Genomic DNA, 278,017 nt, shown 5'->3' on the forward strand with positions numbered 1-278,017 from the left:
AACTTTTTTCCTTACAGCTGCTAGAAATTCCTGTGATATTAAAAGGTATTTTGCTACCAGAATCTAAACAAATATAAACATCTATTCCAAAAATCCCACCAGATACAATAGATGTTACTTGTTTCTTTCCTGGGTTTGTTCTCTCTTTCATAAGTAGCCACTCAAAACTAGATATAGGACATGTGAGACCTACCACTTTTTCTATGTGAGGGCCCATAGTTCCAATTATATATCCTGAAGCCTGGAACCTACTCCAGAACATAAGTTGTTTTCTGCTGACTGGTTTGGAAAAGGCCTGTCCATTGTATCACTCTATTCACATAGTCATTGTTTACATTTCTTGAATTAAATTTTTGATTCCTATTATGAAATTGGTTATTTACTCTGTTGAAATTTTGTTTTTTAAACTTTGAATATTTATTCTCACTCTTGTGCTGAAATTCTGGAAGATACCACTGTACACTATTATTCGCAGGTCGATAAGCTTTCCCCTTGATCATAGTCTCCACAATCCTTATTTAAGATATCTGTCTCTTCTGTTCAAGTTAATGATTCAGTAACACTTGTAAAACCACGATAACATATCCCTGTCGACTAATATAGTATTTTGACCCTTTTAAATGCCATTCTTTACACTTATTATAACTATCCCAACTACTATTACAAAATTTAATAATTAAAGTGCTCATTTTTCTTATGTTTTTTTGTTGGAAGTCATTCAATAAAGTGAATTCTTCAAAATGAGCTGTTCCCCAATCTGCAGTATGTCCTAGAGTTAGCTTAAGACTTTTGGCAGTAATTATGAAAATGCTCTTAAAAATATGTATATTGGACACCCCCTGCTGGTTTATATTTAGTTACTTAGTTTTATGTTCCATGGACATTTTGCGTGATAATGTGGAACAAGTCATTTTGCATTAACATTGAAAATTAATTTGTACATATGGCTACATTCTGAACATTTCTGGATCCCCCCTCCCCAAAAAAAGATATACAGATGTTGTGAGATGGTAGCCACCACATTTTACATCTTACAGGAATAGAATTTCTTCTATGGAACAGGAGTCATCAAGGAGAAATTTTCTCAGTGTGTTTTCAAATTTTACTTTGCTGTCTGTTAGACATTTTATATCACTGGTTAAGTGATCAAAAACTTCTGTTACTGCATTATGTACTCCTTTTTGTGCTAAAGACAACCTTATGTGGTGTAATGAATGTCATTTTTCCTTATAGTATTGAAATTATGTACAGCATTGTTCCTTTTGAACTGTAGTGGATTATTTACAACAAACTTCATGAGGGAATAAATATACTGCGAAATAGTAATCAGAACGACCAACTCCTTAAAGAGATGCCTACAAGATGATCGTGGGTGGGCACCTTACATTATTCTTACGGCACGTTTTTGCACAATGAAGACTTTCTTTCCCATAGATGAAACCAAACAATGGAAAGTAATGGACGGAATAATGACAATATTAGGAAAAGGATAAATAAATTGCTACTCACTGTATAGTGGAGACGTTGAGTCTCAGATAGGCACAACAAAAAGACTGTCACACATGTAAGCTTTCAGCCAAAAAGGCCATAATTGAAATTAGCAGAAAACACACACATACACAACATTCGTGCAAACACAATTCACACACATGACCACAGTCTCAGGCTGACGAGGTCAGACTGAGAGCAGCAGCGCATGATGGGAGTAGCAGTCTGGGTGATGGGGGATAAGAAAGTGACTGGGCTGGGGAGGGTGACAGATAACAGGGTAGAGGTGAGGGTAAAGTGCTGCTTGTGGGAGCATATAAAAGGAGAGAAGTAAAAAGACTATGAGTGCATTGGTGGAACAGAGGGCTGTGCAGCACTGGAGTGGGAACAGGGAAGGGTATCGGTGGGTGTAGGGCAATGACTAACGAAGATTAAGACCAGTAGGGTTACGAGAACATAGGATATACTGTAGGGCAGTTCCCACCTGCCAAGTTCAGAAAAGCTAGTGTTGGTAGGGAGGATCCAGATAGCAAAAGTTGTGAAGCAGTTATTAAAATGAAGAATGTTGTGGTGAGCAGCGTGCTCCGCTGCTGCGTGGTCCAGTTGTTTTTTGATGACTGTTTGCCAGTGGCCATTCATGTGGACAGACAGCTTGTTGGCTGTCATGGCTACATGGAATGCAGCACAGAGATTGCATCTTAGCTTGTAGGTCACATGACTGGTTTCACAGGTAAACCTGCTTTTGATGGGATATGTGGTGCTTGTAACCAGACTGGAGTAGGTGATGGTGGTGGGAGGATGTACGGACATGCCTTGCATCTAGGTCTACTGCAGGGATACGAGCCATGTGGCAAAGGGTTGGGAGTAAGGCTTGTGTAGGGATAGATGAGGATATTGTGTAGGTTTGTTGGGTGGTGGAATACCACTGTGGGAGGGGCACGAAGGATAATGGGTAGGACATTCCTCATTACAGGGAACAACAAAAGGAGGTCAAAATTGCGGTGAAGGGGACTGAGTCATTAGGTGAATGCTGCTCTGTGGCTGGACGGTGGGGCTTTGGGAGTTGGGGGGGTGAGAAGGCATGGGAGATCTGTTTCTGTTCAAGGTTTGGAGGGTAATTACAGCCCATGAAGGCCTCAGTGAGACCCCTGGTACATTTTGAGTGGAACTGTTTGTCACTGCAGATTTGATGGCCACAGGAGGCTAGACTGTATGGCAGGGACTTCTTTGTACGGAATGGGTGGCAGCTGTCAAAGTGGAAGTATTGCTCATGGTTGGTGGATTTGATATGGACAGAGGTACTGATGCAGCCATATTTGAGGTGGAAGTCAACATAGAGGAAGGTAACTTGTTGGGTTGAGCAGGACCAGATGAAGAGAATGGGGGGATAAGGTTTTGAGATTCGGGAGGAATGTGGACAGGGTTTCCTCACCCTCAATCCAGATCATGAGGATGTCCTCAATGAATCTGAACCAAGTGAGAGGTTTGAGATTTTGAGTGTTAGAAAGGATTCCTCAAGATGCTCCATGAATAGGTTGGCATAGGATGGTGCCATGCGGGTGCCCATTGCCGTATCCCGGATTTGATTGTACGTGATGCCTTCAAAGGAGAAGTAGGTGTAGGTGAGGATATAGTTGGCCATGGAATCTGGGAAGGAGGTTGTAGGTTTGGAATTCATCAAGCATTGGGAAACGTAGTGTTTAATAGCAGCAAGGCCATGAGCATCAGGGATGTAAGTATACAAGGGAAGTGGTATCAATAGTGACAGGCAGGAAACCATGTGGTAAAGGAACAGGAACTGCGGAGAGTCAGTAGAGGAAATGGTGGGTATCTTTTATATAGGAGGGTAGGTTGCAGGTATAGGCTGAATGTGTTGGTCTACGAAAGCAGAGATCTCAGTGGGGCACAGCAACCAGCCACAACGGCTCATCCCAGCTGGTTGGGTTTATGGACTTTAGGAATCATGTACGAGGTATGAGTGTGGGGAGGGGTAGGGCTGAGGGGAGAGATGGACTCCAGGAAGAGGTCTTGAGATGGGCCTGAGGATTGGATGAGAAACTGGAGATCCTGCTGGATTTCTGGAATGGGGTCAATGTGGCAGGATTTGTAGGTGGATGAAACACAGCTGGTGGAGTCCTTCTGCCACATAATCCTTAGGGTTCAACAAAAGTGGTGGAGCCTTTGTCAGCATGTAGGATTATAAGGTCAGGATCAGTTTTTAGGTGATGGATTGTGGTTCTTTCTGAGGATGTAAAGTTAGCTCACATGTTGAGGGATTTGGACGATATGGTGAGGGAAGCACGAGGTTAAGAAATTCTGGAAAGTTAACAGCAGATCATTTGGGGGCAGGGTGAGGGGGTGGATGTGGATAATGGTTGGATGGATGAATTAACTGAGTCAGGCAAAATTCAACATTGGTCTTAAAGATGAGTTAACCAGAACATTATTCCATATGACATTACTGAATGAAAATATGAAAAATATGTCAACTTACTTACCTGTCTCTTCTGAAAACCATAACTCTCATCACATTTCTTTGTCTTAACTTCTTCACCAGTTTATCTAGTTCCTCCAAAAGTTTTGAAATTATACCTCTGTTTTTTCCAGATCAACTGATGAATGAGTTGTACCGACTATCTTTCTTGTACCTTTTGTTCAATCAAATCATTTAAAATTGTTCTAATGTTGTGGAAGTAGAACCTGATTCAGTTACTTCATCTGAATCTTTACCATGTTCTAAAACAGTAAGACTTTAACCAGAGCTTTAAATTTATATACTTACTGTCTATCCCACTTTACCATTCATGTCAGAAATACCTCTTAAACATTTTCCTTCTTTCTTGTTAATACTGATGTACAATGTAAATAATATTTGGACAATAACAATTTTCACTCAACACATAATTTCACATAAGACTAAACATTAAAAATAAATAAAAATTACCCTGTAGTAAATACGTTCACCCTGCTTTGCTGTGCAACACAGCATTGTAATGTAGACTGCACTGTGCTGCTGCAACTTGGTGATGCCGTGAGGCGGTTGCACCACTGTCTCTTGCACTGGGGAATCATTGTACAATTACTGCTCCCCCAGCACAATTAGCTATTGTATGCCAAAGCAACCACTATCTTCCATTTTGTCATCTTAAAAAATCTTTGTAAAATGTAATGATGCAACTTTTAATTGCCTGTCATCAACAGCAAATTTGTTCATGATAACAGCCTTTCAGTGTGTGTATTAATATATGCATTTTCTTGCTTAAACTGGTTATTTATCTGGTTGTTAAGGACAACAGCACAGTTTCACAATAATTCTTACCATAAAATAGGGTATTCTCCATAAACCTTCTCATACAGTAATCTTTCGTATCAATTTTTGTCTCCTACTTCTTGCTTTTATCACTCTATATGGTTTCCATTTCCATAGAAATGTTGGAACAGGTGAGGTAATACTGACCCAACTACTTATCTTAGAAGATAGATTAAGGGAAGGCAAACCTACATTTCTAGCATTTGTAGACTGAGAGAAAGCTTTTGACGATGTTGACTGGAATACTCTCTTTGAAATTCTGAAGGTGGCAGGGGTCAAATAAGGGGAGAAAAAGGCTATTTACAATTTGTACAGAAACCAGATGGCAGTTATAAGAGTTGAGGGGCATGAAAGGGAAGCAGTGGTTGGGAAGGGAGTGAGACAGGGTTGTAGCACATCCCTGATGTTATTCAATCTGTATATTGAGCAAGCAGTAAAGGAAACAAAAGAAAAATTTGGAATAGGAATTAAAATCCATGGAGAAGCAATAAAAACTTTGAGGTTTGCTGACGACACTGTATGGAATGGACAGTGTCTTGAAAGGAGGATACAAGATGAACATCAACAAAAGCAAAACAAGGATAATGGAATGTAGTCGAATTAAATCAGATGATATGAGGTAATTGCAATAGGAAATGAGACACTTAAAGTAGTAGATGAGTTTTGCTATTTGGAGAGCAAAATAACTGATGATGGTCAAAGTAGAGAGGATACAAAATGTACATTGGCAATGGCAAGGAAAGCGTTTCAGAAGAAGAGAAATTTGTTAACATCAGTTACAGATTTGAGTGTCAGGAAGTCTTTTCTGAGAGTATTTATATGGAGTGTAGCCACGTATGGAAGTGAAACATGGATGATAAATAGTTTAGACAAGAAGAGAATGCTGAAGATTAGATGGGTAGATCACGTAACTAATGGGGAGGTACAGAATAGAATCGGGGAGAAGAGTAATTTGTGGTATAACTGGACTAGAAGAATAGATTGGTTGGTAGGACATGTTCTGAGACATCAAGGTGTAGGGAAGCAGCCTACTCACGCTATATAGAATTCACATGCTTTCCATTGTGTGCCAGCCTAGTCCGCTGTAACTAACTATGACGTCATGGATGTTGCACAATACCTTAAACGTAAAGTAAATAATCTGAAAAGTTAATAGCATGTCAGGAGTGATGTTAAAATGATAATGTGTTAAGTTTCAGTTTACTAACTTTAACAGTTTTCGAAATTTGGACGTTCTACATAAAAATCATCGGCGCAACAGGAAGGAGCTAGAAACTTCATAATTTATGTTCAGATTCCTTTTTCATTGTAATTTAATGGAAACAGCATGCTGGATCTCACAAAGTAATATTTTGGTTGAAATTCATGATTTTCTGTTTTTGTGTCCTAAACGTACGGAAGCAAGATAGATTAAGTAAGTGATTAGATACAGCTAGGATGTTTGGATGTAGGTAGAATGGAGACACACTATAATAACAAAGATGTGAGAAATTTCCAAAAGGTAGCTATAAAACTATAGCTGTAGCGTCTCTGCAAAGGGCAAGTTCAGAGCTCATCTATTGCATGCAGTGCAACTAAAAGTATTTAACCTAGCCACATCAGAATTTTATTATAGATACTTACCTGTGTGCTGATTGCACAATTAAATGGAGAGCTTCATCAGCCTTCAGCGAATGAAGCACTTAATTATTTAGTAATTTGAAGTGGTGCTCTACTAGCCCCAGCAGCTTGTCAGGAAGGCAAATTTTGTCGGCTGGGCTTTCAGCAGTCTGCACCACAGCTATATAAATAAGAGCGCTGTGGGCTGGATTCAGGCCCCAGTTCTCTTCTAGATTCGTATCAGCGCACACTCCGTGTCGGAAGCTGCGTCGCGTCTGTGCAGTTGCAAGGAACAGCCTTGGATGCCGTATTATGTAACTCGGTATACACGTAACAGTTCGCATTGTGGTAAAGTGTTAATTGAGGAACGACTTCAGTGATTTATTCTGTTTGCATATGTCATATTTTCATGTGTCACTGCAGGACAGACCGTCTATCATTACTAGCGTGGCATTTGATTAGTATTAACATCAAATTTTGGCGAGCATTCACTTTGAAAATTTACATTGATAATGATTATTGAACAGTTTTGTTATCTAGGTATAACAGGATCCGAGCAATAGACTCTGAACAGCTCATATAGTACAAGAGCTGATAGTGGCATTGCTTGGGTAAACTTTTGTCTGGAACTTTATGCTTTATCATTTTCAGAATATAGTGAAAATTGTTATAGTAAACTGCATTTCCTATTAGTCCCAGACATCCTAAATCCTCAGCGTAATGAACTTCAATGACCAATAACTTTATTTCCCAATCAGAGTGGGCACAGTGAACTTTAATTACAGGCATCACATTTTTGCGGATCACTTTCTGGTTGCCGACATTGTAGTTAGAGAGCCTGTGATGAGAACGGCAACAATAGAAATTTCCACCCACCACCCTACAAAGGGATCACCAATTTAGTATTGGAGTGCAATGTGGAAGGTAAAGGGAGACCAAGAGATGAATACACTAAGCAGATTCTGAAGGATGTAGGTTGCAGTAGGTACTTGGAGATGAAGCAGCTTGCACAGGATAGAGTAGCATGGAGAGCTGCATCAAACCAGTGTCTGGTCTTAAGACGATGACAATGACGACGACGACGACGACGACGACGACGACGACGACAACAACAACAACAACAACAACAACCATTAGACTCTTACACAGTTTGTGTTTTTGTTGTATTTCCTGCAATAACTATCACTGTCATGCAATTGAGTGACACAAATGTGATGTTTTTGAGAGACTGTTATAGAACACATTAATGTTACTCTTCTTACTTCTTAGGTTCTTGATAATCACATTTTGTAAGGCTGATTTCAGACTTGTAACCTGACTGCACTTCTGTTGATATTAGGAGACTCTGGACCACAATTTTAACTTCTCTAGAATATGAAACTTCCTGGCAGATTAAAACTGTGTGCCCGACCGAGACTCGAACTCGGGACCTTTGCCTTTCGCGGGCAAGTGCTCTACCAACTGAGCTACCGAAGCACGACTCACGCCTGGTACTCACAGCTTTACTTCTGCCAGTACCTCGTCTCCTACCTTCCAAACTTTACAGAAGCTCTCCTTGCAGAACTAGCACTCCTGAAAGAAAGGATATTGCAGAGACATGGCTTAGCCACAGCCTGGGGGATGTTTCCAGAATGAGATTTTCACTCTGCAGCGGAGTGTGCGCTGATATGAAACTTCCTGGCAGATTAAAACTGTGTGCCCAACCGAGACTCGAACTCGGGACCTTTGCCTTTCGCGGGCAAGTGCTCTACCAACTGAGCTACCGAAGCATGACTCACGCCCGGTACTCACAGCTTTACTTCTGCCAGTACCTCGTTGGAAGGTAGGAGACGAGGTACTGGCAGAAGTAAAGCTGTGAGTACCGGGCATGAGTCGTGCTTCGGTAGATCAGTTGGTAGAGCACTTGCCTGCGAAAGGCAAAGGTCCCGAGTTCGAGTCTCGGTCGGGCACATAGTTTTAATCTGCCAGGAAGTTTCATATCAGCGCACACTCCGCTGCAGAGTGAAAATCTCATTCTGGAAACATCCTCCAGGCTGTGGCTAAGCCATGTCTCCGCAATATCCTTTCTTTTAGGAGTGCTAGTTCTGCAAGGTTCGCAGGAGAGCTTCTGTAAAGTTTGGAAGGTAGGAGACGAGGTACTGGCAGAAGTAAAGCTGTGAGTACCGGGCGTGAGTCGTGCTTCGGTAGCTCAGTTGGTAGAGCACTTGCCCGCGAAAGGCAAAGGTCCCGAGTTCGAGTCTCGGTCGGGCACACAGTTTTAATCTGCCAGGAAGTTTTCATATCAGCGCACACTCCGCTGCAGAGTGAAAATCTCATTCTCTAGAATAACGTAAGAAGTCTCTTTGCATCAATTAGCCATATGCTGACATTAACATGATGGAAGTTCTTGATGATGATATCAATTTCATGATGTGTATGTATAATGTTCAAACATGGATTACCAACAAATAATGAATATTAAAATAACATTCCATTTGTTTTTTAAACAGTGGAACTTTTATTGTCAAAAGTATCTGTATCACCTGACAACTTCGATGCTTCTTCAGAGCAGATCGGCGACTCCCACAACTTCTGTTTTCCTGTCCAAGCATGTATTTCCTCCTGTGAAACTGCTACAATCACTGTCTCATCTTGCGTACACGCATCGTCCCTCAGCATGACTCACCACATGCAAACGAAATAACTATCCCTAATGATCTCTATACTTATGACACCTAAATTTACAGTTTTCTTTCACACATATTTCTCATTGGTAAGAAGACATAGGGAGACATCACTTGTCTGGAATAGTACACACTGAAGTGACAAAAATCATGGGATAGCGGTATGCACGTATACGGATGGGGGTAGTATCGTGTACACCAGGTATAGAAGTGTGGCACTTTGGCAGAGCTATCAAAAATGGTTCAAATGGCTCTGAGCACTATGGGACTCAACTGCTGTGGTCATCAGTCCCCTAGAACTTAGAACTACTTAAACCTAACTAACCTAAGGACATCACACACAGCCATGCCCGAGGCAGGATTGGAACCTGCGACCGTAGCAGTCGCACGGTTCTGGACTGCGCGCCTAGAACCGCGAGACCACCGCGGCTGGCGGCAGAGCTATCATTTGTACTCAGGTGATTCATGTGAAAAGGTTTCCAATGTGATTATGGCCACATGACAGGAACCTACAGACTTTGAATGTAGAATAGTAGTTGCAGCTAGACGCATCGGACATTCCATTTTGGAAATTGTTAGGAAATTCAATATTCCAAGACGCACAGTAAAAAGAGTGTGTCGAGAAAGCCAAAACATTTAATGCATTACAACTCACCACAGGCAATGCAGTGGCCAACAGCTATCTCCTAACAACCAAGAGCAGCAGTGTTATTGTAGATATGCCAGTGCTAACAGACACGCAACAGTGCATAAAATTTAAAATTGAATTGCAACTATGAATGTTTATACTCAATTTTAAATAATAATTAAACCAATGTGCTCCAGAGAGACATGTTCTCAAAAATTGCTCCATGAAATAATGGTAGAAATCAGTGTGGGATGTAGAAGGTGCATATCCTTTAGGACAGTGTGTCAAAATTTGGTGTTAATAAGCTATGCCAGCAAATGATTGATGCGAGTGCCTTTGCTTGTAGCATGACATCACCTGCAGTGCCTCTTCTGAGCTTGTGATTGTATCGGTTGCATCCTAGACCCCTGGAAAATTGTGGCCTGGTCAGATGAGTCCCAGTTTCAGCTGGCACGAGCTGATGATAGGATTTGAGTGTGGTGCAGACCTCATGAAGCCATAGACCCAAGTTGTCAACAAGACACTCTGCAAGTTGGTAGTGGTTCCCTAATGGCATGAACTGTGTTCACATGGAATGGATTGGGTCTTCTGGTCCAAAGGAACTGATCATTGACTGGAAATAGTTATGTTTCGATACTTCGAGATCATGTGCAGCCATTCATGGGCTTCATGTTCCCAAATATGTCACCGGACCACAATATTTTGTGACTGGTTTGAAGAACATTCTCGACAATTTGAGTGAATGATTTGGCCACTCAGATTACCTGTCAATTATCCTATCTGATATTTACGGGACATAATAAAGAGATCAGTTCGTAGACAAAATACTGCACCTGCAACACTTTCGCAGTTATGGTCAGCTGTAGAGGCAGCATGGCTCAGTATTGCTGCAGAGGACTTTCAATGAGTGGTTGAGTCCATGGAAGCTGCTACACTTAGCTCGACAACTGGAGGTCCAACACCATATTAGTAAGTACCCCATGACTTTAGTCACCTCAGTGTACAACACTGTATTCTACATCTGTGAATTACTCTTCATCCAAGGTACCATGCTGTGTTTTCCCCACCTAGAAATCCTCAATCCAGTTCCCTGATACACAATATGATCATACTTTCAATAATAAATAAATGTGGGATACTGAGTCAAATACCTTTCTAATGCCAAGAAACACTGCATCTACCACACTGATTTGAGCCACAGCTTGCAATTTGTCATGTGAGAGAAGTGCAAGTTGAGTTTCACATGATGTGTGTTTTTAAGAATCCGTGCTGATGGCATGGAAGAGGTCATTCTGTTCAAGATACCTCATTGCATTTGAGTTCAGAGTATTCTCCAAGATTCGACAACAAATAGATGTCAAGGATGTTAGATGGTAGTTTTGTGCATCACTTCTGTTGCCCTCTTGTAGATGGGTGTACCTTATGCTTTCTTCCAAACACTCCACACAGTTTTTGTTTTGTTTGAAGGGTCTTTGGTATATTACAGTAGAAAGAAGGCTAACTCAATCACAGATGTGCTATGGAATCATAGAGAACAATCAGGACCTGGAGCTTCCTGTAGTTTTCACTATTTCAGTTGTTTTTCGATTTACAATGACAGCAGTATCTATTTTGCTCACCTTTTTGGTGCTACAAGAATTAAATAGTTGTATTACCCATAGGTTTTCCTTTTTACATTTACTGTGAACAGAGAAGTAAGCAAGTCTGTTAGTCTGTGCTCAGCTGAAAACGTCAGGTGAAAGTAGTGACCCCCCCCCCCCCCACACACACACACAAATCACTAAACCCATCAAATATAAAGATGTGCACCACAATATAAGTAGTGATCACACAACTGAGGTAATGAAAGGGTCTGGGTCATGTGGCCCCCCTCCCCATGAACCATGGACCTTGCTGTTGGTGGGGAGGCTTGCGTGCCTCAGCGATACAGATAGCCGTACCGTAGGTGCAACCACAACGGAGGGGTATCTGTTGAGAGGTCAGACAAACGTGTGGTTCCTGAAGAGGGGCAGCAGCCTTTTCAGTAGTTGCAAGGGCAACAGTATGGATGATTGACTGATCTGGCCTTTTAACACTAACCAAAACAGCCTTGCTGTGCTGGTACTGCGAACGGCTGAAAGCAAGGGGAAACTACGGCCATAATTTTTCCCGAGGGCATGCAGCTTTACTGTATGGTTAAATGATGATGGCGTCCTCTTGGGTAAAATATTCCGGAGGTAAAATAGTCCCCCATTCGGATCTCCAGGCGGGGACTACTCAAGAGGATGTCGTTATCAGGAGAAAGAAAACTGGGGTTCTACGGATCACAGCGTGGAATGTCAGATCCCTTAATCGGGCAGGTAGGTTAGAAAATTTAAAAATGGAAGTGGATAGGTTAAAGTTAGATACAGTGGGAATTAGTGAAGTTCGGTGGCAGGAGGAACAAGACTTCTGGTCAGGTGACTACATGGTAATGCAGGAGTAGGTTTAATAATGAATAGGAAAATAGGGATGCGGGTAAGCTACTACAAACAGCATAGTGAACGCATTATTGTGGCCAAGATAGATACGAAGCCCACGCCTACTACAGTAGTACAAGTTTACATGCCAATTAGCTCTGCAGATGACGAAGAAATTGAAGAAATGTATGATGAAATAAAAGAAAATATTCAGATAGTGAAGGGTGACGAAAATTTAATAGTCATGGGTGACTGGAATTCGATAGTAGGAAAAGGGAGAGAAGGAAACGTAGTACGTGAATATGGATTGGGGCTAAGAAATGAAAGAGGAAGCCGCCTGGTAGAATTTTGCTCGGAGCGCAACTTAATCATAGCTAACACTTGGTTCAAGAATCATAAAAGAAGGCTGTATACATGGAAGAAGCCTGGAGATAATGACAGGTTTCAGATAGATTATCTAATGGTAAGACAGAGATTTAGGAACCAGGTTTTAAATTGTAAGACATTTCCAGGGGCAGATGTGGACTCTGACCACAATCTATTGGTTATGAACTGTAGATTAAAACTGAAGAAACTGCAAGAAGGGGGGAATATAAGGAGATGGGACCTGGATAAACTGAAAGAACCAGAGGTTGTACAGAGTTTCAGGGAGAGCATAAGGGAACAATTGACAGGAATGGGGGAAAGAAATACAGTAGACGAAGAATGGGTAGCTTTGAGGGATGAAGTAGTGAAGGCAGCAGAGGATCAAGTAGGTAAAAAGACGAGGGCTAGTAGAAATCCTTGGGTAACAGAAGATATTTTGAATTTAATTGATGAAAGGAGAAAATATAAAAATGCAGTAAATGAAGCAGGCAAAAAGGAATACAAACGTCTCAAAAATGAGATCGACAGGAAGTGCAAAATGGCTAAGCAAGGATGGCTAGAGGACAAATACAAGGATGTAGAGGCTGATCTCACTAGGGGTAAGATAGATACAGCCTACAGGAAAATAAAAGAGACCTTTGGAGAAAAGAGAACCACTTGCATGAACATCAAGAGCTCAGATGGAAACCCAGAAAGGTGGAAGGAGTATATAGAGGGTCTATACAAGGGCGATGTACTTGAGGACAATATTATGGAAATGGAAGAGGATGTAGATGAAGATGAAATGGGAGATACGATACTGCGTGAAGAGTTTGACAGAGCACTGAAAGACCTGAGCCGAAACAAGGCCCCCGGAGTAGACAACATTCCATTGGAACTACTGACGGCCTTGGGAAAGTCAGTCCTGACAAAACTCTACCATATGGTGAGCAAGATGTATGAAACAGGCGAAATATCCTCAGACTTCAAGAAGAATATAATAATTCCAATCCCAAAGAAAGCATGTGTTGACAGATGTGAAAATTACCGAACTATCAGTTTAATAAGTCACAGCTGCAAAATACTACCGCGAATTCTTTACAGAAGAATGGAAAAACTAGTAGAAGCCGACCTCGGGGAAGATCAGTTTGGATTCCATAGAAATGTTGGAACACGTGAGGCAATACTGACCCTATGACTCATCTTAGAAGCTAGATTAAGGAAGGGCAAACCTACGTTTCTAGCATTTGTAGACTTAGAGAAAGCTTTCGACAATGTTGACTGGAATACTCTCTTTCAAATTCTGAAGGTGGCTGGGGTAAAATACAGGGAGCGAAAGGCTATTTACAATTTGTACAGAAACCAGATGGCAGTTATGAGAGTCGAGGGGCACGAAAGGGAAGCAGTGGTTGGGAAGGGAGTGAGACAGGGCTATAGCCTATCTCCGATGTTATTCTATCTGTATATTGAGCAAGCAGTGAAGGAAACAAAAGAAAAATTCGGAGTAGGTATTAAAATCCATGGAGAAGGTTCGCCGATGACATTGTAATTCTGTCAGAGAGAGCTCTTCCAAAGAGCAGTTGAACGGAATGGATAGTGTCTTGAAGGGGGGATATAGGATGAGCATAAACAAAGGCAAAACAAGGATAATGGAATGTAGTCAAATTAAGTCGGGTGATGCTGAGGGAATTAGATTAGGAAATGAGACACTTAAAGTAGTAAATGAGTTTGCTATTTGGGGAGCAAAATAACTGATGATGGTCGAAGTAGAGAGGATATAAAATGTAGACTGGCAATGGCAAGGAAAGCGTTTCTGAAGAAGAGAAATTTGTTAACATCGAGTATAGATTTAAGTGTCAGGAAGTCATTTCTGAAAGTATTTGTATGGAGTGTAGCCATGTATGGAAGTGACACATGGACGATAACTAGTTTGGACAAGAAGAGAATAGAAGCTTTTGAAATGCGGTGCTACAGAAGAATGCTGAAGATTAGATGGGTAGATCACATAACTAATGAGGAAGTATTGAATAGGATTGGGGAGGAGTTTGTGGCACAACTTGACTAGAAGAAGGGATCGGTTGGTAGGACATGTTCTTAGGCATCAAGGGATCACCAATTTAGTATTGGAGGGCAGCGTGGAGGGTAAAAATCGTAGAGGGACACCACGAGATGAATACACTAAGCAGATTCAGAAGGATGTAGGTTGCGGTAGGTACTGGGAGATGAAGAGGCTTGTACAGGATAGAGTAGCATGGAGAGCTGCATCAAACCAGTCTCAGGACTGAAGACCACATCATCATCATCATCAACAACAACAACAACGGGTCATGTGGAAGCACATGAAGAAAGAAAATTGCAGAACAGTCACGAACATTGCTAAGAAATCATTTTATTAACACTGTATGCACTGAACAGGGAGAAGTATTGATATTGAGGAACAATGAAAATTGTCTTATCAGATGACTCTCTCACATTATATTGATGACAGTGTCAGGAAATGACAAACACCAAGAGTATGCTGTATTGTCATTTGCTCTGAAAGCCCTTACACAAGCTGGCAGTGGCGGCAGTTTCATAAGGTTGACATTCACCTAGAGCTGTATGAAACCTGCCACTGTTACACAACTGGCATCACATTACCATCATGGCTATTATGTCACAAAAAACTGCAACTGAACAAATAGTTCTTCCTAAATATATGATGACTGCTGAATATGACAGCTTTATAATGCTTCCTTACTAGAATTCAGATCAACAGTTTTGTCAGGTATCACTTGTACTGAAGGTTTAACAGATACTATCAAGCGCAATCTCTGATGTCGTGAACCTCCACTTTACACACACACACACACACACACACACACACACACACACACACACACACACACACACACACACACACACAACACACAACACACACAAACTGCCATTTGTCTTTGATAAAATAACAAGGTCTTTAGAATCTATATGACCATTAACTGAAACTGTTGTCTGCTGGATGGTTGGTTTGTGGGGGTTGAAGAGACCAACTACAAAGGCCATCGGTCCCTGTTGTCTGCAAATGGACCAATATGCTGCGGGAAGGTGGTCGTAAGTATTTGCCTCACCTGGCAGATTGCTGCTTACCATAAAAGACCTTTTTGGCTCCTGTTTTCCTCACCTCCTGCCCCACAACCTCCTGACACTGCACCTGTTGGCAGTCTTGTCGCTGCACACTCCACCAGACAGAGTTCATCTCTCTCCCACCCGTACACTGCTAACCCTTTCTCTTCCCATTTCCCATCCCCTCCGGATTGCTGCTTGCATGCCATGTGATAGTTGCATTCCAGCTCGAGATCATGGAGTTGGTGGTCATGTGTGCATGATGTGTGCTAGCGCGCGCGCGTGTGTGTGTGTGTGTGTGTGTGTGTGTGTGTGTGTGTGTTTTTTTTACTGATGAAGGTTGGGACCGAAAGCTATATGTAAGTGTCTTTAATTGTGGCTGTCTGCAACTTGACATGTCTTCTTTACGGTAAATAGCAATCTTTCTTTTAGCTACATTATAAATAATAAAGTCGGATACCAAGGACGGGAGCAAGATGGCAAACTGGCAATACATACATTCCTGAGACCAGACCAACTCCACAAGCGAAATCTCATGGCAGATTAAAACTTTGTGCTGGACTGAGACTCAAACTTTGGACTTTGTCTTTTGCAGGCAAGTGCTCTATCGATGGAGTTACCCACAAAATAATGACTCACGACCCATTATCACAGCTTAACTTTCAACTGTTTTCATAAAAAAGCCATGTCTTGAAGTGGTGAACTTTTTGTCATTTACATAGAAGCTCTTCGTGAGATATTTATACTTCCCCTCGAGTGTCTCTCAGATATATTATTTTTTTCTACCCCACCCAATGTTGAAAACCTGAGCTCAGATTTTCATACCTCGTCAGGTGCAGTCTTTCCTTCTCATCCTGTCCGATAAGTATCTCCTGAGCTCCAGTTCTGGGTGACTTTTCTAAACTCTATCCATTTTCCTAAACCTCTGCAGTCCTTTTGCTTCACCCCTCTTCCTTCCTATTCAATTCTTCTGCCGTAAGGAGCCACTGGCACCGAAAGCCTGCATACATAAAACTTTGTGTGTCCTCCTGCCGCCACTTGGTGAGTATATTTTTTTGTCTATCCAATTACATTATATTGTCAAAAATTGATTATTTTCACTGTTACGTATTTTTCTCAATAGCTGAAAACGCTTCGATGCCCAGGCTAACAGGGAATGACTTACTATTTTCTTCAGGCATATAAACTCCGACAGCTATGTTTTAACCTCTACACTTCAAGATGTGTGAACTCATTTTGCCAGGCGCACTTCCTCTCTCCATATGGTACATTTCCAGCAATCCGATCTTCCTGATTCAGGATTGTCAGTAGTGTGGATGACAGAATCCTAAAGATACTCACTACATCCTTTGATATGAGCTCTCCCCTCTCCCAACTCTACACTTTTCACACAGCCTCAGTAACATGCTTTTTCTGTAGAGTCAAACGCTTGCATTTCTCTGAAGTCGTTTTACAACTGACTCATGTGCTGCAGTACTTTATGCATTGTTAACTAAACAATGGAATGTTGCAGAAAGTTCAATCACAAAAGAATTACCAAAACAATTGATGAAACAATTTGAATTACAGTGTGTTAGATAGCCATTGGTGGACTGGTTGTGGATGGTCTGTCATAACTGCTTTGATTTGTCTAGTGCAGGGAAACACATACTAGTACTGGGCTACTACTTCGATGTATCACAAAATTATCTCCGTTTAATTTGGCAATAAAGAGAGTATCATTTCGTCTTTTACTGTTTCTAATTATTTCTTTTGAGAGTAAATTAGCAGTTAAATTAGAGGGGGGGGGGGAAGTATGATCTGAATATGAAGTGGAATTAGACATAAAATAAGGTAGATGATGCCGTAAGGGTAAGAAGTTTCTTCATAAAATGAAGCCATCTGGAGAGGAAATAGTTCTGAACAAAACTGACAGTGGTTTTTTAACATCCATATATTTTTGGTCAGCCAACTTACATTGAAACAAGTTAGACTGAATGCACAGAACTGAAATTATGCACTGAATAGGGTGTTCAAATCTACAGCATTGCCTTTTTTTCAGGTATATTTGTAGATAATTCCATAAAATCTGTTAAAATTTTCAGTACAGAATAATTGTCTCTAAAAGATTGTATTTCTAACTCATCGATAATTTTAAAATAGGAAAAATGCCATTTATTGTTGGATATGAGAATCTTGATCCTTCTGAAGAAAGGGCTTTCTTGCACAACATATCTACCATCACTGTTCCTATTTGCACAAATGCCTGTTTTAGTACCTATACAACCAAATTTTTCAGTATCCAGTTACAAAAAGGTCAATTTTTTGTAAAACATTTAGCTTAAAAGTACTTGCATAACACTAACATTTACAGAAACACTTGTTGCAAAAACAAATATAACAAACTGCTACAATCTCTATCAGTATACTTCACTCTAAATGCTCTTATTTAATGTCGAACATTCCAAAACGTATAGCAGTACACAATCTGCTGAGTGACAAAGTGTTGGTTTCTGCCACCTTAGAACAACTGTAAATAGTGACTCTTATTGGCACACTTAATATGAAGACTGTATCTGTACACAACGAAAAAGCAAGAACACCAGATAAACGAATGTCAAAAATTTTAAGTAATTTCAAGTATTTTCATGTACCCTGTATCACAAAACTTTCAGGAAAAATATTTGTGTGTGTACAACATTTTTATGAGACCTGCAACGATACATATTTCAGGTCTTATCTATTCATCATAACATATACGAAAAGTTCTAAAAGTCATTCACCTTCTTCAGATCACCATAATTCTAATGTGCAGTGTATGTCATGACAAAATTTAGTGTATATTCTTCTAAAGAAATGGCATATTTTCCATAATATTTTCAATACAGTTAATCAACTTAAAACAGTAGCACTGAATCATGTATTACACAAATAAAGTTATCAGATCCAAAATACAAAAGGATAAAAAAGTTATCACATCAGTGTATCAATATACAAATTATTATATATTAAGCCTTCTGCAGTACATGGCAGTACATTCTGCCACAAAGAGATTTAGCATATTTACAATATATGATGGTATGTACAAAGTAGCAGTTTAACTATAAATGAGTGTACATATGTAAATTAAACTGCAACAAAGACAAATGAAAAGTTTTTTTCAGCTATACAAGATGACAAAGTTCTCTGTTCATGTTTGACAGGAACAAAGGAAACAGACTTGCACCAGCAATTATAAAAACCAGTCTATAAAAACATGTCATCAACTAGATCTACCAATGAATGTCTTATCACACTTATCTGGAAATATATTCTACAGATACATACGATGTATTTATAAATTTGAATATTTACGAAAAAATAAATAAAATATCAATTTAGTAACAATACTGGGAATGGATATGAATCCACAGACACATGCAGCAACATTTAAAACACCAACTATCAGTTTAAAATGGTTCAGCTTTTCTTTTCAGTTTTATACTCACTGAAGTAATGTACGCGTATAAATAAAAATATATATGCTCTGAACTCTTAAAAGTATCTAAAAGCAAGAATTAAGCAGAATATTCAGGCAAATGATTGTAAAACAAACATCCAAGAGAGCACAGCATTTTTACGACTTCATAAGAAATTGTTGAAACAATAAGCAACTGAACAAAAGAGAAAGGAATGTGTGGAAAGATAAACCACATTTGTTGTAATACTCTTATCTACTTATTCAGTACTAACAACATTTTAGATTCCGTATTTCCCTACACACAGACAGTGGGTATTGACCAAAATGCTATTAATATAGTTGGAACATACTTCTGATTATCTCTGAGATGGTCTTTTGTTCACTCAAATTTCAATAAACACACATCTTCATTCATGAAACCTGCAGAGTTCAATATTGCCTGCAATATCAACAATATATCTAGGAAATAAAGCAGTAAATGAAGGATCAACAACTCTATTACAATGGTATGTTACAATCTGAAGTGCTAGATAGGGCCATCTTGGACAGTGATGAAAGACTTCGTTTTGGAGCAGCACCAAGGAACGAACCATTGTTGTCACTAAGGAGCTTCCGAAAACTGAAAGATAAAAAGAAACTAACTATAATAGTCTGTTAAAATATTTGAGGTAAAAATTATTGTTTGATAGGATCAAATGAAGCATTTGCAATTTAAAGGCAATATATTGTAGTGTTTGTGTCTGCAAGAAGGTAGCATACAAACACTGATTTCTCCCTCCATATACCAATCACAGCTGCCTACAAAGGTATCTAACACACATTTTAAATTACATGGTTATAATAGAGGGAAACATTCCACGTAGGAAAAATATATCTAAAAACAAAGATGATGTGACTTACCAAATGAAAGTGCTGGCAGGTTGACAGACACACAAACGAACACAAACATACACACAAAATTCAAGCTTTCGCAACAAACTGTTGCCTCATCAGGAAAGAGGGAAGGAGAGGGAAAGACAAAAGGATGTGGGTTTTAAGGGAGAGGGTAAGGAGTCATTCCAATCCCGGGAGCGGAAAGACTTACCTTAGGGGGAAGAAAGGACGGGTATACACTCGCGCGCACACACACACACACACACACACACACACACACACACACACACACACACACACACACACACACACATTTTCATCCACACATATACAGACACAAGCAGACATATTTAAAGTTTGGGCAGAGATGTCAGTCGAGGCGGAAGTAAAGAGGCAAAGATGATGTTGAATGACAGGTGAGGTATGAGTGGCGGCAACTTGAAATTAGCGGAGATTGAGGCCTGGTGGGTAACGGGAAGAGAGGATATATTGAAGAGCAAGTTCCCATCTCCGGAGTTCGGATAGGTTGGTGTTGGTGGGAAGTATCCAGATAACCCGGACGGTGTAACACTGTGCCAAGATGTGCTGGCCGTGCACCAAGGCATGTTTAGCCACAGGGTGATCCTCATTACCAACAAACACTGTCTGCCTGTGTCCATTCATGCGAATGGACAGTTTGTTGCTGGTCATTCCCACATAGAATGCATCACAGTGTAGGCAGGTCAGTTGGTAGATCACGTGGGTGCTTTCACACGTAGCTCTGCCTTTGATCGTGTACACCCTCCGGGTTACAGGACAGGAGTAGGTGGTGGTGGGAGGGTGCATGGGACAGGTTTTACACCGGGGGCGGTTACAAGGGTAGGAGCCAGAGGGTAGGGAAGGTGGTTTGGGGATTTCATAGGGATGAACTAAGAGGTTACGAAGGTTAGGTGGACGGCGGAAAGACACTCTTGGTGGAGTGGGGAGGATTTCATGAAGGATGGATCTCATTTCAGGGCAGGATTTGAGGAAGTCGTATCCCTGCTGGAGAGCCACATTCAGAATCTGATCCAGTCCCGGAAAGTATCCTGTCACAAGTGGGGCACTTTTGTGGTTCTTCTGTGGGAGGTACTGGGTTTGAGAGGATGAGGAAGTGGCTCTGGTTATTTGCTTCTGTACCAGGTCGGGAGGGTAGTTGCGGGATGCGAAAGCTGTTGTCAGGTTGTTGGTGTAATGCTTCAGGGATTCCGGACTGGAGCAGATTCGTTTGCCACGAAGACCTAGGCTGTAGGGAAGGGACCGTTTGATGTGGAATGGGTGGCAGCTGTCGTAATGGAGGTACTGTTGCTTGTAGGTGGGTTTGATGTGGACGGACATGTGAAGCTGGCCATTGGACAGGTGGAGGTCAACATCAAGGAAAGTGGCATGGGATTTGGAGTAGGACCAGGTGAATCTGATGGAACCAAAGGAGTTGAGGTTGGAGAGGAAATTCTGGAGTTCTTCTTCACTGTGAGTCCAGATCATAAAGATGTCATCAATAAATCTGTATCAAACTTTGGGTTGGCAGGCCTGGGTAACCAAGAAGGCTTCCTCTAAGCGACCCATGAATAGGTTGGCGTACGAAGGGGCCATCCTGGTACCCATGGCTGTTCCCTCTAATTGTTGGTATGTCTGGTCTTCAAAAGTGAAGAAGTTGTGGGTCAGGATGAAGCTGGCTAAGGTAATGAGGAAAGAGGTTTTAGGTAGGGTGGCAGGTGATCGGCGTGAAAGGAAGTGCTCCATCGCAGCGAGGCCCTGGACGTGCGGGATATTTGTGTATAAGGAAGTGGCATCAATGATTACAAGGATGGTTTCTGGGGGTAACGGATTGGGTAAGGATTCCAGGCGTTCGAGAAAGTGGTTGGTGTCTTTGATGAAGGCTGGGAGACTGCACGTAATGGGTTGAAGGTGTTGATCTACGTAGGCAGAGATACGTTCTGTGGGGGCTTGGTAACCAGCTACAATGGGGCGGCCGGGATGATTGGGTTTGTGAATTTTAGGAAGAAGGTAGAAGGTAGGGGTGCGGGGTGTCGGTGGGGTCAGGAGGTTGATGGAGTCAGGTGAAAGGTTTTGTAGGGGGCCTAAGGTTCTGAGAATTCCTTGAAGCTCCGCCTGGACATCAGGAATGGGATTACCTAGGCAAACTTTGTAGGTGGTGTTGTCTGAAAGCTGACGCAGTCCCTCAGCCACATACTCCCAACGATCAAGTACCACAGTCGTGGAACCCTTGTCCGCCGGAAGAATGACGATGGACCGGTCAGCCTTCAGATCACGGATAGCCTGGGCTTCAGCAGTGGTGATGTTGGGAGTAGGATTAAGGTTTTTTTAAGAAGGATTGAGAGGCAAGGCTGGAAGTCAGAAATTCCTGGAAGGTTTGGAGAGGGTGATTTTGAGGGAGAGGAGGTGGGTCCCGCTGTGATGGAGGACGGAACTGTTCCAGGCAGGGTTCAATTTGGATAGTGTCTTGGGGAGTTGGATCATTAGGGGTAGGATTAGGATCATTTTTCTTCGTGGCAAAGTGATACTTCCAGCAGAGAGTACGAGTGTAGGACAGTAAATCTTTGACGAGGGCTGTTTGGTTGAAAATGGGAGTGGGGCTGAAGGTGAGGCCTTTGGATAGGACAAAGGTTTCGGATTGGGAGAGAGGTTTGGAGGAAAGGTTAACTACTGAATTAGGGTGTTGTGAACCTATCCGAACTCCGGAGATGGGAACTTGCTCTTCAATATATCCTCTCTTCCCGTTACCCACCAGGCCTCAATCTCCGCTAATTTCAAGTTGCCGCCACTCATACCTCACCTGTCATTCAACATCATCTTTGCCTCTTCACTTCCGCCTCGACTGACATCTCTGCCCAAACTTTAAATATGTCTGCTTGTGTCTGTATATGTGTGGATGAAAATCTGTGTGTGTGTGTGTGTGTGTGTGTGTGTGTGTGTGTGTGTGCGTGTGTGCGCGCGCGCGAGAGAGAGAGAGAGAGAGAGAGAGAGAGAGAGAGAGAGAGAGAGAGAGAGAGAGAGAGAGAGAGTGTATACCCGTCCTTTTTTCCCCCCTAAGGTAAGTCTTTCCGCTCCCGGGATTGGAATGACTCCTTACCCTCTCCCTTAAAATCCACATCCTTTCGTCTTTCCCTCTCCTTCCCTCTTTCCTGATGAGGCAACAGTTTGTTGCGAAAGCTTGAATTTTGTGTGTATGTTTGTGTTCGTTTGTGTGTCTGTCGACCTGCCAGCACTTTCATTTGGTAAGTCACATCATCTTTGTTTTTAGATACATTTTAAATTACAGTTAGACAAATAAGACAATTTACTCGTAATTATAAAATTCTGTTTATCCTTAATTTGTTTTTAAATATAGTTACACGTACATGTTCACGACATGGCATTGTTGCTCACTAGAAGCAGCGTTTAAATCCCCATCTCTTCCTTCTAAGATAGAATGGATGTGCTTTACTGCACTATTCCATGATAGTTGTACTTGGGTGCCCTCAAACTGTAGCTGAACTACTTTTCTCATCTTTATCACAAAGAATTGAAAATTTGACTCTTGTGACACTAGCACAGATACAAAATTAAGTTTTAACCCCATTACTTTAGGCTTTATTTGACTAATTAATATAATAGGAACATCGAGGAAAAAAGTGAAGAACATCAGGAGTCTGTAACATTGCTGTATACAATTTATGCTGACATTCGTAAGAAAGGGAGGTAGCAAAGGGTACGTTCCCTGACAATATCTTTTGGATTTGGCTTATTTTACGGGTTCTGACACAGAACCCCAGGCAACTCGTTAATGGTACAAAACAAATTCATTTGCTCTGACTTTTCTGAATACCCTTATAACCGCCCATCAGATGTACGGAGTTGATAAAGACGTTGCAAAGCACGCAAGATGATTGTTATACAATGTGGGCAACACTTATCAGTCAGAGATGGAATGAAGCAGTTTCAACAGAATTACAATATTTTATTTTTGATTGGAATATGTGTAGCTTGTTTTTTCTTCAGCTTGAAGCCTTAATGATGAAAACACAATGTGTACACATGTATGAAAGTTATTACAGTAAAATCTAGTTGAGGATGGACACACCCTAAACAAAAATGAGAAACAGTAATCCCTTACCAGTAGTGGAGGACTGATGTGTGAGACACACACACACACACACACACACACACACACACACACACAAAAAAAAACCAGTACACAGATGTTTTTCTAACTTTTCGTAGTTTAAGTATGCACTCTCCCACACACAACTGATATGTAACAGCAACAGGTGGATGCACTTGGACATCTTTATGGTAGTTTTTATCTACAGTAAAAATTGAGCGATAGCTCAAAACTAGTTAAATATGTGTACAGTTAGGTGTATCTATAGACCACACAGCACTCAACTACATAGGAGTGGTGGCCTTTTCTGGTTGTTGTTAACGATGTGACAGTTATATTGAAAGAGCATGAAATGGCAATCTTTGTGTACAAGTTATAAGGGGCAGTCAAATGAAAATGAGACAGATTGAAAAAGAGTAAGTAAACTGTTAAATATTTCAAAAGTAATTGCCATAACTGTTGATACATTTATTCCACTCTGAGATATGATGGTCAATGCTTTCATGCGAAAATGCTTGCGACTGCCTACACAACCATGACTGTACTCAGACACACATCTCTTCAGTGGAAGCAAATTGATGGCCACAAATGTCTTTCTTCAGGCCTCCAAATATATGGAAATTGCATGGGGAGAGATCAGGGCTGTATAAGGAATGTGGAAGGGCCTCCCAGTGAAACAACCTTGGCAACAAGTGAGTCCGACCGCATGTTCCTTAGATTGTTTCGAGTATGCTGAAGAAGCTTCATCTGGAAGCTCTTTCACATCCTCCATACAATCCCAGTCTGTCAATGCACTTTCCATATTTTTGGAGGCCTAAAGAAAGATATTCACAGCTGTTAATTTGCTTTGTATGAAGAGCTTAGCACACGAGTACAACTGTAGTTCTGTAGGTACTTACCTACACTTTTCCATGAAGGCACTGACCATCATCTCTCACAGTAGGATAAATGTATTAGCAGTTTTGGGGACTACTTTTGAAATAATGAATACTCCCCAGAATGAGATTTTCATTCTGTAGCAGAGCGTGCGCTGATATGAAACTTCCTGGCAAATTAAAACTGTGTGCCGGACTGAGACTCTTCGTGGGTAAGTGCTCTACCATCTGAGCTACCCAAGCACAACTCCCGACCTGTCCTCACAGCTTCTGTTATGCCAGTACCTAGTCTCCTACCTTCGTAACTTCACAGAAGATCTTCTGCGAACCTTGTGGAACTAGCACTTCTGGAAGAAAGGATATTGCAGAGGCATGACTTAGCCACAGCCTGGCAGTTGTTTCCAGAATGCGATTTTCACTCTGCAGTGGAGTGTGTACTGATATGAAACTTCCTGGCAGATTAAAACCTTTCTCCCAGGAGTACTAGTTCTGCAAGGTCCGCAGAAGAGCTTCTGTGAAGTTATGAAGGTAGGAGCCACAGGTATAAAACCACTGACGCAAGAGGTTAAGAGTGGGAGTGGTATAGGTATAGACTAGGATGTTTGTGGGGAATGGAATATCACCTTAGGAAGGGTTGGAAGAATCTTGGGTAGGATATCCCTCATTTTTGGGCCTCATGATAGACAACCAAAGCCCTGGCAAAGGACATGCTTCAGTTGCTCCAGTCCACGGGGATACTGTGTGCCAAAGAGGTATTCCTTTGCAGTTAATTACTCAGGATGGTGGGAGGGTTAGGGGTGTCTGAGAATATGGCAGGTAATTTGTTTGTGGACTATGTTTGGGAATTGGTGGGAGGGAGTGTGTGTATGTGAAGGCCTTAAGGGGACCTACAGCATACTGGGCCAGGAATTCTCATAGTTGCATGCTGCAGATAAGGGCTGTATGGAAGCAACTTTTTGGTGTGCAAGGGATGATGGCTGTCAAAATTCTGATACTGTTGCTGTTTAGTGGGTTTACTATGGACAGAGAAGTGAATGGAGCCATCAGAGAAGGGGAAAGTGTCCGGGAAAGTGCCCGGGAAAGTGCCCGGGAAAGTGCCCGGGAAAGTGCCCGGGAAAGTGCCCGGGAAAGTGCCCGGGAAAGTGCCCGGGAAAGTGCCCGGGAAAGTGCCCGGGAAAGTGCCCGGGAAAGTGCCCGGGAAAGTGCCCGGGAAAGTGCCCGGGAAAGTGCCCGGGAAAGTGCCCGGGAAAGTGCCCGGGAAAGTGCCCGGGAAAGTGCCCGGGAAAGTGCCCGGGAAAGTGCCCGGGAAAGTGCCCGGGAAAGTGCCCGGGAAAGTGCCCGGGAAAGTGCCCGGGAAAGTGCCATTCTGAGTTGGAGGAGGACCATGTGAAATGGATTGAAGAGATGTTTAGGAGCACCTTGGCCATCAGTCTAGATAAAGAAGATATCATCAATGAAGATAAACCATGCAAGGGGTCTTGGTGGCCAGGAACATTTCCTTCGATGGTCCATAAACAGTGTGCCATAGGAGGGTGCCCCTCAAAGCCTCCACTCACACTTTAGTTCATATTAAACCTAGTAATCACCAACAGTACCTGCATTTTGACAGCTGTCACCCTTTGCACATGAAAAAAACATTGTCATATATCCTGGCCACCCATGGACGCAGGATCTGCAGTAACAAGAATTACCTTGCTCACTAAGCTTAAGGTCTCAAAAGGGCCTTCAGAGGCAGGTACTATTTTTTCTCCCCTCCCCCCCTCCCCTCCCCAAACATAGTCCATAAATTTATTCCCATACCATATCCACCCTCAATCCTACACCTCGCACAGCACCAAGAAACACAGCCACAAACTACTGTCCCCCATCATGCAAGACTGAAAAAATGAACCACAGTCTTCCCCAGCACATTGTCTGTCGTCATGTCCTAAAATGAGGGACCACCTCTATCCAAGATCCTTCCCACCCTCCTACAATCGTGTTTCGTCACTCACCCAACCTACATAACACCCTGGTTCATCATCCCTATGCCATTCCCACTCTCAACCACTTGCCACAGCAGTCATATCTCTGTGGAAGAACCAGGTTCAAGACTTGCCCGATTCACACATCCAGCACAGCAACGCCCTACTCCAGTCATGCCACAAGCTTATCCTATCCTATCAGAGGCAGGGCTGCCTGTGAAAGTGGAAGTGTCATAAACCAGCTCTGCAGCAAACACTGCACAGCATTTCATGTGGGCATATCAACCAACCAGCTGTCTGGCAGATTGAATGGCTACCACCGAAAAGTGGCCAAGAACAAAGTTGACCCTTGGGTCTGTTCATCACTAAAATTCCGTCCTAATCCCAATATTTGTGACCAGCATTTTAGAAAATGATCTATAGATATTTTCAGATCTCCAAATCAGAATTTTCACATTATGTTTTCCTTCCACCAGGCTTGTTACATACCCCAACAGTTTATTTTTCAGAACGAGTGCTTAGCAATGACAGTCCTGAAATGTCCCTTGCTAACTAAACACTAACACAAAGCATTTTCAATGGTGCAGTTACACCACAGAATCCAAGTTATTTTTTCCTATTTTGGAAAGTTTTCTTTCTTTCTTTCTTTTCCCCCTCCATCTTTTCATCATATGCTGGACATAAACTGTACATGCAACAACATTCAAATCAGGTTTGTCAGCTGATAAGTGTGCTTTTGCTCCAATGTTCTTCAAGGACTGTTCAAATAACTGATTGTAAAACACTACAGCTGATGTTACAACACAGCATAAATAAAGATACAAGACATGATCTAAAAGTAATGGGAATTTTTGATTTTCATAAAGAATCTTAATTTATTCAACAACAACTTTTTCTCTGCTAAAGTAATTCCCCTCAGATATAATACATTTGTGCCAGTGCTTTTTCAAATTTTAGAAGCACTTCTGAAACCTTTTCTGTTACGATACTCACGTCCTTGAGTGATTCTCTTTTCTCATCAATAGTGGCAAAATGATATCCTTTCAGGACTCGCTTCAACCTTGAGAACAGAAAGAAGTCGCAGGGGCACTGTCCAGCAAATACGGTGGCCGAGGCAATGTACAGGTTTTGTTTTTTTTCCAAAACATCAAGAACAATCAATGTGTGAGGGAGAGCTTTATCGTGATGCAATTTCCACAAGTGGTTTTGCCACAATTTTAGTCTTTTTCTTCAGATTGCCTCACGCAAATGGCACATAACTTCTAACTATATTTCTTATTGGCCATATGACCATAAGGAAAGAACTTTTGATTTACTGTCCCTTAATAGTCAAAGAAAACAATGAGACGAACCTTCACATGTGATGGAACTCGTCTAATTTTTTTCGGTTTTGGCACTTTCTGTTGGGATGATAGGGCCTTTGTTTTGACCTTACACGCATATAACCATGTTTCATCACCTGTGGTAACGTTATTTAGAAGATCTGGATCAGTGTCAACTTCCTTCAACAGTGCCTACACAATGTCATTTTGGGTCAAAATTTACCAGTTTTAGAACAAATTCTGCTGCTAAATGTTTGATATCCAAAACACCTGAGAAAATTGCTTGGAATGCCAAAGGATATGCCTTACCATTACCAACCTGTCTGCCGGTAATATGGCAATTTTTCCAGAACCATTTTCTTTACTTCTTCCACATTGTCATCAGTAATTGATGTGCTACAGTGTCCAAGGCAGTCGTTGTCTTCAATGTTTTCTTGACCCTTTTTGAAACGTTTATACCACCTGTAAACTTTTGTCTCTCTCACAGCAGATTCGCCAAATGTCACAGTCCACACTTCGAATGCAGTGTTGCACATTATTCCAATTTTCAAGCAAAATGTCAAGCAAAATGTCACGCAAATTCTTTGATCCCTTTTTTTTCAAAAGTAAAAATTCACTGAGCACCTGAAAGAGCATATAATCTTTTCTACTGCCAACAATTAAATTAAATACTGAAACTGGCTGCAAATGCAAACATACATCAAGGACAAATACATCAACAGGATAAAAAAATAAAACTTTTGAAAACTGAATATGCAAAATCAACAAAATTAAAAAATTCCCTTTACTTTTTCATCACATCTTGTACATCACCTCAGAAGCAAAGTCAGCTAGTGTTTCATTAGTAATAATCAAGCATGTAAAAGATTCAAGTGAACAATGAAGTGACAACCTAAAATTAATAGTTTTTATGAGTTTTCACAAAATTTTGCTTTTTTTCCCTGCTCTGGGTGTGAATTGGAAGCCACAGATTTATTAATATTGGTTGTTTTTTTTTGTTTTAGGGCACAAAAGCAACTAGCGTCATACGCATCCATGTCAAAACTGTATAACACGAAGACAGAGGGAGGAGTTAAAAACGGCTCAATGTTATTCCCAAACAATGAAAGAGAAGACAGCTAAAAACAGGGACGTGGAGAAAGGTCTATAAACGACACCACAGAGAAACGGAGGTCCTAAAATAAAAAATTAAATGGCCTTCGCTATATTGCTATGACAGATAAAAATTAAAATGCAGTCGACAACCCATGCGTCCTTCGCTAAAACGGCCAATAACTCAGACAGCAAACACAAATGAGAATGTAAGGAGTTTAAAAAAGGACGTTCAGTCACGAAATGGCAGACTGTCAAAGGTTGAGTGCAGTGAGTACTGAGTGGTGGGGGAGCACCTCTTAAACGGTGACAGCTAAAAGACAGTACCCGATACACAAACTAGCTATAATGACCTCATGGCAAGAGGGCCAAGAGGAGGTTGTCCTAGCCGCCAGAAGAGGCTTCATAACCCGGAGCTTGTTCCTGTGAAGGGAGGTCCAGTGGTGATGCCAAAGGGACACCACCCACTTATAGACAGCAACACAGAGATCATTGGAGGGAATGTAAGAACCAGCGGGCTGAAGTACGAGGACTCCAGCCCTAGCAGCAGTCTCGTTTCCTGTCAGATCCACTTGATCAGGAACCCACATAAACACCACGATGGCTCCATCAAGAGTGAACAAGTGACAACTTTCCCGGACCTGTTGCACTAAGGGATGGACGGTGTACAACACACATAAGCATGGAAGGGCACAGAGAGTCAGAGCAGACGACAATAGAGAAGCCTGTGTCATTGGATGTTCTTTCCGGAAGCCAACACCAAAAAAACATCAGTGCCAATGACGAAACCACTCGCAACACCACCATCAGTCCAAGAGCCATCAGTGTACACAAAGTACTATCACAAAGTTCCATGCGAAGGTCGTGGAACTGAAGGCGATAGAGCAAGCTGGAATAGTGTCCATAGGAAGCAAATGAAACACAAAGTGAACACGGGCCGCTTCATGAAGCCAAAGTGGTGAAGGGTTCACACATATCAGGAAAGTGACAGGTAGCATGAAGTTAAGCTGCCACATAGGAAGAGCGGAAAGTGAACTCCGGGAGGTAACAGAGAAGAGGAATGCACCCCACACTGGCGATCAAAAGGAGTCACTGAAGGAGGTGACACAGACAGGGTGGTCACACATGGCAGACAAACAGCATGTGTATCTCCCAAGGAGAAAGTCACGGCGGTAGGACAGCGGTAGTTCAGCAGCTTCTGCATACAGACACTCAACTGAGCTAGTGTAAAAGGCACTAGTGGCCAAACAGATGCCACGATGATGGATAATACGGTAAACCTTGCTCAAATTTGGATGTGTATAATTCGGAAATCTGCTCAAACCATCCAAGAATTTCAGTCCTGACACATTCAGTGCACTTTTATATGCTGATTTGTTGTATAAAGCAGAATGTGCCTAATGCGGAAACAGAAAGCACATCTTACAGTACTACTGTATTACAGTTAATTAGCTATTCACGACTATGAGGACGTTACTTTTAAAACCTCTGTTAAGCGGCGCAAAACCAAGAGGTCCTGCACAGCACCCCTGGTGTGGACCTAAAACTACATTGAGTGTAACTTAAACTCATTTTTGCACAGAGCAGTGTCAGTACAGTACATCAAAGGAAACTGTACGTTCACAGCAGCGGTCTGTCTGTCGGCTTTCTCGTTTTCCTCAATACTAACGCTCGGTGGCACATACAGGAACACTGTTATGCATCTACTAACACTCTGCTGCAATGTGCGCAGTGAAAGAGGTCGGTATTGTTCCGTTAAACATTAGTTTTACCTGGCAAGGTCAGTTTTTCTGCCAGTTTCAGTTGACTAGTAGCAGTTTAAGACCGATAGTAACATGATGTCGAACAAACGGTACTTGTTGTTAACACTTATGAAAAAGATTAATGTAATCAATGCGGGTGAGAGAGAGAAGTTCTCTGTGCACGAAATTATGTTGCGTTTCAAATGCAGTAAAACATAAATTTGAGACTTTAAGAAACAAGGATAAGATTCGGGACAAATGGATGAAAGGGAACGGGCAGATAAAAAGAAAGGCAAAGAAGACTGGAAATGAAGAAATTAACAAAATGGTGTGGGAATGGTTCATAAATGCACAGGAAAAAAACTTGCCTTCATCTGGACCAATGTTGCAGAGCGTGGCTCTGAAAGTCACTGGAGAGCTTGGAATTAATGAAGTTTAAAGCATCCACAGGATGGCTGGACTGTTTCCAAGCTAGGCACAACATCGTGTGGAATGAAGTGTGTGGGGAAGAACATGCAGAAAAGTGTGGCAACAGAATGGAAGACAATAGTGTCCAACTTAATTGTGAATTATTACCCAAAAGATGTGTTCGGTTCTGATGCAACAGGACTGTTTTATCGTGGGCTGCCTTCAAAACTGCTAGCAATTCGAGGTGAAAAGTGCACTGGTAGAAAAATGTCCAACGAAAGAACTGAACTGCTGTGTGGAAACATTGTTAGGTGAAATGGAGAAGCCACTGGTGATTGGAAAAATGGCAAAACTGCATTGGTTCAAAAACACATAAGTCAGTAAGCTTCCAGTTACATGGCGAAGCAATAAAAAGGTGTGGATGTAAGTGGTCTTATGGAAGAATGGCTGGGCTCTTTCAATGCAAAAATGAAGAAAGGAAATTGCCAAGTTCTCCTTTTCCTAGACAATGCAACCTGCCACCCAAAAGTAATGTTATCAAACATGAAATTGGCTTGGTTCCCTCCACGTTCAAGCAGCCACAACCACCCATGGACCAGGGGGTTATTTACACATTCAAGTGTCATAGGTGATTACTGACACAATATCTTATTCTTAGTGCTGAAGAAGCTGCCCTTGCATGGTCAGTTTCTGTCCTAGATGCAGTCAATTGGATTGGCTTGGCAGTAAAGGAAATAAAACCCCGAAACTGTCACCAAGTGCTCAAACAAAGCAGGGTGTGGGGCTCAAGAACAAGACACTTCTGGGGCCATCAAAGTTCAGGAAAATGCAGCAGCAATAGCCGAATTAATGAAAATGTGAAACATTTTGGGTTGTTGTTGTTGTGGTCTTCAGTCCTGAGACTGGTTTGATGCAGCTCTCCATGCTACTCTATCCTGTGCAAGCTTCTTCATCTCCCAGTACCTACTGCAACCTACATCCTTCTGAATCTGCTTAGTGTATGCATCTCTTGGTCTCCCCCTACGATTTTTACCCTCCACGCTGCCCTCCAATACTAAATTGGTGATCCCTTGATGCCTCAGAACATGTCCTACCAACCGATCCCTTCTTCTGGTCAAGTTGTGCCACAAACTCCTCTTCTCCCCAATCCTGTTCAGTACCTCCTCATTAGTTATGTGATCTACCCATCTAATCTTCAGCATTCTTCTGTAGCACCACATTTCGAAAGCTTCTATTCTCTTCTTGTCCAAACTATTTATCGTCCATGTTTCACTTCCATACATGGCTACACTCCATACAAATATTTTCAGAAAAGACTTCCTGACACTTAAATCTATACTCGATGTTAACAAATTTCTCTTCTTCAGAAACGCTTTCCTTGCCATTGCCAGTCTACTTTTTATATCCTCTCTACTTCGACCATCATCAGTTATTTTGCTCCCCAAATAGCAAAACTCCTTTACTACTTTAAGTGTCTCATTTCCTAATCTAATACCCTCAACATCACCCGACTTAATTCGACTACATTCCATTATCCTCGTTTTGCTTTTGTTGATGTTCATCTTATATCCTCCCTTCAAGACAACATCCATTCCATTCAACTGCTCTTCCAAGTCCTTTGCTGTCTCTGACAGAATTACAATGTCATCGGCGAACCTCAAAGTTTTTACTTCTTCTCCATGGATTTTAATACCTACTCCGAATTTTTCTTTTGTTTCCTTTACTGCTTGCTCAATATACAGATTGAATAACATCGGGGAGAGGCTACAACCCTGTCTTACTCCCTTCCCAACCACTGCTTCCCTTTCGTGTCCCTCGACTCTTATAACTGCCATCTGGTTTCTGTACAAATTGTAAATAGCCTTTCGCTCCCTGTATTTTACCCCCGCCACCTTTAGAATTTGAAAGAGAGTATTCCAGTCAACATTGTCAAAAGCTTTCTCTAAGTCTACAAATGCTAGAAACGTAGGTTTGCCTTTCCTTAATCTTTCTTCTAAGATAAGTCGTAAGGTCAGTATTGCCTCACGTGTCCCAGTATTTCTACGGAATCCAAACTGATCTTCCCCGAGGTCGGCTTCTACTAGTTTTTCCATTCGTCTGTAAAGAATTCGTGTTAGTATTTTGCAGCTGTGGCTTATTAAACTGATTGTTCGGTAATTCTCACATCTGTCAACACCTGCTTTCTTTGGGATTGGAATTATTATATTCTTCTTGAAGTCTGAGGGTATTTCGCCTGTTTCATACATCTTGCTCACCAGATGGTAGAATTTTGTCAGGACTGGCTCTCCCAAGGCCGTCAGTAGTTCCGATGGAATGTTGTCTACTCCGGGGGCCTTGTTTCGACTCAGGTCTTTCAGTGCTCTGTCAAACTCTTCACGCAGTATCGTATCTCCCATTTCATCTTCATCTACCTCCTCTTCCATTTCCATAATATTGTCCTCAAGTACATCGCCCTTGTATAAACCCTCTATATACTCCTTCCACCTTTCTGCTTTCTCTTCTTTGCTTAGAACTGGGTTTCCATCTGAGCTCTTGATGTTCATACTAGTGGTTCTCTTATCTCCAAAGGTCTCTTTAATTTTCCTGTAGGCAGTATCTATCTTACCCCTAGTAAGATAAGCCTCTACATCCTTACATTTGTCCTCTAGCCATCCCTGCTTAGCCATTTTGCACTTCCTGTCGATCTCATTTTTGAGACGTTTGTATTCCTTTTTGCCTGCTTCATTTACTGCATTTTTATATTTTCTCCTTTCATCAATTAAACTCAATATTTCTTCTGTTACCCAAGGATTTCTACTAGCCCTCGTCTTTTTACCTACTTGATTCTCTGCTGCCTTCACTACTTCATCCCTCAAAGCTACCCATTCTTCTTCTACTGTATTTCTTTCCCCCATTCCTGTCAATTGTTCCCTTATGCTCTCCCTGAAACTCTGTACAACCTCTGGTTCTTTCAGTTTATCCAGGTCCCATCTCCTTAAATTCCCACCTTTTTGCAGTTTCTTCAGTTTTAATCTACAGGTCATAACCAATAGATTGTGGTCAGAGTCCACATCTGCCCCTGGAAATGTCTTACAATTTAAAACCTGGTTCCTAAATCTCTGTCTTACCATTATATAATCAATCTGATACCTTTTAGTATCTCCAGGGTTCTTCCATGTATACAACCTTCTATCATGATTCTTAAACCAAGTGTTAGCTATGATTAAATTGTGCTCTGTGCAAAATTCTACCAGGCGGCTTCCTCTTTCATTTCTTCCCCCCAATCCATATTCACCTACTACGTTTCCTTCTCTCCCTTTTCCTACACTCGAATTCCAGTCACCCATAACTATTAAATTTTCGTCTCCCTTCACAATCTGAATAATTTCTTTTATTTCATCATACATTTCTTCAATTTCTTCGTCATCTGCAGAGCTAGTTGGCATATAAACTTGTACTACTGTAGTAGGTGTGGGCTTCGTATCTATCTTGGCCACAATAATGCGTTCACTAAGCTGTTTGTAGTAGCTTACCCGCATTCCTATTTTCCTATTCATTATTAAACCTACTCCTGCATTACCCCTATTTGACTTTGTGTTTATAACCCTGTAGTCACCTGACCAGAAGTCTTGTTCCTCCTGCCACCGAACTTCACTAATTCCCACTATATCTAACTTTAACCTATCCATTTCCCTTTTCAAATTTTCATTTTGGGTAGTGCAGATGATTACATTAAAATTGATGACTTTCTGTCAACTCACTCCACTTTCACTTCGGCAAGAAATTTAATATAAATGTGCAACACAGAGGATGATGATGACGAGGAGGATGACGACGACGACGACGAAACGAAGGAAGAAGAAGAGCAAAATTATGTCCCTAGATAAATTAATACACCTGAAGAAGCCACTGCATGCATAAATGATTTTACACAATTTGCAGCACACACACACAGTCTCCCAGATTGTTGGAACTATTGTATGGTGCAAAAAACTGTTTAGAAAAAAATGATTTTGAACAGGAAATTAAAACAAGTTTCCCTCCTTGATATGTGGCGGGGGATAGAGAAACATGGGAATAATATGTATGTACATACAATAATAATACAAAAATAAATAATAATAAAGCATGAAAAGTAAAATAATAAACAAATTTAAAGTTTGAGTAAAAATATAGAAATGATGTGTTATTTATATATTCGTGTAATAATCCAGTGTTATCATCAATTACTGTAATAGTCCAGTGTTCCAATGTCCAATATACAGTAAATGAACATCTACTGTGCTGGTGTGAAGGCACCTAAATACAGTACTATATAAGCACAATTAAAAATTTTTACTGTACTTTGGTGCATGATACCTGACAGTGAGTTTTCTGTAATCCAGAAACTTGTCCAATTCATAAAATTATTTTAGTCCCAGGCGATTCTGTTTTGAGCAAGTTTTACTGTATTAAGACGGCGTAACAGGGACAGATGAGCAGATGCATAAACGAAACAGACAAGGGATCAGTAAAAATTGAGGCGGGCGGTACGATCTGCTCCCCAGGAAGTACCACTGAGAACAGATAGGACATTGAGGGACCGCATACAGTGGGCTGCCAGGTAAGACACCTGGGAGGACTGGGAAGGTTCCTATTGAGCATGAGCCCCAGGAATTTCATAGTTTCAGTGAACGGAAGAGTAACAGGCCCAAGACGTAAAGACAGAGGAGGAAAACAAATGCACAACCAGAAATTCATACAAATGGTTTTGTCAGTGGAGAAACTAAAGCCATTGTCGGTGTTCCGTGAGGGAAGACAATCGAGACATCGCTGAAGACAACACTCAATGAGATGAGTCCATGGAGAACTGCAATAGATGGCAAAATTGTCAACGAAAAGGGAGCAAGAGATGCCTGGCAGGAGACAGTCCATGATAGGGTTAGTAGCGATAGCAAAGAGGACGACGCTTTGGACGGAGCCCTGAGGCACACCATTTTCCTGGATAAAGGTGTCCAACAAGGCGTAACCCACATGCACCTTGAAAACTCGGTCTTTTAAAAATTCTTGAAGGAAACTGGACAGGCAGCCACGGAAGCCCCACATGTAGAAACTACGGGGGATACCAGTCCTCCAGCAGGTGTCGCAGGCTTTCTCCAAATCAAGAAACACTGCCACAGGCAGGCTGGGATTTCTGCAGAAAATCAGTCATGACATGGGTGGAAAAAGTGATGAGAAGGTCAACTGCAGAATGGTGCGCTTAAAATCCACATCGTGCAGTGGTTAGAGAACTGCAAGACCCGAGCCACCATACCAGCTGGGCAACTGCAGAACAGTGCACACTAAGTCCACACTGTGTAGTGGTTAGTTAAATTGTGAGACTCTAGTCACCAGCTGGGCATGCATTATACGTTCAATCACCTTGAAAACACAGTTGGTGAGAGAAATGGGATGGAAGCTAGGTGGAAGATTTTTGTCCTTAGCGGGCTTAGGTATAGGTATGACAGTGGTTTCACGCCAGCATATGGAAAACGTGCCCTTCACCCAGATGCGATTATACATATGAAGCAGACAGTGCTTGCCCACAAGAGAAAGGTGGTGCTACATTTGAATGTGAACATCGTCTGGCCCTGGGGCAGAGGATCGGGATGAAGTGAGATCATAAGCTAGCTCCCTCATAGTAAAAGTCGTATCGTAGCACTCACTCATGATTTTGAGAAGAGAACTTTAAAATGGCGGCCCAAGGTGTTGGATATAGCAATAGGGTCCACGATGACATCATCTGCTACTGTCAGGCCGGAAATTGGGGGATGGATCTTGGTCTCAGAGTTGTCAGAGGTTTGCCCACACGACGGACGAGGGAGTGGAACTGTTAAAAGAACTAGTTAACAAAATCCAGCTAGCTTTTTTGTTAATCCGAAGAATGTGATGACACTGTGCATGCAACTGTTTATAATGAATGCAATTTGTGCGGAAATGTTGTTCATCGAAGGTCGCCAGGAAGGAGTAAAGCCCCTCGAGTCGGCCTTAGTAAGATGCCATTGGGGAATGGAATGTCGGCCTCAGGGAGAAAGTCAAAATGGACCGGGAAAACATGCGAGAGCTGAAAGCAGTTGTGAGGATGCAATTTTGTTTCCTGGAGGCAGGGAACAAGCGGATGCTGGGATTGTAAGAGCAGCAATGAATCCTCTTTGTCTGATCTAAGGCCATGAATGTTCCACTGAAGGAGAGCTATAACGAGGAAAGGGGAGGAGGGAAAACCTGAAGGGGTGTCATCTCGGTGGCTGCTGAGTGCCAGCCTTCAAACATTCACTGCTACAGGTTGCAGAGGCTGGAGGATCCTGCTCCACAAGATCTACAGAGACATCTGCACTCTGACAATCTGCGGAGTCCAGGGTAGAAGAATGATTGGTAGTGCACTCTGGCAACACAGAGTTTGGCCGGGCAGGGTATCTATCACGCGACAACACTATCAAAGAGAATCTCCGAGTCAGCAAAGGCCAAGACCTTTACCTTTGACTTCTTGGAGCCTTTCCAATTGGCAGAGTAAGGCAAGATGTTTGTTGGCTGGAAGGAAGTATGAAGTCTTTGCAGGAGTATTCGTTATGTCCTTTCCAGCCTGTCAGTTGTCTAGGAGGCGCCTTTGACCCGGGAGGTGAATGTTCAGTGGCTTGTTGCACAGTTTGGGTGAATCTGGGGCCACCTGTCTGCATGGCCATGTCCTTCATGGAGCAAGAGGTAACAAGAACAGTACTGTAAGTGCCAGACAGTAGAATGCAGGGTTTGTGACTAGCCAAAAACTTGAGAGCGACTGGGTAAGGCACTTTTTCCTTTTTCTGGATTTCCTAGATAGCCCTCTCATTGTGATACATTGGACAATCTAGAGAGGTGCAGCATGGTCACCATTGCAGATGATACAATGAGGACAAGGAGGCGGACAATCGCCCTTGTGCGAAATCCCTACCAAAGGTTACAGATTTGGCCAGGTGTCATCAAGACATTTGAATGTGATTGAAACAATGACACTAGTGGCAGTGCATCGGGTTTGGAATTTATGGTCAGACTGTGGTAACTTCAAAGCCTGATTTGATCTTTGATGGAAGCAACACTATCAAAGGTGAGGAAAAGAGTGTGTATGGGCACTAGGGATGCATGTATCGTTTTCATCGCCCGATGGACAGTAATGACACCCTGACGAGAGAGGTACGTATGGATTTCTATCTAAGTCAGACCATCCAGCAGCCTAATGTAAATAACACCATGGAAAGAATTCAGAGTTTTATAGGCACAACATGAGAGGGATAGCAGTGGATAAACGATGTGGCAAGCAACTGTTGCGCTTGAGAATCAGAAATAGTGTCCAAAAGTGACGTGCTATTGTGTGAACAAGAGCAGGACTTCACAGGGCCAGCAACCCCATCGACACCTTTCTGAATTAGAAATGGATTTACCATTGCAAAGGACTGACCGTCTTCAGTACATGAAAGCATGAGGAACCGTGGTGCAGGAGGGAGGGTGGTTGAATTGGGAGCTTCATTCTGTTCACGTTTGGTAGCCATATGGACTGCAAAGATGATTGACTCATTGCAAGAAAAATCGCCCATGACCGCCAGCATTTCCGATGGCACGCTCCTTCCAACTGCCGCCCCGACCCCAGCCCCCCCCCCCCCCCACCTCCTCAGAGAGGGACTCGCCCACCTTAGCTGATTGTTTACACCTCAGGTCACACTTCCCGAACACCTGACAGAGGTACCAATTGGGATGGTAGCAGCTCAGCAAGCACCTGTTCATGGGCCTGGCAAGTACCAGTGGGTACGTGTGAACCCTACCTGTCGTTCCGAGAATGAGAATTATACTTTACCTAGTCACCTGTTACACATAAACTTAGGGCAGCCTTCAGAAGCGCACAGAGAGGAAGAAGAAAAAGAGGAGCCTTAAACGTAGAAGCGGAGGAAGGAGAGGAGAAGGTGAACAAAGAGAAGAAGAAAAGAAACAAAATACAGTGGTGAGACTTTTCTTTTGTCAGCAACAAAAAATGCGGAACATTCCCAAGAGCACCCCAGACATGTTCACCAAGGGAGGGGGAAAAAAGAATAGCATGAGGATAGATATGTAGCACAGAAGGTAAAAAGCTGCAAAGGCTGGGGGCCCATGGTAGCCAAGGGCGAACCCACCAAAGAGTGGCAAGCCCTCTGGGGGATTTATTATTGGAAACAGACAGTTATTAGAGAGCTGATAATACTTTCTTCTGCTGTATAATCTTACAATGACAATACCTTCTGCATGTAAGCAACTGATGCCCTAATTGTTATGTCAGCTGTGAAGAGTTTCTCTGCTGCTTTCACTTTTCTTGACCCTTTTTCACAATCTATCCTACCAAATATGTGCTTTGAAATATTTTAATGCAGTGGCCCAATTAAACTGTGTATTTTTGTAGAGTGGAAGTATAAATATGAAAATTGCCACATATGGCAGTTCAGTTATGAGAACACTTAAATAATCATGTCACTTGCTTGCTTAGAATGTATTGACCTCAGAGCTCGGCTATGCTACACACAGATCTGGCGTTCACCGCAAAACTTCATTTCAAAAAAGTGTAAGAATAATATAAAGCAAATATTTATATGAACATTCTCAATGTTTTGTTATGTTCCCAGAAGCACATCTCCACAATGTCAGTTATCCTGCATTGTGACTAGCTGACAGAAGCGAACGCAGCAGACATCGTGTTTAGTGCAAGTTTGTGAAGCTCATGTGCTTTTTATTAGCATACTACACAAGTAAGCATTCGAACTGAGGCACCAAACTGAAGTTCTCGCCACATCCCATCATTTTTGGTATGATTTATAGAGCAAAATTTATGTTGGCTTATAAAACTGTTACCTCTGTTCATAGTTAGAACAGCTGGAAAAATGGGAAAAGGAGTTTTTAGTGAAGAAACTAGCCTACTCTGGAAGAACACTAAGAGAGAAACACCTCCGGGCATTGGTGAAGGAAACTTCGAGAAACACTGGACTGCACATTTAAGTTAAGACTGACAACTCATATTCACAGCCAAGGGCATAATCAGGAAGAGAATCTTCACAAACTGAACCCCCATCCTGTCTTTCCAGAGAGGGACAGACATATCAGTTTGTGCTGTATCACATCGTACCATATTGTACTGTGAGTTGTGCTCAGGAAGCTCAGTTGGTAGAGCTCTTTTCTGCAAAAGGCAAAAATCTTTCTCGAGTCTTGGTCCAGCACACCATGTTAATCCGCCAGAGGTTTCAAATCAGTTTGGTATCACTTCAAAGAAACCCATAGCATGTCGTGGATATTTACCAGTAGTAAGAGCCATTTGTCATAACAGTACAGAACTATTTCATCATTCAAGTGAAAATAATGTAAGTTGGGAACACACCCACCCCACTCCTAGTACAGATCGTGTATATACTCATGGCCACAGAGCCATGAAAATCTGTTCTCACAGCTCTAGGTTCATGTTGCTTCAACCATTGAAGATTATGATTATGATGATGATTTATTAATGCAGCCACAGCAGAAGGTTGTTATGCATACACAGAATGTAAGTTCTTTGTAGTATAGTTATTCTGAAAGAATGTAAATCCCTTCAGAGTTTGGTGAAAAAGCAACTTCCTATGTCGGAAGTTCATATGGACATTCTAAAATGTCTGTTTTTTTTACTGTAAGCAATTAACCCACATGCTAACATATGGATCATGGGTGACTGTGTTCCCATCAAAGTGAAGCGTTTATCAACTGATGGCATAATATCCAACAAGAGAACTTTGAAGTTATGAGAATATTTTCTTCTGAAAAACTTTCAACAGTATTTGGCTGCAAAGTTATTTGATTTTTGACTGATTATATTTAATTTGTCGAATGGTTTTTCCTATTAACCCTTTCTTTACCAGCGTAGCTTATAAGAAACATCGTCTTTCCATAGATGTATTTTGCACAAAACTGATTTTAACAACTCTTTTCCACTGTTTACTTGAAGCTCCATGCCAGTAGTGACTGTTCCTGACAACAAATGGCAGGAACTAACATGCAGGAAGAAGGAAACAATTGTTGAGCACGACTAGTTGCTGCAGTCTTCATTGTGAAGAATTGATGATAAAAAACGCGTAAAATACGTAAGTTTTGCACTTTCATTTACAGTGAAATAATTATCATGTGTTGTAACAATCCTTCCTGCATAAGTACATCATACATTTGACTTGCATAATGATTTCCATATAAGATAAACTGCGAAAAACCTTATGTTGCTTCAAAGCAACAGTGGAATTGAGTTGAAATTCCATAATATAATGACTCACTTTACAAATCTATTGATGTAGGTGTTTGAAATTTTGCTTTGCAGGTATAAAATCACATTCTAGACACTTTTAAATATTGCGTCACTATGTCTGGCTTTTTGACTGATGCTGACGTAGAATATATTATGAATTTACCCGATAATGAGTTCAATGCATACATTGGTGTCCCTGATGGGGATATATCAGATGTTGGGGACGAATATAAAGATGAAACTGTCGAAATTGATGAAAGTTCTCAAGTTATTTCCGAAGCAGCTGTCATGAATTTCATTCAGATGGTGGAAAAGGAGGATGGAGCTGAAATTTCGGCAATTAGAGAGGAGGAGGAGGAGACAGAATATGGATTTCCAAAGGTAGGGATCATTAACAGAAGTAACAATACCGAGCAAGTACATAAGTATAATTACGTATTTTAGACGTCAGTATCTTTAAATTTCAGGCTGATGCAGTCAGGGGTGGTAAAGTTATTGATTTTCAGCGAAAATCAGATGTAAGAGACAACAATACAAATGAAGGAGCACTATCTACACGTGAGCAGCAGCAAGTAAAGCATAGATGTAGGCGTAGTGATTATAAATTTAGAAAAACTGATTTTGTGGTACAAGACACAGAATGGAAAGGATCACTTCCACCACCACCAGTAGAGGAAATGACACCTTTGCAATATTGTAAAATATTTATGAATGATGACGTATTTGAACTCATTGCTGAGCAGTCCAATTTCTATGCTTCGCAGAAAGATAGAGTTTCTTTGCAGACGAGCAAAAATGAAATGGAGCAGTTTGTTGGTATTTTACTGCACATGGGCATAATCAACATTCCTTCCATTCATTTATACTGGTCGAATGAGTGTAGGTATTCACCAATAGCTGATGTGATGAGCAGAACTCGCTTCTTCCAGCTACTGCGGTATTTTCATGTTGTGAATAATCAAGACTTGCCTGAAGCTAATAGTAATCGTGACAAACTCTCCAAGATTCGCCCACTTTTATCTGCATTGCAGTCATCATTGAAGACACTCCCTCCAGAAGAATACCAAGCTGTTGATGAACAGATAATATCATTCAAGGGTAGAAGCGGCTTGAAACAGTACGTAAGAAATAAGCCTCACAAGTGGGGCTACAAATCTTTTGCGAGAGCTGGTGCTTCAGGCATGATGTATGATTTTGAAATTTATGTTGGTAAAAACACCTGCAGTGATAGAGGATTAGGTTTGTCTGGGGATATTGTTTTGGCATTGGCGGAAACATTGCCAGAGAAACAGCAATACAAAGTGATTGCTGATAGTTGGTTTTCGTCTATACCATTAGCAATTGCCCTGAAAGAAAGGGGCATTGAATTCTGTGGCACTATCAGGACAGACAGGATGGGAAAATGTCCCTTGAAAACTGAAGTGGAACTCAAGAAAACTGGACGTGGCTCCTGTGTCTGGAGAGCCGAGACAATAAACAATGTAGCTTTAGTACGCTGATTTGACAGAAAATGCATAAATTTCGTGTCAACATATGCTTGTGTGGAGCCCATGGCAACGAGGGGGGCGTGGACCTTGCTGACATGTTGATAGAACTATACCGTATCAACTTGGGGTCACGGAAGTGGTATATGCGCATTGTGTACAGGTGTTTGTCTGTAGAAGTTGTCACTGGATGGCTACTCCACTGATGTCATATGGTCCAACGTGGCAAAACCTCAAAAATGTCACTCCTGCAGTTCCAAGCTAATATTGCTGCAGGTCTACTGCTTGCAGGGAAATCAGCTTCCCAAAAGAAGAGAGGAAGACCAAGTTCTGAAGTGTTGACAAGGACGCCTGCAGCAAAAAGGACTGTATGTGGAGCTCCAGTTATGGATGTGCGTTTTGATGGTATCGAACACTTTGCAGATATGGTAGAGAAGAAAGGTCGATGTAAAGTTTGCATTAAGTCTACTACACAAATTTTTTGCACCAAGTGTAAAGTGCATCTGTGTCTCACAGTAAATAAGAAGTGTTTCCACATATTTCATGGAATATAACAATTTCATAAGGAGAAGATACAACACACACTGATGTCTGACAAGATACGTGAATGTAAAACAGTGAAATGTTTGCAGTACAAAAATTTCAAATTTTTACTAATACACAGAGATGAATTTGTTAATTACTCGAAGGAAAATTAGTCATCACCACATTGTCAATAATAAAAATGCTGTGCATAGACTCCTAAGCTGTAAGATGTGATGTATAAACCAATATTTTGCTTACATGAACCCATGTTTATTGAATTTTGTTTCTATGATGTCACTACCTGTAAGAACCACTGTTGCTTAAAAGCAACATTCAAAAATTTTTGGAATCAAACATATAAAAAAAGATTATATCATATTTTACATTTATGCACCTAAATAAGTGTAAAAACGAATGCAGATTTTTTTTTCTCCAAACTTCGAAATTTGGTAAAGAAAGGGTTAAGGAAATAAATAAGATACAGCTTGTCAACAAATTCAATGTAATTTTAAACACAACTCTGAAAAATAATGAAATTAAGCAGAAGTACTAAGACATTTGAAAATTAAATTGTTGGAAAATAACACCAAAATTCGCAATATGTAATACTGAAGTTGGCCATTAAAAATGATTTTTCCCCTGCACCTAGTAATAACCATACCTTGCCCCTCTCTCTCACTAGTTACACCTGCGCCACAGAGAGCCTAGCTGTTGGAAAACTACACTACTTGCTTACATGAGCAACTAAAAAGCATCTCCAGGAAAGGCAACAGTTTCTTGGACATTAGAAGAAAGCAAACAGTCTTCCAAAGAAAACAAAAGAATTACTACTGAGTAATAGTCAAAATCTGTGCTGACCTTTAATCACTATTAGCCTTTGCAGGACTAAACATATTGTTCGAAATTGATGTGGATATCATAAAGAATCTGTAACCAGAAAAAAAATACGGGTCACTCCTATCAAATAAAGTAATCCACCAAAACTATTCATATTTAACTTAGATGCAGCATTGCTCAAAAAATTTAACTTCTAGTGACAAATGTGTGTATGATATTAAGTGGATATACTGCAATAGAAATTTATAGTGGACACACACACACACACACACACACACACACACACACACGACAGAGAGAGAGTCTTCCCCCCCCCCCCCCTCTTATTATACTCCGCTGTGGGAGAGTTCTACAAATGTTTACAGGTAAATCTACAATAGAAGGCCAATACATATATTTCAGAAATCTATTCTAGACAATCTCAGAGATACAAGGGTCTAAATAAATTTGCAGTATACCAACATACATACATACATACATACATACATACATGAAACTAAATTACAATATGTTACTAAGTAGGAATGTGCATAACTGTAATACAGGGGAATGTCACAATTAGGTTTACAAATGGGGAACACTAACTGATTAAGATCTTAAATGTCTGCTGAATCTTTTTCAATAAGCTACCTTATCAAATAAAACACTAGTAAAGTAAGTATATGACTACAAAGAACAGTAATTCAGGCTTAAATTAAAAATGTTCCTAGATATTTTTGTTTATAAAATATCTGGAAGACGTAACATGTCTGGAAGATCACTATGAAAGCAACATCTTACATAATAAACTGCAATGGAAGAAAGCTTTTTAAAATCTAAACTGATTTTCAAGTCAGTGCAGACTTTGCTGCGACGTGAAAATTTATTCTAGAATTCTGCATTTTGTACCCTATTTACTTTGCAAATAGGAGCATTATTCTTGTTGTTTCTCTGTTCAGTTGTTGATGGGCTGGATGGGCTGAATATGCTCAATGAATGATGTGTGACAATGTACTACTCATTAATAAATGTTTTGGCATGAAGAATGAAAAAGACAGTAGGGATATGATTATATACTTTGGATTTATAAAATAATTTATATACCTCATCCTTCAAATATCTGTCAGCATAGATTCAAACAAAGAGTCGGCATTATCACACTTGGAAGCAGTAGATGAGAAATCCAGACACACTTATGTGGAGAACAGTTACATTGGCCTCGAAGGCAGTTTTAATAGCAACAAAGCATCATGGACAGAAAAGGGGAGAAATACTTTTAAGTTTCTGTTTTTGTTCTAAATGGGCACATCATTCAATCATGCACAAAGATGCGTAGCAGTGGCACGGCCCCACTTTTACTAGTCGAGTTTATAATATTACTAACTCCTGCCCCTGCTTATTGGTTGTAAGCACAACAGTACTACCACCCTACCAGGTAACCAGTTTGCTTTGTCAGGTAATACTTATAAAAGGCAATATATATTATGTACAACCGAACAAATGCAATCAAATTATTTTGCACTATCAATTATATTTTCAATTAATAATCTATACAATTTAATCTAGTCTCTCAATGAGGTGCCAAAAATGTAAAACCCCTGCACGCCTCATTTCGGGGTACATGCCCAGGAAACAGTGGCGTTTTGTAGCACATGTATTTCGGGACGGTTTTCTCAACCTATCACCAATACCATGGACTTGCAGATCTGTGTCATGGGTGTTCCCTATGTGCCTATGCTATTAGTGCCAGTTTTGTATAGTGCCATGTTGTGGGGCACCACATACTGCAATTATCCTTAATTTAGAGTGTAGATAAGGACTGTGTGGAGTATAATCTCTATGGGGTGGGGCCTAGCAGATACAGTGCATGGCAGCAATAGCTGTCACTTGAAGGCAGCTATTACCCAGCTCTGATTCCGTAATGAACTGATGCAGCTATGCTGGGGAGAGCCAGTGGTGATAAGTGGCCCATAGAACTGGGGGCATGGCAGGCTAAGAGTAGTCTGTTTTGTTATATGAAACCATCTGTTATGTACGGTTATAATAGAGGGAAACATTCCACGTAGGAAAAATATATCTAAAAACAAAGATGATGTGACTTACCAAATGAAAGTGCTGGCAGGTCGACAGACACACAAACAAACACAAACATACACACAAAATTCAAGCTTTCGCAACAAACTGTTGCCTCATCAGGAAAGAGGGAAGGAGAGGGAAAGACGGAAGGATGTGGGTTTTAAGGGAGAGGGTAAGGAGTCATTCCAATCCCGGGAGCGGAAAGACTTACCTTAGGGGGAAAAAGGATGGGTATACACTCGCGCGCGCACGCACACACACACACACACACACACACACACACACACACACACACACACACACACACACACACACACACACATCCATCCACACAAATACAGCCACAAGCAGACTTATTTCTCCATCGTGTGTGTGTGTGTGTGTGTGTGTGTGTGTGTGTGTGTGTGTGTGTGCGCGCGCGCGCGCGTATACCCGTCCTTCTTCCCCCTAAGGTAAGTCTTTCCGCTCCTGGGATTGGAATGACTCCTTACCCTCTCCCTTAAAACCCACATCCTTTCGTCTTTCCCTCTCCTTCCCTCTTTCCTGATGAGGCAACAGTTTGTTGCGAAAGCTTGAATTTTGCGTGTATGTTTGTGTTTGTTTGTTTGTGTGTCTGTCGACCTGCCAGCACTTTCATTTGGTAAGTCACATCATCTTTGTTTTTAGATACATCTGTTATGTACCTATGATAACCCAATCTGGATGTGAAATTTTGCTTGGCTGCTGACTGGAGTGTTTAAATTAGTTTACGATGACTTTGGCTTCAATTATTTGTAGTAAGATGAACCAAAAATGGAGTGGCGCTTCTGCTTGCCTTTGACAACTGTATGTGAACTGCACTGAAGACTAAATGTTGTGAATCTGCTCTCTGTTGTCCATCTTTTAATGAACTTTTTAGTGGTATATCCTGTGGGGTACTAAATTGGTGAGAGTCAAAGAAAGAAGTCTATGGGTTTGCATCAAGGCAGGATGGATTCCTGATGCTGTGAAATAACATTGGCAGTGATGACAAGCATTCCAGCAACAGCAGCAGTAGCAATAACAGAAACTTCAGGAACTGAAGCTGCAACTTCACAGGGAGTTCAATATGTATTACACTCACCTATTTCATCTTTCTCCAGGCAAACATTAGGGAAGTTTACCTACTCCACTGTTTAGAGCTATTGTGCCAGACAAGCAATTAAGAAAATCTGATTAGTCAATGTGCAGTACTGTTGTCTTCTAGCAGTGAGTTTTGCAGAGTGGTGTCAAAACTAAAAGTCGCTCACAAATCTTAGCAACTTGTCATTTTCTCATATACGGAATTTGCTGTCTGAACATTATGGGCACCTGACTCATGTAGTAGCTGTTCACCTTCAATTCAGTGCCATAAGAAATGTGGTCATCCTCATTCATCCTGGTTGGTGGACTTTCCTGACAGTGCAACTTCATATGTCAAGTCTATAATGGATAATATGCTGAATTTCAAATATGAGAAATAATGGTGTAACTGTCATCAGAACATGAAGTAGGTTCTGATTTGCATAATGCTTTAGTGCTGAGTCTTATGGATGTTCTAAAAATTGCTCAGTTATTTCAGATAATGTTGGTTGTACAAAGATTGTTTTAAGACTTCAAAGCAGCTAGTATACAGAAATGTTGTTTTTCATCACTTAACGAATGAAGACTACTGAGCACATAGTACACTGTTAATACTATTCAGCAGACACTACTTCAATTAACCATTGTTCCTCTCTGCTAGTTATTAATTACAATGGGCATTAATGCCAACGAAGTGGAGTTGCCTCAAACAATGGAAAATCCAGGATGGAATGTAACAATATTGTGAAAAGGAAAGTTACCACTCACCTTACAGCAGAGATGCTGAGTCACAGATAGGGACAACAAAAAGACTGTCGCAAATATGGCTTTCGGCCTGTAAGGCTTTCGTCAAAATTAGACAACAAAGACACGCACGCATGCACGCACGCATGCACGCACGCACACATGCACACACTAGACTGCAGTCTCAGACAACTAAGGCACACTGCGAGCAGCAACACCAGTGCATGAAGGGAGTGGTGACTGTGTGGGCATAAGGATGAGGCTGGGGCAGGGAGGGGGAAGGACAGTAGGTTGGGGTGGCAGACGGTGACAAGCAGTTCGGGAGCGTGCAGGGCCAAGGTGGAAAGAGGGTAGGGGAGTTATGTGCAGTCGGGAGGTTACAGAGATGGCAGCAGAGAGGTGGGGAGGGGGGGATAGCAGAAAAGGAGAATGAGGGCTGTGTAGTGCTGGAATGGGAACAGAGAAGTGGCTACATGGTAGAGGACAATGACTAAGGTTGAGGCCAGGAGAGTTATGGGAACATAGGATATATTGCAGGAAAGTTGGCCCATAAGTAATTCAGAAAAGCAGCTGTTGGTGGGAAGGATCCATATGGCACAGGCTGTGAAGTGGTCATTGAAATAAAGGATGTCATGTTTGGCAGCATGTTCAAGCAATAGTGTGGTCCACTTGTTTCTTGGTCATAGTTTGTCGGTGGTTGGTTGGTTGGTTTTTGGGGAAGGAGACCAGACAGCGTGGTCATCGGTCTCATCGGATTAGGGAAGGATGGGGAAGGAAGTCGGCCGTGCCCTTTCAGGGGAACCATCCCGGCATTTGCCTGGAGTGATTTAGGGAAATCACGGAAAACCTAAATCAGGATGGCCGGACGCGGGATTGAACCGTCGTCCTCCCGGAGGCGAGTCCAGTGTCTTACCACTGCGCCACCTCGCTCGGTAGTTTGTCGGTGGCCATTCACGTGGACAGACAGCTTGTTGGTAGTCATGCCCACATAGAATGCAGCACAGTGGTTGCAGCTTAGCTTGCAGGTCACATGACCTGTTTCACTGGTAGCCCTGCCTTTTGATGGGGTACGTGACGTTTGTGACCTGACTGGAGTAGGTGGTCGTGGGAGGATGTATAGGACAGATCTTGCATTTAGGTCTATTACAGGGGTATGAGCTATGAGGTAAGGGGTTGGGAGCAGGGACTGCGTAGGGATGGACGAGTATATTGTCTAGGTTCGGTGGACGGCGAAATACCACTGTGGGACGGGTGGGAAGGATAGTGGGCAGGACTTTTCTCATTTCACAGCCCTATGGGAGGTAGTCAAAACCCTGGCAGAAAATGTAATTCAGTTGCACCACTCCTGGGTGGTACAGAGTTATGAGGGTAATGCTCATCTGTGGCTGGACAGTGGGACTTTGTGAGGTGGTGGGAGACTGGAAACCACCTCTTAATTATAGGCTGCACCTTGACCTGAAATTTTATAATTATAAATCCTGAGAATTTTAACTCTAAAAGATTCTCTGATAATGGAGATAAAACAAACAAGTAAATTAAGTAGAGTAAATCGTGTATTATCAATCATGGGGTAGGTTCCTCTGAACAGAGTGAGATACCGCCAAATTCTGTGGGTTTAAACCTTAACTAATACTACACTGGTAAGTATAATTAACATTTAAAACAATAGGGTATCCAAACCTATTTTACAGGTTCATAAAAAGGGCCACATATGAATTTTAACATTTCACCTTACAAATTTATATTTTAACCCAAATAATATAAATAACTGTTTCAACCAATAATATTACTTGTATCAATTGTATAACCGCAGCTGCTGGCATGAATTATGCCAATACTAAATCAATTGCTAAGTCCAAGATCACTAGACAATTAAATCAAATTATGGCAAAAAGAACATTTAGTTTAACAAAACTTGCATATAATACAAAGAAAAAGTAAATAAACAAGCAAGAATAAAACTTTTAGAAAGAAATAATAATAAAGTGTAAAAAATTAAATATCACAAGAGGAAGGAAGAAATACAAATATTTCAAGAAAATAAAAGCAAAACAAGATTTCTTTGTGTACAAGGTTGAGAGGATAATTACAGTTTGTAAAGGCTTCGGTGACACCCTCGATATATTTCGAGAAGGACTGTTGTCACTGAAGATGTGACGACCACGAGTAACTAGGCTGTATGGAAGGGACTTCTTGGTATGGAACGGGTGGCAGCTGTCAAAGTGGAGGAATTGCTGATGGTTAGTAGGTTTGATATGGACAGAGGAACTGATGTAGCAATCTTTGAGGTGGAGGTGAACACCTAGGAAGGTGGCTTGTTGGGCTGAGTAGGACCAGGCAAAGCAAATGGCAGATAAGTTGTTGAGTTTCTGGATAAATGTGGATAGAATGTCCTCACCCTCGATCCAAATTGCAAAGATGTCATCAATGAATCTGAAACAGCTGAGGGGTTTAGGGTTCCGGGTGTTTAGAAAGGATTCCTCTATATGGCCCATGAATGGACTGGCATAGGATGGTGCCATGCGGGTGCCCATAGCCATACCCCAGATCTGTCTGTAGGTAATGCCTTCAAAGGAGCAGTAATTGTGGATGAGGATGTAGTTGGTACTGGCAACTAGGAAGGAGGTTGGTGGTTTGGAATCCATTGGGCATTGGAAAAGGTAGTGTTCATTAGTGGTAAGGCCACGAGCGTTAGGGATGTTCATGTGAAGAGGGGTGGCATCAATAGTGATGAGCAGGGCACCGTGTGATAACAGGACAGGAACTGTGGAGAGTTGGTGGAGGAAATGGTTAGTATCTTTTATATAGGAGGGAAGGTTCTGGATTATAGGTTGAAGGTGTTTGTCTACAAGAGCAGAGATTCGCTCAGTGGGGGGCACAGTAACCAGCTACTATGGAGTGTCCTAGGTGGTTGGGTTTATGGACTTTAGGAAGCTTGTCGACAGTAGGAGTGCGGGGAGTGATAGGGATAAACAGAGACATGGACTCCAAGGAGAAGTTCTGGGATGGGCCTAAGGATTTGAGGAGCGACTGGAGATCCTGCTTGATTTCTGGAATGTGCTCACTGTGGCAAGGTTTGTAGGTGGATGTATCTGACAGGTGGCAGAGTCCCTCTGCCAGATAATCCTTGTGGTTCAAAACAACAGTACTGGACCCTTTATCCACAGGTAGGATTATAAGGTTGGAATCAGTTTGTAGATGGTGGACCGTGGTTCTTTCTGTGGATGAAAGGTTCGAGATTAAGAAATTCTGGAAGTTAACAGGGGGTGATTAGGAGTGGGGGCAGTGGGGCTGAATCACGGTTGGATGGAGGAGTGTTCAACATTGGTCTTTGGTGGAGTCTGACTGGTCGGGTTGGTGGCAAAAAAGCATTCCCACTGTAGGAACCGGGAGAAGGAGTGTAGGTCTTTAACAAGTCCTGCGCGATTGAATTTGGGAGTGGGGCAAAAGTTGAGACCTTTGAGGCTAAGGCTTCTGATGAAAAGGTTCACGACTGTATTTCAGGTCTGTTTATGTTCTGGATTCTGTGTGGTGGTGGAAGGGAGTTTTGGAGGGTGGGGTATATGTAGTATGTCTGCAAGGCAGAGTTTGTCAGCTACGAGGGGACGTGGGGACATTTTGAGGTTGTTGTAGAAGTGATGGACAGTGGTATTCTAAGACAGCAGTAGGAAGGGAGCAGGGTGGAGAGCTTTTTGAGTTGGCATTGTACATGTTGCTCTAGTTCCTGGAGGGCAAGAGTTTGAAAGTGTGTTATGGGTTCCAGGAATTTGGGATTGCACAGCAGGAGAATTTTGCAGATTGAGAGAAGGTACTACAAGGAGGTTTGGGCTTGGTTGATATGGTTTTGCAGGACTATGTTGGTGAGGGCTAAGGATTGGTGGAATATGAACAGGTGGAAGTCACTGTGAAATGAGTGATGGGAGCAAGAGATGGGTAATTTGATGGTAAGGCCAATGGGGGGAGGATTCCATGAGCCAAGCAACAATGCAGGAACAGTATGTGGGACTGGGTTCTGGCTATGGATAAGGAAAGACAGTATCTCCACTATATGGTGAGTGGCAACTTTCCTTTTCAGAATAAAGTAAAGTTCTGGTTGGACATGGCAGCAGCAGAGTCTCTTAATACAAAAACATGGGCATCTGGGCTCTCCAATGATTATCTTCACAAAGATGCGAGTAGTGACATACATCAAACAAACAATACCACTATGAGGTCAAATTAAGATGAGAGCTACACACAAAAATATATGCACAGAAGTAGCATTCTTACATCTAGCTTTGTCCAAAGCTTCTAGCACATTTTTGAAATCTATGCAATGTCCTCTGTATCTGATTGCCGAGTTACATTTTTATGCTTAATCACTACTCTGTTTCCAAATCAACATAAATATAAATCTTTTCTCATACCCTACTGTTACACAAACTGGAAATGGTGTGTTGAGATTTCGAACAATTTTCTGTGACTGAACTAAGTTGTGTTGCAAAAGCTTCAACTTAAATTTCTTTAACCCTTTGACTGCTGGGGACATATTAAGTCATCATGCCTCGCTGTTCCCTTGGGGCGCCTGATGTGAGTGAGCGCAGCCCTTGGGTCTTCCCTGGAGTGCTAAGGATGTGTTTATGCATACTGCGCCACAGGCCTTTCCAATGCTATGGACAAGTTTAGGCGCACTGAGTCAAAGCTACCTGAGCGCTACAGACATGTAAACACGCAGAGCTGTCCTTCCGCCCTGCTCTTCCAGTAGATGTTCAGTGGTCTGACTGTATAGTTTGAGAGTGTGCATGTATGTTCATTGCTGTGTTCCCTCTTTTCAGAATTCAACTTTGATTCCTGTTTTTTCGTCAGTTTTCTTGTTTTCTACACGAGATATGTGACTAAGAGCGACAGTGAGTGTGAATTATCTGACATTGCTGACAGTGAAAAGTCTTCAACAGAATCTCTAAGCTGTAGTCCTCAGCTCTTTACATCAGAGGGGAGAGCAAGAATCACAGCCAGCAGTTCCTCTGAATCAGAAAGTGACAGTGAAATGGTTTGGCAAAGAACCCACTTAAGTGATACATTTGACTGGAAAGAAACTGATTTACAGCCGTTAAACTATTACTTCGATGACTCGAGCTCAGGACACAAATTTCAATTAGATACTGACCCAAGCATTCTTTCATTTTTTGTGATATTTACGTCTCAAGAACTGTTGCAATTTATTGCAGTTGAAACAAATCATTTTTCATTTACACCAGAGAAAATACTACAGAATCTGAATCCCCAACTGTCAAAGTGGAAAGATACTGGATTTGAGGAAATGTATTGCTTTGTTGCTATCTGCCTTCTAATGGTGCAAATTCAGAAGTTAAAATTAAGTGATTATTGGCCCAGAGAGACATTTTTGAACACACCAGTTTCCAGCATTGTCTACTTCTGAGTGTGTTACACTTCAGTGATAACTCTGAGTATGGGAGGCAACAATCTATTTAAAATTAGGACAATTACTGAGAAAGCTTTTAAGACATTTCTTAATTCATTTTGCCCACATCACAAGCTATGTATAGATGAAAGTCTCTTTCTGTTCAAAGTAGATTCAGAATATAGACATTTGTACCATGCGACTGTCAGAGTGGGTGTATTTTGGATTTTATTGTATATAGAGGCGCAACAACAGAAACTGGGTTCCACAATTTGGGAAAAGTGGCAACGTAGTGGCAACTCTTAAGTGACCGTATTTGGAACAGGGTAATATTCTATATGTTGATAATTAGTACTCCAACCTGGGCCTGTTCCTCTGGCTTCACAACCATGGAACAGCCGCATGTGACATTGTTCATAAGAATGGGCGCAACATGCCAAAACTGCAAAAGAAATTAAAATGAGGAGAAACTGGGTTTAAGTCAACTGACAAAGTTCTTGCTATCAAGTGGTGCGACAAGAGAGGTGTGCATGTTGATGACAAGTCACACAACACAAGTGGTTGAAACAGAAGACTGGAAGACTGACAGAAATACTGGCAAAAAAAAAAAAAAAAAAAAAAAAAAAAAAAAAAAAAAAAAAAAAAAAAAAAATACAGAAATGGCAATGTATTGTAGATTACAATTTGAGTATGGGTGCAGTTGACCGTTGTGACATGTTACTGAGCTCAGTGGAATCGGTGCATAAGACTGAAAGGGTACAAGAGATATTGTTTTCACATTCTGGATTTGTGCATTGTAAATGCTCATGCTCTCCACCAGTCAGTAACAGGATGAAAAATGGAACTCTCAGAGGGATTCTAGTAATGGTGACTGTAGAAAAATATGCTACACAACAGAAAAAAAGCTGGTAGGGGAAGGCGCTACGATGACGAGAATCCTCTGCGATTCACAGAGAGACATTTTCCGCCTGTTATCGTGAGTGAACATTTGCAGAGAAGTAGGCTAATGCACAGTTGCCTGGTTTGCATGAAACAAAGTGTGCTAGGAAACTAGATACCAATGCAAAACTTGCAATGTTCTATCATGTGTTGTACCCTGCTTTGAGACTTATCATACAAAGAAGCATTATTAATCACTGGAAACTAAATCTGAGAAAATTTATTGACACTTCTGAATGAATTGCTATATATAAAATAAGGATGGGAAATAGATGTGACAGGTGTAAAATTACTAAATGAAGCCTGACTACTTCATATGTAGCAGTTTACTGGCAAATGAACAGACTTTGTGGTTGAGATGGCGCAATATCTGCATTGTGGCAAATGTAATTACACCAAGTACATTGCACCAGTATAACAAAACCCAATTATTAATTTACATAAAATACATTTGAATTATTAACATGTAACATGGACAGTTATATTCTCTTCTCCTGAGTAGTACAAATATAAATCAAATTCAGTCTACTTGTACAAAACCTTTTCCCCATAACAGATTTAAATGTCTTTAATCAATGTGAAACAACATGCCAAAGTTAATACTCTGTTCTCAGTGCGATTTTTCTTGCTACTTTGCCTCTGTTAGCCGATATTGGAAATTAAATTCCTTGTTCTGGGAAGGGTGGAGGTGCTTAAAATTTGTTGTTTGAATGAGATTGATTTTGAAGCATTACTAGAAACCCGTATTTGTAAAAGTAGTACTGAATATACCCTGCTTACATCTTTTCATAAAAATCGACATTTTTTAAACTAATTTGTAGATTATTGGAAAATAGGGGAATAAAAATTTGTATTCCTTATCGTTGGGCTGTTAATCTATTGCACACTAAATTTCATTTTCATCATGCAGTCACTATACTAGATATGCAAATCCGAAGTTTTAATTGTTTTCGAGCCAGATTTTCGTGCCCAACTTTCGTTCCAGTTATACAGCTTGGTATGTTTTACAGACCATAGTTTTTTACCAAAATCAGAACGAAAATACCACATTTTTGACATTTTTACAATATCTTCAACTTTGCACGTAATTCATTCAGTACTTGATAGTGCTGTGGTAATGAAACTTTATATTTAAGAACCTTGTGTTATAAGGTTACTCCATGCCAAGTTTCACGTTCATCATAGCATTAGTTCAGGAGATGCAAGAAGCCATACTTTGAAATTTTTTCAGGTGTATTTTTTTTGGCCAATTTACCAACAATTTTCTGGCTAAATATGGCTACTAAAATTCTTTTCATTATTATTTTTAAGAGAATGCATAAAGTTGTACAAGATGGCCAAATTTGATTTCTTTACAAAAACTATTACTTGAGGTATTACAAGTCAAAGTCGCCAAAAATTCACACTGGCTCTGTGCGAGTCACAATCAACTGAGAAGTATTCAGCACAGGGCGGGTTGGGCAGCACGAGCCGATCCGGTCGTGGCAGCGGCTCCGAGGGACAGGCACGCAATGCAGGTAGCCTGATTACACCGCAGGCTGCGGGGCCTTAGCGCGCCAAGCAGATTGGTGTGTCTCGAGCAGTCAGAGGGTTAAAAGCTTTAACACAGCTTCAATTTCGCAGAATTAATCCAGTTCCATTTGTCATGCAAAAGACAAAACCTGGATTGCTTACACGGAATGGAAGTCACTACCTCCATTGCAGGTAGTCAATGGGCATCACCAAGGCTCACAAATGTACTGGACCTATACATAGATGTGTTCACTTTTAAGACTGCCATTAACTACCAAATAATGTCTATCTATACCTTACCCCATTGCCAGGAGAGTTATTGGCAAAACTAGCTGTGAGTCAATACTTCTCCAAAATAGATTTTGCTGATGCATAACTGCAACTGACACTTAAAATGGAAACCCAGCAGATCCTAATAGTAAATATGCCTTTTGGCATGTATGAATACAAAAACTGCCATTGCAAATCTTGGTGCTGGTTGTATTACAAAGGTATTTGCAACTCATCCTCAGGGAATCTCTATGTGTAAATTACCTGGTTGACCGCGCTGTACAAGGGGACTTATAAGAGCAATAAGTTAAAATATCCATGCACTCAGACTCCAATATAATACGTTATAAGATATGAGGAGGAGGGTAGTAACTAACATCAGTCAAGAATGCACAGGCAATAAATTATCTTCCACCTCAAAAAACCTTGAAAGAACTACTACAGAAAATTCAAACTGAATGTGGAACAGGTAGATCATTTACTCAACCAGCTTCACAAAAAATCTATATTTTCATTCGTCTATTGTCTGTCAGAGGGCTCCAAGGGAGTTAAAAATTACTCAGTGCTTCCTGTGCAGTCCTGAAGCATTAACTGCGCACTGATGCGGTGCCGTGAGACATCAAGAAGGCGCTGATCCGTGCAACAATGGAAAGAGCGGGCAGCGCCACACCTCCAGGAAGACAAGAGTTCAGTGGCCCCTTGTCAAGGCTTCAAGGCTGACTTATCCAGCTGCCCATTTCTCAGTTTGGTTGTAGACTTTGTGAGCACCAGTACTGAGTAATAGGAAGATGACACCTAGCCTGTGTTCTGCGAGTAGTAATAGTATGTAAAAATAGTTGCACGTAGGACGCACAGGAAGCCCCCCCCCCCCCCCCCCCCCCCCAAGCCACCGCATAATGAGAAGTTAATTTATGTTTCTTTTCTTTTTAGAAATAAAGTGTTTTATTAATCTGCAAGTGTTATGTACAGACATTTCTGGATTCCTGCCACTGGCCATTGCAATTTCCGTCCTTATTTGTTTGTGTCAATGCTGACTCCCACAGTAACCAAAACACAACACTTCTTGCCTATTAATCTTCACACCCAATAAACCCCTTAAGGCACATATACACTAAGCAAACGAGGGCCAATATAAGGCAGTCAACTGTTTTGTTGGCTGAGATTTGTGTAATATGTAGGGGCAGAAAATCTGAGCCAACTAAGCATTTGGCCTTTATTTTGGTTCTGTCTCCTGGTGGTATCATCAGTGTTGGCAGTTCATTGGCATTGATACTCCTCTCCTAGTGTGGACACACTGTCAAATATTTGTTGGTTCAATAGTGATTTGTTTCATCTCTAGAGCAGATTTGTATTTAAGTTTTTCAGAACAGCTGAAAGTCTTGACATATTTCACTCATAAGTTTCCCAGTTTCATTTAACAAGAACAATATCAGGGACTCTGGAATTTACACTTTAAAATACAGTAATTGGCTGTTCAATCAAAGAGCAAAATCAGTCAATAAAACACACCGAGTGCAACTTTTGGCTGTTCTGAAAAACTTAATTTCAACAATTAGTGTTTCCCCTGCAGGCAATGCCTGCTCTTGCTATCGATGTGTATTTACTGTGTTTAAAATACTGGGTAAGGAGTGGAATACGGAGAGAGCATTTAAGTCAATAAAGTTTTATCTGATGTGAAAAGAAAGTGGTGTCTTTATCAACATCTTTCCACCATGAACGACGATGAGAATAAAAATGAAACTGGAAGTGACTGACTAACTTTCTGCTGTAGGTACAGTTCTCCTTAAAGTGGTGTTGTCTTTGGAAATTTTAGCGTCTACACGATTCAACAAAAATTTTGTGCTCTGTAGCTTTAATTACGGAAAAAATATGAAATAGCCCATATTCTGATTCAGTTTGAAGTAGGTATTAACTTTGTACCACCACACTCCTCCCTACTTTCTAAAAGAGAGTTCGTCGTCCAGTGCCATCATCATCATCATCATCATCATCATCATCATCATCATCATCATCATCATCATCATCATCATCATCATGCAGGAAAGTAAATGATACACATGTGACTACTGCAAAATTCTGTTGTTCTCTCCTAATATTGGCTGGTGAAACTTATTAAAATGCTACTTGGTAACAACAACAAAACAGCTGCAATGCTGGAAATATATCAGAGCCAATTGCAATTCCATATTGACAAATCCCTTGGCCCCAAACCCTTTGTTTGGTGCGAATGATAAGCCAAATGCCATTGCACTGGTGATCTATGTTTGGCCAAATCAAGTCTGTCACTCAATGGCCTAGTGTGTGTGTGCGCCTTTACATTAGTCACTGATGTGTCACAATATGGTATTAGTGGTAGTGTTGCACAATAATGTGGATGTCACCAAGCAACAAATCGTGTATGCTTCAGTCCTCAATCAAAGTCACCTGAGATAACAGCACAGCAAATGCAGTGGGGTCTTATTCCTTAGCAATAACAATTACTACATTTAAAAGGGTGATTCAAGCAAAAACCTTAAAGAAGCTATAATATTTTCACATTTAACAATGAACAGAAAACTTACATGTAATTTTTTTGATGTCTCCCGGACGTTGAATGCATGTATACTACTGCTTCTGAAGAGCATGGATACCATGATGGAAGAACATATCTGCCATAGAGGAAGCACTCCACATAGTATGTGACACTGGCCCACAATTTGTATCACCTGAGTCTGAGTGATATTTTCAATGTAGTGGTAACCAATCTTTGATCATCACTCCATTCCACCTAGCATTAATTTACAGACTGACTGGCTTGTCACGACATTCGAAACTCAGATGGTAAAAATGGTGAACAAAAAAAAATCTGTGGATGCATTAAACTTCCTCGTGTGTCATCAATACACCCCAATCAAAGACTAACCTGGCAGTGCTATTGCATGGGCATAGCCATCATTCATTCCCAGAGGTACTGCATTTATCCTAATGAGCTCAGAGCTTGTGGTTAAAGCCGTATTACTACATGACCTCCCACATCTGGGCTTGCAAGTCTGGTCATATACTAGAGTGGATACAAGGCAACATTGCTGATCACTAGACGTTTCAATTATGGAAGGCTGTGGCCAACTGCACTATGCTAGTCTGACATTGCAACTGGTTCTGACTGTAGCAGCAGCGCAAAAATGGAGCCCTTCCAGCCACTGCTTAATGCCTACCACTGCCCCATACCTGTCCATGCCCTTTCAACCATGTTGCCAAATCCTGAACAGTGCTACAACCTCCACCCCAATATTTGCCCTATTACAACAGCAACAGACTCCACAGAGAAAGCCTATGGAGACTGAGCTACTCTAATGGTATGCCAGAACTTCTGCCCCTACTCTTGTTGCTCAAGGACAGGAAAACTTGTGAAAGCAGACCACTTACCAACACCCACAATAGTATCTGACCCTGGGGTAATGGTTGCAGATCATGAACTGTTGAAGCAGCTGTTCTTAAATGAGGCATGCCACCATACCTGTTTCTCCCCCCATGTTGCCAGAACTGTTGGTTGAGGTATGACACTGGCATCCATTCACAACCAGGCAATGCGCTGGCTAGGCCATTGCCGACCCTAAGTGGCAATTTAAGGGGGGAGGTCTATTATAGCCCCATCCAATAGCAATGAATATGCAGAGATGTTCGGACTCTTGCCACATGAGGATATCAGCAAGTGGCATGTAGAGGACATGGCTACAGGCCAGAGCCTACCGCAAACAGTGCATGCGAGCATATGCTGTTGTTGGAGGCAGATGCACTGTAAAACATCAATAGTGGCTTGATGCCTCTAACACCAACAGTGTGACAGGCTAACACTAGTTCACCCTGTTCTACAGAGCTATTCCTTACGTACCATGGTCAGTTTGCTTACAACATTCATTGTTTTGATTTGTAAGCTCTCTTGAATACTGACTGGGTTCTTTACATAGGTTTACAAAGATTATGGTCTCATTTACTGGCTGTGAGTTGGCTCATGAATAGTGGGATACTTTTGCTCACACATAACTGTACACAAACTGGATTACGGACTTATTGTCGTGGAATTGCTCTCTGTAGTCTCTTTCATAAAGAATGTTAGTGGTAACACCTAACAGTATACTAAAATCACAACTTTTAAAACGGTTGTTTCCATAGTTTTTAGGAAGATTTACCTAATTCCAGGAAAGTTATCCAAGAAATATAAGCTTCCATGTGGGTACAGTAAAATTAATTAATATCCCCATGTGCATTTATTTGAAGTTTTAAAAGCGATCCTAGACAACAGTTTTAATTTTGAAATTGTCAAAAAATATAGATGCAGTGAAGAAATGTAAAACAACTTAAATCATTTACCCATAACCTAAAAGTAAGGTATGACTATCAATAAAATAAAAATTGGTTTATTTTTTTAACATGTTTGTTAACATGCACTTACAGTTATAAACATTGTAAATAATTCATACTTGACAAATTTAAGTGTGGAATGAACTTGGTAGTAGTTTTTTTTATATGTTTGTTAGAGGGTCTTGAAATAGTTAAATCAAGAGTACAGTCTCAAAGGGGAGGGTAAAAAATGCATGATTGTAAACCTACAAAACATACCTATTAAAGTTTTAAATTATTGTAGCTGTGTTGGCAAGAGCAAGAGCTCCGAGTGCTTGCAGAAAGAACTGAAGGAGAATTTGTTACACCTTTTTATCCACACAAGGTCATGAGTGCTATCGGAGATCTTTAGTTATTTCCATATTTCTAGATATCCAGAAAACTTTTGATACCATTTCCCACAAATGGCTTCTAATCATAATGCTTGCTATGAGGTATCATTTCAGCTGTGGGACTGCATTTCCTAACAGAGGTCACATTTTGTAGTAAACAAATGGAAGTCATTTAATGAAACCAAAGTTATATCTGGTGAAGTGCTTAGGCCCTCCATTGTTCTTAATCTATATACAGGACTTTAGCAGGCCTCTGAGATTGTGTGCATATGACTCCGTCCTTTACTGTCTAGTAATGTCACCAGAAGATCAAAACGGATTACGAAGTTATTTAGACAAGACCTCAGCATGTCGCTAAAAAGGACAATTGACCATGAACAACAAGAAATTTGAGAAGTCATCACATTATCACAAAAAAAGTTAAATTTTGTTTACTTATAAATGACACAAATTTAAAGGTTGTCTGGGCAACAAATTTCTTAGGCATTACAATTATGAACAACTTTAATTGGAACCACTATAAAAAATGCTTGGGGGGGGGGGGGGGGGGGGGATGGTACCCAAAAACTGCATTTCACTGGCAAAACACTTCGATGATGTGAAAAAACTATTAAAGAGACTGATTACATTACACTTGTCCGTCCTTTTAAGGAGTATTTCTGTGCAATATGGGATCCTTGCTGTACAAAACTGATTGGTGACGTTGACAAAGTTCAAAGAAGGACAGGGTATTTTGCATTATCATGAAATGGGAAAAAGAGCACCACAGATATGATGAACAAGTTGGGGTGGCAATAATTAAAATAAAGAATTTTTCAATGAGGCAGTCTCTTCATGAAATTATCACCACCAATTTTCCCTTCCAAATCTGAAGTATTTTGTTGACTCTCACCTCAATAGAAAGGAATTAGTATCATCACAAAATATGATAAATTGGAGCTCACAAGGAAACACTTAGGTGTCTACATTTACTAGATGCTGGAATGATTGACAAATATCAGAGAAAGGTGCTATGAAACCTATGCTAAACACTTGTGTGTTGATTGTAGAGGAATATGGACATAATTACTTTTATTGGTGTAATAAGTTTAGGAAATTTACAGGTTACAGCTTTTGAATGACTTTTCAAGCCTGTTAACTACCCCACCCCCCCCCCCCCTTTTTTGCTAACACTCAATTTGTAGTGACATCTGTGTCAACAGCAAATTAAGGTGAAATGGCAGCTTTATTATGTTGGACACAAACTTTTGTGATTGACTTATCTAATCTAATATTGACATCAATGGATTTTTGCCTCCTCTCTATCTCATATTTCATGGTTCCCTCTTAAGTGGAGATTGAGTGACTCAGCACCACATCCCCTCCTTCCCATTTAAGTCTCTTACTTCTCTAAAGAAGGAAACTGTGGAATGGATAATTAGGAAAACTGATTTTTAGTTTTTATGTGTATTTCTATTTGTTGTACTGGCAGTTTAATTTCCTACTGCCCAGAATATTTCTGTCTGTGAAGTTAATAAATTTGTTAACTGAATTTTCCTTTCTGCACAATAAGAAACAAATTTTGAATATTACATAGTGTGTGCAACACAATACGTACAATTTCCGAATTCCAGATTCAGATTTCTTCCACGGAGCATCATCAGGTTCGAAAGGAAGAGGTCCTTGTACTGGTGGTTCCTCTTCTTCTTCACTAGGAGATCTGAAATAAGTATTGCAATTTCTTTAGCTAAAATTTTACACAATAACCTTCACCATCACTGATTTATGGAACACATTAATAGATACTTATATATTGTATAGTGCCACACACAGCATGAAATACTTAAGACAACTTGTTAATCACTTATTAAATGAGTGAAATTGAAGTGTTTTGCACCAACAATAAAACAATATAAATGCTCCCATTCATATGAGAAGAAATTATTGACTTATCTGCTACCCATTCATGAAATAACTTTGTATTCTGTGCACTTTAGATGAACTATTTCTACAACTATTAAGGACAGCCTCAGAATATCTGTGAAGTTATATGAATGAAATTTTCTAACAATTATGAAATCACATATGTAAAAATCACAAACTCAGGGCAGAGATCAGGAATAGTATTATCATCAACTTAATTTCTTAAGTTTAATGAAGCCTAATGTTTCCATATCTGAAAATATCAATAGAACCAACATGCACGCAAATTTCACAAAAAATTGTTTACATCACAAGATGTAAATTCATAGTTTTTTTTTTATCATTAGGAACCATTTGTATATTTCCTCTAAAAGTGAGAAATGTATGAATTTGTAAGTGTTGGCACTAAGTACACTGATGACAGGAAACATTATGACCACTACCCAATGTGCGATTGGTCACCTGTTAGCATTGCGGGCATGTGACATGGTAAGGGAAGTATACAAATGAAGCACATACAAACGTAAAATCATTCAAGTGATGAAATGAGCCACAAATGTGAACATACACAAGCGACTGACAAAACAGCAGACTGTTATACCCAGCACCTGGGAATGAACATCTCCCAAACAGTGACGCTGGTTGGCTGTTCGCATGACTGCCTTTAGCATCTATGAAACGCAGCTGCAAGACGGTAAAGCTTGAAGCACCTGTCGATGCGTTGGACATTGGCATCTCATCACAGAACATGGATGTCAGAGACTTGCCTGCTCTGTGAAGTAGAATATGGGGCAATTTGTGGCAGATCTGGTGACCAGTACATTGCTGCTGCAGGCATAAATGTTTCACTGCACATTGTTCAGTACACATTGTTGGAAATGGGGCTCTGCAGTAGAATACCACCATGTGTTCCAATACTGATCCAATGACACAAATTATGGTTGTAGGGTACAATGAATCATTTCTTGTTACACAAAGCGGATGGCTGTGCCATCATCCAGGCAAATGGCTTCTTGAAACCAGCACTGCAACACAGGTGCAGGACAGTGGATGAGTATTATGGTATAAGTGTCATTCATCTGGGTCACTATGGGATCTGCTGTAGTAGTTGAAGACAATATGACAGCTGCAGACTATAAGTACATTATTGTGGACCAACTGCAACCTTTCATGTTTGGTATCTGTTAAGAAGGTATGCAGATGATGCATGTGTGATTTTTTGATTTGTTTTCTATATATAAATGCCTTATACTTTCAGAATTCCACAGCAGTACAGCATCTTGCTCAATGTTCTTATGCATTTTGCTGGCTTTCTACCATGTTTGCTGTTCTTTCCTATAGCATGTGCCTCAATTCAACAATTACTACTGGTACTTTTGCGCAGTTTTAGAAATCTACATTCATTATTAACAACTGCTACTATGCGTTGTGTGACAAGAGTGCATTTGCCATTTTCTTAACAGGAGCATCTACAAACAATTCATTTCGATGCTCATATTATAAGGTGGATTTTGTATTGTAAGTACAAGTAACGTAAAGGTCATAATTAGAAACTATTAAGTGAATATGGACAAATTTAATTTATGTGCACTCTGTTCAAGTGTTCTCATGGTGCTTCTAGTGTGAATCCTCTGAATACATTTTAAATCTGTCACTTCCATCCATCATATTTAATTTCATCAAGAGATTAAAAGTTATTTCAGTAAATAGTCTGAGTGTGAAGGAAAATAATTGTTGACAGGTTACTCAAAACTTTCACACTATCTTTGGAATTTCTCTCATGTCTTTCAGTCAATGGCCATTTTAATGATTTCCTGTCATTTTGCTACTGTGAGTGACAAGCACTGTCAACAGAGAATTGACCCCTTTCAACACTATGAAAGCAACAGAATCTCTATTATTTATGCGGTTACCCATGGTATCAACAAACTAGTGAATTTGGTAATATGGGCAACCCATCTTATGTGTGGCACGATTTTTGTAAATCCAATTTGAAGCTCTAAGCACGTGTTTAGTTACTCTTAATTTATCCATTCATCTTAGCCCTCAATGCCGCATTTTTACATTCTCACAGACACATAATGCTAATGTTTCCACACGAACACAAGATGATGCAGAAAGCTGATAATTAGAACCAATTTAGCATTGTTCAGTCAGAGGTATTTAACTGCATCATGTTTATACAAACTTGTAAACAACCGAAAATCTCATGGCAGAAGGTTTATATAAAATATATGCATTGGTAAGTTTCAAATCTCTCTACCACCTGAACTAGATTTACAATAGAGGCAATGGAATTTCAATACAGTGTATCTCAATTCTTGGTCATCTAGATATACCAAACATTGTTTTATGAGGGCAGTATAGCTTTTATCCAGTTATCCTCAAGTATGTTCCTTGAGCATCTAAGCTACAATTTCAGGTGATATATAGCAAACCCAATTCACTTTGACACTGCACTCTGGGACACTAGAAAAGGCCGCATTATGGTCTTGCGTGCACTGTCTTTGGGAGAAGCAGTGCATTTTTCCAGTCTCTTTTTAAAAAATCCACCTTCCACTTGCCTTCCCTAACAGATATTCTATGTATCTCTTCTATTTCACACAACTTGAAACCCTAGTGATTTAAACAATGAGAAAGGCAAGCATTCCAGCAGGAAGCAGCGAACAGTTAAAATTTGGGCGCAATGTGTACAAAGTGGTGGTGGCGGGATAGCGCCACTAAGCAAATAACAATGGCTAAAAAGGCAGTGCCCAATATGCAGCCGAGTTAAAATAATCTCCTCCTGGCGGGAGGGCCAAGAGGAGGTCCTCAAGGCTCTGGGAGAGGCTCAATGTGTGTAAGCTTATTCCCATGAAGGGAGGACCATTGGCGAGAGAAAGGGACACCACCTCCTGACAGACGGCAACACAGAGATCATCTGAGGGAATATAGGTACTCGTGGGCTAAGGTATGAGGACTGCAGCCTTGGCAGCAGTGTCAGCAGACCAACATGACCAGAGACCCATAGAAACAAGAGACTGGCTCCATGAAGAGTGAGCGGGCGACGGTTTTCCTGGATGAGTAGAGTACAGCGCGCACAAACTTTGTACGGCACTGAGTGAGTTTGAGCGGAGGACACAATTGGAAAGGTTGTGTCGTCAGATGTACTCCGTAACCTGATACAAGGCAAAGAGCTTGGCTATAAATACTGATAAGTGTGCTGGAAGCCAATGACGAAGGCACACCCGACCCCAGGTCAAACCGAGAGCCATCAGTGTAGACAAAGATACTATCACCAAGTTACATGCGAAGGTCATGAAACTGGAGGCAATAGACCAAGGGTGGAGTAGGGTCCCTAGGAAGCGAATGAAGGCCAAGGTTAACATGGGCTGCTTCACGAAGCCAAGGTGGTGAAGCGTTCACATCCACTGAAAAAGTCGCATGTAGTGTGAAGTTAAGCAGCTGTAGCAAGTGGCGAAAGCAGACTCCAGGAGGTAACAGAGAAGAGGGAGGAGCCACACACTGACTGTCAAAGGAATCATCAAAGAATGAGGCATTAGGAGGGGTGGCCACATATGGCAGGCAAACAGCATGCATACCTGCTGAGGAGGAAGACACAGCAGTAGGAGTAGAGGCGCCCATGGCCAAACAGATTCCATGCTGGTGGATAATGTTGAGACGGCATAAGAGGGATAGGCGTGCAAACACAAACAAAGCACCCATAGTCGAGTTTCGAACGGGCAAGCGACTGGTACAAACGGACGAGGGTGGTTCGATCGGCACACCAGGAAGTGCCATTGGGGACACGTAGGAGACTGAGGTCCTGCTTACTGCAGGCTGCCAGGTAAGACATGGGAGAACCAAGAGTGTTTCCTATCACGCATGAGCCTCAGGAATTTAGTAGTTTCAACGAACCAAAGGGCAACAGGCCCAAGATGTAGAGATGGTGGGAGAAACCAACTGCGCTGCCAGAAATTCATGCAGATGGTTTTGTCAGGGGAAAACTGTCGATGCTCCAGGAGAAAAGATGAACAAGACCATGCTGAAGATGCCACTCAGTGAGAAAGGTCCGTGGAGAGCTGCAATAGATGGCAAAATTGTCAACAAAAAGGGAGCCAGAGATGCCTGGTGGGAGACAGGCCATGATAGGTTTAATGGTGATAGGAAAGAGGAAGACACTCAGGACAGAGCCCTGAGGCACATCGTTTTCCTGGATAAAGCTATCCGACAAGGCAGAACCCACATGCACCTTGAAAACTCGATCTGGTAAAAATGCCCGAAGCAAACTGAGCAGGTGGCCATGAAAGCCCCACATGTAAAGAGTACGAAGGATTCCAGTTCTCCAGCAGGTGTCTTAGGCCTTCCCCAAATCAAAAAACATGGCCACAGCCTGGGGTTTCTGCAGAAAGCCATTCATGACATGGGTGGACAAAAGTAACGAGATAGTCAACTGCAGAACGCTGCGCTCGAAATCCACACTGTGAATTCATCAGTAAAGTGTGAGACCAGAGTCACCTTACCAGCTGGGCATGAGTCATCCGTTCCATCACCTTGCAAACCCAACTTGTAAGAGAGACAGGGCGGTAGCTAGAAAGGTGGTTTTTGTCCTTGACAGGCTTTGGTATGGATACAACGGTGGCTTCCAGCCAGTGTCTCGGAAATGTGCCCTCTGCCCAGATGTGGTTGGCAGAAAGTGCTTGCCTGTAAGAGAAAGGTGCTGCAATATCTGAATGTGGATGGCATCCGGCTCAGAGGCGGAGTATCGGGATGAACTGAGAGCTTGATCGAGCTCCATCATACTAATGACAGCATTGTAGCACTATGATTCAGAGAAGAGAAGGGTACTGCACAAGCCTCCTCCGCTTGTTTTTGATGGAGGAAGGCAAGGTGATAGTGCAAAGAGCTCGAAACTTCCGCAAAATGGTGGCCCAAGGTGTTGGAGATAGCAATAGGGTCCACTATAACACCGTCTGCTACTGTCAGGCCGGAAATTGAGGAATGGATCTTGGTCCTGTCGAGCCATATGAAATTTGCCCACATGACAGAGGAAGGAGTGAAACTGTTAAAAGAACTAGTGAAGGAATGCCAGCTAGCTCGTTTGCTTCCCCAAAGAACAAGATGACACTTTGCACACATCTGTTTATAATGAATGCAGTTTGCCATTGTAGGACAATGGTTAAGAATGCGGAGAGCACACCTCCATGCGCGAATTGTATCGCAGCATGCCTCAGTCCACCAAGGGACTGGAACACCAGTTGGATGGAGTGTGCCATCAGAGACGCTGGCAATTATGTGGGATTTATTCACAATGAGTCAATCATCTTCCCACTCAGCATCCACAAAACGTAAACGTTATTTATTCAAAGACTCTTTCTGCTGCCCCATGGTTCCTTGTGGTCTCATGTAATGAAGACAGACAGTCCTTCGCCACGGTCAATCAGTTTATTATTCAGAAAGGTGTTGATGCAAGTGCTAGCACTGTGAAATCCTGCTCTCATTTACAGAATGGCACTTTGCTTTTGGAGAATACTTCTGATTCTCAAGCACAAGTACTGTTTGCTGCCTTGCTTCTCCATGGCTACCCTGTTCTTCTCGAGGCCCACAGAACTTTGAATTCTTCCTGTGATGTAATTTACACCACGCTGCTTGACGGTCTAACTGAGGCCAAAATACAATCTTACCTCTCTGATCAGGGTTGTCATTGTCATCTATCGTGAAATGAAAACGGCAGATTGCTCCTTAGTGCCCACCCGCACTCTTTTCCTCACCTTTCACAGGGTGGTGTTGCCATCCAACTCAAAGCAGGCTACAAAATTATCACACACTGGCCCTACATTCTGAACCCAATGTGCTGCTACCAGTGTCATCATTTTAACCACACGAGAACATCTTGTCGACACCCAGCCAAATGCGAAACCTGTGGCAGGGATGCACATGAGGGGGATTGTCCACCTCTTTCTCCCTGCTGTATCAATGCAATGGCAGCCATGCCCCTTCCTCTCAGGATTTTCCCACGTATCTAGAGGAACGAGCTGTCAAAGAGATTTGGTTAAAGGAAAAAGTGCCTTAACCAGTAGCTCGCAAGTTACTGGCTAGTTGCAAAGCCTGTGTTCTCCCGTCTGGCACCTATAGTTCTGTTCTTGTTACCCCTCGCTCCATGAAAGAGGTGGCCACGCTGACATGCGACCTAAAATTCGGCTCTGAGGTTGTGAAATTGCCCAGCGTCAAGGTAGCATTGCCATGCCCCTGTCCCACTGTACAACAAACTGTCAAACTCTCGCCTCAGGAGGCAAAGCCACCGACTGCATCACCAGTAGGCAGGAAAGGACAGAAGGAGTACTCCCGTGAAGACTTCCTCCATCGCTCCAGCCAAACACCCGGGTCTTCCTCTATCCGGAAAGGCTCGAAGTAATCCACTAAAGGCAAACTGTCTTCAACTTTGCAAATCGAAGATCCTGTTCGATGGCGTTGCCGTGTGGTACCGTAGCCCAGCCGGCCTCGGTCTCACTGGTGCGCCACCACCAACCGTTTATCACTGGTGCGCCACCACCAACCGTTTATCACCGGTGGACTCCACAGACCGACCACACAAGCAAGCCAATGCTTCTGTGGACCCCATGGAGCAGGATCCTCCTGCTCCTGTGGCCTGTAGTAGCAACTCTACACCTGTTATGCATCAGACATGTGGGTCGGCCTTCAGGAGCACACAGGGAGGAAGAAGAAAAAAAGAGCATCCTCAAATACTGAAGTGGAGGAACGAGAGCAGAAGGGAAACAAAGAAAGGAAAAGAAAGTGAAAAACAAAGGTGGGACTTCGTACATCAGCAACAGAATACTGAACATTCCCAATAATACCCCACACATGTTCTCCAAGGGAGGGGAAAAAGAATAGCAAGAGGATAGGTGTGCAGCACGGAAGGGAGAAAATGCTGCTAAGGGTGGGGCCCCATGGCAGCACAGCACGAACCCGCCAAAGAGTGGCAAGCCCCCTCAGGGGATCCTTAAGGAGAGCTGGCATTCAGCACATCCGTTTAAACTACTGCTTGTCATTCTGAATTTTCTTAATACCGTTCAGCAACAGTAATTTCTTGTACAGACAAGCAATATTAACAAAGAAGTATGTGTGTGCCTATATACAGTATGTTGACTTTCAGTCAGGTACAACAAAAAGACTACAACACGTAAGCTTTCGGCCAAAAGTCCTCCTCCTGAAATAGACAGCGTGCACATGTCCGCGTGCTTGCACGCACGTGACCACTGTGTCTGGCTGCTGGGGCCAAACCCAACAGCACACAGCCAAACACGTGTGTGTGTGTGTGTGTGTGTGTGTGTGTGTGTGTGTGGTATTTTTAGAAGGCCTTCTGGAAGAAAGCTTCTGCATCCTTGCAGCATGGGCTATGTGACAGAGAATAATTGTGATCTGACACTGATGGGCCATGTGGTACCAACTGACTGCTGCGGCATCCTCTGTCAATGGCCTCATCAGAAGCGGTAGGAGGGATGTGGTGTCAGCACACCACCCTCTTGGCCATTGTCTGCTTTCTCAGCCTTTGAACTTTAGCTTCTCATTCAATTGGCATCACTAAGCTGAGTGGACCCCATACCAATCCTTCTGCCAAGGAAAAATACCAGGCAATTCCAGGAATTTAACTTCACTGGGAATCATATATTGTAATACTTCTTGGGGATACTGATAAATTAGTAGAGGCTGTGTATATGTTGAGTACTACACGTAAAACACTAACACTGCAACCACCAGAAGAAAAAAAAAAAGGGCTGACTGAATTCAAACTTTAACGGTTGTTGTCTGGTCTTCAGTCCAAAGAGTGGTGCAATGCAGCTCTCCACACTAGTCTATCCAGTACGAGCCTCTTCATCTCTGCACAACTACTGCAATCCACACCCAATTGAACCAGCTTACTGTATTCAAGCCTTGGTCTCATTCTAGACTTTTTATACACTCCACCCCACCATATGTCCTTTCATTATCAAACTCTATGCCTTTGCAGATGTCTGATCAATCAGTGTCTTATTTTACTCAAGATGTGCCATATATTTGCTTTTTCCACAAATCTATTCAGTATTGTGTCATTTGCTATTCAATCTATCCATCTAATGGTTCATGATCCACAATTTCATATTGTTATCAGATGCTTGCACAATATCTGAATACTTACTTTGCATCATTAACATTCTCTCTTCATGTCACATATGGTGTTTTTTCAGAATGTTTGTAAAGAGAATGTCACTAAAGCAATAAAAGAGCTTCCTATGAAATAAGTCTTTTCAGGAGTACTCTATGTATCTAGTAGTACCAGAATTGTGCAAAACTTTTGTTGTATTTGTCAGGAAGGAGAGAAAGCAATAAATAAAAGGCAAATAAACATTGCACATTACCCAGATGGCATTTAACTCCAAAATTTGAATATTCAATGTACTACAAATGCACTACATACTATTAACAGGAAATACTTCAATGTACTACAAATGCACTATACATTATTGATATGAAATGCTTCAAACTACAAATGCATATTCAAATTAAGTTAGTATTAGTTTCATTCATGAGCCAACTTCTTACAGCATTCTGTGACTAGAGTGCAATTTGTTATTATGCAACAGTTACTGAAAATATATTGTGATATATGATAAATCTTCTCTCTTTGGCAACTTCTGTCATTCAAGTAGAGTACTGTGGGGATGGACTGTAATTTACAAAGAAACAGTGAAAAACATTCATGATTTTTGTCGAACATGATGAGAAAAATCTTTGGGCTGAAGCTAGACTTTCTATTTTAGAAACGTTGGCTATATTCATGATGCGCTCTTTTCTTTCAGTTCGTATTTAATAGTGTGCTGATGGTAAATGAATTACAATCAAATCACTCAATCACTCTAAAAATGTCAGTTAGCAGGAAAACTACTTTTGGAACAAGTTCTTAAATTTGCTATCCTGTAGTAAATACAAATCCAGATTGCAGAGAGAGACTTTAATCTCATTCATCACATTTATTAGCATAGTAAGGTATCAATATGCTGCCTTTCAATCACTACAATGAAGACAAATTGCAAAACCTCTGAAACTATGAGACGCTTAAGATAACAGGTATTACAATGGCTATTCACCTAATGTTAAAGTTTTGATATAGTTGACATACTCAAAGGGTAGTGTCAGTTCAAATACAACGCAACCACTGATGTAAATTTATAATAAATTCATGAATGCAGCTACTTCATGTATGTTATAATGCAAGAGGGCCTGGAAATGTGATTAGAATCTCACAAGTAATTCACAATCACGGCCTAAAAACCAAGCATTGCTGCACTGAATTGCCACAACATAAAAAAAAAATTTGAATGGAAGGTGTGCCGAAAGAAAACCTTTTTTCATATTTTTCTTTTTGGGTTCTGTTATAATGCATTTCAAGAACTTTTCACACAAGTTATATTAAATCATATTGCTGCAACTGTTTGTTAAGTGAATTCCACTACCAGTTTTATCACCACTGGTGCTCATGATGTTACAACATTTTCATCCTAAAGTAACTAAGATCAGACTGAATAACCACACAGCATCACTTCCATTAGCTGTTTCATATGCACCATCTCTCTCATCTGTGAAAGCTGAACTCAGAAATTAACTGTTGAAGATGTTCCTCATTTTAATGACCTGCGGCTAAAATGCTTATACATTTTCTGAAAGTGCATTAAACATCATGAAAATTCTAAAGGTATCATGATACACCAAAGCTGTTAAAGTTTGCTGTGATATTTACTGGTTTTGATAATTGCTCTTTAAAATTTAACTTCAAACAAAGTTTGACACAAGCATAACTATCTTCAGTATCAACCTTTCTCTCTCTTTCTCCCCCTTCTCCGTTACTTCCTTCCATTCATTATTTCTTTCATCAAATTACCACGAGAAACGAAATCAACAAGACAACTATCAGGTACAAACCTCTTGACTCTTTCATGAGAAAGCATCCTCTCAAGGCTGACTAAACAGTCACTTTCAGGCACCAATACTTTACTCTCATCTGCCATGCAACAGATTGCAACCTCAACTTCAGATGCCCTGCAACGATTTCTTCATGAACACAAAAAAATATGTTCTTCTCTTACATGCTGAAAATTCCTTTGTATGAGTTCAGATTGGAAGAATCTAAATTAACTTTAAAGTTAAGACACAGGATATGCAAAGCAAAAGGCATAAGCACAGTTAAGAAGATGAAGACAACCCAACACAAACAAATGCATGATTTATGTTTATGAGCTCTAATATTATCATATTACATTAGTCATATTTTACAACACAAATTTGGATTATCAAACATAAATGCAATATCTGATGTTAGTGAAGACATTTGTCAAAGAAGAAATGAAGTCAATAAAAGGCAACTTTGCAGAAAAGCATGCTTCATTTCAGAAAGAGGGTCCACAAATTCTGTTTCTCCAACACAAACATGATCTGTTATTGACAGAAACACTTTGTTATAAAGTGCACAGAAAGGTGACAGTGCACAACAAGTTATTGACATAGAAAAATTGAGGGAGCAGGGAAAAAAGAGAAGTTCCTCTTATTCTCCAAGTACATCACATTCAAAATGTTTCAGGAATATCCTTCTCAAAATTCCACCCACAGCATCAAAAGTAGTGTTCTGCCACCCATCCACAATATCCTTGTCCATACCTACACTAATCCTGCACCCCACAGGTCATTCCATTGTGGATGACCCAGGTGTCAGATCTGCCTCACACATCCACCTACCACCACCTCCTGTTGCTGCTGCAGTCCAGTCACAGCATCTCCTATCCAATAAAAGGCATGGCTATGTGTGGAATCAAACATGTTATATACTTCAACAGTTGCTTCACTACATGGGCCATTTGAACACTCCTTTCCGACAAGTTTCTCTGAGCTACGCAGGTGAGAATTATCTCTAGTACATCCTGCACTATCCAACAATGAAAAATCCAGAATGGAACGTAAGAATATTGTGAAAAGAAAAGTTGCTACTCACCATACAGCGGGGGTGCTGAGTTGCAGATAGGGCACAACAAAAAAGACTCGCAAATAAGCTTTCAGCCAACAAGGCGTTTGTTGAAAACAGAATGGGGGGGGGGGGGGGGAGGGACACACACACACACACACACACACACACACACACACACACACACACACACACACACACACACACACACACACACGACTGCAGTCGTGTGTGAGAGTTGCGTGCGCTGGGCAGGTGTTTTCAATAACTGGTACTTAATAATCAGTCTCGCTGCAACCCCCACGTGTGTGTGTGTGTGTGTGTGTGTGTGTGTGTGTGTGTGTGTGTGTGTGTGTGTGTGTGTGATCTATGAAAGTCCTTGTTGGCCAAAAGCTTATTTGCGACAGTCTTTTTGTTCCACCTATCTGTGACTAAGTATCTCCGTTATACAGTGAGCAGCAACTTTCCTTTTCATAATAATGTTGCACCCCGCACTCTCTAAGCCCGCAAGCCTAAATGTATGCTAATTTATTTCCCATTGTCTCACCATACCTTTTCCCTTCTCTCTTCTGCCCACACCACTCTTTCCACATCTAGATAGTGTATTCTCTCTCTCTCTCTCTCTCTCTCTCTCTCTCTCTCTCTCTCTCTCTCTCCCCCCCCCCCTCCCCTCCTCCACCCCTTCCCCTGTCTCTCCATTCTTTCTTTCTTTCCCTCCTGCTTTTTCTTCCACCCCTCTCCCTTACTCCCTTCCACTCTCTGTCTACGTTTTCACCACCACTTTCCTCTCCTTTTCCCCTCCGTTGCCCTCTTTCCCCCTTATTGCTCTACTCTGTGAACTAATTTTGTCTCGTGCAGCCAGAGTCACCTATCTAAAGACTTGTCTCACACTACCTTCTCTTTTTCTCACACATCCTTCCCCACCCCCTGATTTACCTAGGCAGGTGTTTCCAATAACTGGTACTCAATAATCAGTATCGCCGCAACCCCACATCTGTACATTTGGGTGCCTGCATGGTTGTGTATGTGTTAATGTGCGCACTTTCACTGAGGGGGGGGGGGGGGAGGGGTGGGGAGGGGGGGAGGGGGGTGTAGAGCAAATGTCTGAAAGATAGTGTCCACTATCCACTATTTTCTACTACGTGTTTCTGTACACCATGCATCAGCCCACTGTATGTAATTGGTTGCCATTCCCTTATTTTATGCATTTTAATTACTGATGTTTTTCAAATGGTGATTTTCTACGCAGATATGCAATGGTGCCCCTGATCACTAATTTAAAAAGTATATATTGTAAATGTTATGTTCTTATTTTCCTAATCATCTTAAGGAATTTATTTATTAGGGGTTCCATGGTTTTGTACAAAAACTAAATTAACAGTTTAGTTTTAAATTTTCTTTATACTGATGCAAAACTCTGGCGGAAACTTAATTAATATAAAGAACATGGAAAACAAAAATCTGATCTTCAGGAGGACTTTAAATACATTTTTAACTGTGTAAACTGCTACACATTTTTTAGTACGACAGTCCAAGTACAAGTGGTGAGCGACACTGAATGGATTTCTCCAACTAATCAGTTTGGCAAATCTCCCTTGCAATGAGCTATAGTTTGCAAACACTATGACCCACACCATCATTAACAGAAACTTTAGTTCATAAAACAAATTGTCTACGAATGAAGAAGTGAACTACAAATTACAATTGCGCTCAGAAATGCATAAAATCAAATTACATTCAACTAACTACAGTAAGAACAACATATCTACATTCAAAGCACACGCATGCTTACTGAAAGGCAGAAGAGTTGCTATCTTTCCCTGCTGAGTTGAAAGTTTCCTTCTCAAGAATGGAATAGGATTCTGAGACAGGTGGTGGGGAGGGGAAATGTGGTCTAACAACTGCCACAGGTGACTTGATGTTGAGATCACAGAAAGAACTCCGTTGTTCAGTTGACCACCGAGGACTGCTGAAGCTAGCAGACAAGCAACACAGTAAGCTTTGGAAAAGAATATGCACAAGTTAATGAAATTAATATTTTACAGTTATTTAAAAAGAGAGAAGGTTTAAGTAACACACTGCACACCTACCGCATCTTTAATGATTACATCCTCTAACATTTCATATGTAAAAAATGTTGTGTTTCTAGAGCATGCATTTCATGCAGGAATAAGCTGTAAATATGTATAAGTACCTAATATCCATCTGCAATCTTACTGCACATTCACCTGCCAGCTTGTTAGGAGCAACAAGTTACCATTGTTACCAAGTATTAGATACGGGTGTCTCTTTGCACCACCATTACTATTGTTCAATATTTAAACAGTAACAACATACATTCACAATTTCAATGAAAACTCAGATACATTAAAATCTTTATAAAGGTATATAATATTACATAGTCATCAATATCAGAATTTGGTTTAAGCAAATATCATACGAGATAACTGAATGAGCAATATTTTTGTATATGGCTGACATCTTGCAGTTTCAAAAATATGTGATGTTCTTGGGTTTGCAATCAGATAATATTATAATTGACACAACATTTTGACAGTCAAACTGGCTGTCACCTTCTTGTAAGATGCTGGTATTGCTGGGGATCCTCGAACTAACAAGGCCCAACAACAGTAAGCGAAAAGCATGAAAGTGATAGCATTATATCAATTAATTTAAAAAGCTTACTTATTCTGAATATATAAAAAAATGCTTTTAATTTTGGGATATTAGAGACTAAGAGAGTGTACTCTTACACACCAACAGCCGTAATTGTTGATACATATGTTAGATATCATAATTCCAAGTCAATTGCATCTGGGTAAGAAACACTAGTTAGTTAGTGAGCAAGCACTTTATACAAATTAGGTTCCTGAAAGCAAAATATACACACAAAGATTGTGACAAAAAGGACTGAAATCTTTTTTTATAAGATTTTATTTCATCACTTAACTGTTCAGGGAGGGAAGGGGTGAAACTTGCACGAACTGAACCTTAAATGCATGTAGTCTTCACTAATTACACTGTGACATATCATATCACAAAGTGGCATTAAGTATCCTACAGGGGACACTTTAAGATACAAAGTCTAAATTAATCGAACTCCATTAAATTGAATCGCTACTGTCTTGGTAAAATCCAAGAAAGAATCAATACAGCATACAATATCAAATGAAAGCATAATAAAAATAAAGTGTTCCCAATAACTGTTCTTACTTATTTTATGGTCCAATGATGTGAAACAATGTAAAACTCTAGCTCCAATGGTGTCCTGACTCAAAAAGCACAAGACAATGACCACATTATTCTTTATTAAAGGGAAAATGGAGGTGCATCATCTAGATGTTTACATACATCTGTAATGTAAAACTAAAAAAGCAAAACTGAAGTTTTGAAAAGCAAAACTAAAAGTCATTGTTTTCAAAAGAAATGCTTTTATCAAAGATATGTTCAGATGATGCCTACCTAGACTAAATACTATAATGTCATCATCATCATCACGGACAGTTTCCAGCCACTGGCTGGGTCTGTCGGGAACACAAGCCTCTCCATCGTGTTCTGTCTTTCCACCATTCCCCCTCTTCCACCTTCGTCCAGTTCTCTCCTCTTCTCGTCACACATTCCTTCACTCCCTTCACCCATCTATCTCCTGGTCTTCCTCTGGGCCTCTTCCCCTCCAGTTGCAGATCAAACATCCTCTTTGGAATTCTTCCCTCATCCATTCTCTTTATGTGTCCATACCACTGCAGTCTTGATTTTTCTATCCTGTCCTGTACTGGTTCCTCCTTCAGTCTGTCCCTCACATACGCATTTCGCAATCTGTCTCGTCTTGTTACACTCAACCTGCTCCTCTGGAACTTCATTTCACTAGCCTGTATTCTACTTTTGTCGCTTTTGTGCATTACCCATGTCTCACTTCCGTATGCCAATATGGGGACAAAGTAGGTTCGGTATATAATTCCCTTGGATTTCTGTGGCACCTCCTTGCTCCAAATAAGCCCCCTAATGCATTTGTAGAACTGCCCTGCTTTTCTGCACCTTTCATTTATTTCCATTGCGTTTCCCCCCTTACTTTCAATCATGCTTCCCAGGTACTTTAAGTTCTCTACCACTTGTAGTTTTTCCCTTCCACAAGTTATATCCACATTTGGCCTATTCTTCTTCCTTGTTGTGACAATTATTTCACTTTTCTTTGCAGAGAAATGCATTCCATATTGTGCTGCCGTTGCCTCCCATACATGTAACTGCTCTTGCACCTCCTTCTCGCAATTTCCCCATAACATCAGGTCATCGGCAAAAAGCACTGCTTTCATTTTATGATCTCCAATTGCATCTGATACTTGCTGTAGGATTTCATCCATAACAATAATAAACAATAAAGGCGAAAGTGCACTTCCCTGTCGCAGCCCATTTTCCAGCTTGAACCATGCAGTACGTTCCCTCCCCACTTTCACACAACTCTCACTTCCCTCATACATTTTTCTGACTTTTTGTGTTATCTCTTCATCTATCCCTTTTGCGTTCAGCACATCCCAGAGCTTGTCCCTACAGATACTGTCATATGCCTTCTCAATATCTAAAAAGGCCATGATTAAGTCCTTCCCGTACTCATAGTGCCTTTCCTGCAGTTGCCTTACCGCAAATATGAGGTCCGTTGTTGATCTTCCCGGTCTGAAACCATACTGCTCCTCTTGCAGTCTACTTTCAATACTGCTTCTTATTCTCTTCTCCAGGATCTTTTCATAGATTTTTCCACAGTGGCATAGCAGGGTGATTCCTCTGTAGTTCTCACATCTCCTTTTATCCCCTTTCTTGAAGATCGGGACTATAATTCCTTTCTTCCAATCCTCAGGAATTCTGTTCTCCTTCCACACCACCCCCAGCACTCTGTATAGCCACTGGGTTCCTACTTCTCCTGCTGCTCGTATCATATCCACTGTTACTTCGTCCCAACCTGGTGCCTTGCCCCCTTTCATCCTCTTTATGGCTTCTTCCACTTCATTCCAAGTTAGATCATCAATTTCCCCACTATTATAATCGTCTGCTGCCTTAGGCTCTCCATCGCTGTTAGTTACCCGCTTGGCGGCATTCAACAGATCTTCAAAGTACTATAATGTAATGACAACATTTTGCCAAGCGTTCCTATTAGGGACATAACAAAGATGTCAAAGAAGAGCTATCTAGTTCCCATGAACATGTGAATTATCAGAAGTTCACTAGCAAATGTGCCTTGTGGAAGTGGGTAATGACAGTTTCAGTGAAAGGGCCTGCGAAACTGATGATAGTATTCCTGACTGACTACAGGAATGGAGTTTAAGGCAGGGATTTTAAGTGTAGCATGTTCGTAACAAACAATTAAGGAAAGAGTGCAAAGTCCATGCAGTGCATTAATGAAGTATACCACAACACCTTGAGTAGGGGTCTATCCACGAAAAACTGTCATCGTATTTGTTTTCTTGTGTGGCACACACAGCAGAAGCAATACAGCATTTACTCAAAGAATAGCACTCCAACTCACCACACACAACTGCTAAAGTGATAAAGTGAAATATTTTATCATGAAAAGGTTACTGCATATAGGAGACAGTATTTAATAACACACTGCAAATTCTTAAGCAACTTATTGCACACTACAACACAAGATTGTCTAACAGATATGAAGGGTCAATTATTGGTATATGGTTAGAATTGATTATTGTATTTTCATTATGAAATACTGATTATGTATCCAAGTTCTACATTGTTTGCCATCAAAATTTATAAAAATCCAAATATCTTTACAATTTTCTTCCTGACAATGTGGCAGGTGAATATGCCTATTATAAAAGGATGATTAAAGTGTGTTGCTGATGGACAGCTTTCTACAGGCATGCAAAAAAAAAAAACAAATAATAATAATAATCATCATCATCATCATCATCATCATCGATATACAGAACAGTCTATGTCAAAAATATTTAAATGTAGGTAAAAATTGCAAGTCTTAAAACACACACTAAATTTAAAAAACACAATCTGTAACTGTTCAAAGTTTATTAACAGTGGCCTGAAAGGCTGTATAAACAAGAGCACACTGTAAAAAAAATGCCAAGTATTTACTTCTGCAGCTGACAGAGAACAAATCTTTTTACTATAATGCATTCAATCTAATTATAAATTTCATTTTCTGCAAAAATGAAACCTAGTATTAAAATTAGCTTCATAACAAAAAGCATACAGAAATATATGACAGCAACAAGTGATTAAAATAAGTTCGCATTTACGATTTGAGATGAAGACAGTAAAAGGTCACAAGACAACACTTGGCAAAGAAGTGGGAAAGTAAGTTAAGTGTGTACGAGCAAAATGTGAAACCACAAAAAAATATGCAAAGAACCACAATTAAGAATTTGAGACATAGCCAATGAAAAAAAAAAAAAAAAAAGTAACAATGAAGCACAGAGGCAGAAGAGGTCGATAGTGAAAATGGATACAAACACATTTCTGCGCAAGCAGAATCAGATGTGGTAAATAAAGATCTGTATCAATCTTTGAAGTACACCTCATATACAAAAAATGTTAAGTCACAGACCGACAATTAAGTGACTCTGTAAGCACAATAATAACCCATGTAACTGAAATGGATGGAAATGATATGGGAAGATGCTTGTGCATGAAATAAATAGCATACAGACCACAGGCTAAAACTAAATGCAAAAAGGCTAATGAGTACTGTTGATCACTGCTGACAAATCCTGAATGTACTAGAAGCCATAATGATAAACTGGAAACTGATGTAACATTAATACACATATTATTCTGCCGTATGCCCCTTGATCGAGGGGGCATATAGGAGACAAGATAGTGCACAACTGTAACAGAAAAAAAGGCCTGGATTTAAGAGTCAAGAGAGGAGAGACAAACTAAAGGAATGGCAATATAATATACTCTTATGGAAGAAACCAATTATCTAATTAGAAATTGTTTAAACAAGGAGTGGGAGATATGTAAGGGATGAAATAAATAGTGAATAATGAAATTGATAAAACAGCTGAGCAACCAGAAGCAGGTAACACTGGTAGCAGTAATAGTGACTTTCAAATACAAGCACAGAAAGCCAGAAGCTTCAAATGTTTAGCAGTGAGAGGAAGAATGTGTAGGACACTGTTGAAACAACGAGTTCAAAGGAATGACATAAATGAAAATCTGAATGTGAGATGTACTAGTAACAGATAAGAGAGGCTTGAAAAAACCTGATTATAAAAAGAAAGAAAGACAGAAAGATACAAAGAAAAATGGATGGATGGATGGAAGGAGGGAAGGGAGGAAGGAAAAAAGACAGAAAGATACAGGAAGGTGAAAAGAATGGAATCAAGGAAGGTGGAAAAATAGAATCACAAAGCAAACTTAAGATAATACCGTTTGATGCTGAGAATACAGAACACATTCACAAATTAAATTTACTTAGTACTTTTCAATTATTGGAGACATCCTGCTAGATACTTCCATCTCGGCTGTGCTTGTACTACTATACACCAGTAATTAAAGATATGGTGCGATTCCAATATGGAAATTCACATTTTAAATTTGTAGCAGTAAGAATAACTTTTAATAATGGTCTTGTACAGGGATGAACACAGTTGGGTTTTGGGGGGGGGGGAATCTCAAAGTGGGGCCATTATCAACCAATTATATACAGTTTTTGAATTACATGTGATTTGATATACTACCTATTTGTCCCTATCTGTACTTTTCTTTTTCTTACTTCCACCAACCTAAGTTTACATTTAGAAGCATTAATTTCAGTGGTACTGTGGCTACTTCTCACTATTTTTATGAAACATGTTACATTTTTCTATCCACTATTTGTGTATTTGATAATTTTTCTGTAGTGTCACTTAACACAGTTATCTGCCGAAATTTTGTAACACCTGGCCTTTGTAACTACAATAATATTGATTAGATTTAAAATTCACTTCAGTTGTAAATGATCCCTATTTTATTGCATAACTAGTTTCGGAGACATTTATCACCAGCTTCAGGTGCCACACATCAAATTCTTTGTTAAGTCATAGTTATGGGTCCAGTGACTTAACAAAACATGTAGTCACTGAAACTAATTGTGCAATGAAAGATAGATCATTTACAACTAATGCATACTTTCAATCTAGTGAAAATAATTCTCAGTTGCAGCTGTTCTTCAAATCTGTCTACAATGACAATACTGAATGCTTGTTTTCACTAACATTAACCATCTTACACATACTGAAAATTATAAGCTCAGCTTAAGACAGACTTGAAAAAGTGATTAGACACCAGCTGTCTACTACAACTGTAGCATAAACTGCCTAACCATTACGTGGTAAAGACTGCACGTATTCTTCACTCAATAACACCAAATCTTAAATAGATTTAACATACTGCTGATGTTTGCAACATTTTTACTAACACTGTTTCATGATGAACTTTGTTTCAATGATTTTTTATTCATATATTTTGTCAATGCATAAAAATTGTCTTCAATAAATGTTGACTATGATGGGTATAGAAGGAAGTATTACTGTATCACATTCAAAGAAGTGAGCATGGTAACATGATCGAAACGGTGTGCACTGAAATTTTCCACAAGTACAAATATTTAACAATTTTGGTTATTTTTGTTACGAAGTATGTCCACAAAGTAAGTTCCGTTTGGTTATATAAAACAAACTTTTACAGAAACAGAAAAAATATTTTTTGTATGAAAATCTACAACAGTTCAACTACTTTTCTACATAGCTTCCGAAATTTTGTAGGTACTTTCATTAGCGTGGTACAAGTTTTTGTATGCCTTCTTCATAGAAGGTTGCCGCCTGTGTATTCAACCATGTGGTAACATGTTCTTTCAGCTCATCATCATTGTTGAACTTTTTCCGTAACAATTTCATGAACTGGTTATCGTGAGATTTGGGGAACTTCCATAGCAAGGGCACTAAGTGTAAACTTACGGTAGTGCTTTATCTTTTCTCCAACTGTGTGAACCAGTTCATCAGTAACCACAGGTGGGTGTCCACTTCGTTCTTCACTGTGCACTTGATCACGTCCTTCATTGAACAGTCTGACCCCATCTTCTAACCAGTGAATCACTCAGAGCAGTTTGTCCATAAACCTCACAGATTTGCTGATGAATTTCCTTTGGTTTAAATTTCTTTGCATTTAGAAAACAAATCACAGATCTGATTTCACAAGCGGCAGTGTTTTCAATTATGGCTGACATTATAAAGAAGCACATGTTGGCAGCAGTGATCTGAAAATGGCATACATGTTTTCTCCTAGAGTCAGAGTAACTGCCGCGCATGCTCGGAACTGCGATCATAGCGCTGCCATGGACAGAAATAAGGAAACGGCACTTACTTTGTTGACGACACTTGTATATGAGTAATTGACTCTGGTCCAATGCAAATTCATCCGTGTAATGTTTCATCTTCCAGTGCTGGAGAAACCATCAGAGTTAATAACTAAGGAAGCAGTTACAATCTCAAACAAGCTCAGCCAGCCAAACTTTGTATGTATACACACAACAGTTAGTTTGTGAAGTTATCACACCACTGCGGATTCACTTTGACCTGTGTTATGGAGCTTGTTGAGAGGAAGAGTTGGAGTGAGCGAGTTTGTTTAGCAGTTTTAATCCTCCTTTTCTGTTAAAGGGGTATTTGTGCTTTTGATTTTCTATTGCCTCTCCGTACATTGTAGCACAGTAATGATTAGACTTTGATGTGAAACTGTGGTACCATAGAAATGAATTTGTGCTTCCCTGATCCCAGTGCATGATGATCTGCAAATTCCAATTTATATTGCCCAGAAATAACTGCTCTTCTGTTCCTTAAGTTGAGTGTAAATGTTTCTTTTTGTAGTTCGTATGTACACTTGACCACATGTGCAAGATGATTTTATATCATCCCACGGTAGGTGGCGTTTATTTTTATTTATTTACATGTCAAGTTCTGTAGCACCAAAGTGAGGAGGAAATCTCCAAGGTCATGGAACATGCCAGTACATGAAATTACAACATAAAAGTAATAACGGATAAAAATAAATGTTCATGAACCTGGAAAAAGTCACTCCATATGTTTAAGTGAACGCAATCAACATTACAGAAAGAATCAGCTTCATTTTTCGAGGAACTCTTTGACAGAATAGAAGGAGTGACCCATGAGGAAACTATCCAGTTTTGATTTGAAAGCGAGTGGATTACCGCTAAGATTTTTGAGTTTGAGTGGTAGCTTACTGAAAATTGATGCAGCAGTATATGGCACACCTTTTTGCACAGGAGTTAATGAAGTCCAATCAAAATGCATGTTTGATTTCTGCCGAGTATTAACCGAGTGAAAGCTATTTATTCTTGGAATAAGCTAATATTGTTAACAAGAAATGACAGTAAGGAATATATATATATATATATATTGAGAGGCCAATATCAAAATACTCGTGAACAGGGGTCGACATGAGGTTCATGAACTTACACCACTTGTTGCCCGAACCGCCCATTTCTGAGCCAAAAATATCCTTTTAGTATGGGAAGAGCTACCCCAAAATATAATACGATGCGACACAAGCGAATGAAAATAAGCAAATTAGACTAATTTTCGTGTCAAACGATCACTCACTTTTGACACCATTCAAATAGTAAAAATGGCAGTATTAAGTCTTTGAACAAGATCCTGAATGTGGGCTTTCCAAGACAGCTTACTATCTATCTGAACACCTAGAAATTTAAACTGTTCAGTTTCACTAATCATATGCCCGTTCTGTGAAGTTAGAATGTCAGGTTTTGTTGAATTGTGTGTTAGAACCGGAAAAACTGAGTCTTACTGTTATTTAGTGTTATTTTATTTTCTACAAGCCATGAACTTGGGTCATGTGCTGCACTATTTGAAACCGAGCCAATGTTGCACACAACATCCTTTACTACCATGTTAGTGTCATCAACAAACAGAAATATGTTACAGTAACCCAGATTACTACAGGGCATATAATTTACATAAATAAGGAACAGAAGTGGCCCCAACACTGATCCCTGGGGGGTACCCCCCACTTGACAGTACCCCACATCATAGCCGTTAATCAATGTTGTGAATAATGACCTTTTGCTGCCTGTTGCTAAAGTAAGACAATTGTGAGCTACTCCCCGCATTCCGTAATGGTCCAACTTCTGGAGGAATATTTTGTGACCAACACAATCAAATGCCTTACCTTACTTAAATAAATAAAAATGCCAAGCATTCAAAACCTTTTGTTCAGCCCATCCAGTACCTGACAGAGAAAAGAGAATATAGCATTTTCAGTTGTTAAAAGACTTCTAAAGCCGAACTGTAAATTTGATAACAAATCGTGTGATATGAATTGATAAATTATCCTTACATACAAAGCCTTTTCAGTAACATTAGCCAACACTGATTGCATAGAAATAGGTCTAAAATTATCTACATTATCCCTTTCCCCCTTTTTATAAAGCGGCTTTACTACTGCGTACTTTAATTACTCAGGAAACTGACCATTCCTAAAAGAAAAATTAGAAATATGGCTAAAATCTGGGCTAACATGTATAGCACAGTACTTTAATATTCTGCTAGACATTCCATCATAACCATGAGAGTCCCTAGTCTTCAGTGATTTAATTATTGACTCACTCTCCCTCTTGTCTGTATCACAGAGGAGTATTTCAGACAACAATCTCGGAAAGGCATTTCCCAAGAAAGTTGAACGATTTCCTGTAGAAACGAAATTTTTATTTAATTCACCAGCAATGCTCAGATAATGATTGTTAAACACTGTACATTTGTCTGATTTGTCAGTAACAGAAATATTTTTACTGCAAACTGACTTTATACTGTCGACCTTGTGCTGCTGACTAGACACTTCTTTCACAACTGACCATACGGTTTTAATTTTATCCTGTGAATTAGCTATTCTATTTGCATACCACATACTCTTTGCCTTCCTAATAACATTTTAATCACCTTACAATACTGTCTGTAATGGGCTCCTGTAGCTTGATTGTGACTACTTCTAACATTTTGATGTAATTCCCGCTTTGTTCTACAAGATATCCTTATCCCACTAGTCAGCCACCCAGGCTGCCTATTACTGCTAGTATCCTGTTTAGAACATTCTAATGTAAAGTAACCCACAGAGAGCAAGATAAATGTGTTACGGAAAGCAATGTATTTATCATCTATGTTATCGGCACTATAAACATCCTGCCACTATTGTTCCTTGAATCTCTATTGCTGTTGGATTAACTTTCCTACATAGATTGTAATCATACGTGACATTGGTTTGAGTACCAAAGCCTTTAGTGTTAAAATTTGTGCTTTTACTAACAGAATGACCATCTAGTAATGAAGAATGAATAAAAATAGTGTCTATGGCTGTGCTACTGTTCCTCTGGACCCTAGTAGGAAAAAAACAGTGTCTGCATCAGATCATACGAATTTAGGAGATCTACCAACATCCTTGTTCTTGCATAATCATATATAAAATTAATATTGAAGTCACCACATATAACTTATTTTTGGTACTTCCTAGAAAGTGAATCAAGAACCCCCTCTAGCTTGAGCAGAAATGCTCTGAAGTCAGGGTTAGGGGACCTATAAGCAACAACAATTAGAAGTTAAGTTTCACTTAATTCAGCTGCCCCTGCACAACATTCAAATATCTGTTCAGTACAGTGTCGTGATTCATCTATGGACTCAAATGGGATACTGTTTTTTTCATGTACATAGCCACTCCCCCCACCCCACAAGGAATGGTTTGGGTTGCTGAGATTGTAACTGCTTTCGAAGTTGTTATAACCTCAGATGATGTCTCCAGTATTGAAAGAATAAATATCAACACAGAAATATGCCTTGGACCACGACCTAATGCCCTTAGGTCAAAAGTGTATATACCAGCAGTAAAAGCTTGCATTGTATGACGCAGGTGTTACTCCAGAAATTTAACTAGTAGCAACAAGGAAAAAAAAATCTTTTGTCCATCTAGCATTCAATGAATACCTTTGGATATGAAGCCTTAATGTTATTTGCACATTCACTGAGTCCAAAAATGTTACATATACAACTGGGTGGGTAAGGATGAGTTGTCAAAGAGAATCATTCCACTAATTGTAGTATTGAAGCATAAAACTTTAATACAAATGAAAACTACCACTTACCTCTATATTTCAGCAAAGATATGCAATAGGTCACAGTGAAAATAAACTAGCAGCACTAAAATTATTGGCAACAGTGAAATAATTTTTTGCATAATTTAAACAATGTATGCACTAAGAGATAAATACTACGTTTTCTCGAAGCTTAAGTACAACAGAGCTTTTATAATTGGTTATAAAGCACAAAAGAGTAACCTAGACTAAGCATCAGTGGCCAATAACCTAGATAGAATCTAACACAAATCACACAACTCACAAGTCCCTTGATTTTGGCCTGTAAATTTCCAGCTCATCCTCCAGATCGCTGACTTTAGCCTTCAGTTCATTTCGTTCATGCAGTATTTCCTTCAGTTCTGCAGTCGTAAAGCGTGGCCGGTTTGGATCATCCAAATCATAAACCACTTTATTTGTTAGGTCTGGCACTTCAGACTGAAAGAAAAATAAGCGCATTTTTAAAATTTTTGTTTTACAATTATGAAAGTGACCCCTCAGGAGGGGAAGAGGGAGAATGAGGAGGCAATAAACACATAAATTAATTAATGTTAAATATCATGATTTTATGCCAATAATATGTATAGTTATAGGTGAAAGTTTATTCATGTATTCATCAAGTGGAGACCGTGTACAATGATATGGGTTTTGATAAAGGCACTCATGAATGCATATAATAAGATTTTACGTTTACTGTGTGAAACTGATGCCATGTCATGTTTGCCAAGGTAAATTAGGAAATGGGATAGGCATGACTGTCACTAAATATTTTCAATTATAGTTAAAAATGAAGGACCCATAAATATTGAAGGAATAAAATTATGCTAGAATTAATAATATCTATAAATATGGTAAAGTATATTAACTCTCTTAAGAAAAAGGATAAAGTTAAAGGAGAATAAATGAATGTGCAACAACACAAAGGAAGTATCTCAGAACAGTAACAGAAGTAGTTTGACATGAAGGTAGTGCATGGCAACAGGGTAAGTTACTCAAAGTTAGGTTGTATTCACCCACAAGGAGAGTATACAGCAATCCTATTTTTGCAACTTTTTATATTTATGGTATGTGAAGCTCAGAAATCAAATATCAGCTGCACAAAGCAAGTCATTGCAACTCTAAAATATTCTTGAGAAAATTGTCTTCAAACATTTCCGACTATCTTCAACACCATAAAGTAAGGTCAGCTTTTGGACAGGCAACATGGCTGTATGGTAGAATGCTTGCCTGCCAAGTGGGTGGCCTGGGTTTGAGTCCCAGCAGATCACAAAATATACCACCAGTTGCCTGCAACTTTTTGTCTAATGAATTAAGCACATTTTCACTATAAGTGTAGATAGCCTTCTCAATATCAGAACCCTTTAGAAATCTGAACTGTGACTTTGACAGTATGTTATTCGAGATAAGATGGTTATACAGGCAATTGTACATTACTTACTCTAAAATTTTTGAGAATGCTGACAAAAGTGAAATTGGACGGAAATTTAATGCTATTTCTTTATCCCCCTTCTTAAACAGTGGCTTAACTTCAGCATATTTCAACCATTAAGAAAAATATTCCACTGATAAACGACTTGTTACACAGATACCTTAATATGTTACTTAACTCAGAATCACATTCTTTAACTTTTTTATATTTCATCATACCCACCAGATGTTTTTGATTTTAAAGATTTTAAGATGGGCATTATTTCTGCTGGGGTAGTGAGGGTCAAATTCATATTATGGAAGTTACTTGAAATGTCTGGGCCGGTCGCTGGTGGCCGAACGGTTCTAGGCGCTTCAGTCTGGAATCGTGCGATCGCTACGGTCGCAGGTTCGAATCCTGCCTCGGGCATGGATGTGTGTGATGTCCTTAGGTTAGTTAGGTTTAAGTTGTTCTAAGTTCTAGGGGACTGATGACCTCAGATGTTAAGTCCCATAGTGCTCAGAGCCATTTGAAATGTCTGGTCTGAGGTATTCCATAGCAGCATCTACAGAACCTGACAACACTATCTTTTCAGTAACAGTTATAAAATGTTTGTTAAAAAGTTCTGCAACACTATACACATCTGTCACCAATGTATCATTTACTCTTAATGCTATTTGTCCCTCTTCATGTCTGGTTCTACTGGTCTCCTCCTTCACTATATCCCATATTGTCTTTCTTTTGTTATCTGATACGACTATCTTTTCCTTGTAATATATTTGCTTTGATGTTCATATTACAGTCTTTAATATTTTGCAGTATTTCTTGTAATGTGCTATAGCATCTACCTCTGAACTGTTTTGAATTGAAGTATACAGTTTTCTTTTTGTTTTACAAGATACCCCTATTCCTTGAGTAATCCATGGCTTCTTTGTAGACTTTGCTCTAACCTTGGTTAGTTTTGGGGGAAAACAGTGCTCAAATAAGGTAAGCACTTTATAAGCAAAGGAGTTTTATTTTTCATTCATGTCCATGAGCACTGTAAATATCAGTCCAGTGAATGTCTCTGAGGAGTGTTCTAAAATAGTCAATTTTTGGCTTATTGATTACCCTCTTGAGTTCAGATTTAACAGATTTTATATCCTGTTCAGTATTAACATTTAACAGAAGGAACTGCATGTCATGGTCTGAGAGGCCATTGACAATTGGTTTTGTAATATGCTCACGACAGCACTGTGTTGTCACCGGCCACTGAGCGATACTATGCTCTCGACACCATTGTGGTGTCGCCGGACGACATAGTGTTAAGTTTCCAGAGACAAAATTTTGTCTGACAAAACAATTAACAGAAGTAGCAGAGAGAAAGGGAAAGTAGATGCAGCAGAAAAAAAAAATCATTAAAATGAAACTGAATAAGAGGGAATACATGTTCCACAATTAGCTCATAAATATTGGTCTCAAGGTGAAATTACAGATTTGCTGAGAAAATTAAATTACTGGGTCTAAATGTGACATCTAAATCCTCTCATGCTAGATTTACTAAAATTCATTTGGATGCATATAATGATCCAAAAGATAAAAGCAGGTGTGAAACTGCATGATCTTCCAATTAACAGGACAAGTGTAGAATATGGTTTTCCCATGGAAATTGTGGTTCATTTCTCCCTAATTTTCAAGGAAAGAAGAACTCAATTATTTCAGTCACCTGCAGGTAAGAAACTACAGACGCCAGATGACTGAATGGACTACAACTTGCCTTACTATAATTAGAAATTAATTTGAGGAAATAACTATGTTCTGATTTGACACTGATTTTAATTTACCCACAAGATACCATCATTACTGAAAATTATTTTGAAAGTAAAGGAGAGGTTTCTATTACGAGAGAATTCACTAACATGAGACAGCCAGGTTCTAATGAAGTAAGTGCTCCCTCTGTTGGAAAGTACCAGAACTTAGGTCCTGTCATGATTGAGGCGTACAGCAGTGAGAATAATACCATTACAGAACTGGATAATGTCAAGAATCCTTGGTATCGAAAGAGTTGGATCTGATCAGCTGATGCAACAATATTCATGAAATCATATTGTTTATAAGATGGTTTATTCCTAATATATGACACCACAGGTATCCTGATGCATTATACGAGGGCTATCCACAAAGTACATTACATTTTGGAGTTAAAAATAAATAAAGTATTGGAAATTTTTTTTTATTATATACAGATGAAAGCCACACTTCAATACTACTTTTCTAGATAGTTGCCATTTAAATTAAGGCACTTATCGTAGCGATGGACGAGCTTGGAAATTCCTTAGTCGTAAAATTCGGCCGCCTGCGCCTTCAACCAAGTGGTTACCTCTTTTGGGACAGAAAAGGTGTAATTTTTGTGGATTTCCTGGAAAGAGGCACTTCAATAAACTCTCAAAGGTATTGCCAAACTCTGCACAACCTCAGAAGAGCAATACAAAAGGTAGGAGACGAGATACTGGCAGAAGTAAAGCTGTGAGTACCGGGCGTGAGTCGTGCTTCGGTAGCTCAGATGGTAGAGCACTTGCCCGCGAAAGGCAAAGGTCCCGAGTTCGAGTCTCGGTCGGGCACACAGTATTAATCTGCCAGGAAGTTTCAATACAAAACAAGCGCAGGGGAAAGTTGGGCTCATAGATCTTGCTGATTCACGACAACGCCCATGCCCACACGGCAAATGCCACTCGTGAAATTCTCGAATCTTTTAAGTGGGAGTTGTTTCCTCATCCGCTGTGCAGTCCTGACCTGGCACCGAGCGACTTCCACTTATTCCCAGCAATGAAGAAGTGGTTGGCTATGCAGCGTTTTGATGACGACCCACAGCTTCAAGAAGAGGTAACCACGTGGTTGAAGGCACAGGCGGCGGAATTTTATGACGAAGGAATTTCCAAGATCGTCCATTGCTACGATAAGTGCTTTAATTTAAATGGCAACAATGTAGAAAAGTAGTATTTAAGTGTGGCTTTCATCTGTATATAATAAAAAAATTTCCAATACTTTATTTATTTTTAATTCCAAAACGTAATGTACTTTGTGGATAGCCCTCGTAGTATCACATATTGGGACATGCTAGCTCACATTATGATAACTTCAGCTTGCAATCCTAGTCACTGGATTCAGATACATATTTTTACTAAGTGGTTTAACAATCTTGTTAACTTTGTGAAGCCATCTGATGATAATCTTGTTGTGCTAAATACTTGATGGACATCATATCACATATGTGTGATAGACAAAGCAAGAGAACTGTGCACACATCTGTTTGCATACCCTCTTAAATGAACATCACTGGACCGTTAAAATCACACATTACCCCGAAGAAATAGAAACATGGTGGGCAAAGAATGTATATTAAGTAGTAACCTCAATTTTGATCACAAGGTTATTTGGAATGGCTTATTTGACAGCAGTAACAATGAAAAATGCTATAAACGGCCTCTGGAAAATAAAACTCTTCCCAGGTAAGAGGCATATATTTAGACGACTCTGCATTAAACCAGATATTTTGACATACATCATGGAAACAATGGAATATATGAAAGTTCAGATGATATTTGGCCAGCTCCCAAAAATCAGTAAGTCACACAGAGCCATCCACTCTAGTAAAATCAGAGGGGTCTGAATCTGTTCAGTAGCTAGTATTTCCAGACAGGGAACATTTTAAACAATTCAAACAGAAGAAATCTGTAGCATAATAAAAGAAAAGTGAAAATTTTGTTCGTTAAGAAAAAAACGCACAGCAAACAATCTTCCAGTCATTCGGGGTCTAACTGAGGATGATGCTTCACTTGTGCAATCTGATGAAGACATTGACTACATATTCCGCAGTAGTCATTTCTCTGAAGACCAACATAAAGAAAAGGTCACAGTTCATGGAACACTATCCTCAGGCAGCTGAAGAATGACAATATAGAAAACAGCTTGTCTATGCCCTGACTGCACTTTTTTTGCAAAATAAATGCACAAAACGTTGGAAAGGCAGTAGGGCAGAGAATATTATTAATTTTGGGTTTACCTGTCTTATATTGGTCAATATTAAGTATTTCCTTGTACTGTCACATATTAAGACCCCGTTTCTAATTTGATTCAAATCCACTTGTTTGTGATTTTTCAAATTTAAATGTATTAACTGCTAAGTAGCACACATTCTGTAAATAAAATTTCAAGTACAATGATTTCATGTAGTTTTTCAATTAACAAAGACACAGTAGTATCAAATTTTATAACATAAAGCGGTGTAATATGAAAGTTTTACTTCAGGGATGACCCTGAGGCTAGCACGAGGTCCACCCACTACTGGCACGAATTACCTGCCTCATGTTATTAGGTATGGAGGCACTCAGCCTCTGGAAATATGTCCCAGTCTCTTTTTTTAGACTCCCCATGTGTCCAACACAAGGCCTGGGAGCATGTGATGGCCAGTGATAGTTCACATGATGCTTCATTTTGGCACATAAATTTTAAATGGAATTCTACACCAGCACTCTAACTGGCCATTTTATCAGGTCCATGTCAGCCTGCTGCAAAAATCATTTCTGAAAAATTCAACTCGTGTGAATCAGTAAGTGGTCCTGCTAGAACTGGACCACTCCATTGGCGATAGCACATCATCACACAAGGCACCATACGTGTTTCATGATGTGCACATAATGATCTACGGCAAGATGACCACAAATCTGATGAAATATTCCTCACGTATCTGATTACGTCTACCCCAGCAAGAGACTGTAATGTAGCCAACACTCACATGTTGCACCAGCTACTGTGGGCTGTTAATGTGCTAGTGGCTTGAAGACCATCAACAGACCGTCATTCATTGAGCTAAATATAGACTCAGCTGAAAAGATGGTGTGCTGCCAGTCACCGTCTACAGTCAATTCAGCAAGGGCAAGCTATAAGCTGTGATCGACAGAGGGTGGGGGATGAGGAATCTTTATTAGCAGCCAATATGCTCTAAGGCCACATCCCATAAGTGGTTTGCGAATGTTTTGTGAGCAACCAGGGAAATTTGTCAAAGCCAGCTAATTATCCCTTCTTGCACCACTGTTTTATCCACTTCTGGTCACAACAAGGTTGAACACCATATGACTTCAGCAGCATTCCAAAGCCTCAAACGCTACCATGTGGCTAGCATGTCATTATACAGATTTGCTCTTACTTGTTTATTCAAGGCAGAAGCATCTCTATATTTCAAAGAGATAAAAGTAGGTGCTACAATATACACTGATGAGCCAAAACATTATGACCATCTGCTTAATAGCTTGTTTGTCCATCTTTGGAATGAAATGCATCACACATCCTGCGTATCAGGGATCCGACAATTTGTTGGTAGGTTTGTGGCATTAGATGTCTATGAACAGGTCACATAATTCATGTAAATAATAGACAACTGACTTGTGTATGCAGTGATGGTGCCAGATAGCAACCGAAATGGGTTCCATAGGATTTACATCAAGAAAATCTGGTTGCTGGACATCAATGCGGGTTCATTATAAAGCTCCTCTGATCACTGTAGCACAGTTCTGGCTCAGAGACACAGACAATTATACTGCTGAAAGATGACGTCACCATCAGGGAAGGTATCAAGTGTGAAGGGATGCAGGTCATTCGCAGCTGTCAGCATGTCTTCGATTACTACCACAGGTACCACGCAAGCGCAGCAAAATGTCTGCTGTAGCATAATACTGCTCTAAGCAACCTGGATCCATGGCATGTTGCACATTTCAAACTGCTGTTCACCTTGATGACAGCATATGTGGAGATGACCATCAACCTGAAGTAGCAAAAACCTGATTCATCCGAACAGCTGACAAGTTACCATTGCTTAAAGGTCGAATCCCGATGGTCTCGTGCCCACTTTAATTGTAATTGACGATGTCACTGAGTCAACATGTAAACACGAACGGGTAGTCTGCTGTGGAGCTCTACGTTCAACAATGTACGAAGAACGGTGAGTTCCAAAGCACTTATGGAAGTACCGGCAGTGTGCTCTTTCAGCAGTATCACAGATCACTATCTATCCTAGTTTAGAGAGCAGACAAGCCTCTGAAACCCATGTTATGTGAAAAGTTGTGGACATAAACCCATTTAGTGCTTAGTGGTAATTTCACTGTCCTACCTCTTTTCGTAGATGCTCATCACAGTAGCAAATGAACATTCCACAAGCTTCAATGTTTTCGAGCTACTCGTTCACATGTTCTGCATAATGAAAATCTGCCCTTGGTCAAAGTCACTTATGTCAGTGGTTTTTCCCCATTTGCAGCCCACATCTTTGCTATAATCCATTCATCATAAGAATAAACCTGATATAAACACTGCACTATGTATTCTTCCGCATTTGCTGGAATCGCGCCAGATTTCCGTTTCACAGGGGACAGCAGCCAAGCCGTCCCAAGTACTGTCAAGCATGATAATAAGGGTACGTTTTGTGCTGCGCGTTATGCGCACATCGACTTAGCGATATTATGGGACAACAGCGTTACCATCGCATCTAACTTTGACAGCACTGAGCGGTCAGCTGGTACAGCTAGCCTGCAGTGACGTGGCCAGCTGCAGTTCACATGTAGAAAGAGACGAGCAGAGGAGCAATGCAGCTTCGAATGTCAGAGTGAAATAACACACCACAAATCTCCCACAACACCCTCCTTAGATGACTAGACGAAAACCATAATAACCTTAGATGACTAGACGAAAACCACAATACTTTATCGTTTTTAGCTAACGTACTATTGTAATTAAAAACAAGAATGATGAAACTTCCTGACTTAGCCACAGGGTAATTTTTCTGCATTAGCTGTGTGTAACGTAAGAGAGTATTGTAGGATTTCACCGTATAGTTAAATATTGAACCCACTGAAGGTATTACGTACAGTAAGTTGCTGGTAATCTCTTAGCTTCTTCCTTATCCAAGTTTGAGAAATACATTTCAGTTCTGGGAGTGTCACCTGCTATGTTGATAATGAGCCTATCAACAACAGTTTCTATGAAGCTAACCAGGCGCAGCATTTTCTCCTCCTCTTTTATGACCAGCCGTTCTATATACCGCCAACGTTCAGCAGTGACATGTGAAAAAGCTGCGTGCGTTAGCTCCAATACATCTGGTAACTAAACAGTGTTGTTACTTCTTAGGCCAAATCCCGCAGCTTGGCTCCAGATCAATTCTGTTGGCTTCATATTGTACTGGTACAGTAGAAAATATAAAAATTCAGCATTTTTATTATATGCGTTATGTTGTGAAAATGATTCTTTTACATGTTTCTACAAGAATATGTATCTCTGAAACAGGTGCACGCAGTCCAAGTAAAAAGAATTTGGTTTTTCATTTTTGTCTTAAAAATAAATTGTTATGTTTTCTTAATTTAAACTACTTTTATGAACAGTCTTTCATAAAAGATAGGTAGTTAAGAGTTTGTATTTGAAATGGGAACATGAATTTCTTCTCCAATATGTAATTTAGAAACAAGAAGACTTACCTTATTCATAAAAAATTATGACGAGTTTTATAATTACGAGATGTAGGTATTTCAAACTGAACAAAAATTTAAAAAATAATAAAGAAACAAAAAAAAATTAATAATTTATGCTGGGGAGATTTGAACCAATGGTCAAATAACTGCACTTGGTTCACATTCCATTACACTACCGACTCCGCTACACGTCCTCTGAGGGTCAGTGTATCAACTGCATTATACACAATGCTGGGAAACTTTAAGGCTGGTTATCTCCATAAATTTATCAAAAACATTAAGGACAGCCTATTTCTTGGCCTTTTTTAACTGTGTTCCACGCATGTTTCACTACGAAAGAGAAAGCAGCCTCAGCCATTTTCATACTGCGCATTAATTGCGCGACAATCTGAGCACAACGCTGCAGAGGCTGTGACTGTACACGATTTTTGAAATAGAAGCTATGTAGCTAAAGCATGATTAAGAGAAATGTTGATGGCTGTTAATACATTTGAATACTTTAAAGTTTCATTTAACATAACTTAGTAATAAGATATCTAATACATAAGTAGGACCCACTTCCAAGAGCGTAACACTAGTGTACATGCGCTATGGCTTCTGAACCAATCATCGCGTTTGTGTTTGTTTACATCAGGTTTATTCTTATAAAAAAAGGATTATAGGACGATGCCCCAGCTGTGACAGCTCCACTTGCATACTCTTGTTACCATGGAACATGCAACACCACCAGGCAGCAACCAAGAATGTGGTGGGCACTGGTCATAATGTTTGGCTTACTGTATATACAAAACAATATGTGGTAATTATATGCAAGCACAGGAAAGAAAAAAGTCTGTATGTAAAATTATTAGAATAAGGAGGGAACAAATACAGGTATACTGCTAAAAGTATTTTACATGTTGTGCTAATGCTGCTGCCAATGTGTATTGCATTACCACTGGTTTGAGGTACAAAGCTGATAGTACTCTAGCATAGTAAGACAAATAAACAGTTTTGTTTTGCCAACTGTACCTGTTTTTCCACGAAACACACAAAGCATTTGGAACACTGTAATATCAATATCTGATCACACTATCAATGTCTGTCTACTGTGTTTTGACAATGACTTCACTTATTGCCTCATTGCTTCCTACAAAAGCACTGTAGATAACTGGAAGGAGCACACTAATAGGAAGCCGATTTGCTCAATGCCTGCCAGATCTGCGGACTATCAATACTTGAGTGAAATGACTGCCCCCCTCTGTTTGCTCCTGGTGTGCAGTCAGTCAGGATGATACCTTATTGAGTTATAGCTAGGTATTACTACAATTTTTCCAGGCCAAATTTCCTTAAAAGTGACTGCACCATCTGCAAAAAGCACAAGACTTCAAACAACACTGTGTGGTAAGGCAAAACTGTAACACTAACAGCGAAGGTCCTATTACACTTCCTAGAACACTCGAGATATTTTTTCAGTGCCTGTTAATCTAAGTAGTATGACACATTCAGTCACTCATTAACTTCCACTCCAGTTGCAGTCCTGGCGAGGTATCCCTAGAATTCATTGCTCTGGTACTAAATCAGAAGCTTAAAGTGTAGGAACATCAAACCAACCGTATTTCCATGGATAGAGGTATCCATAGCACATATGAAGAGTCTTAGTTGACTTTTGCATGACAGACCCAACTTCCAGAGGGAAGGTATTTTGTTCCAGGTAACTGTCACAATATTTTCACTTTTAATACATTGTAGGGTTCGGCTAGAAATAGATCCAAGTGATAAAGATTGTTAGTTATGTGGCTGGTTTCTTTCATTTTCATTTTCTTCCTTCTTTGGTAACTGACAAGGATATCACAATATTTCTTGACGTAGTGTGATATTTCGAAACTGCCCTCTGGTGAAAGATTAAGGGATCAAGGCACAAAAAAAATACAGGAAGTTCACAAAGGCTGGACCTAAAAGGGCTTAAGAATATCTTACAAAACCAAGAGCCAGTTCTATAGTCACAGTAGACGACAACTTCCGTAGATACTATGAACTGTAGACTGAGATCCTTACTAAAGTAATAGCCATAGGAAATAAAGAGACTCAATCAACAAATGTACAGACTGGCAGACTATTACTCTATACAAAACTCAATCTGTCTATTGAGATGTCAAAATAGAGATACTGAACAGACACAAATTGATAAATATTTTTCAAATATAGTCAAAAGTATATCTGCAAAACACTTACCATCAGCAACATAATTAACTTAGTGTTACGCAAAATAAAACACTGGAAACTATAGGACAGAATAACAATATTATGGAAAGACTACACACACCACCACTGTCTCTGGCCGCTGTGGCGGATAGACAGTGGTTGTGTGTGTGTGTGTGTGTGTGTGTGTGTGTAGTCATGCTTGTGTAAATGTGCATGTGTGTTGGCATGCACACGTGTTTAAATCTTTTACACTTTTAAATATACCTTGATAAAGCATAGCTCATAGCAAGCAAGTTTTCCACAATATATTTATTCAGTATTTGCAAATGAGAGCACTTACTGACTTCCAGCAAACATTATTCATCATATCTAATCTTTTTGAAACTTGACAACGTAGGTAAAGGTAACACTGCTAATTACAAAGATGACATGTTGACTTGCAGACAGGCACAATTAATAAACACTTCCACATAAGCTTTTACCCACAGCCTTTGTCAGAAAGAGAAACATGCGCCATTCATTCACAGAAGTAAGCGCATCCCGTGCACACGTGATCATGAACTCTGGCAGATTGGACCATTTTTTTTTTTTTTTTGTGGGGTTTAAGGGCACTCAACTACTGAGGTCATTAGCGCCCAGTCACAGTTGTTAGAGCACATGGAATCTAGTAAAACTCAAGGGGAGGGGGGTGGGGGGGGGGGGGGGGACACCAGAAAGTCCTGACAAAGATGCAGATAAAATAAGTAAAAAAATTTGATGTCTTTGGACAAGCCAGTCAAAGTTATAAAACGCAGAACACGAGCAGCTGCTCGAGCGTCATCAGCTAAAATATCCGGTAAAGTAGATGGCAGGGACAGGACAACACGAGATTGACTAAAGCGGGGACACGACAATAAAACATGGCGCACTGTTAATGCTTGACCACAAGGGCACTGCGGGGCTGGGTCACCGGAGAGCAGGTAGCAGTGGCTAAACCGGCAATGCCCAATCCGCAACCTGGTCAGAAGGACCTCTTCTCGCCGAGATGGTCAGGAGGAGGTTGTGATTGGACCAGAATGCAACTATCACTTGGAGTGGAAGCAACTGTCTGGAATGGACTAGGAGGGGAAAGGGTTGGCAGAGAGGAGCACTATCTGGTGGAGTGTGCAGGAACTTAACTGCCAAAAGGCACAGTGCCAGGAGGTTATTGGGCACGGGGAGGTGGGGAAAAAGGGAGTGGAACGGGGAAAGATGGGCATGTGTGATGGCAGAGGGCAGCAAAGAAAGAGTGGGAGACAAATATGGGGAGGAGGTATAGGATAGAAGTGATGGGAACTGTTGGGTGGAGGATATGGGGACAGCATGATACTGTAAAGTTGAGGCACGGATAATTACAGGAGCAGAAAATGTGTTTTAAGGATAACTCCCATCTGCGCATTTCAGGAAAGCTGGTGGTGAAGAAGATCCAGTGGCTTGGGTGGTGAAGCAGCCATTGGAATCAAGTATGTTACGTTCAGCTGCAAGTTGTGCCACAGGGTGGTCTACTGGGCAATTTCATCTCAAATCATACAGGTCAAGAGCGAACGTGTCCTATCACTATTTCCAAATTCACTGACATAATATATGATGAAGTTCTTCATGATACACCTCCAAAACAACAATATTTAAATTTTCTGATGATTTGTTAAATTACTACAGTCTCTCTAAATGAATTTGAGAAAATCTAACAAAAGGGAAATTTGAAACACTGTAATAAAGAAACCAAAAGTGATAAGAGATCTGAATTGATTTTCAATAAATACTTTGTTTGGAATACTTAAGAAATGAAGTGGAAGTACCACTAACTGTCAGCTATGACATTAATGCAGGGAATTCTTAATCTGTCAAAATATTTGCACATAATTTTTTTTTGTTATTTAGAAATTATTTTGACCAAAATACCCATCCTAAATATTCTAAAAATTTCATGTAACATTAGTTGGGCATTTTACTTAGGAACATATAATCAGAGTGGGCAATACTTGTCTGCACAAAAAGTGAGAGATTTTTTAGGTAGACCCAGCTCTACTCTCCCGTTAAAAAAAATCATGGATACTTAAATATTTAAAGAGATTGCTGATTTCACGTAAATGGCATGCAAAACTGGTATTCCTGAATCAAAACAGTTACTTTACATCACTATAAGTGAGTGGGAAGACAAGTCATAATTTTGATCAAAAGTGTATTATAATGAAAATGAGATATAGAATATTTATAACCATTTTTCTTTTTTGATATTATCCACAAATTATTACAGTTTTCTGTCATGATTTTAGTTCTTCATGACTTTTCATGCATTAGAATTGCCTACAATGTAACATTCAATTCTACACTGTTGAAGAGAGTTCATTTGGTTTTTCATCTGCTTCTCACTGAACATGTGCAGTCGTGCTGAATTTACACACAGACAAGGATGAGCCAACACATGCAGCACTTGGGAAATGGGTTCTGCACACTGATCTTTAGATGATGGGGATCTGAAAGCATTAGCAGGACCATAAGTTGTCAAAGGAGACGGCTAATTTGGCAGCTCACGAGAGACACTTATGTCCCATCTTCCACTGATTGTCATACACACAACGAATGAAGTGGCTCACTGCAAAGTCTACTACTGTGGCCTCTGTATTTCACACACAGCAACAGGCTACATTTTGTGGAGAACCGTTCTTGCAATGTACGAGCCACTCCACGATGCAACCCAGTAGTGACTTGATTGAATTCCTACCACAGGCTTCAAAGCAAACCACTCTTATCCCCCTTTTAAACACAATTTCCTTAATGTACTTTCATTTAAAATTAAGAGTTCCATGTTTGTTACTAATGTTGATATGGTGCATACAAATCCAGTAGCATCTTTTATAGCATCAACAGCTTCATACTGGAGATTAAATCTTATTGCAAGATCTTTACTGAGACGACCTACCCCGTCACATGCACTTTTTCCATTACCTGTCACTGAAAATGGCCACTATTTGTCTTAATTCCTGTACTACAGCTGTTAACCAAGCTCATAAGCTGAAAATGGTTTTTAAAATGACATGCTGCACCATCAGTCACATACACAAGTTTAGGAAATGCATGGTCTCTAGGTGCTATGTCACCAATTACGCTGACAGCATAGCATGCACGTGGGTCATTCTCTGTCAGTTCAACCAGGGGTTCCAGCTCATAGTCTCAGATTTGACTGAAATTCAGTACACTAATTCTACCATGTGTGGAACACTCCTGTACAAAGTATTAGTTCCCCTGCCAATTACTTCCAGAATTATGACTTGTGAAAGAAGGTAGCGTGACCTGGAAATTGCAACCCGCATCTGGCAATATATCTTCAGACCCAACTTCAGGTCAATGACTTTGGAACTATTCCGCACAGTCCAGTGAAATTTTCACAACCCAGTAACATCCATTTAGAGAACGCACTCCATGAATCAAAACACCAACATATTTCTGAGGGAAAATAAAAAATTCCAAAATGTGATTAAAAATGTAATACGTTAAAAGATACATATTGTAGGTGTCCTCTATGCCAAATATAATTCACTCGAAAAGGGTATAAATTTTTTTGTGGTAAGGTTAATGTGGCCTAAACACACACAGAACTCATCATGCCCATATCAATCACAAAAACTGAGTTACATGCACACGAAAATACAAAAATTTGAAAAATTACTGGAAAAACATGGATTTTCGAAGTGTGGTAGCACAAAAGGGACAAGTGATATCCAAGCCAAATTTCACACACTGCATAAGTAGATGCTAATGATATATGTCTCAAAATTTCAGCATGTTATTGCAAGACATTTGTGTACAATGGAAGTTGACAGATTTATTTGGTGATGTGGCCATTGTTCCACAACACAATTTGTAAAAACATATCGTAAACTGTTCTGCCTCTTCTTATCCTCTCCTACAACTGTTTAATCACTAAGCAACAATATATAGACAGATTAACACAACCTATCAATGTTTACTGCACCTTAACTGCTAAAAACCAGTCGATTGTACTTCGAACAGAAGTTCTCCCACATTTTAGCTACTGTACTCTGTACATTAAGTGGCAAATTGTACTGTCTTCCTGACACTGTGGTAGGAACTGGAACTGTCATAAGAATATGTTCAAAAGGAATCCAACAACTGTATGCCAAATGTGGCCAATGAAATGATCTTGCTGGTCCTGCTGGTGCCATGAAGTTCACAAATACATCACCTTCTGCTTCACAGCACTCTGCAACACATCGTTGCAATAACATAGCAACCTGGTTGTTTGTTGCTGCTTTTGCTTCTGAATCCTGAGTTAGACACACTGTGAAGACGCATGTTGTACACGAACCTATAGTTTTATAACCGGACAGTCTGCTCATCTGCATATTGTCAGAGTCCGCTGGAGAGAAGTGATGATGGCTCCTTGTGCCTGCAACAGTTTTAACCTGTTCTAGTCTGCTATTTAACAACTCTTCGACTGATTTCACATCATCTTTTGAAACGTAGAATGATTGTATGCCAGAAATATTTTTATGTACCCAGGTAAATAATTGAAGAGGTGTTAGAATGTGACCTTCTGTAGGGTGCTACAGACTAGGTCGTGATGCCATGCACTTAATGGTAGCACCAATACCATCACATACATTTTTACCATGACTTGTTGCAAAAAAATTCCATTCTGTGTGAACCTGAAAATCATGGTAATGCATGCATAAATGGTTGAGGTTTTTACAGTTTTTGTACTGACTAGCTGCCCCATAACTGAAGTATTTCGCAAAATGTATGTGAGGCAGCTTGTTTTTCACATATGCCATGACAGTGTGAATGTGGACATGAACTGCAATGGCATCACGAATTAAACAGTCACTAAAAATGCACCTCTATAGCAAATTGCAAATGGCTGAAGAGTTGCTTGACTGTTGTCCCAATGTTATCCTTGGACGGCATCTTTAACTATAAATGCATAATTTTCAGAAAAGTCTAGTATCACTATAATTTCATCTTGTTTCAAATTATCCTTACAAAACTGGAGATAAGCAGATCGTGCTGTTGCTGTGAAGCTGTGTGTGGTCAGTTTGTCCGTTTTTTGACAACACATTTCAATAAAATCTTCCACTGTACTTTGCTTTGTTTCAAGACTTGTGCGATCCATGTGTGTCCATTGTTTCTTATAAACAAGTTCATCATCATCATCATCATCATCATCATCATCATCATCATCATCATCATCATCATCATCCATAAGGAGTTCACCATATAGTTTGTTATTCATGTGTTCTGCAAGATTTGCCTTATCAGGACACTTCACACCTGTGTATCATGCACTGATAGGAACTGATGTCACACACTAGCAGCTTCATTGCACCTTTGTAATCCCAACCAGAATCCTTTATAGCAGCAAACATCAGCTTAGCATTTTGATGGGTCACATACACAAGCATTATGTGTGCCCCTTGCACTTACAGGCACAACCCATTTTGGCCAAAGATTGAAAAAAAGATGATAAACCTACTTTGGTATTGGGATACTTTTCTTTGAATTCTACATAGGCCTATAGTTCTGATATGTTGCATAGCAACAGTCTTTTTTGCATCTGTACACGTACATTTCCCATTTTCACCGTTACATGGTATTTTTACAGGCATTATTCGGCTGTAGTCATTATTTGCATAAAACTCCGACACCAGCACCTTTATTTCTGAACTCAATTGCTTACCCTGAGCCTGCTGAAGTTGTGGAAGCACTCCTTGGGTTGCTTTTATTTTCCTAGCTTGCTTTACCATATATGTAGAAACATTGAATTCCTTTGCAGTGCAGACAATAGACCAGCAGGAAGGTGCAAGGGTAAGAATAGCTACGTTTTTTTGGCGTGTGGATACGGCACATTTTTCTTTCAAATCATGCACAATTTTGTTCAAATCAGAGCATTTCTGTCATGATTTCTGTTCCTTTGCAGTAGATAGTTCTTCCTCTTCCACCATTAGTGTGTCAGCTAGTTTGTGTTTTAATTCCATTTGAGCTTCTTGTAGTTTTCTTCTACCATAGCTGGGCCTGTCTCTTTCCCAAACTTTTGTGTCTTCATGGGAGATAAACCAAGAGCAGTCACTGAAGTATTTAATTGCTCATCCACTGTGGTTGTAGGTGGCTGATACTCTTCGTCACTGTCATGTGAATTATCAGAATATCTTCATTTTTTAGCAGTGTAACACACTTAGAACATAACTTTTGTCCTGGTTTCATGTTAAGTCCCATGCACTGATTCACTTTCAATACTGATTCTATATCAGTTTCTCTGAGGCTACACTTCACTTCACTGTCTTCTTATGAATCCGAAATGGGTCAAAACAACTTCTTTGTAGGAAAGAATACTTATCCAGAAACACTTTCGTATGATGATAACAAACACTACAGTTTCCTGGAACTGTACTTCTTGTGCCCACAGGGTGTATCCCAGATCTCCATAGCAACAAATCTTGGTCCAATTCATCCAGATCATACAGTACAAAGTGAATGCCACATTTTGTTCCATATGTTGCTTTATGACATTCAGATGCTTGTGCCCTACAAATACTGCAATTTATTTGAACAAAAGCACCACTAGTACACTCTTCTGCCTCCATACTGACTTTCCACAACAGTCTTGACCAGTCTGAACTAGAATCTTAAAAACCATGAGTAACCTGTAATTGTTGCTTGTTTCCTTTGTTGTTACTGCCTAACAATGACTCATTCTGTCCCTGAAAACTACCATTGTTTAACTTTGTTGCCTAATGGTTCCCAACAATTGCTGCAGCTTTATTCGAGACAAGCTGTCTGCATCATCACTATTACTTGCTAAATCATGTTAAAAGAAACATAACCAAATACATCTCTGTCAACTTTTATTGTACACAAATGCCTTGCAATAACAAGTTCAAATTTTGCCACATATTATATTATGATCTACTTATGCAGTGTTTGAAATTTGGCTTGCGTATCCCTTGTCCCTTTTGTGCTACCACACTTAGAAAATCCACGTTTTTCCGGTAATTTTTCAAATTTTTGTATTTTCGTGTGCAAGTAACTGTTTGTGTGACTGATATGGGCAAGATGAGTTCTGTGTGTGTTTAGGCCACATTAACCTTACCACAAAAAAATTTATACCCTTTTCGAGTGAATTATATTTGGCATAGAGGGCATGTACAAAATGTACCTTTTAACGTATTACATTTTTTTAATCACATTTTGGAATTTTTAATTTCCCTCAGAAATATGTTGTTGGTGTTTTGATTCATAGTGTGTGTTCTCTAAGTGGATGTTACTGGCTTGTAAAAATTTCACTGGACTGTGTGAAATAGTTCCAAAGTTATTAAGACCTGAAGTTGGGTCTGAAGATAGATTGCCAGATGCGGGTTGCAATTTCCAGGTCACACCACCTTCTTTCACAAGCCTTAATTCTGGAACTAATTGGCAGGGGAACTTAAAATTTTGTACATGAGTGTTCCACACTTGGTAGCATTGGTGTTCTAAATTTCAGCCAAATCTGTGACTATCAGCTGGAACATTTTCTCAAATTGGTTGAATTGACATGGAATGACCACGTGCACTGTCATTAATGAGACCATCACTGACAACAGCAAAACTGATGTTCCACAGAAGTGAGCAACACATGTGAATACTGATACCTGTGATGTGTGCCAGTGGTAACTTTGAATTTCATTCTGCTAAGCAACAGACCAGTTCATCAAAATTGAAATGAAGACCTAACTTGTCAGTATTCTGGGATGATGATGATTTAATTCCTGCTATGGCCTGTGATGTATGCAGAATGTTAAAAAAATTTTTCAACACTTTACACAGAAAAATATTGCCTACTGTGTTTGCATCAACTACTAACATTAGGCAAACAATATTTTGTTTTTGGATTGGAGTTTCCGAGTAAGTAATTATTAAAACTCATAAAAATGCAATTTTTAAATTTTTAGTAATAAATATTTACATAATACAGATAGCTGGAGCAGAGAAGATACTGTTTATAATTACATCAGTAGCATCTGGTAGTACAACAGAAAAAATAGTGTTCTGTGACTTTCCAAATTAGGAAAAAATATATTAAGTGGAAAAATTAACTTAAATTTCATATTTTCATCTTAAATTTTTAAGTCAACTAAATTTCAACACTCAGAGGGAGCTCTAATGCAAAACATCTGCCAGGTCTCCAGTACTTCTGGTTTATTAGCTATATTTGTTTTGGTTCTCTAGTGTTTGAACAGTCATTTACAAAATATACGTTTTTGAAGGGCCATGCCATTTACAAAAATTAAGATAAAATGAAAATACTTTATTTCTTAACACTTATGATATGGAGGTCTAATATAATTTTTTTCCAGAGTAATTCATGACCACGAGTTGACATGACCTGCACGATTTGAGATGAAATTGCCCTGCTTCGCTCTTGGCCACAGCTTGGCGGTGGCTCTTCATCCTGGTGGACAGCTGGTTCATAGTAATACTGATGTCAATAGCACACCAGTTTAGGAGGGATGCAAAGGATCTCAGGAAGGATATCCTTCAATTCAGTGTGTGATGATGGGTAATCAAAGCCCTGGTGAAGGATGTGGTTCAGCTGTTCCAGACCGGGTGGTATTTGGTGACAAACTGGACACTCCTTTGTGGCCAGTTTTTGAGGGTTGTGGTTGGATTGGGGTTGTGAGAGGAAATGGCACAGGATAGTGCCCATCTGTGAAGGCCTTGTTGAGCCACTCGGCATACTGAGCGAGGGAGTTCTTGTCACTGGCCAGGCTATATAGCTACAGTTTTTAGGCTGTTGAAATGGTTGGTAGATTTAGTGTGGACAGATGTGTGGATGGAGCCACCAGAGAGGAGGTGGTCAATGTCTAGGTTCTCTATCTTCATTCCTTCTTAACCTTAACACCTTCTCCCCCATCCATTTCACCTAGTCCTCCTCTGATTGAAATGCCACCTTCCCAGATTTTGGCCACATTCTCTCTGATGGCTCCATCTGCACAATACCTCCATACCTAGAACACAAACAGATCTCCTGCACCATTTCCCACATCTTCAATCCTCCCACCAACTCCGAGAACCAGCCCCCTTGTCACCCAGTATCACCCTGGACTAGTACAAGTGAGCCACATCCTTCGCCAGGACTTTTATTACCTATTGTTGTACCCTGAAACGAGGGACATCCTACCTGAGATACTTCCCACCCCACTTAAAGTGGTGTTTCATCACCCACCCAACCTCCACATCATCCCAGTCCATATGTATGCCACTCCCAGTGCCAATCTCGTCTCAGAAGGCTCATATCCCTGTGGAAGACCCAGGAGGAAAACCTACCCAATTCACTCACCCAGCAATTCCTATTCCACCCCTGACACAGGTTTATCCCACCTTATCAGGGGCCGGGCCACCTGTGAATGCAGCCATGTCATTTACCAGCTCTACTGCAACCATTGTACAGCATTTTATAATGGTAGGACTACCAGTCAGCTGTCCACCAAGATGAAGGGCCACTGCCAAACTGTGGCCAACAGTAAAGTAAACCATCATGCAGCTGAGCTTAACGTGCTTGATTTCGATGGCTGCTTCACTACCTGAGCCTTCTGGATCCTCCCCTATGCCATCAGCTTTTCTGAATGCAGAGATGGGAATTATCCTTACAACACATTCTCCACTCCTGTAACTATACCGCCCTCAACCTATGATAACAGTGTCCCCACACCCTCTATCTGCCAGTTCCCGCCCCTTCTGTCCTATCACCTCCTCCCCATTCTAGTCTCCCACTGTCTTTGTTTGCCATCTTCTACCATACCACCTGCCCATCTTCCCCCACTCATCTCCTTTTTTTGCTTAATTCTCCCCACTTCCGTGCACCACAACCTTTTGATGCTGCGCCTGTTGGCAGTCTAGCTCTGAACACTGCAATAGACCACACTCCCCCCCCCCCCTCCACACACACACATGCACTGCTATCCCTTCCCCTTCCCTGCCCCCTCCAGACTGCTGATTCCATTTCATGTAACAGTCGCATTTTGCTCTGAGATGATAAGAGTTGGCAGTTGTGTATGAGAGGTGTGCTTGCTTTTGTAAATGACTGTGTATTTCTCTTACTTCTTCTGATGAAGGCTGTGGGCGATAGCTCATGTGTAAGTGTCTTAATTGTGCGTCTACAACTTAACACGTCATCTTGACAGCAAGTATCAATCTATTTTTCCTACATTGTTGATATTCCAATCTCGCATTTCTGCTTTTTGAAACTTGTTATTGCTGAGTGTCTAGTTTAAGTTTTCATGGCTGTTAAGTTCCTCAGAGATAATCTTATTTAACATACTAGAACAGTATAAGGAAACTACCCCGGTGCTTAGTGACTAGTTCCACATTCTCCACTGCTCAAGAGAACTATGTTGCAAATGTTCAACACTTCAGTTATTGTTAATGGTCACTGAAGCACACACTTTACGCTAAGAGAAATGTCCTGCCTACTATAAACCAAGAAAACTCAAAGTGAAAACTCTTCTCATGAAATGGATTAGAAGTTTTGCTATAATTCTGATTAACATAATGTCAGTCCTTGTTCACACATTTTGTTGCTGCAAAGTCAGAGTTATTGACTGAATAGGAATCTGTAATTATGACAATTATGCAAGACTGAATATGCAACAGTGACTGTTTTGTGTTAAATAGCCAAATACAATCGATCTTATTCATAAATGCACAGCTCCAATGTTTTCCTCCATGGTTGTACGTGGTAACAACACAGCACTTCGTACACATTAAATAAAAATGACTATTAAACTAATCTTAAACTTAAAAAACGTGCACAATCACACATAAACATGCAAGTAGTATAAATTTTATAAACAAATATACATGCACCTACCACACCAAGGGTTAAAACTTTTTGGTCATCAAGAAACCAACACTAAATTTTATCCATGCTGCAAACTAGCTACAACTTACATATACCTCTCCCTTCACTACCAAGCATAACACATTCAACGGAAAAATGTAGACTGAGCTTCATACAGATCCTCCAAATTACCATCAAATACAGAAAACCATGTCTTACTGTTAGAGGAAGAGTGGCTGAATTTGCAACTAATACTCCATATTGAGACTGGTATACACAAAGGAGAAATAATCAAAAGCAGCTGACTGTTTCCATGGCCCCATGAATAGCAGATTTTTCACACTTTTTTTTTTTACATAGAGCTGCCATATGTCTATGTTAGATAAACCTAGTTCTTATTAACATAGCAATATTATAGGAACTACTGACATGAGACTTGGCAAGATCTTCATTTTCTTTCTGGGCAAGCCCAAGGCGCTGCCGGAGGCCAACAAGCTCACGCTGCTGGTCTTGCAGCTGTGCCAGGAAGTCTGCGCGTTCATCTATGAGTGAGTGCACCTGAGCCTGCGCTCCCCGGTGCTTACGTCGCAACTCACGTCCCAGCATTGTTAACCTCTCAACTTGAGCACTCAGCTGTAACATGGACAGAACAGGGCAGTTAACAGTATTGGATACATTAATTACTTAAATCAGAACACTGGTTGTGACTGAGTTGTCAAGTCATTTTAAGTCAAAGATTTGTACTGGCTGCGGAGGCCAAATGAATAACTATCACAGCTAAAAAGAAAACCACCTAAGTTGTTCTCTCTTACTGGAAATTCTACAGAGACACCTCCACAAAATGTCACAAATCATCCAAGAAGGTATTCAAGGAAGTGTCCTACTTTCAGGAACTTTTACTGTCACAGTCTTAAAATTAGCACTCTGTATTTGACTACTATGGTGACTAAAGTTAAAAACCGTGGCAGACACCCAACAAACTGTCAACTAGTCTTAGGTGGTGAATAGAATATGAAGATTTTAACACATAACAGCAACATTATGGCCTTCTAATTGCCTCTGGACAATTTAGGAATATGTCCTCTAGAACTGATGTAAAGTCTTATCTTTACATCACAAAACATACTACAAAGTATTTGTAATGGTGAAGAAGCTATGAGAGGACAGCACATATACTTCTCAAAGAGAAACTCACAAAAGAACTGTTATCTTATTACTAACTATATGTGCAGTTTATTACTCATATACAAATTATATAGGCCAATTGATGTATGCAGCTTTGCTGCTGAAGGATTTCATACCACATTTCTTCATAATCAACTGCCATGTTACTAAGAATGGAGCACTGAAGTATCACCATGCAATACTTACATCACTGAAAAGCAAAACCAACAAATTTTAGGGTAGTTAATTTCTTTGCCGTTTCGAAGCTCAAACAAATATAAAATAGCCAAATCCATAGTGCTTTGTGTGTTACTGTCATCCTTGAGTAAGTTTTGTCAATTTGCCAGTAATTTTGCAATACCTTTCATCAAACATGGTCAAATGCAGTTACACATTACATATGTAACGTACTTATGGAGCTATGGTTTAATATTAGCATTACAGTGGCACTTAAAGGTCACAGAGTACTTAAAACACAAAAAGTTAAACATTTTAAAATATACAAAATGATAAATATCAGATTACACATGATGTCATTCAGTTTTGACAAAGATACAGACTCAAAGTTTTACTACTCCTTTACTTTTCTGTGTAATATTTTAAAGAATGGTACCCATGTGAGCAACACAGTCTAATTTACCTTAATGCAAGCTGTCACAGTTGGACACTTTACTCGCTTGTAAAATTATATCTCTGTGAGTTTTAATTTATGAATCAAAGAACGGTGCGTCAAACAACTTCCTCCCAAAAAGTAAATTTTTGTTATGACTCTTGCAGAATTCTCTAAAGAATCTTAATTTTTGTCTCCAATTCATCAGCTACTGTGTCTTACTAACTGGAGACCCTAGATCTGCCTGCTCAATTGGGATGAGAAGTGATGTACTGATGTGCACATAAATTTGTGCGCTATGGTTTTGTATGAAACACTGAAAACAGCTCGTCACATCATTCTGTATCAGTGTAATATTTATATAGGCTTACTACAGTAAAAATGAATGAGTGAATAAATTATGTCACTTTCATTTTTCTTGTTGTCCATGTCTTCTCAATTCTTAGACATCTCTGAAATAATCACTTTCTGAATGCAGTCATTATTTCTTATTCCAACCACTTGTAATAACAAAGAAAATGGTACAAAAAGCATGCTTTCTGATTGCCACAACACATGAAGTGAACTCACTCCTGAGATAAACTTTACAATTAATTAAACATGTTGCCTTGAATAATGAGAGGTACCATACAACAAAATAAGATTTTAACAACCAGCATAACAACACGAGCCAGCCTTTGACTTGTCATTAAATGCCACTGAATCATGTGGATGGACACGTCTATCAAACCCATTGGAGAGGACACCATGGATGTCTATACCAATCATGCCCATATAAAGAGTAAATCTTTGTTTCCTACATCAGCAAGTTGTGCAGCACTATTTAAATCAACCAACAAAAAAAGGACAAAGTTTGTTTGCAAGGCCATAATGGATGAGTCTTCTCAAGAAATCAACCAGATACAACCAACCATCAATCTTAATGTTAGTTTATGTACTGAAGAAGTCTTCTACAGTGAAATCAATACTACACGGAAGACCAACAGCTCTCTCAAAACTTTGTTTAAAAGGGAAAGTTGAGCTGGATTCAAGGTGCCATACACAATCACAGTGTGGAACAACTTTTGCACCCTTCAGAAATTCTAATAATTTACCCGGGGTGAAATAATCCAAATGTTAATTGTGCAACAAAGAATGCAACAGAGATCACAAAATGTGTGCTCAGAATTCTGTCACGCATCACAAGTACGAGGAGCATTTGAAAATTCTGTGAAAAATAAAAACTACTTAGGTGTTTGGGGGTAAACCTTTTTTTTATTTTTCAACGTAGTCTCCTTTTAGACTTATACACTTCGTCCAACGCTGTTGTAATTTGTTGAACCCTTCCAAATAATAGGAATTGTCCAAGTCTGCAAAATAGCTATGCAATCACCTCCTTGTTTGAATAAAATCTTTATCCCGCCAGCCATTCCTTCAAATTGGGGAACAAATAGTAGTCCGAGGGAGCCAAGTCTGGAGAATAGGGGGGGGGGGGGGGGGGGAGGGGATGTGAAATGAGTTGGAGGCCTATTTCCATTAATTTTGCGACCACAACTGCTGAGGTGTGTGCTTGTGCATTGTCGTGATGGAAGAGGACATTTCTGCGGTCCAATTACCAGTGTTTTTCTTGCAGCTCTCAAATGGTCCAATAACAATGAATAATATACACCTGTAATAGTTTTACCCATTTCCAGATAATCAATGAGGATTATCCCTTGCGGATCCCAAAAGACAGTCACCATAACTTTTCTGGCTGAAGGAACGGTCTTCACCTTGAAACTTCCTGGCAGATTAAAACTGTGTGCCCGACCGAGACTCGAACTCCGGACCTTTGCCTTTCGCGGGCAAGTGCTCTACCAAATGAGCTACCGAAGCACGACTCACGCCCAGTACTCACAGCTTTACTTCTGCCAGTACCTCGTCTCCTACCTTCCAAACTTTACAGAAGCTCTCCTGCGAAACTTGCAGAACTAGCACTCCTGAAAGAAAGGATATTGTGGAGACATGGCTTAGCTGTGAGTACCAGGCGTGAGTCGTGCTTCGGTAGCTCAGTTGGTAGAGCACTTGCCCGCGAAAGGCAAAGGTCCCGAGTTCGAGTCTCGGTCGGGCACACAGTTTTAATCTGCCAGGAAGTTTCATATCAGCGCACACTCCGCTGCAGAGTGAAAATTTCATTCTGGGTCTTCACCTTTTTTTTCTGTGGATTCTCCCTTGGTAACTCATTGTTTAGATTGTTGTTTTGTCTCAGGAGTATGGTAATGTATCCATGTTTCATCCACAGTGATAAAACAACGCTTACAGTCCTGCAGATTCTTCCTGAACAGCTGCAAACCATCCTTGCAACACTTCACACAATTCCGTTTTCGGTCAAGCGTGAGCAATCGCGGAACCCATCTTGTGGATAGCTTTCTCATGTCCAAATGTTTATGCAAAATATTATGTACCCATTCATTCCAGATGCCTACAGCACTAGCAATCTCATGCACCTTAACTCTTCTGTAATCCATCAAGATATTGTGGATTTTATCAATGATTTCTGGAGTCATAACCTCCACAGGGCGTCCAGAATGTTCAGCATTTGTGCTCATATAGTCACTCCGAAAATTTTGAAACCACTTATAAATTGTTCTAATCAAAGGTGCAGAGTCACCGTAATGTTTATGAAGCTCCTTTTTAGTCTCATGAGGCGTTTAAACTTTCATGAAGTAATGTTTAATCATCACACAAAATTCTTTTTTGTCAATTTTTTGACTATCACTCTACTTCCTTGATTCACACGAATGCCGAACACAAAGAAATAGACCAATATGGCTGAAACTTTGTGTGCGCTCTTTCCAAAGATGCTACTAACTAAGCATGACCTTTATACATGCCGGTGGTGCCATCTCATGGACTTTGCACGGCCTTTTCAAACGCCCCTCATATTTATTAATCAGTGATTCAAGAAAGTTTGGGTTTAATAAAAACAAAAAAGAATCATTTTTGTAAATTCTACAGGGTGTTTGGGAAGTAAGGACAAATTTGAATTTTGTGCCATTTTGTCATGACAGTTGGTAGGCACAGTTGTTTCATGTTCGTTACCTGCAATCCTTTACATTAGCAGCCCGATATCTTATGTGGTGAGCATTGTTGTTTGATGTTTATTTTCATCATGGAGCAGATGACATCTGAGCAATGTATACAAGTGATAAAAAGCTATTACAAAAACAGCACAAGTCCAACAGCAACAATTGGTAATTGCACGTGGCACTCTGACGTAATGCTGCTCTAAGCGAATCATCAGTTCGAAAGTTGATACAGAACTTTGAAATCATGGCTGTGTTTCAAAAGTTAAGGAAACAGGATGATTGATTTCTGTTTGAACACAAGATAACACTGCTGTTGTGCAGGGCAATGTGACTGTAAGCCCCAGAAAATCTGTATGTGAACAAATCACAAACAATACATCAATTGAAGGATGAAATTAAAAGGGTTATTAGTAACATCTCATCAGATGTTTGTTAACATGTCCTTGAGAACTTCAATGAATGCATTGCACATTGTTGTGTGGCCTTTAGTGTCATACAGAGGATGTAATTTTTTTCACACCTAAATGGGAGAATTTACTTCATGTTTGTAAAAAAAATCTCTGTATTATCCACTGTGTTTGTATCCTCTGTTCATTGAGCAGAGTAGTTTGTTTTCTTGTTGTGCATTTTTTTCTATCTTTAACTTCTATTCAAGGTCATAGCCAACACATTTTTACTTTATACAACACAATGTAACAAGTTCCATCACATTCTTCCAGCAACTGCGCTTTATACGAAGAGAGTAAGAGAAACAAGTCTGAACTGAACATGCAACCTACATAAAAGTGACATTGTCCAAATGACTGCGCAGCTTTAAGGGAGTATTTAGTATGTAGGAGAGAAATTAAATAACTATAGCATTTGACCAATTGAGACATAGAAAGGGTCACAAAACATTAATAAAGTGGATCACGGAAAGATGAAACTAACTACAGTATACTCCCAATTACACGAGGTAATGTGGGGGGTGAAGAAGCACAAATAGTCGAAAAACATGAATAACTGAGATATTTTCAAATGTTGTTTGAAAGTTTTTGTGTTCTTTGTTTGAAAGTTTGTTCAAGTTTTGTGCATGTGTACTCTAGCCCTCTTATTTCTTAAGAGAGTCTGTAATGTTGGCCTGCAGCTGAGAGAAGTTTCCTTTTTTTTCCTCCTCGTGTGGCATTTTGAAATTTTCTTTACATAATGTCATTGTACTGAAACCCCCTTTGACCCATATCATCTAGAAAAGTACCACTGCATTGCAATGAAATACAATGGCCGATAAGGTCACTGTCTTCATCCCCACTTTCACATTCACTGTCCTCTGTTTTGTTGTGTAGTAGCAGTCACAATTCTGGCATCACTGGTTTACTGGAAGTTGGGTTCACACATGTAGATCTTTAGCCACTTATTCAAGTATTCTTCATTGACATCTTCCAAGCTATTTAAATCTGTTCCCAGATTTTTTTGCGGAGTTGTTATTTCTTCATCACTGAAACTTTCAGAATCACTTTTCTTTATATCTGGAAAAATTTTCCTCCTTGATCAAACTAATGTCTCCCAGGCACCAGAAATCCTGTGTATGGCATCTAGAATTGTCAGCTGCCAGAATGCCCTAAAAACCACCAAAACCACCACCACCACCACCACCACCACCACCACCACCACCACCACCTTCTCACTAGGTGAATCAAGTAGTGCTGTTTTACAAACGGCATTTATGCCTTGGTCCACTGACCGTACAATGGCAGTTATGATAAGAGGTAAAAACTTAGTTATGATGAGACAATCATCAGATATAAGAATCCTCTTATCAGGATACGAACTGGCATTATCAAGCAATAGAACCACCTTCTGCGGGAATCCTCTCTCTTCTAGAAGTTTATAAACTTATGTTACAAAATGTGTGTGGAACCATATTTTGAAAATTTTGCTATCCAACCATGCTCTGTTTTGGTTGTAATAACACACAGGAAGATCCTTAGTTGCACCATCCTTGAACAGTCAAGTCTGTTCTTGATTTTCCAATCACTAGCAATTTCACTTTGTTATTCCCTGTAGCATTAGCGGCACACAAATTCTTGATGCGTTCTTTAGATTACTTATAGCTAGGAACTCTAAACTTCGCTCTTAAAAGCAATGGTTCTGGTAGGTAGACACTGCTAATACCGACCACTTTTGTCTGCATTATAAATTTGGTATGGGGTGAAATTCTCTTTTTCCACAGATTTTTGGAACTCTTCCTGGAAGGAAATAGCTATCAAAAAATTTGAACTAAGCCGCTCTCCTTGCACAGTAAGTTCACAAATCCCATGATGTTTGAATCTGGTTTGCCATCCAACCCTAGAGCTTCATGAAAAAAAAAAAAATTAGTTTTTTCGGCACAAATAACACCTGAAACAATGACACTTTCTGTTCATTTTTAGCTTAACCTTTGCAAAAGAGTGGCATCTAATTCATCCAATGTATATCTCTTCATGCTTTCTCATGCAGATGGTCCACAACTAAAATGGATCTCCTGACAAAATCCTGTATTTTCTGCTTATTCTTTTTAATGTCTCGAGCAGTCTGCATTCCAATAACAGCACTTAGTTTTTGAACAGCTTCCCCTTCTCAGATCTTTCAGTAAATTCCATTTCTTTTTTAATGTCAACACACATTTCCTTTGTTTGTTACCTCCTTGGTAAATTTCTTTAACTTGCTTTGTATCAATTAAGATCAGAAAACTGTTTTCAATTTACACAGAATAGGCACTGGCCAATAACAATGGAAATGGTACTCTGTTCTCATGTGGTGGGTTGTTTATTGCTGTTTGCTAGAGAATCTGCAAACCAGATAATCCGCATATGAATGATGGTGAGTATACTGTACAAAGATTTTGCACCAGGGATCTATTCCAGCATGATGATGATGATAATAAATAAATAAATAAAACAGACCTGTATTTCACTGAATGATTGCTACCATGTCATCAGAAAAGGAAGTATTACTTTATTTCAATAACATACACATTCATTCATACAAGGCTGTCTATGTATTCTGCTTCCAAGGCAGAGAAAACAGTGATCAACATAATTATTTAAAACCATACAGACTGATCACTCATTTCCAGTTCTTGTTATGTCATCCTCAAAGAATGTCATTTTTCATTACATGTGTCAATATTATATTTTAGTTGGCGATGCAACCAACTATCACAGAAACACACACAGAAGTGTTTTTTCAGAAAGTGTCAACTTTGAATTGCAATGGAATCCTGACTGCTTCTGTCAAGTTGAAGAAAGAAGATTAGGGTTTTATGTATCATTGACAACAAGGTCATTACTGACAGCAAAAGCTGATACTGAGGAAGGAAATTAACTGTGTCCTTTTGAAAGTAATCCTCCTAGTATTTGCCTTAATTAAAATATGGCTAGCTGGAAAACAATGCTCCCCAAATTAAGAGTCCAGTGTTTCAATATGGACATCCCTCTGCTGTGAAGTTGAAAGCTGCAGTCTCTCATTAACGGAAAATACTTGCGATATCATGCTCGTATATTTCATCATAATACTGCGAGAAATAGAACTTGGTAAAGCACCTATAAGTAACATACGAGAAGTGAAAAAGCTATCTCTAACCTTGTATCTGCTAGCTGTTTTTGTTCATCGAACCAAGTATAACATATTAGTTTTTGCATCTTTGACCTCCATGTGTATGATGCTACGTTGCTAGATCTCTGTCTGTAAGATGCCTTAAAAAGTCACCATACTGGTGCCACCAGTTTTTTTTGTTAGATATGCAGTGAGAGATAATAGATTGTTTACACTGACAATGTAGGAAAAGATGGATTGCTATTACCGTAAAGAAGACAAGCCAAGTTTCAGACAGGCATAATTAAACACACTCATATGTAGCTTTTGGCCACAGCCGTTTTCAGTCCACACATGCACGCACGCATGTTAACACCAACTCCAGCATCCTGGGCCAGAATACACCATCACATGGGATGCAAGCAGCAATCTGGAGAGGGTGGGGAAGGGGAAGGACAAGGGAGAGTAGTGTATGGGTGGAGAGAGAGAGAGAGAGAGAGAGAGAGAGAGAGAGAGAGAGAGAGAGAGAGAGAGAGACTGTCTGATGGAATGAGCAGGGATTAGACTCCAACAGGTGCAGTATCAGATGGTTGTGGGGCATGAAGGTGGGGAAAAAGGAACAAAAAAGGAGAGGAGCAGGGAAAGATGGGTTGGCAGAGGGCTGTAAATGAATAGGGTGGAAGACGAGTACGGGGAGGAGATGACAACATCAGAGGTAGAAACTGTTGGTTGAAGAGTGTGTGGGGGTCAGCATGTTACTGTACGATGAGGCCAGGAGAATTACGGGACTGCAGAATGTGTTTTAAGGATAAGTCCCGTCCGCCCAGTTCAAAATGGCTGGTGGTAGAGGGAAGGATCCAGATGGCTTGGGTAGTGAAGCAGCCATTGAAAGGAAGTGTGTTATTTTCAGCTGCATGTTGTGCCACAAGGTGGTCTACTTTGCTCTTGGCCACAGTTTGGCAGTGGCCGTTCATCTTGGTGCACAGTTGATTGGTAGTCATACCAATATAAAATGCTTTGCAGTGATTGCAGTACAGCTGGTAAATTACATGGCTGCCTTCACAGGTGGCCCAGCCCCTGATAGGGTAGAAAAAACCTGACAGGGCTGAAATAAGAAGTGCTGGGTGGGTGGATTGGGTAGGTTTTGCACCTGGGTCTCTCACAGGGGTATGATCCTTCTGACACGAGATTGGCACTGAGTGGCATAGGGATGGACTGGGAGGATGTGAAGGTTGGGTGGGCGATGAAACACCACTTTTAGGCGGGCGGGAAGTATCTTGGGTAGAATGTCCCTCATGTCAGGGCATCATGATAGGTAACCAAAGCCCTGGCGAAGGATGTGGTTCACTTGTACCAGTCCAGGGTAGTACTGGGTGACAAAGGGGCCACTCCTTTGTGGCTGGTTTTTGAGGGTGGTGGGAGGATTGGGGTTGTGAGGGAAAATGGCATGGGAGGCCTGTTTGCCAACTTTTTCTGGGCGATAGTGCCTGCCTGAAGAACTTTTACAGACTCTCAGCATACTGAGCAAGGGAATTTTTGTCACTGCAGATATGCAGTCCCTGGGTAGCCACACTATATGGGAGGGATTTTTTGGTGTGAAAGGTATGAATGCCGTCAAAATGCAGGTATTGGTAGTTTGTGGTGGGTTTAATGTGGACAGAGGTGTGGGTACACTGTACTAAGTTTGTCCTAACCCACAACTATTTCTCATTTGAAGGGTAGGTATATAAATAAATCCATGACACAGCCATGGGCCCCCCCACATGGCGCACTACTATGCCAACCTTTTTATGGGGCCATCTCAAGCAGATGTTCCGAGCCTCCCGAAACAAGAAACCCCTAGCCTAGTTCAGATTCACTGATGATATCTTCATAACCCATGGCCAAGACACTATCTTTGTTCCTTCGCAACTTCAATACCTTCTCTCCCATCTGCTTCACGTGGTCCTCCTCAACCCAGCATGCCGCCACCTTATATGTTAACCACTTCCCCTCTGATGGAACCTGGCTACCAAGAGACATATCTGCAGTGACAAAACCTTCCTTGCTCAGTACACTGAGTCTCATCAAGGCCCTCACAGACAGGCACTATCCTCCAGACCTAGTCTGCAAACAGATCTCCCATACTATTCTCTCTCACAACCCCAATCCACCCAGCAACACCAAAAACTAGCTACAAAGTAGTGTCTCCTTTGTGACTAAGTGCCAACCCAGACTGGAACAACTGAACCACATCCTTCACCAGGACCTCCATTGTACCTATCATCGTGCACTGAAATGAAGGACATCTTACCCAAGATATTTCCCACCCCTCCTAAAGTCGTGTTACATCGCCCACCCAACCTCCACAACATGTTAGTCCATCCATATGCCACTCCCACTCCCAACCTCCTGCCACAAGGATCATATCTCCGTGGAACACACAAATGCAAAACCTGCCCAATCCACCCACCTAACACTTTCTATTCCAGTCCTGTCACAGGTTTATCCTACCACATGAGGGGCCAGGCCACCTGTGAAAGCAGCAATGTTATTTACCAGCTCTGCTGCAATCATTGCACAGCTTTTTATATTGTTATGACTACCAACCAGCTGTCCACCAGGATTAACAGCCACTGCCAAACTGTGGCCAAGAGCACAGCAGACCACATTGTGGCACAACATGCAGCTGAACATAACACACTTTATTTCAATGGCTGCTTCACTACCTGAGCGATCTGCATCCTTCCCTGTACCACCAGCTTTTCTGAACTGCGCAGATGGGAGTTATCCTTACAACACATTCTCCACTCCCGTAACTATCCTGGCCTCACCCTACAGAAATGTACACCCAACAGACTCTTCATGTCCAGTCATCTGCTCCCCATATTCATTTTCCACCCTGTTTATTTGCATCCCTCTGCCAACCAATCTGCCCATCTTTCCCTGCTCCTCTTCTTTTTGTTCCTTTTTTCCCCTCCACCTCTCTGCCCCACCACTGCCCGACACTGCACCTGTGAGTCTAGCCCATGCGCACTCCACCAACCCCTTGCCCAACCCCTCCAGATTGTTACTTGCATACCACATGATGATGTATTCTGGCCCGAGATGCTGGAGTTGGTGTGCGTACCAACGGAAGCTGTGGCCGAAAGCTGAGTGTCTTAACCACGCCTGTCTGCAACTTGATGCGTCCTCTTCACAGAAAGTAGCTATCTATTTTTCCCTACATTGTTGATGTTCCTACTGGGAGTTTAGATTGGTTGGTAATTTACAATGATGTGAGAAATGAATGGTACTCAATCCATGTTAGTACTCTGAGGCTGAAAAACAGGAGCGTGTGAGGGCTCCGTATGATAGCCAGTACAGAGAAGTGTAAAATGTCTATATTAGCAAATGCACAGTAAAATTAGTTTCAAGATGGAAATTGTGTACTTTTAAACAATATGTCTTTAAGAAAAGATGTCTCAAGGGGGAAAAAATGTACTCTATGCAATTTGACAAGGGTTAAAAGGTGTAAAATCTATGGCTTATCTGGGAAAGTAATTTCCTAGAGTACCAGAAAATCTAAAAAAAATGAAGACAGATTTACCTCATTTTAAAAGAACCCAATGTCTTCCTTCTCACAGATTTCAGTAAATAGTGTAATCTTGTAGGAAATACAATGCTTGCAAAATAATAGATGTGTTACTTGTTAGACTGGTGTGACCAAGTTTTACAGAAATAATTCCAGAAAGATTTGCTTGTATGAACAGAAAGTGCCTGAACCTCTGTGACAAGTGTGTGTTCTTTATGGAAGTGTGCAAGAATGAAATAGTTAGAAAGGTGAATTACAAATAGTGGAATGATCCTATGATACAATTCTTATCCTCATTTGCAGTAAGTGTTGGATTTTCCCACTGCACCTTGTCTGCTACTCACACCTCAAGCTCACCAGCAGAGGAACAACTGACCAAAGGCAGAGTGATCTGTCATAGCATATTTGTGATATGCTAAATTATCTTAAATTGCTGATCAAAAATTTCTATTAGCACTATGAATGCTCTAAAACACTTACCATGAGAATAAATAACCACATGAAAATAGTCGAAGTCCTGGCACAGAGGGTACTTTGCAAATATCAACAGGGAGTGTGGCACTTCTTCCATTGTGTGTGTGTGTGTGTGTGTGTGTGTGTGTGTGTGGTAGCCCAAGCCTGCACAGTAACTTGTCCAGTAATATATCTTCCTTCTATCAACTCCTGGCCCATGGGTTACACTCCTATGAGAGATCTCAGTTCAAGGCAAACTAGTCAAAGATGTACAGTGGTGGTCAGATGAGTAAAGTCCTGTCATTGGCATTTCCTACACCCATCAAAAGGCAGGGTCACCTGTGAATGCGTCCACATAACATGCCAACTTTTCTGCAACCAGAATACAAAGGATAGCATTTTACATGGATATGACCACAAACTATTCATATAAGGTAAGGTTTCATCTAGGTCTTTCTGCCTAACACCCTCCTCTACCCCACCCCCTCTGAAGAAAATAAATCAATGGGAATACCCCTTCACTTCTGTACTCTTTGGCTGAATTTTCCAATCAATTCTGTTTTCCTAACATTCTACCCATCTAATTCCAGGAAAGCCTCACCATATCCCAGTTACTTTTATATTCTACCCTGTCTTATCGATCTTAACCTTTCATTTACTTCTTGTATGGTGTCCCCCTGCCCTTCAAGTTTTCTCCTAGTAGATCTTTAACCTGACAAACAGAAACAGAGCATGGACTCTCTTCAATTTCATAGGGGCATGGAAATCTCAGATCATATTCCTGCTTAAAAACTCCTCATTTGTTTCTTAACCAATCCAAGAGAGCCACAAAGAATCATTCAGACTTATCATAAAAATATTAAGGCAACATTTTACTGTTTTGTTAAATTATTTTACAGCCTGTAGGTTCAATGGCTATACAAATGCCTTTGCTACCATGCAATGAACTTTAGTATGAGCTACCAGTGTATCACATTATAAATTCCACCCTTACTCCTGAAGCCCTATCCAGTTCTCTTATACATTCTACTTTTTAAGTTTCCTCATTACTGAGAAGTGTGGCAAGAAGAAATTAACACAACTTCTTCTATTGTTGTTTGTAAAGATTGGTGGCAGCATGTCCACAGCCGACTAATTTCCAAAATTATTACATTCAATTTGACCACAACGTATCACTCTTTATCCTAATTTAGAATTAGTCCATCTCCACCTATATTACTCCTTATGGTATTCAGAATCTCTATTTTGATCTGCAAAAGTAATCTCCCTAATAAATTTTACGACATCTTAGTGACTGGTGCCACTGGTGTAACTGTTCTCTTATTATTCCATGAAACTGTTACATATTGTGAATTAGGACTGAATATTTCCAACAATTTTCCAGTTTTGTTGTTACAGAAGGTAATTCCATGATGTGATACATTTTCCTTCCTAGATAAATTTAAATAAAAGTTTTTCCACAGATATTTGCAAATAGGTTTAACTTTTGGAAAGGAATAGCACATTAGCAAGATGCCTCATCCCTTGCCTGAAGGTGTAGTGCATCTACATTAGATGCTTTCTTTCTGTTATAGTTCACACTCCACAATGAGCTGTAGGTCCCCTTATAACTGGCTGAGTAAGTCCATTCAAAGCTCAGAGGAACACAAAGTCAAATTACTATAGTAAGACTATGCCTGGTAAGGCATTGCGGTGTTGAAATCAATATCCAGTATAGGTCTGTTTTATAGCTTTTACGATTCAGTTACAGGTATTTACTGACAAATACACCGTGGCTGATCAGTGATCAAGAGGCAGGAAGATATGTTTATCAGAGCCTCCAGGCATCAAGAATTTTGTTAATTATGTCTGACGCCAATCAAAACAATATTGGGCTTTTGGTTTTAAATCTGAATAAGTCCATTATGCAATTTTAATAATACCATACTCATATTTGTAATTATAGATGGAAGAGACTAGACTGTATTCGATAGTGAAAGTGAGAGATAAACTGTATTCATTTGTAAAGTGAGTCATGAGAACTGCCCTAAATACATAATCAGGGAACCAGAGCATTGGGTCTATTCTGATTATTCATAACATTAAGCAAATGACTTACAAAAACTGAGGGACAAGATACTGAGAAATTAATATGATTTGCCACAGTTTATTAACAATAATGTGAGAAGAAAAAACAGAATTATATGGTGCACTTTTACATACATTCCATCATGCAAATAACAGTGTTTCACCAACTGAAGTTGTAAATACAGAATTAACATGCAAAACACACTGTAAAACTTTGCTATTTTATATCAGTGCACAGCCAATGTGGCATTTTACGCAGAACTGCACTGTTGCTTGTATAATTTTACTGGGAGGGAGGGAGAGGGCAGCAAACAAGAGAACTCGTACAAGCACAGCAGCTACTGTCCGATTCATTCATATAAACATAACAACACTGAAAGAAAAACATGCAGAATACCACACAGGAAATAGGGGAAAACTATACTCACCTTAACCTTTAAAACTTATGAGTAAATGTAACTACAGAGTACACAGCTATTATGCAAATGAAAGCCTTCAGCCCTAAAAGATAAGGGCAGGGAAAGACAACCCAAAAATGATTCCATTCTAAATTAAACAATAGAATTGATATTTAAGATTACCATCACAATATAACATGAGTGCTGCAGAGAAAAGTGCCTGATAGCGGAAAGTGTATTAATTATGATCAACAAGGCGGGGGGGGGGGGAATGAAAACTTTCTAGAGTAATTATATTTACCATGTAGTAAGAAGAAAGATTGCAACTAAATAGTAATTGTTAAGCAAATATGTTCACCCATTCATTTGAGGAATCAGTGGTTTTTATGTTTTCTATACTTTTCACGTGTCCATTGGTTCTTGTGTAAGCACTATATGAATATAGGAAAGGTTTTCAATTTACAGTATGTCACAATTATGCAGTTCACTGTACATAACATTTCTTGTTGCATACTGCAATGACCTTGTCGTAGTGTTAACAAGTTTGGTTATAAACAAAATAAACATTCAGTTGCAAGAGACATAATATTTGTTCTTATCTGCATTGTAAACATAAATGAATAAGCAGCTGACAGAGCACAGCTTCAAGTATCATGATTAAATTTACAGAAAAAACGAAGCTGGAAAACATATATATTGTTGAATATGAAAATATATTGGTAGTATTTAACAGTGTTGGAAAATACATGGTTAATGGTACGGTTATCTACGGTTGTGGCTAATCAGAAAAATAAAATCACATGCTGTCCAGGATAGTTTGGTTTCTGGAACAGCAAACAATGTGATTTATTCCTCAATGATACACACTTGTGACTGAAACATTTGCTATTTTATTATGAACAGAACAGGCAAAACTGATATTTGGCCAGGTGAGTTGTGCCCAAGTAGTTGCTATACCAATTCCAACTGATGGAAAATTAATGTAATAGGTACTATGGTTACAAAAGCTTGAGGTTTTAGTATAAATACAGTGAATCAAATGCTCCTATAAATTAAGTATACTACTGTTGTTAGAAAGATTATGACAAGTAACTGGAATATAAAACAGGAACTTCAAATACAAAAGAAAAACTGCGGTATTCTGAGTTTTAGTTAATGAAAACACTTGCTTTGGAAATTTTGCTTTATTAATTTTATAGTTTACAGTAATGCAAACCAAAATTAATTGAAATGGGCAGGCAAATCACAAAACACACAAGGCAGATAACAAGCAATGCTAAAACACAGCAGCTTTACCTGGAGTTAACATTAATTACTGTTAAGACACACAATCTCTTCCTCTAAACACAACATCCAGTTTTATTATTCCAAAGTTTCTTCACCTCCTCAATGAGCTCTATAAAAGCATTATTATAGTGAAATACATTCTACATTAGACAATCATGGTGATTACTGAAACCTCATTGACTACAGAAAATGCTTTTGTCATGTTCCAAGAAAGCCTATATTTATTCAGGTTTTTCTTTTGCCATCTCTCTGTGCGATGCATCAAGGGGGGGGGGGGAAAAAAAAAGACTTCTTTACTTTTCTACAGAAATCAATTCCTTACAAACAAGTCAACCTCTAGTAAGGTACCTCAACATAGTGCATATTTGACAGTTAATCTAAAATGCTACCATGCATTTTTCCAGCAGAATGTAATGGATCTAACTCCACATTTTGTACATTTTTGTCTTCATTTATGGCAGATTTGCAGATTCTTAACATATGTACATGTTTAACTTCCTTAAAAAACAGGCATTTTTTTCTTGTGGAGCACATATATATGTTAGTGGTACAATCAACAGCCAACTAAATCGTAGGGAATTACACATGTACTCGGAAACACTCTTACAAGAATTAGTTAAAATAGTCTGAGTGCACTAGAAACTTTTAACTGGTTAAAGAACCACATAGGCCCAGGTTCACTGGTGTGGGACATGTTAATAAATAATGCCATCCTGAATAAAAATCAAAGGGCAGGAATATTAAAGAACTGATTAAATGAAATATGAGTACACTACCATTTTTTTCTCTTTACTGAACCTGCTGTATCCCAGTTAAGCTGTCTAGAATACTTAATAATAATATTTTCAATTTCACATCAGCAAATTCACGATAGTGTTGAATACTGTGCTTGACATGTTATGCTAGTGGGAGAACTTTGTTACTATATATTTGTCCATCTTTTCATGCACATTTCCACTTCAAAAGTGATAAAATAATGGCAAATTCTTGGTAGAATACTGTCAGTTGTCTTTATACTGGTAAATTCAGTAACTGTCTAGTACAAATATTGAACAATGAAAAATCCTGGATGGAATAGTTACAATATTTTGAAAAGCCTGTCTGCAACTCAACATCTCCACTGTATGGTGAGTAGCAATTTATCCTTTTCATAATATTGTGAATATTATGAGTTTTATGTAATATAAATGTCTGGTTTCAAATATTCTGTAAATGGGTAGGAGTAGCTAATGAGATATTATTTTAGTTTGCTTTCAAATATTTGGGGATTTTTCCATTTTCTCCCTGGTGTCTACCAGTTTTTGTATTAGCAGATAAAAATCCTTCTGAGGCCTACAGAGGCAAGCATAGTCTACATGGAAGTTATTTCTACATCCAGTACTGTTCTTGTTGATCACTGAGATCTTACTGAATTTTTTCTTGTTACTATCCAGAAATATCATAAGACACTATAGCTACTGGCATGTAAGAGTAAAAATCCATACATCCTTTCTGAGGCTTCTGCAAGACATCTGGTTAGTACTTCATACAATATTTCTTGTTGGTTTTGACAAGATCTGATAAGGGATGGGACAACAAGTTTAATAAGTAACAAACCACAGAGAATCTTAGGGATGGTTCTCGAGATGTGGGGACTATGAAGCAGTGGTAGCAGGATAAAACTGATGTATAGTGTATGTGGATGGCAAAATTATAGTTTTTTTTATTAAGTTTTTTGTGGAAGGTCAGAAGACATCTGGTCAGAGCAACCCTATTACATCAATATGGAGGTGCTAAGAAAATCTGTGTCCCTTGAAACAGCAACCAGCACACACATGTTAAAACAGATGTACGTTTCTTAGTGTACACTGTTCTCACATCCTACCTTCAATGTTGTTCATAAAATATATAACCCTGTTTATTTTATTTATTTATTGCTTATTTAGCATGACCAAATCAGGACCTTAGAGCACTCTCTTATATATGACCAGGACAATATAGACAAGAAATATTATGTAGAAATCACAATAATAGTAAAATAATAATAATAATAATAGTAGTAGTAAAATGATAACAGTAAAATGTTGACAACAAAAATAACAATGGAGGCATAATGATGCATAATGATACTGATTAGCGTAAGACTTCTGAAGCCTTATTTAGCATTAGAAGAAGTGGAAGGGATAATGAAACAGGAGGGAATTGAAAAAGAGACAAGATGAAGGAAAAGCGATGGGGGAGGGAAGATCGGTGGAAGTGACCTTCAAGAAGAGATAGCTACAGTGATAGAAGGTGGGCCATTATCTGTAACATTTTGAGGGAGATTGTTCCAAATTTGGGTTCCTGATACAGAAAATGATTTAGAGAACATGTATTTCTGCTGTGCTGTTCACATAGTAGTGTAGGTTGATGAGAAATAGGATGGAGGAGTACTAATGACAGTTTCTTTTTAAGCTCAAGAGACTGTACTTTTTTTTTTACAGTTCAGTAATGAGTGAAGTGATGCCAACACCTTATAGACCGCAGTTGTGTTTTCAGTCCAGTCTAGGTGATTGTCCAGAATGATCTCCAAATTGTTTGCAGAATAGGAAAAGGTGATGACTGTGCTTTTTAGGATTAAGGGCAGAAGAGATTCACTTAAATGAGGAGTAATAAGTTTGTGAGTAACTAAGACTGCTTGCAATTTTATTCAGCTGTCATCTTACCTTCCAGCTCCTTTCTAATAGAAACTTTCTCCCCACTCTTTATTTTACGACTTTACTTATATCCTTTAGTTTATATTTATCTGCCTAAAACCTTCAGCCTTTTTTTCTGATATCACAGGATACAATTTATATTTCTCCATGCTGCTGCAAGCCAAATTGTTCTAATTTTTCCCTTACCTAATGCAGTCATTTAACTTCATACGAAACATATTATGCTCATAACAGTGCCAATAAAGGAAGAAACAATGACCTGAGGAAACAATGACCTGAGGAAACAATGACCTGAGGAAACAATGACCTGAGGAAACAATGACCTGAGGAAACAATGACCTGAGGAAACAATGACCTGAGGAAACAATGACCTGAGGAAACAATGACCTGAGGAAACAATGACCTGAGGAAACAATGACCTGAGGAAACAATGACCTGAGGAAACAATGACCTGAGGAAACAATGACCTGAGGAAACAATGACCTGAGGAAACAATGACCTGAGGAAACAATGACCTGAGGAAACAATGACCTGAGGAAACAATGACCTGAGGAAACAATGACCTGAGGAAACAATGACCTGAGGAAACAATGACCTGAGGAAACAATGACCTGAGGAAACAATGACCTGAGGAAACAATGACCTGAGGAAACAATGACCTGAGGAAACAATGACCTGAGGAAACAATGACCTGAGGAAACAATGACCTGAGGAAACAATGACCTGAGGAAACAATGACCTGAGGAAACAATGACCTGAGGAAACAATGACCTGAGGAAACAATGACCTGAGGAAACAATGACCTGAGGAAACAATGACCTGAGGAAACAATGACCTGAGGAAACAATGACCTGAGGAAACAATGAACCGAGGAAACAATGAACCGAGGAAACAATGAACCGAGGAAACAATGAACCGAGGAAACAATGAACCGAGGAAACAATGAACCGAGGAAACAATGAACCGAGGAAACAATGAACCGAGGAAACAATGAACCGAGGAAACAATGAACCGAGGAAACAATGAACCGAGGAAACAATGAACCGAGGAAACAATGAACCGAGGAAACAATGAACTGAGGAAACAATGAACTGAGGAAACAATGAACTGAGGAAACAATGAACTGAGGAAACAATGAACTGAGGAAACAATGAACTGAGGAAACAATGAACTGAGGAAACAATGAACTGAGGAAACAATGAACTGAGGAAACAATGAAACAGATGAATAATAAATTGTTATCTCTAAGAAAGCAATATCTAAAAATTAGTCCTTTACATTTTGATGGTTGTTACTCTCCTCACTCATGCCACTAAGGAAAGAAGACTATACATATCCGACCAATTTAAAGAGAGGGAAATGGGGTGAGTGGGTGGGGTGGGGGGGGGTGCGTGGCGGGAAAGGAGGTGAGAGGGGGAGGGGTCGGGAAAGAGTGGAGGGAAGGGGGCTAGGTGGGGGAACAGGAGGGGGGGAGGGGAGAGAGGGGAGGGGAGAGAGAGAGAGAGAGAGAGAGAGAGAGAGAGAGAGAGAGAGAGAGAGAGAGAGAGAGAGAGAGAGAGAGAGAGAGAGAGAGAGAGAGGGGGGGGGGGGAGGGAAGCTGGTGGTACTGAAAGCCCCATAATTTGTTTTAATATTAATCTCATGTTGTTGTTGTGGTCTTCAGTCCTGAGACTGGTTTGATGCAGCTCTCCATGCTACTCTATCCTGTGCAAGCTTCTTCATCTCCCAGTACCTACTGCAACCTACATCCTTCTGAATCTGCTTAGTGTATGCATCTCTTGGTCTCCCCCTACGATTTTTACCCTCCACGCTGCCCTCCAATACTAAATTGGTGATCCCTTGATGCCTCAGAACATGTCCTACCAACCGATCCCTTCTTCTGGTCAAGTTGTGCCAAAACTCCTCTTCTCCCCAATTCTATTCAGTACCTCCTCATTAGTTATGTGATCTACCCATCTAATCTTCAGCATTCTTCTGTAACACCACATTTCGAAAGCTTCTATTCTCTTCTTGTCCAAGCTAGTCATCGTCCATGTTTCACTTCCATACATGGCTACACTCCATACAAATACTTTCAGAAAAGACTTCCTGACACTTAAATCTATACTCGATGTTAACAAATTTCTCTTCTTCAGAAACGCTTTCCTTGCCATTGCCAGTCTACATTTTATATCTTCTCTACTTCGACCACCATCAGTTATTTTGCTCCCCAAATAGCAAAACTCCTTTACTACTTTAAGTGTCTCGTTTCCTAATCTAATACCATCAACATCACCCGACTTAATTCGACTACATTCCATTATCCTCGTTTTGCTTTTGTTGATGTTCATCTTATATCCTCCCTTCAAGACACCATCCATTCCGTTCAACTGCTCTTCCAAGTCCTTTGCTGTCTGACAGAATTACAATGTCATCGGCGAACCTCAAAGTTTTTATTTCTTCTCCAGGGATTTTAATACCTACTCCAAATTTTTCTTTTGTTTCCTTTAATGCTTGCTCAATATACAGATTGAATAACATCGGGGAGAGGCTACAACCCTGTCTTACTCCCTTCCCAACCACTGCTTCCCTTTCATGTCCCTCGACTCATAACTGCCATCTGGTTTCTGTACAAATTGTAAATAGCCTTTCGCTCCCTGTGTTTTACCCCTGCCACCTTTAGAATTTGAAAGAGAGTATTCCAGTCAACATTGTCAAAAGCTTTCTCTAAGTCTACAAATGCTAGAAACGTAGGTTTGCCTTTCCTTAATCTTTCTTCTAAGATAAGTCGTAAGGTCAGTATTGCCTCACGTGTTCCAGTATTTCTACGGAATCCAAACTGATCTTCCCCGAGGTCGGCTTCTACTAGTTTTTCCATTCTTCTGTAAAGAATTCGCGGTAGTATTTTGCAGCTGTGACTTATTAAACTGATAGTTCGGTAATTCTCACATCTGTCAACACCTGCTTTCTTTGGGATTGGAATTATTATATTCTTGAAGTCTGAGGGTATTTCACCTGTTTCATACATCTTGCTAACCAGATGTTAGAGTTTTGTCAGGACTGGCTCTCCCAAGGCCGTCAGTAGTTCCAATGGAATGTCGTCTACTCCGGGGGCCTTGTTTCGACTCAGGTCTTTCAGTGCTCTGTCAAACTCTTAACGCAGTATCTCCCATTTCATCTTCCTCTACATCCTCTTCCATTTCCATAATATTGTCCTCAAGTACATCACCCTTGTGTAGACCCTCTATATACTCCTTCCACCTTTCTGCTTTCCCTTCTTTGCTTAGAACTGGGTTTCCATCTGAACTCATGATGTTCATACAAGTGGTTCTCTTATCTCCAAAGGTCTCTTTAATTTTCCTGTAGGCAGTATCTATCTTACCCCTAGTAAGATAAGCCTCTACATCCTTACATTTGTCCTCTAGCCATCCCTGCTTAGCCATTTTGCACTTCCTGTCAATCTCATTTTTGAGACGTTTGTATTCCTTTTTGCCTGCTTCATTTACTGCATTTTTGTATTTTCTCCTTTCATCAATTAAATTCAAAATATCTTCTGTTACCCAAGGATTTCTACTAGCCCTCATCTTTTTACCTACTTGATCGTCTGCTGCCTTCACTACTTCATCCCTCAAAGCTACCCATTCTTCATCTACTGTATTTCTTTCCCCCATTCCTGTCAATTGTTCCCTTATTGCTCTCCCTGAAACTCTGTACAAGCTCTGGTTCTTTCAGTTTATCCAGGTCCCATCTCCTTAAATTCCCACCTTTTTGCAGTTTCTTCAGTTTTAATCTACAGGTCATAACCAATAGATTGTGGTCAGAGTCCACATCTGCCCCTGGAAATGTCTTACAATTTAAAACCTGGTTCCTAAATCTCTGTCTTACCATTATATAATCTATCTGATACCTTTTACTATCTCCAGGGTTCTTCCATGTATACAACCTTTTATCATGATTCTTAAACCAAGTGTTAGCTATGATTAAGTTGTGCTCTGTGCAAAATTCTACCAGGCGGCTTCCTCTCATTTCTTAGCCCCAATCCATATCCACCTACTACGTTTCCTTCTCTCCCTTTTCCTACACTCGAATTCCAGTCACCCATGACTATTAAATTTTCGTCTCCCTTCACTATCTGAATAATTTCTTTTATTTCATCATACATTTCTTCAATTTCTTCGTCATCTGCAGAGCTAGTTGGCATATAAACTTGTACTACTGTAGTAGGTGTGGGCTTCGTATCTATCTTGGCCACAATAATGCGTTCACTATGCTGTTTGTAGTAGCTTACCCGCACTCCTATTTTCCTATTCATTATTAAACCTACTCCTGCATTACCCCTATTTGACTTTGTGTTTATAACCCTGTAGTCACCTGACCAGAAGTCTTGTTCCTCCTGCCACCAAACTTCACTAATTCCCACTATATCTAACTTTAACCTATCCATTTCCCTTTTCAAATTTTCTAACCTACCTGCCCGATTAAGGGACCTGACATTCCACGCTCCGATCCGTAGAACGCCAGTTTTCTTTCTCCTGATAACGACATCCTCTTGAGTAGTCCCCGCCCGGAGATCCGAATGGGGGACTATTTTACCTCTGGAATATTTTACCCAAGAGGACGCCATCATCATTTAATCATACAGTAAATCTGCATGCCCTCGGGAAAAATTACGGCCATAGTTTCCCCTTGCTTTCAGCCGTTCGCAGTACCAGCACAGCAAGGCTGTTTTGGTTAGTGTTACAAGGCCAGATCAGTCAATGATCCATACTGGTGCCCTTGCAACTACTGAAAAGGCTGCTGCCCCTCTTCAGGAACCACACGTTTGTCTGGCCTCTCAACAGATACCCCTCCGTTGTGGTTGTACCTATGGTACGGCTATCTGTATCGCTGAGGCACGCAAGCCTCCCCACCAACGGCAAGGTCCATGGTTCATGGGGGGGGATTAATCTCATACCAAATCCTTTTGGACTAATATTAAAGCATTATCTTCAATAGTAGTGCCATTTTTAAAACCAACTGTTTTATAGGAGCTACAAAGGATTTAGGTCCTATTTAATTGCTATCTCACTCATGGTTGGGCTTTGATTCTGCAACCACTTACTATGCTATGGATGAGGTGCAGGTACTTACAGCATCAATTTCTGCAGCTTTGGCCTGGATTTCCCTTTCTCTTGAACGAATCTGCTCTCTCTGTTGGTCAATCACATTACGCAGTCTTTGCAGCACCACAACGTCAACTTCTGTGCTTACTGTATGAGCTGCAAAAAAATTTAATGAAACTTGGAATGCAATACAAAATAAATCCGCAACAGTATCTTGAACACTGGATAGTAAATAAACTACACAAACTTTGAGAAAAATCCACACACACACACACACACACACACACACACACACACACACACACACACACACACACACACACACAAATATATATTACACAGAAACATTGTTGATAAAACTGCGTAATAATGATGTACACTTTCCAAAATTTAAATATCTACAATTGTAACAAGGCAAATCTAGGATGCTGATGGTGAACACACATTCAGTAGGCCCATAAAAATGGGCCAATATTTTTGAGTGGGAACATATCACAACTGTAAAGAGATACATGAAGTCTATAGGTTTCATATAATAATTCAATGGAGTTACTAATCACTTATGGAGATGGAAACAAGTGTAAACATTTGGGAACAAAAAACAGCCTAACGTCATATTTTGATCTCCACAGACCAACACTGCTTCAGGTAATCAACATGTTTCAGGAAGTTCTATTCACACCATAGCATTTTACACTGTATTGTTTCTTTGTTAATAAATTAAATCATTTGTTGTATAAGCAAAAATAAACAATCAAATAATATACAATCACATCCAAGCATGCCAACAAAATTTTGATATGTGGATTGTGAAATGCTTTACTTATACAACAGGTAAAGTTAATTTAATTTTATCCTACACCAACAGCTTAACAATATATAAAATGAAGATTTACTCAAAAACTGGTCACCAGATTGATATTCCACACAGACATGATTCTCTCTACTCATACCCCATGAACATGTAGTAATCACGTAACCTTGTACAAAAGTTAAAAGTGGGGGATAAACAGTGCAATAGTACACAGGAGGAAGAGGAGAAGGAGGAGGAGAAAATGAAATGGAAGATGTGATAGTTACTCACAATGGAGAGGAAAACCACTGTAGGATTTATTCATGTATTTGTACAATTCAAGACCAAAACAATGTGATTAATAAAGGTGGTGGTGGTGGTGATTTGATTACCATGGAATGTGATAAACTTCACCAAAACTCTAGAGAGAAATCTTCATGATCACTTACCATGAAGGGCTAGAAAATGGGGCGTACAATACCATTGATGTACAGCAGATGACAACCAGAGGGGTCCTGCTATGGAAAGAAATGGCACTGCTGACCATCACTCCTGGTTGTCAGGCCATATAGTGGGTGACAGTTGGGCTAGTGTCCCACCACTACTAGTCGCATTTCCAGATGTATCTTCACTGCCAGAATGAGATTTTCACTCTGCAGCGGAGTGTGCGCTGATATGAAACTTCCTGGCAGATTAAAACTGTGTGCCCGACCGAGATTCGAGGAGAGCTTCTGTAAAGTTTGGAAGGTAGGAGACTAGATACTGGCAGAAGTAAAGCTGTGAGGACCGGGCGTGAGTCGTGCTTCGGTAGTTCAGATGGTAGAGCACTTGCCCGCGAAAGGCAAAGGTCCCGAGTTAGAGTCTTGGTCGGGCACACAGTTTTGATCTGACAGGAAGTTTCGTATCTTCACTGGTTAACAGGGCCCAATTTGAAGCAGGACTCATCGCTGAAGACGATTCTCCTTCAGTCAATGATATTTCAGGTTGAAGTTGTGTCTGGAGATGTCTCGACCAGCGATGGTATACCAGCCTGACTCTTGCCTGCCACACAGCCCATCAACCAGGAGTCTTTTCATAGTAGGATCCCTTTGGTTGTCATCAACGGCACCCTTACAGCACAGTGGCACATTGACAATATTTTACACCATGTTTTGTTGCCCTTCATGGCAAGCCATACTGGGCTTACATTTCGGCAAGATACTGCCGCACATGGTAAGAGTTTCTATTGCTTGTCTTTGTGCTTGTCAAAGCCTACCTTGGCCAGCAAGGTCACTGGATCTCTCTCCAATTCACTGCCCTCCAACCATCTCAGGATGGGGAACAACACTGCATAGGTTCGGTGGGTGGTGAAATATCGCACTTCGAAATATCATACTTTCGGCAAGTACGGAATGTTTAACTACCCAACGTCATACATAATGTATCTGAGAAGTTGGTAAGGAAGAAAATAAAGAGTTTTTAACAACTCAAATCATATGTATAGTTCACATCCTTTTAACATATTGCTGGAAATGGTGATTCACCTGTGCATTAACAATATTGATTTACTACTATCTGGTTTTTAAATTTTGTCTCAAACCATGTAAGTTTTTTTTCAAATGATGGGCTGAGGTCAAATATTGCAACAGAGATGAAATCTAAAACTATTCTCAAAAATACATCTTCTTTCTACAGAAGAGCTGCCATGCACCCTCTGACAGATTAGAAGTGTCTGTTGGGTTAGGACACAAACCTACACTCTTGCAAAGAACTCCAACTGAATTTGGAAAGTTGAGGTGAGTACTGACAGACTGAAGCAGTGATGTGGGTAATGGCATGTGCCTGAAAAGGCTGTCAAGTAAGAGGTTCATCCACAAAATGGTGGAAAGGCTCCTTCACAACTGATGGAAATTGAGTAACAAATGTTTTAAAATACATGGTTTGAAACACATTTTGGCATCAGTTTGTTTCACGCATTTTGTACCTAATTTCTTTATTAATTTCCTTTTCTTTGTGTGCAGTCTGGCACATAAACTGCCTGACCATTATTTTCCTCAATTTGCAGGGACTGTTATGGGCTCTCTGCTACAGTCAACATTCTGGCACTCAATGTAACAAGGGGGTTTGGAGGGGGGGAGGGGGGGGAAAGAAAAAGGGGGGGGGACAAACTAGAGTGTATAAAACATGTATTCATATCCTGACAAGCCTGACAAACTAAACATCAAAATGTAAATACAGGTCTTTTCGGTCACCTTTTCCATCAGGTTTCATACTTTGGTAACACCTTCATCCTGCCATATAGGATTTACGAACTTTCCAGGTAAGATAATGCATCTGACCAAACATAAAAGAAGTGTGTTATATTATACAACATTAAAATTAAAAAAATTAAAACATCACTGTGGTATGTTTAGTGACTTCTCTCTGCTAAAAAAAATATTCTGTGTTTTGTCAAATAAACAATTCAGCTCAACCAATGAAAACCAGCCAAAACTCCTTTGTGAGAGAATCAATCTCTCAAACTCCACTCAGTACAGTGACCCTTTCAGACAATATCTAACTTTTTAGCCTCCCATTCTTTAGCTTGCTGGATGATGGACTTCTTCCCTCTAGCTCTCTTGGCTTCTTCACATTGCTTCCACTTTAAAGCCTCACCATACCGACCTGAAGGATTGCGATAGTCCAGAATCATTGTTGTGTAAATGTCAATCTTTGAGACACCACCAGCTGATTTCAGGTTATCATATACTTGACATATGGCCACCAATGACTTCATTTGTCGGTTGACTATCACACACTATTTATTAATGGAAAAACCTTGCTCTACAAAGACTTGACCATGGCTCAGAATGAGAACCTTTTGAGGAAAGCTATACAAATGCTGACAGATGGTGTCACTATTTAATAAGTCATCAAAAGTGATCGATTCTTGTCTCAGTCCTCCTGCAGTTTGCACAGAGATCTAAAAGTATCTCCTTACCAAGGATTTGCAGAAGTTTTTTCTCAATTTTATCACAATCCTTACCACTTATCCACTTCTGTGAAGATAATTTCTGCAAAGCATTCAAGATTCTAGCCTTGCTAGTTATTAGACTCCTGTTTATCACCACTGGATCACAAAAGCTTATATATTTACAAATGTTGGCTTCGAAGGTGATTTTGGGAGGTGGTTTGAGCACGTTTCGATTAGAAAGTCGATACAGTCAGTCCTAAAAGTAATATATCTTTGGCAGGCACCTTTACTATTCTGAGTTCACATGATACAATATGATCCAAGTTCACGTCTATTCCAGGAATAAGACCAGCTTTATTATCAAGTTTTATCACACACACTGATTTCATGGCAGATACTAATTCAACCTTAACAATTAAGGACATCACATCAGCAAGTATAGATGATGGAGCATTATACAGGAAAGGTGCTGTGGAGACCACACATTGGAATTCCCTCAAAAAGTGCTTTGAGGTACTTCAATATTATTCACCAGCTGTAAGTATCTATTTTACTCTTTTATTCATTTACTTCGTCAGCGTAAGTCTTTAGAAAGGGGCTGACTTTTACACCCCAGTCGGCCGCATCTTCGTTTTCCAGCCAGCTCATGGAGCAAAATTTTTAGGGAATGGCAGATTTTCAGGTTTATTAAATCTTTTATAATAAGCTCTTCCTGCAGGTATGTTCAACACATTATAAATCAATCCCAGAAAAGGTTTAACACTCCAATTAGTCTTTAAGACTGCATTTTTTTAAACTCTGACAAATTGTATGAAGACCACAAGATCCCATATCAATAAAAGTTGATGCACTGTCCCCATGAATACTCTTCAGGTCAAGATGCAAATCCTTCACGAATGCCCAAGTGGCATCGATACCTTAATCATGTTGGTAAGGTGCAGATCAGAAGTTTCTATCTTAAACCACCCAACCTATCAGCAGCAGTGGCATGGCCTAAAAACGCATATGACAAATAATGCATTTCCAACTTGTTAACTTTGTACCAATATCTGAGAGCAATATTCATTTGCTGCAACTCAGCTACCTTGTTAAGGCTCTCATGAAATAAGATTACAGAAGGAACCTCCCCTTCAAGGTCTTTGCGAATATTTTTCATAAGGTTTGGTGCTAACCCATGAACAATACTGCATGATGTCTTGGTTCACCCAAGTTGCATATTAGTAGCTACATTATTGCTACGGAACACCCCCAGAAACAAAGCAGTCTGATTTCATGTAGGAGAAACAGAAACATGATTCAACAGGTTGCAAAGTCTGTAATATTTTTGCCCTTGTAACACCATCCTGAATCAGGTAGTTTGAAATATGACTGTTAGCTGATGCAGCATTAGTTGGAATGGTGGAGGTGACACTAGGCCTCAACAAATCAATTGTCAACTGTGAGCTTCCCAATTCTCCAGTCATTGCGATCTTATCAAGCGTCAAGGGAGCATCTTCATTATGCTCAGATATACTCGCCAGATGGCAAGGAGCATGATCTGGAAGTGCCAGTGCCCGGAAAACAATCAAACATCAAAACAAGACAATGACATGACTTGTCATACTACGTACCTGCCAACCTTTAAAATCCAAAAACTGGGAGGTACGAATGATGAAAGACTGTGGCTCATTTTCAGTATAGTTTCGAGGTAATTGATGTGAGTGTTTATGTGTAACACCAAAATAAATAAGAACACTGGTTAGTTACAGAGTGTCAATTCCATACCCATCATCTGTAGCATAGTCCAACAGCTGTACTAGGTTGAGGTTTTTCGACCATTTCTCCTACGATTATGGCAGTTTTTGTTCTTGCAGAGCTGCATTTTTCAGTATATTACTATCTGTTAACATTTTCTTGAACAGGTCACTTGAATGGTCACTGCAATTAATTGCAAAATTGTAAATAATGTAAATAATCCCCAACACCAAATTCCATTGTCTTTTATTGGTCACAAATTTAACATTTTTCGGTGGTTTGGAACATCACTTTTTCACCATGTGACATACAAAAGTCACATCAGGAACAGCAACAGCAATATAGCTACATGGAGCGAAAAGTGGCAGTTGACCCCAAATAAAGAAAACAGAGGTCATCCACATTAGTACTAAAAATCTGTCAAATTTTGATTAGAAGAAAAAAGGCATGAATCTCAAGGCTGTAATTTATAGGTATTTAGTTGATTTGACAATTATAAATAACTTTAAATGGAAAGACCATATACGAGGTGCATTCAAGTTCTAAGGCCTCCGATTTTTTTTCTAATTAACTACTCACCCGAAATCGATGAAACTGGCGTTACTTCTCGACGTAATCGCCCTGCAGACGTACACATTTTCCACAACGCTGACGCCATGATTCCATGGCAGCGGCGAAGGCTTCTTTAAGAGTCTGTTTTGACCACTGGAAAATTGCTGAGGCAATAGCAGCACGGCTGGTGAATGTGCGGCCACGGAGAGTGTCTTTCATTGTTGGAAAAAGCCGAAAGTCACTAGGAGCCAGGTCAGGTGAGTAGGGAGCATGAGGAATCACGTAAGTTATCATGAAGAAACTGTTGCGTAACGTTAGCTCGACGTGCGGGTGCATTGTCTTGGTGAAACAGCAGACGCGCAGCCCTTCCCAGACGTTTTTGTTGCAGTGCAGGAAGGAATTTGTTCTTCAAAACATTTTCGTAGGATGCTCCTGTTACCGTAGTGCCCTTTGGAACGCAATGGGTAAGGATTACACCCTCGCTGTCCCAGAACATGGACACCATCATTTCTTCAGCACTGGCGGTTACCCAAAATTTTTTTGGTGGCTGTGAATCTGTGTGCTTCCATTGAGCTGACGGGCGCTTCGTTTCCGGATTGAAAAATGGCATCCACGTCTCATCCATTGTCACAACCGACGAAAAGAAAGTCCCATTCATGCTGTCGTTGCGCGTCAACATTGCTTGGCAACAAGCCACACTGGTAGCCATGTGGTCGTCCATCAGCATTCGTGGCACCCACCTGGACGACACTTTTCGCATTTCCATGTCGTCATGCAGGATTGTGCGCACAGAACCCACAGAAATGCCAACTCTGGAGGCGATCTGTTCAGTCATTCGGTGATCCCCCAAAACAATTCTCTCCACTTTCTCGATCATGTCGTCAGACCGGCTTGTGCGAGCCCGAGGTTGTTTCGGTTTGTTGTCACATGATGTTCTGCCTTCATTAAACTGTCGCACCCACAAACGCACTTTCGACACATCCATAACTCCATCACCACATGTCTCCTTCAACTGTCGATGAATTTCAATTTGTTTCACACCACGCAAATTCAGAAAACGAATGATTGCACGCTGTTCAAGTAGGGAAAACGTTGCCATTTTAAGTATTTAAAACAGTTCTCATTCTCGCCGTTGGCGGTAAAATTCCATCTGCCGTACGGTGCTGCCATCTCTGGGACGTATTGACAATGAACGCGGCCTCATTTTAAAACAATACACATGTTTCTATCTCCTAGTCCGGAGAAAAAAAATCGGAGGCCTTAGAACTTGAATGCAACTCTTACATGTTTTGGGAAAATAAACCAAAAACTGCATTTTGTTGGCAGAACACTTAGGAGGTGCAACAAATCTACTAAAGGGACTGCCTACACTACACTTTGTCCATCGTCTACAAGAGTACTGCGGCAAAGAGTGTGATCCTTTCCATATAGGATTGGCAGAGAACGTAGTAAAAGTCCAAAGAAGGGCAGCTCGTTCTGTATGTACTATTTTGATATAGGGGAGAGGTTTTTTGTTTCGACAAGAGCTATTTATGAAATTTAAGAGTGCAAATGAAAAGATTTATGCATTTGTTTTTCCTGCGTCTTATTTGAGACAGAACAGTAAAGAAATAATCTAACAATGGTACGATGAATCCTCTGCCAGGCAATTATGTGTGAACTGCAGGCTAGTCACGTAGATAAACAGAATAAAATGCAAACAATGGATCTTTCCTTGACCTAATAATGCATGGAATTGTTGCAATATTGCTTTTTTTTTAAAAAAAAAAAAGGCTGAAAATGTTACAGGTCAGCTGATTTCAAATATGTTGGAGTGATTGCATTGGTTGCAGCATAGTAATATAGTTTTATTATTCCTAAGAATTTGGTCACACTAATGTCTGTCTATTCAACAGTTACAATGTTATACATGTTGCCACCAATATCTTGCCACATTTTTCTACAAAACCGGGCATTAATACATGTTTTGTAACTGCACTATGCTTTGTTCTATGTACTGTATTTGAAATTTTTTGGCAACATCATTGTCTAAATTTACTGATTTACAACTCACTTGAGTGCTCACACGATATGATCGCACTACGGCAAAAAAATGTGCAAGGGAACCCTCAGCTTGATTCACTTCTAAATAGTCTTCCATGGTTCTGAAAGGTATTCTTGTTTAGGGTGCTGCAGCTGTATACAATTTTTTTGTGCCACTATAGCTTGTATGTCTGCATAAGGTGCTAACAAAATACTACAACAAAATTTGTGAGATGCTCTTGCATCATCATCAAAAATTATTTGTAACCAGTTTGCAAATTTACTTTTGTATAACCATTCAGCTCATTTCTGGGCAAACTGTGCCTTTACTTTAACCACGTTTAGTGCTAAAACAATATCCAGTGATGCAAAAAAAAAAAAAAACATTAACACCAGCACTATAGGTAAGCACAATGCATGCAGCTGCAGATTTATTAATGCTAGAACACACAACAAAACAGGAGTGGAGACAGAATACCGTGTATTATAAATGTTAAGTTGATATAAATTCAAGATCTAGTAGTCATTAATAAATTAAATAGTGCTATTTTCTGTATGCTGAATGGATCAAGTGATTTTTAAAGGTAATTTTACTGTAAATCACCCTAATACGTTTAAAATCTACAATAATTCCCACAGGTCACTAGACAGGTACTTAAAACCACCAGATTTCGTGGTAAAACCACTAACATGGCAGCACTGCCACGGTGATAACACACCAATGCAACTGCAAACAGAGCACAGAACTGAACAGTACGAGTAACATTCTACAAAACATGCAGGAAAATAGGAAAAACGTACAATGTTCCTGATTTCTACAAACTCTAAGCTGCACATTGATTAGAAAGACTAATAAGTAAAAGAATTTCTTCAATAGGTCAAAAACTGAAATGATGGGTTTTCAAAACAACCATCTTCGGTTTGACAATCATTAGCTAAAAATTGCGTGAAATAAGGGAATAATCGGGAGGTGGGAGAAAAAAGCAAAAAATCTGGTCTTTCGCATAAATCAGGAGAGTTAGCAGGTATGTACTATCAGGGGAAGAGCAGTGGCTGCCAATAGACTAGAATGTCCAGTTTCAGAAAGCATGTGCAAAGAACGAGGGATTAATAAAATCAGCCCCTCATCTGAAGAGGAAGCAAGAAGAACAGAAACATCAGGAAAGCAGGGCGACAATACGTACAGTCTTAGACATAAAAACTAGCCGCCGGCCGGCCGCCATAGAGACACTAAGTCCGAGTCGTTCACTTAAGGTGGCCAATAAAACTGGCCGCCCCTGACAACTAAGTCCGGCCATCTGCACAATCTGGCAACACTGTAAGATGCGGAAGTGTTAGGAGGAAGTGTTGTCATATATATATCATTTCGGCCCTCGTATGAAGTTATGAGTCTGATTGAACATCGAAGATAATTCGCTTGACATTCTACCCACCAGCAACAACAAGTATTCCAGAAACAATTCCGCAGGACAGCTCGTGGCTGCGTCGCGATCATAACAGCTTACGCTCGAGCGTTTCCTCGCGTTGCAGCGGCTACCGGCCACCGGCCAGATGCCACCGGCCGCCTGAAATCCGGCGCCACCCATGTGAACGCGGCGCGACGCTGTCAGTATATGTATTAACTGTCATTTTTGAATTTGAAGTTCTAGTTATCATCTTGCAGTTAAGCATTGCATTTTGTATACTTGAAAATCATGAACTACGGTTAAGCATTGTAAAATTGAGTCGCTAGTGGAAGAAGGTGTAACATCTGCATCACAACGTTTACTTTTGGTATAACAGAGGGGTGAATGCAGAGTAGGCAACTACAAAGATTTGAACTGTGTGTGGAACGAGTGCTTTTGGGAAAAATACGCCATAAAAAGATATTCTTGTTTCAACAAAGATCGTTCTGGCATGAATGATTTTCCACATAAAGGAAGTCTCGACTACTGATATATGTGACAGATTACCATTTCACCATCATGCGACATTTGCAATCAACATGCAAAGTTCAGAAGTCTGGCGTAGGAGTACTGCATGCTCTAATTCGAAACAACAAAAATCATGGAGTAACTATTATTGAACGTCATCAGGTCGATCATTGAGCATTCGTATGCAGTACTGTTGTTGGTGACTTGTTATGATGCCTTTATTGTTAACTTCCTAAAAAGAAATGAAAGGCTGAGCCCCACCAAAAGACGTAAACTCGAGCAAAGAGAAGTGTGAACATAATATTTTGCATCTGATAGCTCCAAAAGTGTGTTTTGGGCTACTAATTCTGCCCCACGGGGTGTGTGCAACACAGCTGGAATTTGTTGCCATCAACTAAGACACCTTTTGGTCGCAGTGTAAGGAAATCGAGCAACAAAGCTACATCACCTGTGCTACTGCATGATGACGCACTCTGTTGATTTGAGAAACAAAACTGTTCAGGAGATTGATAGGAAAGTCGTCTCTCAGGCATTTGTATTGATAGGGAAGTCCTCTCTCAAGCACTTGTCCCTCTCGTCATATATTCGTAAAATATTACCTTTCCCGCTCTTGATCGATCAACCGTCAAGGCAATTCATTTCTAGACGAAAATACTCTTAAAACTACACTGGTTTAATGACATCGTTAGAACTAGTGTGTTTCTACGGGCGTACAATTTGTAAACAACATTAGCATTGTCAGATTATTTAAGATATCGTGAAAGAAAATTGTGCTCCTGATTAATTTCTCTTTGGCGATTACTGATGCGTTTAGTAAACTAATGGAAAATTTAATTAAAATATTCACTGTACAAATACAAATTAAATTCAGCTTATTACAGTAACAACACGACGGCAGTCTATCTTAATAAAGCATTAAGTGTCTGTGAGACGATTGAACCTATTTTAACACTAATTAGTAGGATATTACCGACTTTTGACATCGAAAAGATCTGTATTTACTTCATTTCGTGTATCATTCGCAAGTATTATGAAAATGTGTCATTTCGTGGATAAAATTATGTATTCACAAAAACAAAAAATATGTAGGCAGAAAACAGAAGTGGCATTATGAATTTGGCAGTACCGTAAGGTTTTCGTTCTGACACTAAGGGTTACTGAAAGTAGCAAGACCAATTTTGCTCGAGTGTTGTCTTACGATTCCCTTATTGAGTTTGTATCTGCCTGCTTGTAGCTCTGCTACAAAAGAATTAAAAATCTGGCCTTCAGCGAGTCTCTAAAGGCGAACGAAAGCAGCTTGCACCTGGTAGCCAAGCATGTTACCTCGGAACTGGTTTTTTCCTAAAGTGGGAAGACATCCTTTTGAGGTTCAATTGTTGGCAAATGTCAGTCAGACATGTGCCGTTGGTCTAAACGTTTCGGTGTGTTGAATTTGTACCAATGATTTTTCTACAGGTTTTTTCTGTCCCAAATAGAGAGTTGAAGTCTCCCATTAGTATTTTCACGTCATCTTGGTGAGTTTTGCTCATAGTAGTTTGAGTGTGTTCCAGAATTTTTCGACATTTTCGGTGTTTTTCTTATTTTCGATATGGTGGGGGCATGTGCATTGATGAGTTTATATTTTTTACAGGGGCTCTGAATGAGCATAGTCATAAGTCGGTTGTTGATGGGCAGGGCGCGGTGGCCGAGCGGTTCTAGGCGCTTGAGTCCGGAACCGTGTGACTGCTACGGTCGCAGGTTCGAATACTGCTTCGGGCATGGATGTGTGTGATGTCCTTAGGTTAGTTAGGTTTAAGTAGTTCTAAGTTCTAGGGGACTGATGACCTCCACTGTTAAGTCCCATAGTGCTCAGAGCCATTTGAACCATTTGATTGTTGATGGGTGTGATTTCTTTGACAGAGTTGATGATAGATCTGTGTTCGAGAAATGCAATGCCGAAGATTGGTACGCCTTTCGCTACCTTTTGTTGTATTTTGCTCTTGAAGATTCAATGGTTTCCGTAATGCAAGGTTTCACTGTCAGTTAGTCGTGGTTCTTGAAGAGCAAGTGTGAGAATTTTTTTGTCGGTTGATTTCTTATGTGAGATTTAGTTTTCGTGTTTGGATCAATGTATCGATGTTTAGTTTTCAAATGCATGTTTTCTGCTTGTAGGGAAATTTACCAGAGATCTTCGATATTCTCTGCCGTGCTAACCCGGACTCCCCAGAATCCGAAAATCCAACTGCCGCCTGTCGACAGGCGGGTTGTGTACCACCTGGGGTAATGTTGACTTTGCTTGCATAGTTCATGTTTGCTTGTGTCTCATTGGTTTGGCCTGGGTGATTCCAGGACCGGACAGGACCATAGGGTTTTGAAGCCTTTGCAACCAAATATTTTCAGCTGAGCTCATTGGCTGACAGACGGTGACCAGAGTAGCGGTGATTTTCACTCAGACGTGTCTGGATTTTGGGTTCAACGAGTTGAGTAGCCGTTCAGGATTGTGTTAGTATTTGGTTCACCCCAAGTATTTGATTTCCTCGGTACAACCCACATGGGGGAGGGTTTCCCCTATCCACCACACTGTATTATTATTATTGTTATTGTTATTCTTTACTTTCTCAGACGTTAAGTCTGGTTAAAAATGGAAAGTGACGCGGACCTTGATCAAGCGTCACTTCCTTTTAACTGTATGGTATATGTTATATTGCATTTAGGAACTTTCGGGTAATTGAACATGTATCAATAATTACAGATTTCTGTAGTTGTATATACAAGTTTGGATGTAGCTGTATTGTGTTGATGTACTGGTGGATAATGTGTGGTATGACTCCTGTAGTTGATAGTATAATTGGTATAATGTCAACTTTATCCTGATGCCACATGTCTTTGACTTCCTCAGCAAGTTGGATGTATTTTTCAATTTTTTCTCCTGTTTTCTTTTGTATATTTCTTGTATTGGGTACGGATATTTTGATTAGTTGTGTTAATTTCTTCTTTTATTGGTGAGTATGATGTCAGGTTTGTTATATGGTGTTGTTTTATCTGTTATAATGGTTCTGTTCCAGTATAATTTGTATTCATCATTCTCCAGTACATTTTGTGGTGCATACTTGTATGTGGGAATGTGTTGTTTTATAAGTTTATGTTGTAAGGCAAGCTGTTGATGTATTATTTTTGCGACATTGTCATGTCTTCTGGGGTATTCTGTATTTGCTAGTATTGCACATCCGCTTGTGATGTGATCTACTGTTTCTATTTGTTGTTTACAAAGTCTGCATTTATCTGTTGTGGTATTGGGATCTTTAATAATATGCTTGCTGTAATACCTGGTGTTTATTGTTTGATCCTGTATTGCAATCATGAATCCTTCTGTCTCACTGTATATATTGCCTTTTCTTAGCCATGTGTTGGATGCGTCTTGATCGATGTGTGGCTGTGTTAGATGATACGGGTGCTTGCCATGAAGTGTTTTCTTTTTCCAATTTACTTTCTTCGTATCTGTTGATGTTATGTGATCTAAAGGGTTGTAGAAGTGGTTATGAAATTGCAGTGGTGTAGCTGATGTATTTATATGAGTGATTGCCTTGTGTATTTTGCTAGTTTCTGCTCGTTCTAGAAAGAATTTTCTTAAATTGTCTACCTGTCCATAATGTAGGTTTTTTATGTCAATAAATCCCCTTCCTCCTTCCTTTCTGCTTAATGTGAATCTTTCTGTTGCTGAATGTATGTGATGTATTCTATATTTGTGGCATTGTGAACGTGTAAGTGTATTGAGTGCTTCTAGGTCTGTGTTACTCCATTTCACTACTCCAAATGAGTAGGTCAATATTGGTATGGCATAAGTATTTATAGCTTTTGTCTTGTTTCTTGCTGTCAATTCTGTTTTCAGTATTTTTGTTAGTCTTTGTCTATATTTTTCTTTTAGTTCTTCTTTAATATTTGTATTATCTATTCCTATTTTTTGTCTGTATCCTAGATATTTATAGGCATCCGTTTTTTCCATCGCTTCTATGCAGTCGCTGTGGTTATCCAATATGTAATCTTCTTGTTTAGTGTGTTTTCCCTTGACTATGCTATTTTTCTTACATTTTTCTGTTCCAAAAGCCAAATTTATATCATTGCTGAATACTTCTGTTATCTTTAGTAATTGGTTGACTTGTTGATTTGTTGCTGCCAGTAGTTTTAGATCATCCATGTATAGCAAATGTGTGATTTTGTGTGGGTATGTTCCAGTAATATTGTATCCATAATTTGTATTATTTAGCATGTTGGATAGTGGGTTCAGAGCGAGGCAGAACCAGAAAGGACTTAATGAGTCTCCTTGGTATATTCCACGCTTAATCTGTATTGGCTGTGATGTGATATTATTTGAATTTGTTTGGATATTAAGTGTGGTTTTCCAATTTTTCATTACTATGTTTAGGAACTGTATCAATTTAGGATCTACTTTGTATATTTCCAATATTTGTAGTAACCATGAGTGGGGTACACTATCAAAAGCTTTTTGGTAATCAATGTATGCGTAGTGTAGAGACCTTTGTTTAGTTTTAGCTTGATATGTCACCTCTGCATCTATTATCAGTTGCTCTTTACATCCTCGCGCTCCTTTGCAGCAGCCTTTTTGTTCTTCATTTATAATTTTGTTCTGTGTTGTATGTGTCATTAATTTCTGTGTAATGACTGAAGTTAATATTTTGTAGATTGTTGTAGGCATGTTATGGGGCGATATTTAGCTGGGTTTGCTGTGTCTGCTTGATCTTTAGGTTTCAGATAAGTTATTCCATGTGTAAGTGTAGCAGGGAATATGTATGGGTCTGCAATGTAACTGTTAAATAATTTAGTTAGATGTGAATGTGTTGAGGTGAACTTCTTTAGCCAGAAATTTGCTATTTTATCATTTCCAGGGGCTTTCCAATTGTGCGTAGAATTAATTGCTCGGGTGACTTCATGTTGCAAAATTATCACTTCAGGCATTTGTGGTATCATCTTGTATGTATCTGTTTCTGCTTGTATCCACCGTGCATGCCTGTTATGTTGTACCGGGTTTGACCATATGCTGCTCCAGAAGTGTTCCATGTCTCTTATGTTTGGTGGATTGTCTATTTTTATGTGTGTGTTATCTATTGTTTGGTAAAATTTCTTTTGGTTTGTGTTGAATGTTTGGTTTTGTTTCCTTCTATTTTCACTTTTTTTGTATCTTCTAAGTCGTTTGGCCAATGCTTGTAATTTCTGCTTCTTTTCATATAATTGCTCTATTGCTTCTTGTTGTGAGATTTTACCTAACCTTTTTCGTTTTTTGTCTGATATGTCATTTCTTATAAATTGTGTTAGCTGTCCGATGTCTTTTCTCAGTTTTTCTATTCTGATCTGTAGCCTGTGTTGCCATGCTGGTTTTGTGGGTTTCTTCTGTGTGTTGGTTGGTTCTGATCTCTGCCTAGTGTGTATATTTAGTGTAGTGAGTGCTCCTACATAAACCAGTAGTTGTAACTCTTCCATAGTTGTGTATTCATTTATTTTGTTGTGTATGATTGTAGGTTATTTTACTGGAATTGGTTTGTGAAGACAATGTCTGGTAATATAATAATCATAGAAGGTTCCAGTGCTGGTGGAAGTCTTATACAGCTCCAATCGCCATAGTACTTTCGGACGTAATCTAGGCTGGCATGCTACATTAACAGGAGCGTTCCTATCCCCAGGATCTAACGAGAGGAACAGAAGTTTCATGACGCCTGTCTTAGTGGCCTGTATTAATTTAAATGCGTGTCTTCAATTCCAAGTCCTCCGGTTTGCCTCTGCAATGTCGCCATGTGGAAGGATACTTTGAAGATATTTTATTTCCACACATACCAAGAGGCTACAGCTAATATTTTATGTGCAGTGACCTGCGATATAGGTAAGACTGCTGTGACATAATATATTTTGCTAAGTTTGTATGTATTTATAAACTGAACTTTCTGCAGTCGGTCTAACGATCGCATGTCATGGTTCTTCCACAAGGTTCCGATGACATTTAGTTTTCGCTCCCGATTGTTCGTGGCCATGCGCTTTGGAATCGCCTTTAACCACAATCCCAGTTCGAGTCTCCACTCGCTCGCGGATACATTGTATTCCCGCGATGGTTCGGATGATGACGGGCGTCTAGCACTGAAAACTTTCGATTACCCGTCGAGACCCAAATAATCATACAGGATGTTTCAGGAGGAATAGTAAATATTGTAGGAGGTGGTAGTACAAACAAATTGCAGAAAAAAGCCATATAACATGTGCCCAATTTTTATTGTGTACAAATAGCTGGGTTCAACGCATTTTCGTTTCGTATGTTGGTCCTTACGGCACCCTGTTGTCTACACTTCCTTGAAAATGAGCTGCCAGCATTATTGGAAGAGTTTCATTTGGCTACAAGGATGCGTATGTTCCTCCAACATGACGGGGATCCTGCACGTTCTAGTCGTCAGGTGACACAGTATCCAAACCTAATATTTCCTGTAAGATGGATCAGTAGATATGGGCACTTTTCTTGGCCTTCAAGGTCGCTGGGCCTTATCGCTTTGGATTTTTGCCTGCGGGGATGGTTAAATGCGAAGTCTACAAAGAAAAAGTAAACCCAACAGCCGATTTGATCGTTCAGATTATGAATAGTGCAGTCCTCATAAAAGAACGCAAAGACGACCTCAGAAGAGCTACTCGTGGTGTTATCAAGAGAATTCAAATGTGCATTGAAGTTGGTGGGGGAAGTTTTGAAAAATCAACTCTGAACGTCCTCATTTGCCTTTGCTTTGAGTTTGTTAGGGCTACGTACTAACAGCTGTATCTCTGTACTCAATAAAAAGTGGACGCATTTATATGGAATTTTTTATGCAATTCGTCTGTATTACCTCCTGCTAAAATATCTACTGTTCCTCCTGAAACACCCTGTATATGGATATATGCGTGGTGTCTGTTCTTTCGGACATGTCTGAAAGAAAAGACACTACGAATCCGGGTTCGAACCTGGTCAGAGACAAATTTTCATCTGACGCCGTTGTTCTATTTTAATGCCCATGACAGCCTGGACATCTGTCTTTCAATCTTTAATTGTTTAACAAGGTTGTCTATTTCATCCCCATCATGCACATCTTGTGGATGACTTCCTTCCAGATGATGACATTGCTTGACTAAAGTGGCCAGCATGTTCTTCAGACATGGACCCTATCGAACACACCTGGGATAGATTGGAAAGAGCTGTTTACGGGCAATGTGACCCACAACCCACTTTGACGGATCTACGCTGAATTGCTGTTAAGGAGTGGGACAATCTGGACCAACAGTGCCTTGAAGAACTTGTGGATAGTATGACAACAAATACAGGCATGCAGCAATGCAAGAGGACGTGCTGCTGGGTATCAGAGGTACTGGTGTGTACCGTGATCTCACCACTACCTCTGAAGGCGGTACAACATGCAATGTGTGGTTTTCATGAGCAATAAAAAGTCCGGAAATTATGTTGATCTATTCCAATTTTCTGTACAGGTTCTGGAACTCTCATGACCGATGTGACGCATAACTATTTATGATGTGTGTACGATTAACTTTAGACTTATGTACTGGAATGATTTAATATTTTTAAGTCTTTTATAGCTGCTGAAATGAGAATTACTGTGGCTCTGCAACAAGAAAAGACATTACAATTTTTTTTAATATCCAAAGTGTGATTTTTCGTAAAATTTTGACCTGAACTGATCACATTTCCTCATTTAATAAACCACTGTTTCAGGATTATGTCACACGTGCAAGTTCATTAGGATGTTAACAAGGTAACTTGGTGCAAACTCCACTTTGTTTTGCCAAAGACAGTAAATTTTATCAAGGAAACAAGAGAAATGTAGCTGTTACTCTAATTTCGCTACTTCTGAGTGAGTGTTTTTCAAGAGACAGCAAGTTTTCGTTGGTACAAAAAATAATGAAGGGGCTGGACCAATGACCATACATAAAAACATACAATTTTACTGTGACATACCTTGTTTGTGAAAACTGACACATGAACCTTAAACAAGAACATAAAAAATTCAATGTACAAGGGTGGCAGAAAAATATGTAGACAGTATTCAAACTGTGGACCACAGAATTGTTATAAAAACTAAGCTACAAAATTTGAAATGAAGTTTCACAAAAAAATTCTTAGATGGAGAAAAGGGGGCCAAAATGCCATGTGTGTTTCATTAAGAGCATGAATTATTTTATTTCAATAATACAAAACAAATTTGGTGACAAAAATAAGCATTTCCTTGAGTCACAAGACAGATTTAAAATACCTTCACTGATTTAAGAAATAACATCAGAAGAAAGAAGGCCTCTTGAAAGAAATGTGTAAGAATTGCATAAGGTGTTGGAAAGGCTGATCCTCCAAAAAGTAACATATGATAGACCCATTACTGATCCCCCAACAAACAGAATTCAGACAAAGGAAGAGCTGTACAGCACAGGTGTTTGAGCTGACATAGCATATAGAGGATGGCTTCGTAAGGCAGCACAGCTTATAGAGGACAGCTTCGAAAGGCATCAGATCACAGGTGCTGTGTTTATAGATCTCTCAGCAGCCTACAACACTGTCAACCATAGACTGTTGTTGCTGAAGTTATACAACCTCACCAAGGATTACCTACTAACCTGTATGATTAGAAATCTACTGCAGAATCAAAGATTTTTGTGGAATATCAAGGGCAAACAAGCAGATGGAGCAATGTGTTGGCACCCAACACAAACTATCACGAAAGCTTCATATGTGCAGATGACCTTGTAATCACAGCTCAGGCTTTGAGAGTGTGGAGTAGAAGCTCACTGATGCTTAGAAAAAAAGAGTGTGAGTGTGTGTGAGTGTGTGTGAGTGTGTGTGTGTGTGTGTTTTACAGGGGCAATCAGCTGAAACCAAATCCATCTAAAACCCAGACCTGCACTTTCCACCTTAGAAACAAACAGGCTAGCAGAGCCTTACAGATAAATTGGGAAGGAACATCTCTAGCAAATAGCAAGACACCAAAATATCTCTAGCTCTCTCTGGACAGTACTCTCACATACAAGGAGCACTGCTTAAAAACAAAGCAAAACGTTGCTGCCAGGAACAATGTTGTTAGGGAGCTGACAGGAACAACATGGGGAGCACAGCCAAATACAGTGCAGACATCTGCATTAGCCCTATGCTACTCTGCAGCTGAGTACGCTTGCCCAGTATGGTGCAGATCCACACATACCACGAAAGTTGATTTTGCCTGAATGAGACATGTCATATCATCACGGGTTGTCCGAGAGCCACACCCACGGAAAAACTGCAATGCTTATCCGACATAGCTCCTCCAGACATCAGACAGGATACAGCAGCACAAAATGAAATGAAAAAGGCATTAACATCCAAAGTCCACCCCCCTACATGGCCATCAACTGGCACAGCACAGACTTCTCTCTAGAAAGAACTTTCTTTGCAGCACAGAAGCACTTGCTGATACTCCACACCACCACCACCGGGAGAAGATATGGAAGGCCATATGCTAGCATCTGGAGGAGGAGTAGCTTCTTCCACAAGAAGCTCTTCCCCAGGCCACACAGAGAAATGGTCCACATGGAAATCACTTAATTGCTTGTGTTCCTGTGTCACAAGATCGAAGAGCAACCTGCAGAGGTGGGGCTTCCTGGTGGACCCTTAAGTGTGACTGTGGATCTGCTGTGCAGACATCATTACATCTGCTACAATGCACATAACCTCCAAATGTGTACACTACGGAAGATCTTTAAAATGCTACACAAAGTGCAGTGGACATTGCTAATTTTTAGGCATTCACTGTATAGTTAAATTAACTAATGTTTGTTAATATAATCTATGTGTATACATATATCTATTTTATTCTTAGACTGGTTAAATTTATAAACCATAATGTATGTAGTAGTGTAATGCAGTATTATATGAAATAATGTTTTAGTTTGCTTCTGACATGAAATAAGTAAAATAAAATCCATTGCCCGTGGCCGCTGGCCTGCTGAGGAGCACTGCAGTCCCAGCTCCATGGACAAATGACGAAAATCCAGTGTATTATGCCATACACAAACAGACCTGTCCTGCAGGCAGATTGATGAGACTAGACCGAAATGGCAGGGCCTGCACATTAGTGGGAAACGACAGGCTTCAGATTAGCAGACCTGCCCCTTTAGAGATAAATGCAGAAATGGATTGTGGTTTTGGCCCGTTGCAGTAGTCCACTCATGTGGCCAGCTATTCAGAAGTCACAGACAGCATGTTGATGAAATGAGACCACACAGATTAATCCATGCTACAAATAACTTGTGTGAATACTCTGAGAATCAATAATAATGAGGACAGGTAGCAATTTACTGTGAAGATCATCGCTGAGCTGCCGTCAGGCATGTACAAAAGACAATCACACTCTCAAAACTAAATTTTTGGCCATAGTGTTTGTCATAACATGAGCACACACACACACACACACACACACACACACACACACACACACAATCAATCAATCAGACATCTCAAGCACACATGACAGCCATCTCCGGCTGCTGTGCCTAGAGTTTCTGAGAATCAGACCAAAACAAACCACTCCTCATGCCTCCCTGCCTCTTGTCAGCACAGCAGCTGCTAGGCCAGCAGCAGGAAGTGGTGGCAGTACTGACTGCAAGCTGAGGGGGGTGGTAGGAAGGAGGAAGCAGTAGGACTGAGCCCAGCCAGCAACAATCCACAACATATCAGTAAACAAACTATTTCATCTACCGAGACAAAAATGCGATTTTTCCAGTGGTTGTCTCTCGTTAACCGATGGAGACATCCATCATCGCGCATCGCGTCTCAACTCCACCGACCGAGCTGTAGCAGTAACAGCTCCACGGCGTCGACAACATCAGCACGCGACGGAGAGGGGACATCACAACAGAAACTAGTGGGCTGAGGTACAAGGACTGCAGCTTTGGCAAGCAGTGTAAGCAGCCTTGTTTCCTGGCAGACTGACATGACCAGGAACCTACATAAACATCACAGTGGCTCCACCAAGAGTGAGCAAGTGACAGTTTTCCTGGACCCATTGCACTAATGGATGGGTAGTGTACAGAGCACATACACACTTAAGGGCGCTGAGAGTGAGCAAGGACACAATTGAAAAGTCTGTGTTGTTGAATTTACTCTGTGGCCGGTTACAGGGTGAAGAGCTCTGCTGTAAATACTGAGCAGTGTGCTGGAAGCAGATATCGGAAAAGGTTAAGGCACACCTGATACCATGATCAGTCCATGAACCATCAGTCTACATGAAGGTACTAATGGGAAGTCCCGTGCCAAGGTCGTGAAAGAGAAGGCGATAGAGCGAGGCTGGAGTAGTGTTCTTTGGAAGCGAATGGAAGCCAAGGTTAACACAGGCTGCCTCACGAAGCCAAGGTGGTGAAGGGTTCACACCTATCGGAAAAGTTGCAGGTAGTGTGAAGTTAAGGTGCCAGAGCAAGTGCCAAAAGCAGGCTCCAGTAGGTAACACAAAAGAGGGACACGCCCCATACTGGCGATCAAAGGAATTGTCTAAGAAGGAGGCATAGAATGGGTGGCCAAACATGGCAGACGAATGGCATGCATATTTGCTGAGAAAAAAAGTCATGGCGGTAGGACAGTGACAGTTCAGCAGCTTCAGCACACAGATGCAAATGGGCTAGTGTAAATAGCACCAGTGGCCAAACTGGATGCTACGATTGATAGAGTTGAAACGGCACGAGGAGGACAGTCATGCATACACATAAAGCATGTATAGCCTAATTGCTAACTGACAAGGGACTGGTACAAACGGAGGAGGGTCATTCGATCTTCACCCCAGAATGTACCATTGAGGACTCTTAGTACACTGAGGGACTGCGTACACCAGGCTGCCAGGCAAGACATATGGGAGGACCGAGAGTGTTTTCAATCGAACATGAGCCCTAAGAATTTTGTAGTTTCAACAAATGGGAGAGCAACAGGCCCAAGATGTACAGATGGTGGGACAAATCATTTGCACCGCCAGAAATGAAAGGAAATGATTGTATGGCATTTATTGGCTGGGATATCCCCTTCATGGTTCGGCTACTGTATTACACGTCTTTTTAGTTGATGCCACTTCGGTGATTGCATGTCAATGATGGGGAAAATAATGAAGGACGCACAACACCCAATCCCCTGGCAAATTGCCAGAAATTAATACAGACAGTTTTGTCAGTGGAAAGACAAAAGTAGTAGTTGATGCTCCAGGAGTAAAGATGATCAAGACATTGCTGAAGATGCCACTCAGTGAGACAGGTCTGTGGAGAACAGCAATAGATGGCAAAATCGGCAACAACAAGGGAGCCAGGGATGCTCGGTGGGAGACAGGCCATTGTAGGGTTAGTGACGATAGCAAAGAGGACAACACTCAGGATGGAGCTCTGAGGCACAAATGGTTAAAGGTGTCCGACAAGGCAGAAAACACATGCACCTTGAAAATTTGGTCTTTTAAAAATTCCTGAAGGAAACAGGGCAGGCAGGCGGCCAAGAAAGCGTCCACGTGTAAGGAGTACGGAGGATACCAGTTCTCCAGCAGGTGTCGCAGGCCTTCTCCTAATCACAGTCTGGGATTTCTGCAGAAAACCATTAATGATATGGATGGACAAAGAAATGAGATTGTCAACTGCAGAACAGCGCACTCTAAATCCATTCTGTGCAGCCGTTAGTAAAATGCGAACCTCAAGCCACCATACCAGCTGGACATGAATCATACGTTCCATCAACTTGCAAACACAACTGGTAAGAGAGATGGGGTGGTAACTAGAAGAAAAGTTTTTGTCCTTACCAGGCTTAGGCACGGGTATGTCAGTGGCTTCAAGCCAATGTCGGCGTAATGTGCCCTCTGACCAGGTGCGGTTGTGCATGTTAAGCAGAAAGTGTTTGCCCCCAAGAAAAAGCTGCTGCAACATCTGAATGTGAACAGTTTCTGGCCCTGGAGTGGAGATCGATGAACTGATAGCATGATTTAGTTCTCTATATTATAGGCAGCATTGTAGCACTCATGACTGAGAAGAGAAAGGTATCGCCCAAGCCGCCTCCACTTGTTTCCGATATAGGAAGGCAGGGCGATAGTGGGAAGTGCTTGAAATTTTCACAAAATGGCGGCTCAAGGTGTTGGAGATAACAACAGGGTCCACAATAACACCATCTACTACGGCCAGGCTGGAAATTGGCAAATGGATCTTGATCCCAGAGAGCCGTCTGAAGTTGGCCCACATGGTGGAGGAAGGGGTGAAACTGTTAAAAGAACTAGTGAATGAAATTCAGCTAGCTTTTCTGCTATCCCGATATACGCGACATCACTTTGCACGTATCTGTTTATAACTAACGCAGTTTCCCATTGTAGGATGACGATTAAAAATGGTGGAGAGCACATCTCCATGCGCAAATTGCATCGTGGAATACCTCAGTCCTCCATGGGACTGGGACATAGTGTGGTAAGAGGAAAGTGGGAGGAATGGAACGTCCTGCAGCAGTAAGGATAATGTTTGAGAGATATTACACCTGGTCATCACATCTGGGCAAATCCTGTTCTTCAGAGGTCGCCAGGGAGGGGTAAAGCTGCCAGTCAGCCTTAGTAAGCTGCCATTTAGGTGTACACTCAGGTGGGGTAGGAGTCAGCAAACGGATAGCACATGGGAAATGGTCGCTCGAGTACGTGTCAGAAAGAATGGACCACTCAAGATGGTGGGCAAGCTGAGCAGTGCAGAAGGGTAGGTCCAAATGGGAATGTGTGTGTGAGGAGTCAGAAAGGAATGTGGCTGCTCTGGTGTTACGGCAGAAGAGGTTAAGTTGATTAAGAAGATCAGCCAAGAGGGCACCTCTCTGACAGGTTCTGGGAGAACCCAAAACGGGATGATGCACATTAAAGTCACCGAGTAGAAGAAATGCGGAGGTAGCTGCCCAATAAGCTGAAGGAAGTCTGCCCTCGTGACATCAAATGACAGAGGGACATACCGTATTTACTCGAATCTAAGCCGCACTCTAATCTAAGCCGCACCTGAAAAATGAGACTCGAAATAAAGGAAAAAAAAAATTTCCCGAATCTAAGCCGCACCTGAAATTTGAGACTCGAAATTCAAGGGGAGAGAAAAGTTTAAGGCCGCACCTCCAAATCGAAACAAAGTTGGTCCATTGTAATATGAGACACAATTTATGTCGAATGAAAGATGATACAGCTACAGTAGTTTGGTTCGAGTCGTAAGCTTAGCAGTTAAGCTTTACCAGGTAGCCATTGCTCCCTTCCTTTTTCACGTGCTTCGTCTGGTTTGAATCGATTGCTTATTTTGCTTTGATCTGATAAGTGCCGTTTTCTTTGTTATAGGTGTTTACGTCACTCTAAGCTGAAAATGCATTACTGTACTGTGTAATGCATTGTGTGTCGCATTTTGATAGTGCGTGTTTACGGCCTGTCGCCGCTCGCGGCATGACTTGCTTTTGTGCGCGCTACCGCCGCTTAAAAAAAAAGAGGAATCATCTCATTACCGAAACAATGGCAAGAGACTGCTATTTGTTGTTACTTACACTGCTGCTTTCTTTGATAATGATCAACAAGAACCAAATGCGTATGATAGAACATGCGTATGATAGAACGAGAGTTTTGCGAAAATTTTCCTCCGTTTGAAAATCTTTGCGGCCGCTTGTTTAGTACATCAAATTCTGCACAGAAATTAGTCATCTTACATATAAAATCTAGTCAGTTGCCGTGCTTCATTTCTGACTATCACTATTAGGCATAAGAATAATACGAATATAAACATGACACGATACGTATATTCTTCCGTGTTTGCTGTTGTCTCACTCTAGTTTTGTAGTTTATTACGCAGACAGGATTTAAATGAGATAGCAGCAAACACGAAAGAATACATGGCAAAATGTTTATATTCGTATTATTCTTATGGTGAAGAGATTACTGCATGTGATTCACATTTCATGAGGTTCCTATTACCAACCATCTCTTCTCACAGGTAGGAAAAAACTCTGAACGTAGAGTTGGCCATATTGACAAACATCCCTAACAGTCTTGCCAGTCGGATTTTCGTAGTACATTGAAATTCTGCTACATTCGAAGATGAACAATACGGAATTTGTATTTACTTCGTTGGATAATGTATGAAAATGCAGTGGTCGAAATTCGGGGCGGAGAAAAAAAAAAAGCTCGTCTTCTACCTTTTTTTTTAAATTTATTTTGGCGCCAGTATTTATCTTTGTGCGCACAAAGCACGCTTGTGTAGCGCTACATATATTCGACGGCAGAAGTTAGTTGTGGCGGCACCTATCAACATTTTTCAGAACTTCCGCTTGCTTTGCACTCGATTGTAAGCCGCAGGTGGTTTTTTGGATTACAAAAACCGGAAAAAAAGTGCGGCTTAGATTCGAGTAAATACGTAAATGGTACAGAGGGGAAAAGTAAGGTGGGGAATAAAAAGGTGAACTACAACAGCTTGAAGACTGGTGGTTGGGTAGCCAGAGAGATAGGTTGACTATTAATGTCATCCCATATGAGCAGCGTGACGCCATGAGATGGAATGCTGACCTGAGGGGAAGGTCAAAAGGTATCTGGAAGAAATGTAAAAGCTGAAAGCGGTCGTGAGGATGGAAATTTGTTTCCTGAAGGCAACGAACTGTCCATTCGCATGAACGGACACAGGCAGACAGTGTTTGTTGGTAACGAGGATCACCCTGTGGCTCAACATGCCTTGTTTCACGGCCAGCACATCTTGGCACAGTGTTACACCGTCCGGGCTATCTGGATACTTCCCACTGACACCAACCTGTGCTTGTGCGTGTAAAAGCGAGCGAGTGTATACCTGTCATTTTTTCTCCCGAAGGTAAGTCTTTCCGCTCCCGGGATTGGAATGACTCCTTACCCTCTCCCTTAAAACCCACATCCTTTCGTCTTTCCCTCTCCTTCCCTCTTTCCTGATGAAGCAACCTTGGGTTGTGAAAGCTTGAAATTTGTGTGTGTGTGTTTTATTGTCTATCAACATACCAACGCTTTCTCTTTTGGTAAGTTACAGTATCTTTGGTTTTATATATAATTATAAGGATATTTATACAAAGATAATAAGACATGGAAAAATAAAAATATACATTGTTGCAGTATATCTCTGTGACCAACATCAGAACCTATTCACTGCCGAGTACACAAACATTTAAGCACGAGACTTAAAATAAAAAACAAGTAATTTTCATCGTTTCACTTGAAAGCTTGAATAATGATATTTCCAGGTATTCGAGAAAGGTAAGTCTATGATGGTTAAAATGTCATATTTCACACTAAGCACCACATGAATTGAAATAAACAGCACTAGCACATGAAGAAACAACATGATACTACGCAAATGATTAGTCAGTACACATCTCCATGAAATGAAAGTTCTTTGGCAACTAGTCCATGAGTGTGCGTGTAGCATTTCCTCATAAATCCTTGAACCAGTAGATGGGCATTTCCTTTCTTCCCTCCCAAACAAAGGATACAGCACCTTAGGCCAACAACATGTAATGTTTTAGTCCTCTTTCCAATGTTTTTCTCCCCCTCTACCTAAGCAAGGAATGAGCTCCCATAAGCGATAAAAGCCTATCTATAAAATGAAGCACAAATGTAGGATATGCTTGTATTTTATCATGATAATGTGTATATAATTCCATTTGTATATGTGATATGAATAAAAAGAAGTTGAAGCTAACAAAAAACTGTAGTAACAGAAACCAATTAATGAAAATTTTATAATGTTTTATAAGACTTAAGAAATTTATGTTCATAGTTTAAGCAATGGATGGAATGTATGCCATAGGTATAAACTATTATGTTATGTACCTTGTTGTAACTCAATATTTGTATGAATTTTTATTGGAAACCCAACTCCATATGACGAAATGAACTTTAAAGACAAGCAATTTATACCATGTTTTGGACGGCTATGTGTGTCTTTGAACAAGTGGATGGTCAAGTGGGGTGACATGAACATGCATGTGCAGCGAAATAATTCCCGAGTATCATGGCTCACAACGCTCAATACATTAACTCAAGTACGACAGGTAATAATGATACCCAGGCCGTAAAAATGGAGGTCATCTACCACAGTATCGGATTTTGAACAATAAGCACACACACCCACTGCTCCCAGAATGAAGACAAATGCCACGGCAGTTCTTCAATATGTGACACTCTGGTGAAAGTGCGACACTCAATGTGATATCAACACTAAAAATGAGTGCACACACGTGCAATGGTAGCAGCTGACACGTTGACCGTTGGCGACTTGTTCTTTGCTGCCAAACCTGCCAGTGTGCAAGCGCAAAACCCAGCAGCGAGAATTAAGCAAACTGAACATTATTGTTTGTGCACTAAATTCAAATTTGTAATGAACTATTGTATTATATAAATCATCTTAATTTCTTATAGAACTTAACGTACATATAATAATGTGACATATCCATTCCACTAAATAAAAGAGCCTACTATCGGCAAATGTAAACATGTACAAGCAAAAAACACTGTACGTCTCCATACCATGTCAACATGTGTGGGGTAAGGCGCAGACAAATGAAAAAACCACCATTCAATTTTTTTTATACACGATTTTACTTCTCACTCTCTTCGAGCCTTTCCGGTTTACAGAGGAAGACTCAGATGTTGGCTAGATGGAGGGAAGTCTTTACGGAGTACTCTTTCTGTCCTTTCCAGAATGCTGGTGACTTTGCCCCTTGAGGCGAGAGTTGGATGGCTTGTTGCACAGCTGGACGAGGCGGCCGCAATGCTACATTGACAACCTCAGAGCTGAATTCGTGGTTGCATGTCTGCATAGCAACGTCCTTCATGGAGCAAGAGGTAGTAAGAACAGAACTATCAGTGCCAGAAGGGAGAACGCAGGGTTTACTACTAGCTAATACCTTGCGAGTAAGTGCTTAAGGCACTTTTTCTTTGCCCTGATATCCTGCATAGCCCGCTCATCAAGATACTTGGGACAATTCCGAGAGAAGGTGGCATGGTCACCATTGGAGTTATACAGTGGGGAGAAGGAGGCAGACAACTGCCCTTGTGCGAATCCCTACCACAGGTTACACATTTCGCTGGGTGTTGACAAGACATTCTAGTGTGGTTGAAATAATGACACTGGTAGCTGCGCATTGTGTTCAGAATGTACTGTCGGACTGTGACAATTTCATAGCCTGCTTTGATCTTTGGTAGAAGCAACATTTTATCAAATGTGATAAGAAGAGTGAGGGTGGGCACTAAGGATGCATCTATCTTTTTCATCACATGATGGACGGCAATGACACACTGATTAGAGAGTTACGATTGGATTTTGGCCTCAGTCAGGCCATCGAGCAGCCGAGTGTAAATAACACCATGGGAAGAATTCAGTTATATGGGTCTCGACAGAAACAGGATACCATGGTGAAGCAAAGCAGGAAACAGTTGTTATGCTTGAGAACCTGAAGTAGTCTCCGTAAACAAAGTGCCATTCTGTAAACAAGAGCAGAGTTTCACAGGGCCAGCAACTGCATCAACACCTTTCTGAATAATAAACAGAGTTACAGTTGCGAAGAACTGACCGTCTTCAGTGCATGAAACCACAAGGAATGGTGGTGCAGCTGGAAGGGTCTTCGAGTCGTTAGCCTTATTCCATTTACATTTCATAGATGTTGATTATGAAGATGATTGGCTCATTGTGAGAAAATCCCCACGATTGCCAGCGTCTCTGATGGCGTGCTACTCCCCCTTGCTTTAGGTGATTGTTTACACCTCAGGTCACACCTCCTGAACACCTGACAGAGGGACCAATTGGCCATTTGGGAAGGTAGCAGCTCAGGCTACCTGGCCTGTACCAGGGAGTATGTGCAAACCCTACCTATCAACCTAGGCTGGGAATCACATGTTATCCTGTCACCTGTTATGCATCAGACATGTTTGCTGGCCATCAGGAGCACACAGGAAGGGAAAAGAAGAAGAGGAACCTCAAACACCAATGCGGAGGAATGAGAGGAGAAAGGTAATGAAGAAAGGAAAAGGGAACAAAAAACAGGGGTCAGACCGTTCTTACGTCAGCGACAGACAATGTGGAACATTCCCAATAAAACCCCAGACATGTTCCCAAGGGAGGAAACAAAGAATAGCAAGAGGACAGACACACAACATGGATGGGAAAAGATGATGCCTAGGCTGGGGCCCTGTGATAGCCAAGCACGAACCACCCAAAGAGTGGAGAGCCTCCTGAGGGCATAATGCTACCTGCCGACAGACTCCCCAGTGTCATTTTCAATGACACCACCAGTGAGATTTTCAATCACAGGAATTACCTGGTAGAAAGACTGCCAGCTGTCAGATTCATCAACTGATGAACACTGCCTTGGTGACCCCATTCCAGAAACCCAACAGGATCTCTTGTCTCTCCTCAAATCCTTTGGTGCATCTTTGACCCCCTCCCCTGAGTCTGTCTCTCCTCACCTCTAGCATTCCTGCACTCCTACATTTCACATCCATCCTTTCTGCACAGTTCCTGTCCCTTTATCACATGACATCCCACTAGTCACTGTTAATGCCACCCCCCTTTACACTAAAATCACCAATGATCATGGCCTTGATGCTATTTAACACTAATTCTTCCCACCGCCTAACTGATTCCAAATGTACAACCTCCTTCCTGGTCACCATGACCATCTATATCCTCACTCACTATTACTTCTCCTGTGAAGACGTCACCTATAAACAAACCCATGGCACAGCAATGGTCACCCATGTGGCATCACCGTATCCCAACCTATTCGTAAGCCATCAACAGGAAAACTTCCTAACCACTCACAATCCAAAACACATCACCTGGTTCAAATTCACTGATGACATCTTCATTATTTGGTCCAAGGGTGAGGACAACCTATTCATATTCCTCCAGAACATCAACACCTTTTGATCAGTTGCTTCACCTGGCACTCATTCCAACAAGCCATCTTCACTCTGACAGGCAGTCGCCCCATCTGTATGCCAAGGGCACAATTGAGACCCTCACAGACTAAGATTATCATCCAACCTTTGTCCAGAAACTTCTCTATCGTGCCTCATCTCTTCAGTCACCACCTCCCACATATCCATTGTCCAACCACACAGGAGCATCCTCTCTTATTTCAGTACCACCCAGGACTGGAGCAACTGAATCACATTCGCAGCCAAGGTTTAGACACTATCTCTTGTCGTGCAGTAATGGAAACTATTCTAGCCACTATCCTTCCTATCTCTCTAACAATAGTACTCTGCTGCCTACCAAAGTTATGCTATATCCTTGTCCATCTCCAACCCACCTCTGCTACCAACCCCATGCCTCATATCCCTGCAATAAACCTAGATGCAAGACCTATTCCATACATCCTTCGATCATCTACCCCATTTCAGTCACAGGCATCTTCCGCCCCCATCAAGAGCAGGGCTTCCTTGGAATGCATTCTGGTACAAGCTGCCGGAATGTGTGTGTGTGTGTGTGTGTGTGTGTGTGTGTGTGTGTGTGTGTGTGATGAAGACTGTGGCTGAAAGCTTTATGTGTATGTGTGTATTAATTATGCCTGTCTGCAACTTAGCAAGTCATCTTTACAGTGTATCAATCTATCTTCTCCTACATTGTTGATATTCCAATCTAGAGTTTCTATTGTTTGAGTCACATATGAAATAATTATACTTAAGTTTTTATGTTTTAGAAAGTTACTTCATTTTGTAAAACCATTTATGCAATTTGAGAAACTGCAACAATTTTACTAAAATTCAAGATGTGACCTGTCTAGGAAACAACTTTTAAAAATATTTCTTTTATATCTTTGAAATGGATATTTTTGTAAATTATGCTATCTCTGATGAGCATTCTCTTGTAAAGATTAAATTGAAAGTGGGGAGGATTATAAACATATAATTTGAGGGACTAAATCATATTTGTTGAAATGTTGAAGAAAATGTATTATTCAATGGGCTAAACTTCAATTTCCAAGTCCAGATGATGGGTACTAAATTGCTGGAAGACTTAATTTCTGTTGTCAGCCATGAACCATGGAAGACTACAAAAATCACCACATAAGCAAAGAATTTCAGTTGTCCTATTCGCCCTCAGTTATTTTTTAGTACATGTAAGATCTATTTATTGGGATACATTGCACTCAGCTGCAAATATTAACGGATATGTGAGAACAAAGTTTATGTATCATGTTAAAGTAGTAGTCATAGTAGTAGTAGTAGTAGTAGTAGTAGGAGGAGGAGGAGGAGGCGGCAATTACAAGCATTCACAACCAGCGGAAGTAGGATACAAATGTTTCTCAGTGACCGAGACTACATGAGGATTAACTACAGTAACCAGAGGCACCCTCAAGAGGGAGGCAGGGAGGTAAGAGTAATGGGGAGGGAGGGGCCATGGAGGGCACTTGCTTGCCCCTGCCTCCTACCCCATGGAATCACAGTACATAGTTTTTATTCAACACACATTTCTCTGCTGCTTCTAGAAGTGAGAAGACAACTGTCCATTCTCTGGAATATAATAAGTTTTTTGAAGCACCAATTAAATTTAATAGTCATAACTTGAAGCATCTCAAAACAATTAACTTATTTATATAAAAAAGGGTAATTTTAATCTTACCACTCTCCCCCCTCCCCCCTCAGATAAATGGATAAATTTCTGTGGAAACTGACAACTGCAATTATCAAAGAACTGAAAATGTGGGTATATTTCTTTCACTCCAAATTTTATTTTAATTTACAAAATAAACCTAAAAGCTGATATTTACAATACAAAATTCTTCTCTGAAAATAAAACTGACTACAACACAGTCATACCCCAAAGAGTTATTACAGCATCAAAGCTCTCATTTTAAACAGAAATAGAAACACTGAGGAAATCCACAAGATAGAAGGAAAAGTAGTAAGGAAATTTTTAGGCCAAAACCATACTGAATTGGTACATACAGACTGTGAGTAAATTAGAAAGTATAACAATATTTACTCAGATATGGAAAAAGAACACGTTAGATTTCTATGGGCATATTTAAACAGTGGTGGTTCTTCTTGTTCTGCCTTTTTCTTGCATCAATGCATGGGTTGCATGGTGATAATGGATTTGACAATTTAGTGGGTGGCCATATGTCCCTCCTAACACCACCCCAATACCCCTGGGTGGATTGTGTGTACTCTATCTGAATGTAGCGTTATTCATGTGGAAGTGAAAGAAATGTTCATAAATTTTTGCAAATCGTGTAACTGAGGCAGTACTTGGGTACCTGCCTGGTATCTGCCTACTGGGATGTGGGAAACAGTCTAGAAACTGCATCCTGGGTGGTCAGCATACAATCCCTGACCGTTAATTCGCCCGGAGGATTCTATGCTGGGCTGGTGCACCTCCCCACCTCCCACATGCACAAGTATCCAAGCTGATATATTGAAAAAAATGAATCCAACTACATTAACTAGATAGGTTGTTTAATTCTCCAAAAGTTGCAGCAAAGCCAAAATTAAAACAATAAAATTAACTGATGCAGCAAAAGAAGACATGAAGGAAGCACAACTAATTCAACTTTATAGACAAGACAGAAAACATGCCAAAGACTTTCCTTCATAACAGTGTTTACTGAACACTGAGCGAGTGAGTGAGTGATTAACTGAAGGAATAAATGAATAAAGCAAGGAATAAATGAATGAAGGAGTATATGAATGAGTAATTAATCAATCAATTAATGAGCTGTATGGTGTATTATGACAACAGACTGCATATGTTTTCAATATGGTTCTTTTACTTTACACATAAATCCTGATGACCACATGTTGTAATACTTTCGGCACCACTCTTCAATTCTGTGTCGCTGATATTTTCAATTTTACACATAAAAAAATTAACAAACTTTTTTATTTTCTAAATTTGATGAGTAATATTCACTTAAAAAAAAACACTATCTGTGAGAAAAGTTTGAGCCCCTTTCCATCATGTGCAACGTGAACAAAATGCAGTGTTTGTTGGTTTAGAAGGTGGCTGGAGAGAGGGTGGGAGGTGGTGGTTACCACACTGCTAGGTCATCAGTCCTTCATTCCAATTAAAATAATTCCACAAGGGTGGGAGTAAAATAATCGACACACACAAAACACAGCTGGAAGAAAGGAGAAAACCACAAGAATGGCAGAAGGGCAACAAACACTTAAATGGACAAAATCAGACAACAAAACCATAGAGAGACACAAGAAACATATAGAAGAGATCAAAACAAGAGAGCAGATTACCATGGCTGGCTGACCATGAGAATAAAAAGGAGAAGCCAGTCACTCTGTAACCCATCAAAACCTCCGCCCTAAAAACACTAAAGTGGAGGACACAGAGGGACAAAGGACATGCCCTAAAAACTTGGATCAAATGATAAAACCCACCCTCATGAATAAAAAGTAAAACTAAAGCTGCTTTTGCGGCATCGTCGCCCAACACTGAAGATAGGGTGCTGAGGAAGTTAAACGTCCACTGCAGAGCGGCTCAAAGTGGGCAGTCCAGCAAGATGTGGTTGATAGTCATTTGCGAGCCACAGCGACACCGAGGTTGGTCCTCGCAAGGGAGGAGATAACAATGCGTTAGCCCTGTATGGCCAATGCAGAGCTGGCAGAGGACAAGTGATTCCCTGTGAGACGACTGCATGGAAGACTTCCACACATTCGTAGTCTCCTTAATGACACGCAGTTTGTTGTGCGTACCGTTATGCCACTCGGTCTCCCAAAGCCGAAAAATCCTGAGATTTAAGACGGAACGCAGGTCAGTTTTTGAGACGCCCATCTCCGGAAGCAGTTTCTGCATAGCCTATCTGACCAGCCTGTCGGCAAGTTCATAACCTGGGACTCCGACTTGACCTGTGCTCCACACAAACAACACTGAACGACAGGACCGTTCCAGAGCATAATGGACTCTTGAATGGATGCTACCAAAGGATGGTGAGGGTAGCACTAGTCAATAGCTTGTAAGCTGCGCAGGGAGTCAGTACTGAGAAGAAATGACTCATCAAGAACAGGAATGGATGAACTGAAGTGTACGAGATATGACCATAAGATCTGTAGTGAATACACAGCAGCCAGTGGCCAAGGGATGATGTTCAATATGGCCTCTGTGGACACAGGCAAAGCTAACATTACCATCAGCCATCGAGCCTTCAGTGCAAACAACTTCAGAGCCCTGGAAAACGTCAACAATCTAAAGCAAGTGACAGTGGAGAGTGGCAGGGTTAGCAGAGTCCTTAAGACCACACAAAAGGTCCAGACGGAGCTTCGGCCGAGGTGTACACCATGGAGGTGTATGTGAATAGACCACAAGTAGAGGTGGTAAAGGGAACGGCCCCAGTTGGGAGAGAAGGGATCACACATGAACTGCATGCAATCTTGAGTCCTGGGCTGGGTCACCAATGCGGGAGATGAAATGCCATGGGTGGGAAAAGTAGACGGTAATTAGGATGCTCAGGGTAACTACAAATGTGTGCAACATAACTGGCAAGCAGTTGTGCACATTGGATCCGCAATGGAGGGATTCCGCCTTCCACCAGGACACTGGTCACCGGGCTCATTCTAAAAGCTCCTGTCGCTAGGTAAGTGCCACAGTGGTGCACCGGGTCGAGGAAATGCAACGCTGAGGGCGCCGCTGAAACTGTAAACCAGACTCCCATAGTCAAGGTGGGATTAACAAGGGCTCTGTAGAGTTGCAGTAGCGTAGAGCTACCTACACCCCATTTGGTGTTGCTCAGGCACCAAAGAGCATTGATGTGCTGCGAGGACTCCTGGTTAAGCTGATGAAGGTCAGGTAGCCAAGTCAATCGTGTGTCCAAAACCACTCAGAATCGATATGTCTGCACTACACAGAGTGGATCATCATTAAAATAAAGTTCAGGTTCCAGATGAACAGTACGACGCTGACAGAAGTGGATGACACACAACTTTGTGGCTGAAAACTGAAAAGCTGTGGGCCAGAGACCATGACTGCGCCTTGTGAATGGCTCCCTGTAGGTGCCGCTCAAGAACACCAGTAATGGAGGAACAATACGAAATGCAGAAGTCATCCACATACCAGAGAAGGGGAAACCGACAGCCCTACAGCTGCTGCTAGGCCATTGATGGCCACTAAAAATAGAGATACATTAAATAGGGAACCCTGCGGAACGCCATTCTCCTGGGTACGGGTGGGGACTATGGGAGGCACCAACTTTGACATGTAACGTACAGAGCGACAGGAAGTTTTGGATAAAAATCAGGAGTGGACACCCCGAGAGCCCACTCTTACAATGTGGCAAGGATATGTTGCCAGGTCGTGTCGTATGCTTTACAAGTCAAAATAGATGGCCACCAGATGTTGCGTTTGGAAAAGGCTGTTCGGATGGCAGATTCAAGGGACAAGATTATCAGTGGTAAAGCGACCATGGCGGAAGCCACCCTGACATGGAGCCAGTTGGCCATGCGACTCCAGGACCCAACCCAACCGTTGACATACCATATGTTCCAGCAGATTACAGGGAACGTTGGTGAGTTTGATGCGCCGATAGTTACCCACAACGAACGGATTTTTACCGGGTTTTAGCACCAGAATTATGGTGCTCTCCCACCACTGTGATGGAAAGACACCATCACACCAGATTCGGTTGAAGATAAGTAGATACCGCTTGTAGGCAGATGAGAGATGTTTAATCATCTGACTGTGAATCCAATCCAGAGCAGGAGCTGTGTCGGGGCAATGTGCAAGGGTGCTGAGCAGCTCCCACTCTGTAAATGGGGCATTATAGGGTTCACTGTGGCGTGTAGTGAACAAGAGGATTTTCCTTTCCATCCGACATTGAGGGTGTGAAAGGCTGGGGGGTAATTCTCCGACGCAAAGGCTCGAGCATAGTGCTCAGCAATCATGTTTGCGTCGGTAGATAACACGACATTGATGTTAATTCCATGGACACCTGATGGGGTCTGGTTCCCAAAAAGACATCTGATCATCCAGACTTGGGAAGGTGACATATGGCACCCAATGTTGAACACTTAACTCTCCCAACACTCCTGTTTCTATCGTTTTATAAGCAGATGCATGCACGGAGCTGCTTACAGGCTATTAGGAGCTTTAGGGAAGGGTGCTGTTTATGTCTCTGTACAGCTTGCTGACGGTCTTTAATTACCTCAGCGACTTCCAGTAACCACCAGTGGACTGTCTTTCACCAGGGGCACCCCTAGAGAATGAGGGATCGCATTTTCCGCCGCAGAAACGATCGTTGTAGTGACCTGCTCAATCAAAACATCTATGGCACCACATAGGGGATATTCAATGGTGGCAGCAGAGCTGAAGGCTTCCCAGCCTGCCTTGTTTAATGCCCATCTAGGTAGGCAACCATGGGCATGACACCCGGCGAGAGACAGGAAGATGGGGAAGTGGCCACTACCACACAGGTTGTCATGTGCTCTCCAGTGGATAGCTGGGAGAAGGCTAGGGCTGCAGACCGAGAGATCAATGGCCAAATATGTGTCATGTGCCACACTGAAATGTGGGGGGCACCTGTATTTAAGAGGCAGAGGTCGAGCTGCAACTAAATTTTTGACCTCCCTACATCGGCCAGTAAGCATGGCGCCACACCACAAGGGGTTACGCGCATTAAAGTCTCCCAAAAGTAGGAAAGGTTTAGGGAGTTAATCAGTGCAGCCAATACGTTCAGGGGTACTGCACCATCTGGAGGAAGATCTACATTGCAGACAGTTATTTCCTGCGCCGTCCTTATCCTGACAGCCACAGCTTCAAGAGGGGTTTGAAGGGGCACAGGTTCACTACATACTGAGTTCAGGGCATAGACGCAAACTTGACTTGACACTATTGTCATCGCTATGGTTCCTGTAATATCCCTTATGGCTGCAGGGCTCCACATTGCCAGGAACCAGAATTCCTGGAGGGCAATGCAGAAAGCAGGTGTAAAGCTTAACAGTTGTTGTAGCTCAGCCAGGTGGTGGAAAAAACTCCTGCAATCGCACTGGAGGATTACGTGATCGTGAGACTGGGAAGGCATGAAACACTCAATGAGGCAGTCTATGCCTCAGTGTCACTTGCTGCCACCAGATGTGTACCTGTGCGAACAACATCCATTGTGTCTGAGGGCCCAGCAAGATGTAGGTCCTCAGCGGATGGTAAAATCTCCACCTCATCCTCAGACACAAAGCTTGTAGGTAGAGGTGGTGTGGGTGCCACCACAGTGCCTTGATTCTTGAAGGTCTTTTTCTTTTTAGGTTTCTCTCACTGCTCCTCAGGTTTGTCCACCACGGGGAGGGCTTCACTGATTCAGCCTTAGGGATTTTTTTTTTTTGTTTTGTTTTAGGGCGCAAAACTTCTGTGGTCATTAGCGCCCAGCCCGTGACTTAGGAAACAGTAAAAAACCGAAATTGAAAACCAGCAGCAATGGGAACAAAGTCATAAAATTGGAGAAACTAAAAGCAGAAGGAATGCTTAAAAATCCACCACAGAAAGGGGTTGGTTGTCCCCAAAAAAGGCTTCAAATGACTGACGTCATTTCACTGTCACTAATAAACTGCAGAACGTGGTCGGCTGAGCGCGTGTAATCTGCTAAAATCGACGATATATCAGGCGATAGCTGTAGACGGGAGTGTAACGGATTAAAATAGGGGCATTCTTACCGTCCACAGCTGAGAGCAGTGGGGACAGAGTGGGGGAGGATCGCCGCTTAAAAGATGTCGATGGCTAAAAAGACAGTGCCCTATCCGGAGTCTAGCTAAAATCAACTCCTCCCGACGACGCGTTCGGGAGGAAGAGGTCCAAGCGCAAGGAAGGGCTTTCACTTCCCACAATTTATTATGGGGAAGTGTTGACCAATGCGCATGCCATAAATGAGCAACTTTGCGACATAAACCGCTCCGTAGATCGGTGAAGGGAAGCGACTGAATAGCTGGCCGAGGAAGAGAGACTGCAGCCTTGGCCGCTATATCGGCCGCATCATTCCCACAGATACCAGCATGTCCCGGGAGCCAGAGGAACGCCACCGAGACGCCCCCCAGGTGGAGCAAGCGCAGACAGTCCTGAATCCGGTGGACCAGAGGGTGCACAGAGTAAAGAGCTTGGAGACTGAGGAGAGAGCTGAGAGAATCTGAGCAGATAACGTACTGTATCCGCCGATGGCGGCGGATGTAGTGGACAGCCTGGAGAACAGCGTAAAGCTCCGCAGTATACACCGAACACTGGTCGGGAAGCCGAAATTGATTGGGGGTGTCGCCAACAATATAGGCACTCCCTACACCTAACGATGTTTTCGAGCCGTCGGTGTAAATAAATGTGGTGTCCGTCATTTGCGCACATAGAGCAGCAAATGCCCGACGATAAACAAGTGTAGGGGTACCATCCTTGGGAAATCGACAAAGGTCACGGAGCAGGCAGATCCGGGGACGGAGCCAAGGCGGTGCTGTACCCCAAGTTGTCAAGAAGGTTTTAGGAAAGCGGAAGGAAAGAGAATGGAGCAGTTGACGGAAGCGGACTCCCGGGGGTAGTAGGGAGGAGGAGCGGCCTGCATACCCTACATCAAAGGAGGCGTCGAAAAAAAGGTCATGGGCTGGATTAGCAGGCATGGAAGACAGATGGCTAGCATAACGACTTAGAAGGACTGCTCGCCGATTGGACAGCGGAGGTTCAGCAGTCTCAGCATAAATGCTTTCCACAGGGCTAGTGTAAAAAGCTCCAGACACTAAACGTAATCCATGGTGGTGGATAGAGTCGAGACGCCGAAGAATAGACGGCCGAGCAGAGGAGTAGACTATGCTTCCATAACCCAATTTCGAGCGCACTAAGGCGCGATAGAGGCGGAGAAGGACCACTCGGTCCGCTCCCCAGGAGGTACCATTCAGGACACGGAGGGTGTTAAGCAATCGCAGACAGCGAGCTGAAAGATAGGAAACGTGGGAGGACCAGCACAGTTTTCTGTCAAACATAAGACCCAAGAATTTAGCGATGTCTGAAAACGGAAGGTTGACAGGTCCTAGATGTAAGGAGGGCGGAAGAAACTCCTTACGTCGCCAAAAATTAACACAAACGGTCTTACTGGGAGAGAAACGGAAGCCTGTTTCGATGCTCCAAGAGTGGAGGCGATCGAGACATCCTTGAAGACGTCGTTCAAGAAGGCTGGTCCATTGAGAGCTGTAGTAGATCGCAAAATCATCCACAAAGAGGGAGCCCGAGACATCAGGAAGGAGACAATCCATAATTGGATTTATAGCGATGGCAAACAGTACAACACTCAGCACGGAGCCCTGGGGTACCCCGTTTTCTTGGGAGAAAGTGCGGGAGAGAGTGGTGTTCACCCACACCCTAAATGTGCGCTCTGCCATAAATTCGCGAAGAAAAAGGGGCAGCCGGCCTCGAAAGCCCCAAGAGAACAGTGTGCGGAGGATGCCTGTCCTCCAACAGGTATCGTATGCTCTCTCCAGATCAAAAAATATTGCTACCGTTTGGCGTTTCCGGAGAAAATTGTTCATGATATAAGTGGAGAGAGCAACAAGATGGTCAACTGCAGAACGATGCTTTCGGAATCCGCATTGGGCAGGTGTTAAAAGACTGCGGGATTCCAGCCACCACGCTAAACGGTAATTCACCATACGCTCCAAAACCTTACAGACACTACTCTTGAGAGAAATGGGGCGATAGCTAGAGGGGAGATGTTTGTCCTTTCCAGGTTTCGGAACAGGAACGACAATAGCTTCCCGCCACCGTCTGGGAAAGGTACTGTCGGTCCAAATTCGATTATAAAGGCGAAGGAGGTAACGCAGACTATGGGTTGATAAATGCAGCAACATTTGGACGTGGATACCATCCGGTCCTGGGGCGGAGGAGCGAGAAGAAGAGAGTGCATGTTGGAGTTCCCGCAAGGAGAAAACAGTATTGTAGCTTTCGCGATTTTGAGAGGAGAAAGCAAGATGTCGCACTTCCGCTGCACGTTTCTTCGGGAGAAACGCTGGCGGGTAATTTGAAGAGCTCGAAATCTCGGCAAAGTGCTGACCCAACGAGTTAGAAATTGCGACGGGGTCCACTAATGTGTCATGCGCGACAGTGAGCCCAGAGACCGGGGAGAAACTAGGCGCGCCTGAGAACCGTCGAAGCCGACTCCAAATTTCCGAGGAGGGAGTGAAGGTGTTAAATGAGCTAATAAAGAATTTCCAGCTTGCCTTCTTGCTATCGCGGATGACACGACGGCATCGCGCTCGGAGCTGCTTATAGCGGATACAGTTGGCCAAAGTAGGATGGTGGCGGAAAACGCGGAGAGCACGTCGCCGCTCACGTAGTGCATCACAGCATGCCTCGTTCCACCAAGGAACTGGGGGGCGCCGGGGCAATTCGGAGGTGCGTGGTATTGAATGTTCTGCAGCTGTAAGAATAACGTCGGTAATATGTGTGACCTCATCGTCGACGCTGGGAAAGTGACGGTCATCGAATGTCGCTAGAGACGAAAAAAGTGTCCAATCGGCTTGGGCAAACTTCCAGCGTCGCGGGCGCATATATGGCTGTTGAGGCTGCAGTCTAAGGACACATGGAAAGTGGTCACTCGAGTGTGTATCATCAAGGGCGAACCATTCAAAGCGCCGAGCTAGCGGAACAGTACCGACCGCAAGGTCCAAATGAGATAAATTTGTCGTGGAGGCAGACAAAAACATAGGGACCCCAGTGTTGAGGTAAACTAGATCTGCTTGGTGGAAGACGTCTAGCAATAGTGAGCCACGTGGACATGGATGCGGAGATCCCCAAAGCGGGTGGTGGGCATTGAAGTCCCCAACCAGCAAATATGGGGGTGGAAGCTGACCAAGAAGATGAAGGAGAACAGCTCGTGCCATTGGTGTGGACGATGGAATGTATACAGTACAAAGAGAGAACGTGTATCTGGAAAGGGAAAGACGGACGGCAACAGCTTGGAAGGAAGTGTTTAAATGGATTGGGTGATAATGGAGAGTTTCATGGAGAAGAATCATGAGTCCTCCATGTGCTGGAGTGCCTTCAACAGAGGGGAGATCATATCGGACAGATGAAAATGAGGGAGAACAAAGCAGTCATGGGGACGCAGCTTTGTTTCCTGAAGACAGAAGATGACCGGCGAGTAGGATTGTAAGAGGATCGACAATTCATCCCGATTGGCTCGAATACCGCGGATATTCCAGTGGATAATGGACATAGGGTGAACAGAAAATGGAGGAATGTGACCAAGGTCACTGTCAACTCAACGACTGCTCTGAGCTTGCGACCGACAGCATGGAATGGCATTCAGCCGAAGGCAGAAGATCCTGACCCATAGGTTGGTCAGGAGCAGCTCCTGCCACCAGCGACCGGCCGGTTGATCGGCCGCCAGCAGTGCGCCTCGGCGACACAGAAGACGGCCGAGGGCGATTTCTGCCAGGTGGTGCTGTAGATGGGACGCGCCTTGGCGGAGAAGGAGAGGAACTGGGTTTCCTTGTAGCCTTCTTGGAAGTATGATGTTTAGAGGAAGGAGGAACCGATGGTTGGGAAGTTGCCATACGTAAAAACTCTTCACGAGTATGCTCTTTTTTCGAAGTCTTGGTGTCTGACTTTTGGGCTCGAGATTTAGCAGAACTCGACGAAGGGTGAGCCTGAGAGTGGGCAGGCGAAAGTGGTGAGGTTGAACGTGCGATCTTTGCGCTGGCCGATCTGACGACCGTGGCACTAAAGGTGAGGTCGCACGTCTGCGTGGCCGCCTCCTTTGTTGGCCGATGAGAAGCAAGGACAGCGCTGTATTTTCCTTTCTGAGGCACGGTGGGCTGTCAACTGGCGAATAATTTTCGAGCAGCAAAGGTCGACACCTTTTCCTTTACTCTAATTTCCTGGATGAGCTTTTCGCCTTTAAAAACGGGGCAATCTCGAGAGGAAGCAGCGTGGTCACCCATACAGTTGATGCAGCGAGGGGATGGAGGTGGACAAGCACCCTCATGGGCATCCTTGCCACACATAACACATTTGGCCGGATTGGAACAGGACTGGCTGGTGTGATTGAACCGCTGATACCGATAGCAACGCGTAGGGTTTGGGTCATAAGGTCGAACGGAAATTATCTCATAGCCTGCTTTGATTTTCGATGGGAGTTGAACTTTGTCAAATGTCAAGAAGACAGTGCGGGTTGGAATGATGTTCGTGTCAACCCTTTTCATAACCCTATGAACAGCCGTTACACCCTGGTCAGACAGGTAGTGCTGAATTTCTTCGTCAGACAGTCCATCGAGGGAGCGTGTATAAACGACTCCACGCGAGGAATTTAAGGTACGGTGCGGTTCCACCCGGACAGGGAAAGTGTATAGTAGTGAGGTACGCAGCAATTTTTGGGCCTGAAGGGCACTGACTGTTTCTAACAACAGGGTGCCATTCCGTAATCTGGAACAAGACTTTACTGGACCTGCAATTGCGTCGACACCTTTCTGAATAATGAAAAGGTTGACCGTGGAGAAGTCGTGACCTTCGTCAGACCGAGAAACAACAAGGAACTGTGGCAACGATGGAAGAACTGACTGTGGTTGAGACTCAGTGAACTTACGTTTGTGAGCAGACATAGTGGAAGGTGAGGAAACCATTGCGGAAGAATCCCCCATGATTACCGGCGTCTCCGATGGCGCGCTCCTCCCTTGTGGGGGCCCTCTCTGAGGGCACTCCCGCCTTAGGTGATTGTTCACACCTCAGGTCACACCTCCCGACAAACCGACGGAGGGACCGATCGGCACTTTCGGAAGGTATCAGCTCGGGTAATCACCCCTCCCTGGGCCTGGCCGTTACCAGGGGGTACGTACGTGTCCTACCTGTCTACCCGGGGCGGGGAATTACGCGTTACCCCGTCACCGGCTACGCATGGAAGTGCGTGGGTTGGCCTTCAGACACGCACAGGGAGGAAGAAAGAGAAAGGGAAAGGAAAGAACAGAGGTCTCAAACGCCGCAGCGGAGAAAAGGGTAGAGAGAAGAGGTAAGGAAAAGAGAAGGACAAAGGAAGGATGAAGACTTACAAGCAAGGAAGGAGAAGAATGTAGTATATTTACAAGCGTCCGTCTTCGGACGTAGGCACAAACCATAACCCCAGAGGGGGAGAAAGGGAAAGAAAGAGCCAGAGGTGAAGGGGGAGGCGAAGATGGGGGATGGGGAAGGATGCGGAAAGGGAAGGTATGCAGCCTGGGAAGGAAGGAAGGCCACATCAGCTCGGGGTCCCGTGCTCGCTACGCACGTATCCACAAAAGAGTTGTGGATCCCCTGGGGGGGGGGGGGGGGGGGCATTAGGGACTGAGGAGGACTGTGAAGCCTTACGACCAGCTACCTGTGGTTGCTTCAGCCACTGGCAGGCGTTAGCTTTGCCACTGGTAGGAACCTGGGAAGGGAGTGACCCACGGGATCCTTTCCTGGTGAGAAGAGCCGAAAAAGACTTGCACTTCGGCTGAGAAGTGGGGACTGATATCCACCATGGTTTGGAGGGGGGGGGGGGGGGTATTGCTCCTGAAGTAGGTTGTGCAGCAGCAACAGGGAGGGACATGCCTCACATGCCTCCCCCTCCCCCTGCCCCCACCATTGAGGGGACAGGTGGAGTCTGACAGCTCGGATCCAACTGTATGAGGCAGAATGGAAGACGGTAGTACAGTTGTCGTAGTGGCGATGTTGGTAGACATCATAAACACAGGATGCAGCTTCTCATATTTTCTCTTCGACTGAATGCAGGTCAGTAAGTCCAGGGTATTTTATTTCATTATTTTTCTTTTTTTCTTTCTTTCTTTCGACTCCTCCAGTCTGGTGAGCAAGGTGAATGGTGCTCTCCACAGCTGACACAGATGGGAGGTAGGGCACTGGGCGTATAGGGATGTGAAGGACATCCAATCCTGGAAGTACAGCGGGAAGACATATGGTCTGACTTCCAGCACTTAAAGCACCGCATCGGGGGAGGGATATATGGCTTTACGTCACAGCGGTAGACCATCACCTTGACCTTTTCAGGTAATGTCACCCCTCAAATGTCAATATGAACCTGATTATCCCTCAGAACCCTGTGAACGCGCTGGACGAAATGGACACCTCATCAGTCTAAATTGGCGTGCAGCTCATTGTCAGACTGCAAAAGAAGGTCCCTGAGAAATATGATACCCAGGACAATATTTAAGCTCTTATGGGGTGTGATGGACACAGAAACATCCCCCAGCTTGTCACATGCAAGTAGTGTCTGTGACTGGGCAGAGGATTGCTGAAATGCAGGAGGATCTGGAACGAACTGACGTATGGTGCAGGGAATGGCAATTGGATCTCAATGTAGCCAAGTGTAATGTGCTGTGAATTCACAGAAAGAAGGATCCTTTATCATTTAGCTACAATATAGCAGGTCAGCAACTGGAAGCAGTTAATTCCATAAATTATCTGCGAGTGCACATTAGGAGTGATTTAAAATGGAATGATCATATAAAGTTGATTGTTGGTAAAGCAGATGCCAGACAAATTCATTGGAAGAATCCTAAGGAAATGCAGTCCGAAAACAAAGGAAGTAGGTTACAGTACGCTTGTTCGCCCACTGCTTGAATACTGCTCAACAGTGTGGGATCCACCAGATAGGATTGATAGAAGAGATAGAGAAGATCCAACGGAGAGCAGTGCGCTTCGTTACAGGATCATTTAGTAATCGTGAAAGCGTTACGGAGATGATAGATAAACTCCAGTGGAAGACTTTGCCGGAGAGACGCTCAGTAGCTCGGTATGGGCTTTTGTTGAAGTTTCGAGAAAATACCTTCACCAAAGAGTCAAGCAGTATATTGCTCCTTCCTACGTATATCTCGCGAAGAGACCATGAGGATAAAATCAGAGAGATTAGAGCCCACACAGAAGCATACCGACAATTTTTCTTTCCACGAACAATACGAGACTGGAACAGAAGGGAGAACCAAATGAGGTACTCAAGGTACCCTCCCCCCCCACACACCGTCAGGTGACTTGCAGAGTATGGATGTAGATGTAAATGTAGATCAGGACTGACATTGATCGCATTTTGGACAAGCCCTCCATCTCCCCAAACTTGTTCTCTAAATGCTCCACAAAAAACTGAGATTTCACTGACAAGAAAGATTCCCCACCAACTCTCGTGTATATGAGATGCCGGGGTGACAATTTGGGGCGTGTTTCGTAACAATGAAGTTAGACCTTGATCGCTTAAGAGACTGCTGCTGTTTGACCACCAGCAAGTCAGTTGTGCATGAGCAACAGGGAGTTTCTGCCCTCAGCTTGAGATGCACTCACTATGATGCAAAGAAATTGTCTGATTTTTAGATCTATCTGAAGAATTTAATGAACAAAACACAAGAAGGAGACCAATTGAATTCGATTAAGTCCTGAAGTGTAATATCTTCGTTCATTGCCTAACTGGACATTAAACCTACTAACTTCAATAATCAAATTCTCTCGCTTTCCAAATCAAGAAATTGGAAGAGCAGAAATTTGGATGCTTTCTGCACAAACTTCAAATAAGCCAGAGAAGATACTTGAAACCATTATCTATGGGGCTTTTAAGTACTAACATGGGTTCTGGTTGAACATTAAGAATTCCTATCCTTTCCTGTAACAAATTTAAGTTGCTCATTTTAGCTTTTCCATCTAACTGCTTAGTAGTGAGGGACTTCACATGGTGCAACTCCTCCTGAGAAAAGGATCAACAACCAGTCACCACCACCACTATTTAAATTTCATTGCATTCCATTTTCTTTTTACATTCCATGCTCCTATCAGATAGTAACTACTGTTCGAATTACTCATTTGTTCTAAAAACTCTTTTCCCTATCACAACCAACCACAAGCAACCACAACCAACCACAACCAACCACAACCAACCACAACCAACCACAACCAACCACAACCAACCACAACCAACCACAACCAACCAACCACAACCAACCACAACCAACCAACCACAACCAACCACAACCAACCACAACCAACCACAACCAACCACAACCAACCACAACCAACCACAACCAACTATAAATGATGGCATTTTCTAGTTGCTACTTCTGCTTGTAAAAGTTTTGCCCCTCATGCCACAGATTATATACTATAAAAAGTTAATAGGTTTACATTTTACACTGTTTCCCTAAGTCACTCGAGGCAAAAGACATGGCAATTCCATTGGAAATGCCACAGCCAATTCTTGTGCAACCTCAGATATGTAATATGTGTAAAATTTAGAAATTCACATAACCAATAAATAGACACTGTTGGAATTTAAAAAGTTCCAAAGCACCAAGGACAACAAAAATGGTTTTCAAGTTGTCATCGCTCTTGTGGAAGAGGGTGATGCAAGCTGAGGACCAAACTGCTGGTCTCAAGCAAACCATCATTACCTAAAAATTCCGAGTACTTTAAGTACTAGTTTACCAAATCTAAATTTCTGTAGTATAATTATGAGGTTTCTACACATACATAGAAACTTCACTTATGTAGTTGTTTGCAACAAACTATGCTGGATATTTTTGTACTTTTACAAAACTGTCTGCATGTTCTGATGAGCATGGGTGCCTATGGTTGTGTATAGATTGCACCAGCGGTAATGCAACACACAATGGCAACAGTGGCACTACTAAAAGTAACACACTTAACAGTGTGTTTGTTCCCTTCTTATTTTATTGATTTTACTTGTTGACTTTTGGACTGTCATTTCATATAATTACCACAAATTACTTTATACATACATGTTTAATACTTACTTTTCTCTGCTCGAAACACAGAGATGCTTCTGCCTCAAATACAAAAATAAGAGCAGATCTGTACAATTAGTGATAGGCTTGTGCTAGTGCTTGAATTTCTGGAATTCCACTGAAGCAATTAGGTTCACATCTTCTAAATACCCTCATCCAGGGTGTGACAGTTTTTGGGCACATAAAGAAGCAGCCAGGTGTGATGTTCAACCTTGCTGTTCCCACGAAGTAGTGGTGCGAGACAGTAACTGACCAGCTTTGTAGGTTGGGTTTAGGGAAAGTGTCAACACCTCAGAAAGACAACATGATAGTTGAACCTGCATGGAATGTGTGTTTTTTAATTGCCTCCCAACACTAGAATGTGACCATTTCCTCAATTCTCACAAACAGTTCACATCTGCTATGGGATGCTCCCCTTGGCCTATGGGCTGCTAAGAAAGAGGCCCTCTCTAATGATCACAAACTTTACAGGCTTGCCTTTGCTGAACTGAATATAGACTGCGACTGGCAAATAGTCATCTTAGCTGTGACAATATTTAGCTCAAAGAATGAGAGTCCAGTGATGGTCTTCAGGCGACAGAGAGCACGTTACAGCTCATAGTATGTGATGCAACGTCTTCGTGTTTACTGCATCACATTCTCGTGCTGGGGGTGGATGTCATCAGATACGACAGTACGAAATCGTTGTACTTTAAATTTCATTTACTGAATTTGTGTTGCTTGTCACTTAATACATTTACATTTGAAAAACCACAAACATGTCAATTTGAATCTAAACTGAAATGGTGTCCTAATATAAGACAGAGGCAGAAAATATTTGATATCAACAAATATAAGAACAGGTAAACCCTAAATTAATAATATTATGTTTCTTACTGCGCGTCTAACACTTTCTGCATTTATTGAGCAAAAGAAGTGCCGACATGGCATACAAAAGTTCTTTTCCAAGTTAACATTCTCTGGGAGCCTAAGGACAGCATTACATGCAATGTGCAGATTTCTCTCTGGTTAATTTAAGAGAAATGACCACTACAGAAAATGCATTCAGTGCTACCTCCTTCAGGTTGCAGACTCATTCTCCTCAGTTGAATCTGTATTAGACTCCACGTGACTGGAAGATTATATTTCCTGTGTTCATCTCTTTCTTTTTCAAGAACAAAATTATCACTTCTGTCACCTTTGATTCCGCTACAGCTTCCTTCTCTTTGAAATGTTTCATTACCAAGTTTCAAATTAACTTTTTTCTGCTGGATCTGCTTTCCTGTGCTGTCTGCTACTTCTGTGAATAGTTTTACGCCTATTGACAAAACTTTCTCTTCGGCAACTTAATTTGGGCAAGGGTTTTTTTTTTTTTTTTTTTTTTTACATTGGTAGTGCTACCAATCAGCTGCTCACCAGGATGACCGGCCATTGCTGAAATGTGGCCCAGAGTAGGGTAAACCACCCTGTGGCACAACACACAACTGTAAATAAAATGCTCAATTTCAGTGGCTACTTCACAATACAGTCCATCTGGTTCCTCCCCTCCACCACCAGCTTTTCTGCACTATGCAGATGGGAGTTGACTAACAGTCTCCACTCCCGTAATTATCAAGGCGTCAACCTATATTAACATACTGGTTCCGCATCCTCCACCCAACAGTTCCCAACCCCTCTGTCCTATCACCTCATCTGCATTCTCATTTCCCATCCTCTCCGTTTGCTGCCCTCTGTCAACACACCTGCCCATCTTTCCTCACTCCTCTCTTCTTTTGCTCCTTCCCTGCCCACAACCTCTTGACACTTCCATCCCAAGTGACAGATAGCTTCTGGCCTAAGGTGCTGGAGTTGGTAATCTCTTTTGCTGATCGAGGCTATAGCCAAACACTGTAAGTAAGTGTCTTAATTGTGCCTGTCTGCAACTTCACATGTTTTCTTTGTATTAGTCGTCTATCTTTTCCTACATTGTTAAAATATACTCTGACATTTCTGATGAGCTTACAAGGAAAAGTGTAAGCATTATTCTGAGCAGAGCGATGAGCACTGTGTAAGAAGGTCTGTAGATGGAATAATTTAAAATATATGTATTAAATGATTCATTTTTGCTATTTCAGAAGTACCATGGAAACCCTCCATGTAAAATATTCAAGCAAGTTCAAAGGTTAACTTTCGCCATTTCATAATTAGCACTTGTGCAACAATGTCACGTTATTACATGCACAACCCTATTTCCACTAAATAATGGGCTGGGTGCTTAGTCCCTATTAATAGTAATAAATAATTTTAATTTGAATTGATAATTTAGAGATTCTTAATAAAAGACAACTTGAGATTTCACTTCTCAGTACGCCTATGCTCGAATAATGACTTTGGCCTACATTGCTCACTAAGTAATTGAAAAGCAATGCATTAGAAATTATTTATCAAAATAAGATTTTCAGTAGGCTCCTAGCTTTTGTTCTTAGTATTGAGATCACATAAAATACGTAATTGTTCAGACTACGAAATGACGGATGCTTTACCCCTCGCTCTGTGCTATCACTACCTCCCTATTCAAGTCCTCTCACCCTCATTGAGTGCCACCCTCAGTCAATGCAACTGCCCATATTTCCCCTTCCTTGTTATTCTCCTTTTCCCACCACCACCACCACCACCACCACCACCACCACCACCACCACCACCACCACCCCTCCTGCACCCCACCTCCCTGCCTCACAGCCTATTGCTGCTACACCTGTCAATCTTGTCATGCCTTCACGAAATCCCTGCACACTACGTGAGACACTGCTCTTCTCTCCCCACATCCGTGCCACCCCACACCAGACTGCTACTTTCATTCAATGTGACAGCTGCATTCTGGTCTGACAAGGGAACCTCCCCATCGCACCCCCCTCAGATTTAGTTATAAGTTGGCACAGTGGATAGGCCTTGAAAAACTGAACACAGATCAATCGAGAAAACAGGAAGTTGTGTGGAACTATGAAAAAAATAAGCAAAATATACAAACTGAGTAGTCCATGCACAATATAGGCAACATCTAGGAAAGCGTAAGCAAAGGAGCACCGTGGTCCCATGGTTAGCGTGAGCAACTGCAGGACGAGAGGTCGTAGGTTCAAGCCTTCCCTCGAGTGAAAATTTTAATTTTTTATTTTCAGTTTACGTGACAAACTCTTATGTTTTCATCACTTTTTTGGGAGTGATTATCACATCCACAAGAAAACCTAAATTGGGCTAGGTAGAAGAATCCTTTTACCCATTCGCCAAGTGTACAAGTTAGGTGGGTCGACAACATATTCCTGTCGTGTGACGCACATGCCGTCACCAGTGGCGTATAGAATATATCAGACGTGTTTTCTTGTGAGGAATCTGTTGACCTATGACCTTGTGATCAAATGTTTTCGGTTCCCATTGGAGAGGCATGTCCTTTCGTCTACTAATCGCACGGTTTTGCGGTGCAGTCGCAAAACACAGACACTAAACTTATTACAGTGAACAGAGATGTCAATGAACGAACGGACAGATCATAACTTTGCGAAAATAAAGAAAGTAAAATTTTCACTCGAGGGAAGACTTGAACCAAGGACCCCTCGATCCGCAGCTACTCACGCTAACCACGGGACCACGGCGCTCCTTTGCTCACTGTATCCTATATGATGCTTATCTTACACATGGACTACTCAGTTTGTATATTTTGCTTTTTTTTCATAGTTTCACACAACTTCTGTTTTCTCGATTGATCTGTGTTCAGTTTTTCAAGGCTTATCCACTGTGCCAACTTATAACTAAATCTGAGGGGGGTGCGATGGGGAGGTTCCCTTGTGAGCAGCCGTGTGTGTGTGTGTGTGTGTGTGTGTGTGTGTGTGTGTGTGCGCGCGCGCGCGCGCGCACCCGCTTGTTTTTTCGCGCGCTTGTTTTTTCACTTTTCTGAAGAAGGCTAAATGTGTGACAGTCTTTTCATTGTTTGCTTGTTTATTTTGTGTTAGGGCACAAACACAAATACGGTCATATACGCCCATGTCAGAACTGTAGCCCACGAAGACAAAGAGAGGAGTTAAAAATGACTACATGTTAATCCAAATCTACGGAACAGAAGGTAGTTAACAACAGGGATTTGGGGAAAGGTTTATAAAATAGCCATAGAGAAACAGAGGTCCCGAACTAATAATTAAATGTCCTTCCCAATATTGCTACAATGGATAAAAAGTAAAACGCGGTAGACAGCCTGCACGTTGTCTGCTAAAAGGGCTGATAACTGACGGCAAACACAAATGAGAATGTACGTATTTTTTTTTTTAAAAAAAAAAAAAAGAGGGGGTGGGGGGGCATTCCACCAGGAAATGGCGGACTGTGAAAGGTTGAGGGCAATGAGCATAAAATGGAGGGGGAACACCAATAAAAACAAATGATGATGGCTAAAAAGACAGTGCTCAATACACAACCTAGCTAAAATTATCTCCTCATGACAAAAGGACCGATAGGGCGTCGTCCAAACCTCTGAGAGAGGCTTAATAACCCAGATCTTGTTCCCGTGAAGGGTGGGCCAGTGGTGATGTCAAAGGGACACCACCTACTGACAGACAGCAACTCTGAGATTATATGAAGGAATGTAGGAACTAGTGGGCTGAGGTACAAGGATTGCGGCAGCCTTGGCAGCAGCGTTGGTGGTCTTGTTAATTGTCAGACCAATGTGATCAGGAACCCTCATAAACAACACAATGACACCATCAAGAGTTAGCAAGTGACAGTTTTTCTGGACCCGTTGCACTACATGATTGACAGTGTACAGCACACACAGCCTATGAAGGGCACAGAGTCAAGAGCAGATGACACAATTGAAAAGCCGGAGTCGCCGTATGTACTGTGTGGTCTGATACAGGGTGAAGAGATATGTCTTAAATACTGAGCAGTGTTCCAGAAGCTGATATCGAAAAAACATTGATAACAATGATGAAAACACACCTGGCACCACGGTCAGTCCGAGAACCATTAGTGTACACAAAAGGTACTATAGTGAAACGGAAGGCAATTGAGCAAAGCTGGAGTAGTGTCCTTAGGAAGTGAATGAAGGCCAAGTTGAACACTGGTCGCCACACGAAGCCAAGGTGGTGAAGGGCTCACACCCATTGGGAAAGTTGCAGGTAGAGTGAAGTTAAGCTGCCCGAGCAAGAGCCGAAAGCAAACTCCAGGAGGTAACAGAAGAGGGACGTGCCCCACACTGGCAATCAAAGGAGTCCTCGAAGGAGGAGGCATAGAATTGGTGGCCACACATGGCAGACAAACGGCATGCATACCTGCTGAGGAGAAAGTCACTGTGGTAGGACAGCAGTAGTTCGGAAGCTTCTGCATACTGTCTCAAGTGGGGCTGTGTAAAAGACAACAGAGGCCAAACAGATGCCTCGGTGGTGGATAGTATTGAGAAGGCTTACGAGGGAGGGTCAAGGATATGCATCGTAGGCTTTCTTCAAATTGAGAAACAGGGCCACAGTCAGAGATTTCTGCAGGAAACCTTTCATTATGTCAGTGGACAAAACGATGAGAAGGTCAACTGCAGAATGGCATGCTTTAAATCCACATCATGCAGTAGTTAGGAAACTGCAAGACTCGAGCCACCATATCAGCCGGACAAGAATGATATGTTCCACCACCTTGCAAAGACAGCAGCTTCATGACAACATCTGGTAAACATGCCCTCGGTCTGGATGCAGTTGTACATATGAAGCACAAAGTGCTTGCACACAAGAGAAAGGCACTCCAACATCTGAATGTTAACATCGTCTGGCCCTGGGCTGGAGAATCAGGATGAAGTGAGTTCATGATGTATCTCCCTCATAGTAACGGCTGCATTGTAGCATTCACTATTCTGGTAAGAGAAGGGTATCGTCCGAGCTTCCTCCACTTGTTTCCGATGGAGAAAAGTAGGGTGATAGTGAGAGGAGCTCCAAATCTCTGCAAAATGGTGGTCCAGGGGGTTGCAGATAGCAATAGGGTCCACTATGACATTTGCTACTGTAAGGCTGGAAAAGGGAGCAGAACTGTTAAAAGAACTAATTAATGAAATCCAGCTAACTTTTTTGTCATCCCAAAGCTTGTGAGGACCCTGTGCACACAACTGTTTATAATGAATGCAGTTTACTTTGTAAGATGACTGTTAAAAACACAGAGAGAATGTCTCCGTGCACGAAAGGCGTCACAGCTGGCCTCAGTCCACCAAGAGACCGGGACACAACGTGCTAAAGAAGCAGTGCAAGGAATGGAACGTTCTGCAGCAGTAGGGATAATGTTTGTAAGATATTAAACCTGGTCATCCTAATGGGGGAAATTATGTTCCTCAAAGATCGCCAGGGAGGAGTAAAGTCTCCAGTCGCCCTTAGAAAGCTGTCATTTGGGTGTACACATAGATGGGGTAGGAGTCAGCAATCGGATGGCACACGGGAAGGGGTCGCTTAAGTGTGTGTGAGAGAGAATGGACCACTCGAGATGATGGGCCAGCTGGGCAGTGCAGAAGGATAGGTCTGAGTGGAGTCTGAAAGGAACATGGATGCTCCCGCATTAAGGTGGATGAGGTTAAGGGGATTGGAAGGTCAACCAAGAAGGTACCTCTCTGACATGTTCTGAGCAAACCCCAAAGGGGATGGTGTGCATTAAGGCACCAAGCAACAGAAAGGAGTGAGGGAGTTGCCCAACAAGCTGGAGGAAGTCTGCCCTGGTGACACCGAATGATGCAGGCATCTAAACAGTACAAAAGGAAAATTGTCAAGTGAGGAAGAAAAATGTGGACTGCAACAGCTTGGAGCTGGTAGTCCAGCAGATGCACTGACTATGACCAGCAATCCGGATGAGCAGCATGATTCCCCATGAAATGGAGTGCCATCCTCAGGGAGAAGGTCAAAGCACACTGGGAAGAAATGAGAGATCTCAAAATGGTCGTGAGGATGCAATTTTGTTTCCTGGAGACAGAGTAAAGTGGACACTGCAATTATAAGAGCAGCAGCAGGTCCTCTTTGTTGGATCGAAGGCCATGAATGTTCCATTGGAGGAGAGTCATGAAGAGGAAAAAAATAAAGGTGTGTCACATCGGCAGATGTCTAGTGCCAACCTTCGAAGACTCGCTGCTACAGGGCACAGAGGCAGGAGGATCCTGCTCCATGAGGTTGACAGAGGCATCAGCATTCACTTTCTGTTGCTCTGCAGAAAAAGAGTTGGTGGTGTACACCAGCAACACGGTGGTTAGTCGGGTGAGGGTATCACATGGCAACACCGTCTAAGAGGGTCTCTTAGTCACCTTAAGGGAAGACCGCTTCCATATGCTTAGCTTCTTTGAGCCTTTCTTGTTGGCAGAGGAACATTCAGACATTTGTTGGCTGGAGGGATGTAGAAAGTCTTTGCAGGAATATTCCTTCTGTCCTTTTCCAATCAGTAGGACAGGTGACTTCACCCTGTGAGGTGGAAGTTTAGTGGCTTATTACACAGCTGAATAAGGAGATGGGGATGCTGCCATGAAGCTGGGCAATTTCACAAACATTGTGCTAAATTTGAGGTGACGTGTCTGCATGGCCACATTCTTCATGGAGCGAGATGTAGCCAGAACAGTACTGTAAGCGCCAGAAGGTAGAACGCAGGGTTTGAGACTAGCCAGTAACTTGTGAGCGACCACATAAGGCATTTTTTCCTTTACCTGGATCTCCTGGACAGCCCACTCATCAAAATACACAGGCCAATCTTGAGAGGGGGCGGCATGGTCACCATTGCAGTTGATACAGCAGGAAGCAGGAGGCGGACGATCGCCCTCGTGCACATCCCTACCACAGGTTACACATTTGGCCGGGTGTTGTCAAGACATTCGAGTGTGGTTGAAATGATGACACTGATAGCAGCACATTGTTTTTGGAATGTATGGCTGGACTGTGAAAACTTCACGGAGTGCTTTGATCTTGGACAGAAGCACCACTCTATCAAAGGCAAGAAAAAGAGTGTCTGTGCACTGAGGATGCATCTATCTTTTTCATCACCCAATGGATGGCAATGATATACTGATCAGAGAGGTACATTTGGATTTTTGCCTCAGTCAGACTATTGAGCAGCCTAATGTAAATAACACCACAGGAAGGATTCAGAGTTCTATGGATCTGGACACGAACAGGACAGCAAAGCAGCAAGCAGTAGTTGTGCTTGAGAATCAGAAATCGTCCCCAAGAGTGAAATGCCATTGCATGAATGAGAGGATTTCACAGGGCTGGCAATTGCATAGATACCTTTTTGAATTTTGAAACTGATTTACTATAGCAAAGGACTGGCCATCTTCACTAAGATTGGCACATTGCGAGGAAATGCTTACGATTCCTAGCCTCTCCAATGGTGTGCTCCTTCCAACGGCGAGCTTCCCCGTAAGAGGACACACCCACCTTAGATGACAGCTCACACCTCCCTCACACTTGACAGAGGGACCAATTGGCAATTTAGGGAGGTAGCAGCTCAGGCAATCTTCTATCCCTGGGCCTGGCCTTTACCAGTGGGTAGGTGTGAACCCTAACTGTCAACCCAGGGCCGTGAATTACACTTTATCCAGTCATGTGTTACATGTAGGTGCATCAGCTGGCCTTCAGGAACACACAGGGAGTAAGAAGAAAGAGGAACCACAAACACCAAAGCAAAGGAAGAACAGGTGAAGTGGAACGAAAAAAGAAAGAAGCAATGAAAGACAGTGGAGAGACTGTTCCAAATCAGTGACTGAATATGCAAAACACATTTTCAACAACATCCCAGACATGTTCCAAGAGAGGGGAAAAAGAACAACAAGAGGATAGACATGCACCACAGAAGGGAAAAGATGCTGCGAAGGCTGGAGCCTCGTGGTAGTCAAGCTTGAACCTGCCAAACAGCAGTGAGCCCACTTGGGGAATTGTTTCATCGTGCCTGTCTGCAACCCAACATGTCATCTTTACGGTGTGTAGTAATCCATCCTTTTCTTAATACTGTTGATTTTCCAACCTGAAGTTTTCATTGGTTAACATTTGAATTTGTGCCAGACATCAAAGAATCTCCCTTCTTCAGAAACTCTTTTCTTGCAAAAAGTCAGTTGGCATTTTTGATCTCTTCTTCACTTCATCCATCATCAGTCATTTTGCTGTCCAAATAGCAAAATTCACACTTTTTTTATCATCTCATTTCCTAATGTAAGTCCTCACCATCATCTGGTTTCATTCAACTACATTCAGTTGCCCTTGTTTTACTTTTGAGGTGTTCATCTTATGATCTCTTTTCAAGATGCTATCCATTCTAGTCAGCTGCAATTCCAAGTTGTTTGCCTTGTCTGTTGGAGTTAGAATGCTGTCAGAAAAAAAAGTTTTCAATTTTTCTCCTTTAATTCACTTTTCAATTTCACTGAATAACACTGGGGATATGTTACAACCCTCTCTCACTCCCTTCTCAACAACTGCTCCCATTTAAATCCCTTTGACAGATTTATAACAGCAGTCTGGCTTCTGTAGGGACTGAATAACTTTTTGTTCCCCATATTTTTATCCCTGATGCCTCACAAATTTCAGAGTATAGTCCATTCAACATTTTATAAACCTTTCAATAAATGAATGTAAAGAACATCTTAGGATCAGAAGTGTCTCTCGTGTACCTAGATTTCTCTACAATTAACTGATTTTCCCCTGTTTTTACATTCTTCTGTAAATTATTCATATGCCAGAATTTTTAAGACAATGACTTGTCAAACTTCTGGGTTGATACCATTCACGTCTGTAAGCACATGCCTTCTTCGTAAATGAAATTATTACATTCTTCCAAAACCCTGAGGGAATCACTTGGCTAATATATCTAGCACACCAGGTGGAATACTTATCCCTAGTTTCTAGTTGATGCAATGAAAGGCATCTAATTCAAAATGCAGAAATAACATAAGTTAATGCAGATGAGTAGGAAGAACAGTCCCTTAATGTTTGAACACAGCATTAGTGGCGCACTGCTTGACAGAGTCATGTCAAATACCTATGTGTGATGTTGCAAACCATACAAAATGGAATGAGGTGGAAGCTCAATGGGCGACTTTAGTTTATTGAGAGATTTTTAGGCAAGTGTGGCTCTACTATAAACAAAGGCACACTACTGCAATCCATTCTTGGGTACTGCTCAAATGTTCGGTATTCCCACTAGGGCAGATTATAGCAAGACGTTTAAGCAAATTCAGAGGTTCGCTGCTAGATTTGTACAGACAGGTTCGATCAACATGCAAGTAGGCCTATTATAGATATGCTTTGGGAACACCAATGGGAATCGCTGGAGGAAAGGCAACATTCTTTTCAAGGATCGCTACTGAGAAAATTTAAGAGATCTAGCATTTGAAGCTGAATCCAGAATGTTTCTACTGCTAATAACCTACATTTCACATAAGCTAAGAGAAATCTGAGCTTTTATGGAGGCATAAAGACATTCATTTTTCCCTCCCTTTATTTTTGAGAGGAACAGGAAAGGAAATGACTAGTAAAAACACAAGTATCCTCAGCCATGTACAATATGGTGGCTTGTGGAGTATGTCTATAGATATGTTGATACCACTTTTCGTTAGTTTTTGCAATTTTTGCTATGTATATTAGTATACCTTTTTGGTTTCTTGTGTGCTATCCATTTTGAGATTTATGTATCAGACTTTTAAGTCTGAGCTATATAGGGAAATAGATTTTTCAGTACCAGTTACAGCTCTTTTGCTCTTATTGTGTAGTTTTTCCCTTTAACCATTTTGTTTGTTTGTGTGACTTTTGCATTTTGCATATTTTACTATTAATGTGATTTTGCAGTTTTGTTAGATTTCAGTTTGTTCCTAAATAAAACCCCACTTTCTCAGGGTGGTTCCATTAGCTTCAATATTTGTTATTAGGGATTTGTAAAATTCTGTACTTGTTTATACTTTTACAACATGGAAATGTTTAAGGTTATTGTCTGTCATCTTGATATCATGTTTAGGTTGCATCTTAGCACTTGGCATGACGTCACTGGTCAAGACTGTTGGTATCTTGCATCTTGTATCCTGTCAATGAAGTTGAAGAGAAATTTTATGTCCACTTCTAATATCCACCTTGTGGATAGCCAATATCTGTATTATTTTTTTATTGTTCCATGGGACCAAATTAAGGAGAAGTCTCCATGGTAATGGAACGAGTCAACACATGAAATTATAACACGATATTAGAAACAGACAAAATGAAATAAAAAAAAAATTAAAAAAAAAAACATATTCAAGTGACAAGTCGTAAGTTTAAATGAAGAAAATCAACAATGTAACACTGGAATTTGCTTCATTTTTTAGCTCTTCCAGGAGCTCCTCGACAGAATAGAAGGAGTGAGCCATGAGGAAACTCTTCAGTTTAGACTTAAAAGTGTTTGGGCTACTGCTAAGATTTTTCAGTTCTTGTGGTAGCTTATTGAAAATGGATGCAGCAAAATACTGCACTCCTTTCTGCACAAGAGTCAAGGAAGTGCATTCCACATGCAGATTTGATTTCTGCCTAGTATTAACTGAGTGAAAGCTGCTAACTCGTGAGAATAGGCTAATATTGCTAACAACAAACGACATTAAAGAAAATATATACTGTGAGGGCAATGTCAGAATTCCCAGATTTTTGAATAGGGGTCGACAAGACGTTCTCGAACTTACACCACATATAGCTCGAACAGCCCGTTTTTGAGCCAAAAATACCCTTTTTGAATCAGAAGAATTACCCCAAAAAATAATACCATACGACATAAGCGTATGAAAATATGCGAAGTAGACTACTTTTCGTGTTGAAGTGTCACTCATTTCAGATACTGTTCTAATGGTAAATAAAGCAGCATTTAGCTTCTGAACAAGATCCTGGACATGGGCTTTCCACAACAGCTTACTATGTATCCGAACGCCTAGGAACTTGAACTGCTGCGTCTCGCTTATAATATGCCTATTCTGTCTGATCAAAATATCGGTTCTTGTTGAATTGTGAGTTAGAAACTGTAAAAACTGAGTCTTACTGTGATTTAGCACCAAATTATTTTCCACAAGCCACGAACTTATTTCATGAACTACATTATTTGTTACTGTTTCAATATTACACACAAGATCCTTCACTATCAAGCTGGTGTCATCAGCAAACAGAAATATTTTTGAATCACCTGTAATACTAGAAGGCATATCATTTATATAAATAAGAAACAGCAGTGGCCCCAGCACCGACCCTTGGGGAACGCCCCACTTAACAGTGCCCCAATGGGACTGAACTACCACTCTCAATATTGCGGAGAATTACCCTCTGCTTTCTGTTCTTAAAGTAAGAGGCGAACCAATTGTAAGGTACTCCCCTTACTCCATAATGGTCCAACTTCTGCAGTAATATTTTGTGGTCAACAGTGTCAAAAGCCTTCGTTAAATCAAAGAAAACACCTAGCGTTCGCAACCTTTTATTTAATCTGTCCAAAACCTCACAGAGAAAAGAGAATATAGCATTTTCAGTTGTTAAACCATTTCTAAAACCAAACTGAACATTTGACAGCAAATTATGCAAATTTAAATGCTCCAGTAACCTTGTATATACAAGCTTCTCGATAACTTTAGCATACACCGATGGCATAGAAATAGGTCTAAAATTGTCAACATTATCAATGTCTCCCTTTTTATGAAGTGGCTTCACTACAGAGTACTTTAATCGGCCAGGAAACAGACCACTCCTAAAGGAAAAGTTACAGATATGGCTGAGAACTGGGCTAACATACATAGAACAATACTTCAGTATTCTGCTAGATACCCCGTCATATCCATGAGAGTTCTTGGTCTTTAGTGAATTAATTATTAAATCAATCTCCCTCTTGTCAGTATCATGGAGGAGCATTTCAGGTAACAGTCTCTGAACACTTTTTTCTAAGAGCGCTATATGATTCCCTGTTGGGACTAGGTTTCTATTTAGTTCACCTGCTATATTCAGAAAGTGATTATTAAATACTGTACATATATGCGACTTATCAGTAACACGGACATTCCCAGTATGCACTGATTCTATATCCTCGACCTGTCTCTGCAGACCAGCAACTTCCTTTATGACTGACCATATGGTTTTAATTTTATCCTGAGACTTAGCTATTCTATCTGCATACCACATACTTTTTGCCTTCCTAATAACATTTTGAAGCACCTTACAATACTGTTTGTAATGCGCTGCTGCATTTAGATTTTGACTGTTTCTAACGTTTTGATATAATTGCCACTTTGTTCTACAAGATATTCTTATCCCTCTAGTCAGCCACCCAGGCTGCCTGTTTGTGCTAGTACCGTGTTTTAAACGTTCTAACGGAAAGCAACTTTCAAAGAGCATGAGAAAAGTCTTGAGAAAAGCATTGTATTTATCGTCTACTGTATCAGCGCTATAAACATCTTGCCACTCTTGTTCCTTGATAAGGTTTACAAAGGTCTCTACAGCAACTGGATCAGCTTTCCTAAACAGCTGATGACTATATTTAACACGTGTTGCAGCACAAAAATCTTTTAAAGTTAAAATTTGTGCATCATGATCTGAAAGGCCATTCACCTTTTTGCTAACAGAATGCCCTTCTAGTAATGAGGAATGAACAAAAATGTTGTCTATGGTTGTTCTACTGTTCCCTTGCAATCTCGTTGGAAAGAATACGGTTTGCGTAAGATTATATGAATTAAGGAGGTCTACCAGCATCCTCTTCCTTGCACAATCACTTATACAATTAATATATAAGTCACCACATATAACTAACTTTTTGTATTTCCTATAAAGTGAACCAAGAACCTCCTCTAGCTTTAACAAAAATGCTGTGAAATCGGAGTCTGGGGATCTATAAATAACAACAGTTAGAAGTTTAGCTCCGTTAAATTTAACCACACCTGCACAACATTCAAACACCTTTTCAGTGCAGTACTTTGAAACATCAATTGACTCAAATGGGATGCCATTTTTCACATACATGGCTACTCCCCCACACCGCAAAGAGCTCCTCGAAAAGCTGCCAGCCAACCTGTATCCTGGTAAAGGAAGCCTCTGAATTATCTCCTTATTTAAGAAGTGTTCAGATATACCAATCACTGGATGATGCATTTGCTGTATGGATGTTGGCCTATGGTATTTTACGGTTTAAAAGGGAGCTAAATAAGTTGCAAATTATTTATGGAATCTAGCAGGGATTCCATTGAGCCTATAACTTTCTGATAATTGCATTGTTTCTTAATGACATTGATACTAATATCAGCATCACTCATATTTGCAGCCGTACGAGAATTAAACTGGATAAGAACTTCTGCACCTTTCTCAAAAAAGAAAACTGAGTTTAGCATTTATGCTTTTACATTGCTACACTAAGTTTCAATTTTTGTGCCACTGACAGCATTTACACATGACCAAAATTTCTTTGGGTGTTGAAATATCTTCCAGTACGATTCAGCTACAGTAGTCATTAACAGCTTCACTCATTGCTCTCTTGACACCGAAACACTTCTATCTACTCCCATGCTTCATTTTTATGCCTGTTATACAGTAGTAGTAGTATAACCAGTTTCATGATTTGAGCTACAGTTCCTTCATATGACCTTGGCAATAGCTAAGCTTGTGAGTTCCTTGTCTGAATATGTAAATCTTGCTATTCATTTTAGCTGCCTTTTGTATCTCAGTAACTATTGTTGCCACAACTCCCTTCATGGTCATAGATACCACTTTCTATGTGGACAACCCCAGATCTTTCAGGTCTATATGTTGCCATAATATCTAATGACTGGAATGTGATGGTGACCTTACCCTGCAACCTTTACTCTGATGACCAGGCTCTGTAGTATTGACTGAGGCCTAAGTTTGGAAGGTGACATTTTGCTTGCAAGTTGGCAGTTTTGAATGCGAATGTGAAATATAACTTGTGGGAACAGATTAATGTTTAGTGTAGCCCAACTTTATGTTCACATCATTTCACATACTTTTCATTATAAAAACTACAACCGCAAGATAAATTCAGAAAACCTATATTAGATTATGGACATGACCGACAAGTATTTTGGTGCACATTACGTTCATTTATCACATATGACCTATGACAAATGATAAGGGGTACACTATAATAATGATCTAATATATTTCCATCATGTGTGCACGTCCAAACCATTTGCTAAATGAACATTTATAGAGAAATTAAGTCTTACTTCACAGAATGCGACGTAGCCTACATATAAATGCGACAAGGGGGAGCGGGAGGCGGGGGGGGGGGGGGGGGGGGCTAGCAAAATTAACAAACATGGGAAACAAGACGTGCCTCAAACACGAAGCACAAAAAATGACAAGATACAACTTTTACTGAACCACAGATGTTCCTGCACAGCTGTATAAAAGTGAGTCATGAGTCATACGTAGAAAACATAGGTAGCAAAAAGATTTCTAAGGGCAGTTAGAGGATGTAATATAGTGTAGAAAATTTAGAGAAGGAATGGATTCAACGTTTATGAACTGGGATTGAAATAACATGAAAACAGAATAAAAGGGAACTAAGAGTTTAATAGGATGAGTAGCAAGAGAGTACCTTTCAAAAATCATTAGGCCCCGACATACAAACTTCAATGGAGAAGAAGTCAGGGAAGACCAAGGAAAACATGAGTTTCACGACAAGCCGATGAGTAATTGTTTAAGTGTAGAAGGAAAGAAGAAGAATAAAGCCAAACTTGACAACAAAAAGCACAATGCAATTCATTACAAATGGAGAAGGGGCAACTGTGTTTGAAATCAAATGAAATAAAACATACATGAACTACTTGTTTACATGGTTGTTATTACCTTCATCAGTTGCGTGTTTATGATATTAGTACCTGTGAAAGAACAGAGTTCATTCCAGTTACTACTGACTCCAAAGTGAAATGTTTGCTCACCTGAATCGCCACATAGTTTGTCATCTCTTTCTGCCAACAACGCTGAGAGTTTGTGATTTTCATCTTGTAATCTTGTTACCATAGACACCAAATCTTGCGACTCTTCCCGCCAATGTTCTTCTATTTGTTCCAATTCCTTTAAAGGTTCACAAATGATGATTAATAACATTTGTGGCCAAAGCTTTGTCGTAGGTTCTAGTCATGCACACACAATGATTGACCATAAAGGAGTCTCTTTCTAAATGATATAGACATTTTTTTATTTTTATATAGGTTCATAAATGGCTTCGAATGTATCGTTATTAATTCTACAACTACACATAAATAACACTGAACCACTATTAAACTAGTCTAACCTTTTCAAATCTTTGACGATCTTCTGCCTTTTCAAGCTTGTCACTTTCTAATTTAGCGATCCTTGCCCGTAGCTCTTCAACGGTAGTATTTTCCCTTTCATTTTTCGTCGCTAGTGCTTCAAGATTCTCCAATGCACTTATTACTTTGGGCATCAAACCAGTAACAGCCTGCGTTCCGTAAGCATCGATTATCTTTTCGAACTCCTTTCCAATTTCCGAAGCAATATCGTACACATCAACTACGGATAAATCTTGTTCGTATTCTTCCATATCCCCTTCTACCTGAAACGGCATGTAGATGACGTACTCAAGGGAACGAACAACCCCTAAACTCCCTACACGCTCTCATTACTTACTCAACTTGACATTTTCGCGATCACTTTAAATTAAAGAAGTTGACGTCTGTGAAGTGACTAATGCACCACTGGTCAGCGATTGATATTATGAACGTGGCGAATGAGATAAAAAAATTTTCTTTCAATGTTCTGTTGCAAGATACTAAATATCAGAATTTTTCTATTATTCTTTCTATGTGTCTTCAGATATCTGAGAAAAACCAAAATTAGTAAAAAATTATCTTTTAGAGTAAATTCTTTCGATAGTCCTTGCAAGAAGGTCTTCGGACAGGAAGGTCTTTGCTTTGAATTCAGAGAGGTATCTTGTAATCTTCCTTTCGGGTCGGTAGGAAGGTCGGGTAATATTTGATTGTGGTGAAGGTCTGTACTAAGTTGTATTTGCTATAACGTAAATAGTGAAATGTTTATGTTAAAGAACAGAGTTGACGTAGTTGTTTAGTAGTAAATATGTTAATTGTAACCATTGCAGGTAAAGTGGTCGGCCTAAAATTTATCCGGAGCCTGCCCGCAGCAGACCATTTTTAATATCCACTTACAAGAAGGATTAAAACATGTTGGGCAGAGCCGGAACGCTGGTGCCCCTTTGCGGGCAGCAACAACAGCAGGCGAGAGGTATGGCTACTCTTAAGGCCATTTCTATTCGACTAAAGTCAGTTAAGAATATCCAGAAAATAACACAAAGTATGAAGATGGTGTCAGCTGCAAAATATACTAAAGCTGAAAGGGAACTGAAGCAAGCCCGACCGTATGGCGAAGGAGCGAAACAGTTTTATGAGAAAGCAGAGGTTGCACCCGTGGGAGAAGCCCCCAAGAAACTTGTAATTGCCATGACTTCAGACCGAGGACTTTGTGGTGCCGTACACACGCAAGTTTCAAGAAGTATACGCACGGAACTGACAGAAGACCCCGAAAACACCAAGATAATATGTGTGGGCGACAAATCACGAGCCATCCTACAGCGATTGTATGGTAAAAATATTATTGGTGTTGCAAATGAGGTTGGGCGTAAGCCGCCTACTTTTACTGATGCTGCAAAGCTGACAAATATAATTTTGAACAGCGGATACGAGTTTACAGCTGGTAGAATTGTATACAATAGGTTCAAATCTGTAGTTTCGTATACTACCACAGATTTGCCACTTTTCAGCTTGGAGGCCATACAGGCTGCTCCAAAACTTCCAGTGTATGATTCATTGGATTCTGAAGTTCTGCAGAGTTATCTGGAATACTCCATAGCCTCCCTGATTTTTTATGCTATGAAAGAAGGAGCCTGCAGCGAACAATCTTCAAGAATGACTGCAATGGATAATGCAAGCAAAAATGCAGGCGAAATGATTGATAAGTTGACACTGACATTTAACCGCACTCGACAAGCCGTGATTACAAGAGAATTGATTGAAATTATTTCAGGAGCGGCTGCTCTTGACTAGATTGAGTGAAAACGAAGCCCATTTTTTAATGAGGTGTTACGGCTGAAAATGTATTAGAATTGCACCTGCTACCAAGATTTCAAAATGAAGTGCGTTTGTGAAAGTGCAGTTTAGAAAACGAAACTGAAATCGAAAGACGATTCTACTACATTATTTATGTTATTGCATTTGAGTAGAGGCAGTAGTGTAATAGAGTATCTTGTCCAATATTGTTCACTTCAACAGTAGCAGAAGGAATCCAGCAGTGCATTGTAATTTCAGATTGTTAAGTGGTCATTATAGTTCCATTGTTATGTAAAAAGATATTTCCACTTGTGTATCATCCAGAATAAAACTTGGCAAAGTTTGAAGTAGATGCTTCACTGTAAAGTTACCCTTCCATCTTTGTGCTTCAAATTTTTTTTTTTTTTTTTTTTTTTTTTTTTTTTTTTTTTGGTGGGGGGGGTCTTAACTTTCCAGGATGATTGTAGGCAAAGTGCACAAACTTGAAGTTTCTTGAGATGGGCAAGAGGATATTAACATGGTTGGTAAAATAACAAAGCGCATTTCTCCAGCTGACTAAAAAAAGAAGTTCTTCAGAGGTATAGCAAGACTTGTAATTTAGCAGCAGTTTTCTGATAACATAAACTCCATGTATTGCACCCAGGCTCTTTGCAATTGATTTACTATTGCAGCATCTCCTAGTATAATTTATGTATTGGCTGTAAGGCCTGTTACAAACATAACTCATTGGTTTGGTTTGAGAATAGGTAGATGTATATAATAGTCACGACCGTGATATGTCTTGTGAATTATGTACTGTTATTATACAGTGTACACTGAACATACTTTTAGTCTTAAAAACGAGAGTCGGGCTGTGGAAAATCGGGGACGGAATAACAGTATGAAAAGAATAGACTGCTACTTACCACATAGAGGTGTTTAGTGGCAGAGAAGCACATTAATAAAGACTGTTATATGTTAGCTGTTTCTTCCTCAGACATAGACAAAACCAGCCACCCATGTGGGGAATGCAGTCTCACACACACACACACACACACACACACACACACACACACACACACACACTCTCTCTCTCTCTCTCTCTCTCTCTCTCTCTCTCTCTCTTGCCCCCTCCCCCGCCTCTCCCTCCAGATACATAATCAGCATTCCTGAGAAAACTTGGGTGTTGCAAATGGGTGCAGTCAGTCAAGTGCACATAGAATTAAATGTCATTCCCCCACCCCTCCTCTCTCTCTCTCTCTCTCTCTCTCTCTCTCTCTCTCTCTCTCTCTCTCTCTCTCTGTCTCCCCCCCCCCCCCCCTCTCCCCCCCCTCCCTCCCTCATATGCCTTGCAATGTAGAGAATTGTTGCTAAAACACTAAATGAACTTCACTTTGGTTATCACTGTTATGTCAGTCAGAAGTCACAAGTGTCCACTATGACACCTCTCAAAATTCTTTATTTTGTGTCTGTAATATTAGTAAATTCATAAATCGAAAATGGCTTCCAGTCAAATAGGAGCATTCATTGAGTTAATTAAATAAATATCTCTTATAACGTTGTATGGGTATCACAGCATAAATGTTCCCAAGTATTCTCTAGAAATCATGTTCCTTTATTTCAAATTAATATTGTATTTAATTTTGAAAATTTAATGTGAAATTGGGGAGTCTGTTGTTGATACAGATAGGTGTTTTGATTTCTTCTACTGTATGTTTATTCACTTGTTAATTTGGTTTTGACAGCTGTATGTAAACTTTATTTGGTAGTGTAAAATTTATTTATTTTATTTTGTGTATCCACCTGTAGATAAATATTGTATGAATGTTGTCCAGATATAGGCCTACATATAAATTTATGTAAAACTATTTCAAGGAAATGGAACATTCAAATATATAAACATAGAAGGTACAAAAATAAAAAATAAATATAAGGGCATACAAGACAACGTAATACAATTTTATATACATGTATTACTATAAGTTATAGACTATTTGTCATAGGGCTTTACTTTAGTCCTCTCTAAACAGCAAGTTTGTATATACACTATGATCTTTTAGTGAAGATTATATATTGCACAACGGCTGTCTGTTAGATATGCAAATATAGGGAAAAGTTTAGGACGAGAGAGTATTTTCAGTTTTGTCTTAATATAAACATTATCAGAAAATATTGGCCTACATAGTTGCATACCAAGGAAAAACATTTTTTAGTAGAAATGTTTTAAATTCTTCTTTAAATTTATTTTAATCTTCTATCTTTTGAATGTAGACTGGTAGTGTATTGTAAAGTGTAGTACCAGTAGGGCTCACGTGCCCTCATGTGTGTGTGTTGGTTTTGTTTGCTGATTATGGAGTGCTTTGCTGTTTTGGGTGTTGTAATTATGGAAGTCAGCATTTGTCTGAAAAATCTGAATGGTGGGTGCTAACACTTACTAGTAACTTCTCAGAACCGCAGTGGTGTTTTGAAACAGTTGTGTGTGGGTTGGCATGCCACTTTTTGACCATTGAGTTTCAGCCACTGTGGTGTTCTGCTTTGTGAATGGACAAAAATAAAATTTGTGTACAGTTATGTGCCACAATCAGCAATTCAAACGTGGGTACAGTCACTGTAGAAATGTAGCACACATGGACATTTGAGATGAAATCTCACATTATATGCAAGTTGAAGAAATCTTACAGAAGGTAAGTACGTGTTTTGAATGCTAACAGCAATAATGAAAATTGGTGCTGTGAATAACACATTCCCTAGTTTGTTACATTAATTTCTCCAGAATCTACAAATCTGATATGGGCATACATGATATTCTTTGCTTACATTGCTAGGAAGCTTAACAAGAACTGATCAATCTTTGCAAATTAGCATTGCTCAGTGAAGTGTTGTGCACCATTCAAAACAATAAGAGGGCATAAGCTGGGCAGCTACTGCAGAACACAGTCTAATCCTGCAAATGGCATTACAAGTTAACATGGGTAAAAATTGTAATAATTCATTCTGCTCCTCCCCCCCCCCCCCCCCTCCCTTATGGATTGCCTCCTTCCTTCCCAGATAGGGTATTGTAGGAGAAGGTATGTAGGAGAAGAAAGGGTCAACAGACAGTGAACATCATCTGAAAGTGGAATGTGCATTGTCCTCAAAGAACTTTGAAAAATGAGCTATTTTATTTCATTACTGTCTGTAGTGAAACTAAATTCAGATCATACGGGTTCATAACTGACGAGTTTTTATAATTTTCTGTTTCATATATATTTGGACACACACAATCTCAACCTTAGAGTAGCCATGGCTCAAGACATCTATCTATAGATTAAACTTCTCTTTGTGGAGAAGAAATAAAAAATTTTACATGCAGCCAAAGGTATTGTAATTTTATCCCAAATGTAAAGGACTGAAAAGATAATTTGAATGAAATGAATACCAATGGGAATGGAGAGTGGAAGATGGTCATCACCAAAAGTAAAACAAGGGAAACTAAATTGAAGCAGGAAATGCTGAGGGAATTAGGTTAGTAAATGAGACCTTAAAAGTAGTGTAAGAGTTTTCATATTTGGCAGCAAAATAACTGATGATGGCTGAAAGTAGAGAGGATATAAAATGCAGACTGGCAATAGCAGGAAAAGCTTAGCGAAAAAAGAGAAATAGGTTAATGGCAAATATAAATGTGTTAGGAAAGTCTTTCTGAAGGTAGTTGTAGTGAAGCATTTCACAGAAGTGAGATACGGGCAGTAAAGAGCTCATTCAGGAAGATAATAGAATAACAGAAGGGTAGATTGTATAACTTATGAAGAGACACTGAATCAAATAGGGGAGGAAAGTAATTTGTAATATAACTTGACCAAAATAAGGGCTTGGTTGATTGGACATATCCTGGGGCATCAAGGAATAGTGTATATGGTAATTGGAGAGGAGGTGGGTGGATGGGGTGGACTAAGACTTGAATGCAGTGATCAGATTCAGACCATTGTTGCATGTAATACGTATCCAGGTGTAAAGAGCTTGTACAGTATAAGACTACCATGGAGTGCGGTGTCAAGGTAGGCTTCAGGCCGTAGACCAGGGCAGCAAAAAGATGCAGCAGTGGAATTCAACTTGGTGATGGTTGTAACATGTCCAGAGAGAGTCCAACCAAGTGTAGTGCCACATTTTTCTTAAAAAAAAACAGACATCTCTGGTAGCTCAGGTTTCTGCTCTCTGTCAGTGTCTATGTCTTTCACACTACCCGCTGTAGCGTCTGTTCCCTTCTTCTCTGAGCTGTTTCTTGTTCAGTTCTGTGAAAAGCTGCGCTCCAGGCAAATATCTCCCAAAAATATTTCCTAACACGTTTGTTCATGATGATAACATATTTCTCCTTTTCAGAAAAGCTGCTGAGTCACAGCCTTGTTCAGTTACTCCACTGAATTATTCATTTTAGTTTCAATACTTTTGGAAAAGAACTGATCTAGCAGTCCAGGTCATGAACATAATTCCTTTTTCAAATTGTTACTTGATGTTACTTTACCACAGCATGAGTTTCAACTCTGCTTAAAAGTTGCCTGCATGTAAAGGCTGAACCTGGTCATGGAGTTAAATAAAATATACGTCATCAACTGGAGTGGCATTTCATTAACTGAACCTACAGCTGCTGAACAGCAGCACTCTCTAAATGTAGGGAAATTAACACAGAGATAAATGGTTTGACCATGTCTGAAGAGGCATTATTCTGTATAGAAAAATCTACACACACTAGTTCGAATTATTTCTCCTTTCTCCAAACACAGTGAGATTACATAACAGGAATTCGCCATTAATGTAGCAGTCACAGGTTACTACACGGCCGAGTTACATTACAGTGACCACTGCCAATGTTCAGTGCCAATGTGCAATAACTGCTCACAAATGGTAGGTGGCAGCACTAGTAATGGAGGGCATATGAAGCATCTTGGGGGAAGGGACACAAAAAAAAACAGTGCAGTCATCATAATTTGGAAATGGAGCAATTTATCTGTCATCGTAACTGCCGTCCGCTTCACGTCTGCTGTGCAGCGAGCTACCTTAATTTAAGTATTAACTGTATTTTTCTTACTTGTCACTTCTTCTTCCGTGTGTTTTTGCTTTTAGGAAGCTTTAATTGTCGAGTGTTAGTAATAGTGTTCCATAGATTTCGTGTTTGTTTTGAATACAGTCAGAGAGACCCTTTAGTCAACCATAGTGCCAGTAGTGCTAGTGTTTGTTTTCAATACAGTCCAGAGACAGGTAGTGTTTTCTACAAGAAGTGGCTAGCAACCACAGTTTAGTCAGCCGCCTTTAGTGAATTAGCAGTCTAGTTAAAAGGTGATTAACTCTCTACAGTAAATTGATTTCTTAGGATGGATAGGATGTGTGACTGCTGTGTATGGACGCAGGAGGAGCTGGCCACTGTTCGCGAACAGCTGAGCGTGTTGATGGCCACAGTCAGCCGTCTTCAGGCTGCTGCCTCGGAGTTTAGCGGCAGTGGGGAGTCTGGTGCGTCGCATGGTACACCCCAGGTGTTACATGCTTCACCCACTGTCCCTGCTGTCGAGACATCTTCGCGGGTACCGGGCGCGGTTGGGCCACCCTCTCCCCAAGGGGAGTGGCGGGTTCAGCGGTGTTCACGGCGCACGAGGCGGAGGGTCAATGTGGAGGCTGGCCGTGTGGCATCGCCGAGCAGGCACACGGGTGGAGGGGTTTATTAGTTATTGGGAGCTCCAACGTTAGGCGGGTGATGGAGCCCCTTAGGGAAGTAGTTGGAAGGTCGGGGAAGAAGGCCAGTGTTTCACTCTGTCTGCTTGCCGGGGGGTCTCATCCGAGATGTGGAGGAGGCCCTACCGGCAGCGATAGAGAGCACTGGGTGCACCCGACTGCAAATTGTTGCTCATGTCGGCACCAATGAGTCCTGCCGTCTGGGTTCAGAGGTCATCCTCAGTTCGTAAAGGCGGTTGGCGGAATTGGTGAAAGCGGAAAGCCTCGCTTGTGGCGTGGAATCAGAGCTAACTATATGTAGTATTGTTCCCAGAACCGATCGCGGTCCTCTGGTTTGGAGCCGAGTGGAAGGCTTAAATCAGAGGCTCAGACAATTCTGCGGAGATCTGGGGTGCAAATTTCTCGACCTCCGCTATTGGGTGGAGAAATGTAGGGTCCCCCTGAATAGGTCAGGCATGCACTACATGCCGGAAGCGGCTACAAGGGTAGCGGAGTACGTGTGGAGTGCACATATGGGTTTTTTATGTTAGAGAATTCCCTCCCTAGGCCCGACAAGACGCCTCCTGAGACGCGGCAAGGTAGGAGTAGGCAAAATGCAACAGGGAATAACAATATTAATGTGCTAATAGTAAACTGCAGGAGCGTCTATAGAAAGGTCCCAGAACTGCTCTCATTAATAAACGGTCACAACGCCCATATAGTACTAGGGACAGAAAGTTGGCTGAAACCAGACGTACACAGTAATGAAATCTTAAACTCAGATTGGAATGTATACTGCAGAGACAGGCTGGACAGTGAAGGGGGGAGGCGTGTTTATAGCGATAAGAAGTGCAATATTATCGAAGGAAACTGATGGAGATCCGAAATGTGAAATGATTTGGGTGAAGGTCACGGTTAAAGCAGGCTCAGACATGGTAATTGGATGTCTCTATAGGCCCCTTGGCTCAGCAGCTGTTGTGGCTGAGCACCTGAAGGATAATTTGGAAAATATTTCGAGTAGATTTCCCCACCATGTTATAGTTCTGGGTGGAGATTTTAATTTGCCAGATATAGACTGGGAGACTCAAATGTTCATAACGGGTGGCAGGGACAAAGAATCCAGTGAAATTTTTTTAAGTGCTTTATCTGAAAACTACCTTGAGCAGTTAAACAGAGAACAGACTCGTGGCGATAACATATTAGACCTTCTGGTGACAAACAGACGCGAACTATTTGAAACAGTTAACGCAGAACAGGGAATCAGTGATCATAAAGCGGTTACTGCATCGATGATTTCAGCCGTAAATAGAAATATTAAAAAAGGTAAGAAGATTTTTCTGTTTAGCAAAAGTGACAAAAGGCAGATTACAGAGTACCTGACGGCTCAACACAAAAGTTTTGTCTCAAGTACAGATAGTGTTGAGGATCAGTGGACAAAGTTCAAAACCATCGTACAACATGCGTTAGATGAGTATGTGCCAAGCAAGATCGTAAGAGATGGAAAAGAGCCACCGTGGTACAACAACCGAGTTAGGAAACTGCTGCGGAAGCAAAGGGAACACAGCAAATATAAACATAGCCAAAGCCTTGCAGACAAACGAAAATTACGTGAAGCGAAATGTAGTGTGAGGAGGGCTATGCAAGAGGCGTTCAATGAATTCGAAAGGAAAGTTCTATGTACTGACTTGGCAGAATATCCTAAGAAATTTTGGTCTTATGTCAAAGCAGTAGGTGGCTCAAAACAAAATGTCCAGACACTCTGTGACCAAAATGGTACTGAAACAGGTGGATGACAGACTAAAGGCCGAAATACTAAATGTCTTTTTCCAAAGCTGTTTCACAGAGGAAGACTGCACTGTAGTTCCTTCTCTAGATTGTCGCACAGATGACAAAATGGTAGATATCGAAATAGACGACAGAGGGATAGAGAAACGATTAAAATCGCTCAAAAGAGGAAAGGCCGCTGGACCTGATGGGATACCAGTTCGATTTTACACAGAGTACGCGAAGGACTTTGCCCCTCTTTTTGCAGCGCTGTACCATAGGTCTCTAGAAGAGCGTAGCATTCCAAAGGATTGGAAAAGGGCACAGGTCATCCCCGTTTTTAAGAAGGGACGTTGTACAGATGTGCAGAACTATAGACCTATATCTCTAACGTCGATCAGTTGTAGAATTTTGGAACACGTATTATGTTCGAGTATGTCGTGTGAAACCCAGCTCGCGCTATTCGTCCACGAGACTCAGAGAGCCATAGACACGGGTTCACAGGTAGATGCCGTGTTTCTTGACTTCCGCAAGGCGTTCGATACAGTTCCCCACAGTCGTTTAATGAACAAAGTAAGAGCATATGGACTATCAGACCAATTGTGTGATTGGATTGAAGAGTTCCTAGATAACAGAATGCAGCATGTCATTCTCAATGGAGAGAAGTCTTCCGAAGTAAGAGTGATTTCAGGTGTGCCGCAGGGGATTGTCATAGGACCGTTGCTATTCACAATATACATAAATGACCTTGTGGATGACATCGGAAGTTCACTGAGGCTTTTTGCAGATGATGCTGTGGTGTATCGAGAGGTTGTAACAATAGAAAATTGTACTGAAATGCAGGAGGATCTGCAGCGAATAGACGCATGGTGCAGGGAGTGTCAATTGAGTCTCAATGTAGACAAGTGTAATGTGCTGCGAATACATAGAAAGAAAGATCCCTTATCATTTAGCTACAATATAGCAGGTCAGCAACTGGAAGCAGTTAATTCCATAAATTATCTGGGAGTGCGCATTAGGAGTGATTTAAAATGGAATGATCATATAAAGTTGATCGTCGGTAAAGCAGGTGCCAGACTGAGATTCATTGGAAGAATCCTAAGGAAATGCAATCTGAAAACAAAGGAAGTAGGTTACAGTACGCTTGTTCGCCCACTGCTTGAATACTGCTCAACAGTGTGGGATCCGTACCAGATAGGATTGATAGAAGAGATAGAGAAGATCCAACAGAGAGCAGCGTGCTTCGTTACAGGATCATTTAATAATCGCAAAAGCGTTACGGAGATGATAGATAAACTCCAGTGGAAGACTCTGCAGGAGAGACGCTCAGTAATCTCGGTACGGGCTTTTGTTAAAGTTTCGAGAACATACCTTCACCGAAGAGTCAAGCAGTATATTGCTCCCTCCTACGTATATCTCGTGAAGAGACCATGAGGATAAAATCGGAGAGATTAGAGCCCACACAGAAGCATACCGACAATCCTTCTTTCCACGAACAATACGAGACTGGAATAGAAGGGAGAACCGATAGAGGTACTCAGGGTATCCTCCGCCACACACCATCAGGTGGCTTGCGGAGTATGGATGTAGATGTAGGTGTAGATGTATCCAAAAGGGCATGGTTATTTGCTTTTGGACCAAAGGTGGAAGCATTTCTGATATGGCTAAGTTAGCAAACTGTTCGCATGTCGCTGTAGTTAAAGTACACCATGCATGGAAAAATAGCACTATCCAAAACTGTTGGCAAGGCAACTGTGGTGCACCACAGGCCATGGGTGGATGACAGCTGCGGACATGTGCACAGACGAATAGACATGCAACTGATTGCCCGGATGAACCAAGGGGCTACCAACAGTGTCTCCTCAATGACTGTGCAGCAAATGTTGCTGCATATGGGCCTCCACATCAGTGCCTGGTTCGTGCACTCATGCTGCCTGCTGTTCATCTGCAATGAAGGCTGGGGTTTGCATGGCAGTGCGACAAATAGACATCCACTGAGTTGTGACAGGTAGTCTTTTCAGGTGAATCATGTTTTATGCTCCATTAGGCAAATGCCCACTGGTATGTAAGGTGTGAAGTGAAACTCCTAAAGTGAACACCGTACAACAATCATGTAAAGGAGCCCTACAGTCTGGGGGTTGTTTTTGTGGCATTCCTTGGGTGACCTCATCATTCTGAAAGGCACAGTGAATCAACACAAATTTACATACATCCTTGGAGGCCATGTCCTATCCCCCACCCCGCCACCAGTGCAGTTTGTTTCTCCTAGCATGGTGGTATCTACCACCAAGACAATGCAATGTGTTACACAGCTTGCAGTTGACATGTGTGGCCCAAAGAGTACCAGAATGAGTTTATGTACTCCCTCAGGCACGAAACACCCTGAAGTGAAACCTAATCAAGAATTTGTGGGACCACTTGATCGGGATGTACGCGCCATGGATCCTCAGCCATGGAACATAATGCAGCTGGCCATGACACTGCAGTCTGTGTGACTCCACATCCCTGTCAGTACCTTCCAGAACCTCAATGATTCTCTTACTTCACATCTCGCAGCAGTCCACGCTGGAAAATGTAATTATTCAGGATTTTGACAGGTGCTCACTTTAATGTGACCAGACAGTGTAAGCAACCGAGAGGTCATAAAGCTGTGATCATCATCATTAAAAAAAAAAAAAAAATGTTTGTTTGCAGATACACGTTGAAATCCTCATGACACAATATTGTAGCATGTCACTCGAGGAGCCAAAAGAATCTGGTGCAGTGAATTGCTAAAGTGGAGTATTGTGCGGTAGGCCTAATTTGTTTCTGGCTGTAGTGAAAACATAGCAGTATCAAGCTGATCCAGATATGTGTCACCTGGATTCGCCTGACATCTGACTGCTGCTGCTGAACATGAATTACCATATGATACTTTATCCATGGGCTGCAGTAATTTTTTATTTATTTATTTGGGGTTATCTGGCAGCAAGTTACTGTACTGTGTTGTGGGGATTTCAGGATTTGTGAGTTGTGCAACTTTTGTTTTTTGAAGTGATAATTACATTTTTATAATTACCACTGATCAGATGCTCTCATGCAACAGGATCTACTGACCTAACTCTGTCTACATCTGTACTCTGCAAGCCACTGTAAAGTTCATGGCTGAGGGTACTTTCCATTGTTTCAGTTATAAGGGTTTCTTCCTGTTCCATTCACATATGGACTGCAAGAATAATAACTGTTTAACTATGTCTGTTTGTGTTGTAATTAATCTAATGTTGTCCTCACGATCCCTATGGGGGCAATATGCCGAGAGTTCCTGGTTTCATTATTTAAAACTGGTTATTGAAATTTTGTAAGCAATATTTCTCTGGATAGTTTGCATCTATCTTCATGTGTCTGCCAGTTCAGTTTCTTCAGCATGTCAGTGACACTCTCCTATTATCCCCAGTTAGTCCTATTTGCTATGGGTCCTACACTCTTGGGCAAGGATGGGTTGCATTAGTGTTTTGTAAGCAGTCAGTTTTGCAGACTTAATATATTTTGCTCATATTCTACCAATGAACTACAGTCTGCCATCTGCTTCACCTATAACTGAGCCTATGTGAGCATTCTGTTTAATACCTCTACCCAAGTATTTATATGAGCTGACTGATTTCAACTGAGATTTGCTGATTTTGTAGTCAGAAGATACATGCTTTTTGTTTTCTGAATGGCACAGTTTTAGGTTTATAAATGTTTGAAGCAAGTTGACAGACTTTTACCATATTGAAATATTATCAATATCGACTGAATATTTGTGCAGCTTTTTTAGACGATAAATCATTATCGATAACTACATCACCTGCATAAAGTCTGAGGTTACTATTAAATATCATCTGCAAGGTCATTAAGATACAACATGAACAGAAAGAGTCCCAGCACATGCCCCTGTGGCACACTGAAAATTTCTTCTACATCTGTCAATGGCTCTCTGCCCGAGAAAACTTGCTGCATCCTCGCTACTATGAAATCCTCAGTCTTGTCACAAATTTCATTTATTACCCCATATGATCATATTTTTGATAAGTGTAGGTTTGGTAGTGAGTCAAGTGCTTTTTGGAAACAGAGAAATGCAGCATCTGCCCGATTGCCTTGACCAATGGCTTTGAAGATACCGTGTCAATGTTTTCGGAATTTATGCTAGTGGGCATTGAGGAAGTTATTCTGTTCAAGGTACTTCATTACATTTGAGTTCAAAATATATTCTAAGTTTCTACAATGAATTGATGTGAAGAATATTGGACATTGGTAGTTTTGCAGATCACTTCTGCTACCGTTCTCGTGGACGAGTTTGACCTGTGCTTTCTTCCAGTCACTGCGTATGGTGTGTTCCTTGTGGAATGTGCAGTATATACAATTAAAAAGGGGGCTAACTTACCCACAAATTCTATATAGTATCTGACACAGATTACATTGGGCCTTAGAGCTTTGTTCAATTTTAGTAATATCAGCTGTTTCCCAGCACTATTGTCACTAATATCTGTATCACTCATTTTTGCATTAGTGTGAGAATAAAGTGGAATTTGATGTGAAAGTGGAGTTCAGTGTTTCTGCTTTTTTGATTTGCTTCTATCTATTTCAGTCTCCATCTCATCCATGAATGATGGACAATAATTTTGATACCACTTTACATGTGACCAGAATTTCTTTGTGGTTCATGAGAGACCGGTAATATTATGCTGCGGTAGTCGTTGAAGGTTTCACACATTGCCCTTTTGACAACCAAACATGTTTCCTTCGGCGTCTTTTCCTAAATGTTTTACACATATGACACAGTAGTCTCTGTTTCCTTAGAAGTTTCCTTACAATGGTTGTATACAAAGGAGGGCCCAACACACCAGGAACCATTCTACTGGACACACATCTCTCAAGTGTGTGATCAACTATTCTTCCAAACCTTAGCCACAATTCTTGTATGTGCTGCTCTCCAGAGCTAAATGTCTTGAGTTCCTGATTGAGATACAACCCAACTGCCCTTTTATTTAGCTTACTGAACACACAAATCCTCCTGTTTGTTTTACTTGCCCATTGTGCTATAGTAATCATTGTTGCCACTGGTATCAGTTAATAAATGTTCATTGTCAAAGATGTCAGTTTGATGTGTTGCTATTAGAAATGATATATTTCCATCATGAGTGGGAGTCTTAACAATCTGTCTGCTCTAGTTAGTTCTCAGATAACACATTTAGTAATGTTTTGCAGCACGTGCTCACAACCACCACTTAACAAAACTAATTTTCCCAGTTCAATTTTAGATGATTAAAGTGTTCATTGATGACAGTGTGATTGGCAAACTTGTGTATTGTTGAATTTAAGTTTTCTGTAAAGTTTTCAGTTACATTTGGAAGAGTGTGTGGTGGTTGATAGTAAGACATTATTGTAAGATTATGTCCCTACATGGCACTGAGTCTTACCCCTAACAATCTCTCACAGTTTCAATTTATGTGTTGGTGGACTTGAGTTTCTTGTCTACTATGATAAATAAATCAACTCCATTTACCATTTACCTGCCCTTTCAATATATGCTTGACTTTTCTTCAAAAATCTTACTGCTGTCAATCTCAGATTTCACTCTCTCTCTCTCTCTCTCTCTCTCTCTCTCTCTCTCTCTCTCTCTCTGTTTGGCCTTTTACATCAGCATGATTACCACCAAGTCATCAGTTAGGATGAGCATAGGCAGAGGTTGTATACTGTCATGACCTCAGCGCCTGTTTCACCACACCTACCATACGAATTCTTCACCCAGACATCAGTTCCCCAGAACTCCGCAGATGGGAACTAGCACTACAACATGTCCTTGGTTCTCACCACCCACCTGGACTCAATTTATGTTAACTTCTTCCACCTCAGCATTTCTTCACAAAAAACTCATTTCTTCACTTCGTTCCAGTTTTATACATCTTTCATTTTCTGACCTGTCTGTCTTTGTCTGTCTCTTCCCATCTCTATTACATGCATTGCATTTGGCTTTTCACTTGTATTAACTTGTTCACAATGTTTTAGCAGTAATCTCTGTCTTGCATATTACCCTGTCTTCCACCTTTAAGGTTTTCAAATCTTGTCAGGTACAATCTCCAACATTCATTCTTTTCGTTTCATTGCATCCGATAAGTCTCCCCTGACCCAAGTTTCTGGGTGACTTTTCCGAAAGCTTGGATACCTAAAATCTTTTTTATATGGGTGTCTCCTACCGCCGCTTGGTGAGTAAATTTTTTATCTGCCCAATCACATTATATTGTCGAAAGTCTATTATTTTTCATTGTTGAAAAGTTCGAAGTTTTTTAAGCAGAAGAAAATTACCTTTTCAATGATTAAGATCTAAATATAGTCATATTGAGAGAACCACGTAATATACTTGAGAAAATAATTTACTATGTAATTCTGAAATGTAAGGAATTGGTTTAAATAGCAAATTGACTGGTTTGATACCACAGCTCTTTGTTCAATTAGGCCACATAATCAACCAGATTCCAATTAACTAAAATAAAATGTCAGCACCAGTAATTCCTATCTCGTGAATATTATGTAATGTATGTGGTCATGAAACAGTACTGCAGCAAGTCTATGGAAGTCAGTTAATAGGTAGGAACATCTGAAAATTTCACATTCTATTATAATTAGCAGATCATGAAATCATGTTCTTACGAGATGCTCATCTTCAACTGTCAGCCAGAATACCTCAGACAACGTTTAGCTTATGAATTATTTAGGCATAAAGGAAAAGACTCAGCAAAAGGCAGAAGTGCTGCGTCATCGATAGGTATCTATCGATGACACAGTGCTTCTGCCTAAATAATTCATAATTCTCAACCAGAACTTTCCACACAATGTTTAGCTTATCTTGCATACAGCTATTATTCATCTCTGTGATCCACACATGTCACAATATTCATTAATTTTTGGAATAGTGTGAGACATGAGTTATTGTCAGTCAGGGACGATGAACAACTAAAACCCATTTTCCCTTTAAACGTCAAAACTTCTGGTGACAGTGATAAAAAAATCTGTTCACTAATGGAACTAAAATACGGTAGGAATCCTGTATCTACTTTATTTACTTTGGGATTAACAAAACTGTGAAAAGTATTGTTTGTGTAGTGTATTTGATCTAAATTCCTGTGATGACGTCTCTTTCAGACTGAATTGTTTATATTGACTGAATGATAGAAATTGTAACATTTCCAACTGTATGTTAGATTAACAAGACTGATGATTTTTAATTGTAGTTCATAAAACCAACTCTTTCAGCAATTTTCCATTAGTCATGAACTGAACTGTACATAATCAGTTGAGTTACAAGAGGAGGGACTCACTGTTGTTCCGACTACCATGATGTAGGATCTGTGTCAGATTGTATAAAATGTTGTAAAAAGTTTGTTGGTGTAGCCTGAGCTTATTTCACATTACACACTTTAAAACCTAAAACGTGAATCCAGGCCTCGGCAAGATCTGCAGGCAGATTTCAATCTAAGTATTAGTCATTCCTGAGTTACACCAGCCACATAGACTTTTATTTCATTAAACACATTATGTTGCAACGTGAATGAAATATTCAAGTGCCATTTAAAAGTGAATAGAAATGTAACAACTCCCAGAAAGGACAATGACACAACTGAAAAGAATGTAACTTTTCTGTGAAGCAGAAAAATATTTTCATAAGAAAGCACTGATATTTCGAGCATTATAACTTATTAACATCGGTTCTAGAGTGTTGTATAACATACCTCTTGTACATTGGAATAGTTAATTATTGCTCATCTTTGTGTATCCGTGTTCTCAATACAGTTTTGTCTGTCTCATCCTGGTTTCTGCGTGATGCCATTCCTTTTTAACCTTTCTCAAGTTATCACTCTCTTCTTATTGAGAAAAGAACATATAGTCCCTAAAGCTAGGACAATGCTATGAGATTTTGTTTGACATTTGTGTGCTTAGTCCCCAATTGACCATGGATCTTGTCAAGGTGGGGATGGCTTATGTGCATTAACTATACATATAGCCTTACCGTAGGTGGAACCACAATGGAGGGAGATCTGTGGAGAGACCGGACAAACATGCGGTACCTGAGAGGCGCAGCAGCCTTTTCAGTTGTTGGAGGGTCAACAATCTGGGTGATGGATCAACATGGCCATGCTGTGCTGCTACTATGAACGGCTGAAAGCAAGTTACTTTACCCAGTGGCATGCAGTTCTTCTGTATGGTTTAATTATAATGGCAACTTTTTGGGTAAAATATTCTGGAGGTAAAAATATTTGGATCTCCAGGGGGAAGGGGGATACAGTCATCAGCAAAACCAGAGCTGACGTTGTACAGGTAAGAGCCATTAATCAGATGGTGAGGGTAGAGAATTCAAAAAGAGAAATAGATAGGTTGAAGTTAGATATAGTGAGAATTAGTGAAGGGCAGTGGCAGGAAGAAAAGGACTTCCGGTAAGGTGAGTGCTGGGTTGTTGTTGTTGTTGTGGTCTTCAGTCCTGAGACTGGTTTGATGCAGCTCTCCATGCTATTCTATCCTGTGCAAGCTTCTTCATCTCCCAGTACCTACTGCAACCTACATCCTTCTGAATCTGCCTAGTGTATTCATCTCTTGGTCTCCCTCTACGATTTTTACCCTCCACGCTGCCCTCCAATGCTAAATTTGTGATCCCTTGATGCCTCAAAACATGTCCTACCAACCGATCCCTTCTTCTAGTCAAGTTGTGCCACAAACTTCTCTTCTCTCCAATCCTATTCAATACCTCCTCATTAGTTACGTGGTCTACCCACCTTATCTTCAGCATTCTTCTGTAGCACCACATTTCGAAAGCTTCTATTCTCCTCTTGTCCATACTAGTTATCATCCATGTTTCACTTCCATACATGGCTACACTCCATACAAATACTTTCAGAAACGACTTCCTGACACTTAAATCTATACTCGACGTTAACAGATTTCTCTTCTTCAGAAACTATTTCCTTGCCATTGCCAGTCTACATTTTATATCCTCTCTACTTCGACCATCATCAGTTATTTTACTCCCTAAATAGCAAAACTCCTTTACTACTTTAAGTGTCTCATTTCCTAATTTAATTCCCTCAGCATCACCCGATTTAATTTGACTACATTCCATTATCCTCGTTTTGCTTTTGTTGATGTTCATCTTATACCCTCCTTTCAAGACACTGTCCATTCCGTTCAACTGCTCTTCCAAGTTCTTTGCTGTCTCTGACAGAATTACAATGTCATCGGTGAACCTCAAAGTTTTTACTTCTCCTCCATGAATTTTAATACCTACTCCAAAATTTTCTTTTGTTTCCTTTACTGCTTGCTCAATATACAGATTGAATAACATCGGGGAGAGGCTACAACCCTGTCTCACTCCTTTCCCAACCACTGCTTCCCTTTCATGCCCCTCGACTCTTATAACTGCCATCTGGTTTCTGTACAAATTGTAAATAGCCTTTCGCTCCCTGTATTTTACCCCTGCCACCTTTAGAATTTGAAAGAGAGTATTCCAGTCAACATTGTCAAAAGCTTTCTCTAAGTCCACAAATGCTAGAAACGTAGGTTTGCCTTTTCTTAATCTTTCTTCTAAGATAAGTCGTAAGGTTAGTATTGCCTCACGTGTTCCAACATTTCTACGGAATCCAAACTGATCTTCCACGAGGTCCGCTTCTACCAGTTTTTCCATTCGTCTGTAAAGAATTCGCGTTAGTATTTTGCAGCCATGACTTATTATACTGATAGTTCGGTAATTTTCACATCTGTCAACACCTGCTTTCTTTGGGATTGGAATTATTATATTCTTCTTGAAGTCTGAGGGTATTTCGCCTGTCTCATACATCTTGCTCACCAGATGGTAGAGTTTTGTCATGACTGGCTCTCCCAAGGCCATCAGTAGTTCTAATGGAATGTTGTCTACTCCCGGGGCCTTGTTTCGACTCTGGTCTTTCAGTGCTCTGTCAAACTCTTCACGCAGTATCTTATCTCCCATTTCGCTGGGTTATAAATACATAATCAAATAGGGACATTCTAATGGAATGTTGTCTACTCCCGGGGCCTTGTTTCGACTCAGGTCTTTCAGTGCTCTGTCAAACTCTTCACGCAGTATCTTATCTCCCATTTCGCTGGGTTATAAATACATAATCAAATAGGGACAATGCAGGAGAAAGTCTAATAATGAATAAGGAAATAGAAATGCAAGTAAGCTACTACAAACAGCATAGTGAATGCAGTATCATAGCCAAGACAGACATGAAGCCAACACTCATCACAGAGGTATAGTTTTATGTGCAAACTAGCTCCACAGGTAATGAATATACTGAAAGAGTATATTCAAACAATGGGAACTCCAGGTAGGAATATCAACAGCATAGGAAAAGATAAGATTGCTACTTACCATAAAGAAGACATGTTGAGGACAGGCACAATTAAAAGGCACTTACATAAACTTTTCGGCCACAGTCCTCATCCCAAAGTAAAGAAGAGAAAGAGGAAGGAATACAGCAGGCCTATATAGGGGGTTCTACAAGGGAAATGAAAACTGTAATGTAGAAGGAGTAAATTAAGATGAGAAGGGAAATATGACACTGTGAGAAGAATCTGATAGAGCACTGAAAGATCTAAGTCAAAACTAGACCCCTGCAGTAGACAGCACACCTTCATAATTCTTGAGATCTGTGAGAGAGCGAGCTATGACAAATATTCCACTAGGTGTGCAAGGTATATGCGTTTAAGGTAGAATGTAATAATTCCAAAGGAAGGAAGGTGTGACTATTACTGAAGTGTCAGTTAATAACTTATAGTTGCAAAGGAGTGACATTAATTATTTACAGAAGAATGGAAAACCTGTTAGAAGCTGACATTGGTAAAGATCAGTTTGAGTTCCAGAGAATTGTAGAAGCAAATGAGTCAGTGCTGACACTGCAACTTATCCTAGACGATAGTCAAATCTATTGTTATAGAATTTGTAGATTTAGAGAAAGATTTGAACAATATTGACGAATACAGTCTGAAATTTTGAAGGTAACAGGGATAAAATACAGGAACTATAGAATACCAAACAAAATATGTTTCAATGTGGAACATGTGGTTTCTCAAGTGACCTTGTGATTTTAAGGAACATTTTGTTAGTGCTGCTATTGTGTTGGTGTCACTGGGTGTGGCTGGGAAATGTATATTGACATTGAGAACTGCTCTGTGTATAGTTGGTAAGCTCTTAGGTCTACTTTGAAACACACCGGTTCATTCACGAGCAGCATCGCCTTGTAACAACAGCAGTGACTTCCTTGTAAACACATCAATTCATTCGCTCTCATTACCACCATGTGACAACAACAGTGAACATGGAGAGGCTTAAGTATGTACCCCATGTGCGAAAATGGCTGACATGCATCTGGTATACTGGTCTGTGAAGTGAAATGGACGAGCTGCAATGAGAGAGTATCAACAACTCTCTCCCAAATGAATGGTTGCACAACACTAAACTTTCTGACATCTGCATCACCTATTACATGAAATACTCACTTTCCATGTAAGTATGCTTGATACAGGTTGGAATCGAAAAGTGCAAACTCCTGAAGTTGCCAGAACTGCTGGAGGACAGCTGCTGCATTTTAGACGAAAGGTGTACATCCAGAGTGAAGGGACACCAGCCCATTTCACCATTGTTGTGAGGAATCATCTGAGAGCCACCTTTGGGGAATAGCTGGATCGGTCAAGATAGCCCCGTGGCCTGTTCATGCAGGTCACCTGACCTCAATTGTCTGGATTTCGTCCCCGGGGGCTTATGAAGCAGCTGGTGTATGAAACCATTGTGGAAACAGCAGAAGACCATGTTTCTAGAATTACCGTCACTGCTGGTACCATTGTGGACATGCAAGGAGTGTTCAAATGGATATGGCAGCCAATGGTCTGATGATGTACTTTGTCATACATGCCAATGGTCACACATTTGAGCAGTTCCTGTGAATGCCAATACTGAAATTAGCATGCTAAACTACTTTATGTGTAAATCATCCATAGCATCAGAAATTGTCATTGGGGACCATATGCACCATACCTAAATATATTTTTTGATGTTCACTACCTTTGGTATTAATTTGAACAAATAGTTTCAGAGCTCACTTTATACAGCTTGTGCAGAAACAAGACAGCAGTTATAAGTCATAGAACATCAAAGGGTCACCGTAGCTGAGACGGGTGTGAGGCTGGGATACAGTCTATCGCTGATGTTATTCAATCTGTATATTGAGCAACCAGTAAAGGAAACAAATCAGAAATTTGGAAAAAGTATTAAAGTTAAGGCAAGCGAAAGAAAAACTTTGAGATTTGCTGATGACATTGTACATCTGTCAGAAACAGTCAAGGTTTTCGAAAAGAAGTAGACTGGAATGGCCATATTAGAAAAGAGATTATAAAATGATCATTAACATATGTGAAACAAAATTAATGGAATGTAGCCATTTTAAATCAGGCAATGAGACACTAAAAATAGTATCGCTTATGCTATTTGGCAGCAAAATAACTGAGTTTAGGCAAACCAGACAGGGTATAAAATGCTGATGGCTGTAGCAAGGAAAATATTTTTTAAAAAAGAAAAAAAGTAAAGAATTTGTTAACATCAAACATAAATTTAAGAATCTTTTCTGAAGATATTTGTCTGGAGTGTAACCTTGCACAGAAATGTGGGAGATACCGAATTCAGACAAGAAGAGAATAGAAGCTATTGAATATAATGCTAGAGGAGAATGCTGAGAATTAGGTGGGTAGATCACTTGTCTGTTTAAGTTTTACGATCTTTTGGAGCCAGTGGCTCCATCTTCTGGCAGAAGAGTTGAAGACGAAGGAAGAGGGGTATAGGAAAAGGACTGCAGAGGTTTAGGGAAAGGGATACAGTTCAGAAAAGTCATCCAGTACCCTGGATCAGGGGAGACTTACTGGATGGGATGGGAAGGAAAGACTGATTTTTGGGAACTACACCAGACAGGATTTGAAAACCTGAGAGCTTAAAGGTGGAAGACAGGGTAATATGAAAGACAGAGATTATTACTAAAACATAATGCACAAGTTAATAAGAGTGAAAATTTAGTTGCATTGTATGTAACAGAGGTGGAAGGGAGGGATGGTGAAAAATAGACAGGGCAGAAAATGAAAGATGTAGAAAACTACTCTGAAGAGCCAAAGAAACTGTTATGGAATTAACACCATGAATACTGCAAGGCTGTCCATAAATCCATAAGAATATGAGGGAACGAGATCTCTTCTGAACAGCACGTTGCAAGGCATCCCAGACATGCTCAATAATGTTCATGTCTGGGGAATTTGGTGACCAGCGGAAGTGTTTAAACTCAGAAGAGGGTTCCTAGAGCCACTCTGTAGCAATTCTGGACGTGTGGGATGTAGCATTGTCCTGCTGGGAATGCCCAGTTCCCTCAGAATGCACAGTGGACGTGAATGAATGCAGGTGATCAGACAGGATGCTTACGCACATGTCACCTATCAGAGTCATATCTAGACATATCAGTGGTCCCTGTCACTCCAACTGCACACACCCCACACCATTACAGAGCTTCCACTAGCTTGAACAGTCCCTTACTGACATGCAGTGTCCATGGATTCATGAGGTTGTCTCCATACCCATACCAGTCCATCCACTCGATAGTATTTGAAATGAGACTCGTCCGACCAGGCAACAGGTTTCCGGTCATCAACAGTCAAATGTCATTGTTGACGGGTCCAGGCAAGGTGTAAAGCAGTGTGTAGGGCAGTCATCAAGGGTACACAAGTGGGCCTTCGGATCTAAAAACCCATATCAATGATGTTTCAATGAATGATTTGCACGCTGACAGTTGTTGACAGCCCAGCATTGAAATCTGCAGCAATTTGCAGAAGGGTTACACTTCTGTCACGTCAAACAGTTCTCTTCAGTCATCATTGTTTCCATTCTTGTAGAATCTATTTCCGGCTGCAGTGATGTCAGAGATTTGATGTTTTACCAGATTACAGATATTCACAGTACTCTCGTGAAATGGTCATACGGGATAATCCACACTTCATTGCTACCTAGGAGATGCTGTATCCCATCGCTCGTACATTGACTATAACAGCACATTCAAACTAACTTAAATCTTGATAACCTGCCACTGTAGCAGCAATAACCGATCTAACAACTGCGCCAGACACTTGTCTTATATAGACGTTGCCAACTGCAGCTCCCTATTCCGCCTGTTTACACATTTCTGTAATTGAATACACCTGTCTATACCAGTTTCTTTGGCTCTTCAGCGTAAAATGGAGTGAAGAAAGGAGTAGTTACTGTGAATAAATGCAGAGACAGAAGAAATGAACATAAATTAAGGCCAGGTGGGTGTCGAGAACCAAGGACATGTTGTAGTGTAATTCCCATCTGCGGAGTTGTGAGAAACTGATGTTTGGGGGAAGAATCGAGGTGGCCACTGGGGTCATGTCTGTGGTGTTGTACAGCAAGCTCTGCAACAAGATATTATGTATTCTCATCGTTTATTTATCTGTACCATCCAGATTAATCAACCATTTGCTTCTACATCTTTTCTAGCACCAGATTTTGTGCACGTTAATGGGCCCATCGTTATTTGCGAATTTCCATATAAGAATTCTACTATTGTTTCTGAATTTGCCTACAGTTCTCTACACTCAGGGCATTCTCCTGATTGTCTTTCGCAGATTTATTTTCAACTTTGACAGCTATTTTCGTTCCCACCCTCCACTTACAATTTTTGTTTGCAATCCTTTCCCTTTTAACTTTACCATCACCCTACCTTTGGTGTTGGGCGGCAATGCCTCAATAGCAGCTTTAATTTTACGTTTTATTGTTGAGGATGTGTTTTATCATTTTGCAGAGTGACTGGCTTCTCCTTTTTATTCTAATGGTCAGCCAGCCATGGTAATCTGCTCTCATGTTTTGATCTCTTCTACATGTTTTTGCATGTCTCTGTGGTTTTCTTGTCCAATTTTGTCCATTTTAGTGTTTGTTGCCCTTCTGTCATTATTGTAATTTTCTCCTTTCTCCCAGCTGTTTTTTGTATGTCTCGATTATTTTACTCCCACCATTGTGGAATTATTTTAATCGGTAATAGGGATCGATGACCTAGCAGTTTGGTACCCCCCTTCCCCTCTTTTAAACCATCCAACCACGTTTTTGTGCGTTTGTTTTCCGACAAACCTCTCTGATCGACTTTACTGCCGTATCCTACATCACTTAATTTGCCAAGCAACGTAGTTTACATTAAGTCCTGTGACCCATTTTTTTTTTTTTTTTTTTTTTTTTGCCTCCTTTCACGACTGTGCCTATCATTTCTTTTTTTTTTTTTCAATTAATTTTTTCGGATCATATAGACTACTCTTTTGGCGAGAAGCTCTAGCACACTCATTACCTCTTATTAACCATTGTCAGTTCTCACAATTTTTGGGCGAATTTTTCTCTTTTTCCTGACTTTTCTCCGCCCTGCTTTTCTTACGTTTTTCTATCTTTTTTCACCCTGTGCCTCTCGTTTTTGCCACTCCCACAATTTCTAACACTCCAAGCCGGCCCCTCATGTTTCCTTGGATGGTATTGTCCACTGAGACAACTTCAAACTGCAACAACATGCCAGACTTACCCTCAGAAAGCTATCCCACCTTCTCCTAAACTACCTCAGTAGTGGTATTTCCCTTCCCGTCCCTCTGCAGCTCCCCAAACAGCCACATCATCAACCACCAACTTCTACAAACCAAACTTGGCCAACCTCCTTAACACCCCACAGCCATCACCATTGCCTCCTACACTAGTAATAGCTCATAATCACAACAGTACAGTGTTCTCAACCTCTTATTCAAAGCACTCTTCCTCCCAAGTTACCTGTATTATCCACAAGTCTCACTTTCAGCCCTAAACCTGCATTTAACCATGCTGCTTTGGTGAAGGACCTACTTTCCTTTACATGTAATGTCAACTGGAAACATCACTTTGCAGTCCAATCCCAAAGCCTTTTCAATAGAGAACCTGACATTGAACCCTGCCTTGAACACTTCCGACCACGATCCCAATGGGATCCACCACCACCACTACCTTAGAATCATCCCTTATACGTCCTCCAAGAATTCCTCACATCCAGCATTGCCTCACAACCTTTCCTCAGGTCCCTACAACATGACTCTAACCTGTCCTCTGCAGAACTCCAGGCTCTATGTCACCTAAAAGGTAATGACTCCATCATTATTCTCCCAGCACACAAAGGGTCTACCATTGTGGTACTTGACTGATAAGAGTATGTTAGTGAAGGTCTACGCCAGCTGTCTGACACCTCCACATAGAGCATCTGTCTCAATATCCCATCCCTGTGATTCAAACTGACCTGCAGTCCCTCATAAAAACCTCAGGCCCCTCACAAGGGCTTACACCTCAATCTATAGAACTTCTTACCTCACCCAAACCATGCCCTCCCTCTCCCCCCATTGTACCTTCTTCATAAGATCCACAAACCCAATCATCCTGGCCGTCCTTCAAACACTGGCTTCAAAGCGTCCACTGAACTTATATCTGCCTTAGTTGGTGAACACCTGCAAACCGTAGTACAAAGACTTCCTTCATATATCAAAGATACCAACCATTTCCTAGATCATTTGGAAACTGCCTGTCCAACTACTATCACACACCTCACTTGTCACCACTGATGCCATCTCGCCTCTATACCAACATCCCCCATGTACATGGTCTGTCTGCTGCTGAACATTTCTGCAGTCGACACCCACCTGATTCCAAGCCTATGACCTTCTTGCTCACCTTAATCAACTTCATACTTACCAAAATTGCTTCACCTTTGAGGGGCAGACATACAAACAGATCAGGGTGAAGACCCAGGGGAACCAGGATGGCTCCTTCCTTTGCCAGCCTTGTCATCGTTTGCTTGGTGGAGGCTTTCCCAGAATCCATAAGCCTTCATCTCATGGTTTGGTTTAGCTAATTGATGACATCTTTGCCATTTGGGCTTATGGTGGGCTGACCTGTTAAAATTCCTGGAATCTTTAAATACTTTCTCCAAATTAAATTCCACATGCTCCCATTCCGAATCACATGCTATGTTCCTTGATGTTGATCTCATCCTCACCGAAGGTCAACTACACACTTGTGTCCACATCTAACCAATAACAAACAACAGTACTTACATTTTGACAGTTGCCATCCTTTCCATGTCAAATGTTCCCTCCCATATAACCTTGGAATTCAAGGCAAATGTATTTGTTTGGATCCAGACACTTTACAGCAATACACCATCACTCTCACTTCAGCCTTCACAGGATGTAATTATCCCAACAGCCTAGTTCAAAAGCATATTTCCCTAGCCATCACATCCAATGCTGGTACTGCTGATCCCTCCAAAAAACAACTTCAAAGCACACCACTTATCACCCAATATTATCCTGGTCTTGAATGTATTAATCAGCTACTTTGACAAGGCCATGGCTTCCTAAAATCATGCCCTGAAATGAGATCCATTCTGTCTAAGATTTTGCCCACCACACCTAGAATAGCTTTTCGTTGCCCTCCCAATCTCTGCAATACCTATCCTATGGTTCCCACCCCTGTGACCACCCCTGCTGCAAAACTTGCCCTATGCACCCTCCTACCACCACCTATTCCAGCCCTGCAGCTGGAAAAACATATACTATCAAAAGGAGAGTCACATGGGAAACAACACATTTCATACACCAATATACCAGCTGTTATGTAAACACTGTTCAGCCTTTTATATTGGGATGACCACCAACCAGTCATCAAGCAGGATAAATGGGCTAAGGCAGAGGATGCATACAGGCAACACACTGAATACTATGGCAGAGCATCCTGTATATTATGACAGTCATGACCTTGGTGCCTATTTCACCACACCTGCCATCTGGATTCTTCCCCCAGACACCAGTTTCTCAGAACTCCGCAGGTTGGAACTGGCACTACAACATGTCCTTGGTTTTCACCACACACCTGGCCTTAATTTATTTAAATTCCTTTCATCTCAGCGTTTCTTAACAGTAACTACTCCTTTATTTGCTCCATTTTAGTTTTTTACATCTTTCATTTTCTAACCTGTCTATTGTTTGCCGCCCCCTCCCCCCCCCCCCCCCCCTTTTCACCTCTGTTACCTACAATGCACTTAGCTTTTCACTCTAATGAACTCATGTATGATGTTTTAATAGTAATCTCTGCCTTGCATATTACCCTATCTTGCACCTTTAACCTTTCAGGTTTTCAAATTTTGTGTGGTGCAGTCCCCAAAAACCAGTCTTTCCTTCTCATCCCATCCAGTAAGCCCCCTTGTTTGGAATTATGGGTGACTTTTCGGAACTGTACTGCTTTCCCTAAACCTCTGGGGGGCATTAAACTGTAGGGGGAGACAAAGGGTGATACATCAAGTTGGTTGAAATGGATGTGGGTTGCAGTAGTTATTTGGAAATTAAGAAACTTGCATAGGATAGACTGACATGGAGATCTGCATGAAATCAGTCTTTCAACTGAAGATTGCAACATCAACAACATGTATAACAGCAGTATCAGACATTTCATATTGGCAGCAGCTTTGTCTCATATTTTATTAGTTTTCTCAGTTGAATTGTCTATTGGAAACACATAACTAACATCACTAAGGTTTCCAGCAATGATATAAGACAAGCTATGATGGTTTTAACAGTATTGTGAATAATTTCTGTTATGCTTCAGTCAGCAAGTGTGAAGTAATTCAGTGAGCTGTGTGTTGGCTCACAGCTTTAAACCTCTAGAATTTTTGTTTATTGTGGGTAGGTTTATGTGGCTCCCATTAGCTCCTTTTATTTTACAATGTTCTGATTTCAGGTAGTTTTATAGAATTATGATGGTATTTCCAGTTCTGTTAATGGTATATGAAAATAAGTTTCTGAAAGTGTAAATCGACTATAGAGATCTACATCTACATCTGTACCCTGCAAACCACCATGAGATGCATGGCAGAGGGTGTGTCCCATTGTACCAGTTATTAGGGTTTCTTCCTGTTCCATTCACATAGGGGGTTGGGAAGAATGACTCTTTGAATGCCTCTGTTCGTGCAGTAATTATTCTAAACTTATCCTCATGATCGCTATGTGAGCGATACATAGGGGGCTGTAGTATATTCCTAGAGTAAGTATTTAAATCTTATTTGTGAAACTTTTAATAGACTTTCTCAGTATAGCTCAGATCTATCTGTAAGAGACTCCCACTTTAGTTCCTTCAGTGTCTTTGTGACAGTCTCCCATAGACCAGACAAATCTGTGACCAATCGGGCTGACCTACTCGGTGTACATTCAATATCCCCTGTTAGTCCTATTTGATACAGGTCCCACACACTTGAGCAATATTCTAGAACTAGTTGCATGAGTGATTTGTAAGCAGTCTTCTTTGTGGACTGATTACACTTCACCAGTACTCTACCAATAAACCAAAGCCTACCATCTGCTTTACCCATGAATGCACGTATGTGATCATTCTGTTCCATTACATATCCCTACAAAATGCTACACCTAGGTATTCTTGCGAGTTGGCCTATTCCAACAGTGACTCATTGATATTACAGTCATAGGAGACTAAAGTTGTTCTTTTTTTTTCATGAAGTGCAAAATTTTGCATTTCCAAACATTTAGAGCAAGTTGTCAATCTCTGCATCACGTCAAAATCTTATCAAGACCTGACTAAATATTTATGTGGTTTCTTTTAGATAGTATTTCATTATAGGTAAGTGCATCATTTGCAAAAAGCTTGATTTTACCATTAATATTGCCTGTGAGGTCATTAATATACAACATGAAGAGCAAAGGTCCCATCACATTTTCCTGGGGCACACCTGAAGTTAGTTCTACATCTGACAAAGACTCACGATCCAATACCTTCTATGTCCTCCTTACCAAAAAAGTTCTCAAACCAGTCAAAAATTTCACTTGTTACGCCGTATGATCGTTCTTTCAACAATAAGCATAGGTGTCATACTAGATCAAATGATTTTCGTAAATCAAGAAATACTGCATCTACATGACTGCATTGATCCAAAGCTTTCTGTATGTCTTGTGAGAAAAGTGTGAGTTGGGTTTCACATGACTGATGTTTTCGAAAACCAAGCTGGTTGTCACTGAAGAGGTCATTCTGTTGAAGATACTGCATTATGTTTGAGCTCAGAATATGTTCTAAGATTCTACAGTGTCAAGGATATTGGATGGTAGTTTTGTGGATCACTTCTACTACTCTTCCTGTGGACAGCTGGGTGCAGTTTTTTCTTTTTAATCTATGATAGATTGTAGTTAAGAGAGTAGCTGACTCGGCCACAAATTCAGTATAGAATCTGACAGGGATTCCATTGGGGCCTGGAGTTTTGTTCAATTTCAATAGTTTCACGTGTTTCTCAACACCACTGACACTTATTTCATTAATCTTTTCAGTGGTACGAGGACTAAATTGGGGCAGTTCTCATGAGTCTTTCTTTGTAAATTAACGTTTGAAACCAGGGTTAAGCATTTCAGCTTTTGCTGTGCTACCCTCAGTTTCAGTTCCTGTCTTATTCGCTAGGGACTGGACCCTAATTTTGGTGCCACTAACAGCTTTTATATATGACCAGAATTTCTTTGCATTCTGCTGCAGCAGTCATTGAAGGCCTCGCACATTGCTCTCTTGGCAGCTAAACGTGTTTCATTCAACATCTGTCTGCCATCATCCTATGCTTTGTTTTACACCTGTTATGCAGTAATCTGTGTTTCTGTAAAAGTTTCTTTACAGTGAGTGTATACCATGGAGGTTCTCTCCCATTATGAACTGTTCTACTGGGTACATATCTATCCAGTGCATGGTCAACTATTCTTTTAAAGTTGAACCAGATTTCCTCTACCTGCTCCTGCCCTCCTGTACATCCTCAAAGAGGTCAGGTCTGTTTGTTGCCACTAGATCCAATATGTTTCCATCATCGAGTGGGGTTCCCAACTGCATGTTCTATGTAGTTTTCAGAGAAGGCATTTAGTAAAGTTTCACAGGATGCCTTATCACACCCACCACTCACAAAACTATAATTTTTCCAATTAATTGTTGGATGATTAAAGTCTTCACCATTGATAACAGTATGATTGGGGAACTTACGTACAAGTGAACTGAGGTTTTCTCTAAAGTTTCTGGTTACATCAGGAGATGAATCTCATGGGTGATAGAAGGATCCCATTGTTATTTTAAGCCCATCCCTGATACTGAGTCTTGTCCAAACAATCTCTCATGCAGTTTCAGTTTGTATTCTGTGGATTTGAGTTTCTTCCTATTGTGACAAATACTCCACCTCTGTTTCCCATTTGCCTATCTTTTCAATACACACTTAAAATTTCTCCAAAAATCTCACTGTTATCAATTTCAGGTTTCAAACAACTTTCTGTGCCTAGCATTAAGTGAGCTTCACTGATTTTCGTGAGCACTTCAAACTCTGGCACTTTACCATAAAGATTCTAACACACTCACCTTTGGGAGGCATTTATTTCAATCTTACTCTGATGCTTCTGCGTTTCCTGCAGTTATCATTATGTGGACTGGATGGAGAGTTGCTTAATCTAAGAAACCCTTGTGTTCACCCCACACAGTCAGCTATCTGAGTAGCAGCCTCTGATGTGTAGCACACACCTGACCTATATAGGGGATGCTTACAGTTCTCACCCCTATGGTGCAAGTCCAGGAAGTCACAGTCTAACTTGTCACAGAACCTTCCAAGTGTCTGCTTCAGTCCTTCCACTGAATCTGAATGAAAGGGCCATGATCAGTTCTGGAAACAATGTAGCAAATTGTGAGCATCGTTGAAACTCCATGTGCAAGGCTGATCTTCTCAACCTTCTCTGGAATGACCCAAGAATGATCTCAGAGCTGAGATGACAGGCATCATTTGTTCCAATGTGTGCCATAATCTGCAGCTGGTTGCACCCTGTTCCCTCAATGGCTGCTGGAATAGCCTCTTCAACATGTTGAATGAAGCCCCCAGGCATATACATTGAGCACACCTGGTGTCCTTCCCTCTTTCTTGCTGCCATTTTCCTAAGGAGTCACCTCATACATGTTGGTTAGGGGGATTGGCACAGCACCCTGAGTCCTCCTTGGTCCCTGTGCACACTGTGCGGGATGTTTAGATGTACCATTGACATGCCACTTGCAATCAAGTGGACGAGTAATGACAGATCATGTGCTTTCTGCAGAGGAGACAGGATCCACAGGAGAGGACAGTACCTGAGGTAGCTGTGGTAAAGGTATCACAGGTATATGACTTTCAGGAGCTCTTTCAACACACCAGTTTGCAGCAGCTGCCAATAGGTTGACAATAATCGGGGCAATTTCCAGCTTCATTCAAACTTCAACCAATTCATGCTGTGTTTGAGAATAGCATTCACAGGGGGGCTGCATTTTGGCTGGTGCAGAGCATTATAAGTCAGCGAACAAATAACTTTAAATTAAGCCCTCTGATTATCTTTTAATCTGTTGATCTAAAAAGTTGCTAATTCCCTGTAAGAATTTAAGCAAATGCACAAAATGAAGTTTCTATTAACGCAACACAAATACTTGTGGTAAAAACTACTAGTTCCTGAAATGTTTTGAGGTTAGTTGTAGTTATTAACAAACTCAAAAACAGAGTTGATTTACAATAAGTATAGATAATATATAGAGCTATTCCTCTTTAAGGGAAAACTAGATGTAGCATAACATGTTAGAAAAAATGCTACAGTAACCAAATCACAAATGCCGACTTGCTACAGATTGCTCTTAGACTGTGTAAAGGACAATGGTAGCTTCTGAAAGTTCTCAAAAGTGCACTTTTATTTGCATTGATGTACAAAGAAATTCAGGGTGATGTGGTGGTGTTTGGCTAAACTGTGAACCGCAAACGCTGATATGCTACGAAATAAATTATGTATCTGAAACGCTCGTACCGGTAGCTTATGAAAATATAGTGTTACAAGCATCTGAAAATACTCAAAATAACCTGTTTCCTATGTAATTGTACAATGAAATTAGAGAAGGATTCTTTTGAATGAGGAAAGGTCTACTGTTTTCAAAAATAAAAAAAAAATAAAAATAAAAAAAACACACAATTTTAGTTTAAGCCTACAATTGATTATAACAGCAGAAGTTTATCAAAGCACTCGCAAATGTCTGAAATTTCACAACATTTCCTAAAATGTTTTGTGGTTAGTTATAGTTATTAGCAAGCTCAAAAACAAAGTTGATTTACATTAAGTGGAGATAATATATAGAGCTATTCCTCTTTAAGGAATTTGTTGTGCAACAGAGAAACACTGCAGCATGAGTTTATCTTGATTTCATTAGTTGCACCAAAGGTAAACAATATAAAATGCAAATATTCACAGGTTACATAAAAACAGAATGTAGAGATCTGGAATCCTATACAGCTACAGGCCAGAATGTGGCAACTTCATCAGCACTTACGGTAGCTTCTGCTTTGTTCAACGTGGTACTGGGTTGTTATAATTAAATTGAAGCTACTCAAAGAGATCCATTATTTACTGTAATTATCATATAGTGGCGAAACTTGATAGTTATGCTAATATGTTAATGTAGAACTGCTAAAAGTTGTAAAAAAAATAGTTCCAATTTTGGCTTCCAAGTGCAAATCTGGTGCTGTTGATTACAAAGTTTTACAGCTGCAGCATCTCATTGATGTCTCTGGTGCTTATATTCAATAAATTGTAGAAGCAGTAGTTAATAATAAAGTCAACACTATGTGAATCTCACTTGTATAACCTTTTTTGCCCCATCTTGTTCCTAATCCATTATGTGTGGAAACATTTCTATTCGTCATTTTTGCATTCACAGCATCAGATTTGTACCTGGTGGCGAAAATCGGGACTAATTTTTTTCCCAGCATAAATCAGTTGTGCATATCAACCTAGTTCCATTGCCATATAGTAATTAGAGCCCACACCAAATCTCTGTGAATAGCTGTAGTTTATTACAACCACCTGGTAGATTACACTGTGAAAAGCATGCTTTGATCCGCTCAGCCTTTCTTTCACACAACATATACTCCACTTTGAAACTCCATCACTGTGTTGATTAATACTGCTCCTTGTGGTACCAGAATGTGAAGGAGTTGAATAATTTCCAGGTGGTACACTCTTCTTCATGGTCACATGGGACTCACACTTCTGGTGTCATCGAACATTCCAGATGCCAAAACCTAGCTCACCATGCTTGTAGTATAATTTTTCTGTTAGGTGCAATGTGTGCCTCACATGGTTTAATGAAATCTTACAAGACTTTAATCATGTTAGAGCTTTATGGTAACCAAACAGGGAATGAATATAATATGTTATTGCTTTCATCTTTTCTTTTCCAGCTACGATTTATCGTTGGACATCAGGTGGAACAGTTCAAAATTTCTCCAGAACAGGGGACGTGTGGGGAGTCATGCTGTCATTATATGTTATCCAGTACATCTCATTTATAGCTATACCCAATGCTTTGGTGTGAGGAGATTTTGGTTGATTATATGCTTGGGACACTTGACACTAAGGTCATCAGTGACCTCACTAAAATACTTTGATGGAAATGGAAATGTTACACGATGAAGCATGTGTCCAGTATTTATCGAATGTTGTGGAAAGGTTCATTCCATAATGGGCGTCAAATGACTGAACTTTCTTTCCATTCGGAGCTGATGTACATCATCAGCATGAGTGTGAGGGGTAACTCTCACAGGCATGGATATACTCTATGCTGGTATCCTAGTGCACATCATCCATCACATTGCACATGTACTCTGTGGGTGACAAATCAGGGCACCAGGCAGGCCAGTCAAGGATTCATATATTCCTCAACACTTTAGTGGCGTAAACTATAGTATCTTGCATTACCTTACTGAAACGTACTGTTTGGTACCTGATCTTGGAGGGTATGACTTTAGGGATCAACATTCTTATGATACACTGACAAGCATTCAACCTACTTTCAACAAGTGCCAAATCAGTCCTATTATCTTATCTAATAGCTCCTCACATCATGATTCTTCAAGTAACAGGGGTACGGATCCGGAGAATCACTGCTTCCTCTGAACTTTCACCAGGTCATCAATGGCCATGTTGGCATTATTCTGACCACCACAGACACACATGTGACTCATTCTGAACACCCCACAGGCAGACATGTGACTCATTGCTGAAAATGACAGAATGTCCTCCAGTGTCCCAAACAACTGTGGCTCTACACATGGACTGTCCACAGTTTCTCAAACTTCACATGTTCTGCGTGTGGATTCCAAGTGTTGGCCACAGCTTAGCTGTCTCAGTTTTACTGCGAGCGTCTCGCAAGTACCTGGCACAGGGTGATATTCCAGTTAGTATTGTGGTGTTTTTTGGTCAGCACACTCCCTTCAATTCAGCAGAATCATGGTGTCAGCAGTCAATCCTTTGCTGTTTGTTTGTGGTATGGACATTCACGGGTCCAGCAAACATTTGCACAAAAAGAGATGGTCTAGCAGTCTGCTTTAAGAATGAATGGCAGTGACTATGTATATTATGTAATCATATAAGAGTTGGGTACTGCAAATTCACCTGAAACGACATTGGAACACAGTGCAGAAGGAATTTAATGCTTTAGTTGACATTGAAACAGCAAAAAATTGCAATGGTCAATAGACAGGTTTTATTGTTCTTTATATCAAGAAGCACAGTGTGCTAAATTTGCAGGCATGCAGTACATGAATATATTGGCAGTATGAATAGTAAAATTTCTAAAGTCACACACATTATTCCATGGTCAATTGCTACAGTTTTCATTCAAACTGAACAAGGAATATGATGACTTCACATAATACTCCAAAGTAAAATGTAAATGTCGTGTGACTAGAGCCTCCCTTTGGGTAGACGATTTGCTGGGTGCAAGTCTTTCGATTTGACGCCACTTCGGCAACTTACGCATCGAATACTGCAAAGCATGTTGGTTAAGCCAGTGAAAATGATGAAATATTTTTCAGTTTATAACTAGCTATTGTTGAATTTTTGAAGGAGGAAGGAGTGCAGGAATGAAAGTTACAACATCCAAAATGGATTGCAGACCCCACGTTCTAAGTGAATTTGACTGCATGCTGCCCACAGTAAGACTTTGCAAGGTGATAAACAACTTCTGATTTCATGGGGAGGCATATAGAAAAGAAAGTCGTGCTGTAGGAGGATACATTCTGACAAACACAGTCCAGTTCCCTTAGCTCACTGGCATTACAGAAAACGTGAGGTTTGAAGAATTTATGTAGCCTTGAAAGAACTACAAGGATACTTTGCTAAACATTTTGAGGGCAATGCAGTCATACATCTGTTTTTGAGACCATTTGTAATTTCAGTTGAAATCATCCCTGTGCATGTGCAGATGTAACTTAATCATCTGCAAAGTAATTCCATTTCAAAGACAAATCCTTTTACATAAAAACTGTCCAGTATTTCCACATTGATTTTCTCTGGTAAAGTTACCACATCTCCATAATGAGGTTGGTAAAGTGCTGCAATATTTTGATCAACATGAATGTGTGAAAGACCTTTTTTCAATTGTGCAACTGAATACATCACGATTACGTGGCAATCCAAGTGTGAAAATCTATGAAATTGTCTGTCTTTCACTGTCTATGTGGTGAAAGGCCGTACCAGATAAAAATTATTTTACCTCTTCAGCACACCAAAAATATTTGAGTAATACAGGAAATTTTGTTTGTTTGTGATCTACATTATTGGAAAATGTGAAATATAAAACCAAATCATATGCAATGTCATTCCACTGCCATTTTAAAGTGGTTCATTCACAGTTTTCCCTCTTTCCTCTCCTCATACTCAGACAGCAGGGTGTAAGTGGTGGAGGAAGTGTGCAATGAGTCTGAGCACTATGCCAGGGCATGGCACACTTTCCGAATTTTTGGCTGTGCCTGCTCTACGCCAAGCAAGCTTCTGGTATGGTATCAGTGGTAAACAATACTTGGCAACTAAAGTTCCAACCCAGCTTCTAGTAGTTTGTTCCCAATGGTATGTGGTACCACTGTATGTATAACCACTGGTCAGTTTAAAGCTGTTGTCATCCATCTGTTTGTCAGAGCCACTCGAACAATCCTATGATTTCCACGTGGTATAGTCTTCTGGAACAACGTGTGTGTACACTTCTGATCACACTGTTACCCTCAGCCCATGAATAGCATCTCACTGAAAGTGTATTGGGTGGGGGGGGGGTGGGGGGGGGGCAGTCAAAAATAATATGTATAATGGAAACTGATTAATAACTGCTGAGTGAATAATTAAAAAAATTGGAAAGAATAATTGAAAGAAATTGGAAGGTACACATATCTTGGGTGAACTTTAACTGGCAGTAATATCAACAAACCCTCAATGTCAATACATGTAAGATCAACATTCACCATTTACATTTATGTACTTCTTTTGAAATAGTACCATTGTGCATAGAGCTGGTTATGAAAATGCTGTTTCTGGATTGCCCCTCTGCAGCTCACGCAAATTCTTGTCTGCTTTGATCCTCTTGATCCAGGATTCTCAGCGCAGGCAAACTCATGAACAGATGGGGGTTATTAATATAACTATCCATATATAAACTTTGTCTCCCTTATAACAATTCTTTAATGTGCAGTTAGAATACACATTTGTGAACAAACATGGTGGAACTCGTCATGTGTCTGCCCGCTACCACTTATAGAGACAAACAGCTGAAGATACAGAAATTAAACATTTGAAGGGTGTATTTCTCCTTTTTTGTTTCTATCCCAACATTATCATTGGCACAAAATAACTTATTATTTTACCATTGGTTTTATATGGCTTACATGCATAAAAAGAAAAGAACAAAGAAAAAGAAGAAATAATAATAATGTAATTCATTACAATGGCCCACACTGTGCACTGATGTCATACAGAGGTGCACAGTGTCTGAGCTTATTTATCTTTTTGCTGGTTGGTAATCCTGGCCGGTATGGGCATAGCCTTTATTTTTCGGCTGTTGGAGTTATCTTATATGATTATCAACTTGTGTGGGCAAGTCAGCTTTCCTTAACACATACATACATAAGTTTTCTTTCATAACTAACAAGGGAACCTCGCCATCGCACCCCCTCAGATTTAGTTATAAGTTGGCACAGTGGATAGGCCTTGAAAAACTGAACACAGATCAATCGAGAAAGCAGGAAGAAGTTGTGAGGAACTATGAAAAAATAAGCAAAATATACAAACTGAGTAGTCCATGCGCAAGATACGCAACATCAAGGATAGTGTGGTATCAGGAGTGCCGTGGTCCAGTGGTTAGCGTGAGCAACTGCGGAACGAGAGGTCCCTGGTTCAAGTCTTCCCTCGAGTGAAAAGTTTACTTTCTTTATTTTCGCAAAGTTATGATCTGTCCGTTCGTTCATTGATGTCTCTGTTCACTGTAATAAGTTTAGTGTCTGTGTTTTGCGACCGCACCGCAAAACCGTGTGATTAGTAGACGAGAGGACGTGCCTCTCCAATGGGAACTGAAAACATTTGATCGCAAGGTCATAGGTCAACCGATTCCTCCACAGGAAAACACGTCTGATATATTCTATACGACACTGGTGATGGCATGTGCTTCGCATGACAGGAATATGTTGTCGACCCACCTAACTTGTACATTTGGCGAATGGGTAAAAAGATTCTTCTACCTTCCGATGTTTGTATTTAGGTGTAGCGTCCCCATACTACGGCGCAGTTACCTCGCATTGGACGGACGGACGGACAGATAATAGTTGTCTGAAAATAAAAAATTAAACTTTTCAGTCGAGCGAAGACTTGAACGAAGGACCTCTCGTTCCGCACCTGCTCACGCTAACCACGGGACCACGGCGCTCCTGAGCTTACATTATCCTTGATGTTGCCTATCTTTCGCATGGACTACTCAGTTTGTATATTTTGCTTATTTTTTTTCATAGTTGCTCAAAACTTCTTCCTGTTTTCTCGACTGATCTGTGTTCAGTTTTTCAAGGCCTATCCACTGCGCCAACTTATAACTAAATCTGACGGGGGTGCGATGGGGAGGTTCCCTTGTAAGTATTTGCTGTAACCGCATAGTCCCAATATTGTCAGTCAGTATCTGCCCAGTGTTTAGCTTGTGAAGCCTGTGTGCACAGCTCGATGTCTGTTACTGCCCCAGCTCACTGCACATGTTTAATACAAAGTCGGAGTGTCCGTGTCGTGTGTTCACGGTAACCTTCAATGCACAAATTCATGAAGCTCATATTCAGTGGGTGACCCTTTGTGAATTCTTCAATGCAGTGACAACTGGTTTCCATATCAGCGGCCCGAAGAATTTATTTCATCTTGTTGCTCTCACTTACTCAGTGGGCACACCAGCCATACATCTGGCATCTGTTGACAAGGTAAGTTTCTCGCTGTTTTTATGACGTCGTTGAGCACAGAAAATTCGTGTTTTCACAACGTTGTTGAGCACAGAAAATTCATGTAACATGAAGTACTCTCATCTTTACTTTATCACACGCACACCCATCTATCTCACACACACACTTAACACTTTGCAGGCACATTTCGGATGTTTTTGTGCTTTGTTGTTGTTGAGCATATTTCATACCATTGCATTACACAAAGTTTCTGTTGTGTCCTTTCCACATACTATACGCATAACAAAAAATACAATTACAAAAATAAACTTATCCTATTCATTTGCTGACATGCCATTATTGTTGCTTATATACATTATAGTCTGATTATTATTTTGTTTTAGTACATTTTGTTAAATTATAATTTTGTTATGTAGTCCAATTCCAATTATATGAGTACACTTTTTACTCTCATATAGTCTTACATTATTTACACAACATTCATACAATAAGAAAATCTGTTTTCCTTTATGGTATAAATCAACATACATTTCATTTCAATTTACAGTGACTTCTTGTCGGAGCATATCTATCAATTCCAAAGAATTAAGGAAGTAAACAGTAGTCGATACAATAGATTCTACATGCTGCTCAAATAACTATGCATGGTCTTGCCTCTCTAGCATAGTCCAGTAAAGTTCTACACACTACAGGGGTGAGGAAATTTCACAGAAAGGCATTCATGTGCTCAGTTACATCTCCTTACTGGTCTTAATTGTTTTCCCAAGAACAAAATAGTTTGTTGTTTATAAACAAAATGCAAATATGATGATACCAATCATATCAAATACTTATTCAGTGTTTTAAGTGTTGTTATGTTCATTGTATAAAGGATAACCATTTCATTTGCTGAGGTATACAGAGGTGCATCATCAATGCTATATGTTATGTACAATGAGTGTAAAACAGTGTTTACATAAGTAACAAATGTGCAAAAAGAAGTTCAATGTAAATCAGGTGTTTGACGCTTTCATGGGTAGTCGACGTTCACAGTAGTGTGTTTTTGACTCCTTGATTGTTTGGTAGTGCTCCACCTGAGTTCAACATCATGATATGTGATGTACTGCAACTGTTTTCCTCTCCACATACTTTCACACTATCGCATTCATACATATTATAAATTTACAACTATATTTACTTGCAGTGCAGTCCTTTCTTATGTTTATATGGTACCTAACACTCTACAAGCAGTTATCTTTCTTCACTTTATGATGTGTCGATGCATCATTCCCTGGAAGAAAAACTTAATACTAACTTAAAACTAAATCTCCATATAGAAGTATATAGTGGTTTGATGGCTACTAATACCTGTTTCATGTATTCAACTATGTATTCATTCATTTCAGTGTGCAGTTGTGCCTTCAAAAACTCATTTAATGTCACATGTGTGCCTCTACTTACCTTATTAATCTGAAAGATAAAGAGTAATATAGGCATGGTGCACCCTCTTATTCAGTTTGCCACTTATATTGTACTCACTTGTTTCTGCAGCAAGACCTTCCTGGTCCATCAAATATAATGCTGTGACCTTCCCAACGGGAAAGCGCTGGTAGATAGACACAATAAAAAACACACAAACACACACACAAATTTCAAGTTTTCGCAACCCAAGGTTGCTTCATCAGGAAAGAGGGAAGGAGAGGGAAAGACGAAGGATGTGGGTTTTAAGGGAGAGGGTAATGACTCATTCCAATCCCAGGAGCGGAAAGACTTACCTTAGAGGGAAAAAAGGACAGGTATACATTCGCACACATGCACGTATCCATCTGCACACATGCAGACACAGGCAGACATGTGTAAATGTTGATAGAGACAATAAAAAACACACAAACACACACAAATTTCAAGCTTTCGCAACCGAAGGTTGCTTCAATTTAGAGGAAAGCTTATGAAATTCCATAATACTAAATTCTTCGCTGTAATTGATTTCCAGTCTTCATATTGGATGATAAAACTACATTAAAAAATTCAGAAGTATATTACCTTTGTATGGGGGGAGGGGAGGGGGGGGGGCAGCAGCAGTTGTCACTGGGGAGCAAGCTAGTCAACAAACCACAAGCATGTGCACGCCAATCAGACACAGCTGAAAGCATTGGACCACCCAAAACAAACCTTATAAGCTACAGCCTGCACTGTAAATCCTATTGCATAAACAGGGACATAGAAAATTAAGGGAGGATCTATACTACAACTATGCCTAGCTACATTACACACAAGCAAAGATAAGCTAAGGGATTATATACAAGGAGACCAATCTTAAACTACAAGATATTTACTTAATATATATATAAAAATAGAGGGAAGGAGAGGGAAAGACGAAAGGATGTGGGTTTTAAATTTTCCTCTGAATTGTCTGCACGTATTTGGACTGGTACAATAATATTATTAATGCTACGTGTACCAAGGACCAAGCGCACCTTGCCATCTGGCTTACTCATGGCCAAAATAGGACTACAATAAGGAGAAAATGATGGTTGTATTATGCCACATTCAAGCATCCTGTTAATCTCCTTTCTTACTGTTTCCTTCTTTGTCCATGGTATAAGGTATGGGGTAGAACAAAACGTTTTGTGAGGACATACTTCCATTTTGTACATAAAATCCTTAATGAATCCTGGTCTTTTGTGAAATACATGCATATAAGCAAGTATCAGTTCCCTAAGTTCCGCTTCCTATTCTTGAGACAAGCGCTGTGATTCGCTTACCTTTGAGCGTATTGTGTTGTTGTTTACTTCTTGTGCTGCTGACTCTTCGTTATTGTATGTGTTGACAAACATAACTATGGGATTTACCAATTGAACAATTCGTGTCCCCATTCTCCTCCAAGGTCACCGAACGGGGACCTACCGTGACCGGTTCAAGTTTTCCAGCATCGTGGTGGCACTGGTCTCTGGCTTAGGCATAACTTCCACTATATGGACTGTTGGTGTTTGCTTATTCCAATTAGTATCATGTCCAGATCGTGACTGAAATTCTCCTTGTCTCTACGCATTATTCAGCATATTTGCGTTATTTTGCTGGCTGAATTCCTCTGTCTGTGGGTTATTCAGTTGTTTGGTATTGTTTTGCATTTGCCAAGCAATCGACTAATTATTGCTGGTAGCTGGTATCTCTATATACTGTACAGGCTGGCCATATGCTACTCACCCGATGTAGTTGTTTTAGCTAAACTTTTTCCCCATTTCTTTCATATCCGCTTTTGAATTTACAGCTTTCTCCATTGCTGTTGTGATTACCATTACCATTACTGTAGGTCTGTGTGGGGTAAAGTTGCCATCCATGTTGTACTACGAATCCATTGTTTACTTGCTGGTCTGTAAATCTCAGTGGCACTGTCAGCATATTAACAGGCTTGGGTTGCACTGGTCTCTCTTCATATGTCAAAACTATTGAAGTCCAGTATAGATAGAAAGTATTTGGTGTCTTGTTCCAGAATGATAATGAGTTTTTTCCTAATGTGGGCAGGAAGATGGCTCTAAAATTTTCAGCACGTCTACCTGAGATACTGGGTTCATCTGGTTTTATTCAAACATTTTTTTCAAAATAGCTCCTTAAGCTTTTATATTTGCTACTGAGCAGAGCTGGATTGAATACTTCATGTCTGAGCCTCTCTTGTATGGCCTCAGACCAATATTTATCCAGAAAGGCTCTCTCAAACTGTTCATAGTAGTGGGAACATTCAGCCATGCCCGTAGCTCATAGCAGAACATCACCCTGTGTGTGTCCAACAACAAATCTAATTCTCTGGGCTTTGGTCCTGGTACGAAGTAAAACAATTCAAAATCTATCTGATAAAGACCATGGGGTTTGTTCTTTTCCCTCCAGAGGTAAATATCAGAAATTGTCGATGCCTAAGTAATCCCTCACCTGCAAGTAATGATGACAAACCCTCCGCGGTGTCAGTGATGCATGTCTATGTTTGCTTGCGGCACATCGCATGGCAACTGTGCTTGCTCGACAACTACAGCTGCTGACAAGTGTTGCTGCATTCTGCAACCTTTGCTATTTTTCTTCAACAGGCTAGCCCCATATTGTAGGTAACCAGGGTGGGTATCTAACTTCTCTAAAAGCATGGGTTTGTTTTCTGTCAAACATTGTTTTGAAATTTCGTTAGTGTTAGCACTACTGTCTCATAACCTTTCCTCTGCTTCAGTAATGAACCTGATTATTATCTGATACAGTTTAAAATAATTTGAATGACTTATGTTGCACTTTAATAATGATTTTACACAAATTTTCTTGTTTTCTATAGAGATGCACTTTCCGTAAAGCTTATTAATTGAAAGGAAAAGAAGTTATCTACTGCGAGAGAGACAGCACCAAGCTCAGCCATATAAGCATACAGCATAGCAGCTTCCTACTTTTACCTAAAATCAGCATTCCTGATGCATCCCATTTGTAGATAGAATTTAATTTTAATTTGCTCCTTCAAGTTTTTATTGGTCCCAATCTCATAGAAATGTAAAAAATGCAACAAAAGTCCCATTAGTTTCTTGTAACGATAAAATGGATCATTCATCTCGAAAATTTTTTGTCTCAACAATCTCATATTCTGCTTGGTGCTGTCCTTTAAATGGTCACCATTGAATAGTGGCAGAATAGGTGGGAGCGGACAAATATATAAGTGGCGTTAAAAAAGAAATGAGCTATAGACATAATTACAGAAACCAGTACCAGTATGTTAGAAGTATTGACCCTGGCTGTTGAGACACTTGTCCCACTGTGACACAACATGGTGAATGGCTGTCTCATAAAATTCCCGGGGCTGTGATGTTAACCAGTTCCACACGTACAGCTGGATAACGTCGTCTGAGGTGAGTCATTATGCTGACGTTCTTCTTTGACCAAGATGGCCCCCTTCTGATTCACTTCCTGCAGCACGGGACAACAGTGAATGTCCAGCATTACTCGCAAACCTTGACTGCCCTTTGCCAAGTGATCAAATCAAAATGACCAGGCAATCTCACCCGTGGGGTCATTCTGCTCTGCAACAATGCAAAGCCTCATACAGCCAACACAGTTGTGGCGCTCCTGCAGAAATTCAAATGGGAGGTTCTCAGCCACCCTCCTTACAGTCCAGACCTCTCTCCCTGTGATTACACCATTTTGGTCCCCTTAAAAAGGCTCCGAGGGGCAAACAATTCACCTTGGATGATGACATCCAGCTGTACGTATGCAGCTGATTAACATCGCAGCCCTGGGAATTTTATGAGGCAGCCATTCACCACCTTGTGTCATGGGGATCTCACACCATTTTTCATTTTTGAGTATGGCCTTTTTTATACTGAAAATAGTGATAGTAAACTCACATTAGTATGAATTTTTAATAAAAATACCTCACAGGCATGGAATTCCTCTTGTGTCTGTTTGGTAGCATTCACTGAAGGTGTTAGTGGTCTAACATTTCTCATTTCTGTCAATGTAGTTTGAAATGAATATGGTCAAAATGTTTAAAATTGGAGTTTAAAAAGTAAAATATAGACTGGGAATTATATTTTATTTGCTCTTACATTTTCTAAAAGAAGCACAAAGTATATAAGACTCGGCCTACAGCCAGTATGTAAAATCCACTATTAAAAGACAAGTACTATAGGTATACAGTAACTAAACTAGTGTAACATGGGACTGTGACTGACTGATCCCTGGGAAAATATAGTATGAGCAGGCCACCTGAGACACATTAAAATCTTCTAACCCATGTACCATATATATGAGGGTAAGTCAATTATTATCCTCAAAGTAGTTATAAAATTTTATTGTAATCAAGTAGGCAACTTACAAGAACATCATTTTTTGACATAGTCTCCTTGTGTTTCAACGCACTTGGTCCATTGTTGTACAAGCTTCCTGATGGCTTCATAAAAGAAGGTTCGCGGTTGAGCTGCGAGCCAGGAATGCACCGCTTCTTTCACTGCTTCGTCCAAGGCAAATTGATGGCCCTTTAATGCCTGTTTGAGTGGACCAAACAAATGATAGTCAGAAGGGGCAAGATTGGGACTATATGGAGAATGATCCAGTACTTCAAATTTGAGTTTCTGGAGTGTTTCAGCAGTGTGGACAGAAGTATGCGGATGGGCATTGTCGTGCAACAGCGCAACACATTTTGACAGCAATCCTCAGCCTTTGCTTTGAATTACAGGCTTTAGCCTGCCAGTAAGCATCTCACTGTAACATACACTGTTTATTGTTGTGTCTCTTTCCCCATAATATTCCAGTACTGGACCTTGTGCCTCCCAAAAAACCATAAGCATCAGTTTTCCTGCAGGCAGTTGGATCTTGAACTTTTTTTTACTTAGCGAATTTGGATGATTCCATTCCATACTCTGCCATTTACTCTCTGACTTGTAATGATGGACCCATGTTTCATCACCAGTAATGATCCTGTCTAAGAAGTTGTCCCCTTCATTACCATAGCAATCCAAATGTTTTTTGCAAATGTCCAAGCACGTTTGTTCATGGAAATGTGTGAGTTGTTTTGGGAATCATCTTGCACAAACTCTATGAAACCCAAGTCTGTTGTGGATGATTTCATAGGCAGAATCGTGACAAATTTGCAGATGATATGCCACTTCGTCAATAATTAACTGCCTGTCTGAGAGAATCATTTCACGTGAACACACAATAGTTTCTTCATTTGTGGCAGTAAACAGATGTCCAGCTCCTTCATCATGCGTAACACTTGTGTGACCATTTCGGAATTTTTCAGTCCATTCATAGACACCCTGTTGTGGCAAAACACTGTTCCCGTACTGTACCGAAACTCTTTGATGAATGTCGGGCCCTGATACGCCTTCTGACCACAAAAAACGGATCACTGAATGTTGCTCTTCTTTGGTGCAAATAGACAGCAGAGCAGCCATGATTAACAGCACAGCAGCGGTAATGAAACTAACCTAGCAGATTGAAAATTGCAAAGATATAACAACAAATAAACAAAGCATGTGTCATCAACGTAAAATGACAGTACTACCAAAATAAACAAAAATATAACTAAATTGCTGATAATAAGTGACTCACCCTCATATATATTCATTTGTAGAGTAACTCAAGCAAATGCAGGAATGTCACACTTCGCAGTTGCATAATTCACATGAGATTTAATCATGGATCATTCCCTATCCATCTTCACCGAATACATGCAAAGATGATCCTTATTGTGAATGTGATGAAGCAACACTAGAGGAGATCTGCCACATGTTTTTTGATATAAACTGTATGCAAACCATAAAGTTGATTTCATGTTGTTGTTGTTGTTGTTGTTGTTGTTGTGGTCTTCAGTCCAGAGACTGGTTTGATGCGGCTCTCAATGCTATCCTACCCATGCAAGCCCCTTCATCCCTGAGTAACTACTGCAACCTACATCCTTCTGAATCTGCTTAGTGTATTCATCTCTTGGTCTCCCTCAATGTTATTTACCATCCATGTTTCCCTGCAATACTAAATTGTTGATCCCTTGATGCCTCAGAACATTTCCTACCAACTGATCCCTTCTTTTAGTCTGGTTGTGCCACAAATTCCTCTTCTCCCCAATTCTATTCAGTACCTCCTCATTAATTACGTGATCTACCCATCCAATCTTCAACATTCTTCTGTAGCACCACATTTTGAAAGCTTCTATTTTGTTCTTGTTTAAACTATGTATCGTCCATGTTTCACTTCCATACATGGCTACACTCCATACAAATACTTTCAGAAAAGAATTCCTGACACTTAAATCTATACTCAATGTCAACAAATTTCTCTTCTTTAGAAACACTTTCCTTGTCCTTGCCAGTCTACATTTTATATCCTCTCTACTTTGACCATCATCAGTTATTTTGCTCCCCAAAAAGCAAAACTCATCTATTTCTTTGAGTGTCTCATTTCCTGATCTAATTCTCTCAGCATCACCTGATATAATTCAACTACGTTCCATTTTCTTGTTTTGCTTTTGTTGATGTTCATCTTATATCCTCCTTTCAAGACACTGTCCATTCTGTTCAACTGCTCTTCCAGGTCCTTTGCTGTCTCTGACAGATTGACACTATCTTTGGCAAACCTCAAAGTTTTTATTTCTTCTCCATAGATTTTAATTCCTATACCAATTTTTTTGTTTCCTTTACTGCTTGCTCAATATACAGGTTGAATAACATTGTCTTACTCCACTCTCAACCACTGCTTCCCTTTCATGACCCTTGATTCTTATTACTGCAGTCTGGTTCCTGTACAAATTGTAAATAGCCTATCGCTCCCTGTATTTTACCCCTGCCATGTTCAGAATTTGAAAGAGAGTACTCCAGTCAACACTGTTAACAGCTTTCTCTCAGCCTACAAATTCTAGAAACATAGTTCTGCCTTTCCTTAATCTATCTTCTAAGATATGTCCTAGGGTCAATATTGCCTCATGTGTTCCAACATATTTACGGAATCCAACCTGGTCTTCCCCGAGGTCAGCTTCCACCACTTTTTCCATTTGTCTGTAAAGAATTCATACTAGTATTTTGCAGCCATGACTTATTAAACTGATAGTTCGATAATTTCCTCACCTGTCGGCACCTGCTTTTTTTATTTTTTATTGGAGTTATTACATTCTTCTTGAAGTCTAAAGTTATATTGCCTGTCTCGTACATCTTGCTCGCCAGATGGTAGTGTTTTGTTATGGCTGGCTCTCCCAGTGCTATCAGTAGTTCTGATGGAATGTTGTCAACTCCCAGGGCCTTTTTTTGACTTGAGTCTTTCAGTGCTCTGTCAAATTCTTCACACAGTATCATATCTCCCATTTCATCTTCATCTATGTCCTCTTCTATTTCCATAATATTTCCCTCAAGTACATCACCTTTGTATAGACCCTTTATATACTCCTTCCACCTTTCTCCTTTTCCTTCTTTGTTTGATTTTGTACTACAACAAATCTGATGTCATCAACTATTTCCAGCTACTATACCAACTCTGCTTCACCGAAATCATTTTGTAATTTTAAAACTAATTATGGAATTCATTCATAAATGTGATCTTATTCTGTAAAACTGCAAGACACAGAGATGGCAGTATGGCCTGCAGGCAAAGAAAGTAAAAGAGGATAAGGTGTGACCAACACAACCCCTAAATATTTTGGGGACTTGTCAGTGTTCCAGTATTTGTATTTCTACAGGATGTGCTATAGCTTCTCTTTACGTTTATGTTTTTTACTATGTTTGGTTTGAGATGTTTCATTTTAGTGTACATAGAGAGGGTGTCAAGGGCTGTCCACAGCCTTTCCTCTGCACTTCCAATGATATTGCATTCTCCAGTGATAAAATGGTCATCAGCATTGATGTTAAATCAAGATGGCATACTTGAGACAAGTCAATTTTCTGGTTCCTTTGGCAACTTCTTTTGTCTTTGAAAACTAATAAGAAATTTCAGTTCTGAAGGAGATTTCTCATAGTGCAAGGCTGTGATATGGACTTTTTTTACAGCATTGTAAGCTGCTTTAAAGATTACAGCTTCTGTTTCATGGTATAATGCATATCTGTCTAAAATGCACACATCAAAAAACGTTTTGCATCTTCTTGGTTCCGAGAGTTCTGGTACCTGTACCAAATATTGGAATAGAGATCAACATAAACATCATATCCACTCTTTTTATTCCTCGTGAAAACCACACATATCATGTTGTACCATCATACACCCCCCCCCCCCCCCCCCTGAGACCTTTAGAGGTGGTGGTCCAGATTGCTGTACACATCGGTACCTCTAATACCCAGATGCATGCCTATATTCGTCGTGACATACTATCCACAAGTTCATCAAGGCACTGTCAGTCCAGATTGTCCCACTCCCCAATGGTGATTCAACGTAGATCCCTCAGAGAGGTTGGTGGGTCATGTCGTCCATAAACAGCCCTTCACTCTAACCCAGGCATGTTCAATAGGTTTCATGTCTGGAGAAAATGCTGGCTACTCTAGTCGAGCAATGCCATTATCCTGAAGGAAGTCATTCACAAGATGTGCATGATAGGGGCTTGAATTATCGTCCATGAAGATGAATGTCTCGCCAATATGCTGCTGATATGGTTGCACTATTGGTCGGAGGATGGCATTCATGTATTGTACACCCATTATGGTGCCATCCATGACCACCTGCAGCATACATCGGCCCCACATAATGCCACCCCAAAACAGCAGGGAACCTCCATCTTGCTGCACTCACTGGACAGGGTGTCTAAGGGCGTCTTTACCGGGTTGCCTCCAAATACGTCTTCGACGATTGTCTGGTTGAAGGCATATGTGACTCTCATCAGTGAAGATAATGTGATGTCAGTCCTGAGTGGCCTATTTGGCATGTTGCTGGGCCCATCTGTACTGCACAGCATGGTGTGGTGGTTGCAAAGATGGACCTCGCCATGGACGTCGGGAGTGAAGTTGTGCCTCATGCAGCCTATTGCGCACAGTTTGAGTCACAACATAATGTCCTGTGGCTGCATGAAAAGCATTATTCAACATGGTGGCGCTGCTGCCAGGGTTCCTCCAAGCCATAATCTGTAGGTAGTGGTCATCGATTGCAGTAGTAGCCCTTGGGCGGCCTGAGTGAGGCATGTCATCAACAGTTCCTGTCTCTCTGTATCTCCTCCATGTCCGAACAACATTGCTTTGGTTCACTCCAAGACACCTGGACACTTCCCTTGTTGAGAGCCCTTAGTGGCAGAAAGCATGTATGTGGATGCAATCGAACCATGGTATTGACCATCTAGGGATGGTTGAACAAAAGACAACACAAGCCGTGTACCTGCTTCCTGGTGGAATGACTGGAACTGATCGACTATTGGACCCCCTCCGTCTAATAGCTGCTGCTCAAAAATGGCTCTGAGCACTATGGGACTTAACATCTATGGTCATCAGTCCCTTAGAACTTAGAACTACTTAAACTTAACTAACCTAAGGACATCACACAACACCCAGTCATCACGAGGCAGAGAAAATCCTTGACCCCGCCGGGAATCGAACCCGGGAATAGATGCTGCTCATGCATGGTTGTTTACATCTTTGGCCAGGTTTAGTGAAATGTCTGAACAGTCAAAGGGACTGTGTCTGTGATACAATATCCACAGCCAATGTCTGTCTTCAAGAATTCTGGGAACAGGGGTGATGCAAAACTTTTTTTTTTTTTTTTTTTTGATGTAGGTATCTTGTGGCAAACTGATTATTTGAAACATGCATTCTTCACAGCCTAAGCCTCCTATTTCTAGGATCAGTTAGCAGGTCAATATTTCCATCAGATTCTGCAAGATTAGTCTCTGCAAAAACTTGTGAAAGTGACACAACAAGGAAATTGAGTGATAACTTCTTGGGTTGTTTCAGTCTTTGCTAGGTTTTTATATGGTTGCAACCTTACCTCACCTCCAGATATCTGTTATGTTTCAGTATAGAATTCATTTATTCAGCAACTTTAACAGCCCGTTCCTTGAGATGCAAACAGAATATAGGAGGCGATCAAAAATTTCCATTTGAGGGCAGTGCTGCAAGGTATAAACAATCTAGCATGGCTCTGATGCAGGGAAATAAGCACCAACTTTTAGGCAAGTGGCTTTCCAAAGTGTGTCCGGTAAATATGGAAATATGAACTATGGTGATGTTATTACCCAAGTTGTCCATAAAGGACAAACATGCTGCTATTCTTTTCTTGGCTGTTGAAGAACAAACAGTGGCAGATATACATTTGAGAATGAAGAATGTGTATGGAGCACATCTGTTGAAAACCAGCTTTGTATAAAGGCATGCCAACTGGTGCTACTTCTTCATGATGACATGCTTGTTGAAAACTGCCATTGTGTAGTGGTGTGCCAAGTGGTGTTACTGGTTTTAGTGGGATGTCCTCCTCTAGCTTTCCTTTTCCTCAACAGTAGTTGTTGATAACAGGATTATTTTTTGAATTTTGGACAGGTCAGTATTATCTCAGTTGCTTTTCTGCTAACTTTCATATAATTTTATATACAGAATGTTATATTTCTAGCTAAAATCTATGAAATACTTTATAAAATGTTTTACTCTTGATGTTATAATTGATAAGTGCTGGTTCTGAGTGTACAGTTAAGATTTTTTTAAAAGAAACATTTGAAATTATGAACTATTGCCACACTTAAAATTTATATTATTAATTATGCAGTGCTGTTCTGGTTACTGTGAAATAGTAATTGAAAGTAATAATGTAACAGAAACTAGTGGAAATTCATTTGTTAAGAAAAATTGTAAACCATTTGGAATATGGTTATTTATGCAGAGTGAGAGAGTTGTAAGCATACCTCTGATATGATTGGACATATTTTTCTTTGAACAATGTAATGTTGTTAACGCAAAAAATCAAAAAACTGTATGATATACTAAAATGTGAGAAAATAGATTTATGTAAAAACAAAAATTCTGCAACAACAATCTTCAAATTTATTTAGATCAATCCAACTGTGAGGACCTAAAATGTGACATTTTCAGCTTCAAGAATCAGACCCTTAGTCAAGAAGAACTGAAGCCAACTCAACGTGACAGGCGAAGTAAACTAAAAAGTTTATTGTAATCTTCACTCCTCTCAAAACTTCATAAAGACTAATGTGGACTATAGATGGAATAAGGAAGGCGGGGGGAGATTACATGCTTCATCTTAATGCACATCCCTATATTGCAAACTCGTTACACAGAAGTTACACCAACTCAAGTGGGAGACACTCAAGTGGCATGCCCTATGGTCCTGATCTCACCATATGTGATTATCATGCCTTCAGTTCCGTAGAAAAGGCTTTGAAGAGTCAGCAGTTCTTATTGGATGAGGATGTGCAACAGGCAGTTATGGACTACTACATGCAGCAGGACATTTTACCAAACAACTATCTTGAGCCTGGTATATTGGTGGGATGATTGCCTCAATATTCACAGTGATTTTATTAGAATGACATATTGATTCTGGCCTGTATGGCCTTCAAAATATCTTTTTGATAATCCCTTACATTAAATCTGCTCTATTCATCCAGTCTGGATTCCTCACTTATTCTACTTTTCCCCAAAACCAGTTCCAATTCATGTAATGTCAAAAAGGGGGAAAAATCTGTGTTTTCTTGACTGAGTTGTATTGTAATACTTTCTTTGTCTGCTGCTGTAGAAATAGTGTGCCATGTCATAAAAGTCAATAAGCAGTCTGACCTGCCTTAACCCTGGAATGATGTATCAAAAAGAAAATTCACTTGAGAAAACTATCAAATTGCAGAGACAGAATGTCTTGTCATTACTTATATTAGGAGGTGCAATTCCATTGCTGCCAATACAGACACTTGAAAGTGCAAGCACTGATCCTAGCTTTCAGATCTATTAGTTCCTTCTTCAGGGAGGGAAGACGGCTAGATTGAGGAACGTTAGAAAGATGTGCAGATCACCCAGATTACACTGATGAGAAAAAAGGAAATAAATAAATAAAAAGAAAAAAATTAAAAGACTGTAACTAAATGTTATTTTCTCATATAAATTTTGATAAATGATTATTACTGCTGTGGAAGGAAATCAGAAGGGAAAAACAAGCATATGACAATAACAGACTAAAAGAAATTGAGGAAGATTTCAAAAGAAATAACACAAGAAATTTTTACAGAACTTTCAAAGAAAATATTAAGGGCTATCAACCCCCTAGCCTCTGCTTCCAAAGAACAGATGGATCCCTGGAAACAAACACAAAAGAAAACTGTAAAATTCTCAAAAATTACTTTGATAAACTTCTTAATTGCAAAAAACCTACAGGAAAATTAACATTCCAAAAGACCACATCTAATGCCGATTCTGATCCACCCACAATAGAAGAGATAGAGGAAATCATAAAACAAATGAAAAATAACAGAGCTGCCGGAGAAGATGGTATTATCGCCGAGATCTGGAAACTCCAAGATGAAAACATCACCAAAAAAATCCATAAGATTATCTCCGAAATTTGGATCACAGAGAAAGTGCCAGAGGAATGGAAATGTGCATTGATCCATCCGTTACATAAAAAGGGTGATAAGTCAGATCCAAACAATTACAGAGGCATTTCGCTAGTACCAGTTACATACAAAATTTTCTCTAAGGTGCTGTTAAACAGACTAGAACCACAAGCAGATCTGCAAATTGGGGAATACCAGGCGGGCTTCAGAAAAGGGAGATCATGCATCGAACAGATCTGGAACTTGAGAACACTTTTGAAAGTCAGACAGGCAAGAAACACTGTAGTTACCTTTGTGGACTTTAAAAAAGCATATGATTCCATAGACAGACAGACACTCTTTGACGTACTGGAAGAATATGGTATCGACAGAAAAACCAGGACACTTATACAACAGACGCTTACAGACACTACCTCCAAGATTAAGTTCATGGGAGAAATTTCGGAACCCTTCCACATACACGCAGGTGTCCGACAAGGAGACGGGCTCTCACCAATCCTGTTCAACATGGTGTTAGACAAAATTATCAAGCAGTGGGAGGAACAAGTTAAAGGAATACAGCTGGGAAGAACACGTGAAACCAAAACAATCATAAAATGTCTGGCATTTGCAGATGATATAGCCATACTCAGCAATAATACACAGGAGGCAAAGGAAGCACTGGAATGCTTGCATGATATAGCTGCCAAAACAGGTCTGCAGGTATCTTACGAGAAGACACAATATATGGAACGACAGACCAACAATGTACACACCATGCATACTGTATATGGATCCGTAGAAAGAGTCGAAAAATTTAAGTATTTAGGGGAGTACATACAAATGGGAGGATCAAACAAGGCGGCTAACATGGAACGAACGAAGAAACTCCAGAAGGCATACAAACTCACATGGTCACATTATAATAAGAAAAGCATATCGAGGCAGGCCAAACTTAGGCACTACAAAACAGTTGTATTACCAGAAGCATTGTACGCGTCAGAAACAACCACAATTGGAGCATCAGGCATCATAGACACAGAAAAAATAGAACGCAAAATTCTCAGAAAAATATTTGGACCAATTCACAGAGATGGCATATGGATGAAGCGACCTACCAAAGAGCTGTACCAGCACACTGACAGACTAACAGACGCGATCAGAAAACGCAGATTAACTTTCTATGGGCACATACAGAGAATGGACAACAACCGACTTACAAAGAAAATTTTTGATGTAGTACACAGCTCAAGCAAGAAAACAAATTGGTATCATGAAATAGACGAAGACTTAAGGCAGATAGGGATCAACAGGCAAATGATAGGAGACAGGAAATACTTCAGAAACAAAGTTAGGAGTGCAAAATTTATTGTAAAGGAGAGAAAGAAGACAGGAACATTATGGACAGAGCAAAGGAAACAGGAGCACAGCCAAAGGATGAAGAGATTTTGGGAAGAGAAGAGGAAGAGAGGAAAGAAGTGAAAATTGTGTCATCATGTGATTTTCGAGTTCAAACACTGTCCATAAGGGCAACAATGAAATGAATGAATGAATGAATTACTGCTGTGTATTGCCCTGTGTAAATGGTAAGTATTTTATGTTTTATTCAGTAGTTTTGTTAGAGTGTCTTGTAACTGAATAAAATGTACTTAAGATCTTCATTTCAATATATGGCCCTCAGGGGCTCAGCATTCATTTGCCGGGTGTGGGCTTGGCAACCCCAGGCTTGGGACTGGTACCCACCACAACTCCTTTGTCACTGTAAGCTCTGAGTATGTTTCAGCAACTGACGTGTGGTGTGGCAGTGGAATGTTGTGTGTCACAGGGAATGGGGATCTTGGCTTGACCGCCTAAATCATGAGGATGGTAAAAAAAAACTCCTCAGTCCAAGGTGTGCTGTAATGATGAGATGCATGGGTGTTGAGGTAGAACAGTCATTAGCAGGCAACCTCTGGGAAAATTACCACACCTCAGTTGTATAAGGCTTACTCAGGCAAGCAGAACTCTGTGTGAGTGGACCTTTATATCCCTAACTACTCATGAGAGCAACATGGAACCCTCAAAATAGAATTCTATCAAGAAGGCTCGTGTAGCCAGTCCTCCAGACTCAGGATTATTTCATAGTTCTAGTGTTTATTGTAACAGAATGCATGCTGCTATTCAGAGAGTGTTTTCATTAGTTGAAAGGAAAGAGTCAGCTTTGAAAAGTCTCACCTTTTTACATTCCGAAGTGTTTATAAGGCATCACAAGTGCATTAAAATCTGTCAACCAATTGCACAGTTGGAACATGTGGGAATCCTGCAGAAACTGAAATGCCTTGGGGAATATGCCATTGTAACTGAGCTACACACTAACTTGAACTACAGCAAAGGTGTTGTGTCTTCCAGGGATCTGATGGATATTCCCAAAGAAGAACTGAAAGCTGAGTGGATCTGAGAAGGCATTGTTGATGTGCAAAACATTGTGAAAAGGGTGGGTGGTGATCTGATCAAATCAGAATTGTTTATACTGACTTTCAACAGCTTGAAACTTCCAGAGCATGTCTGAGTGTGGAGCCTTATGTCCCCAACCCAAAGTGCTGTTTTAAATGACAGCATTTTCAGCACACTGCTCTTGGTTGTAAGGGAGAAGCCACCTGTGGCAAATGTGGCAAGGCTGCCCACAAAGGAGTCAGTTGCTCATTTCCTCCAAAGTATGTCAATTGCTATGGCAATCACCCTATCTGGAGTAGGGACTACTGTATCTTCCTTGAAGAAAGTAATATGCAGACGATTAGAACAATTAGGTGCATCTGTTATGGTGAGACTAAACAGATCTATTAGGCCATGCAGCCCGCCACATTTGCTACCGCCTTTGCTAAAGTTCTTCAACAGGCAGTTCAGAAATTTGATGCTGGTACACAAATGAAGTATGTTAATGTCAACACTAGTACCTGCATTTGTCAATGCATTAGTGCTACTGCAGTTACTTTGAAGCCCCTACCTCCCCGTAGACGTCAGACATTGCTGTGATTACTGAAGTTGTGGAGCTCCCGTCCCTTCCAAAGGTTCAGTGTGGTCCACCATCTAGCACTGTCACTACCTTCACTGTAGTTGTGATTCTGAAGCCTATCCAGGTCAAAAAATTGAAGACAAAATTTGTCAACCACTGGTAAAGTCAGGAAGCAAACACTCTGCCAATGTTGACATCATCCTCTCTGGACTTACAGCACCAGCCTCATACCCCATCTCTGTGCTGAGGCAGGGAAACTACCACTTATCATCTCCTCAAGGTGAATAAGGCACGTAAGTTCTTCACGAACCACAATTCCCTAGCATACCATACTGTTGCTCGTCAAGCTATGGAATGCCTCTTTATCGATCATCCATGGACAATGAGGCCATTTGTGATCTGCACAAAGTATGCACTGCAGTCACTTGGTGTGTAGCAAGGTCAGCCCCAAATGAAGGGTTTTAATCACTTGCTACAATGGTTGCTGCAGAGGCCAAAAGTGATTTTAGATTTAGTGTGGTACAGGAGAGGTTGTACCAGACCAGTAACACATATGTTTTCAATACTTTGTTTTATGACATTTTAACTGAGTACCAGAATTCTGTAGCTGTATCTATGGAAGGTTCTAAACAGGCTGATAGTTACTCTGTTGTTTTCCCTGATCATGCTCTCGAGTTCTGTTTGTCTCACAATTTTATCATATTCTATGTGGAATTATAAACAATCCTGTGGGCACTGGAGCAGATGAGATGTGTTACTGGTGCTAAATTTATTTTCTGTTCCAATTCCTTGAGTGCCCTTCACACTCTGCAATGCTTGTACCCAACAGGTAAAGTAGTCCAGAGTATCCAGATTGCTCTTCTCTGATTACATGGGCTGGGGATGTAGAAGTCCTTTGACTGGGTGCCAGGGCATATGGGTGTTTGCAGGAAATGAAAGAGCAGATGTAGCAGCCAAGACAGCATTTCAAGATCCTCAATTAGTTTTGTGTGCCATCCCCCTGCAAGCTGTCGCACCACTGTTGAGGTACAGGGTCATGGATCAGTAGAAGGAAGGAGAGGTCTCTCCTCACATAGGCCACAGCCCTACAGCACAGGACTTCTCTCTCCTGTGAGAGTACCCTCCAATTTGTGGTGCTTGTGGCATACAGGTCACTGTGCACTATGTTTTATTAGAGTGCATTTTATTTTCAGACCAGTAAACTTCATCTAATAAAGTCCACAATGCAGCCATGGCATTCCTCCTTCCAGGCATGAAGGCAGGATGAAGTTAAATATATTATTATTATTCATTAGTTAATTAAAAATATTATCAATAACTATTCTTTCTATGTGCTTTTATTTTAATTATTGGTTTAGTTATTGGTTTTAGTTGTTTACCCTAGTTCCTTATTTCCTTTTATCTGTACTCTCCTGAAAACCTGGAAGATATAAATATTTTGTTTTAACTACCACAGGAGGGCAAGAGGTGTATTTAGCAGTGGCGATCTTGCAGAATTATCTGCTCCATCTGAAATCTCTAAAACCTTTACTCGCTATGCAGATTGTTCATCACAACTGTGTGCTATGTTGTTTGATGAGTCTGGATGGCAGGTTCAACAGTTTAGCAAGTTAAAGTTTATTAATTTGTAGATAATCTCTCGATGAATTATGACCATGGAAATTGCAGGTTTGCACTATTGTTCCAAATTTCTCCTCTGAGTGACATATGTCTCATAATATCTTACTATGATAATTAACTAATTTTGGTATGGAGATATATACACCTTGAATACTTGATATTAATTACTGGATTTTATTTTTGTAAAAAAAAAAAAAAAAAAAACTACTTGAACATTTACTATACACCAGAATGGTGTCTCACAACAATACAATCTCTCTCCTCCCCTCACAAATCTGATCTCTCCATTTCCTTCACAAAGAGTTTTAAAACAAAATCTTTGGATTGGTAAGACACAGAGATGTGTTCGTAGCCCAGAATGTCCTATTCTCACTGTCTGTATACGCCGTTCACCACAATAGCAATTTGTTGCACCCAAATTAGTATTTTGCATACATTGATACATCATAGAAGTCTTCCATACTTGTCCTCACATAGGCCACAGCCATACAGCACAGGACTTCTCTCTCCTGTGAAAGTACCCTCCAGTTTGTGCTGCTTGTGGCGTACAGGTCACTGTGCACTATGTTGTATTAGAGTGCATTTTATTTTCAGACCAGAGAGCAGTGGCAGATTTGCTTTCAGATCTGCCTTCTGTTTTAAGTGACTTTGAAACAAATGTAGTTAAGAGTTTTAAGGTTTTGTGATACACCCACTTATTTCCCAAAATTTTAGGAAGACATTCTTAACAAGGTGTTAACAAGGTGACTGGCTCACCCATGTTTTTGTAAGTTGTCAGCCAGTCACATTTCCCTGTGCTGTTATTTTAGGCCCTCTGTCATTTTACTAATGTTTTAATCCCAAGTATTTCATGTTTCACCCTTCTCCATTGTTTTAAGGCATGTGAGACAGTGATTGTGTGCATCAACACGAGTGAGGTGGGAGTGAGTGAGTGAGTGAGTGTGTGTGTGTGTGTGTGTGTGTGTGTGTGTGTCTGTGTGTGTGTGTCAGTTTCCAGCACACACACACATACACTTTCTCTCTCTCTCTTCTTTAATATGTGTCCCATTTTCTATCCTTTCTGGACTCTGAGGGTCTCTAATAAGTGACATATCCAAGCAAGAAATATTGGTTGTGAAAGTGACCTTTTCGAAGGCAAAACTTTCTCTTACAACAAAAATTAATTCAGGAACATTTGGAGTTTTGATCTTAAAAATCCTGGAAATCCTAAAAACTGCCAGCAAAAAATTTGCTACTTAGTGACAATTGTTATTAAGGACACAAGTCTTAGCCTTTGTTAAGGGCATCATTTTAATCCATCAGTAAGTCTCATTTTATCATTTCTGCAGTTTACTCCTATGGTACATTTTGTGAATACGACCCACTATGATGTGATGATAGGATATTATGCATGTATACTCTAAGACAACATTTTTTTCTCATTTATTTCTTTAATGTTGATTGCTCTTATCCACAAGAATATTCCTATCCGTGTATCACTTCAGGTTGTTCTTACAAGCTTTTGTCATTCATACTGAATATTTCTTACATACTTCAGCATCAGAATATCACCAGCTGAGCGTATCAAATGGATACCATATTAATGAGTGGTAATATTCTTTGAAAATAGTTTTTTGCTTGTTTTAAAATGATTTGTGTACTACTTTGCCAACTGTACGTGCTTTTGTATACAGTAGATGTATTTTACTAGTTTAAGTTAGTGTGTCAGTGCACCATCTAACTGACCTGCCACCATCAAACTTATGTTATTTCTGTTGCAACATTTATGTAAGGATATGTAAGACACCCAGAAATTTTGTATGATTAATACAAAAACTAGAACACTTGGTGCAGTCTCTCAAAGCTCTTTGTGAAGACAATTTTATTATTTTTGTTGGAGAGACTGCTCAAGACCCCAGCAAGGAAAAATTGCACTTGATGACCATCAGTTTCAATGTGCCTTCACACACTGATTGAAACCACTCGAAAGTAAATCAGTTACAAGGGAATATGTAACGAGACAATAGTTTAAAAATGTTTTTCATCTGTCATTTATATATCTAGAAGGCTTTACTCTGTTCAACCAAAGTGATGGCACAGTGGGTTGAAACCTCTTGTCCGCCTTCATTTTCATTCTTCATCTGCATGAGTGCATTTAATAAAACCGAAGTTTGATTTCACTTTGTGCAGCACCTGCAGGAAGATAATAATATAAATAAGAATAGTAAACTATTGGGTGACTGGTAATCATAAAGTGTATTTTTTGTACTATGGTTCAAGTAGTCTGTTCCTGAACTTTGCATTGAGTTATAAATGCCTCGCAGTCATTCAAAACATAGCAGTTTTCTACACTGAACAGATGACACTTTTGTGCATGCAAGTTTCTTTTGCCTGATAGTTTCCTGACTGGAACTTAGTGTATATTCATTGAAATGTCTGTCTGTGTAATTACCTTCAATGTACATGATGTGTGTTATGACTTATCTTGAAATCCTGGAGCACATAATTATTTGTGAATGGAACTATGGATTGTTATTGCACCAGCTCAGTTGGGCAGTTCCCATTCTGTAATAAACAACAAAGGACATTGCTGTACAGTTGTAAATGGCACAAGACAGAGAGTGAAGAACAACAGTGTGAAATACCATCCATCATATGACTGCTGGCTTTATCTACATCCATTCTCCGCAAGCCACCTGACGGTGTGTGGTGGAGGGTACCTTGAGTACCTCTATCGGTTCTCCCTTCTATCCAGTCTCGTATTGTTCATGGAAAGAAGGATTGTCGGTATGCCTCTGTGTGAGCTCTAATCTTTCTGATTTTATCCACATGGTCTCTTCACGAGATATACGTGGGAGGGAGCAATATACTGCTTGACTCCTCGGTGAAGGTATGTTCTCGAAACTTCAACAAAAGCCCGTACTGAGCTACTGAGCATCTCTCCTGCAGAGTCTTCGACTGGAGTTTGTCATCTCCATAATGCTTTTGCGATTACTAAATGATCCTGTAACGAAGCATGCTGTTCTCCATTGGATCTTCTCTATCTCTTCTATCAACCCTATCTGGTACGGATCCCACACTGCTGAGCAGTATTCAAGCAGTGGGCGAACAAGCATACTGTAACCTACTTCCTTTGTTTTTGGATTGCATTTCCTTATGATTCTTCCAATGAATCTCAGTCTGGCATCTGCTTTACCGACGATCAACTTTATGTGATCGTTCCATTTTAAATCACTCCTAATGCATACTCCCAGATAATTTATGGAATTAATTTCTTCCAGTTGCTGACCTGCTATATTGTAGCTAAATGATAAGGGATCTTTCTTTCTATGTATTCACAGCACATTACACTTGTCTACATTGAGATTCAATTTCCATTCCCTGCACCATGCGTCAATTCGCTGCAGATCCTCCTGCATTTGTTACAACCTCTCGATATACCACAGCATCATCCACAAAAAGCCTCAGTGGACTTCCAATGTCATCCAAAAGGTCATTTATGTATATTGTGAATAGCAACGGTCCTACGACACTCCCCTGCGGCACACCTGAAATCACTCTTACTTCGGAAGACTTCTCTCCATTGAGAATGAAATGCTGAGTTCTATTATCTAGGAACTCTTCAATCCAATCACACAATTGGTCTGATAGTCCATATGCTCTTACTTTGTTCATTAAACGACTGTGGGGAACTGTATCGAATGCCTTGCGGAAGTCAAGAAACATGGCATTTACCTGGGAACCCGTGTCTATGGCCCTCTGAGTCTCGTGGACGAATAGTGTGAGCTGGGTTTCAGACAATCGTCTTTTTCGAAACCCATGCTGATTCCTATGTTATTATGTCTTATTTATATGTATTTTTAATAGAGAAATGAAGATTGATTTTCTTTACCCTTTTGTCTTCTAGTATAATAGTTACTACGTTCCGTGTACCACATCTATGAACTATGTGATGATTTTGTTCAGGTACTTCTCCAGATATATACTATTACTATACATCAGACCAAACAAAAATAATAACAAAACAGTCTTGACTTCATGTGTAACGTGGTATCATGGATGTGATAGTACCAAGAATTTAATGAAATATTATTAAAGAAAACCCTGTTTCTTTATTACTGGTATTACAAGAGAAAGGATACCATCATACATTTTGAATAGCGTGAGGCTTTCCACTATCTTGATGTATGCTTTTACCTTATACCAGACAGAACCTCCATTTCTTCCAGCTGTTCTTCCCATAAAGCTACTTTTAGTATGAAGAAGAACAGGCTATGTATTCTGAACACAATCTGGTTTATTTGCCAGACTACAACTCAAACTCAATATACATCTCAGATCACAACTTAGTAGTTTCACAAGAATGTCTCTTGTGACAGTTTCCTGTCATTAGATTCTTCTCTTTTCTTCATTCTACATTTTTAGATCAGTGTTGACAAAACCATGAAACTTTTCCAGAGAGAAACTCCATGGTGTGACACACAGTGCTGCAGACTCTGAGCAACTACTTGCAATGACTTAAACTCATCAAAAGGGTGTCTTTTGCCACAACACAACACCCCAGGAGTATCTCAAACACAAAAATCCAACCCCAGCAAACCCAAATCATCTCAGCACCTTTACTACCAAAATAATGCTGATTAAACTTAACTGCTAAGGATCAGCTGTTTCACAAAACCCCGGAAATATTAACCGACATATCTCTAATCTTACATCTCTCACTCCTATCATTGAGTAATCATGGGAATCTGTAACTAACTTATTCAGATTGCTAGAGAATAGTTAGTGTAACAACAATATGATTTCAGCAACTGGATTCTTCGTAATCAGTTTTGCCATTTATATATTGGTAGTCTGTAACTTATTGGTCCATACTATAATGCTTCCAGTGGGTTGCATGTCCATCACTTGCTCACTGTTTACCTTTACGAACAACGACACTATGATATGTTATACCATAGCTGGTACTATATGAGTTTTTAACTAACTGGGTGGTGAGGTGGTGAGTCTTTTACTCTAACTCCATTTTATCTTTTTAACTTATCTGTATCATACTAACAATGTCAGAAGCTTCCTGGTTCGGCACTACCTAGGATTGTCCCATGATAATGGGTTAAAATAATGGAAAAAAGGAAGGACTCATGAAATGGAGCTATTGAATAATGGAAGACTGGAATATAGACTGGTACCCCATAGGGGAAGTAAGAAAGGAAATTAAGATTAGGAATGCTAGAACCAAAGAAAAAATCAACACTGACAAAAGACAGATGCCATTCCCATCCCGCAGCCCAGATTTCCTCCTAGGGGTACGTCATTGTGGGTCAGAGAATAGTGATGACTGTCGATAAAACAGTATGGACACTACCAGCTTTACCCCCAAAGGCTTCTAAAAATTTGGTCCTAACACCCTACTATGGATAGTCTGTGGGGAGTATAGTGGTTCAGCCCTAAACTTCTCTCAGCTTCACTCTCATTTTCTGGACTTTTCCTGGTTCATTTAGTACCTAACCAGGTAAAGTGAACCCTGTATTTTGGGTATCAGTTAAATTACAATTTCCATCCCCTAAAAAACTATATAAATCCAACCCTGAAATTAAAATTCAGCAACAAATAAAAAAAATTGCCTCATAAAAGAACCTTAACACTAAATACAGGATAACTGTGGTACTATCCATCCTTACTACTGCTGTCTTAACCCTAATGTTAAAATGCTTATAAAAGATAGGCCAGTGCAGTAAAAATGTGACTCTTATAGTGGATGGCCACATACAAGCCTTATGACCTCAGGAAGCCATCACTCCCAATAATTATCTCCCAAAATAATGCCTTCAACATTGAGTTTCAGTCAGAAAGAGGAAACCTCTGTTATGAGAGACAATGTTGTCTCCCTCACACTGAACAAATGAATCCTGGATTCAAACATGATCCCACGTGCTGAGCACCAATACAGCATACTCTGTACCAGAACAACATTCGACCATATAACTTCTAGGTTTCGTACCCAATTAAAATCCCACTGACTTAATATTATTCCTTTAACAAAATTCTTAGCACATTTTATTGGATACCGCACCTCAGGTAGGTCACCTGGTTCCACAGACTCGATTTCCACATTGTCACCATACCTGCTGCCTTCAACCATGAGTGATCATTATTAATTGTTTCACTACCTGAACCATATTTAAATTAATTCAACAGCCACTAATATCTCTTTACTTTTTCCTTAGGTTCTTTTATACTTCTGTTTACTATAATTTTGGTATAAAATATGTACTCAGTATTGGTATGTTATGAAAGGCTGTACATCCCCTGGGATATACGTGTCCTTTACTTTCTTTGACACAGGATTGATTAAAACTGTTGTTTTTGGGTGCAGCGTCTTCATAATCACAAATGGTCCTTCATAAAAGTGATGGCACATACTTATTAACTTTTCATTCTATGAACTCCATTTGGTCCTTACCTAGGACCAGATCCCCTATCTTGTATTGTATTGGGATACAACTTTCCCTTCTCTTCTTCCCCTTCTCCCTTCTCTAATTAATGACTCATTGATATCAGTCTCTGGAGCCAGTGATGTATTTTCATTTTTCATTGGTCATTCAGTACACTTTGGTACTGGTTCTCTTTCTTTTGGACTTCTTGTTACTTCTACTAGGGAAATGGGATGGTTCATTTATCACTTTCCCAAAGTCCTCCACCATTTCTACTGATTTAGATTGTTTGTTCATGTTACAGGTTTGACACAGGCAGGGGTGACCTGTTGCCAGTATCTGAATATTAATATATGTTTGATATTCCCTGCCGGCTGGTGTGGCTGAGCGGTCCTAGGCGCTTCAGTCTGGAACCGCATGACTGCTATGGTTGCAGGTTTGAATCCTGCCCCAGGCATGGATGTATGTGATGTCCTTAGGTTAGTTAGGTTTAAGTAGTTCTAAGTTCTAGGGGACTGATGACCTCAGATGTTAAGTCCCATTGTGCTCAGATCCATTTGAACCATTTGATATTCTCTCAGTCCAGGAATTCCTTAAACTGACTGCCATAAATTGTGTGCCATTATTGGAAAGCAGGTTCTTAGGCTTTCTTACATATCATAAGTAATCATCATTTAATCATTAATGATTAATGATTAAATGATGATGGCGTCCTCTTGGGTAAAATATTCTGGAGGTAAAATAGTCCCCCATTCGGATCTCCGGGCGGGGACTACTCAAGAGGATGTCGTTATCAGGAGAAAGAAAACTGGCGTTCTACAGATCGGAGCGTGGAATGTCAGATCACTTAATTGGGCAGGTAGGTTAGAAAATTTAAAAAGGGAAATGGATAGGTTAAAGTTAGATATAGTGGGAATTAGTGAAGTTCGGTGGCAGGAGAAACAAGACTTCTGGTCAGGTGACTACAGGGTTATAAATACAAATTCAATTAGGGGTAATGCAGGAGTAGGTTTAATAATGAATAGGAAAATAGGAATGCGGGTAAGCTACTACAAACAGCATAGTGAATGCATTATTGTGACCAAGATAGATACGAAGCCCACATCTACTACAGTAGTACAAGTTTATATGCCAACTAGCTCTGCAGATGACGAAGAAATTGAAGAAATGTATGATGAAATAAAAGAAATTATTCAGATAATGAAGGGTGATGAAAATTTAATAGTCATGGGTGACTGGAATTCGAGTGTAGGAAAAGGGAGAGAAGGAAACGTAGTAGGTGAATATGGATTGGGGCTAAGAAATCAAAGAGGAAGCCGCCTGGTAGAATTTTGCACAGAGCACAACTTAATCATAGCTAACACTTGGTTTAAGAATCATGAAAGAAGGTTGTATACATGGAAGAACCCTGGAGATACTAAAAGGTATAAGATAGATTATATAATGGTAAGACAGAGATTTAGGAACCAGGTTTTAAATTGTAAGACATTTCCAGGGGCAGATGTGGACTCTGACCACAATCTATTGGTTATGACCTGTAGATTAAAACTGAAGGAACTGCAAAAAGGTGGGAACTTAAGGAGATGGGACCTGGATAAACTGAAAGAACCAGAGGTTGTACAGAGTTTCAGGGAGAGCATAAGGGAACAATTGACAGGACTGGGGGAAAGAAATACAGTAGAAGAATGGGTAGCTTTGAGGGATGAAATAGTGAAGGCAGCAGACGATCAAGTAGGTAAAAAGACGAGGGCTAATAGAAATCCTTGGGTAACAGAAGAAATATTGAATTTAATTGATGAAAGGAGAAAATATAAAAATGCAGTAAATGAAGAAGGCAAAAAGGAATACAAACGTCTCAAAAATGAGATCGACAGGAAGTGCAAAATGGCTAAGTAGGGCTGGCTAGAGGACAAATGTAAAGATGTAGAGGCTTATCTCACTAGGGGTAAGATAGATACTGCCTACAGGAAAATTAAAGAGACCTTTGGAGATAAGAGAACCACTTGTATGAACATCAAGAGCTTAGATGGAAACCCAGTTCTAAGCAAAGAAGGGAAAGCAGAAAGGTGGAAGGAGTATATAGAGGGTCTATACAAGGGCGATGTACTTGAGGACAATATTATGGAAATGGAAGAGGATGTAGATGAAGATGAAATGGGAGATACGATACTGCGTGAAGAGTTTGACAGAGCACTGAAAGACCTGAGTCGAAACAAGGCCCCCGGAGTAGACAACATTCCATTGGAACTACTGACGGCCTTGGGAGAGCCAGTCATGACAAAAATCTACCATCTGGTGAGCAAGATGTATGAAACAGGCGAAATACCCTCAGACTTCAAGAAGAATATAATAATTCCAATCCCAAAGAAAGCAGGTGTTGACAGATGTGAAAATTACCGAACAATCAGTTTAATAAGCCACAGCTGCAAAATACTAACACGAATTCTTTACAGACGAATGGAAAAACTGGTAGAAGCCGACCTCGGGGAAGATCAGTTTGGATTCCGTAGAAATACTGGAACACGTGAGGCAATACTGACCTTACGACTTATCTTAGAAGAAAGATTAAGGAAAGGCAAACCTACGTTTCTAGCATTTGTAGACTTAGAGAAAGCTTTTGACAATGTTGACTGGAAAACTCTCTTTCAAATTCTAAAGGTGACAGGGGTAAAATACAGGGAGCGAAAGGCTATTTACAATTTGTACAGAAACCAGATGGCAGTTATAAGAGTTGAGGGACATGATAGGGAAGCAGTGGTTGGGAAAGGAGTGAGACAGGGTTGTAGCGTCTCCCCGATGTTATTCAATCTGTATATTGAATTTAATTGATATTAATTTAATTAATTGATATTAATTTAATTAATATTGAATTTAATTGATGAAAGGAGAAAATATAAAAATGCAGTAAATGAAGCAGGCAAAAAGGAATACAAACGTCTCAAAAATGAGATCGACAGGAAGTGCAAAATGGCTAAGCAGGCGTGGCTAGAGGACAAATGTAAGGATGTAGAGGCTTATCTCACTAGGGGTAAGATAGATACTGCCTACAGGAAAATTAAAGAGACCTTTGGAGAAAAGAGAACCACTTGTACGAATATCAAAAGCTCAGATGGAAACCCAGTTCTAAGCAAGGAAGGAAAGGCAGAAAGGTGGAAGGAGTATATAGAGGGTTTATACAAGGGCGATGTACTTTAGGACAATATTATGGAAATGGAAGAGGATGTAGATGAAGATGAAATGGGAGATATGATACTGCGTGAAGAGTTTGAGAGAGCACTGAAAGACCTGAGTCGAAACAAGGCCCCGGGAGTAAACAACATTCCATTAGAACTACTGACGGCCTTGGGAGAGCCAGTCATGATAAAACTCTACCATCTGGTGAGCAAGATGTATGAGACAGGTGAAATACCCACAGACTTCAAGAAGAATATAATAATTCCAATCCCAAAGAAAGCAGGTGTTGACAGATGTGAAAATTACCGAACTATCAGTTTAATAAGTCACAGCTGCAAAATACTAACGCGAATTCTTTACAGACGAATGGAAAAACTGGTAGAAGCGGACCTCGGGGAAGATCAGTTTGGATTCCGTAGAAATGTTGGAACACGTGAGGCAATACTAACCTTACGACTTATCTTAGAAGAAAGATTAAGAAAAGGCAAACCTACATTTCTAGCATTTGTAGACTTAGAGGAAGCTTTTGACAACGTTAACTGGAATACTCTCTTTCAAATTCTGAAGGTGGCAGGGGCAAAATACAGGGAGCGAAAGGCTATTTACAATTTGTACAGAAACCAGATGGCAGTTAAAAGAGTTGAGGGGCATGAAAGGGAAGCAGTTGTTGGGAAAGGAGTGAGACAGGGGTGTAGCGTCTCCCCGATGTTATTCAATCTGTATATTGAGCAAGCAGTAAAGGAAACAAAAGAAAATTTTGGAGTAGGTATTAAAATTCATGGAGAAGAAGTAAAAACTTTGAGGTTCGCCGATGACATTGTAATTCTGTCAGAGACAGCAAAGGACTTGGAAGAGCAGTTGAACGGAATGGACAGTGTCTTGAAAGGAGGATATAAGATGAACATCAACAAAAGCAAAACGAGGATAATGGAATGTAGTCAAATCGGGTGATGCTGAGGGGATTAGATTAGGAAATGAGACACTTAAAGTAGTAAAGGAGTTTTGCCATTTAGGGAGTAAAATAACTGATGATGGTCGAAGTAGAGAGGATATAAAATGTAGACTGGCAATGGCAAGGAAATCGTTTCTGAAGAAGAGAAATTTGTTAACATCGAGTATAGATTTAAGTGTCAGGAAGTCATTTCTGAAAGTATTTGTATGGAGTGTAGCCATGTATGGAAGTGAAACATGGATGATAACCAGTCTGGACAAGAAGAGAATAGAAGCTTTCGAAATGTTTTGCTACAGAAGAATGCTGAAGATAAGGTGGGTAGATCACGTAACTAATGAGGAGGTATTGAATAGGGTTGGGGAGTAGAGAAGTTTGTAGCACAACTTGACTAGAAGAAGGGATCGGTTGGTAGGACATATTTTGAGGCATCAAGGGATCACCAATTTAGTATTGGAGGGCAGCGTGGAGGGTAAAAATCGTAGGGGGAGACCAAGAGATGAATACACTAAGCAGATTCAGAAGGATGTAGGTTGCAGTAGGTACTGGGAGATGAAGAAGCTTGCACAGGATAGAGTAGCATGGAGAGCTGCATCAAACCAGTCTCAGGACTGAAGACCACAACAACAACTTCAACAACAAGCAATCATTTCTCAGTTTAAATATTAGGCTCTTGGTCATAGCTCTCTTTAAAGAATAAAGTCTAACTAACTCCGACCAGCACTATAAAACTATGAAGATGTGTGCCACACCTAGACAGTTGACCATAAATGTCCACAGTCATTAAATCCCACAAAGCTCTTGGTACAGTGTGGTATACATCTTTGAAGTTTGTAATTTTACTCTCTGGCACAAGTCACACAACCTACCTTTGATATCCCTGTACTTATTTTTGAAATAATAAAATTTCCTCATATACAACATTCTTTACGTACCCTAGATGTAGGTACCATTTTAAGAGTTTGATACCTTTTCAAGGAATACATAATAGAAGTTTGTTTATATGAGTCTTTTTATAAATTAAAAGTCTTCTGTGAATTTTCCATTGGATGTTATGGTCCTTTGAATTTTTTTCAAATATTGTATGTATATTTTTAATATATGATCTTAATATTTCTCAGTTTCTAAATTTTGACAAAGCAATCTAATATCCTTTTCATATCTGTTTCCTTTTAGAAAATATGTCATGAAAGTGGCTCTGTCTTTACCAGCCTCACTTGAGCATAAACCATTTGGTAGTTGAGATAAAGCATCTGGCACTAAGGTTTCATTTCCCTTCACACAGCGTATTGAAAATTAAATTTCTTTAGGACTATGGCCCACAGTATTAGCCTGGTATACAAGGGTTTATTCTTCAGTATAAATGTTAATGCAGTATGATCAATGTGTACTATTGTTTCATGTCCAGCTAATAAATATCTAAATGGCCACACAACAGTTGATGTCTCTTTTCCACTGATTGCTTACTATCTCTGTATTGTGTTAGTATTCGGCTTATGAATGTTATGGGGCAATGTTCTACTCTGTTGCATGTATGTCCTCTTGATGTAAATTAGCTCCTAGACCATAGTCTGATGTGACTTTTGCCAAATGGAAAGGTAGGTCAAAGTCTGGGTGTTCTATCAATGGTGTCGATGCTATACAATTTTTGACTTATAAAAATGCTGCACTACAATCTGGTGTCCATTTCCAAAGTGTTTTTTTTTCTGAGTAGGGCCATCATATGTACTGCATTAAATACATCTGTAGATAAAAATTTCCTGTAGAAACCTTTCATTCCAAGGACTGACTTAAGTTGCTTCCTATTTGTTGGTTCAGGGCAATGAGTTATAGTGTCTAACTGATGTGGATTTGGTGAATGCCTTCCATACTCACTATATGACCCAAAAACTTGACTTGGCTCCTGTAAAATTGTGATTTTGAAAGTTTTGTCGTTATTCCCTGTGGTTGTAATTTATTGAAAAGCTGATCTAATCTCTGAAGATGTTTATTCCAGTATTTAGATATGACTAATATATTGTCAATGTTTATTAAAATCTTTTGTCATTAGTTGTTGCCCATTGATTTGTCTAAATCTCTGATGAACACTGGAACAGAAACATGTAGACTAAATGGTAACATTTTGAACGGAGGTGATATACCTTGAAGCAGGAATACGTGTTTTCTTGAATCAATGTGTAATGATATTTGCTAACCAGCTATCATCCCCATCACACTGATGTATTTCATCCATGTAAACTCTGCCAATAACTCCACAGTGATGGGGAGAGGGGGGGGGGTGTCTGTCCATTTGTGGTTTGATTATTCTATGAACTGTCTTTGTGTCAAGTACTACCACACTGATCCATCAAGAATGCAGTGTTATAACAGCTGTTAGAAGTTTCTATAATGCACCATACAATCATCATGTTTATTTCCTGTCATATTAACACTTTTGTTGCTATTGGAATGGGGTAAGGTTCCACAAAAATAGCTTGTGAGGTTGTACCTTCAGCATACACACAAAATCTTCACCGAGTGATATGGTACGGTGGTTAGCACACTGGACTCACATTCAGGAGAATGATAGTTCAAACCTGTGTCTGGCCATCCTGATTTAGGTTTTCCATGATTTCCCTAAATCACTTCAGGTAAATGCTGAGATGGTTCCTGTGAAAGGGCATGGCCAACTTCCTTCCCCATCCTTCCCTGATCTGATGGGACCAATGACCTTCCTCTTTGGTCCCCTCCTTCAAATCGACCAATAAAGTCTTTAATGAGTCTTGGTCTCATGGAGAAAATGTCATTGTGTTTACTTAGCAGGGTTGTCATATTTGCCTTATCTTTGATTTCAAGTTCTGAGGATTTACTAATATTAACTAAAGTGCTCTCTTTACTTATCTGTTTAGTATAATTGTATATATTGCCTTTTACACAATTATCTAAAGTTGTTTCTGCTATAAGTGTTATTTTAGATTTCTGTGAAATAACTGTCTCAAAAAGGAGTTTCACTAATTCCACATCTTTTCCAAAGGTGAATGTCATAAACACTTTTCTGAAATCTAATATGACTCCCTGCTCAGACAACCAGTTCACACCTAGAATTATAGAGACAGTTACTTATTGCACATTAAATTATACATAGTATTTCACCTACCTGACTAGATATCTATTGTATCTACCTGACCCTACTAGTTTATCCCATAATCTCCTTGGTAGATCTCTAGTAATTACCTTTATGAGATGTTCCTCTCAAAGTGGGTTGTCTAAATGCTTGGCTTTATTCAGCTGATTCTTGACAAAATCCCTTTAGTCTCTCCAACTATTGCCATTGGAAGGTTTTGCTCCCAATAACTCCAGAGGTAGGTTGTTGTTGTTGTTGTTGTTGTTGTTGTTGTTGTTGTCGTCTTCTGCCCAGAGACATTTGATGAAGCTCTCCATGCTACTCTATCCTGTGCAAGCTTCTTCATCTCCCAGTATCTACTGCAACCTACATCCTTCTGAATCTGCTTAGTGTATTGATCTCTTGGGCTCTCTCTCTATGATTTTTACCCTCCATGCTGCCCTAAAATACTAAATTGGTGATACCTTGATGCCTCAGAACATGTCCTACCAACCAATCCCTTCTTTTAGTCAGGTTGTGCTACAAATTCCTCTTCTCCCCAATTCTATTTGGTGCATCCTCATTAGTTACATGATCTACCTATCTAATCTTGAGCATTCTTCTATAGCACCACATTTTGAAAGCTTCTATTTTGTTCTTGTCTAAACTATGTATCGTCCATGTTTCACAGCCATACATGGCTACAATCCATACAAATACTTTCAAAAACGACTTCCTGACACTTAAATCTAGAGAAGAGAAAATCTGAAGAAGATAAATTTGTTAACATTGAGTATAGATTTAACTGTCAGGAAGTCATTTCTGAAAGTATTTGTATGGAGTGTAGCCATGTATGGAAGTGAAGCATGGACGATACATAGTTTAGACAAGAACAAAATAGAAGCTTTCAAAATGTGGTGCTACAGAAGAATGCTCAAGATTAGATGTGTAGATCGCGTAACTAATGAGGACGTACTGAATAGAATAGAATAGAAGAGGAATTTGTGGCACAACCTGACTAAAAGAAGGGATCAGTTGGTAGGAAATGTTTTGAGGCATCAAGAGATCAACAATTTAGTACTGGAGGGAAGCATGGAGGGTAAAAGTCATAGAGGGAGACCAAGAGCTGAATGTACTACGCAGATTCATAAGGATGTAGGTTGCAGTAGTTTAGATGAAGAAGCTTGTACAGTATAGACTAGCATGGAGAGCTTTATCAAACCAGTCTCTGTACTGAAGACCACAACAACAACTCCAAAGGAAGCTTTTTATGGGCTTCATTGCTCCTATACTTTGATTTAAATGTAACAGGACCCATACATCCTCCCACTACCACCTACGTCATGCCACTCACATGCATCACCTACCTCATCAAAGATAGGGCTACCTATGAAACTAGTCATGTGACCTACAAGCTGCAACCACTGTATTGTGCTATGTGAGCTTGACAGCCAACAAGCTGTCTGTCCGCATGAATGACCACTGACAAGCTGTGACCAAGAAACAGCAGGACCAGCCAGTTGCTGAGGATGATGTCCAACACAACATTCTTCATTCAATGACTGCTTCACAGCCTGTGCTGTCTGGATCCTTCCTGTTGACACCAGCTTTACTGTGCTGTGCAGGTGGGGACTCTCCGTGCAGTATAAACTATGTTCCCGTAACCTTCCTAGAATCAGCCTTTGTTAGTCACTGTCCTTCACCCACACATCATCTTCTCTGTTCCCACTCCATCGCTTCACAGCCATTGTTTTACAACACACCCACAGTCTTTTTATTCCCCCCCCCCCCCCTCTGTCCCTCTGCCCTCTGTCTATCCTGCTGGCTGCATCTAGCTGCCCTACCCTCTCTCCACTTCATCCCTTATGGTCCCACAAGCAGCACTTTACTGTCCCCCATCACTATCCTGCTATCCCTCCCTCTGCCCACCCCAGATTCCTCCTTACTCCACCATCCAGATTGCTTCTCTCATCATGCGCTGTAGCTCACGGTGTGGCTTCGGCAGCCAGAGACAGTAGTTATGTGTGTGTGAGTTGTGTTTTCATGAATGTGTGTGTGTGTGTGTGTGTGTGTGTGTTTTTGTGTATTTTCTAATTTAGAAGAAGGACTTTCAGCCAAAAGATTACCTGTTAGCAGTCTTTTTCTTGTGCCTGTGTGGGACTCAGCATTTTCACTATATAATGAGTGGCAATCTGTCCTTTTCATAATATTGTCATTATTCCATCCTGGATTTTCCATTGTTTAAAAGTAAATGCTGTACTATGTGATGTTGAAGTCGCTGCTAATGGTACTTTAGTGAATGATGAAATGGGATTCTTTCTCAATGAAGCTTTGTTATTAGTCTGTACCTTATTCTCACTCAATTTCTGTTTGTTTTCTAACATTTATTTTCTGGAGTCTAGCTCACTGTCCAGCAACGATATCACATCTATATCTGTGTTTACCACTTTCTCCAAACTGGTTTTTGTTTCTAACATCTCCCTTTCAAAAATGGTTATTCTTTTAAACAACTCATCTCGTGTCGATTTAAGAACATGAATGTGTTCTGGTTTGCCATCTAGTTTGTCTTCTACTATTTCTAGATGAGTATCCATTTCTTCAACATGTGTGAATCCCATTTCTAATCTTTGTTCTAATCTATCTGTCCTTCCTTTTATTTGAGCCATGTTTTCATCTGGTTGGTTGGATCTGGTATCTTTCTGATGGAATATGTTTTCTATATTAGATTTTAATTGATGAAATTATTGTATCATGTTTTCTATGAATGCTTTGAGTGTAAATTAATTCATAAGAGCCATTATCACTATAAATACTGCTACTGATTAATAAATATTGAAATATCCAATTAATTTTATGTAATATCTTGAAATAAACATATATTATTTTTCTCATTAGTAATCCCTGCACTAAATATGACGAACTGTTTTACAAAGTTTATGTAACACATGTTATTAATTAAAATGAATACCAAAACATTTACACGTACCCCTTAGAGTCACTAAACAGCTAAGTATATATTTTATAATCGATGTCTGCACAAGTTATACTAAATTGACTGAAGGGAATTTAACTAGTATTTATGACTGTTTACAGTATAAGTGTGTGCAACTCACTGGACGGTTGGCTAAAGTTTGGTGGTGGCTGCTGCTACTGCATACAGCTGCACACCAGCTGTCAGTGGTGTGTGCTGCACTGCAGTGCAACACTGCATGACAGAGGGATGGCTCTTTGTGAATGCTGCCATTGGGGGTAATTGCTTGCGGTGATAGCAAGTGGTCAAGTGGTGTTCCCTTAATCACCAGCTCTTCTTGATAGAAGTCACTCTTAATGTTGACTTGAAAATGTACATTGTAATTGGTAAGCAATCTTCTGAAAGATGTCTTAGTCCCATTGAGCTAGTTACTTTTAATGAAATTTCCTTTATACATCAATTGAAGGCTTGTTTATACTTGCTTATGTGCCTGGCAGTCCCATGCTTATTACTGTTGCCAAGCCCAATTTTTCATATTTGGTGTTAAATTAATTTCATCTCAACAATTTCAACTCAATAAAGGACACTGATAATTATTAGTTGAAGCTGTCTTAATTTTGATGGTTTATGCTGCACTGTTGTTAACACAGCACCACAGTTGTCACTCCACTGATGTTATTTTTGTTCATATGTCTATACCTTCTGCACATAATTGTGCTTATTTTCATCAATGTTATCTATACTGTTTCTTCACCAATGTAGTTGCTTGTGTGGATGGCTTCCATTGTATGATCCTCTTGTGTTTTCTTCTCATAGTGCTTTCATCTCAGTATGTCATCAGGCTTGGAACTCCATTTCGACATTTTGGAGCTTTACCTTATACCAGACAGAACATCCTGTTCTTCCAGCTGTTCTTCCCACATCACTACTTTTATTATGAAGAAGATCAGGCTATGTACCATAGACACAACCTGGTTTATTTGCCAGACTACAACTCAGACTCAATATGCAACTTAGGGGGTTATGCACAGCATTGCAGACTCTGTGTGACTACTTGCAATGACTGAAATTCATCAAAAGGGTATCTTTCACCACTGCACAAGCCCCCAGGAGTACCTCAAACATAAAAATTCAACCTCAACAAACCCAGAATCATCTCAATACTTTAACTAATAATAATAATGCTAGTTAAACATAGCTAAATGCCAATTATGAATGATTACTCAATTACACTAACAGTCTATACTTTGTGTGTAACATGCTACTGTGGATATGACAGTCCCTAGAATTTCTTAAAATATAATTAAAGAACAATATTATGAGAAGGAAAGTTGCTACTCATAATATTGTTACATTCCCTCCTGGATTTTCCATTGTTTGATAATTAAAGAGAACATTGTTGCTTCTTTTATGTCTTCACAGAAAAATATTTTAATGATGTGTAGTATATTTTCAAGCAATGTCTGATAGCTCCTTGTTGCTCTCAATCTGTGTGAATTCGTGATATCTGAACACATGCCCCCCCCCCCCCCTCCTCTCTCTCTCTCTCTCTCTCTCTCTCTCTCTCTCTCTCTCTCTCTCTCTCTCTGTGTGTGTGTGTGTGTGTGTGTGTGTGTGTGTGTGTGTGTTTTCTTATTTGACTGCATTACTGTGTGTATTAGGAATGAACAAACACATTTTAAAGGCAGAAGGTGTAATTCTTTATTTCATTGAATTTACACTAACAAAATGCTGAGTGAACAAACTACAGAAATAAGTAGGACATTTCATCATTGAAAATGAAATATTATTTCAGTTTACATGAATTTACAAAAAAATCCTTTACTAATTGTCTAGAAATGATGGTTATATTACACACAGATCTCCCAATATTAGAAACACACATTTACATCATAATCAGTTCAAAAATGTGTTTTACATATCACAAAGTATTTGGACAGAATTCACTTGACTCTACAATAATTAAATAAACTTTGAATGACTACAGATCGCATAGTATTCATACAGAATTCATTTACTCTACAGTAATTAAATAAACTTTGAATGACTGCCCAGCAGTCATAAATATTTTATTTCATCTCTAAATTTTATGCTGCTGCTGTTAAACACTTTTTGATCAATATTATCAGAGGTATATACCTCACTTTTTCCAGCTCATATGTGAGACAAATTAAACATGGTCCAGTGTTCCTCTTACCAGTTCAAGAATAACTGCTTGGCTATCCTGACACAGAAACTAAGATGAAAATATATGTAATAAGTGCTCTAACACATGCTTTTTTCAGGTTAACTTTGTTTTGTATAAAAAAATGTATGTTTTTCAGAAACTACATCTGAATTAGTTTTTATTTTCATTGCATAGAGTTTATGTTCCTTTACAGTTGTTCACTACACAGGAATATTCTGTTTTCTTCTAGTCATGCTTCTACACTTATAAGGAAGGTCTACAGTTTTAACTTAGTCTGATCAGTTCTTGAAAATGTATTGCTGTTGCTAAATTAGCATGAAAAAGTGAAAAACTGAACTGAAGCAAATGATATACATAGAACACCAATGTACAAAAACGGAAGCAGAATGATAGTATTCCATGGAAAGGTTTCTCTGTGCCTGATTTTTTTGCTGCTGTTTGTTAAATGAATGTCTTCTCTGTTTGCATGTAGCTGGATTATTTTTATATGTGTAAAATGTACGGAAATCTCTTTCCACTCATAAAATTATGGGTTTTAAATGGAAATATTTAAGAACAAAGAATTTGTCCCATAAATTAAAGATGAACAAAAAATATAGCTATGAAATCAGATGTAAATTTTATAAAGAGTTTACTGTGTCAAATCAAGCAATGTACACTGCTAGAAGAAAGACCACATGAAATAGAAACAAGAGGCCATAGATATTAGACAGAAAAATTTCAAATATCAAAATTCATCAAGTAAAGGCACCATAAAATCCACACTGGAGGAAACAAATGTAAGTCAGCAAGTGGAAGACATCAGAAGAGAGCAAAGGAAAGGGAACAAAAGGTGTCTGCAAAGAGTACAAGAGGTAACTGACAAGGAGGGAAGAGGATATAGGTAGCAGAAATGAGAAATTCAAATAATAGAGAATATGGGAACAATACAAGGATCAAACAGGATTAGCAGATAGAAGGACCTGGTGAAGGTAATTAAACTTCGAACAAAATTATTGAAGATGTACATAAGAAGCGTATATATAATATATGAACTAAATGATTTTCAGATATGCCCATTTTCCAACACTTCAATAGTTTTTTTACAAACAGTATAGTTGATTTACACACTTGCATTATAACTGGTCATTATTGCAAATAGGTAACTGTAATACATTGTATTTGAGTTCATGCTTTATGAGATCACAGAAATGACTAAACTTCAAATAGTACAAGTTGTATTTGCATTTTAATCTTACTTGTTGGCTGATTTCTGAATTTTCAATTGACTTGTATATTCATTGTTGTGTGTGTTATCTGTTGTTGACATTATGCCTGTAATGAAGCATTTGGACCAATGACACAGAATTACGGTGTGAGAATTATCTGCTGAGTACCAGTAGCACACATTTAGATGCTACCAGAAATGCATGCTGAATAGAAATAACAAAATGTTTGCATTACAAAGGTACTGAAACTTTAATTGTCATTATGAATTTTTGTAACTGTTATGAATACCAAAGGTAAAAGAAGAGCATATGAAAAAAAAACAACATAGAATTACATACAAACACAAAGGAAAGTCAGTTCAAAATTTCATTATAAAGAAATCTATGCAGACTGAAATATAGGAGTACCTCGTGTGTGTAGATATAAGCAATAATGAGCAGTTGAGTGTGACTTCATTTACCCTATGCAGAGTATATGCTGCACTGATTATCTGTGCCAGTTGAAATCTGTATGCTGGATCAGAATTCAAATGCAGATTCCTACCTTTTGCAGGCACTGCACTATCATTTATGCCACATGAGTACACCTTCTGGACTGGCTGATAACCTGAAACTTACCACAGGTTGCTTCTCTTTTTTGCCAAACCTTTCATAGATTTTTGCATGGTGCTGTGATGTTCAACACTTCTGGGAGAAATGATTTTGCAGGAAATTTGATTTATCAACAAACTCAGGGTTGGTGCTGTGAATGAAATATTTTACTCAAAGCAGGATATATGCTCTATAGATTATATGGGAGAAATTGAATAAGTCAGGCATGCTTGGATGGTGTAACTGAAAATGCGCTTCCCATGAAGGTCAAGGATCTGGGTTGTAATCATGGGCTAGCACTCTATTTTGACCAATAACATGTAATTTTGTGAGCTGTGTACAGATAATGGTGTTTCTTGCTTCTCAGTCACCATACCTTCTTTGTACATGTATTATCACACATTCATTCTACATGAGATGGCCATACCATAGCAACATCTTCCTCAGTAATTTTCATTATGTCCCTTTCCACTTTTTTCTGATTTCTTAATTTCTGATCTCATCTAATCTTGAGACTCCAGCACTTTACCTCCATATTCATGGACATTAGATGATCTGTCTTTCCCCCTTATTTTCTAAACTACTTCTCCTTCATTTTCTTGTGCCTCTAACCTGCACTGGCTCAGGGTCACCCCATTAGTCCCGCCCCCCCCCCCCCCCCCCCCGTCCACCCCACCATACCCCACTCCACGGGATGGAATATATGTACCCCAATGGTCTGGTGTAGTTTTATTCATGTGAAAGTGAGCAAAAGTTTTCTAAATGTTTGCAAATTGTATAGCTGAGGCAGGGCTTGGATACCAGCCTAGTATTCACCTAGTGGTATGTGGGAAACCCCTTAAAAACCACATCCATGCTGGCCATCTCACAGACCGTCACTGTTAATCCACTGTGAAGATTACATCTGTGGCCAACTCACCTCCCTGTCTGGGAAATGGTGCTTTAAGGCACATGGCTCTCCAGGTGAGTCATAGCAAAATGCTTTGCTAAGGTTTTCCACTAGATTTTCTGTTGTATACAATTTATATGGAAGAAGCATTATTAAAGATATGGAGAAGCAAATGTTGCCTAGTAGGAGATGGTATACCACAATCTCCCACATTCTCTGACGACCAGGTGCTGATTGATGAAGATTGTGATGACTCCAACAGTAGTTTAATAATTTGACAAATGCATGTCAAGAATATAGATAATCAAACTCAGACAAGAAACATGGTGATACACTGAAAGATGTTAACTGAATAGTAAAAATAACTGATGAAAACCCAAAATATCAGAATGTGTGATTAAATATGTGGTAGTTACTTAACTGAGATGTTTTTTGCTATCATCTATCCAGTTGTTCACAGTAAATAGCCTCATTCAGACCACAGAGGAAGCAAAATGTGTCTTTGTGTGGAGGGAGAGGATGTTATATTTCAGTGACTGAATTACATCTTTGGTCTGAGAATGTGTTGTTGTCCATATGTACTGTCCCTTTTTGTGTTCCAGTATGTCAATAAAGTTTTCCAGAAACAGCAACAGTAATCACCCTAGCTTCTTTTTACTTCTAAGAAACCAACACCATAAAGCTGTGAAAACTGAAACTGCATTACAAATTCTACACAGAATACTGAAAGGAATCACTATGAATCTACTTGAAGAATTGGGGATATAGGCCTATATCCACATGAGAGCCTATGCACATGAGATACTAAATAAACACACAGACTTTAAACATAAATATTACTTGAAAACCTTTGTTGACATACTGGAATAGGAGAAGAGGTGTTACATATGGACAAGAAAACGTACTCAGATCAAAGACATAATTCACAGAAAACTCAAATCATTCAAATGTAGCATTACCATTGTTTAGTAGTTGTAAATAGTATCATCATAGTAAACAAAAAATCAAATAAATGTCAAATTGTACTCTGTGGTAAACAAACTGTCAGATAAGTGTCAAAATGTATTCTGTACATTTATAATTACTACATGTTGTGTATTCACTAAGAATTAGACAATAACAGTTTACAACAGATGCAATATGGATCTCAAATCAAACTGGATGTAAAAAACAAAATACTGGGTGTTCAAAAAGTAACTCTGCAGTGCCATGTTGTGGTGTGCTGAGTAATGACTGATATGACTGTCAGTTGTTAATTCAACATTTTCCATTGTTTAACATATATTTGAACCATACTTGACCAGGTATTTGTATCTGTTCATAGGTCTGGTTTGACTGAAGACCAACATCTTGTGTGATGACATTGTGATCTAGGTCAACATGATGACAATTGAAAAAAGAATGTTTCTTGTGGAGCATGTGTTCCACAATGGAGACAAGTTTACCTCAGTAGTAGAAGCTACATTTGGAGCAAAGCTCCCAGGACTGAAGATGCCTAACCATAAGTCTGTACAGAACCTCATTGCCTAGTTTCAAAAGACCGGAAGCATTCATAAGGCTCCAAAATCAGGCAGGCCATCCACATCCAAAGAGAAGGTTGTGGAAGTGCAAGACATGATGCTGCAAAGTCCAAACAAATTGGTTAGATGACTAGTTCAGCAGGCCCATGTGTCTGTGGGTTCTGCTCATAAGATTCTCTGGACATTACTGTCCCTGTATCTATACAAAATGTCATTCTTGCATGAACTGAGAGCCACTGATCACCAGGCACATCCACATCCAAAGAGAAGGTTGTGGAAGTGCAAGACATGATGCTGCAAAGTCCAAACAAATTGGTTAGATGGCCTGCAGGACAATGGTGAGGGGATTCTTGACACAACATTTTTCCACAGATGAGGCATGGTTTCACCACCCTGGTTACATGAAAAACCAGAATAGTCATGTGTGGGCTAGGGAGAATCCACATGAATTTAAGGTGTCCCCAATGCATGATCAAAAGGTTGTTGTCTGGTGCACTGTGACTCATAAATGAATCATTGGGCTGAGCTTCTTTCAGGACACCCTAAATGCAGAACGGTACTGCACCTGCATTCTGGAACCCTTCCTAGGTGAACTGAATGAGGTAAAATTGAGAATGCCTGGTTCTTACATGACAGGGTGACTGCACATACCACCCACAAGGCAATGAATGTTTTAAAGGATATCTTCAGTGACTGCATCACCTCTCAAGGACTCTGACCTCTGCGTGTACACAACTTGGCTCCATTGGATTACTTTATATGGGGTATGTTGAAGGGAAAGGCCTATGAAGTCAGTGTGCATGCACCATACAAGAACTCCAAGCTGCACTGAAATGTCTCATTCGGAACATTACTCCCAATGTTCTGCACAACATCTTCAAGAACATGTAGAAACATGTGCAACTGTGTCTTCAAGTTCAAGGGGATCACTCCCAGCATCTCTTATAACTTCTATGACTTTAGTACAGCAGTTGTAAACTGCATAGTTGCTTATTGAACACCTTGTATAATTCCTGTATATAATTATTCACATGGTAAACCACCATGTGTGTTAATAGTCTCACCAATGTTGTATTCATAGGTTACTTGAGAATGGAAATAAAGCTGAAATGAGTATTAAACTTATTGCAGCTAGTATGGACCATTTCTGTACAAGTTGTTTTGTACTCTCATATAACCATCAACTAACTGAAGTTCAGAAACGTATAATAATGTTTTGTCAAATATTTGGCATATTCTACCAGCATTATGGTAAGACAGTGGAACACGCTGTGGATACCTTTAAACTAGCCAACATAGTAATTACACCAGGAAAGTCCTTTAAATTTTTGCCTGACATATGAAACACTCAAATATATACTCTAACATAAATAATATATGTTTTATATGTGTTTTTTTAGGTATTCTTAGCTATAGATGATTTGTAATGGTGTTAGGAATACTTAATATAAGAGACAAATCTTGTCACCAAGTACTCCAACTGTTCTGTAACACCATCTCTTATATGAGAATCAATGTTATGGAGGGACTCTTTGTTTCTATTATTGCTTAAGATAATGCCATTTTTACACTTACACACTGCTGAAACACTGAAGAATGTAGCAGAAGCTTGTACTGAAAGGCAGTAATGTTTTACTGCAGAGACAAGGCTGATGGACAGAGATGGGTGCATGGAGAGAGGTTGGCAAGGGGGAGAGGGGAGGGTGAGAGAGAGAGAAAATATGTACAGTCATTCTGTATGACTAGTTTTTTTAAAAAAAATCAGTTTTCACCTCCATTTCTGTTTCTTTGATCATGACTTTTGCAGTTTTTTTTGTGTGTAACATTATCATTGTACTGGACGTTGTTGCATACTGAGTGCTGTTTGTATCTTTAAATGAGCAACAAATAG

General features: G+C 40.4%; 2 protein-coding genes across 9 annotated transcripts; one reads left to right on the forward strand and one right to left on the reverse strand.

Moving 5' to 3' along the window:
* Positions 1 to 17,599: 17,599 nt before the first annotated feature.
* LOC126203386 (RILP-like protein homolog) lies at positions 17,600 to 196,424 on the reverse strand. Of its 8 annotated transcripts, none has more exons than XM_049937685.1 (9): positions 196,337 to 196,424; positions 195,981 to 196,262; positions 195,625 to 195,760; positions 133,105 to 133,232; positions 109,619 to 109,822; positions 87,518 to 87,690; positions 75,889 to 76,071; positions 62,820 to 62,921; positions 17,600 to 19,631 (listed from the first exon to the last, which is right to left on the reverse strand). In XM_049937685.1, exons 2-9 carry the CDS (start codon positions 196,248 to 196,250, stop codon positions 19,511 to 19,513), a joined length of 1,317 nt encoding a protein of 438 aa, XP_049793642.1. In that variant the 5' UTR covers positions 196,251 to 196,262; positions 196,337 to 196,424; the 3' UTR covers positions 17,600 to 19,510. The 8 variants fall into 8 exon arrangements, with proteins under 8 accessions (XP_049793642.1, XP_049793644.1, XP_049793641.1 ...); XM_049937688.1 differs by lacking the exon at positions 75,889 to 76,071 and adding exons at positions 44,531 to 44,599; positions 73,064 to 73,180 and having other exon boundaries at positions 19,496 to 19,631; positions 195,981 to 196,395; XM_049937686.1 differs by adding an exon at positions 44,531 to 44,599 and having other exon boundaries at positions 19,496 to 19,631; positions 195,981 to 196,395.
* A 181-nt stretch (positions 196,425 to 196,605) lies between these two features.
* Positions 196,606 to 198,116, forward strand: LOC126203388 (ATP synthase subunit gamma, mitochondrial). Its single transcript, XM_049937692.1, has 2 exons — positions 196,606 to 196,696; positions 196,806 to 198,116. Exon 2 carries the CDS (start codon positions 196,888 to 196,890, stop codon positions 197,764 to 197,766), a length of 879 nt encoding a protein of 292 aa, XP_049793649.1. The 5' UTR covers positions 196,606 to 196,696; positions 196,806 to 196,887; the 3' UTR covers positions 197,767 to 198,116.
* The last annotated feature ends 79,901 nt before the right edge of the window (positions 198,117 to 278,017 follow it).

This window comes from Schistocerca nitens, chromosome 9, assembly GCF_023898315.1.
Source record: "Schistocerca nitens isolate TAMUIC-IGC-003100 chromosome 9, iqSchNite1.1, whole genome shotgun sequence".
Taxonomy (NCBI): domain Eukaryota; kingdom Metazoa; phylum Arthropoda; class Insecta; order Orthoptera; family Acrididae; genus Schistocerca; species Schistocerca nitens.

Bases quoted from the DNA above. Each gene is read 5' to 3' on its own strand.
- LOC126203386 (XM_049937684.1), bottom strand. From the start codon at position 196,274: ATGCCGTTTCAGGTAGAAGGGGATATGGAAGAATACGAACAAGATTTA. The intron at 133,233-195,624 runs GTGAGCAAACAT...ATTTTTTTGCAG, and splicing joins CAAACTATGTGGCGATTCAG to CTCATACAGTAAGCACAGAA. The intron at 109,823-133,104 runs GTAAGTACCTGC...TCCATGTTACAG, and splicing joins AAGCTGCAGAAATTGATGCT to CTGAGTGCTCAAGTTGAGAG.
- LOC126203388 (XM_049937692.1), top strand. From the start codon at position 196,888: ATGTTGGGCAGAGCCGGAACGCTGGTGCCCCTTTGCGGGCAGCAACAA.